This window comes from Pogoniulus pusillus, chromosome 36, assembly GCF_015220805.1.
Source record: "Pogoniulus pusillus isolate bPogPus1 chromosome 36, bPogPus1.pri, whole genome shotgun sequence".
NCBI lineage: Eukaryota > Metazoa > Chordata > Aves > Piciformes > Lybiidae > Pogoniulus > Pogoniulus pusillus.
Window position 1 is genome coordinate 6368369 of NC_087299.1, and position 279243 is coordinate 6647611.

At 45.3% G+C, this 279243-nt stretch overlaps 10 protein-coding genes and 2 long non-coding RNA genes across 39 annotated transcripts in view; 7 read left to right on the forward strand and 5 right to left on the reverse strand.

Moving 5' to 3' along the window:
* Positions 1 to 8876: 8876 nt before the first annotated feature.
* GABRD (gamma-aminobutyric acid type A receptor subunit delta) lies at positions 8877 to 24568 on the reverse strand. Of its 2 annotated transcripts, none has more exons than XM_064171932.1 (9): positions 24482 to 24568; positions 16449 to 16561; positions 15581 to 15648; positions 14917 to 15137; positions 14067 to 14149; positions 12581 to 12718; positions 11499 to 11651; positions 10717 to 10928; positions 8877 to 9787 (listed from the first exon to the last, which is right to left on the reverse strand). In XM_064171932.1, the coding sequence occupies exons 1-9, from the start codon at positions 24547 to 24549 to the stop codon at positions 9488 to 9490; spliced, it is 1356 nt and encodes a 451-aa protein (XP_064028002.1). In that variant the 5' UTR covers positions 24550 to 24568; the 3' UTR covers positions 8877 to 9487. The 2 variants fall into 2 exon arrangements, with proteins under 2 accessions (XP_064028002.1, XP_064028001.1); XM_064171931.1 differs by having other exon boundaries at positions 11499 to 11654.
* Positions 24569 to 31968: 7400 nt separating this feature from the next.
* Positions 31969 to 73252, forward strand: CFAP74 (cilia and flagella associated protein 74). 5 transcript variants are annotated; one of them, XM_064171918.1, is made up of 40 exons: positions 31969 to 32192; positions 34217 to 34423; positions 34901 to 34994; positions 36270 to 36416; positions 36593 to 36691; positions 38801 to 38905; positions 40043 to 40216; positions 40719 to 40829; positions 42003 to 42105; positions 43358 to 43515; positions 43857 to 44067; positions 44961 to 45140; positions 46154 to 46321; positions 46827 to 46945; positions 47700 to 47766; positions 48179 to 48268; positions 49336 to 49506; positions 50024 to 50180; positions 50724 to 50836; positions 51644 to 51766; positions 52883 to 53004; positions 56612 to 56740; positions 59392 to 59479; positions 59791 to 59964; positions 61540 to 61673; positions 62276 to 62552; positions 62983 to 63090; positions 63760 to 63902; positions 65040 to 65174; positions 65565 to 65674; positions 66039 to 66094; positions 66847 to 66966; positions 67216 to 67368; positions 68125 to 68254; positions 68781 to 68935; positions 69981 to 70119; positions 70851 to 70978; positions 71419 to 71553; positions 72703 to 72817; positions 73020 to 73252. In XM_064171918.1, exons 2-39 carry the CDS (start codon positions 34300 to 34302, stop codon positions 72814 to 72816), a joined length of 5064 nt encoding a protein of 1687 aa, XP_064027988.1. In that variant the 5' UTR covers positions 31969 to 32192; positions 34217 to 34299; the 3' UTR covers position 72817; positions 73020 to 73252. The 5 variants fall into 5 exon arrangements, with proteins under 5 accessions (XP_064027988.1, XP_064027989.1, XP_064027987.1 ...); XM_064171919.1 differs by having other exon boundaries at positions 73169 to 73252; XM_064171917.1 differs by having other exon boundaries at positions 34273 to 34423; positions 72703 to 73252.
* On the reverse strand, positions 63262 to 102759 carry LOC135190508 (uncharacterized). 2 transcript variants are annotated; one of them, XR_010308549.1, is made up of 3 exons: positions 102380 to 102759; positions 83860 to 84006; positions 63262 to 63753 (listed from the first exon to the last, which is right to left on the reverse strand). It is a non-coding gene; the product is annotated as an uncharacterized LOC135190508 (long non-coding RNA). The 2 variants fall into 2 exon arrangements; XR_010308550.1 differs by lacking the exon at positions 63262 to 63753 and adding an exon at positions 82125 to 82208.
* TMEM52 (transmembrane protein 52) lies at positions 77225 to 81512 on the forward strand. Its single transcript, XM_064171939.1, has 5 exons — positions 77225 to 77589; positions 77706 to 77749; positions 78521 to 78565; positions 80181 to 80303; positions 80970 to 81512. Exons 1-5 carry the CDS (start codon positions 77240 to 77242, stop codon positions 81287 to 81289), a joined length of 882 nt encoding a protein of 293 aa, XP_064028009.1. The 5' UTR covers positions 77225 to 77239; the 3' UTR covers positions 81290 to 81512.
* LOC135190509 (uncharacterized) lies at positions 102099 to 102801 on the forward strand. Its single transcript, XR_010308551.1, has 3 exons — positions 102099 to 102367; positions 102532 to 102623; positions 102713 to 102801. It is a non-coding gene; the product is annotated as an uncharacterized LOC135190509 (long non-coding RNA).
* A 495-nt stretch (positions 102802 to 103296) lies between these two features.
* Positions 103297 to 143844, forward strand: GNB1 (G protein subunit beta 1). 6 transcript variants are annotated; one of them, XM_064171938.1, is made up of 12 exons: positions 103297 to 103655; positions 122977 to 123028; positions 129903 to 130010; positions 130630 to 130668; positions 132034 to 132140; positions 133630 to 133693; positions 135059 to 135221; positions 135667 to 135733; positions 137210 to 137411; positions 138379 to 138595; positions 141327 to 141438; positions 141666 to 141820. In XM_064171938.1, exons 3-11 carry the CDS (start codon positions 129954 to 129956, stop codon positions 141431 to 141433), a joined length of 1023 nt encoding a protein of 340 aa, XP_064028008.1. In that variant the 5' UTR covers positions 103297 to 103655; positions 122977 to 123028; positions 129903 to 129953; the 3' UTR covers positions 141434 to 141438; positions 141666 to 141820. The 6 variants fall into 6 exon arrangements, with proteins under 6 accessions (XP_064028008.1, XP_064028007.1, XP_064028003.1 ...); XM_064171937.1 differs by lacking the exon at positions 141666 to 141820 and adding an exon at positions 141830 to 143844 and having other exon boundaries at positions 103298 to 103655; XM_064171933.1 differs by lacking the exon at positions 141666 to 141820 and adding an exon at positions 141827 to 141915 and having other exon boundaries at positions 103298 to 103655.
* Positions 143845 to 165608: 21764 nt separating this feature from the next.
* NADK (NAD kinase) lies at positions 165609 to 190780 on the forward strand. Of its 4 annotated transcripts, none has more exons than XM_064172045.1 (12): positions 165609 to 165791; positions 171239 to 171452; positions 176169 to 176252; positions 181664 to 181793; positions 182270 to 182378; positions 182673 to 182758; positions 183042 to 183144; positions 184131 to 184282; positions 184786 to 184885; positions 185476 to 185633; positions 186228 to 186310; positions 187262 to 190780. In XM_064172045.1, the coding sequence occupies exons 2-12, from the start codon at positions 171280 to 171282 to the stop codon at positions 187407 to 187409; spliced, it is 1326 nt and encodes a 441-aa protein (XP_064028115.1). In that variant the 5' UTR covers positions 165609 to 165791; positions 171239 to 171279; the 3' UTR covers positions 187410 to 190780. The 4 variants fall into 4 exon arrangements, with proteins under 4 accessions (XP_064028115.1, XP_064028118.1, XP_064028116.1 ...); XM_064172048.1 differs by having other exon boundaries at positions 185600 to 185633; positions 187262 to 187411; XM_064172046.1 differs by lacking the exon at positions 165609 to 165791 and adding an exon at positions 165821 to 165883.
* A 1484-nt stretch (positions 190781 to 192264) lies between these two features.
* Positions 192265 to 205262, reverse strand: LOC135190578 (uncharacterized). Its single transcript, XM_064172054.1, has 9 exons — positions 204672 to 205262; positions 204325 to 204397; positions 202795 to 202948; positions 199672 to 199817; positions 197544 to 197720; positions 196644 to 196757; positions 194985 to 195071; positions 193762 to 193909; positions 192265 to 193078 (listed from the first exon to the last, which is right to left on the reverse strand). The coding sequence occupies exons 1-9, from the start codon at positions 204689 to 204691 to the stop codon at positions 193047 to 193049; spliced, it is 951 nt and encodes a 316-aa protein (XP_064028124.1). The 5' UTR covers positions 204692 to 205262; the 3' UTR covers positions 192265 to 193046.
* Positions 205263 to 205376: 114 nt separating this feature from the next.
* SLC35E2B (solute carrier family 35 member E2B) lies at positions 205377 to 218009 on the forward strand. 4 transcript variants are annotated; one of them, XM_064172050.1, is made up of 9 exons: positions 205377 to 207222; positions 208825 to 209359; positions 210350 to 210485; positions 211530 to 211657; positions 212831 to 212951; positions 213536 to 213589; positions 214442 to 214514; positions 215464 to 215609; positions 215745 to 218009. In XM_064172050.1, exons 2-9 carry the CDS (start codon positions 209035 to 209037, stop codon positions 215989 to 215991), a joined length of 1230 nt encoding a protein of 409 aa, XP_064028120.1. In that variant the 5' UTR covers positions 205377 to 207222; positions 208825 to 209034; the 3' UTR covers positions 215992 to 218009. The 4 variants fall into 4 exon arrangements, with proteins under 4 accessions (XP_064028120.1, XP_064028121.1, XP_064028119.1 ...); XM_064172051.1 differs by having other exon boundaries at positions 205377 to 206719; XM_064172049.1 differs by having other exon boundaries at positions 205377 to 205532.
* A 1491-nt stretch (positions 218010 to 219500) lies between these two features.
* Positions 219501 to 238975, forward strand: LOC135190635 (cyclin-dependent kinase 11B). Of its 4 annotated transcripts, none has more exons than XM_064172213.1 (21): positions 219501 to 219578; positions 220219 to 220354; positions 221290 to 221405; positions 221586 to 221710; positions 222240 to 222378; positions 222931 to 223061; positions 224146 to 224268; positions 225503 to 225598; positions 225710 to 225841; positions 226630 to 226695; positions 227250 to 227425; positions 228109 to 228199; positions 229166 to 229287; positions 230037 to 230142; positions 230979 to 231100; positions 231671 to 231778; positions 232215 to 232331; positions 233286 to 233434; positions 234482 to 234671; positions 236083 to 238302; positions 238771 to 238975. In XM_064172213.1, exons 2-20 carry the CDS (start codon positions 220244 to 220246, stop codon positions 236173 to 236175), a joined length of 2313 nt encoding a protein of 770 aa, XP_064028283.1. In that variant the 5' UTR covers positions 219501 to 219578; positions 220219 to 220243; the 3' UTR covers positions 236176 to 238302; positions 238771 to 238975. The 4 variants fall into 4 exon arrangements, with proteins under 4 accessions (XP_064028283.1, XP_064028284.1, XP_064028285.1 ...); XM_064172214.1 differs by having other exon boundaries at positions 227256 to 227425; XM_064172215.1 differs by lacking the exon at positions 224146 to 224268.
* Positions 236919 to 261940, reverse strand: MMP23B (matrix metallopeptidase 23B). Of its 5 annotated transcripts, none has more exons than XM_064172218.1 (10): positions 261920 to 261940; positions 257131 to 257223; positions 246832 to 246958; positions 245176 to 245312; positions 244464 to 244603; positions 242421 to 242588; positions 242078 to 242242; positions 240889 to 240999; positions 239903 to 240029; positions 236919 to 239293 (listed from the first exon to the last, which is right to left on the reverse strand). In XM_064172218.1, exons 2-10 carry the CDS (start codon positions 257184 to 257186, stop codon positions 239119 to 239121), a joined length of 1206 nt encoding a protein of 401 aa, XP_064028288.1. In that variant the 5' UTR covers positions 257187 to 257223; positions 261920 to 261940; the 3' UTR covers positions 236919 to 239118. The 5 variants fall into 5 exon arrangements, with proteins under 5 accessions (XP_064028288.1, XP_064028287.1, XP_064028289.1 ...); XM_064172217.1 differs by lacking the exon at positions 261920 to 261940 and adding an exon at positions 261395 to 261440; XM_064172219.1 differs by lacking the exon at positions 261920 to 261940 and having other exon boundaries at positions 257131 to 257309.
* A 603-nt stretch (positions 261941 to 262543) lies between these two features.
* Positions 262544 to 279243, reverse strand: part of MIB2 (MIB E3 ubiquitin protein ligase 2) — a 54487-nt gene continuing 37787 nt past the window's right edge. For 3 of the 4 annotated variants that reach the window (XM_064171733.1, XM_064171729.1, XM_064171731.1), the window contains 12 exons: positions 278836 to 278940; positions 277938 to 278100; positions 276872 to 277005; positions 274917 to 275065; positions 274069 to 274225; positions 273007 to 273161; positions 272044 to 272170; positions 271455 to 271685; positions 268990 to 269168; positions 267199 to 267383; positions 265940 to 266005; positions 262544 to 263803 (listed from right to left, as the gene is read on the reverse strand). In XM_064171733.1, the coding sequence (XP_064027803.1) occupies positions 263562 to 263803; positions 265940 to 266005; positions 267199 to 267383; positions 268990 to 269168; positions 271455 to 271685; positions 272044 to 272170; positions 273007 to 273161; positions 274069 to 274225; positions 274917 to 275065; positions 276872 to 277005; positions 277938 to 278100; positions 278836 to 278940 (1893 nt within the window). In that variant the 3' untranslated portion in view covers positions 262544 to 263561. The remainder of the gene's footprint in view (positions 263804 to 265939; positions 266006 to 267198; positions 267384 to 268989; positions 269169 to 271454; positions 271686 to 272043; positions 272171 to 273006; positions 273162 to 274068; positions 274226 to 274916; positions 275066 to 276871; positions 277006 to 277937; positions 278101 to 278835; positions 278941 to 279243) is intronic. The other variant, XM_064171732.1, reaches the window with a different exon arrangement.

The window sequence follows — 279243 nt, forward strand, 5'->3', positions numbered from 1 at the left end:
GGACAGAAGGGGAGAGAGAAAACCAGGGGCATATGTTGCGTTAGTGGTGCTGAGCAAGTCTGTCCAGCAAGTGTGAAAAGTGGTTAATTCCCTCGGCTTTATGAAGTTGAGTTTGATCTGTTTTGGTTTTTTTTCTTCTTAATGATTCTCCGATCCTTTAATTTCTCACTGTGAATTGACTGCGGTTGGACAAGTCTCCTCTGTACATGAGTGAGGGCTCTGGTGTCTCAGAGGCATGAGATAGTGAAGGCAGAGAGTCCTCTAGTGGAAATGCTGCTGGCCAAACAGCTGTTTTCCTTCTGTGTCTCACATCTGTTTCCCAAGCAAATAAGCTATCGAAGCAAAAAAGTTTGCTTTGGGGCTTTTGTTGATCTGTTTATATCCACCATTGGGCAACTGCAACCAACCAGATTTGAAAACTAAACCAAACCAAGTTGTGAAACAACTATGAGATAGCTTTTGATTAGCAGGAGGTGAATGAGGATGGAAAACAAAACGCCTGTGTTTAGCTTGCTGCTTTTACCCTGTGTATGCCTACTTGGAGTTCTATTTAGATAGCATTTAGCACTTACACAATATCGTTAAGGGGGTCTGTTGAAGGAGAGTGTTTGTGAGTCTGCATCATTGTACCTCTGAGTGTCTTTTCCTCTTTCAAAAGACAAATAAGTAGCAGGAAACAGTAGCTTAAGTAGCAATAAAGTGGCAGAACTTTTTCCCATCAGTCTATACATTTTCTCTGATGCCAAGGAAATGCACCAAATAGTTTCACTTATCAGCCTTTAATCTGAATTATTTGAGTATCCACTGTTCATTTCATCTTAATGGGAACTGTCAATATGGTTTCAAAACTGGCCTTCAAATCTTGCTCTGTTCTAAATTTCCTCCACCTGGAATGGAGAATATTATGTAAGCTATGTCTACAAACAGAATTCGTTCAGGGCAAGTTAGACTTTGATCTCCCCATCACATCCCTTTGACAACTTCAGTTCCTTGAGATGTTGGATCAGAAGATAAAAGGTAGCACAGTTCTTCAGAGCTATGACTCCAGGCTTTGTCTGGTTTATCCTGGTTATTTTTCACTCACACAGCCTCCTGAGGACAATAGATTTAGGTGCATTCTTCATGCTGGATGAAAATGTCACAATCACATTTTCACATCTTGCAGAGTTATTTTGCAGTTGATGACTTAGTAGTATTGTTTTTATTGCAGAAGACTCATTTTGAGTTGGCTTCTGTTGTCTCCTACTAAAAGACTGCTTAAAGACTTGGATTTCTTAATGGCTGATTCCCACCCTGGGCACTTGGCTTTTTTTGAGGTGGGAGAGGATTTGCTTTTCTTTTGTCTTCTCAATGTCAGTGTGGCTTATTAGCAACCAGAGTAATACTAACCTGGAGCTGCTGAACTCTAGGGTAGGTTATCCCATGGAGGACAGTGAGAAGTGTCAGGATCTCCAGTTCTACAGTAGTTTGTGTTACTGTTCCATCCCCTTATCTGCATCGGAGCTGCTCCTGTTATATACAGGTATGGCCGTGGTGATCATCTGCTGTCACAGACACTGGCTTCCAAATGTCCTGCCTCTGTCACTGTTTCCTTGTACTCTCGCCCCTACGGAGCCTGCGTTATTTGAGCGTGTATATCTGCGCGCTTCCAGCAGATGGCAAGAGATACCTAGGGAACTGTCTGGCAAACACGGTTGTATGTACAAGGCCTGCAAGTGTACTCTCTAGTTTCAGGCTACAGGCTGTTGAGAACTGTTCTTTAAATATTAGTTTAAAGGGGAAAAATATTTGGGGCTAACGATAGCATTATTCATAGCTGGGAGGTCCTTAACTCACTGTCACTGCCAGCAGATCCTTCTCATCTGCAGAGAGCTGTCTCTGGCTCAGGAGAGGCTTCCCTTTGAAAGACATCTCTCCCTTCAGAAAGGGAGATCAAAGGATACATATTTGTTATGGTTCATTTTATTTCACACCTGGGAGATTCAGCAGCCATGAGCTCTGCCCTTGCAGGTTGGGAACTGTTGTTGCTGTATTGATGTTGACATCTCTCGTTTCCACTGGGGTAAGAAAAAGCTGTTTTCTTTTTGATAGTTCAATGAGTACATAAAGTTGTGCAATTAATTAGCAAGTGGCACAGCTAAGGACCTTCATTGCTTAAATGACTTGAGAATGATCCTGCTCCTGAAGGTGGTAGGAAAGGCATTGCACTATAATGACTCCTTACATGATAGATGATGTATGTAGTTATTGTTACAAATGTGGACAGAAAGTTGTAAGGTTTTAAACCTGGTCACTGGAAGTCAGGACTTGAAGATTTTTCTACCTGAAATTCCTTAGTTTTTTAACTGCTTTATCCACAAAGTATTTGTATGGTTTTGCCAAGTTGACCAAATAAAATCCTTCTCCTTTTCTCCCTCCTAAATGCTTCCAAGAAGACATCATTATGACAACTAGTTCCTCAAGATAACTGTTGAGAAAAAAGGGCAGTCAGTGCTAGTTCTACCTTGGCAGAAGACAGGGATCCTGTTATTACTTGAATCAGTCACTTAACATCTTTAGCTATATCAGCACCTGTCAACTTTCAAAAGTTTTAAAGATTTAATAGGGCTCAGGGTGATGATTTGGGACTATAACTAAAGAGCAGACACATGGAGAGAGATGGCCATTATCTTCAAACAGATGTGAAATGGCACTAACCAGCTCTGGGTCACTCTAGGACACAAACACATCCCCACAGATCAAACCAGCAACATCTGCAGGCTGCTCTTCAGTCTGCTTTGCTTTTGCCAAGCTGTTGTTTCTATCGGGATTAGATGATCTTTAAGGTCCCTTCTAACACAAGCCACTCTATGATTCCATGATTGAAATCAATGACAGTGACGTAACTGAATCCAGTGAGAACAATTTTGGGCCAAATGCCACTAAGTTTGGATAAAAATTGGACAGCAAAGCCCTCCCATGTTTGAACAGAAACTGGAGTAAAGCACATACCCTACAAGACATCAGAAATCACCATGGCAATTCTTTGCAGGTTTTCTGGCTGGATAGAATATTAGTGTTTTTCTAGCCCATGCTAAAATAGACAAAATGAATAATGTCTCAAGACTATTTTAAGTCAACACCTCCCTTACTTGTCTTTCTTATATAAGATAGAAGCACCCAGAAGCTAACTCACTTCTGTTGACAACACATTAGCCCAGAAGATAAAGAATTCTATGGGTAACTCAAGCTACATATGTTTAAAAGCAAATGTGCTTCTGCATTTCTTGATTCTGGATATTTAAACAACTTCTCTCTGTAGAAGGACAAATTTTGCCCCCTTTGTAGTTGATGACCTAGCACACAATGCACTGTAAATCACAGGGGCTCTTTTCTTCATGCCACATAATCTGGTCTTGATCTTTTACACCACTTCTGAAAGATAACAGTGACAACAGTGTGGAAGAAAGAAAATGGTTGCTTCTGCCTGAGAGACCTGCAACTGGCATTTAAGAGGATGGAAGGAAATGGTGATTATTTTAAGCAAAGAAGTCTTATCCCTCAGGGCCATGTTTCTACCTTGGTTCCTCAAGAATCCTCTTCTTTGCTTTCCCTGGTCCAGATTTAATTGTGCCATCCTAAATTCTTACTATTAGTCCTGCCAGGTTTCATTTTGATTGAAAGGCAGGCAGTCTTGGCTCCAAATATTCCAAATCCAGGAGGTGCCTGAAGGATCCCTTCAATAAGCACATACAGGAATACCACTGCAGACAGCCTGGAAAGTATCACAGCTGATGTATTAAATGTTTCTTCTTAAAGAAAGTACAGGTTCAGTTTCAAAATACTGTATGCACTATAGTTTATAAACTCTACCTAGAACCTCCTGTCTCTTGTATATTCATATACAAAAGTTACACACAACCTGGAAAGATGAGGGTAGGATAATCTTAAATATATCATCAAAACATGCTAAGTTTAAGATGTACAGAAATAGATCTTTTGTGTCTATCTAACTGAAAGAAATGTTGCAACAGAGGAAGAACAGTCTAGATGGTCTAAGATGGCAGATGTTTTACAGATTACTCTGTATTTCATCACTCAGTCTTTATTTAATCTTAAGACTGTAGTAATTATGATACTAGAATAGCTCAATGGCCTATATATTGCTTTGCTATTTCCAGTTTTGCCAGTTACACACACCTAAGGATGCACAGGTTCAACCACATCCATGAGACTTCATCCCAAAAGCTGGAGGTGGACACTGGGATAGAGAGACCTTCCCTTCCATGGAATTATCTCTATATGTTGGGTGTTCCTAGCTCTAGAGGGATGTAAGGAAGTTTCAGATGTCTCAGAAAGGAGAGATACTTTGGTGTGGGTTTTTTTTTTCTTCTTCTTTTTTGACTAATCTGTTTTGCAGAACAGTGAACTCCCAATAACATCTGATTAGTTCTGTCGGTGCTATATCTTCTGACAGCCTGGGCTTGAGTGTCTTCTCAGATTTGTCTTTACTCTGCAGGACTTAGTTAAAGGAATAGCTGTGACATAAAGCTGGTATGAGGAGAGAACAGATCCCTAATGCATTATGTAACAATGGGCTTAGATCCTCAAATTCACTTCATTTAAGACATGAGCTAAAAAGGCAGGAGGAGACAGTGCCTTTCTCATTTCAGCTACCAAACCCATCCACAAAGATATGTTAATGGCCAATTTTTAATTCAGTTTTCATTAAGAAGAATCATCTCTACGTGCCTGTAATATATTGCACACGATATTAGAACACCAAATTCCCTTTCAACTGTTGCAAGCGTTTGTAGCAGCTGCAATAAAGAGGACATCAGGGAGCTGCTTCAGATTATTATTTTTTTTAATTCAAATGATTCTCAAAAACTTTCCCTAAGCTTCTTGTTACCTATTCTGCTTCACAGATGGATGTGCAGCGGTGCTGTTTTCCTCCTGATGTGAAGAGCTTTCTTAGGTTAATGACTGAGCATTTAAAATCAGAGCAATTGCTGTAAGTGGTTTGTTGTGCCAACAGTAGAAGCCTCATTGAGTTCTGTTGGTTTCGCTACATTATCTACTGGATTAGCAAACCAGATAAGAAGTGATGGGAGAGCTTTTAGTTGAACTTGGGTAGATGCTTTCCTTTTTACCCAGAAACAGGACAGGCATTTCTGTATGTTAACCTCTTTACAGTGCTGGCACCACCAGCATTACTTTCCAAGACATCCTGCAATATCTTGGCTCTTCATCTTGTGCTTTCTGATTCTTCTCAACCTCTTGAGGCAGTAGCAGCTATTTTTTAACACAAATACAGTAGTCTGTGTAAGTGCCCCACAGAAAGCATTCATGAGTACAGAATGGTACTTTCTCTTCTGTTGCCAAGGCCAAAGTAGAGTTTTACAAGCCCTCGGGCACTGATTAGGCAGGGTTTCATTATGGGATGAAATCTCTGCGGTTATTTTGATTTTCCTTCTAATGCATTTTAGCTTTCAGCCCCATCATTGGAATGTCTATTTTGTCCGTGTATAGAAGCTCCAGTTCCTGTATATCTACATTTTATTAACACTTTACTTTTAGAATGGTTACATTAACACACATCCCACTCTTTTTCTCACAGACACACCACTCCATGGAGCAGCACTCTAAATTGCTGCAAAGAATACAAATGCTTTCAGGTATGGCCCAAAAAAATTGCCAACTGTCCCTCACAGACTTTTTTCCCTTCCCTTCTCTGGACACTGGTGCAACTCATCCAAAGTCAGCATTCAAGTGGCATCAGATTTAGCTTATTTCTGTTCATTAAGAGCATTGTGAAATTTGACTTGGAGGGGGCATTGTCTCTAGAGTCTAATATGTCTAAAGTATTCATGTCTGAAGATTTTTACATACAATGATTTTATAGGGGAAGAAAAGGTAGAGCACATGCAAGAGTACAGAAGATTCAAATGTAGGCATATCTCCAGTCATGACACCACACTCCTGTACTGAAATTTCTCCTTCAGGGAGTTTGAGTGGCATCTGACTTTTCTATTTCTGGCTCTGGAAACAGATTTAAGAAAATCCCACTCTTGTGATGGAGGTGTTTTGTCTTGTTCTACTCATGCAAGTGCAGCACCAGTGGCTGGAACGCCTGCTCGCTGCTCTGAGTCACCTCGTTCCTGGAAGGGACACAATTGCCATATGTGCTCACAGTGCACACTCCTGTCTGCCTGCAATGCTTGGAGAGAGTATTTTCCCCCTTTTTTCATGCTTCTGTCTACACCATTGTGATAGTCTAACACTCAGGCTTTGGGGGGAGGGAGGAAAAAGATTGCTGCCACCTTTTACTTTGATCAGTCACAACTGAGCTGTGCACCTTGAAGTCAAAAACTCACTGAGGAAATATTTTTAAGAAGTCAGCAGGACTCACAGCCTGTGACTGCCTCCCAGATGGAGAAGCAACTCATTTTGTCCAAAACCACCATGTGATTACTCAGTTGGCTTCAATGTAAGGAGTTATGTCAGGTGCACAAACCCTTACTGCTGAAGTAATTAGATTAGACATTGCTGTTAGAATAGCTGCAGCCACCTTCTTACTCAGTGCTCTAAATAACCAGCCACTGCAGACTAGGGCTAGGTCAGTGCTTTTTTTTCTCTGCTCTTTAATAACTTCAATTCCAAAATCATGGGTTATTTTCTTATGATTTACACCCCACAGAAACTTGCTGCAAGTATTTCTTCAGCTAGATTTAGTCAATATTTCACCCCTAGCAGCAGATACTGACCCTGACAAGCAATGTAAGAAGTTAAGAGAGAAAGCAGCAGAGTTAGGGGTTTAGGGTCGGAGATTAGGCTTAAGGTTAGGGGTTAAAAATTAGTATTTCTGGATTACACAAATATAACAGAGAAGAACAAAACACTGTGGCCACTGATACTGTTCAAAGTGCAGAGACTCCTCTACCATCTTTGCCTTGCCTGTGGAAGTACATCCATCAAGATGTACAGTTAAACTTCCAGAGCTTCTGAGAGATGAGAATTAGATCAGGTGTAATTTGAGAGTTTGATTTTAAGGTGATAGGAGAGGAACAAAGGGGACTTAAGAAAAGTTGCTGGGCCAAGATCATGGAAGAAGCAAGACCTTAGTAAGGAACAGATAATAAAGTCATGCTTCTGCTGGTTTTATTCCGTTCTGCTCTTACTCATTATATAAAACAGTAAGAATAATTGAGAAGAGAGCAGAAGTTGAGTTTCCTTGGGGAGAAAGTGATTGTGACCAAAACCATACTTAGAAGGAAAAAAAAAAGTATTTCAGTAATGTAGCATTTCACCAACATCAGGAGCAAACACCAAGGAAAATAAAATAGAAGCAGAAGAAAAAGGAGAAGCCTGATTACCTGCATATATTGAAGGAGATGCAGAGTTTCACTAGCTTTCTGGATAAGGTGTGAAGCTTAGGTGAGTCTCAGAAACTATGGAAAATAGCACTAGGTGAGCACTGGTTGGATGTACTTACCCAGCTGGAGGATAAGAGCTTCTGTTTCTCCTGAAGGGTTTTTCTTCTGTAACCTCAACAACATAGGAAAGAAATCAGAATCATTATCCCAGTTCTGCTGATGATGCAGTGAAATGCCCCAGCTAAGATTCCCCAACAAGTCAGTGCAAAATCTTGGAGCAGAATCAGGGAGACTCAGTCCAGGGCTGGACTGGTGAGACCTCTGTGGAATAATTATAGCCTGATGTCAGTTTGCTCTTTCCAGCACACTGCTGGCAGAGAGTTTCCCCATTATAATGGAAACTAAAGCTTGTGCTGAACCTAAGCCTGACTGATGATGGGAGCTTATTTTCTATTAGAGCTCAGTTCAGTGTCAGTACTTTTTCTTCAAAGCATTCTCTTACTTCAGTGATACTGAACAAATCTGAACTTCTAATCTGTGTTAAAACACTCTGTCTTTCAGTGCTGCCCACGTGGAATCAAACCATACATCACAAATAAGCAAGGCAGGAGGAATGTGTGCACTCTGATTAAGTGCTTGCTTCATCCTCATTGCAATTGCAACCACTCTGTTCAAGATCCCCATCTTCAAAGCCCAGCACCGCTATTCCCTTATCTACATCTTTTGGCTGTTTAATCTTGCACCTCCCCGTGCTCCCTTCCCTTTCAGCCACTTGCTTTGCTTCTTTCTTTCCCTCTCTTTCATTTCATGTTAGCATTTGTCTCTGTCTCTGTATTTAAAACAACCTCCCCAAACGTTAAACTGTCCCTTTAGCAGTGTTTTACTTTGGTTTCCTACCCTATTTCAGTAGTTTAAATCCATATCCAAATCTATTTTTAGAGATGAATTGTGAAGCTTATATTGGCTGTGAATATGATGTTCATTTGCTGAGTTCACTGGAATTATTTACAGAACTAAGTGGAGTTTTTGCATGAACTGGGTAAGAGGATCTAATCCTGAATTAAGGAGTGTGTGTGTGTGAGTACTCAGAAATTTCACTATCAAATAATAGATGTGAAGAGGTCTAATATATTTGTTCAACTTCTGAATAAAAAGGAGGGAAGTGTCCAGATCAACTGAGTAACTTTAAGCCATTCATGCCTTTTTTTTTTTTTTTTTTACTTCACTCAGCTATTTAGGGGCAGATGCAAAGAGGATGTTTTCAGAGGCACACATGGTAGACTCTCACTGAAAAAATCAAAGAAATTAATTCTCAAGTCTTTCCTGCAAACTGAGTCTGAGTTCCTTCCTTAGCAAGCACCTTGACATTTCCCTACATAGAAAGCCTGAGCTTTCCCTGAGTTTCTAACTCACTTTTGTCTCTTTTCAGGCCTATTAAACTAATAAATATCTCTGTGTTTAAGTGTTTAAACTTTCATTAGTTTAGATCTGAGAGTAATGCAATCATCATTAGCAAAGCAGTAGAATTGTCTGTAGTATATTTTATTTCATGCTGTGAGTAGGAGCATTGAAATGTTCTGAATACTTGAGCCAAGACAAATAATAATTTAAGAAAAAGCCTCCACTCCCTTCTGTTCCCCTTTTACTTTGTTCATCAGATGTTTGTGATTAAAAATCCCAGCTTTACCACTACTGTTAAACCTTGACCATCCCAGAGAAGGTTGGATGCAGAAAATCACTCCTATGTTTAAGCCAGAAGTTAGCTCTTCCATTAGAAAAAAGGAAATGATCTGAGTGTGAAAAGCCAAATCTTCTTTACTGATCAGCCCTTCAAGTGGAGGAATCCCATGAGAATTTAAACTTGTGCTGCAAATATGTACATTTAAAAATTGTCTGATGGTAACAGAGGAACTAAGGAGCCAGGATCACTTGGCAGAGCACAAATCAGCTTGGTCAGAAATGGCTGCTGTTAGGAGGAACTGACTGCAGGACTTCCTTGGCTTTAGCAACGTCTCAGACTCCTCAGGAAATACTTTGAGCAGGGATGGATCCATACAGTTTCAGCAAGGGCTTTCAAGTCTGTTGGCACTGCTCACTTTGCAGCTCTTCACATGAGTGTTCTGGTTTGGTGTTCACATTGTGTATGCAACCCAGTAGATAACATTGACTGCTGCAAAGGCTGCTGGGAACACAGCTCTGGCATAGATATCGATGGTGTCAGCATCAATGGGCTTAAAGAGGGACTTCAGACCACCCTTTTTGTCCAGTTTCATGATCTGATGCTGTTTTCTTTCTCCAGTTTCTATTTCTATTGTGCCATACGATCCAGGCAGGCTCCTGGGAATTCGGTGCTGCCTGTTGGAAATGACCAATCCCTGGTTCACACCAGCTATGGAAAGGGAAAACAGAACAATGGCGTTCTTCACGTTGATCTGCAAGGCAAAGAGGAGAGCCTGTGACAGCCACGTGCAGGGCAAAGGTGGTGTCCTCATCCAAGCCAGCCATGTGCTGAAATACCTATGGGACCCATAAGTGCTGGGTGGTATTTATAACTTGCCTTGGCAGAAGGACTGCTGGAAGGCTCTGCTACCAGCTCTAAATTCTGGCTATCCTTTCACATACTCTGAATCACCAAGACAGCAGGTCTAGGCCCTCCCCACTGGAAAAAACTGACTGACTGACTTTAAGAAGAGGGTTAGCCCATTGTGTTGCCAAAGCCAGCAGGCAGCTCTCAAGCTCTTGTCAAATCTAAGGGAATGTGGAGGTAGGACAGAAAATTAATACGGATCCATTGTATCCACTACAGCTTAATAAAATGAACTAATAATAATCACAAGTAATTCCCAAGGTGCCAGAGAGTTCAGAAATAGGTAGGCCTGGACTATGAATTGTGAATGTCAAAAAAAAAAGGTTCTTTAACCAATTCACTCTGCTTCATCACTAACATGCACATGAGGAAAGCAGCAAAACCATCTGGAGTTCCTGGAAGAAATTTCACCTAGTGGATTCCTTTGTTGAGTTTCACTGGGCTTTATATCCACAGAACTTCGAGCCATACTCACCTAAACTGACCCTCTGCAGTTCAGGTGTAAAATATGTCACCTGCAAGTCACAGCATTCAGGACTACAGCCTAGTTTTGTTTTGCTGATATCATTCATTATGCTGTAGCAGAGATAAAAGAGTCTTAGCAGGAGCTCTGAGGAATGGCCTTTTCCCCCATCTCATCTAATACTGTCATCACAACTTTGCTCTGACCCTACAGGAGTAACTCAACGTTAACTTAACTTACACTTGTGCAGCAGAAAAAGGTCCTAATGCAGGGTGATTTGCAAAGTTATTCACAGTATTACACTTACTGACCTCTGCACTCTGCCTTCTCGCTTTGATCTTGTTCTTCTGCTTTTTCATGTAGTCAGCATTGAAATGTGCAAATGCATATTCTACCAGTGCAGCAAAGACAAACACATAGCAGATCCAGAAGTAGACATCAAGAGCCTTGATGGCAGATGCTCGTGGCAGTGATGAGCGGGCACTGACCATCAGTGTAGTCATAGTAAGAACAGTGGTGATACCTGCAGTGCAGTGAGAGAATTTACTTTAGGCTTCAGTGCACACTAACAAGTGTATTTACTAACACACTGAAGCTGAGGAATATTTTCACAGCAGAAGCCTCTTTAGAGGTTGGCTTCTGGTTTTCCAGAGAGTTGAGCTTGTTAAAAACAGTTCAGTTGTATGACTGAGGCAGCCTTGAACACAGTATCTTTGGGGTTGTTCTTGATGGGGATGAAGCCAGAAGACTTTATCCTCAGAAACTTTTGGATCTGGACTTGTAGCTCAGGCAAATAGACCCACAAGCTCTAGGAATATCTTTTTGTCACTGTCTCAGTTCCTCCAGATCAATTCTTTAGACACCTGCCTCACACTCCCTACTGCTATTAACCATCCTTAGATGGTCACTGTCTGTTCTCTACTGAAGGAGCTGCTCTGAAATGAAAACTGGAGGAAAAGCCTTTAGCAGACCCTCTCCTCTGCCAGTGTAGACACGGGGTTCATAAGCACACCTTTGTGGGAAGTGGAGGTTATTGGAAAGCATCACTGCAAGTCAGCATGCCCCTCAGGGGCAGCTGCCCAGGCTGCTTTACCTAATGACACCCTGGCAGGCACAGCTGACTGGCTGATCCAGAAGGACACCCACGACATGGCCACTAGTAAGATAGAAGGGACATAAGACTGAATGATGTAAACTCCTCGATTGCGACGAAGGTGGAAGTGGAGACTGAGCCTGGGGAACTGACCTGCTGGAAAGAAAGAGCAGACAAAGAAAGATTCCAACTGTGTAAATTACAGTTGAACTGATAATCAAAGTAACAGTTCCTGTAATGGCACAGACCCACATTCTTATCTTCCAGACAGGGATCACAAAATGCTTTTTTGAATGTCACTCAATTGGTTGTCATGAACCTTGCACAAGGTGCTGCAGTTCTCATCAGCACTGTTAGCTAAGAATAGGTCAAATGATTTGTCTCAGGTCATATCAATGCCAGATCTGAAAATAAAATCATGAGTCTTCTGGAATAACAGTATTGCTTCAAAATGTGTACAGTCTTATCATCTGCTGTAGAAAGCCCTCTAGATACTAAATTTAGATTTTTTAAAAGGCCAAGTTAATTTCAAACTCAAAAAAGAGCTTAGAGGAGATGTGCAGCATAAATGAGAATATGAATACATGAAAGAGGATGAAAAATCAGCAGGAAAGAAATGACTCCAATCTTTCACAAACATTGCAATAAACCCAGTGATAGGCACACACACCACTGACTTCTACTGGATAGAATTAGAATGATCTGACTGTACGTCATAAGCCTCATAACATCAGGGCTAATGGAAATTTTTCTTTATCCAAACTTACAAATTAGGTCAAGAAAACGTGAGCTGTACCTCAAGTGGTTTTTATCAAGTGCTAGCTGGCTACTCACATGCAGAATTTTGTCCAACATACAGAGCTAAAGGACATAATATGCTGCAGTGGCCACCTGAAGACTTAGGTTGGTGTGTTGCAACTGTAAGCTGGACAACACTTAACAGAAAATGTTCTCTCTGTCTTAACTGACAGACTCTTAAATTAGGTACTTAGGAAGAAGGATTTTCTATTACAGACACAGGAGGTTTCCCTGTGCAGGAATAGGTCAGATACTGTCCCCGAGCTGAAGACAGATCCTGTTACCAGATTTGAAGTTCATCATTTCTGTTGTGAACTGATAATTGGTAATTGTGAACTGAGCCAGTTGCAGCTTGTCCAGCCCATGGATCTCATCCTGGTTTTCTGACCAGTGGTAGACGATGTCCTCTGAAGAGTAGCCATCTGCCAAAAGAAAGCTGAATAAACACAAAGTTTGAGGAGGAAATGAACTTAGAGGACTCATAGTGGAAGTCCTGACTTTCATCAGCCTCACTGCAAACACGCTGTGATTCAGTCTGGACCAGTCACTGTCCTGGCAACATCAATGTTGCCAGTGTCACATTGGGGTAGCTTCCCTACAGGGAGAATAATCCAAGTTGATTCCAATTTGGCATGGGTGGCAAGTGGAAGATAACTGCTAGGCAGAGGTTCAGAGACATGAGAGAAAAGGGATAAGCATGAGAGATTTCTGTAATGTGCAGATCTGTAGGAAATCAATCTTTGCTAGTTTGGCTGCTAATGGACAACTTGCCACTGCACCATTCATTTGTTTAAAGAGGCTTTTTTCCTACATGTTTGTTTCACTGAAGTCAAACCCCTCAAATTCGATTAAAACCACCACCAGAACTCCCTGCAGAACTTGCTGGGAGGGAGAACTGATTGCTGGTTCCGTCTGCTGTCTCTGCATTTGGTGATTACATAAGCAAAACTGGAGATTGCTATTTTTGACAGGATAAAATGGTATTGTGGTTAATTGCCTAGAAAACAAAGTCAGTGCTAAAAAGCATGAAGAGACACTTGCATCAAAAGGCCACTGGATCTGCTCACAAACTGCTGCACACAGCCTCAGGAACCCTCAGGACTCAAAGGTTACCACCTACAAAAGGCAGTCCATTGGCACTGACTGAGTGGCCCCTGCTTGGGCCAGTGGTGAATTTCATTCATGACTATTAATGCTTGTGGGAATTACACACAGATTGAAGATAAAATACAGCTTGGGCAAAATATGGATTCATTCTTCACCCTCCTGTGTGAGTATAGATGACTTTAAGCCAATCCAAGCAGGATTCTGTTTGCTTTCTGTCTAACAGGTATGGTAAGCTAAACAGTGGCACTCATCAAAAGCAGGGAAATGTTTCTTTTTCCTGTTTTCTCATTGAAAAATAACAAATAGCACATCACAGCTTGCCCAGGGACTCTCTGCTTACCCTCACTGGTTGTGATGCAGAGCTCAGTAAATGTTAGTGACTGCCACAACTGCACTGGGTTTTCATCACACACCAAGTTCCAGACAGGATAGTAAGGTTCATCTCCCCTAAATTAAATCCTACAGATCTGAACTGGATCAGAGCTGAACTGCCTTGGAAAAGTCCACAGTCTGATGCCCCACACACATGTTTGTGCCCTTCTAAATGCTAAGGCATCCCCAAAAGTGGCATTGACTAAAGCAGGACTATTCCAGCAAACCCAGTACCATATATGCAGGCTTTAAACAAAGCAGAGGTTCTGTGAAACACTACTCAGCCCTTACAGCTCTCCAAGTCCAACATGCATTCCTGCTCATCCATCGGGTACTTGGAAAGGTCCATGTCACAGGCCACTGTTGAGGTAATCCTGTTCCAAGCAATGGGAACACCAGTTAGTTGCATTCAGATGGAGCCTTTTCTTCATCAAAGACTAAGTGAAAACTTTGAAACCTTAACAAATCCTAATGCAGGAAACTATTTTCAGAATCCTTATGGCTACTGCCTTTCCTGTGGGAAACCAAAGGGAGGGCAAGTAGAGGAAAGGCCAAATGTCTGATGTCAGAGGATGCTTCAGCTACTTCTGATGATAACAGGGACTTTAAGTCAAATCTGCCCTCTTTCCCTGTCCCAAGATCACTACCAAAGCCTTAAGAGTCACTTCAAATACCAAAGGTGCACACTCAGTATTTTTTAGAACATGACACAATTAACTTTAAATAGTTACTGAGTGCTAGCAAGAACACTCCTCTAAAGTGAGGAAATACTGCTCTTCCTGTCTGAAAGATGGGGATCTTGATTCTAAATCAGGCTCACAATTCCCTTGGAAAACAGTGAGGGAGCAGAGAACAGAATCTTTGCTCTATATTAGCATCCCCTTGCCTCGTGACCAAATAATTATGAGCTGCTTCTCTCTCATTCTGAAAGTTATCCATGATCAGGCCGTGGAAAATGTGTTAGCTTTGCCAAAGACAGCTTCCTGGCAGCATAGCCCTTGTAAAGGAGTCACCAGTCCTCCCAGTCAAAACTAATAACTATTTTAGGAGATCATCCTAGGAACACTGAGTGATTACTTTATAGTAAGCTGTTCAAAAAGCTAATTCATGTTGGAGTACACTTGTGCTCTCCCTCGCTCACCTGATGCTGTATAAAATGACTCCATCTGGCTGGAGCCTGATCAGTTTGTTTTCCACAGTCACATCGTGGAACCAGGCAGACTTGGCATTCACTATGAAAGTATCTGGCAACCAGAGCTTGTCCACAAAGCGGCTGTCTAAGCCCAGGGTTTCATTGGTGTGGTTGTAGGACAGACGATCATCTCGCCAGCTCTGGTGCAAGAACACCGTCATGGTGTACTCCTGGGACAAGGAGAAGGCCAGTTAAAAGGTGATGCTAGGCAAACACAGAGATCAGACCTTGGCACTTGGTGAAAAAATACTGTATTCGTCTCAACATGTACTAACTGCCTCCAGGGCAAATAAGTCTTTCTATGCCCAATCAATCACAGAGCTGCCCAAGGCATTTTCCCTTCTGTCCCATGCTTCCTTCTGTGGCGAGTGGAGCCAGACTATCCAGATGGGTCACAGAGAATGTGCTGCAAGAGCTGCATTTGTCTTAATGAAGAAAATCAGTTCATGTATCTATCTCCACAAGTACAACTTCTGGGTTTAAAGGATATTCTTGTGGCAGTTTCTCCACTCCTAATGTGTTGGAGATCAGCTGTCTCTCTAGTTGGTTTTCTATGTTTCCTACCACTGCAGTACACAGGTTCACAGCTTGGGAGGTCTCACTGCTAACTTACCATGTTCACTTCTGAGATGTGGTCAATGCTGGCTACTTCAATTGCAAGAGCAACATTAACAGGAGGGCCTGAGGGAAAAGAAAAATGTTTGAATGGGATGATTTACATCATCATAGCACCTAGAAAGTGATGGTTGACCCAAGACTGTTCCATACAGAGTGAATTCCTAAGTGTTCCTGTGATAAAGCACACTTTGCAAATCTAATCTGCCTTAAAGCAAGAGATTTAAATCTTTTACAGATTTCATAGAATCATAGAATCAACCAGGTTGGAAGAGACCTCCAAGATCATCCAGTCCAAACTATACCCCAGCCCTGTCCAATCAACTAGACCATGGCACTAAGTGCCTCATCCAGTCTTTTCTTGAAGACCTCCAGGGACGGTGCCTCCACCACCTCCCTGGACAGCCCATTCCAATGCCAATCACTCTCTCTGTGAAGAACTTCCTCCTAACATCCAACCTATACTTCCCCTTGTTCTATTGGTGGTTGCCTGGGAGAACAGAACACCTCCTTTGAGTGATAATGAGACAGAATCCTCACTTCTGACATTTATGGAATCCTTTCTGGAAACCACACGACCTAGCTGAAGGCAGCAGGACTTTGAGCAACTGCAGAAATTGTCACCATTTAATGTAATCTAATCCAAAATTCCTGCAGCTTAGGTATCAGTGGTTCAAGAAGTGGATCAGCAAGACAGCTGCACTGCTACTTCTTGTTCAGAATCAAGTAAATTGCTGATTGTCATTTCCACTATCCAACCAATAAATGACAACCACCTTTTAACCACCTAGAGGATGAAGTTCATGTGGACATCAGAGGGTTGAAGACTGTAAGGAACAAAAGAGACATTCTTCTGCAAGTCTCACCTCCAATCCCAGGCCTGAAGTTCCGTGCATACCCCTTCATTAAATCATCCAGGTTGGGTAACCAGGAGATTTCGATGTTGGAACCTATGTAATCTCCAATGTCATTCATAGCTCTAGGTAAAGAGAATAAGGATCTTTTAACACTTGGCCATGTTCACCAACAAGAAAAGAGCAGAAAATGGAAGACACAGGTTCCTCTTGCACCAGAGACCACTTCCAGTACGATCAGCTCTACAGGCAGTTTAGTGGAAAAATTAATGTATATAGGGAGGGAAACAATTTCAGATAGTTCTCTTGAAATCAAAACCTATTTCAGGCAAAACTGCAGCCTCTGTCTGAGATAGAAGCAATGCTTCTTAAAGTTTTGTTGTTCAGTAATGTAAAGAAAGCATGAGGGAAATGAAGCCACCTTGTATACTACAGGAAATGCATCTGTGGATGCTGAAATGCAGCTATCAGGGTAGCAGGACATGGCAGCTGTGACAGCACCCAGTACCACTATGGAAGAGCTGAGCTCAAGAAGGCTGAAGCTTGGTTTATTGTCAGGTGTGACAGGAAAACAGTAAGAATTCCACAGCTGAAAGATTAACATCTTCAGTGCTGTGAAAAGTGCCATTGGACCTGAGGAGAATGGAAAGCAATGCTAACAGAAGGTGTTCAAACACCTCTTCTAAACAAAGGCAAGCATATCTTGTCTTCTTTAACTGTTTCAACTGAACTGGCAGCCTTCATTTGAAGATCTGTGCCTGCTCACTTAATTCCCCTTGCCAGCACTCTGACTGACATGGCAGGAACAGAGACCTGAAGGGCTGGAAGTGCATCCACCACAAGTGTTTGTAAAGAGAGAAACTGCCAGAGGTTTGAGAGGACCTCTATCTGAACGCAAATGCTGCGTGGCAACTCTGTGAACACTGCTGTAGCATCTTCCACCAACTCCAGCAATAAACGTGGAATTAGAGAGCCACACATCACTGGTAACAGAAGAGAGAGCTGCTAAACATCCACGGAGGGCTGCACAGTCACCTATGTTTCTGCCTTGTTACTTATGTAACTTCCTTAGAGCGTCCATGCGACATTGACCCACATAAAGCACAGGGGTTTTCTCTTGCAGATTTGCAGTCTGGGCCTTCAGCTCAGCACATGCAGAGTATTCTGTAACAGCCAGCTCTCATAGGGCACTGAAGGAAAAAAAACCTTTGATTGGTCAGAAAATTTTGGAGCAAATTACATAAGGAAGGAGTTGTGGGATTAGGATGAATAAATCCAAGTTTAGAGCAGCAGACACTGAACACTTGCACTGATGGAGCTGTCAAAGCTTCAGTGACCTTAAAGCACAAGGACACTGCTCCAATGTGAATCTTCATTAGTTCATGGCAAGAGGTTAAAACTGGGCACATGCACATTAAATTGCATTTCCTCCCCATCAGCACACTGCTGTATATTCATCTCAAAACACTATCTCACATATTCCTCATATTCCTTCATCTCTTCTGAATAAGGATCTTGGAAGATTCAGAGCCATATTTTCAGCTACAGAATTTGGAATAACAGAAGGGCTTTGAAGATTTATAACAGATGCTGACAGGGTTTTTTTCCTTCTTTATTGGGTCTCATCAACTATATAAACACTTCTTTCTATCAGACTGCTGCTTCCCATGTGCTGGTCTTTCAATCACCCAACTGTCAGTATTTATTTAAATGAAATTATAGTTTCATAATACTTGGCAAGATCCAGCTGCTGAGGTCTGGCTTTCTTCTGCAATGCCATAAAGCACTACAGGTCAAAAATGCTTTCTTTTCTTTTCTGGTACATTCATTACCCTTTTCTGGAAGTATTAATGCTAACAGGTTATATAGAAAACAGTTCTGAATGAAGGCCTTGGCAGAGAAGACTGTGTTGAAAGGCTGAGAGAACCCAGTTTATGCTTTTAGAATCATAGAATCAACCAGGTTGGAAGAGACCTCCAAGATCATCCAGTCCAACCTAGCACCCAGCCTCATCCAATCAACTAGATGCATGAGACACAAAGGTGCTAGGTATGAGCTGTGTAGATTTGAATACCATGTATGTCTGTGAGAAAAACAACAAAGCCAAATCCTGCTGCTCCCTCTCACCATGGCCACTGCTAAGAATTCATCCCCAGGTAGCTGACTCCTAACCAGACCAGTCACTTGCTGTAAAAGCAACGTCACTGCAAGGACTGCCAGGAGCCTCAGCTATCCTGTGTCTTGTATTTTAATGGCACTAAGGAAAGCCAGACAGCTAAAAGAAGTTACAACGAGGAGAGTTGGGTTAAACACTACAGGCTGGAGCTTGCCATGTGTTTTAAGCAGATTACAATCTAGAGGGAGTTTTACTTAAATATCCATGACACAATTAAAAAGATTCTTGCTTCTATTATTAATAAGCCTTAGGGTCAGATCATCAGTGTAACAAATGCATTGAAGTTAGCAGAGCTATATGCACATAACACCACTGGGGGTTATTAAAGCATTACAGAAACAATTTTATGGCTAGATTTACTTTGTAGATGTTTATACTACTGGCTCATTTGAAAATCTCTTTGAAATGGGCAGCAACATTACTTGATTGCTGCCAGTCCCACTCACAGACTGGCTCCTAGGTACTCAAAGAGAAGATGTGAATCAGAATAACCTACAGTTTCATTTGCAAAGAGCTCTCATGGAGTTACCAAAAGCTTTTGCTAATATTGGGCTTTTTTCCTGCAGATGATTAAGGGACTAGAGCATCTGTCACATGAGGAAAAGCTGAGAGCTGGGACTGTTTAGCCTGGAGAAGAGAAGGCTCAGGGGGGATCTTGTATATAAACACTTGAAGGGAGGGTGTAAAGGCAGCAGGGCCAAGCTCTTTGCAGTGGCGCCCAGTGACAGCAGCAGAGGCAGTGGGCACAAACTGAACACAAGAGGTTCTGCTTGAACAGCAGGAGACACTTTTTCACTGTGAGGGTGACCAAGCATTGGGACAGGCTGCCCAGAGAGGTTGTGGTCTCCCCACTTGGACATATTTAAATATCACATGAACATGGTCCTGAGCAACAGGCTCTGGGTGGCCCTGCTTTAGCAGGAGGCTGTCCAGCTGACTTCCAGAGTCAACCTCAGCCATTCTGTGATTCTGTGAACCTGTACAGTACCTTTAAACTACTCAGTGACTGCTTTAAAGAGCCATAGCCTTCACATGACATTGTGTCAGACCAACATGCAGGCTGATGGAGCAAGGGAAATAATACACATGTAAGAACTAATGTAGTAGGGACTGCAGGCTTGGGTGTATGACCCAACATGGTGTAAATGAGTCCAGCATCTGCTTGTGTCAGTCTGAAAAATGCTCTAAAGGCCTAAAGGCAACCCAGCTCCTCCAGCATAGTAGAAGCCTCCCATTCCTGTGCTTTTTGTCCCTCAAGAATATTAAGGGAGAGAGGAAATAGCAAACTCAAGAATATTATTCCACCAGCAATATTGTCATTTCTTTTCTACCTAATGAAGAGAGAAGTGTGAATATCAGCAGACAGTACAGCAGTGCTCACACCAGTTTGTGCTAACTACTTTGAGCATTCCTCTAGACTTCAGTACATCTGGTACATGAAGGGTGGTGGGACAATTTCATTCATCCTTGACAAGCAGTTTGGTTTATATATGGCCTAAAATATGATTCCTTTATTGTACCTGAAAAAGGATGAGGAGCATAGAAGAGATGCATTGGAAGGGATTAACTTTTTGTAGTGTAAGCAGTAAAGATGAAAAGAAAGGAAACTACTATTAGTTGAGTCAGCAACTTCACTTCTTGATGTAAGCTGCTGTAAAGCTTGTTTTAGTAAGAAAAGGACTTTGTAAAATTAAGCTTTTGGGTTGTAAAATCCAAGGTGCATAACAGCTCCTCACAAAGCTTATCTTTACTTTGCACCAGGCCAGAGCAGGATGCCAAGCTTACTGAATGGCAACACAGTCCTGTGTACTAACATCACTCTGGAAGTCATTTCCTAATCCAAAGCTGAAGAAAATAGGGTTTTATCCACATTCTGACTCTGCAAACAGCTCATGCCAAGCAAATATTCTGGAGAATATATTTGCATCTAATATATTTGCATCTGTCCATACCTAGAACTTAAGCACTGTGAGAACTTCCACAGAGCTTGTTGTTAGCCGTAGAAATCAGTTGATTAACCTATGAAGAGAACAGTTCTCTTGCACACTAGACAAAGGGAAGAGGAAATTACCATTGGTGGATGTGGCAAAACTGTGAAGGACTTTGCCTCACAAAACTGCCTTTGATACAGGTTAGGGAAAGCAGCTCCAAGGAATGTGATTCAAATGCCAAAGAAATGCATCTCTTCCAGAGCTCAGTCCTACCAGTCCTAGAACAAAAACTACACACATCCCAACAACATTTCTGACCTCTTTCTTCCAGCTGCTGCAGGACCATTGCATCCTACTAACAAGGAGTGATCTGGAGGAGAAGCATGCATCAGCTTGACCAGCACATCTCTAAAGGACTTAAGGCAAGTGAGACATTAGCCTGGCTTCGCTATCTTCCAGAATGCTGATAGAAAATGGTTGCTAGAAATCGACCAATCAATTACTACTAGAAAAATATCTGCTAAGTATTTAAATCACACCAAGGCAAGAGGCAATCAGCACATTGTGTGTGAAAGAGTGCACTAGAGTAGCTGAACTGGAGATGACATTAGCAATATTCATTTTACACAGCAGTGCCAAAAGCTCAGCAGCACCTCTAAGCCAGTGGCCACTGAGGCTGGTTTTAGGTCACACTTTTAAGGAGAGGGCACTAACCTTTTGGCAAACATGCATAGCAATAAGATGTAGAAAATCCATTTTGCAGCTCCTGTTTCTTCTTTGAATTTGCTAACCTGATTCTTTTGGGGACTGAGACATAGTTGTGACTGGAATCTTTTAACCTGGTAGAAATACTGGTTGGACTGATCCTGGGGACTGGGATGGAGCACAGAGCGTTTCTCTGAGATAATCTCTGGAGGGCAAATATCCCAGATGTCATTGCCACTCAGGAAAACTTTTTTTCCTTGTTAAAAAAAAAAAAAAAAGACAAGGAATATCCTGCAAGGTCAGTGGACAATCTGCCTCTGTCAAACTCTAGGATTATCCAGAGCAATATGTGTATCCTTCCCATCTGCCATTCCTGACTCTAAGTGAAGCTCACTCTAAATACGTTTTGTGTTTTGAAATGTAATTGAAAAGGCATTAGGCTTAATTCATGGCAACCTTTGAACACAGAAGCCCTTGTTTCCTCCCTGTGAGTTCTAAGCTACAGAAAATTGACCACTCCCTACATATATTCTTCTGTTAAAGCTGCTGTTTCCACGAAGAGAAGGAAAAGGCTGCAGGAGACACAATTCTATGCAAATGTATGGAAGTCATTAAGTGCAGTAAAACCTAAAGTCTGAAAGATACTCCCATTTGTAATTAAGGAAGTAGCAGCTCTTTCAGTAAGGAATTCCAAAGTACAGACATGCACCCCAGAAGTCCTCTCAGTAGTACTCTTTCCCCATGTAGATGAAGAAATACATCCCTAGGTGTATCTCGGCAGATGATCTCATGCACTGTGACACATTTATTATTGCAGCATCCACAGCATATCAAACTGGTGAAATAATGGAAGCTAAAGTCTTTTCCCCAAAGAGCTGCCAATCATTTAAATGCCAAATTTCTTGCCTTGAGCAGACCACAAAATACTGCTTTTTAAAAGTGTTTACCTGAAAACAGCATTGTCAACATCAGGTGTGCTGACTTAGGTTGGATTTGGCTTCTTCACCTCAGTCAAAGAGCACACAACAGAGAAATTGCTTCAAGTACAGCCCTGTAAAGCACCCTGAAAGTGTCTTCAAAAATGCCATGAGGAAGCAGGCTACACATATTCCCCACTTCCCTCCTCTGCCAAACCTTGATGCTATTTTAGGAGGCAGATCTGCCTTTGGAAGTCTTATGTCATAGCACTGAGCTCAGAACTTGCTGAAATGTTCTTCCTTTTTCAAATGCTTACACCTGTCAGTAGACAACAGAGAACTCAGCGTTGGATGGCCTCTGCCATCACAGCCACAGGTCAGGTCCTTCAGCAAACAGAATCAGAGCAATAAGATGTAGCTCCTGGCAGTTTTGCCTGTTATTATAAACCCACAATATTCATAAAATGCTGCTCTGCAGAGAAACATCTCTTACCAAATGTAATGCCAAATCACATTACAGAACTTCAAGGAAGAAGTTGTTATGTTAATGTGTTTTTTGGGCCCTTACAAGGGGAATTTTTTTCATAGGTCACCTTTCACTAATTTTACTAAAGTAAAGATACAGTTTTGGGTTAGTTTTGTTAACTCCTGGGGAGTACACATGTGAGCAAGGTTACCCACTTTTTACAAGATTACACAATGCTCTGCCTAAATCCTGGCTTCAGGAAACTCTTGTGCTAACCACAGCAGCTTGCTTTGACCATTGCACCTCTTACACTTTGGCATATTTGGCAAACCACTACAAATCCCTCTGCCACCAGCATATCTTTCTAACAAAGAGCTCATCACTATTGTGTAACTGGAGGAAGAAAGTCAAGTAAGTAGGTAATTAATCCAAATACACAGTAATTTATCCAACAAATTATAGGTTGCACATACTCTGGCAGTTGCTGTGCCTAGAAACATCCTTGAAAACAGAAGCTGAAAAGGCTGACTCGTCCTTCAAATTCTCTTTTCTCCCCCTTCTTTTGTACTCAAACACCACTTTTCAACCAAAATACTTCATGCAAGCCCAAGTGCAGCCAGAGAAAAAGGATCATTGAAACTATGGGCAAGATCTTGATGCCCTTAGGTCATAAGCAGATTTTTTTCTGCCTTCACTCTAATACTGGATTGGTTCAGAGCACAAGGGTGCCAGCATCTGACCCTGGATAACAGATTCAAGGTCATAGGACAAACCATCATGTCAGTCCTGCATAAGAGTAGTTGACTTGACTCTTCCTCTAATGCAAGACCCTTTTCCTTCCCAGTGAAGAAAATCAGATCTCACTAATTAATTCCCCAAACTCTAACAGCAATGTTACGTCTTACTATCATTATCACTTTGCTTCTTACACTCCTCCAAAGCTATTAATAATATCTACAAAGTAGGAGTAGGAAGACCCCTTGAATACCACAGCCATCTCTGCTCTGGATGATGTAGGCATCTTTTTACATGCAGCAAGTTCTTTTTTACTCCCCCTTCTATTTTCATTGCATAATCATGGCAAGCTTTCTCCACACACAGCCTCCAGATCTAGAGAGAATATATAGAGACCATAGCTGGTTGCCTAGCTAACACCTTCAGAATCAATGTGACTGTGAAGTGCAAACATGTATCTTTACAATCCATTATTTTAAGAAATGGTTGGCGTTCTTCAAACATTTTTTTCCTAAGATTTCTGCCAGTCTCTTCCTCTTCTCTCAAGTTCAGGAGATGTAATGAACCCTTTAGAAAGCAATGTCTGTATTTGGGTTTGGCTTTTCTTTAATTGTGCCTATGGAGGCCCTAAGCAGAGATGTTCAGTTCGTACCCCACTGGTTGTGCTGGGTTTATGGATGAGTTTCATGTTGCAGCAGGCCCCCTACAGAGCTGTTTAAGGGGATGAGGCTGTGCAGTGCCATTAGAAAAAGTGATTGCCCCCAATTTAGTGTTGAGTGCCCTCGGGGAAAGGCTTCCACAGGCATCCTTTTAAAATGCACCCCTGGATTAACCCAATAAACTGCTGCTCCTTTGGCAGAAGTGCATCCTCTGCTAGAAAAAGAAGGGAAATAAAAACAACACAAAAACATGGAACACATTGAGGAAACTCTTCAGACAAGACCCCTTTTTGTACTGGATACTCACTCAAACAGTCACAACCCTGGGCATCCCTGGGCAAAAGTGGGAAGTAAGGAGAGATGCACAGCTACAGTCAGACCTGGCATTCTTCACCCCATCACACCGAAAGAAGGGCAAAAGCCAGGCTAGGAAAGAACAATAAAGTGTTTTCTTACCTGATACACCTGTGCTGCTGGGTGCAGAGTAGAACCAAGGCAGGAAAAACCCAGGTAAGAAATTCCATTTTACTCCCACTTATTAGACACTGGCAAACAAAACCCAGGTCTCCTGGCTCTCTTGGCAGCTCCCGAGCTCCAGTAGTGTTGCCATCCTCGCCGTGCTAAGTTGAACTGAGTTTGAAACGATGTATTGCTGCTCAGCAGCAGCAGCCCACACAGCCCGGGCAGTGCCCCGGAGCCATGCAGACAGGCAGCCAGCGGTGCGGGGCAGGGAGCGGGGCAGTCCTGCTCTGCGGCCGCCCCTCGGTCCGGCTCCGCGCCTCACCCCCGCCCGGCTCGGCTGCCCGGCTCCGGCATCGCTCCTCCGCTGCCTTCAGGAGTGCCCGGCGCTTCCCCGGGCCGGGCCGCCCGGCTGCGAAGCTGCTTGCCGAGGAGAAGCTCCAAAATGCCCGAGGAACGGCAGCGAGCGCAGCGGGCAGCGAACCACAAGTGCTGCGGGGGCAGCGGACATGTCCTGGGCGGACGCTCACGGGGAGCAGGCGGGAGACGCAGCCCAGGCTGAGGGCAGAGGCACCGCGGCCATGGGGCAGCCCGGAGCGGGGGGCACCGAGCGCGGGTTCAGCCGGCACAGGGCGACATGGGAACCGCCGAGTGCCGCCGAGTGCAGCGCGCTGCCGCCGCCCCCGCCGCCGCCCCCCGCTCCTCCCCGTGCCAATCCCGGCGGCACAGCTCCGGGGCGGCCGCAGCCGGAGGGAAGCCTTCCGAGGAAGAGGGAATATCAATAGAGAGAAGTCTTGTGAAGGGAAACTGCCATCTCCTCGCCTTCTCCCAGCTGCCCCGGGCCGCCGGTACCGCCGCGGAACTGGCAGACCCGAAGTCTGCCGAACTTCTGCCCCGGCGCTTTCCGAGGAGCTGCTCTGAAGTGCAACGCTCCAGGCCAATTCAGCAGGCAGGGCGCTGGGAAACTGCACTGGCGATGCTGCGTCCCACGGCTGCTGGGGGCTGGCATCCTCCGCGTTCGGTAACACCCTGACCGTTCCCTTTGGTGCGTGGCACACTCCCGGGACCGCTGCTCGCTTCGCACCGAACAGGACTCAACGCAGGAGGGTCCGGGGGGCAGCCCGGCCAGGCTCTTTGGAAGTTCAGTTTCAGCTCGACTTGTCGACTTCTCCATATTCGCTCTTTCCTTCTCTCCTCCTCCACCTCCTCTGCTTTTCTGCGCTGTTCAATCTAGAATGATAATTTCAAACCAACCCACAAAGGAAAAATTGGGAAGGAGACATTTAAAAGGAATTCTATGATAAAGCAAACCTGAATGTGCAGGCACCTTAAGCAAATGAAAGGATGCACCTGGGGTAAAGTGTTTCTCTTTCTGTAAGCTTAACTTTATGTTCTAACACCAGTATTTCAAATGGCAGCTCAGGGGGGGTGGGTGAGGGGAGAATAACAGCTCCGTGGATCCATGGGGAGATGTATACAACACACACACATGTAAGATCGTATGAACTTGGAAGAATGATGTGGAGTACTTTTCTTTCTGGTCTTTTCTCTCCTCTGCACATGCCAGTGGAGAGCTAATGCACACCAAAGAGAAAAAGACCAACATTTGAACTCAAGTGGTTGGACTGTTGCATGAGAACTGTATTTCTGGAGGTGGCAAATCAAAAGATTTTTAATTGGCATTTTCAGGATGAGATACAGAGCAGAATGATTTTGTCTCTCTGTATAACAGAACAGATTTACACTTTTCAGGGCATTTTCAAATGATGTTTTTTTCTGTATTTTGCCTGTTCTCAAGGCTGGTGTTCCAACAAGCTCTCTCCCTCCTCTGAGAAGTCCTTGCTATTGTCTTTCTCTCAACAGACAGCTGTCATCTCCTTTTCTAGTACAACAGCAAGAGTTGTACATCTAGGAGTGTGTGTCTGTGTGGATCTCACAGGTGTATGACACATGTGGGTGTGTGTGCCTGTGTGCTGGAGTAAGTGCATCATGGCAACACATGCTCCAAGGCACAGATGTTGCTACAGCATTTGACCGTTAAGACAAGTGAAAATAAAATGGCAGTCCTCTGAGAAGATCTTTACCAAAACAAAGGTGTTCCTGCCACAGCTACTCTTCCAGCACTTGCTCACTTTGATCCCATGAACTTCTCTGCTGTCAGTGGTTCTGCAAGAAAGAGGAAAAGTATCACCTACTTATTTCCTCTAAATTCATTAAAGCAGTTCTCTGTCTTCCTTCTCCTTCTACCACTGTGCTCCTTTGCCAGTGGCTCTGCAGCCCAAACCAGTAAGGTGATAAGCACAAAGTCTTCCATGCAGTTGTGATGGGAATATGTTTCAATCCAGGATTTTAATACATTTCCTGGGAAAAAAAATCTGGGAATCAAGGTATAGTATCAGGGTTCTGACTATTCCTGAGAATAACTGTCCCATTTACTTCACTGGGCACAGCACTGGGATATTTAACCAATTGCTGAAACAACCTTGGATAATCATGGGTGTATGTTATAGATTTGGATTAATGATGTCATCATGCATAAAAGAACCAGGTACAGGGATTCTCCCATCACAACCATAATAGTGCCTGGGTCTAACAAAATGTGTTGGGTTTTTTTTTTCCCAGGACTGATTTAGCTACCACTTTGTGTCTGTAGGAAAAAAGTTATGTTCCAAGATCCATTCCCAAAAAATCCTGAAAGAAATGTGTAGCTTCTCTCAGATAAATCAATTACATTGGATGCTCACGGGCCTTAATTACAGCCTCTGTATTAGAGAGAAGGACAAATGCTAGGTCATTCAGCCTTGGGTTTAGTTGATCCTGCATCCAAATACCTAAGCAAAACAAACTGTTAGATATATGCACACTCAAAATTAATTATTCCTATTAGCCAATGGGAAGAGAGATAAAATAGTAATGATCAACAATATATTTAATTTCCTGCAGTTCTGGCAGAATATCCCAAACTCTTTACAGTCAGTGACAGATTAAATTGCTCAAGAGATAGATTAAAAAGAAACCCAGCAATGTAAATTGCTATTAAAACATCAAAACAAAACCAAATAAATAAGCTCCCCAAATATTTCTCATCTAATCCTCTTGAAAATAATTAAAGCTTTCCTTTAGCTGCTGGCTGGGAACTGTCAAATATTCTTACAAAGATGGCCCATGATACTAAATGCTCCTTAAGCCCTTTTGTCACTGCTAAATGAGTGCCTTTCCCTGATCCCTATAGCTGCGGGCACTGGCTCCTCTGGAGATACCCATCCTGGGAGCTGACCTTGCATATGGGCTCAGCTGCATCACCAGAGAGCACACGAGGTCAAACAGCTCTCCAGCGTGACCAGGTTGTCAGGGCAGAGCTGCTCAGTTGGGAACAAACTGCAGGCTTGGCTGTTGCGCACATAAAGCCAGAGCAGAGCTGGCAAAGCAACCCACTCATGACTACTGTGACACCTTGGTCAGCACCTCCATGGCATCTGACCTTGGCAGTCCATCAGAAGTTGATGGGCTACAGCCACACCTGGACAATTTTGCACATAAATACCACTTAAACATTAGTTGTTGTCACTACTACATTAACAATTACTGATTTTGGAGGTATTTACCCTCTCTCACGTAGTAAGCAAAAGTCTTTGAATTGATATTTAACTAAAATTCGAACCACAAACCCAGGTTTGAGAAGCTACCAATTCTTTTTCCTCTGGAACATCAAAGAGGGATGACTTTTTCCTGATCATAGTCACCTATACTTTTGTAACTGCCACCATAACATTAATTAGAGGGCATCGTTTGATTAGACTGAGGTGAAATATGCTCAGTGATTTGATCCAGATAACGAGTTCTCACTGTCCTCCATTACCTCAGGATTGTGAGAGCACTGCAAAAGGTCATCATTTAGATCTCTGTCACAGTTGCACTGCATTACCTGATATTCTTAACAGAGCATTTTCCAAACAGGACAGGTGTTTTTGCTGCCAGCAAAGCAATGATGTCATATTGCCACAGATCAGTTTTAGAGGCAAAAACCACACCACATGGATCATTATTTTCCCTCTCCCACGACTCCACACAAACAGCTTGGGAAGGACTCCTGTGGCAACGTCACCAAATGTCCTCAGATATACAAATTACACACTTATGCCTATTTCTATAAATGAGATTTGGGAATATCAGCAGCAGTTGCATGGTGGGAATATTTAGTTCATTTCAGAGGCTGTAGCATGCTTGCACTGTCTGTCTGTCCCTGGCCCCAACACAGATGTGTCTGTGTTTACTAGGTATCAGTCTGACCACAACATTCATTATCCTTTCACCTAAAGCACTGGCTGAGAAATGCAGTTTTTATCTGTTTCAAGATAGATGCTTTGTAGAACTTCCCCTTCCTCAGTCAGCACAGATTTATTTTTCTTCTAACCATGAAGCATGCTGTGGCTACACACTTTGCTTTTCTCTCTGTGCAACAAATTTGGGCTGAAATTTCCCACCTTGCCCCTGAGTTAGGTTCAGGACTGGAGATGACTCTTACTCCAGATGTGTTGCTCTCAGTACTGCATTTCGAGCTGATCTCCTCCTAGGCCATTCCTCTGTGAAGCTCCCTGACAGCAAACACCCCTCTCATTCTTTCTTATTCCATCTGATGTAGTAAGATAATGATGAGTCAGTGCCACGATGCTTATCAATATTTTGCCACTGTTTACAGTCCAGCATTGATCTGTATCACAGTTTAGAGGCAGACAAGTTTTATGTAATCTGAGATGAACCACACTGCAAAGAAAAAAAGAAACAAGAAAAAATTGATTATTGGCATGTTTTCTGCCTAAAAGCTAGAAAGGCTCCATATATGAGCTGCTGTCACCTTGGAAACGTTCAGAAAAGAAATGCCAACTGCCTGTGGAAGCACAGTGTGTGGCCATAAAGCAAACAGAACTGGCCACTTCTACCAAGTTTCTAACTGATCGTGAGCTGGTACTAAAGTAACTTCACTGAAATACCTCTGTATTTAACTCTGCAGTAAGAAAGACCACTTGGTGCCATGGTCTGGCCTTGAGCTCTGTGGTAAAGGGTTGGACTTGATGATCTGTGAGGTCTCTTCCAACCCTGATGATACTGTGATACTGTGTGATACATATTCACTCCATCACCCAGCTCCCTAGAGGTGTGTCACTGCTGGTCAGTGCCCACAGAACCTGGAAGAGTAGCATCAGCTGATGCCTTGTTGTACATCTAGTGCTTAGACCTGGGGTAGGTCTCCTGATTTTAAGCTGATAGACATAAATTGTGGCTTGGGAGCTAAGAATTTGTCTGGGGAGCCACAATTTAGCATCCTCAGAAGAGCTGCAGTTATCTGTTCTTGCTTCTACAGAGGGGAAACCAATCTAGATTGTCCTGCGCTAGTGCCAAAGTATTCGCCTGACACCAAATCATGCCCAGAGGGCAGGAAATCCTGCAGGCAGATGCAGCTGGTAGTGTGCACTCTGAAACCCCTGCTGCTGATTGCAAGGGGGCTGTTGAAAACTTGAATAACAAAACATCTGGTATTTCTGTACTGAACTGGATTAGCAATCTGAACTTTGTTCCAGTTCAGGGTGAATACTACATCAACATTTCCTAGGGAGCAGCAACTCCATTTCTAATCATCTCTGCACGCTGTGTCTCTGGCTGCAGCAGTGGTTATAAGCCATTGTGGTTTACAGCACTTACCTATCAGCTCTCCTTCTCTGGCTCCAGGGCTCCTTAGGGTTTTAGGAAACTTAGGGGTTATGCTGGTATTTATTAATTGCTAAAACTACAGTTACTAATTTTGGTTGGTATGAAAATTGTCCAAACAGATGGAAAATGAATAAATACTCTGATTAAAAATACCACAAGAAGCTGAAAATCCATGATGTTACCAGGTGTTCTTAGAAGTGTTTTCCTGAGGGGAAAAAAACCCCATGCTGAGGTCTTTTACATCCTGGCTACACGAGTATGAGAACCAGCAGGTTCAGAGTTAACAAGTTTCATCTATTCTAGGTCTGCAGAGAGCTATACAGTTAATCACTGCATATTTTTAGCCTACATCTTGTAGCTTTAATCCTGCAAATGTCTGTATGTAATTTGTTTTATGTAATATGAATAGATGCCATAAACCCAAGATTTTGCCATCTCTAGAGCTAAGAATGTCCACATCTTCCTAAAGAAAAAGCTGGAGTGTAAGTGTGGGACAGTGTATTGGTCACTGTGAGTGAGTGAAATACACTCTAGATGGTGGGTGCCAGTGGAAATAAACACTTAGACAAGCAGCATGTGCCTGTATGTATGCTGTCCTAAAATCCAGACCTTGCTTCTCACAGCAACTATAAAAAAGCACAGAAATATGGCTTACAACTGAGGAACACTTTCAATTACATAAATCTGAGAATGCCTTCCGTCTCTACGTCCAGATCTGGGTGTATTTCTGTAGAGAGCTCCACTTATAGAATGATGTCCCAGTATTTTAATAACTGAGTCACTTTGAATCTTTCAATGGCTGAATTTCTCTAGCATGTCACTTAGGCCTGGTGCCAAGAATAAGTGGACAAGAACCTGCTTTTCTGTGAGCAGAACTGCACAACTCCTTACCTTTGTCAAGGTGGGGGTGGAATGGAATAGGAGACATACACATGGTAGCAAAGACAGAGGATCAGGAGAACTGAAGAAGAGAGTATCACAGTATCATCAAGGTTGGAAGAGACCTCACAGATCATCAAGTCCAACCCTTTACCACAGTTCTCAAGGCCAGACCATGGCACCAAGTGCCACGTCCAATCCTGCCTTGAACAGCCCCAGGGACGGCGACTCCACCACCTCCCCGGGCAGCCCATTCCAGTGTCCAATGACTCTCTCAGGGAAGAACTTTCTCCTCACCTCCAGCCTAAATTTCCCCTGGAACTGAGACACGAGCACACACAGGGAGCTTTGGTAAATGCCTGCACTATAACCTGAATAAAGACTTTCTCGTGTCATGATTTTGTTCATTTAGGAGAAGTGTTAGAAGGAACCTCCAAACCTGCACTTTGCTGCGGCTGGAAGGACATGTTCAGAACGTGCCAGAAGTGGGCAGCGTGATCAGCACACAGGACTTTTGCTCTAATAACCTGTAATTAGCAGGTGATGGCAAGGCCTTGCTGTCAGAATAGCACAGGCTTGTTGCTGAACAGCTTCATTCCCGCTTGAGACTTGGAAAGCTTTGGTATCGTGCTCCAACCTCCAACCTGTATGACCTGTGCAGTGCAGCCACGTGAATGACTTCCAACCGTGGGGTCCAAGCAGAACGCCCCAAGTGCATAGATTACAGCTGTCTGCAGAACAAAGACAAAGCTACAGCTCACCAGGCAAACCCAGGCAGCTGCTGTGCTTCACAGCAGTGCGTACTTCAACCTACACATCTAGCAGGGAAGAACCCAACTGATTAACGGTTCAGCTCGTTCATTAGCTTTAATGAAGCCACGAACGGCTGCCCCACACCACCTCGCCCCGCTCACTCCTCGGTGCACCTGCGGCAGGCAGAACGCCAAGCCGGGCCGCAGCCCGCTCCGCCCTTAGCCGCCATTTGGCGAGGCAGGGGAGCGGCCGAGGGCGGACCCCGGCCGGGGACACCCCTCTGCAGCCAAGCCCTCAGCGGCCCCTTGCGGGCCGGGCTAGTCCCGGTGCTGCTCCCGTGGAGTCGGAGGCCGCCGGGATCGCTGCGGTGAGACGGCGAGAGGCGGTGGCAACGGCCCTCATCTCCCTTCTGCCCCGGCTGCCGCCGCCGCCTCTGGCCCTAGCCGGGCAGGGTTCGCTCGGGCGGTTACTAACGGGCGGGAGGCTCCTCCGCAGCCGCGCTGCAGGCCCCGGGGCAGTGGGCACAGCAGTGCCCTGTGCCCGCAGCTCTGCGTGCTGTTGCCAGCGGCGAGATGGTGTTTTGACAACGCCAAGTGCCAAGGCCTGCTGGCAGTGTGGCCTTCACTGCCTGCCGTGCGCCTTCCTTCTGGCCCGTACTGCGGGCTTAGGGCTGTTACCCAGCGCTCTGCCTGCTCCCGTACTGCGGGCTTAGGGCTGTACCCAGCGCTCTGCCTGCTCCCGTACTGCGGGCTTAGGGCTGTTACCCAGCGCTCTGCCTGCTCCCGTACTGCGGGCTTAGGGCTGTACCCAGCGCTCTGCCGCCCGGAGCAGCGGTGCGGTGCCTGCGCAGAGAGCATTCGGGCTGGGGCGCTGGCAGCTCACTTTGCGTTTGTGCTACTGAAGTCCTTAAATCAACCCTAGCACAGTGCAGGGATTCTGGCTTGGTGTTAAGGTGGTTCTTGCCGTTCAGTTTATTTCTTACTTCCAATTCCATGGTGTTTCAGCTGCTCCATAACTACATAATTCCTCTCTTGGGGTTTATGGTTTTGAGTTTTGCAGAAGGGTTTACAGAAAGCCCTATGAGGAGAGGCTGAGGGAGCTGGGGGTGTGCAGCCTGGAGGAGGCTCAGGGCAGAGCTCATTGCTACCTCCTGAAGGGAGGTTGTAGCCAGGTGGGGTTGGTCTTTTCTGCCAGGCAACCAGCAAGAGAACAAGGGCACAGTCTGAAATTGTGCTGGGGGAGGTTGAGGCTGGATGTTAGGAGGAAGTTGTTGGCAGAGAGAGTGATTGGCATTGGAATGGGCTGCCCAGGGAGGTGGTGGAGTCATCATCCCAGGACGTGTTGAAGCAAAGCCTGGCCAGGGCACTTAGTGCCGTGGTCTGGTTGATTGGCCAAGGCTGGGTGCTAGGTTGGACTGGATGATCCTGGAGGTCTCTTTCAACCTGCTTGATTCTAAGATTCCATGAAATACACTCAAAGCTGAGCCACTACCTTCATTAAAACTAATCCAGCATACAAATCTCTCTCTGTGAGTAAGATCTTGATTGAACACTAAACCATGTGGTAATAACTCATTCTAGATGACATAGAGAATTTTCTCAGTTCTACTGAAATATAGCAACATATGAGAACAGTTTACTTACTGTGTAAGTTGCAGGAGCAAATAGTGTTTGAGTTATTCCCTAATGGTACTGGTTGAAGAGGTTGCCTAAGGGGATAAAATATATTGAGAAAGTTTGTTTTATTATTATAATACAGGAAAAAAATCATACAATAGAATCATAGAATTCTAGAATCAACCAGATGGGAAGAGACCTCCAAGCTCACCCAGTCCAACCTAGCACCCAGCCCTAGCCAGTCAACCAGGCCATGGCACTAAGTGCCACATCCAGGCTTTGCTTCAACACCTCCAGGAATGGTGACTCCACCTCCCTGGGCAGCCCATTCCAATGCCAATCACTCTCTCTGGCCTAGACCTCCCCTGGCACAACTTGAGGCTGTGTCCCCTTGTTCTATTGCTGCTTGCCTGGCAGCAGAGCCCAAACCCACCTGGCTACAGCCTCCCCTCAGGAAGTAGCTGCAGAGAGCAATGAGGTCTGCCCCGAGCCTCCTCTTCTGCAGGCTGCACACCTCAGCCTCTCCTCATAGCACTGTGCTCCGGGCCTCTCACCAGCTTTGTCTGCCTCCTCTGGACACCTTCCAGTATCTCAACATCTCTCTTGAATTGATTGTAGTGTTTGTTATTAAAAAGAATTTAAGGAATGGCCTTGTTCTCTTTGCAAGAGGTGAATGAAAGTTGCTGTAATGTGTGACTAGCACAAAGGGCTGTGACTGCATGCAGTTAGCTCACAGGCATTCTCTATTTACTAATCACTGTTAATTCTCCTCAAGATTTAGGCACTAGTGTTGCAAGTCCTTGGAGGTACTAAGAGATGCTCTTCTCTTAGCCTTATCACTTGGAAAGAGCTGTCAGGATGGAAGATAAGGAGGGCAGTTATGGAATGGAAGAAGAACAAAAATCTCCTCTGCCATTTCTGGAAGATGGAGGAAAGGAAGACAAAGCTGAGATGTTCTCCAACGTGGAAGCACACTGGGCAGGTGACAATGAGGAGTTGTTTTGATAGCACACAAAGATCTAAGGAGTCAATTTAGTAGATGGCAAGAGCAGAGTCCTAGAGCTGACTGATGCTGCATGCAGTTCTCTTGGCTGTAGCTGTTCTCTGGTGTTACACCACCCAGCTGTAACTAATCCAGATCCAACCTGTTGTTTCCTCAGCACTGAATTCTCTACCTTGCACCTCTGTGAGGCATTTTTGTTCTTTTCTTGGTGGTGGAAATCTGATGTTTGTGTGGACATTGGTTTGCTGGTGACAAAAGCATAATGAAGGCACAGACAGCCTTCACACCACAGTTGCTAGGGTGGTTTGCAGGTGTACAACAGCACTCCTGAGTGTTTTGCCACAGGATTTTTTTCTGTCTGTTGCAGTAATGTTATAAAATCTCTGATTCTCCCTAAGTGGACTTGACAACAAGTTCCAAGTCTCTTAATTAAATTGTTGTTTTAATACCTGTTAGAATACAAGCTTGAGGAAGAGTTGTCTGCTGGCAGCAAGACGAGAGACGAGGATGCTTCTGAAGGAGCTGGAGATGAAGAATCTGATTCCTGCATGTAAAGAACTTGTTACCAGTTCTGACAGTCCTTTCCTTCATAGTGTTAAGTTGCTTTTGCAAGAGAAGATCTGCTTAATTCAGCTGTGCATTTTTGTCAAATTAGTCATAGGCAATGTAGACCTTTCCACAAACAGGAAGTTGGTCACTACTGTTAATGAGCTGAGTAAAGTAAAGACAGGCTCTGGACAGGCTTTCATCTGAAGCCATGGTAGCTTTGTACACATAACCGTGATGGCATCATGTTAACATGAGCTGTTTGGTTCTCAGAGGAGCCTGGGATGATATGTAGTGTGGTGTTGGTGTTCCTCTGTACTTGCAGAACATCAGGAGCTGCTGGAAAAGAGAAGTTTGACTGTGGAAGAGTATCAGTATTGGATTGCAAGTTCTGTACTGTACACCAAATTTTGTATTGCTATGTAGAGTCCATTAGCACAGGATGAGCATGACAGTAGATCAGTGCTACACTGATTTTACAAGTAGGTGATACAGTGGATTTAATCCTGAAGAAATAGGTTCCCATGTAAGTGAGGTCATGCATGAAAAGGAATTCAGGAGTTTGAATGTGGCCTTGCGTAGTTGCTGCTGTCTTCACAAAGATCAGTGCACAGTTTGGTTTGCTGTGATGAGACTGCTAATCCCTGCCCTGGAATGACCTGGCACAGGGTTATACAGCATGGTGGAAAGCTCCACCAGTGTTTATTAATATATGTATGTGGGAAGCTGCATAACACATATGGCTGCTGGTGGTAAATGTTGGCAGTGTTACCATTATCAGCTGAGAAACTCCAAACGCACCAAAATGATTTGCAAAAAAGGCCAAACCCAAGCCTTCAGCCCTGTTCTTGCTGTGTTTGAGCAGACCACAGTGATAACAGCAGATCAGCTCACCCCACACACTGCTCAGCTCTATGTAATGTGCTTCAAAGCAGTTTAGAATGTTCCCTTTAAGGTTTTAAGCTATTAGAGTTTGCAAACCCTGAGTGTAGTGAAGATGAGCCACAGACATTGCAAAACAAAAACATGCAATGAATGCATTAACTGTGGGTATAAATGTTTAGCATTAGATATCTAAAATCCTTGCCTTGATATGTACCAGAAGTGTACAGACATGCACTTATGTTCATTTTTTCTGGTTGTATTTGTAAGAGTTTTGCAAGAATGAGAATAGACCAGAGAAGAGTAAACCCATGGAGGTGTAAGTGGATGATGTACAAAGTTGTCAGTTTCTCACTGCATTTTCATGGCTAATTTTTTTGTGTGCTTCTATTCAAAGGAGCAGCTCAGAACATGGTTTAGGTGACATTCATGACATTCAGCCTATGGAGTCTACAGACAGAATTTCCATATTAGCCTTACAGAGGAAGCTGAAAGAGCTCTGTGACCTTGCCAAAGAGAAGGAACTTGCAGTCCATAAAAGCAGGTTGGTGTTGAAGCAAACATAAACCATCACCATCAGATACTTGCATGCTGTCTCTCCTCTAAATCTCAGTTTATAGTTTTGAGTCTTTTTTCCCATGAAAGGTCCATGATGTAAACACTTTTTAAACAGAAAGAGTAAAGAACCTACAAAATAAACAATGTGTTTGCTTCTTGCAGAGACAAGCTGAGTACCTGTCAGCTGCAGCTCAGGATGCTGGCAATGCAGCTGGATTGTTTAGACACTGAAATGGAGAAAGAGGAGGAGGCTGGCAATGTGTAGGTTGAGTATTTCTGGATACCAAAGACTGCAGGCATCCACTGTGTTTGTCTGTAATTAATGAGATCAACTTCCCTGCTTTAATCTCTTTGTATTGTTGAACAGCTGATAGAATTTGTATAGCACATAGATCATCAAGCAACATCTTTAATATGTGATGAAACCTGTTGACATTCTCAGGTTAAGAGGTAACTGTATTAGCTTGGAAAGCTGTTCTGAGAGCAGGGTATTGCTCTCCCAACCAGTCAACAAAGCAGTGCCTTCAGTCCCAGGCTGTTGAGCATTAATGCTGCAGTCACCTTCCTGATGCCATGTTTTCAGCATTAATTCCTCCCTTGGAAACAGACAATGATGGAAGTCATTGATTTCTCTGCTTTCTGGTTTAGAGGTAATACTCTGTTAAGTAAATCAGTGTAGAGAGAGGTGGAAACTCAGGGATGGATAGAAAAGAGGCAAATACTGTAAAATAGAACAGCAGTAGGGTGTTAAATCAGCGTAGCCCACTACTGTCAGCTATGTTTATCGGGGTCTTAGTCATTTCTGTTCAATTTGGTGAACCAAGCCTGATGAGCTATGGCAGTTTTAGTGGCCAGAGGTTTGCTTCTGGTAATACCACCATCAGGATTTTTCCATATATGTATATATGTCTCCTCTCTTTTTGGTTTGTTACATGTTGTGAAATGCAGGACTGCCTTTCAGGAGCAGCTCTGCACACAGGAGCTGTTCTGAAACACTTCTGCTATCAAGTGGGAGGCAATTTACTGTACTCTTCACATTTGGCTTAAATAGAAAGAAGTGGGTGGCCTGTGTACCAGGAACCAGTGTATTGTGAACAAACCTTGCAGCTGCATTTTATGACCTGTATTGGTCTTCCTGTTAGTACACTGCTGAATGACAAAGGTGGGTTAGCTGCCAAAGCGGAGTAGCTGCTTAAACAAAATGGGGAATTGAATACTTATGAGACTCCTGGCATGGGTGCTGAGATGGTAACAAAACCCAGCAAAGACAGAAGAGCATTGCAGAAGTTTTTATGCTTGTGATGGGCCAAACTGAGATCTGAGTCTATATGTTTAGAAGAGAATAATAGAGTAAGAAGGCTTGATAAAAATTCTGGCTTATGAAACTCAAAGGCATCATGGTTTGGCAGTAACAAAAATACTACCTACCGTTAGTGTTACTGGTGCCCAGTGCTGGCATTTTGAAGTTAGAGTGGTAACTGCATGCTGAAGAACCTTTGCTTGTTTTCATTTCAAGGAAGGGAGTTGTTTGAATGCAGCCACTTGACTGTCTGTTGATTCTAGCCACTGGTGTTCCTGAGGAAATGGAAAATAAAGAGTGTGACAGTGCTGCCATTGCAGGCAAAGCTCATGGAATGCTTTGATGCCATTTGAAAAGTCAAACCAGTCTAGGTTCATCTAAACCTGTTTGTTAACAGTAACAGTGTAAGGAGAGGCTGAGGGAGATGGGGTTATTTAGCCTGGAAAAGAGCAGGCTCAGGGCTGACCTCATTGCTGTCTCCAACTACCTGAAGGGAGGCTGTAGCCAGTGGGGTTCTCTTCTCCCAGGCAGCCAGCAACAGAACAAGGGGACACAGCCTCAAGTTGTGCCGGGGGAGGTCTAGGCTGGATGTTAGGAGGAAGTTCTTGCCAAAGAGAGTGATTGGCACTGGAATGGGCTGCCCAGGGAGGTGGTGGAGTCACCCTCCCAGGACATGTTGAAGCAAAGCCTGGCTGGGGCACTTAGTGCCACGGTCTAGTTGATCAGAGCGGACTGTGTGCAAGGTCGGACTGGATGAGCTTGGAGCTCTCTTCTAACCTGGTTGATTCTATTCTACTACTTTTACCACCTTGAGAAATGAACAGACATTCAGCATTTGAAACACTCCTCTGTGAAATTTCAACAGTGTGGAGACAGCTGTGCCTCTCAAGGAGGAATGGACACTTTGCAGCCTAATTAAGAGACTGGGCAAAAAGTGCTGTAATTCTAATATATAAATCTCAGCCTCAAATCTGTATTTTACTGTTGATCTCATTGGGGTTTGGTTTGTTTGTTTTTAAACCTTATTTAGTTCTTATTTTTTCCTGATTACTCCTTTTTACTGTTAACAGTGCAGCCTTATCCTACCTTCAGGCAGTGCACAGAAGACTGTGCACTGAACTGGAGAAAGAGAAGGAGTTGGAGATGAAAATCACTTTGACACTCAAAGAAAACACGTAAGTGGGGGAATGAGAAAGCAGTGTGATTGGAGTTAATCTTTCTCATGTTCTTCATATGCTGGTTAAGGGATTCTGAAGTTAATCACTAGAGAAGTTGCTTGTAAATGCTGAAGTGTATTATTTTAGGTCATGGGAGTTGAGGGCAAGGCAAAGGATCCTGAGAGCAACTTGAAGGCTATGCAGTTCATAGCTTAGGAAATGGATTGCAGTGGCTCAGCTCCTGAGTTAGTTTTGCACCACAAAGTTTTGAATCCCTAAACATCATTCAAAATGGGAAATAAGCTGGACTGAAATAAACTTGTCTGTGGCACTGATCTCTGAGCATAAATGCTTCTAATTTATGCCTCTTAGCAGGTTTTTAGGAGGCATGAAGGAAAAGATTGGAACTGAGAATGATGGAGACATCATAGTGGTGCTGTGCATTTTTATGCTGAGTTAGTATCACTGTTTGTAACTGATCATTCACACAGGCTAGATGATCTGTTTATGTAAGACAGAATAAAACTGCCTTTTGCAGAAGGCAACAGGTGGGTCTGTTTCTACTGTGATACCAGAGGTAGAACTTCCATCAGAGGAAGAACACAAGCAGAAGCTTGCAGCTGTGACTAGCCAAGTGGTTAGCTAGGATGCAGCATCTTCTGCTGCAGGGTTGGGTCACAGCTTTCAAGTGCTTGACTCATTTTATTTTTGTGTGTTCAGCAATGACTACATTAACTTGCTGCTGTCTGTCCCTAGCATGACTGAGTTCCTTCAGCAAAGCACAGAAGAATCCAAGCTGTGGCCTATCCCTGAAGCTGGTTACTGCTGAAGAAAAATATGGTTTCTAATTGTTGTTTTTCTCCTTTTATTCTGGATAATGTGAATTTGGGCAACAGAACTTTCAGCTTCATTTTTTACCTTTCTCCTTTTTTTTTTAAACTGATGCTTTTGCTGTCTTTGAAATGAGATATGCAATGAGATAGGAACTTCAGTCTGATAGGTGCAATACCTGTGCCACTAACAGGGTATGGATTGAAAATATAATGAAAATAAACAAAACTTGGCTGGATTTTTATGTTCAACATAAAACCTTTCTTGCCTGACAGCCTCAAGTGAAGGGATGTCACTATAAACAGCTCACACTTTGTTTTAAAGGCTTGAGATGTGGCAGGCAGAAACTGAGCAGGGAAAATATGAGATCCTTTATGATCAACTGAAAAAGGATGAGGATGAGCTGGAGATGCAGTACCAAGAACGAGCAGAAGTTCGGATTTGGAAGGAAAAAATAGCAGCACTGCAAGCAGAAGAAAAACGTCGGTCTAGAGAGAAGTAAGCGCCTACAAGTCAGGCTCTGCTGCCTTTCTCCATGCTATTTTTAGCCTATTCACTATTTCAGGTGTTGAGAGGATTAGATAATTCAGATTTTAGTGGTATTGTGTCTCTTAGCTGGGTGTTGCTTCAGGAATATTTTATGAGGAAATAGAATTAAAATTAGAATTGCCCACAGGTGTGAAGTTAGGCAGGAAAAGATTGCTGATCCTGCTGAAGACAAAAACTGTGTCTAAGGGAGTGAAGTTTGCTAGATCAGTCTATCAGCATGTGTCTGCACTCTTGTTGGCCCTCAGGACTGAGAAAGCAGACTCCAGTTCATCCACTGGTCTGTAGGTTTTTTGGAGATACAAACCCTACCAGAGAAGGGAGGGAGGGTAGAGACTAAAGTCCTCTTTTCAGCATCTGTTAGTGACCTCCCCAGCTTCACTCTTAGGTGTCACTGTTGCAACCAAGGTTTTCTTAGCTCTGCTGCAACTGGTGGTTTGCCTGTGTTTTATAGGAAAGAGGAGGAAGCCCAGAAAGAATCTGAAGAAAGATGCAACAAAATACTTGAAGATGCCAGAAGGAACCATGGAAAAGCAGTCTGCTTCCTGAGAAAAAGCCTGGCAAGGTTATTGTTCACTCCTTTCCTGCCATTGTACATTCTGTGGGGTACAATACTTGAGCCTTTACTCTTGAAAAATAATTATTTTTCTGCTAGATTTATCTTCTGTTACACTTGAAAATCTTTGCCACAGCACCAGTGCTGCACAGTATTCAAACCTTGCATAGCACAAAGGGATTTGGGAAGAGAAAAATCCACTCACTGCCCTAGAATGTTCTTCAGATACCCTCTAGCTGAAGGCTCTGGTCAGCTGCAGAGGGGTCTGACATTGTAGGCAATTGAAAGACTTCATGCATCTGTGTGTCTGAAGCAATTTCAAGGAGTGTGTCTAAATACCTTTTTTCCATGCCCATGTGGTTAAAAAGCTGCCTGGTAAAAGTAGTTGATGAGTCTTTTCCTTGTGCTCCTCTTCTGGTTGATGGTAAATGAAATGTCGATGGTAAATGAAATCCCTTCATAGGTTTATGTTTGTATAATTATTGTGGTGTTGAGTTATTTTGCTGTTGAGGAGACTGTGAACATTTGTTCCTTGCTTGCACTTCTACATTAGGACTTAATTGCAAAAATGATTGCAATAATTGTGCTGTGTCTGGTGCTTTAGTTTTCATTAGGTGGCATGTGCACGCGTCTAATGACTAAGAAACACAATCAAATAGATTGATTTTTTTGGTTTCTTGAGCAATGTATCAAATCCATCAACCTCACTTTTTTTTTCCTAGTTTCCCCTGCTATTAGCTGAATTATTCTCAGGTTTGATGTTTGTTAGCTTCTGGAGTTTCTAGGGTTCATTTTCAGCGTGGATGGAAGCGGTTGGCTCAGAGTTCCCCATGTAATCGTTTAGGTGGTGGTTATGTGTGAGCAACACCTGAATTCTTTCTTCCTTTTAGCAACTAGACATATGTCATAATGTGGAAGACATTCTTCATATTCAAAATTTGTAAAAAAAGAAGTTGTTGAGCAAACTAGTTGAAAGCCTGTTGGCACTTGGAGCTCGAGCAGTACTGCATATAGAAGAGGCTTCCAACTGTTCCGCTGTACCCACACCCAGTATCATAGTAAACACAGAGGCTTACAGGGAAAACGTTTGGTGACATTGACAATTACTACTTGTCAGGTTAAACATTCTAATACTCAAAGCTTTCCAGGATGTGAGTCTGAAAGATTTTACTTTGCTTACAGAATCCGGGAAAGAAATGCAAAGGAAGCAGCAAGAGCTCAGGAGCAGATGGAGAGACGGAGACGAGCTGCGCTCTCCCTGCAAGCCAGCCTGACTTCCAGCAGGGTACTGCTGCTGCTGTGGCCTAGAGGGGGTTCAGAGCTTCACCTGAGAGGCTGCTGGTGTTTCATGCATTGCAGAGCTAGTGGGGGATGCTGCCAGATCACAGACCAAGTCTTGAAACTGGGGTGAATGTAACTGTGGAAGTAATGGTGTTAGATTGGTATGGGGGATTTTGACACCTCCATGTAGGGAGTTTATTCTGTCAGCAGTCTACTTGTGCTCGAAGGGTGACTCTTCAAAGTCATGCACATTACAGTGAAGTTCTCTGGAAACTCAGCCATTGGAATGGGCTGCCCAGGGAGGTGGTGGAGTTGCTGTCCATGGAGGTGTTCAAGAAAAGCCTGGATGGGGCACTTAGTGCCATGGTCTAGTTGATTGAGTAGGGCTGGACTGGATGATCTTGGTTGGATGGGTTGGACTAGATGGATAAGTTGAATAGATTGAACTGGATGATCTTGGAGGTCTCTTCCAGCCTGGTTGATCAGCCAGTAACATTTCCAGTTCTTTGGATCCCATGCAGAAATACTTTGTATGGAGAACACCAAGAACTTTGGTACTGCAGAGTGGTTTGGGTTGGAAGGGACCTTAAAGATCATCCAGTTCGATCCCCTCCTACCATGGCAGGGACACCTCCCACTAGCCCAGGTTGCTTAAGGCCTCATCCAACCTGGCCTTGAACACCTTCAGGGAGGGGAGATCCACAACCTCCCTGGGCAACCTGTGCCAGTGTCTCCTCACCCTCACCGGAAAGAATTTCTTCCTCATCTCCAATCTCAACCTCTCCTCTTCCAATTCAAAGCCATTGCACCTTGTCCTTTCTCTACAACCCCTTCTAAAGACTCTCTCCACTGCTTTCTTGTAGGCCCCTTCAGGTACTGGAATATGGAAAAGCCCAGTTATTTATTAAATAATGTGAGTTAAGAGTTACTAAGCTATGCTACTTTACTCTTATGCCCTGTAGGATCTGAAGGCATGATCTTAGTTTAATACTGATCTGTTTAGAACAGTATCTGTTTGCATTGCTTCACTGAGCGGCCTTTCAGAGGCAGGCTAGGAGGGTAAAGAAGAAGCCCTGATCTAGTCAGAGTTTTCTGCAGCTCAGCACACCATGACTACTCTTTACAATAATCCCAGTGAGTTCTGCTTCAGAGAAATCTACCACAGACTTATGCTTGGATAGGGGCACCAGCAAGACATTCTCTGCTCTCTCTTTAATGAGCAAATCAAATCGCTAACTGTTGGTCTGGCCTTCTAGGAGAAGCTCCAAGCTCTCCAGGTTCGGAAGAGAGCAATGGCCTTGGAGGCAAAGAAGCAGGAGATGGCAATGAGGGAAGCCATTCTAGCAGAAGGAGGCAATGTTGTCAAGGAAATTCTTCTCCATAAACGACTGCTGGAGCTTGAGAAGGAGAAACAGTAAGTGGGGAGATCCGTAGTTCCTCTCAGCTGCTTACCACTGCTGAAGCAGGAATATATTGGAGCTCTTCATCAGGTGATGAAATCCTAACATGTCTGATGCTGTCTCCAGGGAGTGAGCTCAATCTTGCACTGTTAATAAAATAATTGAATATATTTAGTCAGCAAAAACTTATAAATAGGCTATGGATCACCTGGGGGTGTCTTGATACAAATTACCTCTGCACTCAATTTAAAGACTTGCTCTTTAGCGTAAAGGCTCAGAGGCAACTGGACTGGAGTTAGTATTCTTAGCAAACCACCATGGTTGGTTTAATATTTCTCACACCCTTGCTTTGCAGAGCTTCTAGAGAACTGCAGAAATCGAGAAAACTTGCAATTGTATCTCAGATTTTACAAGAGAAAGCTGCTCTTGACAAGCAGAAAAGACGTCAGGCCTGCACTAAGGCAGTGCAGGGTGGTGGAAAACATCAGGCGTCCTCACTGGGGAGAATAAAAACACAGCACTCTGTTGAGAAGACCTGCAGGCACTCAGCTGGGGCAGTGGCACAGGTAAACCAAGGCCTAGCAATCAACTGGCTGTAGTTGGACTTGGATTTTACTTGTTTTTTGTCAGGGTGCAGGGCAGTGAATTCTTTTGCCTGTGAATACACTGGCATCAAATACCAGACAGCGGAGAACAAGTGAGGAGTAATCTCTACTGGGTCTCTTGACAACTGTTGCCCTCCTTTTTCTTGACTGTTGGTGCTGGTTTGCATAAAGACTTTGCCCTCTTTGCTGTGGGGAGGTTCTTTTAAAGGACAGTTGTAAGAACGGTGACTTTTCAAACACATTAATTGCAGCACGTATCAAACTCCATGTAAAGTACCCTCACTTCCTGTCTGCCTTCATCCCCGAGGAAGAGTTCAGACCAGTTTGTCAGTACAAGAGAAGTGTTTCCACTCTGTTAGGCAGGAGACTGCTGCTTTTTAGCCTTGAGCTTCCTGGGTGGTCGTTTTTCCTCTGTGCAGTAGTTCAGGGAGTACTCCCCAGGCCTGGGGAATGGAAGTGAACTGAACTCTGATGAAATGAGTAGCTTTGTGTGATCTTAAACCAAAAGGGGTAGGGGAGAAATAGTTGTTAGTCTTACTCCAGCAAAACAACAAGTTCTTGGTTGTCATGTGGCACAGCATTCCAACACTCCAGTCAGGGATCCCATGCCCGAGGACTAGTTCCTAGCCTCCTGTAGTATTCACTTAACATCAGAGATGCTTTGAATGTAAGCTTTTGTTTGTATTCAGTGTCTTAAGAGGGGATCAATCTAGTGGGTCATCTTTTTATCTTTGAGCTGTATAAAGCTGTCAGTTTTGTATTGGAAGACCTTCTCAGAAGCTCTTAACTGTTGAGGTAACTCTCCTCTCTCAGTCTTTAACTGCATCTTCAAAATCTCTCTTCCTTCACTAAAGTCACAGCAGTCTCCATCAGCTTGCCTCTCAGCTGGCGAAAGAACTGCTTCTGCAGGAGAGATTTCTGAACAAACACCTCATGGTGTGCTCTGTGGAAGTGGTGAAGATGAGGAAAGCAATGACACCCTGCTAGAACCAGAGTTCCCAGGACTTTGGGGTCAGAAATATGACTTGCAAAAGGTAAATGTTGGGATATGTCTTACTAGAAACAGAAAAGAAAATGCAGTGTGGGTGAGATCCTGTTGTAATTGATTCACTGTGCAATTAATCTTTGACAGTATCCATAAAAATAACCTCATGGGTTGGAAAAGATTCATTTGCCTCTCCAGTAGTTGTACAAGTCTGATGTAATGACACTGGCTGCTTTAGGAACCTTGCTTAAAAACAGCAATTACCTATTTTGCAGTTGAATTGCAGACTGTTTCACACAGATGTCAAGATTCAGATGTGAGAATCTCATCACAGCAATTGCTGTTTGACACTGTTCTTGTAGTGTTTGTTCTCTTAAAGAGAAAACAATGCTTCAGTTTTAGTTCAGAGATAGGTGAAGACATCTCATCATCTTCCCTTTTTTGGCTTGACAAAAACCTAACCACGAATTTCTGTTGAGTTAGCAACACAGATTGTTTTATGTGTAAAGGACTTGGGTTGTACCGTGGCAGGCAAAGAGAAGGGTGGCTTCTAGCAAAGAGAAGTAAAGAATGCCCTCTATAGAGTGGGGCTGTGTAGTTAAGATCTTAAATCAATCCAAGGTTTGCTTGCATATACTGCTTTTTTTTGAGATGTGGAAGACCTTTAAGAGCAGACTTTATAATCCATCCAAAAGAAATAAAGTCAGAACTGATTCTTATCTGCACGTGGAGGGAGCGCTGGACCATCACTGAAATGTTCCACTGAAGTTAGCTGACTTTTTTCCCCTGGATATTTAAGAAGTTGAAGGGGAAAAAACTCTTTCAAAGCAGAAGAACTAACACTGCCATGAAAAACATTGCCTCACAGTGTGGGGTGGTGATAAGCTAAGAATAAATTCAGTTCTTCTTATAGAAGTTGGGTGACTGAGTTTGATCTGGAGAGAAACGGACAAAGGCTGGCCAGATATTAAAGATTCCGTGTGCTGGCTTCTCCACTTAGAGCTACAGAGTCTGTGATCACACTTGCCAACAGCCACAGTGTTTGCTACTGATGTTCCTTAGAAATCCAAAGAAGAGCTGGATGCAAAGCAGCTGGCTACAGGAATGGTGAAAAAAGCTATTTCTGAGGAAGACATGGAGGACTTTCAAACTGGAGCTAGGCAGATGATGGCTGGTGGTGCGTGCAGGAAACGTGCTTTCTACAGTAAGCCAAGCTGCATTCACTTCAAGGTTAGTGGCCATTCTGCACAGGCTCTGTGAGGATGTGTGCACCTGCTGAGTGGCTATAGTCAGGTCTCCATCCAGGTTCTGTTGCACTGGGAATTAAAAAAGTAATCTTCTTGTCTTTAGTAGGTCAGACCTGGAAGGGTACCTCCCTTTTGTCCATGCTCCAAAAGTTCCCCTTGTCTTTGCCCCTATCTAAGTCGTCACATCTAGGCTGTGAAGGTGACATCATGGCTTTGACATTCCCTGCAGACAGAGCAGCTTGGTGCATTTGCTGTACACAAACCTAAGTTGTGGTGCCCCATGGAGCATGAATTGTACAGGCTGTGTGTGTTGTGAAGGGTCTGGAGCAAGGCTGTGCCTCATGGATTTGTAGGATACCTTACACGCTGGGTTGTGATCCCAGTAGGGGCAGTGAGCACAACTGTGGTAAAAGCAGTTGGTTTTGCCATTGTATGTGTAAATGTCACTTCCTGTGATTCACATCACATCATGCCTTTGGTATTCCAAGGATTTTGACATTGGTCAAACCTACAAAAAGAAGATAGCTTTGATAAATGCATCCTATGAGGCTAATTCCTGCAGAGTGGTGGGAGTCAACGAGTGGCTGAAGGACTTCATCAGGATTCAGTAAGTGAAATTAACTGTAGGTGGGTTGTTTGGTTTGCCTTTGTATCACAACAGGAGATGTAACCAAATTCTGTAGGCAATTAAATAGTTTTCAGTGGGGGGAAAAAAAAAGCTAAAGCTCTTTTTTTGACAAGTGGGAAACATCAAATCCATTTGGCATACATAAAAAGGGAAGTTTCACCTCTTATGGCTGACTGACCTGAAGAAACCATTCAGTGAGTGTTTAATCATACCTCAGTGCAATAAAGAAGTTGTATTACCACAGTAACTGATTTCATGCTCCAGAGGTGGTTTTACAGCTCACTACCCACTGCCACTTTGTAGTGATAGATTGCACTGGGAATTTCTAGCTCCGTAAGAAAAAAGAGGGTCCATAGTCAAGCCATTTCTTGGCCTCTTAATCTCTCTAAGAGTACACTGGTACCTGAACATGCTCCAACTCTTGACTGAATGGAATCACCTGAGAGCTGTGAAGTGTGAATTGAGCTGCAGTAGAAGATTTTGGTAAAGATGTTCAGCACTTCAGTCACAGACCAGTGGAGATGCATAGCTGAGCACTTCAGCTTTTAACTTGCTCTGCTGCTCAGCTAAACATGAAGAGAGCTTTTTGCTTGTTTTGAAGTCATGTCTGGAGTTATTTTTGACCCATTTATAATACATTTCAGTAGCCTGAAGCTCCTAAAGCTACTAGAACAGGAGCTGGATATTTCCTGCATAACTTTAACGTGGAGTTTTATGTTAATTACCTCCACAGTTTTGACCCACCTGGCAAAGTTTATGCTGGAATGTCCTGTGAAGTAGTGGTAACATTTAAGCCAATGGTAAGTGCTGAGTTACACAGTGGTGAGAATCCTGGCATAGTCCACTAGTCTGGTTAAAAACATCCTTAGTCTTATCCCTTAGCTGTTAACAGGGTAACAAACTGTATTTGTAGAGAAGGTGCTGCTGTATGTGGACACCTGTGTGCGTGCTCAAGCTGTTACGCTGCAGCACAGCATGTTCTGAGCACAGGCTGTAGAGAAATGCCTGCACTGAGCACACTTGGAGTATGTTTTGTAACTTGCTGCCCAGGAAAGATTTCTATCGCTTAGCTGAAGCTAGCCAAGCACTGTTTTAAAGCAGAACTGTGGTATCTGTAGAGACACATTTCAGTGTGCCTCCAAGAATAGGTGCAGACTGCACAGATGAAATCTTTGCAAATGACTCATTTGGGATGTCACTGTTGTTTTCCAGACAAATGAATCTCTGGAAGGAGAGGTGATGTTTATGGCACAGACAGGTCCTTTCTCTGTTCCACTGAAATGCACAGCCAAGAGATGCCTTGTAAGTGACTTTGTTCAGTCCGTACAGCAACAGTCACAGAAGATGGAGCTGGTGTGAACATTATTGAAAATATTTGGCAAGAAGTATTTTTTTCTCCTTTCCTTTTTAAACTGAGAGCCTCTTGCCAGAAAGTGATTAATGCCTGAGCTTCCCAGATTACAGTGAGAGTGACACAAAATTATTCTAATGGATTCACTTAACCACAGGCTGTAACTTGAGCTTCAGAGTGGACTTAACTGAAGTAGGGAGTTGAAATGCTCTCACATCTATGTTGCACACTTAAGTCTGAGTACCTGTACAGGGCTCATGGTTTTCAGTTCAAAGACCTTGGAAATGAGACTGCACAATGCAGCAGGATGCCAGCATGTAAATCTTTGATCACAGGAGGAGTTTTCTTAACCTAAAAAATTCACACCATCAGGAACTCCTGTTGTTAATGCCCTAAAAGTAGGAAGAGTTCAGCTGTAAGCAGGATGCTAGCAAGCAGCCAAGTCATCTTTGTGATGAGTGGCCTTGAATTACAAACATTTAGTTATGTACCCAGCTACAGAGTCACTCCAAATTCTATATAAAGTGATGTGCTACTTTTTGAATGGGTTCTAAACCAGGATAGCTCAAAGAACCAAGGCAGGATGTGTTACAAACAGATACTCAGCCACTCTCTCTGTTAAACAGTGCTTGGTTCTCAGCCTGGTACTAGCAGAACCACCTTTCTGTAACTCATGAGCGATGCTAAACTGAGTGATACTGTGTAGGTATTGCCTACTTCCAGAGTAACTACCTGCACACTTCAGCAAGCTGCTTCTACAAGCAGAGTTTAACCATTTTCTTCTTCACTGGCATGGAGTGGAATGGAATGGAGAGACTCAGTTCAAGCAGATGTTGTTTTAGTGAGCTGTCTCCTGCAAAGAGGCAGAAGGATGCCCACAGTTCATGTTATTACTTGATGCTGCCTTTGAAATGATAATAAGAACTTTCAAGTCTTGCTTTTGAAAAGGTGGATGCTAATTTCATTGACATTACTGACTATCTGGGGCAATAGTAATTAATGGTTTATCTTCTTACAGCTGGCACTAGATAAAGAGTTCATTGACTTTGGCAGCCATGAGGTGGGAGAGAGAATTTCACAGACCATCAAACTGACAAACAGCGGAGCTTTGGGAACAAGATTCAGAGTTCAGATGGCAGCAGGTGACAGCAGTCCATGCAAAGCAACAGCAAAACCTCCTGGAGCAATGGTAGGTTCAAAAACATGTCCCTGAATGAAGAGAAACATTCTGCTTTGCAAAGTCTGTTGGAGTCCTGCAGAATCATACAACAGCTCTAGTTGGAAGGGACTTGGGCAGATCAGTTTGTGCAATAACACTGGCTGTATCCATGGTTTTCCTTCTGTATTCTGTCTTTTGTAGGTGTATAATAAACAGAAGTCTAGTTTTAGCAGACTTAGTTTTGACATAGAACTGCCTGTGTTTCCACTAGAAAAATGTTAGTTCTGTTAATTGGGAAATAACTGACACCATATTCTATCACTTCCATTCTGTTATTTACCTCTTTTTGGGCAGCCAGCAAAAATTAAATCTGCTCATTGATAAAGTTGTAGTAGAATGTGCAGTTTTTAGAAGTGCAACACATTTCTCCATTTCTGACGTGGAGCAGTTGCAAGAAAACATAAGTCTGATTTGCAGCTCTGTGATAAAATTGGAGCTGGATGAGCAGTCACAGCAGAAAATGTTTTTTTCCTATGTTATTTGATAGGTTCCTCCACATGTCTCTGAAAACAAAGTCAGCAGTACTCCTGTGACACCTGTGGTTGAAAAGGAACAAATCTCTCCTGACCATAGTGAAGAAGCGACCTGCTGTGTAGCCCAGGTGGAGCAGCAGACTGGGACAAGCCTGAACAGCAGTTCCATGGGTGAGGTTTAAGCAAATTGGCAGGGCAGTTTCCAGGCTAAGCTTTATCCTTTTGTAGAGTTCCCTGTCATGAACTGTGGCATTCAGCTTGCAGAGTTGCTTAGTAAATTAAGTAGTTCATCATTGTAGTAGTAATGTTACATTTCTTTTGTATGCTGCCTCACAAAACATGACTAAAAATAATGTCCTGACACCATTATATCAAAGGCAGCAGAGAGTCTCACTTCTCATTAGTGATCAACAATTCAGACTCAGAAGAATACAGAAACCAACTGGCTCACAGAAACTGCAGAATTGTTATCATTCTTGTCTCAGCAACTGAATATCCACTGCCCAGAATAGAAATCCACATGACAGGTTTATTTTTACAGTCTGTAATTCTAGGAACAAGGAAGCAGAAAGCTGAACCTCCTCAGACATTTTCCATCTCATTCTTGATGTTTACTATAAGCTTCATAAGGTCCAGTCTGTAGAAGAAAGACTTCCTTCATTTCTTCATTATCTGTCTTAATTATTACTTCTGTGTGTTTGCTTTTCCATCCAGAACAACTTGGTCAAGATGTGTTATGTTCCAGATCAGCTGAAGACACAGACAGTGCACAGAACTCAGTGGCACTTTCTCCTGAAGACACACCAATGGAAATCATTCTTGGAAAGGTAATAAATATCCTGAGAAGCTGACAAGGTTTTTGTTGGACTAAGCCTACAGCAAATACGTTGTTTTGGCTCTGGTGGGAACTTCAGAAGCATGGGATCATTTTCAAGCCCACTGGACTTCACTGTAGCACAGTCAGTTCTTTAAAGGAAATTACATGCCATCTGCTCTTCTTTTTGATCTCTGAAGACTTCTTTGAGCTGACTTTTTCTTTGACAGACTTTATTTCTGCTGTGCATTCTGCAGTTATAGGAAGTTTAGTGATGACACAAAGGATGGAGCAGGAAGAATGTCTGGGGAACATCAAACTTGAGCCATATTAAACAGCCTGAGTACCAGAATCCAGATCCTGGTTTGTACTGGTGTTTGTGGCTTCTGCCTCTGCATACAAAGAGCAGGTGGACTTGGTGCTGCCATCAACAAAGCAAATCTTTGGGTGGTGGCACAAGATGTCTTCTCCATGGTTTAGTTACATAGTCACCAGTATATGATGGAAACTCTTTGGTGTAAAGCACATCCTCCAGCTTCATACAGAGCCTTGCAGTAAAAGGAGACTGAAGAATGCTCTGACCGTGCCTGGCTGTGAAGCCAAGTGTCATGCCAAGTTTTTTCCCCACAACAAACCTCCTATGGAGCTAGCAGGACTGATACTTTTTCTCCCCTTGCATAGTGTATTCAGTTTAGTTACAGACTATGTGTAGCAGAGTGTTTGTATAGTATGAGTACAGACTGCTTTGTTATTTCAGTCCAATTTATAACCACCTAATGTAACAGTCTTTTTTGTTAAAAGCATGTCACTTCTTGTTCAGGTTACTGAAGGTGAAATTGGAGCCTTCAGCTCAGTCAAGCTTCCCATCATCTTTGCCCCAGCTCTCCCTGGGGACGTGCGGGCAGACTTTGTGATCATCTTTGACAACTCAGACTGCAAACCAGTGAGTGAGTTTGTGTAAGACTTGCTTCAAAACGCTGTTGAGTTTAAAATCCTCCTACTTCTGCTTTTCCCAGGAGCTAAAAGAGCTCAGAATCTTGTTAGAAGCAGGGGAAGGAGGCAGAGGACAGCTATGTTGATGAGCAGTATGAAAGAGAACGGTGAGGTGCCACATGATGATGTATGGTGTGCTTTGATGGAAGTAACTTTGTAAATCTGGTGCAGCATGGGTATTAACTTTGAGTCTCTTTCATTTCTATGCTAATAATCCTGATGTTCCTGTTTTAACACCCATCATATTGGAAAATATGTCCTGGAAACAAATACCAAAGTGTTCTCCTGTGTTCCCAACCCATGGAGTTTATTTTCTTTCTAATATATCAGAATTGGAATTATTTAGCATGCAGTAGTGGAACTGATGTGTGAAAGCTGGAAGAGGTGGCAACTTTAGTTATCACTTCAGCATATTTTGACTCTACACTTTATTGGAAGCCAAATTCTGCCTGGGAACAGTTCACAGAAGCTTGCCAAAAAAAAAAAGACAAGAAAAAGAAAAGCTTCCAAGAAGCTCAGGGGACTGCTCTTGGCTCCTGGAGCAGTCTGCAGATGGAGCAGTCTGCAAAAGGAGCTGCAGGTGCCTGCTGAAGGCTCCTGTAGGTGCCCACTCCTCCAGGATGGTTTTGTCCAGGTTGGGGCTGTGTGATCACGGATGTCAGCCTCAGGGTCATTCCAGGAGGCACAGCACTGTGCTGCCACTGCTGTGTTTCTTTGCTGGCTAAAGTAGTTTAAGTCTCTGAGGCTTTTAATTCTGGCACCCTCACTTCTGCTGGGTGCTCTTCAAATATTTCCTCTCAGTACCATGGGCAGCAGGCTATTCCTTCACGTGCTCTGCCAAAGAATCCAAACCAGAGCAGAGTCCTTTTTTCAACTAGGGCACCATAACACCCAGGGTTAATTTTGTCAAATTATTTCCTAGCTTTGGCTACTTAAAGAATTTGTTGCAGTATGAATAATAAAATCTTTTCCTCAGCTGCACTTGATAGCAAACAGTTTTGCTCTGTCCAGATCAGGAGTTTCAGAGCAACAGAAATAATGAGATTGCTGATTGATGTGTTCCCAGCTGTACTTCAGTGCTGTTGGAGTTTCTCTGGACATGCCAGTTTGGGTGCCCAGTCCCAGTGTAGACCTGAAGATCTGTAGGTATGACCAACTTTATGAGGACTGCGTCATCATCCGGAGCAGGTGAGCTCCCCTTTCATGTCAGCTGCCTTCTGTAGCTAAACTATGAGACCTCAAGTCTCTGGGTGATATCTTCAGGTTCCACTGTGCCAGACCCAACTTGTCTTGATAAGAAGCTGAAGAATGGTTTGGTTTTTCCCTTGGCATTGCAGGAGGAGATCCTGATTACAACAAGCACCCTGAGTTCCACGCTGCTGTGGAAATTGGGCTGGGCTGCCCTGCTGTCCCAGATCTCCAAGACCAGCTGTAGCCATGAATTCTCTCTGTTAGTGCATGTCATTTGGGTATAATTGGTGCAGCCACGAGATTTTAGGAAAGAATTGTTACTTCTCACCTATTTTACCTTTAATTAAAGTCCATAGAAGACTTGTCATCTGGAAGCCAGCCTCATGGCAACTGTTCTTCACTGAGGTCAATCGCCAGATTTTCTAGCCTCACACTTTGATGCTGGATGATAAATCACCTTGGTTTGGCATTACATAAAATGAGAAGGGTACTAAGTGTCCTAACCCCTGCAGACCTCAGGTACTGCAGTGACAGACAACTTGTGTGCACCTGAGTAGTGCCCAAATAGCAGTTTGGAGGGTAACAAACACAGAGGGCTTCTGCAGCCCAAGTCAGGAATGTCTAAAGACTGTTCTGTTTGCTCTGTGATACTAAAGATCATGTCAGCTCCTTGGCTCCCAGAGATCTCCATACTCTTAGGCAGTGGTTAGATGAACTTCTCATTGTCTTCAAGTGCTGAGTGTCTTCCCTCTACCCAATGCAGCCACTACTGAATGCTTATTTTAACGATTTGCATTCCTTAGATGCTATTTAAATAGGATTGGGGTGGGTTTGTGGGAGGGTGGGGGAGAGATTGGTTCTGTAGAAGGCATCCATTCTAAACCTCTTACCAGAATTACAGGCTGCAGAGATTCTTCACAGTTGGAAAGAAATGAGTAAAGCTGTTATCTCAGAAATTCAGCTTACAGATATGACAGGCACAAATTGTTATGTAAGTGATTTTACTTGGTCTAGATAACCCAGGGATAAAACTTTAAAGTATAGAAACAGAATAACTCGCCTAATGAAAACTTAAGGTTTCAAGGGGATCCCAAAGATGGTAGCTGTCAGATTGCTTAGGACAAACCTTCTGAACTGAGATAAAAATGCTGCTGACTCTTTGCCAAACTTCACTACGTTAAGAGCACTTAATGTGTAGTTTACTTTCCTTAGTACCCTGGCAAATCAAGTCTTTGTTTTGTCACCCAAGTCTCCTTAGATAGGAAGAGATAGCTTTGCTGTACACTCATTAGAGCTGCAATTCAAAGTAGTTCAGGTGCAGGAACAGACAGAATTAAACTGCTGTAAACAGCTATAGATTTCTGTCAGTCAGGAGAAATTCCTTACATTAGTAAGTAGCTGGTTGTCAATTGCAGTAGTGAAAAACTGGGGAAGGGTAATGATGCCAAGGTCTGTGCTCTGGAACCGTGCACAGACGAAGGACACAGAGCCAAGGACAATTATCAGGCTAGCAAGGAAGCATCCAAACTGCTGTCAGCACACAACCAAAGATAAATGTTTGTTACAACAGCTTTGTGTGAATTGTGTGTCAGCTTAAGAGCTACCACAGAGCTGTCTGAGCTACTGCTGGTGGCACTCACTGAAGAAGACCGAAGGTGAGATTACCACAGCCCATCTGAAAAGGCTGCTTGATGCCTCCGCTACTGAGAGCTAAAGTTCAGACTCAGTAGGTGTGAAATCTTATTAGCATACCTCGTAGAACAGATTCTGTAATGTAATGTTAATTAGATACTTAAATACTCCTGCTCTTCAGGAATAGCCTTGCAAATTTCTGCTCTAGTCACACTTAGAGGGAAAAAAACAGCCAAAGCTGAAACTCTGGTCAAGAGAATTCTCTAGATCTGAGGAAGATGCCGTGTTAGAACAGCCTGTCACTCACCACCACTCCATGCCAACACCTGCCAGAAGCAGAGCAGAAAGAACCTGTATCTTACCTGTATCTTACTGCTGCTGCACTCTGACATCCTGCCTGCAGCATAAGGAGAAGATCAAGTTGTGAAGTTAAACAGCTCTGGCACTTGAGTGCCCCAGCAAGCTCTGTAAGATTGCAGAATGTTCATACTGGTTTTGTTCTGGGTTTTCTTTTGTTGTTGTGTGTTGATAGGTATTTTTTTTCCTGACCACATAAATACAGTAATCAGGAAGCACAAATAAGCAGCAGGGAGGGTGACAGTGTCTCATGAGAATCCTGCCCAGTATAAATCAGTTTGTAAAGTAATTTCTTTGGCAGGTTATAATCTGCAGTGATTTAATGAAGTGGTGTGTAGTTCTCTTAGATTGTCAACAGCCAGAAATCATCCCGGGCTGCCGGTGCCACATGCTGGAGCTGTTGATTTAGAGCAGACCATCTGGACTGACAGCTTGTAAACCAGTCCAAGAGAAGGAAAATGACAAGCTGAAATATTTGTAAATTGCTGGGCAATTTTGCACTTGGGCATGAAATTCCAGAGCAGGGAATGGTCTGTGGCCATCACCGCATCACAACGTGGCCCGAACTCAGTAAACAGAGAGGTGTTCCCTCGCTTCCAATATGCCATTCCTAGGGCAAACATCACACACTTTAGAGAGAGACTGCCAGTCCCAGCAGAATGGCACAGTCCCACACTATGACATCTAGCCCTGCTGCTAGAGAAGTGACAAGAGATTTGTCAATTCACATCCATGTAAAACGTCACCATGGCTTTGGGAAGCGAAAACAGAAGCAGCAGAGCTCTCAGTGCATTCCCTCAATCCTGCCCAGGCTTTTTCCTGCCTGTAGAAGCTTAATTTTTGCTACAAAGGTTGATGGTTTAGGTGTGTTGTGCTCTTTCAGGGTCATTCTTTTAAGTCTTCCAACCTCAGGTGTTTGTTAGACATTTAGCAGCATCTTGGTATCCTCAGCCCCATGTAGGGTCACTGGTCTGCGTTTTTCTGTTTCTCAGGCAGAATAGCAGGTGTTTGTTTGTTGCATCCCACTCACCACTGATTGTTATGTAACCTAGATCCAGCAATACAAGATAACTGCTCCTCTTCCATCCTGAGTGGCTTCTCTGCTGCAGCTAGGAGCAGTCAGGGGTGTCAAACATGATATGAGTCATTTCTTGATTCACGTTGGGCAGGAGAGGAGCAAAAGTCAGCTGATATTTCCCAATAATTTGGCTTTGCCTTCCCCCTGACCTGTCTTGTCACTGTGCTGCACTTCAATAATTCTTATCCAGTAAGTTCTGTCTATGGCTTGAAATACAGCTGGGTTTACTTCCAGCACTTCCAAAAGCTTGTTTTCTTTGCTTGAGAATGCAAGTGTGTGCTTTTGGTGTAGCACTTTTACAGGCCTCTCATTTCCAAATGAGGCTTGGAATTGTTATAATGCTGATGCAGAGGACACCACCAACTCCATGTTGCTCAGGTGTGCTTTTGGTGTAGCACTTTTACAGGCCTCTCATTTCCAAATGAGGCTTGGAATTGTTATAATGCTGATGCAGGGAGGACACCACCAACTCCATGTCGCTCAGGTGGCAGTAGGGGTGGCCTCAAAGCCTCCTAAGCATGTCTGATCTGTTTGCAGGGCAAAATCCATGCTGCATTTGAAGTTTGAAGTGTGCAAAGAATTGAGAAAGCACATGGAGCTGCACCCCAAAACAGGCTACATTCAAGCTCAGTCATCCTTCACTGTGCAGCTGAAGTTCCTGCCCAGGTAACTTCACCAGATGAGTCTTTAAGACAGTATCTGTCAGTGGTAAGCCTCAGCAGGTGAAAGTGTTTTCTCTGTTCATGCTGTAGCAGGCTAGAGTCATACTGCTGCTGTCAGTGCAGTCCTAGACTGCCCCCCACTCTCCCCCTTAAAAGTTGCCAGATGCTCCAGGAGGAAATTAACTTGGATCAGATACTTGTGAGGAAATGCTTTTCCTGTGGTGACAGCAGCAGGGTGACAATTCTAGCAGTTGCATTCCTGGTAGGATGCTCCCATTTCTGTGGAGAAGCTCTGCTTATCCAAGAGGGAGCTTATCTAGGCAGGTGGCTACTTCATGGATCACTGGTCAAATAATTTCTGGACAAGAGCTCCTGTGCTTGCTAGCAGAGGTAAAAATGCTTGGCCTGCCCATTCATCCTTCCCCCACCCATCTCTCTTTTCCTCCAAAGTATGAATGTCTTGATCTTTAATTTAGTGTGATGCTTCTTATAACATCTTCTGCCTTGCTAAAAGCCTTACCCCAGCAAGGTTCTCTTTTCCATTTCATCATACATCTGCATCTACAAACACAACTCTGATAGGAAGCAAAGAATTCTAGTTCTTAAAAACTTCAATTCAAGCTCTTGTTGACCACTGTTAGTTGTATTTATCTTATGGTTGCCACCCTAAAAAAGATTAATACAAGTATTAATGAAATTATATAGACTCTAATTCTGGTACAGCCAAAGAGTTCAGCAGCTTTTGCATTGACTGCTGCTGCAAACCTGCTCTTCTCTTCATAGGTTATCTGCATTATAGGTTAGAACTTGGGTTAGAGGTTGGATAGGTCCTAGCCTAGGTTCCTAGGTTATCTAGTTCCTTGACTGGTGTGCTCAGCCTCTCTGGATTCTGTCTCTAATCACTGATTGCAGAATTGTCACCAGGTTAACATACTAGGAACTAAAAGATTTTCCAGATTTTTTTCCAACATCTCAAATCCTATCAGATTACAACAGCAGTAACCATTATGATGACATTTGTCAGTTCCTAACCTTCAACTGCTGTAAATCACTCTTACAGTTAGTGGATAGAAGCACAGCTTGGATTTAGGACTTAATCTCCCTTTGAAAAATGGGGAAGCTCCAGAAAAGAGATTTGATGAGATTAAGGCATTTCGGATACACCAAGTAGGTATCTGGCTGTTTGAGTTTAGAGATCAGATGCAAAGACCTGACCCAGAGGGGAAGTGTGTGTGTGTGCCAGAGGAAGATGAGCTTGCTACAAGCTGCTGTGAAGTCCTGAGCTAGTGACACATTTCTGTAGATGCAGCCTGGCTGACTCAGTTTTGATAAGCTGTACCATGGCAGAGCTGTGTGCAGTGTCACACAGAAGTGGAAAGGAGCACTCCTTCAGCAGAGAAGTGGCTGAGGGCTTGGGAAGTCCTGAGCATTCTGTGCATGCTGAAAGGCTTGCTCAGGTGCAACAAGGCTTGTGACTTTCTGGGTGTTTGAAGCAGACATCTGGTTACTGGCTGGCAAATTCTCTAATGTGCTGACTTGCAGATTCCCAGGTACCAGCCCTTTTAGTTCTTCTGCACTGAGAACTAATCCTGCAGATGCTGGCAAGCTGTATCTTCTTTATAATTGCTTTTAAATGTGAAGGTGTCATTTGCAGAGACTTTGGTAGCTTTTCCCTAAGGCATCACAGCTAATTTGGAGCCCTTGGCTGTGTCCAGGCAGTTAACAATTATTGTTTCCCCTTTGGATTACTTTTTAATAGATTAATTTCTTCTGCTATTCAAATAGTCCTGTGACAAAGTGAAAGCTGCTATTTTATTCCTACCTTGTCTTGAACCCTAGTTCCTATCTTTAAACAAGTTCACAGTACCTTTGAAGATCACCTGCTAAAGTCAGACTTGCAAAATTACAGCCCCCAAGATTACAGATCTCCATGGTGACCGAGTGGGGACTGCATGCATTAACTATTCCTTAACAGTGGAGGAGAAATGTTCACGTAATTCCAGTAGTAGTAGGAGGAGCATTGGTACTGTGGAGACCTAAGAACAGGAAGCCATTCACTCTGATGCTGTAAGGCACTATAAATAGAGAAGCAGAGCTAAAAATGCTGGAGCTTTTGTCTTGGCTTGAAGCTCTGAAATTAGGCTTATGATAGCAAGATGGTTCAGCTACACAAGAGCCACATGTTTCTCACAAATGACTATCTGGTGTCTGCAGGTTTGCTGCTTTTTTTGTCTTAAACCAGGACAATTTTATGTCTCACTGCTGTGTGATCTGTTTGGTTCTGCCTCAGACTGCTTGGTAATGAACTAAGTCTGATGTTGGAAGGAAACACTGCCTGGGTTGGTTATGTGCTGTGGTTGCAGCAAAGATGCAGAAGGTTCATAGTCTGAAGGCATTTTTTCAGTATTTCAGTGTATGATTGGGTGGCATTTTAAAAAGGATGAATGAATGCAGACCTCTGGGAATGACTTCCTTAAACTTCTGCGTGTCTGAAGTCCTGCCCTGAACAATACAACTTTTAAAGCTGAAGTAATAATTTTGTTTGGGTTTCTTTTGTTCGTTGTTCAGAAATACATCCCTCAGAAGTTTCTTGTCCCCCTAAACTAGAAAACAGCCAAAATGATTCTGAAACAGAGTGTACTCTTTGATCTCTAGGCACTCTCTTTCTGAAGATGCAGGGAGCTATTTTAATGAAGACACAGGAGTTCTGGAAGTTCCAGTGACAATACTGCTGGTGGACAAGGTTAGAGCTCTGTCTTCTGCTGGCCCTCAGACTGAAAAGAGCTGTCATTTATTTTAGTGAATGTTGACTTAATGGTTCCTAATCTCAGCTCTTTACCTAGTAGAAGTGCTGTGATACCAGCACAAGGTGCTTAGTGATAACACAGACTGTTTACAGTAAGTTAGATCCTTTTTGCTCATCCATATTTAAATGTGTTATTATCAAACAGCAACTTTTTTTGTGCACTTATCTTTTTTGGATTTCATTTAACTACTGTCCTTGCAGAAGTGACAGATGAAGGTTTTTGTCCTGTGCTCTTGAATTTGTTGCAGGCAAAAAAAGTGAATTTTACTGTCCATGCAATTGTTACCACTTCTGATTTGGAAATCAGCCCAGCACAGATCAGTTTTGGGTACTGCACAATCTATGAGGCCGTGCAGGCAAACATCAGGCTAACAAACAAATCCCTCTTGCCACAAGAGTTTGGCTTCGTGGGACTTCCAGAGGTATGAAGTTGTCCCTCACACACCTCTTCAGCTATTTAATTATTAAGGAAATGATCAGTCCTCTGCTTGGTTGTGTAAACTACTTCTTATTATACTCAAAGCATTTTCTGAGCAGTATAAACATCTTGGAGGAAGTTTTACTCTTCTCACCTCCATGCCATGGTTAGACTAACTTTATGCTGTTGGAATACCTGGGGTTTACACCCACAATACCTGCTGTACTTCCATTTCAGGCTCCAAGGTTGCTTACACTACTAAATAAAGTAGGCTCAGAGGTGTTGCCTTGGCCCTGAGGCTGGGGGATATCACACAACTTGCATCCAAACACTTTGTAAAGCAGGATTCATAGAATGGTTTAGACTGGAAGAGACCTTCAGGATCATCCAACTCCAAGTTCCTGCCATGGATAGGGATGCCTCCCACTGGCCCAGGTTGCTCAAGGCCTCATCCAAGCTGGCCTTAAACACTTTCAGGAAGGGAACATCTTCAGTCTCCCTGGGCAACCTATGCCAGTGTCTCCCCACCCTCACTGTACAGAATTTCTTCCTAATTTCCAGTCTAAGTCTCCCCTCCTCAAGCTTCAATTCATTCCCTCTTGTCCTAGCACTACAAGCCCTTGTAAAAAAATCCCTTCCCAGCTCTCCTGTAGCCCCCTTCAGGTACTAAAAAACTGCTTTAAGGTCTCCCTGGAGCCTTCTCTTCTCCAGGCTGAACAGCTCTCTCAGCCTGCCCCATAGGGGAGATGCTCTCCAACCCTCTCACCATCTGGTCATGTCCAGGGTGCTTACAGTGAATCATCCCCTGAACCATGCCTAGGTATTTTTTGACTGGCTGTAAATTGACATGGAAGCTGAATTAATCACAGGAGCTGCCAGTTTCATGTGGGCTAGGCCTGCTGAATTATTTTTTGGGATGAAAAGTTAGTGTTCAGCTTCATAACAGCAGGATGATGGCAGTGTGAAATGGTTTGGCACATTGGAATCAGAGCTAGAGGAATCTGACATTAATTAGGCATTCTCCCTTTCTCTGCTGTTTCAGGGATTAAAATGAAGGAGTTAGCTAAAAGAAATGGGTCTCTTCAGCTTGTTAAAGCCTTTACTTCACAGCATGTGCTTCATGATTAGCTTAAAATACGATGGGGAGACATTCTTTTCTCATCATCAACTCAAAGACAAACCAATATGCATTTGTAGCTATTAAACTTGTCACGGTGGTATCTGTGCATCATTCAGGAATTGGCTCCTCAAACACAATCGAGGGAGAACTGCTGAGACTTTCATCCCATTTCATTCAGTTCAGTGTAAGTAAACATCCCTAGAGAAAGGTGATTTCCCAGCTTCTTACCATCTATGGTAAGAGATTCTGCTGAGGTCAGAGTTACTGGATTTAAAGCCTTTCAAGTTAGTTTGAGATTAGAAATCTGCACATCAGTCAGACACTAGTCACCCAGTCAGCTGAAAGCTTTTCACTGGAACATTTCTGCTCTCCTGCTAATAACAAAATTTTCTTACCTTGCCAGTAATGCTTTATCTTAATTTATTGGTAATTTACCTAGTCATTCCTGCCATTTTCAAGTTTGTAGAAGTTCAGCCCAATGATGGATTTGGAGTTCTTCTTCCCCGTGAAAGCCTGACACTGGACATCATCTTTAAAGCCAACAAGGCAAAGGAGTACAGCTTTGGACTCACCTGCAGATCAGAGTTCAATAGGTATGGTAAGAAACTGCTTGCATAGCAGGTGGTCTAGAACTAGATCACTCTGGATTTCCACTGCTGATCTAGATCACAAGTGAAATCCCTGCCTATTTGGAAGAGCTAAAGCTAGGATCAAAACACAAGGCAGGCAGGTGTTCTCCAGCTGAGACGAGTTGCTCAGTGCCTGCTCATCCTTCATTTCCGTGTCTGTCTTTACTGAGGTGACTTTTCCTATCCCACCTGAAAGTTATCTTTGTCACATATCCAAGCTGCAGGTTTGCCCCAGGCTGCTGTAACCTTCAATGTTCCACTGGCTTCTTCAGCAGAATCACTGAAGGATTTGTTCATACATGAAGCTAATCCTGCTAAAATCACGATAGGCTAAACTTTGATTTGACTGGATATGTTTCCAGAAGTTCACAGAAGAATTATTCAAGCAGGGGCTCTAGCCAATTGTGCATTAAAAATAGATAGTATTATTGTTCATCTTTAGGCAAAATTCCCATTGCAAGCTTGAAATTCTGCTTAAATAGGGACTACAGGATTAGTTCCCTATTTTCCGGGCTGATTAAGAGACTATTTTATGCTGAGACAATTTATCCTGTGTTTATTTTTAGACAATTCAAGCTGTCATGCAAAGCAGTTGGAGTCCACCCACCTCTTGAATTGTCTCATTCCTTGGTTCAGTTTGCTGCAACAGCTTTAAATGATGTGTCTACAGCAACACTCCATGTGATCAATTCCCATCAGAGTGGCAAACACTTGACTCGTGCTGGCCCAAGGAGTAGCGATGGGGAAGCTGCCCCTGCTGGACCTGCTTCCTTTGAGTTCTGTGTGCCAGAAGACTGCCCAGTGAGCATTACACCTTCTGTTGGAACTGTGTTGCCTGGGAAGGTAAAGCTCTGCCAGATCTTTTGCTAATCTACGCTCCCCAAAACCTTGTTGCTTGTAAATGAAACTCCAAATGTAAATCCTAATTCAAGTAGCTGGACTAGTTTGTAGTGTTTGAAATAATGCTTTACATCAGACATGAAGCACTGACCACCACATCTGGGAGCTTCATGGGAGCTTTCCCCTGTGTTGTCCTTATGATTTATTTGAAGACTGTTTAAATATCCAAAATATCACTCATGTAGAACCAGCCCACAGTAACACAGGGGCCTTCCAAAAAAGCCACAGGTGACCTTCTCCTTAGGATCATCTTACTCAGTACTTGTTAATTTTTCACTGTAGTGTGTATGTTCCTATTGAGCTCTGTCGGTGTAACACATGTAGGAGGGCTGAATTTTGTCTGTCATTCTTGCATGTGCTCTCACACTCCCAGAAAAGCTCCATTCAAGTGTCCTTCAGACCAACACTGTCAGATCAGCTAATCAGAGAAGAGGCAGTTCGGAGGCTTCACGGAGCAGCTGCGACCAGGGCAGAAATACAAGTAAGGAATGCTAAGAACTGGCACGTGCTGCTGGTCTCTTCCTTCACATATTTGTTTCTCTGGGTGGTATTTTTATCATAAAATTGCTTGCATATTAATGAAGCCCAAACTCAGAACCCAGTGCCTATAGAGGACACGAATACGACTGTGCTGTTGCCTTTAATGTGTCAGTTTTCATTGAGCAGTACTTTTATTTCAGTGGTGACCATTCCAAAGGTATTCCTAGAGGATTTTCTTACAAATGCTACCTGCAAGTACTCCTAAATCCCAAGGGTTTACACATCTTGTGGATTTACAGCATGCATGGGCTCTGTATGCCCTGCTGGGGGGTTGTTAATTCATGGAAGCACCTACAGTTGTTTTTAATTGCAATCAGTGGATGCAATTCCCATGAGGAGAGGTTTTGATATGTTGGCTCTAATAGGGGAACCCTTTTTTTAGGATGGGATGAAATACTTCACCTTAATTCTGCATTGTTAGAAAGGTATGAAATAATAACTGTGCCTGTGTGTTACCGAAGTCCTGCTGCTGTTACCTTGTTGCACGCACTCTGTTGCCTCTCAGGTTCAGTGTCCTCAGGCCAGGGACTGAGCATTTGTGAACTGATGTCTTGATAGGACCAGCAGTGATCACCCTCAGTGTGTAATGTCTTTCTGTATGTATCTGCAGAAAAAGAAGGAAGAGGGAAAGAAATTAAGCATTTCCATCTCCAGACAGCAGTCATCCCAACAGCTCCTAAAGGCTGGAGGCAGTAAACACCTAACTTCTCTGTGTAGTTCTGAACAACTACAATCTGAAGAGTTAACACCAGAGTAAGTCAGCAAAAGTCTCTTGTGCTCCACAGACAACGTTCTGAGTGGTTTCATCCATCTGCTAAGCCATATAGGTAGACAAGAAAGCAAACTGTAGAGAAGAAATAGCTGGAGCTATGTTGCAAAGGCTGTTTCCAAAATTAGCCCTGCTTTTAAGCCACACAGCTGTACCCTCTCATGATAGGCAAAGAATCCCTTTATGCATCAGAGGGATTGAAGACTTCAAAGAATCTCTCAGAGCTTGAGATGGGGAAATTTGGCTGAGCCAACAAGCATATTATTTGAAAGGGCAACTAGAAAGCTGAACTCAGTTACCAAAAGAAACTACTACTAGACCTTCTCTGAAGAGGCCTGACAGGGCTGGGTAGATTCAGCCCTGATGGAAGTAGTCTGATGGGCCATACCATGGTTTTAGGTTAATGTTATAGCTCTGAGGACTTACACAGTCCATCATATTAGTCATGGTCATCTTCAGTCCTGGGAGTGTAAGGATGCTGTAATATGTAAGTAGTCCTCTTACAATAGGTGTCCTTCAGTAAGAATCAACACCAATAGCAGAAACTGGGAAATCTGGTACTTGAGGTCCCTTCTTCAGTATAAATTCAACTCTTTAGAGCCACACTTCTGCCTAACCTGAGCAATTGAGAACTGTGTGGCAGTAAAGACATAGTTCAACAGCAGGCATGTGGCTGCATGGGGTGTTGGCTATTTCTGACTAAAATGCAATCCAATAATTACCATTTTTCAGTACTTTCAGTACAGGTCATGAAAACAGAATTGATGTTTGAAACATCCCGTTATAAATTGCTGCTTGGCATAGGGCATTACAGAAATGGGTGTTTATAACTCATAGAGATGATGTGGAAGAACTGGGAGCCACTGGAACACTTCATGTATTCAGCATAAGGAAATGCTGCTGGGGATGTGTAACCTGTTGTCTGGGCTGGTTGTCTGTGTCCTTTGGGTGAGAGAAGCACCAAATGCTGGGTCCACTGCTGTGCCTCAGTCACTTCATTTTCCTGTTGTGCTCGGTTCTGAACGTCTGACTAAGAAACAGTGAACACAAAGAGCTCAGGAAACATCTGATCTGTTTGCTTGCTCTCTTGCTAAGATGGTTCTTACTCCTGGATTTTCTAGCTCTGATGCGTACATGACAGCCCAGGCTCTCCTGATGAGGGATTTCCGTGGGAGGTTTGAGAAGTACATCATACCATGCTTTGTGGCAAGTGGATGTATTGATGAAAAGAAAGGCTCTGAAAAGCTACACTGCAGGTACTTGGAATCAGATATCTACAGCCCATGGTGGTTCAGAAATGTGAGGGGGAGATGGGCAGGGTCACTTTTTCATGTAGGGAAGAAATTTGTTTTCTGGGCTTAATTACTTCTTATGTCAGTGTTAGAAACTCATACTTGCAAACCACTACTTGGGGAAGAATCAGATGTGGGAAAAAGGAGCCAAAAGAATAAAATATGGTAAATTCTAAGCTAGATGTAGTTCATCTTTCTGCTTAGGCACACAGAGAATAGTCAGCCAGCCAGAAGGAGGCAGTGTTTGTAACGCTGCTCTAATGGTGTCCTGTGATATGTGTAAAAACAGATTTCTGATAACAAGTTTTATTTCTGCATGATCCAAGAGCAAATATCCTCTCACTGTCTCTTTAGCCCTCACAACACTTTGTACTTGGAGTTGCACTGCCCAGCTGTAGCACCATCTGTTGTGGTCACTTCAGAGAGCAGGAAGAACACCATTGATTTTGGGGATGTTGCAGTAGGTATGAAAGCTGAATTCAAGTTTTGACTTTCTTCTCTCTGAAGTTAATTTCTTCTGAGCATGATTTTGCATTTTCTTTTACAAGTCAGTACAGAAATTGGCCCTTTAATTGGTCCTCAGGTGGAAAACTGGGAGCCTGTCTGGCCAGCTCTGGCATGTACAAAAGCACACTTGACCCCAAACCACAGAATCAGAAGCTTCACAGTGACTGTCCAATATAGGAAGTATTTTGTTGAGCTTTGACCAGTGCAGGAGCCATAGAAACAAGATGAAGGTTTGGCCCAGGTAGAAGCACAAACAAGAAGGAGGAATGGTGCTGTGTGGGTGAGCAACATCACTTTCTGATCTGTTTTGATTCCTGTCAGGCCACATCACGATGAAGGAAATTCCAATAGCCAATATCTCCCTGGAGAGTCTGGAAGTATCCTTGTTTGGAACACACCCATTAACCTGCCTTTAGCTTGGGCTTCATTTGGGTGGGAGTCTGTAGGAGCAACTGTTTGACACTAAAGGTAGGAGGTGGAAGATTTCAGACTTAATCCATAACTTTCAAAGTCAGGCAGGAAGTGATGTGAAGAATGTACTGGATGAGGCACAGGGACATCTTGGGAAGCTAATTCCATTCCACCCTTTTAACTGGAAAGAGACAAACCTGAGAAGCAGTTAAGCACTTTGGGAAGAGTATAAGGGACTGATGACAAAAAGAAATTCTTGACAGTGGAGGGTGGTGAGACACTGGAACAGGTTTCCCAGGGATGTAATGAATTCTCTCTCCCTGGAGGTGTTCAAGACCAGTTTGGATGAGATCTTGAGCAACCTGGTCTAGTGGAAGGTGTCCCTGCCCATGGCAGGGGTATTGGAACCAGATGATCCTTAAAGTCCCTTCCAACCCAAACCATTCTAATTCTGTGTCCCAGGTTTTAGGGTGTTAATGTTCATTGTCAGATTTTGTCTGGAATGGGAGTTACATGGAGGTTGTATTAACTAGAAAAAGATTTTGCAGCTATTGAAATTTTATGGGGTAGAAAATAAAACTGGATTAGTTGTTTTGTCTAAGTTACTGATCTCAGAATAAGCTTCTAGATGGTTAATTCATACTTCTTTGTTCCAAACAATTCTTTCTCTCCAACCTTTGTTCATGTATGTTTTGTTCCTTGAGTTGCACTGTTTTAGCTCAGATTCTCAGTTCTGAATCCAAATGGCCCCTTCCTCGTGGTCAGACCAGTTGGAATGCTTGAGCCAGGGGAAAATAAACCTCTTGTCATCTCTTTCCATCCAGATGAGAGCAAACAGGTAAGAGACACAACAGTAGTGGGGCAAAAGAGGAGAGGCAGGCTGTGTAAAATACACTGTTGCCCAGGATGAAGCTGTGTAAGAGTGAGAAACTGTTTCCTGTGCATAGTCCTCCCAGCATTTGTGTCTTTGTGCACTACACACAGAAGCTCTGTAGCTGTGGCCCATGTGTAGGAGGAGGGCAGTTGAGGGGAGGGGTGAGGGGTGGTTTTCTCTGGCAAACCAGGCTAACAGACACCCTCCTGGCAGTTCTTTGACACACTGGACATCCAGACAGCAAAAAACAATCTGACCCTCAAGATCACTGGTCATGGGGTGATGCCATCAACTGTTTGCTCTGTGGAGGGAGTCCTCAATCTGGGATATGTCCTAGCTGGACAGAAGGTGACTTCCACATTCAAGGTAAATGCCTCTATGCTGAACTGGAAAGCACTCCAGCAGGTTTTGTCAGGGGGAGGAAGAGTACAGTAGCTCCTATGGAGTGGCAAGCTGGGTGAAAGAACATGGCTTCAAAAGCAGGTGAGGCAGGATCATTTGGTGCTGTTTCAGTCAAAAGGTGACAGAGCTGTGCAGGGAGGATCATCTGTGCCACTTCTGTCCTGCCTGCAGCCTGCACAAAAGCAGAGAGATCCAGTACCTGCTGTAGAAGGATGTGAAGTCAGAAATGGCTTTGCTTTCACCAGTGCTAGAAGTACCTCCCCTCTTCTTCTGTTATTGCTGTCACAGCTGAGGTTGCTCTGTGTCCACATAAGCAGAGACAGGGGTACCTGGGGAAATGCAGAAGTGGTCCTGCAAAGAGCACAGAAGGTGCAATTTAGGGAAGCTGAACTAATTCACTTACTCCTGTCCTGCAAGTTCTCACAGACTCAGCATCAGGCCAGCTTTTACCACTGTTTTTCTCCTCCTAGATTTTCTGTCAATAACCAAACTCTGTAACTGCAAAGCTCTTAAAAGGGGCCTGGTCCCTGTTGTAGGGGCCAGGGATTGACATGGCACATTATGGATGGCAATAATATGTGCTTTCAGTGGCACCTTGGTACACAGTAGTGCAGCAATGCAGCAAAAAAACAATCAACCAGATGACAAACTACAGACCCTGCTGGCTTGAGAATCCATTTCTTTAATGAAAATGCTGTTGGTGTGAATTCCTGTTGCCAGATCCAGAACACTTCCACACTGAGCCTGTGGTACTCCATGCGGCTCGATTCACTTTCACCAACGAGGGACAGAGATCGGCAGAAGCTCCCAAACTTTCTTACCTCCTCTTTGCAAAGAACAGAGACTGTTGGTAACGTTCATTTTCCTTTCTCTCTTTTGTTAAAGGCTCACAAGTCTAAAGCAGCATTCCTTTGCCCTGTTGAATCGACACAACTGTCAAACCCTGGAGCATGACAGCACTGAAATGAAAGACATTGTTTTGTTTCCCCAGTAGGAGCTGGACTAATTCATTCAGTATGGGGAGCTGTACATTTATACAGCTTGAGCAAATAGCTGCAAATAAGGAGATACTAATGTTTGAATCTAAATAAACCCACACAGTAACTGCCTTTTAAAGATGATGCCCAGGGGTGTTCATCTCTGTAAAAACATGCTGGAACATGGGAAGGGTTTGGTGATGGTGCTTCAGTTCCACTTGAGATAAATTCATGAAACTGGGAGATGGATTACTCTGGGATTTCTGACACCCTGTGTTCATACAAAACCATCTGTCAGGTCTTTATTGCTGGTCCAACACAAGTTAAATAGGTTTAGAGTAGCTGAATATATGCAGATCTGTCCTCTTTCTTATTTGTATCCTTGTTTTTATTTACCAGGCACACAGAACTATAATGGCCTAAGTGTGTTCAGCATCTCTCCAACAGAAGGAGAACTTGCTGCTGGGAAGAGTCAGGACTTTGTTGTCACTTTCAGTCCTGATCATGAAAGTCTGTACTACTCTGACCGACTCAAGATTGTGCTCTTTGGCAAGGTGAGACCATGAAGATACCTGGATTGTGAAACTCTAAATATGGCTTACAATGATGTTTGTCAGCATGGGGCTTAGCAGGAGTTTCAGGTAATGTTATCTAGTGGACAGCCTTTGTAGGCAGAACTATCATGGTTATTAGATGAACTGATGTCGGTAGGAGATGGCAGGCCTGGAGCTGAACGACTTCTTTCAGGTTTTAAATACTCAGCTATTAGTTCATACCAATCATGACATGGGATTCAGTCCTGTTTTCTGCCCAGCTGCCTGCCCTGCCTATCTGGGAGGTGATGGGAGCTAGGGTGCTGCCACACCCCTGAGCAGAGCCCCAAGTGGGTGTTCTCTGCAAGGAGCCTTTGATGGCAGGGGAGGGTGGAGTGACACCTGCACAGCACAAACTGCAGGTGCACTGAGCACCAGGAAGCTGCTTCTGCAGTTGCTCAGCATGAGGAAGGAGAATTCCATCTGCAGAGCAGCAGTGGAGCTGAGACAGAGCCCAGGTCAGGATGTACAGGCTGGCAGCACAGCGGGTGGCTCTGTGCCCCGTTCCAACAGCCTGACCAAAAGTTAATGAAGAGTGCCAGCTAATGCCCGTCAGCAGGCACTGCAGGCAGAGCAGTGCCAGCTAATGCCCGTCAGCAGGCACTGCAGGCAGAGCAACCAAGCGTTGGCCTCTCCCTGCAAGGTTTGTATCTCCAGATTCTTTCTGGAATTGCAGGTCAGAGTGCAGGTGGGATAAGCTGAAGGCAAAAGGAGACTGGTCCTAGCTCACAAACTTTAGCCAGCTTTGGAGGCAAATCGGGTTTGCCTCTTGTAGTGGCTTCGGTGTAAACATCTTGTCCAGTCCCCTGCTGAGGCACATTACCCAGGAATGAAAGGTTGTTTAAAAGAGAAGCACCTAAGCAGACAAGATAGGGGCAGATGCAGGATTCCTGCATTGAAGTACAGGGCAAATGGTGTAATAATTTATAAGTAGCTGCTGCTGTTGTGTCAGTTCCATCAGTGCTTAAGCCATAACCTACTTTGGAAGTATTCTTGTCTCACATAGAAAGTGGCCCACGAGATCCAGCTAAAGGGTGCAGCAAGAGATCATCCAATGTTTGTGGAAGGGGGAGTTCCTCTGGATGTGCCTGTGGAGTCCTTGGCTGTAATATCTCCTGTGTTGCTGCGGGAAGCACCAAAAGGAGGTAATGTGCTGCCTCACAAGACACTGAGTGGTGAGGTGTGAGAGGGTTCTTCATCTTCTAAAGCAAAGTAGATTCAAGAGAACTTCTCCAGAACCAGGACAATTAAGCATTATGGCATAGCCTGTATTCATAACACACAAAATGCAAGAAACTTTCTCTTGGGGAAAGATTTTTATCTTCATTTTAATATCGTTATATCCTAATGAAGATCTTCTGTCTTTTTCACTTAGCTTGCAAAAACTGATTCTCATCTAATAACACTAAGTATTAAGATGCCTTTGCTTTCTACTGCTTCTTGTATTAAGCATTTATAAAGCTATTTCATACATAATAGCTTCCCCTGGGCTCTCCTGATTGTACTGTCACAAAGCAGACACACTTCCAGAGGGCTGACTTTATCCTTCCTTAACTCCTCTGAACAGGACCTGTGTTCAGGGACAGTATATAAGCAACTCCTAGCTCCTGAGCTATACATAAATCCAAGCACATACCACCCACAGTAGAAATACAGAGTACTGTATGGATGAGGCACAGTAGAAATACAGAGTACTGCATGGATGAGGCACTTAGTACCATGGTCTAGTTGACTGGATAGGGTTGGGTGATAGGTTGGATTGAATGATCTTGGAGGTCTCTTCCAACCTGGTTGATTTTGTGATTAATGCTTGTTCCAATCTGAGAGTGGCTCAGATTTGACTGTCTCAGAGTTTACTTGATTCATATTTGTTTAGAGCTACAAGAACCAGTGAAGTCCATCCTCCTGATGCTGGAGTACATAGAGGGAGAGAGTTCTCCAGTGCCAGCAGTGACAGAACTGCAAGTTGGAGCTATACAGACAGCTCAGTTTGCATCCAAGAAGGTGAAAAAAACCAGAAGTTTTGTGTGAGATGAACAGTGAGAATGTACAAATGGCTACTAGTTCTTTCTGTCCAAAATTGTCTGGACATTCAGAAATACAGTTTCCAGGGTTTCTGATAAATCCACACATTGAAAAGCATCAGTGCTGGAAAAGATTCTGAGGGGTGATCTGTGGAGTTAGCATTAGCATATTAAGTCAGCAGCAAAATGAATTTAGCATTTTGCTTCCCTAAATCTGGAATACAGAAGCCAGTGGCAGGCCTGGTACTGTTGTTTGAGTAGATTTTGTGGCAGCATGACACAGTGAACAAGATGGATATGTGCAGTTCCCAAGAGCAGGAGCCGTTTGGCAGGCTGTAGGCCCACGTATAGCATCTGGGCAGTGCATTGTGTCGGAAGGAGCAGAACTGGCTGTGCTGAGGGTGTGCTGTGTATCTGCAGAACGTGGAGTTCAGCCTGGACAACCTGCCGCTGCTGCAGCAGAAGGGCTTCACTGTGAGCGTCGCGAAGGGAACGGTTGAGCCCGGGCGAGTGAAGCGGATCGGTGTCTCTTGGTTGCCACCTGCTGACTTCGGTGTAAGTGACAGTCGCCATAGCACGGCGCTGCCGCTGGAGGGGTATGGCAACTGTTTTCACCCACTTAGAGGAGCAATTCAGAAGCTGCTGTGGGAGGTGTCTGCAGAAGAGGCTGCTCTGGCAGATGAGGATGACAGAACACAGGTAGCTCCCCAAGGGAACAGGCTGGTGTAATGCAGATGGGACAGTAACAGCCAGGAACAGTGTGAGACGTGGAGGCTTGCTGCCTCTCTGGGGCTTGAACTCAGGTATCTGTGTGGTGAAAAGACCAAGAGTTGCCCCTCACATCTTAACAGAACTCAGCTAACTCTTTCAAGTCACTGCATTCCGTGGCACCAAAAGGGCAGGCTGCTGCTGTCTGCTATGAGCACATCCAAGTGAGCTTTTTCATGCCCCTTGTGCAAGCAAACCTGTGCACACAGGACAGAGCCTATATGGCTCACTGTGCTCACCTGCCTTCTGGCTGTGGGCTCTCTTGCCTATGGTACATTCCTAGAGGTCAGTGAGGCCTTTGTGGTCTTCTGCTCTCTGAACCTGTTTCCCTGGCTGCTTCTGCCTTTCCGCACTGCAGAACTTAGCTGTGAGGTCCAGACATCTCCACGGGGCTGTGATTGCCCTGCCTGATTCATCTCCTTGGGCATTCATGGAAACTGAAAGAATTTACTCCCCTGCTTTTTGTTGTGAGCTGTGTGTGGGATGGTAGAATGAGTAGCTTGTTCCAAAATTAAAAGATTGCTGCTATCATGTGCAAAGAGCAGGCAGCAGAGTTCCCAGTATGACGTATCAGGTTGACATTGTGCCTCTTGGTAACCACTGGTTGTTACACAAGATTTAACACTAACTGATGGCTAACAGGATCCATTTCCTTCCCAACCCTTGCTGCAGCATGCTCTGCTGCTGCTGTGCCCAGTTGTCATGGCTGTGATGTGGTGCTGCTATCGGTAGCTCTCTGGAGATAGGAGCCTTAGTCATTGCTGGTTTACTTCCTGCAGCAGGAGCATTGTGTGGAAATAGCAAAAGAGCCAGCAGTGGGAAGAGGTAACCTACAGCTCTGAGGGGTACATCGTGCAGCACAGAGGGTAGAACTTGATCAGCTGATCTGTTCTGTGTACAGAGAAATAGGCTGGGTTTATGTGTGGGTTTTTTTAGGCTGATGACCCTCTGCTAGTGCCAGCCCTCCTGACGTTGAAAGGTGACATTAAGGAATCTTACCGAATCCTCTTCATGGCAAAAGTTGTGTCTGCACATGCTCCTGCCACCTGAGGTGAGCAAGCCACGTGGAAAGGAGGATGGAGGCTTCATCACTGAGAAGTCACTGGGGCTTGGTTGAAACGTGGAGAGACTTGGAAATTGATGTAAATATGCAAGGGGAGCAGGGAGGTGGGAAGGAGGGTGGTAATGTGTGAAATTTCTGCTCATTTCCCCCCAAAATACTAAGTGCTGGTTCCAAAAATTATATTTTCAAGCTGTCACAGTGATCTTGTGGTAGAAGAATAGGTGATGGGCCCAAGTGGATACCTCTGCTGCTAATGACAGAGGTTGGCATTCCCTCATGGGAGTGTCCTCCTTACATCTGCATGAGTGAGTGCCAAGCAACTTGTCTTTTTTTTTCCAGTTTTCCAGCTGCATTTTAATGGATTTGGAAAATCTTGGACTTTTTCCCTCCTAAGACTGCAATAAAGCAGCTTATCCAAGTCTCCTCCAGATTGTTTGGGCAGTTGTTGTTACAATACACTGTGAAATATCTCTGCTGACACACAGGCAAGGAGGAAATAATGATTGTGCTGTTCACTGATATGGTCAGACACTTGCCCTAGATCATGACTGTCCTGGAACTTTTCATGTCTATCTTTGCTTTCCTCTGAATTCTGACTAAGGGGAGATTTCTGCCTGGTACTAGGGAAGTTAGAGTGCCTTACAGGTTTATGTCCTGTCAGGAAGCAGCAGCTACTTGAGGCTAAAGTCCAGAGGAACTACAATATGGAGATTGTAGGGAGCAGGCAGTTAGCAGACATCTAGAAGCAAATACCCTTCACAATCCTCTTTCCTGAATCACAGCAAGACTGTGGCAGAATTCCCTTGCCACCACTGCAAGGCCCTGGGCCCTATGTAGCTCTTAAAACTGTTTGTTTAGAAGCTGCAGTAAGAAAATAGTAACAGACTGTAAATATCCCTAAGGTAACATGTGTCATGCCAGTCACACTGCAGGAAAAGCAACTGTCACAAGAAATACTTCAGCTTCCAGCTTCCCAGAGGAAGCTTGGGCAGCTGAGGAAGAGGGGTTCCTTGTTTGTCTAGGGTCGGTGTGTTTGATCCATTCAGATCTGTTCTCATTTAATAGTGGGTCAAGTGGCTGTGGAGTTCCTGAACTCTTCAGCTAAAGCACTGCAGATGCCACAGCAATCAACAGTCAGGGCTGGGAGGGGGTGGCAGTGCTAGCCAGAGACAGCTCTGCCTCCAGAGAAGCACAGCTGGGACTTGCTGCTGGAGCTGAAGACAATGAGGTTTGTGTGCTGGTTCTTCTGCACTACTCACAGCCCTAGACGAGAGATTGGATAGAACTACCCACAATGACAGTGCTGCAAACACTACTGCAGGGTTGGCTTTAGCCTCATGATAGGGTTTCAGGCAGAAGGGCCTAGCACGATGGAGTGGAAGGTTTATTTCAGTTAATCTAGGGACATTTGCTATGTGTGGATCCTTTGGATTTCACTTTTGGAAACTGGAAAGTAATGGCTAAGAATAAATTAGTCTCCAGACTCACATAACCATATAATGTGCTGAAAATAAGTGTAAAATGAACCAACATTCCTGTCTGGCCAATCTTCCACCTCCTAGAGGTCAGGTGCTGGGGAAAAGCATTTGAATGGTTAAAAGTGAACATTTTGAAGAATACAGGTAAAAACTGTGATGATGTTGAAAAAACAGAGGCTCTATCCAAGAATAAGAAGGTGGCTTAGTAAGCTGAAAGGTTTATGTGCAAGGACCAGCTGGACTAACCAACAGTGTTTGCTTGGACACTGAATCTGAAAGACTCCCAAGAACTTAAGGGGGCTCTGGATGAGCCCACTGGGTGCAGAAGTTGGAGGGTCAAGCACACAACACACTGGTGGACTCAGAGTGACCCTGCTTGCACAGCACAGCTTAAGTCACTGCACCAAACAGCTCCAAAGGTAAGCAAAGGCTGCAACCCATTTTAACCTGCGCTCTCTGGGCTTCATCTTCAAATCTCATCTGAATAATTTCATAGGCTGGAAATGAGCATAAGTTGCTCTGGTCACATTTTCTGTGATTAAAGCAAACTGTGCATTCTTTCTCTTCAGGGTGAGTGGGGAGCTGGGATAATAGAACCAGGCTGCTATTTCTGGAGTACTGAAAATAAAGCAAACTATGCTCAGGATAGAGCAGCTGACATTCTGGAAAGCACTTATGGAAAACGAAGTGGGCTTTATTCTTTTATGAGACAAAAGCCTGGTATTTCATCTTGGGCTTCAAAAGTATTCATATTTGATGTCTTGGGGGCATAATGGCTGATCCTGGCAGGATTGGGTTTTCCTTACAGACTGGAGTGGGTGTGGTGTTCTGGCACACTGAGTTCCAAGTTCCTGGCCCTTGCACGAAGCAGAACTTGAGCAGGGAGAGGAGATGATGTGAAAAGGAAAACAAATTGTCTGTTGTGGGAAAGCAGATCTGTTGTGACACCCAACACAAGCATGCAGACCATGGAACACAACTGAAACTTAAAAGTGAGGCTGCAAAATGCAGTCCTTGAATGTTCTACTGCTGTTCAGATGTGAATTACCACATCACCAAGGGACATAAAACAGTGGGATCCTTTCCAGAGCTGAACAACTAATCCTCTGATATGCTTGCTGCAGTTCTGGGGCTTGGTTTAGCATTTAAATGAAGTTTACCAGAGTGGAGTGAATAGCTTTCCCTTCTAGACATCTGACAGAGCTTGTTTCTTTCACTGAGCTGAGGTGGAAAAAGTGCCCAAACCCTGTGACAGTTGTGTGCTGCTTTGTCACTGGGACTCCTCACTTGCCTAAAGCCTCTTGCTTATGTGTGGATGTTGAGCAAGCAAGCCAAGGGTCCAATAACTGATCTGACTTCTAATTTAATTTAGATTAACCTGGTTGCTTTCACTATATATTTAATTGGTGCTAAGCCTCTTTGGAATCCTCACAATGCAAATCTGGAGTGGCCAGAGATGTATGTTGTCAGTCTATGGAAAAATTAAGAATTCCATGTGGCTGCTCTTAGCTAAACAATGCTTATGTATAATGTGTACAAAAATAGCTTCTTGATCTTTCTCCAGCACAGGAAACAGAAGACTGGCTGAGATGAGTGACCACTGGGACCAGTTCTGCTGCTGTAGACACATGGGCCTGAACTGGAAATAGTGGGTTTGTAGGTAACTCCTGGAGGGAACAGCTGAGAGCCATTGTGTTCTGCTTGCAGGGCATAATGCCATCTTCACAGCTAGCAAAAGCAGCTCACCACAGTAGACCAAACCTTCATGCAAGTTAATCTCTTGAAGAATCCAAAACTCATGTTCAGTACTCTGCTTCCAAAGCAGGTTCTCCAGCAGTCCTCCCACATCTGCTACTCAAAGTGCCAGGAGATTCTAACCTGATGGGGTCTGTTTCCATAACATAGGATACCACTAAGGTTGGAGCCCCTACTGTTAGATATGTTTCTGAGGTTCCATTTCCATAGTAGCCTGAGTTTCCCAGAAGTGTAAGTTTTCTGCTCCTCCAAGTGCCCTTCTGAACATTATGCTTTCAGACAGCTCTGCATTTGTGACCACTTTTGGGTCACTGGACACAAACTCTGCTGCATCTAAATGCAACATACACTTTGTGGCTCTGACACAGTCCCAGTGTAATAAGAAAGCAATTAATGTCCAGGAGTGATCCCTAAGCTTGATCTAGCTCATTTCTAAACAGAAAGGAAGTGAGATAAGTGCTGGTGTCATGCACATCTTATTAATGCATGTTCTGCTTATCCAGTGACTGCAGAGATTGCTTCATGCTTACAAATGCAGCTTTTCCTTAATGAGCAATGGTCCCATGAACCTGAGCCATCCTGCAGCAAAACAGTCAGTTTGCCACAAGCCCTTACTGAGCCTAGAAACACTGCTTTTGAGCTTTATGGTGCAGAAGTGGTGACTGTCACACTGGGGACCTCCAGCTCTTGTGCCCATTGTTGCTCCTGAAGCCCTGGTTGTCCACAAAGTATTGCTGTCTATCCATGCTTCATGCAGAAGAAGCCTCTGGAAACCTAAATTCAAATCTATTCCACCCTGTTGTGTCAGAGAAAAACCTGAATCTTTATACTCTGTCCCATTCCTTGAGAATTTTTTGGTATCTGTGTCCACGTACCCCTCTGAAGATAGCAGAGGCTGCAAGAGATCTGAAAAATGGCATTCTTTTGTTGGTTGGTTGTAGAAGGGGAGACGCTCTGCTTTCCCGTGCCTTCAGTTCTAATCCTTCTCTTTTCACATCCACTTTCACCTTCCTCTCTCACTTCTCGTTCAGAATCTCCCTGGCACCGCATAGGTGCAGGCGCTGTGCAAGAGCTATAGCTCTGCTAGCTGACTTCCAAGAAGAGCGTGGGGCAGCAGTCCCAGCTCCTCCAGGGAACGGCTGAAGGCCGAATTCCTCCCCGAGGACAGGGAGGGCTTATGCCGGGTGCTGTGCCGGCTGCCGGGCGGGGCCGAGGCGGGCGAACGGGGCTCCTGCCCGCCTCGTCCCGGCCCCCGCAGCTTGTCCCTCGGCTCCGATGTCGGTTTCGCTTCTCGAAGCCCAGCGGAGCGCTGGGAGCCGGGGCAGAGGGACCCGGGGCAGAGGGACCCGGCGCTCGCCCCCGCCGGGCCGCGCCTCTCCGCCGCCGTTGGACGCCGGCCCCGCCGGCCCGGCCACGGCCCCCCGCGTCACAGCGGGTCCGTATTTATTTCCTGCCTGCCGGGCACGGAGAGTGCAGTCCTGCAGCTGCCCTTGAAGAGGCTCCCGGCTGTGCCCACCCGGCTCCCAGGTGGGCACTGGAGGTGGCCGGGCCGGGCGGTGCCGAGCAGCTGCAGCAGCAGCAGCCGGGGCAGGCGCTCCGCCGCTGGCCACCGCCTCATTTCCCCTTCTATTTCCCTGTCCTAGGCAGCGCTCCCGGCTTCTGAGAATAACTGCGGGAACCCTGGCCAGTGAGTAATGCAAAGCTTTCAAATGCCTCTTGACTAGTCTGTCCCCACCGTGGTGGAGGGACACTGTCAGGTCAGAACGGTGACTTACTGACCCACATCCCTTGCTGCCGTGGGTTTTACCTATAAGATCCTTAGCAGCTTACGGATCTGGTCTAGCTGGCCCTAGTCTGTAGACTAAGGTGAATGGTCTCCTCTTTAAAATGACCCTGAAGTGTCATCTCTGAAGAGTCACTTTGTAGAATCTCTTCCCTAACCCTGTCCCTCCCTACCTACAGCACTGCTGTGGCAGCTCCACTCCTGCAGTGTAACAGAAACTGTTCTCTTTTGCACTCTAACTAAGTAAACATTTCTGGTTGTATTTGAGCTATTAAGAAGTAATTTAAAGTTCACTGGAGGAAGGAGATGGTTGTCTTAGGCTGTCCTGTAGTATTGGGTACCTCACCTCAGTTAACTTGAACTAACTCTTTGGTTTGTCCTTGAATACCCTGGCTTCTCTCTCCAGAGCACTAGTCAAGTATCACTTTGTAAAAACACTCAATTCCAAAGCCAGCTTTTACAGTGGGATTATTTTTGTGGTTTTTCCTCTGGAGTAATGTTACATCTCTGAAGAACAGTCTTCTGAAACTAAATCTGCCAGGTTTTTGCTCTCTGCTCTTACTGATTGCTTTCTCTCTTTCCACCTCAGAAATGGTATGAAATATATTCCCTGCCATACATTCACTGTCTGAGTGTAGATACTTAAATCAGTGAATCATCTGCCTTCCTTCACAGATGCCCTCAGAACATGTCTGATTGGACAGGTCTGTGGTATGTCTGGTAAGTTTATTATTAATCTTTCTAAGACAGAATGATTTGAGTATTGTTAGGAACAGTATTAAGGGAATGGAAACAACCTTCTCTTGGGCAGGAGGGTTTCTTCTCAGTCTGATGAAAGCTGCCAGTGGAACATATTACAGAAGGGAGCAGAGGGGGATCAGGTGTCAGGCAGGGTACAGCATTCGTCTTGGGATAGGTCATCTTTCCTTTCCCAGTGCACTGCTGTCCACTGTAAGGCTGTTTGTCCTTCCTAAACAGGAGCTCTGCTGACCACACAGGCAGCCACACAGCCTGGACCTGTTGGGGCTGGGCACCGTGTTGCCTAACATGGGGTTCTCAGCTCGTTTATGGGACAGGGGACTGTTAGCTTGCAGTGTCCTGTTTTCCCTCTGAACTCCAGCTGCTTGCAAAGCTGTTTACTGGCTGTTTGAACCACTGAAAGGGGGGAAATTATGCTAAGCAGAAGGGCAGCAAGCTTTTGTCAGAAGTGGATTCCTCTCTCACCTGACACATGTATTGCAGCTACCTTAATGTTATAGTTTGGGTTCTGCCAGTGTAGTAACCTGGATGACAACACACAGTAAGTTCTGAGTTTCAACTGATAGTCTTTGCTGTCTTAGAAGGTGCTGATACAGAGCAATGTTTTTAAAACCACAGTTACATGAAGTGTTCTAAGAAGGGTTCTGTAATTAGGCAGCATTGAAATCGTAACAGGTAGCAAGCTAGTGCTGAGGTTCATGCTGCTGGGATGCCTGGGTGTGGGCGATTCCTGCCTTCCTCAGAGGACAGCACGCCCTGAAGGCATGAGGATGTCCCTGGATGCACCGGCATGCAGTGTGTGGTGTGGTTGAATAGTGCTGAGGTGATACCCCTCATGCTGGAAGAGTGTTTCACTGCAAAGATCCAGCAGGGCAGCTTCTTTTCATTCACTGCTGTTTGAAAATGCTTTTCTAAAGCAATCATTTGCAGGAAAACATGTGAAATTTGCAGCAGTTGGAGGCCCTCAGATCCAACCTTTTCACTGAGCGTAGCTTGTGTGTATCTGACTCACCATAGCAGAATTCTCCTCTTGTTAAAACTAAATAAGGTATTAAAATAAAAGTTTACTTTGGAATCAGGATTCTTACAAGCAAGTAACTGCCTTTGGATTCGCAAGACTAGAATGCTGCTCAAGCCCTTTCTATACATATTTAGGGTGGAATATAATGCTATGGAGAAATGCAGGAGCATGATGTGTCACACAGCAATTCTTGTCAAGCCATGAGTGTTATGAGTGTAATTTTGTCCTTGCTTCTTTAGAGGACTTTCAAGCATGTCTCTCTATCTCCTCATGATGTATCTTAGCACATACCTAGCTCCTGAGAAGAGTGGGTTCATTTGAGAGCCTGAGGGGTGGGAAGGCAGAGTTTCAGCTGAAATTGTTTGTGACCCAGCTTTGTAGTTCAGGATCCAGAACTAGACCTGGGAGGTTTGGCCTATCCTTCATCCATTTAGAGTGAAAGAATATTCATCTCTGGGAGAAGTAAAATGTAAGCAGTGCAATTATGTGTTCTCTTTCCTTCTTTAAGGTTAATTTTGCTGATCTTGTTCCTGCTTCTCTTCTGTGGAATCACAGCAAGCTTCATCAAATTCTGCTACCGGAAGAAGAGGTTTTCAGTCGAGACCTTCTCGAGGCACCCTTGTGATTTGTCAGTTATTGGCATCGACAGTGACAGCACTGCTCACAGCACAGTGACCTGTAAGCATCCTCTGCCAGCCAGCTATTCAGTCGTGCTTTGCTCTTGTGCATGTGCCTAGAGCTGTGTGCCCAGCCCTTGCAACAGTGGGGACTCTCTGGTGTACTCCCAGAACAACTTTTAGCCCCATAGAGTGGGCAGGAGAGATAGAAGGTGGTCACTGGGGCTGCACAGTAAGGAGGTGCAGAAGACAAGTGAGATTTAACACTCTAGAAGTTAAAATAAAGCCCATGGTGAGTTAACCTCTTAAATGTCCTTCACCCCATCTGTTCTTATTTCCAGTCCCTCATTTTTTCTAACCTTTCTGCCCAGCTGTTCCACCCAAAGTTATCTGTACTGTTAGGAATTGTTCACACCTGTTCACGTGCAAGTTCCACTGAAACCACCTGTGTCACAACATCCATGGCCTGTGTCATATCTGTGTCCTGTGTCAGGTATTCCCCAGTCAGCACTGGATGTTGATATGCAGAGTCATTTTCTCTCCTGACTGCTTGCTTTTGCAGAACATATAGATTCCATCATAGGTAATTCTATACTGAAAGCTTTTAGTATATAGTGCATGTGTTCTGACACCACAAAAATGAGTCCATCATTTATTGGGAAAAGCAGAATTAGCCTTTTATATGTATCAGTGTTCCATACTTTTAAAAAATTCCTTTTCTTCACAGCATACAGCTCGTGGCAGTACCCTGTAAGCATCCCTGTTCCTTCTGTGTTTGTGGATGTGGATAAGAACACTCTGTCCCCTCCAGCCTACAGTCTCTATGCAGTGGAGTTGCCACCTTCTTACGATGAAGCTGTCCGAATGGGTAAAGAGTACAGTGAAGTAGCACAGACAAGCCAGAAACTCAATGACCGCCCTGAAGAGGTGACATCAGGTGGGCTGGATCCCACCCAGTATTCTCCTGATGCAATCAATAGAGGTCCAGCAGCACAAATGAATTCAGAGAACTCAGGAGCAACAGCACAAGAACAACCACAGCTCTGACTGCTTTCAGATGGGGAGTAAAGGAAGGCAAAGACTGTAAGAGTTAAGGAAGATGTGAAGAGTTTGGGTTTAGAAACAGGTTATGGTGCAAAGATGTTTCTGCTCCTGCCCTTGTAATGATCTTTCAGTTGGAAGAACTGTTTTCTGTGGCTGCTCTAGTCTCCCTATAAAGCTTCTTCGAGGACATGAAACAAAGTAAAAAGCTTTTAAAATGCCTGTAGAAGTGGGCCATGAATGCTTGCTCATCTTCTGATTAAAAAGATATATATTCCTTGAGTCCAGCATATGGCAGTAAAAAGGGCTAAGGGAATGTGGCCGTCCTGGGAATGCACATGAAGAGTCAGAACAATACAAACAGCAAGTTGCTATTCTGGAACAGAAAGTTCCCAAACTGGAGTTGAAAGGGGAGTCCCAGCAAGTCATACTAAATAGCCTCTCTAGCTTCTCTTCTTAACTGCCCAGAAAATTGCTGGAGTGCCAATTGCTAGATACTGGCACATACTCCATGAACTGCAGGGGGATGGCAAGCAAGGCCAGGGAAGTGTGTGGAGGGCTTTATGTTATGTTTCACAACTAGAGATAAAGAATGAGACAGGAGAAAAGAGACTTTTTTTGTTGGTGGTGCTGATGGTGCCTAAAGGGATTGTTTCTGAGGTCCTTTAAACTTCTATTTGCAATTATGAGCTGGCTTGTGGGTGGGATTCTTGTACTACTTTTTTTTGCCACAGTAGAAATTCAAACTCCCAGAGACACTTTGAGTGTTTCAAAGATGCCTTTATACTTTGATATCTGCTCAGATGTCTCAGACAGTATAGAAGACAAAAAAATCAAAGATTCCTGGAGCAGCTTTGTCCAGTTCAGTATGTTGATGAGCTCAGTAGTTTTCAGAGTGATACAAAGCATGCTCTGGCTGTGCCATCTAGAGTAAGATAAATACAAAATACCATAGTACAGGCTGGGCAACAGGCCAGAGAAATTAGTCTTTAGGATGATACCCTGTGAAGTACTGAGAGCAAAGATAACTGCTGTGCATCACTGTAAAACTGGGAGCATTAATTCCAGCAGTCTAAGACCAGACCAAAATATGGACAATGAGAGGCCTTTTTTAAATACAGCCCTTTCCCTTTATTGCTCCTCCCATAATCAGACAGTGTGAATTCTGTCCACTCCCCACCTATGATTTCCTTTGAGTCTACTTTAGTGAGGTAGCTGATTTGGCTGCCTCTCAGAACATGAGCAGTCTTCAGCATGTTTCATTGCTGTGGGATTATCGCTGGGATAGGAGCAGGAAAAAAGCACAAGCACTAGGTGCTGATAATGTGTGTTAGGAGTGCAGAGTGCTGGGTCAGAGTAATGTTGACTGACCTACTAACAGGAGCATGACTGATAGTCTCCATTACTGCTGCAGTTGTTTTGGTAGCTGTGAAAAGAGGCTACCTTCTACGAATATGTGGGTGCTTGTCATTAACAAGCAGTAGAAGTGGTCAACACAAAATCTGGCAAGGCTTTTAGAGGACTATTCTCTGACAATTGCTACTGCCAAGAACTACCCTGGAAATGAGCACTGATGACTCTCTGGCAGCCAACAAGGCTGAGACTGGAATCTGCTATGTGTTCGTGATGTGTGAGCTGTTCACGAGTCCAGCTCCCCAGAGGGGTGTTGGTTCTATATTTAACGTGTGTATAGCTTACTACAAGGGCTGCAGGGAAAGGCTGGTTTAACAAATCTGTTTCTCTTCTGTCTCTCCCCTGTCACTCTTAATTATACTTCTCTTGTTTTATTCTCTCCTCTGCCTGCTTTTTCTGTGTCAAGATGGAGATCAGGCATAACCCAGTATAACTCTATGGATGCCTCTAGCTGCAGGAACATTATCTGCCCAGTCCTGGATGTTTCTAAGCCACAAATCCAGCAGATAGATTTTTATGGCTTGAGCTTTTCCCTCAGGATAGTGCTCAAAACCAAATCCTGTGCCTTTCCAAAGAAGTATCTGTTGGAGGGAAATGACTGAGTGCTCACTCACTAATAGGGACAAGAATAGAAACACAGACAAATGAAAAAATCGTGACACAAGAGGGCAGTCCTTCACTTTTCGTGTGCTGCACTCTATCAGCACTGGGAACAGCCTTCTGGAGCCGAGCCCTGCTTAGCTTTGCTTAGCTCTTCAGAGATTGCTCTGTAGAGCAAGGACTAAGCTTGCTTGAGGAGGATGAAGGAATAATCGCAATAGTTTGATTTCTCTTCCTGCTTCTGCTTGCACAATGCTTCTGTCTTGTGAGCTGTCAGCAGTACCTGCCAGACTACCGACCAGAACACAAGGAGACCTGTTTCCATTTGCTTATGGGAGACAATAGTTCTAGCTGCAAACGCCCAATGAAACCCCTAAACGCCCTCACACCCTGCATCATTTTATAACTTCCATTGTGCTTTCAAACAGGTAATCTTGGGGTACACACTCTACTACGAGACCATATTTAAGAAATTTACCTATCAGACGTTCAGGTTCATACAAAACACTACAGAATTTATGTGTGATTTACGAGCAGGGTTTCCATTCATGAAATGCCTTTACCTCTCCCAGGGAGTCTTGCTTCAGCTCTTTGGTCCAGGGACAGGAGGTTCTTCCTGAGAATGCCTTGGTGCCAGCTGGAGGTCCTGCGATCCCAGGAACTGTGGAGATTCAGAAGCAGGGTCCCCTCAGGGTTGCCGAAACCTGACACTGGAAGTAGAAAACTTCTTAGACAAGAAGTGGTGTTTCCATTTATTTAGCACTAAAATAGGCACCCAAAAGTGCCTATTTTGTGATTGCTCCCAAAACTGCAAGGGGGACCCCAAAGTGAAGTTTTTGTGGTTATTTATACAGGAGCTGTCACAGAGTCACCTCTATCTAATGCAGTTGTTCCTCCTACCTGTTACATGTTCAGGACATAGGACTCATGGAAGTGTGTGGACACCTGTGCCCATGCAGACAGCCCAGGGCCACTCTCACACAACTCAGGTAACTCCCATTCTTATCTGTGTTTAACTTACACACTAACCAAAGAAAAAGCTCAAAACCAGCATGCACAATAAACTACCTTGTTCTACAGCTTGTAAGAATGTCTCTAGATTTTCCAAATCAGGCAATGAGCTCATGGGAAACAAAGCACTGTTTTTGAAATGCAAGGCTGAAGCCTTTTGGAATGTTGAAGGATGCAAGCTGAGAGTAATAAACTAGGCTTAAGGCCTGATTTGTCAAACTGATGTTTTAGAACTCCCTAGCCAAATCCAAAAATGTGGAATGGAGATTAATGCTCTGTCTTAATTCCTGTTGTTCTTTTTCCTTAAAAGCATCTTTTCTGATATTTGCTTTGTGTTCTGCACACCTCTGTCTGCCTTTCAGTGAGGAGTCTGACTTTACATTCCTGGAAAACTTCATGTTGTTGTTGACACTCTAAATGAGGCTCAAAGAGCAAGCAGGGTACTTTCCAAGCCTCCCAACCTAGACAGACAGTGTCTGTTCTAGTGATTGTGTAAAAGGCAAGGGAGGGATGGAACTGTTCCTCAGCTTCCTTGTGCATTCTTCAGTGTCTAATGAGCTACTGCTGGAGTCTTTTCTCTGCACAGCTCCTGTTTTCATGAAACATTTAGAAGCTTTATGTCTTTGAAACTCCACTTTTCTATCATCTTGCTTGAGATTTGTTAGTGGATTCAGAAATTATTATCTGGCTATGGAGAGTGGAAGGAGAGGAGACAGGACACAAATTTGACTGTGATTACAAAGCCTCACTTGCATAAGGAACCATACTTGAATATCAGGTGGGAGACTTGGTCCCAAAGCAGATTGTGTTTAGCTGGATGGAAGATGTAAGAATTCTGACGTATCAGCCTAGTGGTTTTCACCATCACTAGATCCACTCAAGTCTGATTATATCCACACAAGCTTTGTGACATCTCTAGGGGAAAAGCCCCTCTCTGTAATTACCCAAAGTACATTGTTAGTTCTGATTAGAATTGGGTGCTCATTTGGCACCGTTCAGTGTGCAATTCTTCTCTTGTTTATCCAAAATGATAACTTTTCCAGTCATTTTCTCTTGTTATCTGCTGGCTACATGAAAGGGGCCGTGATGGGGAGATGGAGAAGTTGGTGCCTCCATCACTGTCAGCAGCTTGCAGTTCTGTCTCTCCCTTCTCACACACATGCACTCATCATGAGCACTTCTGCGCAAAATGAAAATGCAGACTTGGAAGTAAATTGCCTCAATAATTCATAGGCTTTATAGCCCCAAGCAAATTATACCTTGGCTCTGTCCTGAAACTCAGGTTGCAAATCCCTTTATAGCCAAGCTCGTTAACAATATAAGTCAAGTGGTACATCTGTAATGGCTTTTATAATCGATGCATTATAATCTTTGGAGAGAATTAAGTGGTAAACCTGCAGCATTCAAGAGCAAAGCATCAACAGGGTCTGGATACAGTAAGAGTCAGAGGAAAAAAACATTTCTTTTCCTGCCTTGCAGTTGCCTTTGTCTGCCTTGCTGCCCCTAAATAGCTTGGAAGAATGTTTGATTCCTTTGTCTTCTGACTGCCTTTCATCTGGATCAGATACAGGTTTGGAAGGAAAAGGATCCCTGCTGTTGCCAATACTAATGAGTGGGATACTTAAGACACATGCAAAACCTGCTCACTTATGGAATAAAATAGCTCTCATAGAATCACCTTCCAGATTCTTGTTCTTAGTTGTCTCCTGGCTCTGATTCGAATTATCTTTACCTGCTAAAGCTATTTTAGTTCAGGGAGACATTTACTAATTTTGCTGCAAATAGCAGAGGTTTTTTTTTTTCCTTTACCCACAACTAGAATTCAGACTGTGAGAGAAACCTTTGAATCATGTTCAGAGCAGACTACGAAAACAAAGCATCATAGGGGAATTGTGTGCTATAAAAATGGAGAAAGCAATAAATGTTTTATGAAATACTACATCCTAAGGTTAAATCCAATGCACAAAAAAAAAAAGAAGGGGAGGGGGAAAACCTTAGGTGCAAAACCACATCACTAGGAAAATATTTTGCTCTGGTCAGTTAAAGTTTAGAATATAAAATGCCAGAGCTCTTTTTACCTTTCTGGGAGGAAGGGGGCTGTAGAAATGAGTGTAGGCTTTCAAAGATAGGTCACAGCTTTTTAGAACAGCAAAGCTCATTCTGGGCACTTGGAGAAAGGAGGAAATCAATTCATATTTCAAACTCGGAAGTGCCTGGATTGGCATTCAAGTGCTTAATTTTTATTTTCCCAAGTACCTCAAATTGAAACAAAACAACAAAAAAAGAGCTCAATATCAGGCTCTTTTTTAATGTGTGCATTGTTTGCTCTCTTTCCATGCTAACAGGCATAAGCTGCTACTCCTTCCTACGAATAAGGAAGTGTAGTCCTGAGGTGGAAGTACTGACTTGAGAAACCCATCTCAGCAGCTTGTTCTGCCACAGACTTCCCATATGACACCGGGAAGGTCACTTAGTCTGTGCTGGTTGCTGCTCCTGGTCCGTAAGACAGGGAACATAGCACTACCTTATCTTGCAAAGAATTTTGAGGATGAATACATTGAGCGTGGGCTTGGCTGTCAAAAGGAAATACAGATACACTGTCAGAGCATGATGAACTTTGTGTGGGACACGAAGCTCAGGAAAAAACCTCCTTGCTTCCTCCCCCTCTTAAGGGGGGATAAAGGTAGAGAAGAAACATGGACAAAACAAAGTGTGTGATTTAGAAACAGCCTCTGGACTTGAGGCACTTCATTCAGTCATCACTGCACTGTTCCTAAATAGAAGAAGTAGAGGGAAGAGAAATGAAAACATAGGCCCAGGATCAGTGCAAGACGTTTGTTGAGATGGTGGCAGGAGTCTTGTGACTTCTTTTGCAAGACTGCTGACCTGCTGGGGGTGAAATGCCCTGAGAGATGCAACTTCAGATGTAAACAGGAAAAACAATGCTCTGTCTTTGCTACTTAGTACAGGCACTTTGTTTTTTTAATTCCATTTCCTCTTGCTGATACTCAGCTGTTGTTCTGTAATCTCAAATCTTTCAGTTTGGTTCTGAAGTCTCTGTAGTCTGCTGTCCATCCTCTCCACACTTAGTGTATTAGCCCAGGCAAGAAGCTTTGTTCAGTTCCATGAGACAAGAAATGCAACCCCTTCAACCCCTAACAACACTTGCCAGGGAGCTGCATCTCTTGTCAGAAGGCAGTTGTCAGAAAGACACCGGTGTTCTGTGCAGAAGGCAGAAGGAAGCTGTTCTGCTCTGCACATGGGGTCCCTCCAGCTCTTTTCAGAGGCAGTAGAACCGTTAGCTAGCTAACGAGGCGGCCATCAAAGCAAACACAACAGTAATAGTTCTCTTTAGAGAACTGGTCCACCCTCTGCTCATACTCTGGCTAAGCTGCCTGCTTCCACGAGATGGCAGGAGTGACCCTAAGTGGCCCTAGCGAATGTTGGGTTTTCAGACTGGGCGCTAGAAGGCAACAAAAAGTCAATTAAATTTGGTGAGAGGATTATTCGGAGGGAAAAAACTCACAATGTTACACGATTTCATTTCTTACTTCAAAATTGCACGTACAGAGTAGGTTTTTTCACCGTGATAAAAGGTGCCCCACACCTGCTGTGAAATACTGTGATGGTTTGGGGGTTACCCCGCCCCCCCACACTTTGTATTTGCCCCAGCTAACTCAGACGGACCCTGGGAATATAGATGAAGCAATTTATTTACAGCTAGCAGAATTTACAAGCAGCTATTTACAATATATACAGTTATATACAATTATATACAGAAATATACAAAGGATAAACAATACAAAAGCACAACTCCCCTCCCAGAAACCTGAGTCCCCAGGAGGGGCTCTCAAACCACCCCAACACCTCCCCCAGCCCCTCTCAACCTTACCCCAGTTCTCAGGAAGAATAGAGGTGCAGCCAAGAGGTTAGGGAGCAAGGTTAGTAGGAGCAGGGTTAATGAGATGTGACCAGGTCTAAGGCAAAAGCAAGAGTGAGAGAACAAAATGGAGAATGTTTTCTTCTTCTTCCCCGAGTTCTCAGCGTGACTGTGAGAGAAGTAGACACAATTGTTTTTCATTTCACTGCCCGTTATCTAGTTCTGTTACCAAAACATTCCAGCTTGCTTCAAACTAGCACAAATACTAAAATGCAACTGGCTTGGGCCATATGGGAAATAAAAAGCACATGTTCAGTCAGCTTCAAGGAAAGATCTGTGATAGTGGGAAGGGCCCTCTCTCAATCAAGAAACATCCTGGAGTGTGACAGACTCCAGCCCTACCACCAGATATTCTGGGCACCACTTTCAATGCCTTTGCCTCTGTTTTCCCTTGGTAAACAATAATAGAGTCAGTGAGGCTGGAAGGGACCTTTGGACATCACTTAGTCCAACCCTCCTGCTCACCAGAGGGTCAGCTAGAGCAGCTTGCTCAGGGCCCTTTTCATTCTCACTTTGAATTCTCCAAGGAGGAAGACGCCACTGCCTTTCTGGGCAACCTGTTCTAGTGTCTGAAGACACTTAAAGTAGTTTTTTGAATGTTTGGGTGGAATTTCCAGTAGTTTGGGCTGTTCTCAGTGCTTCTCACCCTGTCAGTTGATGCCCATTGAGAAAAGTCTGTTGTCTTATTTACACTTTCTCATCAGGCATTTATACAGTTTGATAAGAGCTCTGGATTTGGCTACTTCTTGAGGCCAGAATCCCATCTTGCTCATTCTCTCTTCATATAACAGATGCTTCTATCCCTTAATCATCAGAATATTTAACCTCATCTTTTGTGCAACTTGTCTAAATCACTCAGTTGTCTCACCTGGACTGAAGTGTGATATTTAGTGTATTTCTACTGAACCTGGGTCTAGAATGAACAGTTGCATAAAGCAGACCATGGGAGACACCATGTGAGCTGGATACCTAATCATCTGTTTACCTCCCCATACTGTGCTGGCAGACTGCAGCTCTGCTCATGCTACCTATGCAATGTTTTTTTTATTGCACTACTTAGACTGACATTGCATCATCTCATGCAGCGAGAGCTCCACACGAGCTTGTGATTGCAGCGGTCAGCTCAGTGTGCTGCTGATTTGTGTCCCAATGGTCAGAAAATTGGCAAGATGAACTCAGACAAAGCACAGAAGAGAGACAGGAGATGCATCTACATGAACTGTTTAATCAGAAGTGGATAAAACTGCTTGAAAGCAGGTAAAATAAATGTGATCTTGCCAGTGCTTTGCACAGTGCTTTTGGGTGGAAGATGCTATATAAATACCCCTCCTGTGGGAGCCTATGCTTTAGAAGTACAGGAAATTGCCTGGATTAAAAAAAGAACATAAGGAATAATGCTCTTCCAGGCCAGAAAAGGAAGAGGTGCTTCCTTTCCCTAGTTTATCTCATTGTCACCAAAAAGCAAAACCATATTTCATCAGAGCCATGCCCTCAATCCCCACACAGTCCAATCAAAATGATTGGTTATTGAAACATTTGCCCTTGGTTTCCTGCATTATTTGCAACTAAGGATCCTGCAAACCCACTGCTCACTGCTATGCTATACTTATAATAAACAAAAGTCAAAGTTTCTGATCAATTCCTACCTCTTTATTTCCTAACATATCCCACTATTCTAGGTACAAATCTCTAAGCTGTAGTCCTTCCGTGGATGTGCAAAATGCTAGGTAACACACATTAACACAATTAAATAACAGGGGGAAAAGATCAAGGATAATGAAGCATCTCTAGGATTAGTTTAACTTCTTTATTTATTGAACATAGAGTTGCAAGTGTGTACATGTGTTTAATCAGTTAAGAACTTTATTACATACAGCCCTTCTTGGCTCTTCTTTATCTGCTTAGACCTAGTCCTTTAAGATGGCTACTTGGTGCCCCTTTCTGTTGTCCTCAGATTGTGCACCCACTCACCCATGTACTCATGATTAATCCAGATACCCAAACTAGCTACTTCCCAATACTCAGAGATGCTGAGAGTGAAATGATACTCAGAGAATTTAGGCTAGAAAGGAAGGAGTTTCTTATCAGTCAGGAGTTGGGGTGGGGGGTGGAAGAGGCAACTGCCAGACTCAAAAATCAGAGTGTTCTGTATGAATTTCCAGAAACATGTGAATCTCTGTCTTTGGATGCTGAAGGGTTTTTCTTCAAATCCTGCATGACTGCAGTTCTAATGATTCATATTTCAAGATGTAGCTACATTGTCTTGAATTCAGGGAAGGCTCCAGTGAAAAACCTCTGGTGCAGGAAGTTCAGCTTCCTCTCCAGATTTCCTTCCTCCACCTCTTTATATGCAGAGTAGCAGGGAACATATTTAGGCCTCACTTGTGCTGAGTGAAAACTCTTAGGACTGCAGAGCAGGGGTTTATAGCCAATACCTTCACCTGAAGTGCTCAAGACAGGCAGTGCAGAAGACAGTGTCTCTTAATTAAGAGACTTAATTCCCAATGCAGCCTGAACTGTTGTGTTTTATAACGGCATGCAAAGCTGTGCCTCATCCCTACAGCAAATATGATCCAGGTGGGTGATAGGGGTAAATCTTGACATCTAAACCCATTAGACAAAACTCTTATTGATGAGAGTGAAGAATCTGGCCACAATGTCTGTTTAACACAACTTCAGAGTAAGAAAAACTGTGGAGAACCAGGTTTGGATCACGCCATTGCTGAAGCTGTCACTGATTTTAATGGGCCAGTTTCACTCCCTAGGTTTTTATTTAGGCTTCAGTGCCCTCTGCAAACAATTAGCTAAACTCCAGGCTAAAGGCCAGGCCAGAGACCTGTGAGCCAGGTCTGCAGAGGCTAGCACTGCTCCGTGGTGTGTATGTGTGCATGCTGAGATCCTCACTAGGAGCACATAGGCATTACAGCCACATAGTGAAGCCCTGAACCCCAGGGATAAACTGAAGCATGGCAACGCACTGATGAAGTTATGATGCTTTCAGTTCTGGAATCTGCCTGTTGAGCTGCATCTGGGAAGTGTAGCTACTAGTGCTCCAGTGTACAGTGTGTATATTTCCTCCAGGAATGCTCTCTTGGTATAACAAACCCAGCATGCTTTATTTGCAGTGTACATGACTAAGCTCTACCAAGCATAGTTTATTCCATCACCAACTTGCCTTCAGAACAGAACATACTATACTGGGGAAAGAACAGCAGCAGCACCTGCTTCAGCACCTTTCACCAGCACAGCCATCCCTACAGTTGCACCATGAAAAGGGGAGAGAGGCCTGAACAGCTCACCACGTGATCCAGAATGCAGACTGTTCTGAGTGGTTGTACTAGGAAGAGGACAGGCAGAGCTGTAGCTCTTTTAGCCCTCTCGGGTGGAATCTTTCTGTTCCTAAGATCTCCTCTCACTCCTCTGGCTGCCACACGTATGCTGGCAGCAGCAAGCACACAGAACTGGCTTTAGCTGGAGCACAGGCACAGCAAGTGCTTTTTTTGACAATAAACTAGCAGGGTCCATAGAGCTAGAGCAGCACACTGCCCTTGAATCACATCTGAGGAGGGCAGCCATCCCAGCGCCAAATGCAAGCGCCTGCTTTGGGAAGTGGTGTTTGAAATCCATAGCATGTCACCGGCTTATTCACACAAGAAAATGAATCCAAAAAGAATCATTGACTTTCAGTCACATTCAGATGCTCACAGTAATGGAGATTAATAAATAATAAATAGCACTGCTGTCAATAACAGATGCCAAAGGGTGATGATGTAGCTAGATGCATATCTGCTGACTAGAGCATATTAGGAAACCACAATGCTTTTAGCTTTGACTCCAGCATGAAATTTGGCAGTGGAAGGAGGCTGAAAATGTCATTCGTCTTTATTTGTCTTACACTTGTTATTAGGATTTAAACCCCAATACGGAATGATGAGGAGATGCAAACACTGAAATTGACTTATAAGAATAAGTGAAACTCAAAACAGAAACTCAGGTTTTAAATACTAAGAAGTACACCCACTTCCTGCATTTCTAATACTATAAGGTGCTGCTGATAGACTTGTTTTTCACAGTTTGTTTTTCCTCTGAGGTGCTCTGGTTTTAAATCCCTTGCAAGCTAAATTAGCTGTAGGTACATTACGACGGCAGCGCATAATCCATAGGAGTGAAAAATTAAATAGAAGGTAGAAACATGGAGAAATTAAACTATTTGATTACTTTTAGAAAATATGAAATACAAAGGAAACAAAACTGTTCTTTAATGCACTACCCAGTGATCTAAGCTGTTCAAAATACTGCACTAAGTCCACCCATTTGCAACTGTCACCATATTTGTTTGGGATGCTGAATTTCTTTCATTACCCTAAATCTTTTCTAGGAGGTTCTAAAACCTTCAGGAGTCATTGAAGTTAGTGGGGAATTTTATTTACTCACAGTCTAGGGTCTCTAATTTCGAAATATGCCACATCAACAATTCTGTAGATTGTTTTGCTGCTGTTATATTGCCAATGCAAATCCCTGCTGGTACCAGTGTGGTGGAAGTCACAGAAGATACAATGGTCTTTATGTTTTATTGGATTAGCATAATACACATCAGTAATATAACAGCATAACTCAGCCTAAACACACATGGGCAACAGCACAGCTCTGATGTTGAGCTTCTGTAGGTAAGAAATTTGTCAGCATGTTGCTCACAGTAGAATATAAAACCTGATTTCCAGCTGTTACAGTTCTCAAGTAAAAATGTCTTTAACCAAGCATCAAAACTCAGCATACTCCAATCACCAACAAGGAGAATTTATTATCAGTTCTGAAACTAGTTTGTTCAGTTAATGAAAGGGGTTTGTTTTTTTTTTGAGAACAGTGCTTTTTTAAGTGCCTTCCTCCTAGTTTTGTGTTTTGTTCATGGACACCTGTTACCATTGTGGTTTATATTACTACGAATATCTATTTTTGAATGTGTTCCTTGACCCTTCAAAAATATCTCAGTCCAAATCTGTTTGTGTTTTAAGGTTCATCAAAATATTTCCCATCAAAATTATTTTTTCAATAAATATTGTGGCTTGACTAAGCAAAAATATACATGTAGAGGGGCTTGTTTTTTTTCCATTACGTGTAATTGTTTTTGTATAAAAAATGAGTTTTCCTTGCTGTTTATTTACTAAAACATAAATTTTTCCCCAAAGAGAAACTTGCTACTGGCTCAAACAAACAGACATATCCACATGCAAAATACAGGAGGAGGAATGTAACATTTCTCATCACACATCCCTGCCAATGAATTCTGAATCCTATTTCCAGAGCTCAGAAACAGAATTCAGTAACAGCAGCAACAATTTCATCTCTTCCAATCCAAGAATACTGAAGTACTTTGAAAGTGTTGCTGGATTAAGTTTGGCAACACCATTGTGTATTACTGTGTCCATTCCCCATTGGTGCATACAAAGCAAAGAGCTAAGTAATGCATCCAAAATCAGCCTCCACATCTAAGCCACAAATAAAACTCAAAATACAGAGTTCCACTCTTGAATTCCAAGCCTATCTTCTGGAAGCAGCCATAACCCATTCATTTTGTGCTATATAGGGGAACTATCAACAAGACTGTTCTGCAGGCAGGATAAACTCTAAATGGACTTTTCTTTAAACAAGATAGACAACTAAGATAAACCATGTAAGGACACCCCTGAGGAGAGCTGGAGAGTTATAGAGATAATAGAACCACGGATAAAAAGAAAACAAAAGTTAGATTTCCTTTACATGACTGCACTCATAAACAATGGTTAGCTCCAAGGAGATGCTAAGAGACAGTATTTGAAATGCAGAGTATGGCAAGATCTATATTGTATATAAACCAAATACAGCCTGTGTCTTATTTCCAGTGTTGTCAATGGGATTATTTCTCTAAGAAATAAAAGCCAGGACCTAAAACCACAAAAGTACATTTTATGGATTTCAACACAAGATTTAGTATCAAGCTGGTCTGTGGATACTGGGGGTAAAGGTGGAATTAAATGAAAAAATTACATTACTGCTCTATAAATTAATAAAGGAAGTTATGAGATACTGTGCACCTTCCTTTTTGTCCAGTGCTGAGTAACTGAAACTGCCCAGGTCATGGGAGGCCAGGCTGGAAAGTACGCTCACCAATCTGTTAATGACTTTATTTGATCTTGTATTTCTCTATAACCAGCTTAAGCTTTTGAGCATGCACAGTGAAATTCTGTCTGTTAAGAGAGAGAGAGGAAACTCTTGCAACTTAAAATCTCCCCTGAAGTCATGCAATAGTACTGCTTGGTCTCTGAAAGTCAGACTCTGCTAACTAGGCAACTGCCTCTGTCAGTTCCCTTGGGCAGGGGCTTGAGAGATGTTTCACTTTATGTATGTTTTGTTTTGTTGCTTGGAAACATGAATTTTATAAGCACCTTTTTTCTTTGTTTCTGTTTTTCTAACAGGTGCTCACAGAGAAGGGTTGTGCAGAATCGAGATCTTTGCTAGCAAGTGTTTTGAGACTTGGGATGTTTACAATAACACAATCCCAGAGGTCACAAGAAAGTTCTCTTTCTGTACGTTAGAAGACTCACCACACCCTCTCCTTCAAAGGATGTGAATTTTCAAAGACACAAGTGCAGACCTTTGCAGCAAGGTCTTTCATTCTTAGCAGCAACTGAACAGCAAGGTAGATAGGAGTCATGAAGGCTCACACTTTGATTTTGTTAGCTTGGTGCTTTACAACTCAATTCTGTACAGAAAGTCCTCCCTTGCACTTCTCCCATGATCTTCATGAATTTCTCATACTAATTCCTTCTGCTTCAGTGAGTAAGGAAGCACAATACGCAGGTCTTTCTCAGAAGCACTGTATCACTCAGCCTGATCACGTTGTGGTTTAATGTACCATTAGAACCAATTTTCTCTTCTAGGCTTTCTCTGCAGTGCTTTCCTGTCCAAGGCCAGCACAGCAGGGAGTGCACATAACTAAAGCCACACTACGTGGGACCACGTCTCCCATGGCTTCTCTCATGACTTCATGCCCAGCTGTGTCACTTAATCATTTTGTATCTTTAGCCCCTAAAGCTCTTTGGACACTTAAGGAGCCTCCATTGTCATGCAGTCTATGAATAACCCCTACACACCTTATATAACATTCACAGAGACTTTTCTGGAGCAGCTTCTCAAATAATCATATTAGCATGCAGGTTTTGTTCTCTGAGTTCTTTTCTACTGCAAGGACAGAAGTTGGGCTGATTTCAGGTGCCAGCTTTGCTTGATACAGACAAAAGAAGTCTACTAATTGTTCAGACCACTTTTCATCACTGCATTTTACTCAGTCCCCAGTAGACTTTCACAAATAAAGACTTACTTTCAATTTATTGAATATACTAATTTCACTACCTATTGTGATTAACAACTATAGAACTTTATAAGCATGGCTTATCCTCTTCCTGTATCACAAGTAGGTTTTGTTTGACTAAACAGAGATTCTCCAAGAGTGGTGGTTTTCTGGAATCTGCACCAGCACTGGAGCTCCCCTTCAACTGAAGCAATGAAACAAGGTGAGGTTCTTTGAACACGTAGTGCTATCATCAGTCACCCCAACATTTGGTAGTGGCTTCACGAGGACACACACATACCAGTGCCTGAATGTTCCACAGGAATCAGACACAGAACTAGGTAAGCAAATTCTTCCCTGTATTTGGAAGTATTTCTCACAGGTAGACTTCACTGCAGGTGTAATGTGTCTGACATCACGGAAACTTTAGTAGCTAGGCTGAATTCGCAATGTGGTTTCTAAACTCATCATCTCTAGGGTACCAGTTGTTTTTCTGCTAGATGCTCAGTAAGACAATGATCCTCTTGAGGAAAGGCCCTTTAAATGGGGAAATAGTAGGCTTTAGGCTTTTACTCAAACCACTTAAGGGCAGATGTTAAGTGTGTGCATTTGAGTGTATCTCTGACTGCAAGGTACACTAGATCCAGGTTCAAGCAACCCTAACAATTCATCTCACTTCTTCCCATAAGCTGCTGGGTTGTAGTGGCTAAATCATTTCACATTGTTACACACCAGTTTCCTCTGGCCAACACAACAGCAGTGATACATTTTGGCTTTAAAAAATACTTCAAGGTATGCTAAACATAACAATCACACCTAGCAACTAGGCAATATATTTTTAAGATTGTTGAAGTCAGAGATGTTTATGGCATTGATTTAAAAAATGGTCATGAGGCAATAGGAACAAGTTTTGCTCTGAAAACAATACTACCTCAGCTAGAAGTTATGAGAAAAAGTCGCCATCCCTGGAGGTGTTCAAAAAAAGACTGGATGAGGCACTTAGTGCCATGGTCTGGTTGATTGGACAGGGCTGGGGGATAGGTTGGACTGGATGAGCTTGGAGCTCTCTTACAACCTGATTGATTTTATGATTCCATTATGTCCTCCAGGACGTGTGGACCAGTTTATGCTGCCCCATGTAGCTTATTTGCCCTCTGTCAAGAATCAGAGATACAAGACAGTCACTTACTACATTCACAGTAACACATGCACAATGGTGCAGCAGAAGGAAATCTATAGCAAAGCTGTGGCCCTTCACAACTCTCTTCCACTCACAGACAGGAATGGATTTCTTTAAAGGATTTTGAAGCAACTTGCAAAGTCTCTCAATAATTCTGAATTAACTGTTCTTGAATCCATTTCACAGATAAAATGTTGTAATCCATACCATAAGTTCAATATCATGTTCCAAGACTGCATTAGTTGGAAACTCAGGTATATGGATTTTTGCTCTAAATGACATGACTCTCAAAACTAGTTCCCTCTACCTTAAAATCCTGTCAAATATATTCTCTTCAGACTAAAATGGTTTTGCTAATTTTATGCTTTGTTCTCAGAATTCGCTTAAAATAACTCTTTTGTTCCATAGTAATAGGCAAACTGAAAGGAACTGTGAGAATGCAGAATGTAACTAAGGAGACAGTTACTCCTACTTTTTGCTCTGCCTGGTCTCACTGAGCATTTCTATTCAGTATGCTGTTATTTATTTATTTTCTTTAATGAACAGTCTTCATACTCTAACAAAGGGGGGAAAATCAAACAAACTCATTTCAAGGTGAAGCTTCTATAGCTTTCAAAGGATATCACTGGGTATGGCTACCTGGCACATGAGCTACTAGACTCAAAAATCCAGTTGTACCCTCCTGCTAAAGACACAGCCATACACCCAACAGAAAGTGTTGGGATTCCTGAAGCAGAGCATTAACATAACCTGTCTAGTCCACAAATTCAATTGAAGGAGGTATCCGAACAGGACATGCACAGCTCTCTGAGCCACTTGCATCATGTGGCATCCTGCAGATGTGAGGCAAAGTTTTACAGGTCTGATGACCATGATGGTACAGAAATGAGAAAGCCATTAAATAGGAAGCATTCCAAGACTTCCATTCCTTGAGAGTACTCCTCTTAGGTTACACAGTCCAAGGCTTTTGCAGATGAGGAAAGAAAAATGGCATTTTTTGTTGTGAAGATTCCTAAATCTAGACTTCACAAAGGTTTTAAACTCTCATGGAATCTATATATATGCATGGACACACATGCACTGTAGAATCTAATACCTAAGATGCTTTTAACAATGCCTTTTGTTGCTATTGTAGCTTCAGGATAGGTGTCCACGAGGGAAAACACATCTCCATTTGGCCTCCATTTGTACCTGCTGATGGCAGTCACACACATGTCAGAGTGGAAGCAGAGCCTGGAGGCTGAGAGCTAGAGAGCAGCTTTGGATGTGTGTGCAACCACTGGCTCTGCTGAAGCAGATGTCCTGTTAATTAGGAGCTGGTAAATGTATAGAGCTATGTGTGGTGTAACTGTTCCCCATCTGGAGAAGTCTCACAGTACCACTGAGAGCCATTTTTCATTTTAACAACCAGTTTCTTTGCATTCCACAAAAGGCTTGAAACAATGATTTTTCACAGCCTCGCCACCGGTGTGCTGTGGTGGAGCTGTAACATGTCAGGTTTAAGTGGCAGAGCAGCCTGCAAGAACAAGGGCTCTGGTAGCACCAGGGGTGGCAGATCTGGCTATTTTTGTCATCACAGTTGAAACAGCTGAAGAAACAAACTAGTGAAACTGCCCTAAGATTCACTTCACTCAGTGTGCTCCTGTGAAAGGGTTAACATCAGCTGATTGAGAAAAAGGTGCAAGAAATGTTGTAACTGAGAACTATGGAGGAACTTGCTTAGGGGAGAGGTTTTCTTCAGTTCTAAACAAAGCTTCAGGAGAAGTTCTATTTTTGGTTCGACTGACCTAGTCCTAGCACATGTGGAAGGCCCAGCTTTGAGAACTGTCACTATACTGTGAAATTGTGAGATACATTTCCCACCTATCTTAGGTATTTTAATTTGTTTTGGCTACAGGAGGTACTTCAAAGTGCACTAATAAAAAACAAACAAAAAACCACCACCATAAAGATTTGGTTTTGTTAGTTATGTACATTGGATCTTTGGGTGTGAGCAGATATTTTCATCCTTTTTTTTTTTCTCTTGTAAACAAACTTTTTATAATACACAGAAACAAACACACATTAACAAAGGCCATTCATTTCTGGTGATTTGCTCTGAATTACTCTTGCACTGAACACTAAGGTCTAGGACAGTTTCTGTATCTATCTATTGACACAGAAAATAAGGAAGGCTAAAAAGAAGAAGAAGAAGAAAAAAAAAAGCCCTAACAGTGACTTCCAGACTTCCAGCACAGGACTCTACATGATATAAACTCGTCCTAATTAAACACTGTGCTGCATATAGTAATATGTGCCTCTTCTGTTCTTAAAATACAGCAAAACTGATTTGCCCAGTGAGATTTATAGAACAAAACATGAAAAAAATCCCCACCCACTCCACCTGAAAGAACCCTCCACCCTGTAAACAACCCTTCATAGTCTTCATAATCCCTTACCATACTAGTAGTATTACTATATATCAATCAACTTCTTCACTGAAGAATAAGATATAATTAAGTCACTGGATCAGAAAGAGGAGCATCAGTTGTATCTTTACAAAAGAACAGGTGTGGTGTAAAGCTTGTTGTGTGTATATGAGGCTACACTCAGCATGTAGAAACACATTTGGCTGGGGCAGCTCCTTTACCCCAGATCTGTGGATCTAAAGAGGAGGCAAAGCACAGATCTGTGAACAGAAATTCCTTTTAATTCTCATCAGAGAATGCATAAATATTAGAATGCAAACAAAACCAGGAGATTCCTAGGAAGGGATAAGATCTGAATGTGTACTTTATTAAAACAACAAAACCTTGAGGTACTATAACAGTCTCACTGCTCAAAGCATGTAACAGAATGATATGAAGTAAGTATCTACCTTGACCTTAGCAAGGCCTTTGACACCACATCCCATAACATCCTACTGAGCAAGCTCAGGAAGTGTGAGATGGAAGAGCAGTGACATGGATTAGGAACTGGTTACAAGATAGAGTATGAAGAGTGGTGATCAATGGTGCTAGGTCCAGCTGAAGAGCTGTAACTAGTGGAGTCCCCCAGGGATCAGTGTGCTGGGTCTGGTGCTATTCAACATCTTTGTCAATGACACTGATGAGGGGACAGACAGACAGAGTCTGCTCAGCAAGTTTGCTGATGACATTAAGATGGGACGCTTGGCTGATTCAGGTGAAGGCTGTGCTGCCATTCAGCGAGACTTGGGGACACTGCAGAGCTGGGCACAGAGGAACCAAATGAGGTTCAACAAGGACAAGTGCAGAGTTCTGCATCTGGAGAAGAATAATAACCTGCACCAGTACAGGTTGGGAGGTGACTGCTGGAGAGCAGCCCTGTGAAGAGCGACCTGGGAGTGCTGGTAGAGAACATCCATGGCACAGCAATGTGCCCTTGTGGCCAAGAAGGTCAATGGGATCCTGGGGTGTATTAGGAAGAGCATGTCCAGCAGACCAAGGGAGGTTCTTCTGCCCCTCTACTCTGCCCTGGTGAGACCTCATCTTGAGTACTGCCTTCAGTTTTGGGCTCCCCAGTTAAAGAGGGACAGGGATCTGCTGGACAGGGTCCAGCAGAGGGCTACAAGGATGATGAGGGGACTGGAGCACTGCCTGATGAGAGGCTGAGGGACCTGGGGCTGTATAGTCTGGAGAACGCTGAGAGGGGATTGAATAAATGTTTCTAAATGTCTGAGGGCAGGGGGTCAGGAGGAGGGGGACAGGCTCTGCTCACTTGCTGCCTGGGATAGGACAAGGAGCAATGGATGTAAGCTGCAGCATGGGAGGTTCCAGCTCAACACAAGGGGGAACTCCTTTCCTCTAAGGGTCCCATAGTACTGGAACGGTTGCCCAGAGAGGTTGTGGAGTCTCCTTCTCTAGAGCCTTTCCAGGCCTGTCTGGATGTGTTCTTGTGTGCCCTGAGTTAGATTGGATGGTCCTGCTCTGGCAGGGGGGGTTGGAATTGATGATCTCTTTGGGTCCCTTCCAACCCCTGACATCCTGTGATCTGTGTGAGGAGGCACACACAACGAAAACAACCAAGCACTAGTTTCTTGTGATACAATTAATTCAAACAATTCTTCTCATCCAGTAAGAAAATCTTGGTGCCACTGTTCTCTTGAAGAAACAAAATGGGATTTGCTGTTTGTTATGAACCTCAGAATGTCATTTTTGCTCATTACACAGGTTTCTGCTGTACGATCCAGTGTTAGCTGAAAACCTTCCACAACATCTTGGAAGATTCACGGATTTTCCTTAGGAAAGAAATTGTATTCTTCCATGAATACAGTTTCTTTCTTTTTAAAAAAAAAAAAGTTTATGCAGCATACTTTCCCCCCCCCACATAGTAAATGATCATTCTTTTCCCCCAAAAGGTGGTGCATCCCCAAACAGGCATTTTAATCTCTGCTATACATCAAAGCAATCTCTACCTAAAGAAAATAAACCAACCAATCCTGCATCTTGCCTCCTCCAAATCTCCCTGTGACTCTTTGAGTTCAACATTGCAGCAAAGTGTGTAGCTACTTTTGTAATCTCTAGAAAACTTTGCCAATTAAACTTGTGGTGTTTTCTCAGCACTTATATTTAACCAATATTTTGCAGACAGGAATGCAAGACAAATCTTTAGCCTAAATCTACCATCAGCAACCTGCGGGGATCACATGTTGTGGAACAAATTATTTTCCTCATGGTTACTGAACAGAATATCACAGTATCACAGTATCACCAAGGTTGGAAGAGACCTCACAGATCATCAAGTCCAACCCTTTACCACAGAGCTCAAGGCTAGACCATGGCACCAAGTGCCACGTCCAACCTTGCCTTGAACAGCCCCAGGGACGACGACTCCACCACCTCCCGGGGCAGCCCATTCCAGTGTCCAGTGACTCTCTCAGTGAAGAACTTTCTCCTCACCTCGAGTCTAAATTTCCCCTGGCGCAGCCTGAGGCTGTGTCCTCTTGTTCTGGTGCTGGCTACCTGAGAGAAGAGAGCAACCTCCCCCTGGCCACAACCACCCTTCAGGTAGTTGTAGACAGCAATATAAGCAATTCAGGACTTAAACTCATGAATCCTGTATCTTAATTTCAGTAAACTTCTTATTTTGTTATTTGGGCAAAGAATTAAAGCTTTGGGGGTGGCCTATAGGTTATTTTAAACCAAACATTTGATTATTGCAAACCCAAGGCTTAACCACACCAGCTTCTAATACCTATTCATAACAGACAACCTGAACAATAGACAACCCACTGAATAACAGCCAACTCACTTTCCTGGAGCTTAATTGGCAAACTTAGTTTTCTCTTACTAATTACAGGTAGCCACACCTATCTTTCCCAGAAAGCATGATGGCAATTAAGAGTTTGCTTTCAATTCTGGAGAAGCAAGCAACTATTGATGCTCTAACCTTTTTCCCCCCCCCTAGTTTAGATTTTATTACAACCCCATTCTTTCTGGAAAGGTTTTTGATTCAGATTTTGCAGTAATGCTGTGTGGGGCTTTTTACTTTTTATTGTGCACTTACTTGTGGGCAGTAAGGTAAATCTTACTTCCTGACAAAGGATAAACAAGATAGGGGGGGAAAAAAACTGGATTTTCACTGCTGGTAGGAAGAAAAGTGATGCAACATCGTGTGCGTACTTACTGTCCATTCTTAAGTGAACATCTTTGGAGTGTTGATGTGAAGTTACTCCATCTCGGTTAACATCTGTCCTGCCTGCGAGGCCCCAGTCTGTAAAACAGAAACTGCCTTCCCCCACCCCTTAGGCTTTTCTTTGTTTTGCTCTTTCCGTGCAGCGCTTTTCAGAGCAGTGATGGATGCTCATCCTGTGAGAACATGTAGAAGTGGTTCTGGAAACTTTGGCTGTGGGAGGACTCTTCTAAGCGAGGTAACACACACTAAGCCGTAAGTCTACTGAGCTGTCACTCGGCTTCCTGAGGGCAAGATGGCAATACGATGGTATTTTCTGCTCGCTAGTCTTCTCAGAGAAACGTTTCAGGACCTCTAGCCCTGGCTCCCCTCAGCAGACCAGACTTCTGACGTGGCCTCACTCCGTTGGATCCCCTCCCGCAGGCCCTGCTCTCCCTGGGGGCTTCTCCATCTAAATGCCGCCATGTGGGTGGGGGTTCTGTTCTCAGGCCTCTTTCCCTTTTGTTCGCGCCAGGCTCTAACATGAACGTGCGGCAGGGCAGAACCAAAGCGTGCCCCACAGCCGCTTCCCGGCACGGCCTTTGTTGGCGCTTGGGGCGGACGCGCCTGGGCCCGCGCCCGACCCAGGCCGCGGTGGGCGGGAGAGCGGCGGCAGCGCGCGGCCCCTTCCCCCCGCCCGCGGGGCTGGCTGGCGGGAAGGGCGTTGCCCGCCGGTGCGTGCCCGCGCGCAGGAGCCCCGGGAGCGCGCCCCGTGTCCGCGGCCCCTCCCGGCCGTGCTGGCGGCTCTCCCCCTCGAGGCGCAGCGAAGCCTCCGGCGAGGCCAGGCCCGCACTTGCCGTCGGTGGGGGTAGGGCGGGGCGGTGCCGTGCCGGGGGGCCGGCGGTGGGGCGGAGCGGGGAGCGGAGCCGAGCCGGGGTTTCCTGGCCGGGCAGCACGGGCGGGGCGGAGGAGGGGGGGAAGGTTAACCGCGCCCAGGCTCTCGCTTCCCGATGGCTGCGGGGAGCTGAGCGGGCACCCAGCGCGCAAGGAGGAGTCGAGACCCAGCGACACCCCCCTCCCCCGCGACTCTCTCCTTCCGACTCGGCTCCCCGGCCGGCGCTGCTGCCTTCCCGGGACCCGCCGGGCAGAGCGCGGGCTGCTCCCCTTCTCCTCCGCCCCCTCCTCCTTCTCCTCCGCCCCCCTTTCCCCTCCCCAGGCCGGCGGGACGCGGGCAGGAGCCGCGGGCGACGGACGTACCGGCCCGGTTAATGAGCAGCGGCCGGAAGGGCAGGTAACCGTCTGAGGGGAGAGAAAGCAGCGGGAGTGGGGGTGTGTGTGTGGGGAGGGTCCTGCAAAAAAACCCCTTTGTCGCCCTCCTGCGCCTTCCCGCCGCCGCCCTATTCGCCGAGCCCCCGGCTCCGTCCCGGCCCCACCCTGAGGCCATCTTCCCGCCGGCGGCGGCCCCAGCTCCCCCCTCATCCCCGGTTCCTTCTTCCCTTGCGCGGCTGCGCCCGTCCCCCGCTCCCCTCCCCCGCTCTTCCTCCTCGCTGCCGCACTTCTCCTTTTCCCTTCGGCCTTCCCTTCCGCCTCTCTCGGTTCTCGCGTCGCCTGGGCACCGGGTTGGGCCACCCCTGCGCTCCCCCTCGCTTCCCCTCGCCTCCCGCCGCGGCGGTGCCCTCCTGCTCGCCCACCCGTTCTTCACGGCCCCCGCAGGACAGAAGGGCGGCTAATGGTTTGTCCACCTCTTAGCATGGCGGGGTTGGAAATAGCCCCCCTCCCCCGCGCTTCCCCACCTCCTCGGTGCTCCAGCTTCCCCTAAAAAAGAAGAGTGTTTGTAGCTGGAGGAGGAGGAGAAAAAGGTGGGGGTGGGACTGATTCTCTCTTGAAGGCTCTAAGGCGAAAAGGGAGGAGACCTTGGATCTTGCGGGGTTCCATTTTTAATTATAATTACGCTCTAGTGGTCTCTGTTAGGTGGTTTGAGGTGTGTTCTGCTACGCGTTGAGATACAAAAAGCGAGTTTCCCGAGCGATCCAGTCGGCAGAGGGAATATTTGGCGAGAGATTCAAGAGGGGGGAAAAAAAAAAGCTATGGTGTGTCTGCTGTAATGGTGGAAAACTGATTAAGAGGAGACGGGGGTGAGACAAACAGGGTAAGACTGCTGCCAGCAGCCCCCAATCCAGTGGAGGGCTCGCAGGGTGGGTTCATGCTGTGTATCCTGGGGGAGGGAGGGGTAGAGAAGGTTTTGTTCTCTTTAAATTCAGACCCGAGGATGGATTTAAGCCGCATATTTGTTGTTCCCCAGTGTATTACGGTGCTGCATATTTTTGTGTGCCCGTAGTAGCAGTAACGAAGATCATGGAGGGTGTTTTCTCCTCGGATATGTTAACAATATTACTTCAATTCCCAGCTGCTTGTTGAAGGGATTTCAGTATTGCTTTTGGGTTTGGTTTTTTTTTTTTTTAATCTGCATGAGAGATACTGAAGGGGATGGATTTTTAATTCTACAGCTTTGGAGGAAAAGAAGAGGTGTGGAGTCTTGTATGTAAATAGGAAAGAAACGAGACGTTTTATTTAAAACAATCCTGTCCAGAAGAAAATCGGAATGATAGAGAGGTTGTTGCAAGACATCAATTTATCATTCCTGAAGATGAACTGAAATTTTAACGAATGTGATATTTCATCGTTCTCCCAACGGAGTGATGGTTGGGACTCGTTTGGAAGAAGGCATCCTTTCTAGGATGCCGACTGCCACGTTATTATGTATTGTCTGCACAGCAGAAAATAGGAGGAAAGGGCTGTAAATGGAAGGCTGAAGTGGTTATTGGAACAGCTTTTCAGACTAGGTGGCTCAACTTGGGAGAGGCGATGTAAGCCTGGGAAAAAACGAAGGTTTTAGTGCTGTAAAATATCTGCAGCTAACTGCGAGAGATCTAGCCTGTATTTCAGGCTGTTCTGCTAGGCACAGGGATGTGAATCAGGACAAAACGCTGTCGAGTCGTATGTGAAATACATGTGAGAAAACGAAGATGATGTGTTAATCTCTCAAGTCCCTAAATGCAATATATCGGAGTTTTTTCGTGGCTTTTTCTCTCTTGTGTGCTTTAGAAGAGGAGAAAGAAGGGGGTGATAATAGTGTAGTTGTTTTGGTGGCTGCAGATTAGCCAGGGTGTGTGTTTGATTTTCTTTTTGCTGTGAATGAATGGATCTTTCTGTGCCTGGGCCCAATAGCTGCAACAAGATGGCGTTTGCAGCAAGGCAGCTCTCATTTTTCAACTCCTCCTCACCACAGCTTTGCCAAACTAGATCTTATTTCGTAATTGTATTTTAGATTTACTTTCTCATTCTCTTTGCTTTCTTCTTTGTTTTTTGGGGATATGGGGTAGGAGGAGCGTTTGGAAGATCGTTAGAAGAAATCTGTGGTGGTGTTTTTTTTTTTTCTTTTCCATTTTTTTTGGTGAGCTTCTCCAGATAGGAACTAGGTGGGAGGAGTAAATAGTTTTATTGAAATGTTCACATAGGCTCTTCCTGGATAAAGGAGTGACATGATTTTCTTTTTTACCTTGCAGTGCTTGCTTAATACCATCAAAATGGTCTTGGCTCTTCCTAAGCCTGTTGCTGAAAAACGGTATTTTAAGCCTAGAGCACAGGTATACAAAGACTGCTGGGGCTGTGTGCTGTTGCTGGTTCTCTGCTAGCCAGGTAGTCGTCAGCCCCTGTACAGACAGTTACCTTGCTGTAATACAAAAGAGTCTCCCTGCTGCTTCAGAATGACAGCAATTTGTGGAGCCTTTTAAATCTGTTTTTGACCCGGAATCGTTGTCATACTCTAGGTAACTCTTCTTGTTCTGGGAAAGAATAAGGAAGGTTTTGGGGATATTAAAACAATTCTGTGGCTTGGAAGTATTTAATTTTAAAATGACGTCACCAATTCCTAAAGCATTTCCCTGTGTTTTTTAGGATCTTTTAAAGAAAAATGCACTCTCAGCTTGTAAGTTTGATGCCATTTCACTGTAGTGCAAGGCTTCTTAGGTAGCCTAAATAAAATAGCTTGGTTAATATTTGATATACTGTACTCAGGCTTAATATAATACACTTCTCAGCAATAAAAATAAGAAATGGTTGTTATGTATCCTGTATTCAAATGACCTCCAAACCTTTGGTAGTACCAGCCTTTGTAGTACTGTTTATCTGTGACTTAATGTATAATCAGTTGTTTGTTAGTTTATTGCAGTAGCCCAGCTGTACTTCATAAAGAAGGAAGCTGGGAAGCAGAAGAGCTCATTTGCAGTTGAGGCTTGTGGTATTGTGGGGTTTTAAAAAAAAACTAAAGGCCAGAAAAGAAAGCAAGCAAGCTGGAATTAGCTGAATGCACTTTAAGCCTTTAGAGTGTCAAGGATAATTTTGCAATCAGGAATACTTGTCCAATAAACTATTAGTTCCATTTGATGGTGCTTTTAATGTGCTGTTGAACTTAAAACTAGTTGTGCAGGTTTTTTTAGTACTACTGCTTTGGCCTTTCAGGACAGAATCAGGAAGGAGTAGAGTGGAGTAGGATTCTGTCTTGAGTAAGACAAATTGCATTTATCCTTTTTTAGTCCTTGCAGCTGCCAGGTCAGTATGTGGCAAGCATCCTGCCGTGAAATCTTCAGCAAAGTTAGAATTCCATGGTAAATCTTAGCAGATTTTAAATCATCTCCTGAAATCTTGGGGAAATCTGAAAATGTGAGGTGTAGACTTAATGAGATTTTCTCTTGTGCAGGTAACCACTAAGGTTGTGTATAAATAGAGAGTGTGTAAAATTGTGTGGCGTGATTTTTAGTATCATCCAAGAACAAATACTCTGTGGCTATTACGAATTGTAAAGCTAGTAAAATTAAACTAATAGAATAAGAAAATCCTTCAGTTGCTTTCAGAATCCTTCAGTTATAGCAGAAATACAGATTTTTTTGTGTTTGTAGGTTGCCTTTTTCTGAAATGAAGCAAGATGATGTTGGCTGCAGCATGTAATAACTTCCTGGTGCTTTGGAGGCTTCGATTTGCTCATGTGGAAAACGACTACAACTGTTTCTTCTTGCATACTTATGATTTCTCAATCGTGTGAAACAAGATGCCAGTTCAGATGAAGCTTGTGTTGCTTCTGTAGGCTTTTATGCTGTAGCTAGGAATGTTAAGGAAGTGTTACATTCAGCTGGTTTTGTAGTTACTGCAATAAAAAATGGAAGTTGCTCTCAGGGAGACCAGCAGTAGATTTCTCTTCTGTGTGTCGGGCTCAGCTGATGTTCTAGTCGCTGAATTGGATTAAATTCTTACTGTCTGTGGATTTTGGCTCTCAGCATTAGTGGATTGGTAATTGATATTCTCAATTTTCATATCCAGTTTTAGCCATATGGCACGCCGTATTGTTGCAAGATTTGCATTTAGCGCTAGGTCGTTACTCGCAAGTTGAAACGAGAAATCCTGCATTCAAGTGGTGGAATTGTGTTAAGTCAGTTGTCTTTGCAGGCTCTGATGCCTATGTTCATGCCATTGTTTTTGGTATGTATTCTCTTACAGTACTTTGCTCGTTGTGTTGAAGGTGTATGTGGGGGAAATCTAACCTTGAAAGCAAGCAGCTTGTGTTAATGAAACCTTCCTTAAGCACATGATTGAAGATAAAGAGGACTACTTTTTTTTTTTTAAGGGAGTCTTTTGATTGCTTGACTCCAAATGAAAAGAATACATATTCCATTCAAAATGTTTTTTTTCTCCCCACTGATAATGTTGGAAGTAGTGTTAGCTGAGGTCATGATAGAAAACAAAAATCCCCCCAAGCCCCTCTGTTTCTATTTAACATAGTATCTCAATTTATTATTTCTTCCCAGGGTGTCTAGTGTGCTGGGGATTTTGTGTGCATGGATTTGTTTTTCACCAAACAGGAATGTATGCAGAATCCATAGATGCTTGAGCCAACTGGTAGTTCAGCTGAACGTTAAGAGGTTTTTAAAAGCTTTGAGCTGACTATGAGAGGTACCTTTACTTTAGATGCCAAAATACTCAAATTACTGTGGAAGGCTTCCTAGTAGAGAAATATGGACACTCCAAAATAGGTTTTGAAGTGGAATGCTGCATTTTTATTAAAGCATTAGAAGAATTTTAAGTAGAGAGAAAGGAGCTGGTTAGCCTAGGAATAAAAGTACACATTTAAAAGTATTTTTGGGAACATAACAATCAGATGTTCTTGGCCTGTTTTTTTTTTTAGACAGCTGACCTTCTAAAACGTGTTCTTCACAATTAGTGTCTTGTAAGACTTTTAATTTGTATTAAGGGTTTATGGCATTTGTTAGAGTTGTAGACAGTGTGTTAGGATTTGTTAGTCTCCTGAAATACAATTAGATATTTCTGCCTCATTAGAAGACTGCATCTGGAACCTTGAGTGTACTAGGCACAGGGGGTGATGTTTGCCTTGCCCAGTACATTCTTAGACATCCAGGAATCTTCTTTCTTGAACCTAGCTAGACAGGAATGACATGACAATATTCATATATGCCAGCTGGAAACACCTAAGATACAGTGTTGCTTGCTTGTATATCTTACTCTCAGTGCTACTGGGGATGCTGTAATTGGATGTCTGCACGGTGATTTGCATGTGTAAGCCAAAAAAAAGTAATATTTTGGGGAACATCATGGAAATGTAATTTGTGGGGAGACTTGAGAATCATTTCTTCAGATTCTCAGTGCTGGGCTGTACACTCAATTGTTTGGATCTCTTAAGTTTAATGTTGCAGAAAATAAGGATCACGTACGAAATGTTACACAGTGAACCTGGTTATTGATATTTTAGTTCACGAGGGGCAAGGCTATGACAAGATACAGGAGTTCAGTGCTTGAGAACCCAGTTACAAAGCAAATAGTTCAGTTGTTCAGATGTTTTAAGTCCTGTTGAAATCCAATACCAATAACTATAGCAGGCTTAAAATAGGAATGCATGAGAAGATGTTGCAGATGTTCACGGGGCCTGGCTTTAGGTTACTGACTGGGTTACCCTCTGTCAGCTGTTCCATGGTAGCTATCCATGCCTGCATTCTAAGACAGATGCAAGGTTATTCAAATAAGCATGGACCTTTACAGGGGGAACCAAATTCATCTCAGTGTATCAAACTCAATGGGAACATAAGGGATGCACGTAGAAGACTTGTGGGTCAGCAAATGTTGGCAGTTTGCTCACGAGTCAGAGCCTGTTTTGGCTCATGGACCAGCAAAATCCACTGGCTGAACCAGGAGCTCAGATTTTTTTTAATGTGATTGAATGCTTGGGTAGAATTGGTTTTAAATTATTTTTTTCCTTTTTTTTTTTTTTGTCTAAGAAATTGTTGAAAACAAGGGGGTTTGTCCTTTGCCACTGGCTTAGGAAACAAGAGCTACAGTTCTGTGTGGCAGAACTGAGGGGTTAAAATTTGATCTTCCTGTGCTGTGCCTGTTTTGGAATCCTAATAATGGATAAGTGAAAATGAGGCTGAGGACCTGAAGAAGGTGATCTGAGGGAAACTGAAGGAGACAAGATAGAAGGTGGCTCTGTAATTGACAGTGGTAAAGATAGGCTGAATCTTCACATTATTTTCAGAGATAGTATATAGGACTTGATGAGGGGAAAAACTAATAGCAGGTAATGCAGGGAAAGGAGAGTGATTAAAAATCTGGTTGCCATTTTCATGTGGGATGTAGTTCATTTCTGTTAGTTTGCTTCAAGCTGCTTCTATATAAGAGTTAATTGACTTGCAGATAGCTAAATATTTTCTGTGTTTTCCTGTACTGATCTGAAGAAAGTTTGCCTGAAATGTCTTGCCAGTTATATTTATCATGTTTCTCTCAGATGAGAATATTTTTGATGTCTTCTTGAAAACTGTAGTACTGCTTGCCAGCACTCCCAAAAAAGGAAAATATTAATTATCTGTAATTAGATGGATTAGATAATTTTTTTTGGTAGCTTTATGTAATGCAGTCCTATATTAAAAACTGTGTAAAGACTTTTTGTCACTATTTTCAGCTTTCTGTTTCCCCCACACACACTAGCAAAGGGGGAAGGGATGTGAGTAAACCCAAAATATTTCTCTGCTCTACCAAAGTAGTTGTGAATATTTTACCAGTTTAGGTATCAGTAATGGTTTTTCTCATCCTTATTACAAAATCAAATTGTTTTGGTGACTGAATGAGAAGGTTTGTGAGGCTTTCTATATGACTTTCAGAAAGGCAAACACCTACCAAGTTGCTATTCCTGACAGTTAAGCAGTGGCTTACATCTGTGGTTTGTTCTTTTGGGCTTAGATACAACAGCTGATGCCAGTCATCTTCTTTATTTGCAAGAAACACAAAGTTTCTGTTTAACTACTGCAGGTGAGCTGTGAATTCTGTGTATCTTTCCTTTTTTTACTGCTTTTGTGAGCTGTCTTGTGCTAGGTTTAGGAAACCATCTTAAAAGTGTTCAGTACCACGTGCTTTGTGTTTCTGCTGGTATCTTAGGATGTACTGAAATCTGTCAAGAAATAGAGGCTCTCTAAAATTATTTACAAACCCGTGTAGTTAGCTACAAGCTGAGTGTTTTGTTTCATTGTTGTGGAAGGTTAGGGGGGAAAAAAATGCCAGCACTGCTCTGAGATAAGAGTTTTTGATTGTGCATTTTAAAGATGCAGTTTTAACTTCTGTGGAAAGTGGAATGTGTGCCTGGTATTAATGGTGGGTGCTTTGCCATCAGGACTTTCTCCTTGGGACATTTGTGGTAACACAGGGTATATTTTAGGGGACTGATTTTGCTGTGGGTTGCTGAGCAGGCTGCTGAGCTCACCCATGTTTTTGGAGATGATGTGGTATGCTTGTGTCTGTTTTATGCTCGTATCCAGATGTGCCTCGCAAGCTACTACCCGAGCTGTTGCTGTCCTTTTGTAGTTGGTGGGCAATGTGTTTGTCTTCTGGAATTGAACAAATTGAACTGCCCTGGTATACTCTCTTGTGAAGTTGGAACCCTTTGTATTCGATCCAGCTGTTTGAGGGATTTACTGAAACAATTGAGGAATAGGAAGGTGAGTCAAAACTCTAAGGTTAAATGTGTACAGAAGATGGTATGAATGTGCTACCTTTCTTGATGTGCAGGGATCTTAAAAGTTAGCAGTTAGCTATCTTCACTGGTGAAACTTGTCAGGCTAGGCAGTACTCACTTCATAAACAGGACTGACCAGAAGTCCCCAACTTATTTTTGAGTTTGCTGTGTGCAATGCTGGTATTTTCTAGTAAGATCTTTGTGGTGAAAACTAGTGCAGTTAAGTCTGGTTTTGCCATATAAAGTTCTGTTACACTTAAGTTTATTGAAGCTGTTAAGCTGATATACCTTGATTAACACCAAGTGGTTCAAGATATGTGTTGAGATTCCAGCAGTGCTATGTTCAAAACAAAAAAGGGAAACTGTATCAGTCTGTAAAATACCATGGGGTACAATTACATAATGTCCAACTTTGTATAGCTTTTGTTTCCTGTAAACATTGATCAACGAAGCAGGCCTATACATGCTTCAAGATGCTGAGGAGAAATCTGTTTGTGATCCTCTTGGATTTTTGCTTGTTAGTTTTCCAAAGTATTTTCTTCAGCTAGCCTGACAGATGTGTTTGGAGGGTGCTGTGGTAATTTTTTCCCCCTCCTGTTTGTCTAGAAAAACAAAGCAGATGTGATAGTCTGCTGAAACCTTTGGTACTCAAAATAAGACTCTGCTGTGCTAATTAAAGAGCTCTCTTTGTTGGAACATATGTTTGATATTCCTGTTGCACATTCTTTGTGAGGTGGTAGAACACTGAAGATACACAGCTGTCTGTTTAACAAAGGTGGTGTCTGTACAAAGATCAATGGTTTGTTCGATGCTTATGGCAATTAATTGTGCTTCAGGTTACCAAGGCCTGGATTTCATTACATGTTCTTAGATGCTATCTAGTTAGTGCCTGAAAACTTTGTGGCACTTAATAGATAATATTTTGGTTGGAAGATTGTGTAAATCTTAAATAATACTGAATGGGAACAATTTAACAGATCGCTAGATCTTGACATGGTACCATGTCTTTAAAGGATGCCTAAGATGTTAGGGGAGATTTTTTTCATGTATAAACCCCCAAATTTGTCATAGAAATTTCAGGCAGTGAAGTCAAATTGGTTAATTCAGTTTATTTTCTTCCTTTATTTGTCTGCCTGTAGATGATAGGTGAAGCTTCAGAATTTCAGGAAATGGTTATGGTTTGTCCTGCAAAATGGTTCACTGCTGGTACATGGAGAACTTGTGCAGAACTTGCCTTTGGGGCTTTGGTATCTGAGTGCAATAGCTCACAAGTGTGAGTACTTGGGCATCTGATTGTTCAGTCTCTCATTAGTCTTGAATTTGATGGTACAAATTCAGGGTATCCAAGATCTATTTATTTAATGATTTCAAAAAGAAAGAGCTGTATCCTTCTAATCAAGTGGATTACTGTATCTTGAAGAAAAGGAGAGATTGTCTTTAAACCACCAGAAGCTCAGAAACACAGAAAATAGAAGGCAATTCTTGCAAGCATTTTGGAAATCCTAGGCAGGTCTTTAGATGTGAGAAGATGCCCTATAGTCTTCATGTTTGCTTCTAGGCTGACTCTTATCTCTTCTGTTTAGCTCCTAGTGGAAGATGGAACTCGCATGAAATCAGGCATTGGAGAATCCACTCTTTGTTTGCTGCCCTGGGGATGAAATAGAAAGCATTTGAACAGATTTTTATCGAGATGAGACGGGATGTTAATCTGTGGCACCGAGCTGGCAGTGCCTACCTGTTTGCCTGGATACCTACCAGAGAATTCAAGATTTCTCAGTCTAATTTATCCTGTAGTATTTTTTTTGTTCCATATCCTTACTGTTGTGAATTGAACTCAGAGACAGGCTCGCTCTGGGGAAGCCAGTTATTGCTGCCCTCTGTCACAAAAGGTAGCTGAGACATCTGCTGTTCAGCAGCTGCTTTGCCAGCTCACTGCTTAACAGGTTAAGGAAACCAAGATGGGCAAATAAATAGTTTATTGCCGTGCACCAAACCTGTGATAGTTTAGTTTCTAGTTAATGAGCAGCTTGGCTCTTAGAGAAGATGAAGGAACTTAAAAAAGCAAGCCGAGGTGGAAGGTAGAGATGGAAACAACAACTGTGCTTTTCTGAAGTCAGAATCCTTAATGTGCTGTGTAAGATGGAAGTGGCCTGTCTTCAATGCTCTCTCCCCTTCTGTTTTCAAAGGACTGAGCTGATACATTTCAGATAGTGTTTTCTGTTTTTAAAATAACCTCAACCACCCTCCTCTCAAAACCTCACAAGGATGGCGTCCTGGGGCTCCAAATTATAAATGCAGCAGTTCATGTTTAAGAGGAAAACTGGTGCAGAACCTTCAGACTTAGAAATTTCAACTAACCTGACTGGCCGCTGGCTTTGTTAAACAGTATTTGCTTTTTTGACTTTGTTTTATGTGTATCTTTACTACTTAAATGGAAGAGATTGTCTTCTGATGTGTTCAGTTTTGTCTTTTTTCATTAATTCTTACCCTGGCTTTTGAGCTAAGCAATGCTGTATTTGTTTCCTTTTTTTATCATATTTCCCCCCCTTTTTTTTTCTTGATCACCTAATCAGATGCATACTATCTACAGAGGACCAGAACTGCTGCTTAAAGACTAATGCCAGAGGGCTGGTGCAGTACAATGGAAAGAAGAATGTCCAAGGGTGAAAGGGAGAATTTCCTCTTGTACCTTTGTGCCTTCTGCTGTGATACTGTCCCTGAGTTGTACTTGAAGTTTACCTTTCCTATCAGCATTGTGCATTGTTGCATTGTCTGTTCCCAGTCACAGTTTCTCAGTCTAATGGCTTCAAGGTCTCCTGTGCTACTCCTCAGTCTGTCAGCCTTGCTTTTCTTGTTCTGTTCTGCTGTACATTAGCTTACTTGGTATCAGCAGTACATATCAAAACACAGAAATTGCTGGGAGAAATCAATGAGCTACTGGAGGCATAATCATTGCTATCAGAACTAATGGAGCTGCTTGTACATTGATTAAAGATGGTTTTTGTTGATTGTGGGGCTAGAGAACAAAGTCTTGCTCAGTCTATTTTGGGTAGAAAGATTAAAGAAGTCATGACACACTGAATATCTACTGAGTATTCTTTTAGCTGCTACCTGCATATAATAATACATTCTGTTGATTTTTAAGGTCCATTGAAATACTTCTTATCTTCAGTCTGGTGCTGGGAAACAGGGATTTCATGATGTAACTTAACTTCTAAGAGTGTTCCTTTAGTCTCTTACTGAAGATCAGTTTGCTGTTTGAACACCTAAATTCTGATTTCAATTCAATATTATTCTTATTAGTTAGCTGCAGCTGGGATAAGATCTTTTACCAGTTGTGAAGAATGCCTTTTTTTCTTTTCAACAGATAGCTGCTGAGTCTCAGTACCTTTGCTTCTATTGGATTGTATTATTATTTTAAGAAGAGCTTAATACAGTAAAGCTTCCTTAGTTTCTGAGAGCCATTCTGAGTAAGAGCAGAAAGAAGAATCCCTGTTACTGAGATGTTTTTTAGGATTTGATCTTAATACTGAAAGACATTTCGAGTGGAAGTGTTGATCTGTATGGTAAAGCCCAATTCAGTTTGGATAGAATAGAAACGATCTCGCTGCTCCTGGAAGCAGAATGCATTTTTCATTAGTGTTTTGAGGGCCTCGGTGCAGCGAGACATGAGCATGTGAGTGTCTCAATTAAAGACTGTGCCTACATGCATGGGTGAAGGGGATGCTTTGCAGAAGCAAAACTGTCCATAAAAGACCACATTAGATCTGTAAATGTCTCCCTCAGCTCAAGAATAAGGATGTGTTGATTTGATTGACCATTTCTTCTAATTTGAAATGGTTTGACTTTTAAGGATGTAAAAATATTGCTAAATGTAGCATTCTGTAAGTTGTGTTTTCCTTTTTTAAAAGGGTGTAAATAGGAAGCAGCTGATTCTCCTTTGACTCAGTTGACTCTTTACTAGCTGGCATATGTAGAACGAAATGGATGATTCAGCTTCTGTTGATAAAATAGCTGAGCTGAAATTTACAGAAATACACTACAATAGCAGGAATTTTTGCTAATTTTCTATGTTTCTGCAAGTGCAGAGTCTTACAGGTTTTTGTTAGGTTTTTCAAGGCTGATCTGGGTTTTGTTTCTGGGTTTTGTGTTGTAAATAAGTGATCCCATTGCCCATTTTCTCCTCTAATGTAATAAATACTGTAGTGAAGATCTTAATGTGCCTACTGATGTCACAGAGGTGGCAATACCTGATCCAAGGCTGAGAAGATGGTGCCAAAGCAGATGTGTTGGCAAGCAGAGATGAGAGAAATACCACTAAGGCTTTTGGAGAATATTTGTTACTCTCTTACACTTTAACCCTAAACTGTAGCAGTTGATCCCCTGACAGATTTGGCTGTGATCTTTGGGATTTTGGTGACAGGAGGTGGTGTAATCATTACCTACTTCAGTGCCAGGCTTTGCATCTGGCCTTTTATTTGCTTGTCAGCTCAGTGCAACATGATCTAGTCACATGCAGTGCTCTCCTCAGCACCTACCCAGAATTATTTGGAGAGAACTTGAGCAGAATATCCTCATGATAGTGGAATATATCAACTTTCTTGAATATCTTCCAATTGCAGAAAATGGGCTGAAGACCTACTGGAAAATGGGTATAGCCAAAAGTGATTTGTAAAGAGCAGCCTGGAAACATCAAGCATTCAGTTTGTTAACTGTATCTTAACTGTAGGCATCTTCTTCAGTTAGGGATTGCAGACTTATTTTGATACTTGAATAAATGTTTCTAATGTCGACTTTTTGGTGGAAGAAACAAATGGTTCCATTTGCTGTTTTCATGATTCTGGCACTGATTTGTCACATGGGGATGATGTGCAAACCAGGCCTACAGCAGCATGCTTCCATTTCTAGCTTCTAGGAGAAAATGTGTTGTCTATGACTTGTGTTCTGAGCTGCCCTGAGCCTACCACCTATAGATGCAACTCATCTGGATGAGAGATCACACATCCTCTGGAAAGATAGCACCCTGATACTGTGGCATTACTTTAGGTTCCCTGGAGAAGAAATAATGGATTTCTTGTTTCTGGGCTGCTTTTTAGGTTGTTTTTTTTGTTATTTTTTCAGCTTTTCTGCAAGCAGACTGCCAATAACACTTCATGCCAGACAGCCTTCCTATATCTGACTGATCTGTGCTTAGTTTTACCCTGGGTTTTTTGCTCTTAACACTTCTAAATCCAAACTATGAAACTTGTTCTCATTATTAGCAGCTTTCCAGATAGATCTTGCTATGTGTGCTTTCCCCCCCCCCCCCCCCCCCCCCCCTTGTAAGTAAAAGCCTTAAGCATTCCTGGTGCTAAAGGGCTTATATGAAAATATGTATTTCCTCAAAAAACCCAACCAAAAGCCCAAGAGAGTAACTTCAGCACAATTCCAAGGGGATATAAATAGTTACTGTGATTTAAAAATAAAACCCACTGGAAGGAACAATACTATCTGGACAAATGGCACAAAGCCTTGTGCTAAGAGGGTTTGGTTATTTTTTTAGCCAGTAAGAGCTATGTTTCTTGGTTGTGGAGCTTATGAATAGGTGTGTGGTGCCACTGAGAAGGTGAGTCTAGCAGTGTTTGGTTATGTATTCTTAACCTCTATAGCTACCTCTGTTCAGGGCAATAAGTCATGAGAAATATGGTGTCAGTGGTGGTATTAAAGTGGGGCTCTCATATCCCTGTTGTGCTTGTGTTCTGCCCTGTTCAGGTTAACAGATTCTGGTCAGTTCAAAAATGGTGTGAAAATGCCAGCATTAACTGGAGGTTAATAATAAAAGTTCGAGGAAGCAATGGAAGATGACAGTTGAAGTAAAACAACTATTCAGTTACTGTAAGGCTCTGCAGATAGAAGCATCTAGTACTAAATGCTTAGTCATTTCTGTGGTGGTTAATTAATAGTAATATATTCTTCAGCGCTGCTTGGGTTTTGTTTTTCAGTCTGAAGGGAGATGTCTAGTGGTATGTGATAACAAAATTGCTTGGGTTTGGAGAATAGGACACTTCATGAGGTGTCATTTTTCAATAGCTTACTGTTCTGATAAGTGTAGCTAGAAATTCATGCATAAGCAGTTCCTAAGTTTTCCTGACTTACTGGAGGTGTGGGAGTGGTTTTTAAAATGACAAGTTCAGGAAAGAAAATGACCAGAAGCATCCTGTGTGCCTCTTCAGAAGTAGTATAAGCATACAGATAATTCTGAGCAAAACAAGACAACCTGAGAGTGTTGCTTTGAAAAGTCATAATAAATAAAAGCTTGCTGAAAACTTACACTAAATCAGGATTTTTTGTTACTTAAAATGCAAGCTTCTGACGCTTGTCACTTAACAGGAACTGTTGGGATGCTCTTAAATCTGACTTTCTTTCAGAGCAAGGCAGAAAGGAAGAGCTGTAGCTAGGAAACCTTTTGATTTGGGTCGCTGAGGTAGCAACAGTTATTAATATCTGTGAACTACTTCAAAGATCTCCCAAGACCCCTCTTTTAAAGTGTGATTGCAAGCATTTGGCTGTAGGCATCTGTTAAACTTGGGCTAATCAGTTCTTTCATTTTTTTACCCACGTTCTCTGCAGTACCCAGAATTAAGATTTTTTTAAATGATGCACGTAGCTTATAGATGCATTTAGGAGGGATTAATGAAGTGACCTGTTACAGTCCAGCTTCTAATGCTTAAATATTGCATCAGTATGATTTTTTTTTTATGTAGGTCATGGGATTAGCATCAGGAAATGTGACATTTTGGCAACGTAGGGATGCTGTCTGCCACGAAGACAGCTTGAGTTTGGTCGTTGTTGGTGACAGAAGGATGCAGGCTATTTCACTACAGAGCTGTTTATTGCAGACATGTGTCTCTGCCGTGATCTTAAGCATTGTTGTCTGCTGATCACTTCTATTTTGAGAAAGTGGTAAATTATCCAAAAGGATTATTTTTGTGTGTTAGGTGTCAGGAGTGGTGAAGTCTCAGGTCTTGGAAAACCCAGACATGCAAGGAAAAGCTAGCAGGTTCTGCACATCTAGCTAGAGTTTGACTTGCAGTAGATGTGTTGCTTTGCTGTGTGGCAACAGCTTCTGGAATATTGAGGCATTTGCACCCAGATTTTTTTATTCTTAAATGAGTTATTCTGTGACTCTTCTGAAGCAGCCAGAAATGCAGTGTTTCTCTGATACTGTAATTAAAATCCAAGATGTCGATTGTGAAACTGTCTACTGAATTCTAGCTTTGCGTGTTCTTCCAAGGTTTCCAGATTTATTATCTGGCTTCTCCCCTGAATATTCTAAAAGAAAAGCCTTTTTTTCCCTTTTCCACCCCCCCTTTTTTTCCCCCCCTGAGTACTGGTAACTATGGTGGGATGGGAGTCTGCTTTTAACAAAGGTTTTTAGATGCTTGTGTTAGCGCAGGTATCCTGAAGGGTGTTTTTATTATACACAATCTCTTGGGTGTTAACATCAGTGACCCTTGCAGAAAGCTGCCTGGTTACAGTGAGACCTGTAAGTCAAGAAGTGAGCTATATGTAACAATGAGAAGCATTTGTGACATCACTTTGTTCAGTTGCAGATATTTTTAGTGCGTGCAATTATGATTTTGCGCTTGCACACTCGGTCGAAAATGGAAATTTGTGATCTCTTTAACCAGCTAATGCAACTGTTGCATAATGAATATTAACACTCATCGACCTGCTAGCTGCTTGTTTTGTGTGCACTTTCCATACTAATGTATGGAAAAATGGCTGCTGAGCACAGGGACTGCTTTAGCTGGAAACTTGGCTGCTGCTTGTGCTGTACAATCGCCAACACCTCCCATAGAAGTGATCCAGACCTGCTGGCCTTTGACCAGGGAAGAGGTTTTGTACAGCTCCTTCAAAAAACTTAATCCAGAGTTGCCCCTGCTATGGTAATCTCTTCTGCAAACCTGTTGGTAAGGTACTGCTTGCTTTCCAAAGTTAATGTGCTTGGAAATTAGGGACACAGCAGATGATTCCCAGAAAGAAGACGTCAAATAAACAAGGAGTTGTATCCATTCACTGGAGCATATTTAGGTTGATGAATTTGTGATTATAATTTTGTACGTCTATAGCTGTCCTTCAAAGCTGTTGTTGTAGGAGGTGACAGCAAAGACTAGGCTTTTCCAGAATACAGATCTGTAGTCAGCAGGGAAAATCTGAGCTGATTTTAACTCTTGGAGAAGCACATACACATGCAGGTAGCAAAGCGTCCTTCAGGTTTCCATCTGTCTGATCCAACTGTTGATAGGACCAAGCCATCAAACTTGGAACAGGCTTTGGTTGTGGGAGCTTTTTTTTATATGCAGAGTAGTCTTTAGGCATAGCTTTAAATTTCAGACTTCTAATTACTGTTGCCTGGTGGCTTAATTGGAATTTCATGTTGTTGGCAGTGGTTTGGAAAGGTCGTGCAATCTCTTGGGTGTCAAAATAGTGTTCTGTGATGATAATCATCTCTGTAGACTTGAAGAAATAATTTTAATAAACTAACTTGCAATTCCCAGTCTCAACAGATGTTATCTTTGCTGTGTAGTTGATCTGTTAGAGGGGTGATAAGTGTTGGGTACCTGAACAGAAGCATCTACCTGCTAAATTAATAACAGTCTGCCTATCCACAGCTATCCTTGCTGTCTGTCATTGAATCCATAGGTCAAGAAGAAAAATGTGTTTGCACAGCTAATGGCTTTGGAGAGGGCTACAACAAATGTATTTAATCGTGCTTAATTTTGGAGAGTGATACAGATTTGCTGTGATAAAATACTTCTAAATGCTTTCCCTGTTCTTCAGAGTCTCCTTTCTTCCTTTGTTTTCCTTGCTTTCTCCAATCTCATGAAAGAAAGCTGAGGTCTCTTCTGCAGAAGTCATCTTTGTGTGAAGACTTGTGTTTGGTGGTGTTGGAACTGAGGTAAAATTTCAGGCTGGCTTGGCACCTCAGTGCAACTACTTCAGTATCTTTAAAGAAAGAAGTATTGAACTTAGAGCAGTTAGTGGGTGCCTGTAGTGGGGAAGCTTTACCCAGAAATGGCAATGCTTTTTTTGCCTTCTGGAGTTACTCAATTCTTTCAGTCCACACTGTTGTGCTGCTTTACTTGGAGCAGAAGGCTGTGGGAATATGGGGACACTGGGTACACCAACCATGTGTAGGGGCTGGTTGACCTCCAGGTGCTTTGGTATAATGGTTTACCCACTTGAACCGTGCTTGAAGTATTCTGTGGTACTTTTTGTTCTCTCCTCTTTTAGAAACTCAGGCTCTTGCTGTTGAGGACCTCAAGCAAAGCAGGGTTACAAGGGCTGATGAAGGCAGGGTGTATGTAGCTGGTACAGAAACGATCTTTGCTGACCCAGTGCTGTGATGCAGAGAACGTGTGGCCTGTAATTTTCCCATTGCTTTTACCAGGCTACATTTTAGCTAAAAATGGAAGCTTGTGGCAATGTAGGTATTTTTTCACTTGAGTAGCTTGTCTACTTTTGATCTTCAATGAGTTCCATCTTTAATGTAGATTTGAGACTAACTCGATTGGCAGGATTTCGTTCTGCAGGCATCGCAGAATGCCTTCAGCCTTTTGAACTGAAAACTTACCCTGGTTTACAAAACTAAGCTTTGTGGGGAGGTTTGGTGTTATGCTGCCTTACTTCTTTTGCAGGCAGCTTAAAGTAGCTTTTCTGGGTCTTTTGGGTTTTGTTTTTTTTTGCAGAAAGCATAGGAAATCTGCAACACTCCTCCTGCACTAATGAGGGTGCAGCACAGGACAGTAATGGTGTGTGGTTTTGCCTTTGCTGTCATATTCACTGTGCTGTTGGTGTTCTTGTATTTCAGGTAAATCTTTCAGAACCTCCTTAGATTTCTTTCTCTCAGTGGTGTGGGCAAATTATTTCTGTCAAGGCTTCTGAAAATTGAATATAGCTGATAGGGTGTTTTTTTTTGAGAACTTAAAATGGCCATGTCCTGTATTGGTGTCTAAGGGGGAGGTGGAGTTTGGCCTTGAAGTGCAAGTTCTGTGTTTAGAAGTGTGTCATTCTGACAGTAACCAACAAAACTGCTTACGCTGTGGTAGTTTCATAATCACAGTATTAAACTGTTCATCTATAAATGAGCTTGGATGAGGATGATCCATATCCTAAGTAGCTTAACCTCTATAGCAGACACTGCAGTGGTATGTAAATTTTCTGGCTAATAGTGAACTGTAACATCAGAAGGATGCATTTCATGTAAGCTCTTCAGTTGGAAGTACATGAAGTGGTAGTCTGTCTGAAGATTATTTCACTTGATTATGTTCTTGCTTCGTGTTTGTAACGATCTTCCACCGTCCTGATGCACCAGCTTTGAAGATGTACAACTCCAGTGTCCACTGGCATAGCCCTGGTGTTGCTGTCTGATAGAGACAGGTTGCAGATGTTTTGGATGTATAAGCAGCTGTCAGTGTTTCAAATCTTGGGGTGAAGATCTTTGTATCACAGTATCATCAGGGTTGGAAGAGACCTCACAGATCATCAAGTCCAACCCTTTACCACAGAGCTCAAGGCTAGACCATGGCACCAAGTGCCATGTCCAACCTTGCCTTGAACAGCTCCAGGGACGGCGACTCCACCACCTCCCCGGGCAGCCCATTCCAGTGTCCAATGACTCTCTCAGTGAAGAACTTTCTCCTCACCTCCAGCCTAAATTTCCCCCAGCGTAGCTTGAGGCTGTGTCCTCTCGTTCTGGTGCTGGCCACCTGAGAGAAGAGAGCAACCTCCCCCTGGCTACAACCTCCCCTCAGGTAGTTGTAGACAGCAGTAAGGTCTCCCCTGAGCCTCCTCTTCTCCAGGGTGAACAATCCCAGCTCTGTTCTGAAATTGCTCAAGATGTTTTTCTTTTCTACCTTGCTACATCATCAATTTGTATGTTCAGTCATTAGAGTCTTCCAGACTACAAGTGTGAGCTACTCAATGTGTCCATTTTTGCTCCTGTAGTGATGAGAAGTTGTAACTCTTCTAGGAGAGTGGCATGCTCTTGCTTGAGCTCATTAGTGGGAGGTTTATGTAACTTCTTTTGATAAAACAGGTATCTTGATATTTAACTGTGCTTAGAAAGCAGCAATACCTTGGGAAGAGCATTGAGCAGAAATAATTTCAGTGCTTTGAAAATGCAGATGGACTTCTTGTAGTGCAGTGAAAATGACAGTCCTTGTGTGAGGGAGAGGCAGAATCGTTTTGTTACACTCCTAAACCATAATGATACGGACTTCTGTATCGCTAGGGGAGGAGAATTAATGATCTGAGGATTGCAAGAGTTTTCTTGGAAAAAGATTAAAAGCCTCTTGACATGAGCAAGTCTTTTGGTTATGTTAGTATCATTAAAGCAGTGCCCATTTCCTTCGTGAAGACAAGCTGGCTCTTTAAGTTAGCACACAAAAAGCAGCCTGTGCTTTGATAGCATTTTAATTTCTGCTGGATTTGTTAAGGAGCTGGTGTTAATTGCTTTAATTATGTTAACTCTGGATTGTGCCTTTTTTTTTCCCCCCAGAATTTACATGTTTGACAGCAGAAGTTGGCTTTCTACTGCAGTGAGAGGAAATGTAAGTAGAGAAATAAGGTAATTTTCTACTGTTTGAGAAGCTCACACTATATTTAAGAAGTGGTTGACTTCAAGTTCTTAGCTGCTAATCTGTGCAAGCCTGAAGTACCTGTTTTCTGTTTCAGCATGTGTATTCTTGTGTCAACAGGAAGGATTTTAAAATGGCCAGGAAACCTGTTAAATAATAGATGTTAGTTCCTGCTTGCCTTCAGAAATGGAGCTGGCAGAGCAGAGGGAGACCGCAGATGAAACTGTTTCATCTCAGTGGGGCAGGCAACTGCAATAAATAAAATGATGAGAATAGTTATTCTCTCATGAATGAAAAATTACTTATCCTCCACGTTTGACAAAAGAAGGGCAAATTTCTTTTGAGCCAAGTGGCTCTTGTCAGACTGTTCCTTTCAATGTGTCAGTGTTACTTAAAGAGAACCTGAAAGATTCCAAGTTTATGTTCTTTGTAATTGTAATTATTACTGGTACTCTTTGGAACAGTGAAACCTTTGTTACCCTCCAGACTATAACTTAAAACGTTTTTGCCTGTTGTGAAGCCCCTTAGCCTGTGAGGAGCATTACCTGTGTGTTGTGTAGAAGGTATTTGCTCAGTTAAATTTATGATTTTCAGTTAGCAGATATCTTTTCTTTTTAAAGCAAGCAGCAAGCCAGTTCCCTTCTCTTTCTCTAAACCTGTTTTCTGAGGTGTCCTCTAATTAGTTCCCTTGGTCAACCCTAGACACCTCCAGTGTTCTTTTTTGGAGGAGCAGAAGCCGAAATGGAACACAGTGTTCCCAGTATAGACAAACCATTGCTTTTACTGAGTGGCATTCTGGTATTTTCAGGATTTTCTGTCCCATTTTCTATATAACCTTTTGTTTTAACCAGCGCAGGGTATTGATGTCTTTGAGCATTCAGTGCGTGTTCTGCAGGGATTTTTTTTCCCCTTCCAATGAGGTTTATATCACAGAAGCTTGTGTGACTGTACATTTGTGTTCCTGTATACCTTCCCTTTGATTTCTAACTTCTAAAATTACCTAGACCTTTCTTTTTTTGGTGATCACTGTATCTGGTGATGTGTGTACTTCAGGGTCAGGAAACAGCCCTTAATTTTTTGTCTTCTATTTTGGATCGTGTAGACAGGAGAGAGAACACCTCAAATTTCCACAAACAATTTTCATCTTGCTGTGTTTTCTGCTGAATAAAAGTCAACTAGGAGTCAATATATACTTCTGATTAAATAAAAAGAAGGCCCTCAGCTTTTCAAAGCCAATGTAATGTCAAAACATTGGAACTAGCAGTGGATTGTGTCTAATTCCTTTGTCATTGTAAAAATGTACAAGCTGCTGTGCATGTTGCTAATAGGATTTATGGTATCTAATAGATTAGCACAGCTTCATTTAATCAGATGACCTGCTATGAGACTGTCTGGGAGGCATAACATGAACTCATTATTAAGGCTGTAAAGTTTTGGTTCTCTTTTTGCAAATGATGTGTTTTGCTTTACTTCCCTCTGTTTCTTACACACTGGAGTGATGCTACTACCAGGAGAGATGCTGAAGGATCTAATATCAGGCAGCCTGTTCATTTGGGAGAGAGGTGACTTGGCAAACCTTCTTAGGAAATTGCTGTGCTTGGGTAATACTCTAACAACATAAATTTCAACCTCTCATACTAGACTTTGCATCAGCAGTGGCTTGGTAGGATTACTTCACTTGTTGGCAGTAGTAACAGTGTAGTAAAAATACTTTGTAGCAAAGTTTGGCAGCAAGGATCAGCAGTTCTAAATATTTGACCAAATGATAGTTTTGATTTCAAATCTGTGTTCTCCTAATCTGTAGAGATTGCTCACAGAACAGGCTATTTGGGAGGGAATGAAAGACTCCTCCTTTTCATTCTTCTTTATAGGAATGGTGTGAGAAAATGAAATATCCAAGCATTGCCTCACTGCTGTTACTGGTTACTTTGGGAGAGGAATGATTTAACCCAAGAATGTATATTTGGGTGAGCTGTGTTCAGCTCTGTCCATTTCTCTTATAAGGCAGGCAAGCCTCAGTTTACATGTAAATGTGATGGTGTTAATAACAGTTTGTTTCAGTAACTGAACTTAATTGGGTAAACAGCTTGAGCTCTGGAAAGGGCATTAAAGTTGTAACAACAAAATGAGTGGATTTCAGTTCTTCCTTAGCCTTTGAATTGTGCTGTCACTATGTTCTGAGTAGTGAGCTTTACCTGCAAATGAGAAATCTTGAGTGTATCTCCTTTTGCAGAAAGAATGTGGAAGGTTTTTAGATTTCATCAAGCTTTCTGTATTCAGTTCAAAGATTCTGAGCAGAGTTGTTCAATATGTAATTGATTGCCTGGACACGCACGACTTTCCTCTTGGATGGGAATATAGCTCATGGAGCTCAAAAAAAACCCAACAACTGAGATGTTGTTTCTTGGATGTGGTAAATCCTTTTGGCATAGTTGAATTGTCAAGTTTTATCATACTGGGACAGTAACAACTTAGGTCAAGTCCATTCTTGATTTGCCTTTGTGGGAAACAGGAGCAAAGGGACTCTTCTGTGGGTAAATCAGAAGAGATTAGAGACTTGGGGCATTTGGAGTAGTGAAGAGTAGTACACTGCCTTGCAAGTGCACATATTGTTGTCACTAGCAAGAAGAGAATTATCTACAAGGCATTCTTGTCAACAAGATTAGGGGGAATTAGAACAGAGACACTTAAGCACTTCAGCCTCTGGTAAGGTCTTGAGTGAGCTCAGCAAAGTGAATGTTATTCTGGAGAAGCTGTCTTCAAGAGCACAGTAGCTTACTCCAAAGAAAGGGAGGTAAGCATGAATTTGGCTGCTACTTATTTCTTCACAGCTGTGGTGATCATCTGAAAAAATGAGTTTGGAGCTTGAGTAGTGACTCCTTGCATGAGGTTTGCCTGATTTAGAGACCTAGTAACTTCTTTCAAAACCCCAGAAATAGAAGCACCATCCCTAAAGAGAGCTTGCAGTTTATTTTGGAAACCTTCTAATAAAATGGGGTTCAATGCCTTTGAGTATCAAACAGCCTGTGCTTGTTACTTCTGTGTCTGTAATATGAACAAATCTCTACTAAAAAATCTCATGTATTGAGTGAAAATTGTTAAAAATATTTTGTGGGTTTTTAAATGCATTTTCTTCTTGTTCTTGCTGTTGTAAGATTATTGTTGTGTTTTAAATGCTAAATGCCAATAAGCTCTGCTGATTTAGAACAGCTGACAAGAAGATGGAACCTTTTTTTTTCCCTATGCTCTCATATTTCTGCCATAAATTTAATTGCCTAAGACTTGGTGCAAAAGAAAGAGGAATAGCCAAGTTGGTTGGCTGATTGTCCCATAAATTTTGCAGCCTGCTTCAGAGAACTACTGTATTTTTTAAGCCTTTGGCTTCATTGGGATTTTTGTTTCCTGAGTGTTAGTGAGTTCAGTCATGTTGGCAGGAATTGGAACTTCCTGTTGACATTGAAACAACAAAGCCTACAAAGGGAATGTGGAAATCTGGTTTAAACAATTCCAGTGGATGCTGTCAGAAATGCAGTTCAGCTTGGACTTGCTTGTAGTGCATAGAGGGTAACTTGTAACCCTAAAACTGTATCTGACCTTAAGATAGAAACTTAAATCAAGGATTGTGTGTTTTCACTACTGTCAAGCAGTGGATATTGAATTGTATCCTACCCAGCAAGTGACTGAAGGTCAAGAGCCATTGAAGTGACTTTAGCAATAGTAGTTAAGTTCATTGAACTCCTTGCTGCCTGTGATACTGGAAACTGTCTTGCATGTAGGAGTAAAGGTTTCTTGGTATTGGTAAACCATTTTGGAAGTTGTTCAATAAAATGAAGCTTTCACTGCAACACTAGTGAGTGATAGTCCTGATAAACGGAGTTCACAAACAGCATTTGAGGAGCTTAGCAGCACAATAGGGAGGGCAGGTTGTGTATATGCACGAGTAAAAGCTTTTATTAAACAATTCTGAATCTTGGCTTTGTTAGTTGTGCTTAGTTCTCACAGATTGGGAAGAATTTTGGGTTGCTCTGCCTCTGTGCACTTGGAAGAGAATGGAGGCAAAGTGCTGGAGTAGAATTGTCTTGAATTTGCCATGAGAGCTTCTTCTGTACCTGAAGCATACACCCAGCTACTGAGTTAGACTTTTCAAGGTGCAGTGGAGGTTTCATTTGTGTGAAGACAGACATCTATGTGCTGGTTAAGCTGTGGCAGCTCATCAGCTGGGGTGTGTGACTTGAATCCCTTCAGCATCTTGGCTACAGCTTTCTGAGTGTCGCTGCCTGTGTGTGACTGCAGCAGACTCTCGCCCTCCTGAGCTGCTCCGTCTGGCTGTGTCACTTGCAGCAGTGCCCTTCAGTGCACGCTATATTAAGCAATAAGGCACAAGCATGAAATAGGCTTGCATGATTTGTTTTGAATTCAGCACATGCAAATTATCCAGAATGAAACTGCAGGGCTCAGTTTTTGTGAAATGAACTTTCTCAATGTGGCTGTTTTCCCTGGGATTAATATTCACCTCCTTAGGCCTCTTCCTGTTCCATACCAAGTTTTGTTTCATTGAAATGTGAGAGGACTCTATTGCACAGTGCACAAATTCACTTTAAGCTGTTTGTTACAGGAGAATGTAGCTGCTTTGACTGACATTACATTATTCAGCCTATTATATTTTTAAATAAAGCTTCTTGTAGAATCTTCAGTGTAGTTACCTGTAACTGCAGCTGGAAATCTCTATCTTAATCCTGTCATTGAGTTGCTCTGACCTTGAGCAAAATGCTTAAGTTTTGGATTGTAACTTCTTTCTTGGAAATAGGAATGAGAGCATCTCTAAATTCTTTGTGCCCTGCCTGAGAAGGTTGGTATTTGCTTGGTGGGAAGTGGACTTCTGTGTTAACTTGGAGAATGACAGAAAGAGAATTGGATAGCAAAAAGCTAAAAGATGTGAAAAATTGCAGCTTATTCTTAAGATAATTTTTTAGTTTCCTAGTTATTTTCTGGCAAGAGCAGCATATGGTACTGCAGTGCATAAACTATACAAGAGCTGCAGACAGTGATGGCTGCATGCTGAAAACCAGAGAGACCCAGCCATGGAGTGCCTGTCTTTAACCTGGGTTGAACAAAGCATCTTGAGAGGCATTGAGCAGTGAAAAGAAAGGAAGGTGGTTATAATAAAACAGTCTTAGTGGGTTTTTGTCCTAACTGGATTTTGAACTAAGCTGAACAAGCAATCTTAAAGGGGCTTAAAGATGACCCTGGAGTGAAAAGGAGCCAGAAAGGAGACACCTTGTCTCACAATAAAGCAAAAGGGCTTTGAAGTTGTGGGCATGGAGGGTTTAAGACAAAACTAAAATGCCTTTCTAAAATGTTGGGCGTTTCAGAGGAGAATATGAGTTTAAAAGTGGTGATGGGACAAGATCTGTGTGCCTTGAGGTCCTTGTTTCGGGCTGCTGGTCACTGTGAAGGGAGCTCTAAGTCTGGTATTGTAGGATAGCAATATTTAGGGAGTTTTCACATCCTCATCACTTTCTCAATGGTCATGTTTGCTCCACTGCTTTAATTTGCCTTCACAATATGTTATCTGTGACTGGATACAAATGTGGAAGTCAACCTTCATTGTTCTCCTTGGGAAGGGCTTTAGGAAAAAAAGCAAACCCCACATGCTTGCAAAGATAAATAAGCTGATTAAATCTTACCAGAATTACATGTAAAGCTGCTAGCAAGGCATTTGTTTTAATAGTAAAGAGTCAGTTATGGCTAATAAAATGTTCTAAAAACACACTGCCAGTGTTTATTTATGAACTCCAGGTGCATTGGCAAATGAAGCCAATTCCCTTGTTCTGCAATGTAAGATAAAGTTCATCAGCATGTTTCTGGCAGTGTCTTAGGTTGGTATCAAGCTGTAGAGACCTGAAACGAAAAAGTTTAAGAAAGCTGGGGTTTAGGTGTGGAATGCCAGTAAAAATGCCAACAATTATCTTTACAAGTCACTGTTGCAGAACAATTAATTTTACACTTAATGAAAAAGATACATTGGAAAACACTCTAGTATCTGAGGAACTCTGCAAGCAATGGTTGGAGGAGTTCAGTGATAGTTGTGTTATATTGAGCCTCTCTCATGCAAGCTATGGTGTACAACAGACAGAGGGGTATACGTTAGAAATTTGGTGCTCATTGATTATAGGAAGAGAGTTTTAGTGGGGGAAAATATTGTTAGCGGTTCCTCAAGCTCCTCCCTTCAACTTAACGTTCAGAAATTGCTGGTTTTATCCTGACATGCTAAAAACCATTCTGGAAATCTCCAGGAGACGTTTTAGCAGTTAAAGGGTAATCCTGAACAACATTTGTGAGTGATCTGCTTTTATCCAGATAGCAGAGCAACGTTTCTCCTAGCTAATGTGTTGCAGAATATGCTCATAATGGTTGTTCTTACAGCATTTTGCAAGTGCTTTGTGTAAGTCTGTAAATGCTTAAGGTGTTTATGTTTTGATAGGAGGATTCCTTACTCTTAAGATGTGCAGAGTTCTGATTTTCACATCTAGTGTTATCTGCCACTTCACTGCAGGAAAGTTGAGTTTACACAAAACTGAATTGGGGAAAACAGTAATAAAACAAGTGAAAGGAACGAGTCTAAACTATACTTTATTCCTTGTAACTAGCAAAGAGTTAGCACACTTGTGTCTGGCAATAGCTTACTTGGAAGAGACCACAGAAATATTTTCACATACACCCCAGTACTTAATCCAGTCTGTCTTTTTGCCAAGTGCAGTTTGAGATGGTTGAAAGAAGTTGTCTACTCTAGTAATTTCAAACTATGACTTCTCCTAATTCTCATTATTATCACCTCTCCTTTCAGATTTCTGGTTGTTTCAGAGGTGGCAGTGAAGCACACCTTTAGCACAGGAAAATGAGTGAGCTCGACCAGTTACGCCAGGAGGCTGAGCAACTGAAAAACCAAATCAGAGTGAGTAGTGTGCCAGTGGGTCTTAAAGCCACAGCACAGATGAGTGGTCATTTGGGCATCTTGAGGACAACAGGGACAGAAATGATGCCATGTCAAAGTTAATTTTGTGGATATGTAGGAAGAGAAGCACATTAGGAAATTGCTTTTTGATCTTTAATGTTGCCTGGAAAATAATAGTGACACAAAGCATGAAATGGATTAGAGCAAAATAAATGTTTGCTGAGGTGTTCCTGTGCCAGACTATCATCGATACTAAGTGACATCCTGCTTAAAATAAGGTCAGCTATAAGGTTATTCAGGGCTTTGTCCTGTGAAGTCTTGAAGACCTCTCAGGATGAAGGCTCTGCAGCCTGCCCAGACAAGCAGTTCTACTCAGTGACTGTCCTCATGGTGCAGATCACATCACCTTTCTCTCTAGATGAAAACTCAGACATTAAAATCTTGATAAGCTCAGTGTGGTTATGAGGACAGCATATTATGTTCAGTTAGGATGGCTCCTCTGTGGATGAGCAGCAGAAATGCTTTCTGAACCTTGTTTTGAGGGTAGTTGGTCAACTTGACAAACCACAGATACAGAACTGTACAGAACTTTGATTTCTGTAACTTTCCTCCATTGCAGGATGCTAGGAAAGCATGTGCAGATGCCACCCTGGCTCAGGTAAGCACGTCAGAGTTACCCTGCTGGGCTTAACCTACTTAATTTCCCCATGACATTGCACTTGTGTCTGAACCTGAGTTAATACCTTTGCATCTTGCTGTACTGTCACATTTTGATCCTTTTTGCTTGGGTTCAGTCAATGTTACCTTGGGGAAAGGGAAATCTCTACTCTGTAGTGCATCTTGTGGAGGTATGGTGGGTTTATTCTAGGAATCTGGTAGGAATTTAGGCTGAAGCATTGTGCTGGCAGTAGAAGAGGTGCCAAACTTTGCTGGTTTCATAGATATATCATCAACTAATTTACTTATCACCTACTGTAGTCCACTTGCTTGAATGCTGACTATTAATCCTGTGTGTCTGCATCAAGATAATTGGCACAGAAGTGATTAATACCAGGTTATTGATTTTTTTAAATGTCACTCATTTGATGTGAGGCACAATGTTGAGTATTTTGCAAGGTGAAAGTATGGAAAAAAGGAGAGGAAAAAGAGGGGGGAGAAGGAAGCTTTAGTGTTGATTAATAGGAGAGAGGTCCTCCCTGAAAGGAATTTTGTTTGGGACATTCTTAACTATTCATCTGAGTCTGCAGTTGGGTTGATGGCCTTTAAAATGAAGCAGAGACCTTTACTCAAGTGCATTTAGTAAATAATTTTTTAACATGGGGTCATGAGAAGTGTGCAGACATCCATAAAATAAACTTACAGACTCTTGGATTTGTTGGGGGTATGTGGGGCTTAGTCCTGAAAGTGTGTTGAACTGGTATGTGTGTTTGCTTTCTGGTTTCCAGACTGCAGGACTCAAGGACTGACTTAGATTAAATTTAACAGTGTAAAGACAGCTAAAGTGATTACTTCCTCACTTGGCTATTCACTTCTGGAAGATAAAAGTAGTCTTGAAGTTAAATAAATGAGGAATACCATGAATTTAATAATCCTATACTTGGAAAGGAAGGCCATTTGGATCTGAAAGCAAGTTATTAATTAATCCTTTGAAAGTGGAGACCTTTAAAGCCTGATATACTTCCCCACACCCACCCTTTTGCAAAGAAACACTCTGCTACGTTTATCTGCAAGGAGTGGGAAACCCAGATCAAAGGTCTGAAATTCTGGAGGTCTAAGAAGCTATGACCTGAGCACAGCAATATCTGAGAGCCTTTAGAAATGCCACAGAGAGGCTGTTCTCTGCCTTTGGTGAAGACAGAAAATGGTTTAACTTTGGATTAGGCAATTCAAAGCCTCAGTCACTAGTCAAAATATGGAACTTTGGTCTGCATTAGAGTGCTTTTCTAAATGGAATTGTGTGAGATGTATTACTTCTGGAACTGTGAAGTGAGGCATGGAGTGTGTGACACCATTTCCCTTGCAGATCACAGCCAATATTGACCCAGTGGGGAGAATTCAGATGCGCACTAGAAGAACACTGCGGGGACACCTGGCTAAAATTTATGCAATGCATTGGGGGACTGATTCCAGGTGAGTGCTAATGATCCAGAATCAGGTCTTTGGAAAAGTAAGTGCACAGGACTCTATGTTCTTACCACTAAACAGCACTAATTCCAAGACACTCAGAAAGGCAAGAGAATTGAGAAACACCCAATGTGGCTTTTGTCTCCTGATGTTGTATGCTTTTGTTAGCACCAAAGTCTTCTACTTCCTTGCCTGCAAGCTGGAGCTGTGGTACAACGTGAATTCTGAGGGACTGTGGAGGTGGAATAGATTTGATTATCAGTTGTCTTTTCCTTAAGTGTCTTCCTGGTAACTACTGAGGTTCAGTTAGAAGTAATTAATGCTACCAGTATCGGCTACTTTCACACCCTTTTCAAGATTTTGGAGTCAGACTAATGGCAGCACATTTTCAGCCTTCAGTTAAAACATGTTGCTGCTACCTTGCAGGAGCAAAAGAATTGCCCTTAAGATTTTTTAAGTTACAACTAAGGAGTTTGTAAGTTGCAGCTGGCATCTTTCTGCCTCAGTCTTTTACACCTCGGTTTCCTTTGCCTTGAAAGAAGCTAATTTCTCTCAGATATGTAGAGTTCATTGCTTCAGGCATCTCTTTGGCCATAGCTTATTTAAAAGATGGGAATTCAATTTCTTGTTTGGCAAAAGTGTTTCAAGACAGCACTAATAACATATAACCTAGAGCAAAAATAAAAGAAATAATGCAGAGAGGTTGGAGTACACTCAGTGATTACAGTCTGTTGTTCAGCTTGGAAGTGGTCAGAGGAAGATGCACAAAGCAAATTTCAATACCAAGTTGGAGTGTTTTGTCCAGAATTACTTAGAAAATGTGGAGACTGTACAGATTTTTGTCAGTGTAGTTGATCTTTCTTTGTGCACATGAAAAACAGATAAGAGAGCTCTAAACAATTAATTAGGTGCATTGTGTTTCAGATTGGATTGCTGGGAGGGAGATTGAGGTGAGGTAGAGTAAAAGTCTTCCTGATGCTACACCTCCCATTAGTGCTGCCTTGGCTGTGTTTTCTTTTCATCTCCTATTGTTTCAGTGCTGACATTCATTCAGGGCTGTCTTAAAACTTAAATTCCTGTTTTAAAAATAAGTAAGAAGAAAACAAGTTGATAGTGTCAACTCCCAAACCCCATGAATCTAAAGCCTGTGTTTAGGACACAGCAGCAGTGATTCCATGCAAGCTTTTCCCCTCTGCTGTCAAGACTGTGATGGTAGTTTAATGGCTACAGTTTATCCTGAAGTCAGAACATGTCAATGTGGAGGTGCTGCATCACACTTTTCCATCATACTTAGCACTGAAGTGGAATGATTTCAAAAGTATTTTTGTAGTGCTCATAATTGAATGGGCAATGCCATGCTGTAATTAAATGGGTTTGAGTGCCTTGGCCTTAATGATGGAAAGAAATGCCCCAACATAAAGATGTTCATCCATCACAAAGCTATTCCTTCTTGTCTTCCTACAATGATTGTGTTTACCTTCCCTTTCCTCTCTAGGCTTCTAGTTAGTGCCTCCCAGGATGGCAAACTTATAATTTGGGACAGCTATACTACAAACAAGGTAAGGCTAACTGACTTGTTGCAGTGTTGCTCAACTGTGAGTATAAAGGAGGAAAATGTTACCTTTCATGATTCTGGCTGTATTACTTTCATCATCCTGAAGTCAAACTGCTGTTGCCCCTTTAAATTAACTTGAGGAAGCTGCAGAAGCCTATTGTGCACAGGAGCCTGTGTGTCACTTCATATGGAACTGACTTTATTTCAAATACATTTTCCTGGCTTAGCTCACTGCTGCCTCAAAAATGATTTGCCAAAGCAAATGGCATGCTGCAGAGAACAGAGAAGCTGAAGCAAACAGCTCTGGCAGCACCTCCTAAAGCTGGGATTATTGTTGAATCCTAGCTGTGAAACTAAGAAATTCTTCCCTTTACTGAGGAGTAAGGTAAAAAAAAAAACAAATAAACAAAAACCCAAACCACAAACCCTCTGGAATTAGAAGTAACAAACAGCTTGGTGGTGTGCTGAGGTTGACTGGGTAACAGCCTGGAGCAGTTAGTGCAAAACCACTCGACTGCCAGTCTGCAGATGTGCTTTGGCCGTTACGGCACAGGCTGGAACTTAACACAACCTGTCAGAATTGGCTTAAGGTGACTGTTTCAAAGAGTTCTTCAGTAGAAAACTTAAAAAAATGAGCTGATTATGGGTTTAGTGCAGGGTATTGTTTTTTAACTGCTGTTTGCTGCAGGATGACTGGTCTGTTCTCCTGCTGCTATTGTCCCCTTTACCTAAGGAATTCAGGAGGATTGTTACTACTGCACAAAATCTCAGGATGTGATCTCTTTTCGAAGATGTAAGAGCAAATTTGAAGGATGAATGCAAGGAGTTAACATGACAGAACATGTTTAGCTTCAATAGATTTTTAAATCAAGTTCTTTGAGCACAGAGAGAGAAGGAGCCATGGGGTAGTTATTTAAATCTGAAGCCTGATTGCTTGCAGCGGCTTTCCAAAGAGGCATTTAAATGACAGTGAAAGGAGCCGATTTCCTTACCATTCATAGCATCTGAGCCTGGAAATGGCAGTTCTGCTGACTGCACTTGGAAGTCAATATTTTCCCGAACCTATAATAAACCAATAGTAATCAGAGCACTGAAATGAAATAATGTAGTTTTTACTAAAACTGGTGATTAAAGCAGATTCAGGAAAGGCAAATCTGAGGTTGTAATTACGTCACAACTTGGTCTGATGAGCAGCTACGTATGCAAGTTACCCCCAGAATAGTTTAATACTCAGACAGCCAAAGACTTTTCACTATTTTCTTGTCCTTTTGACAAGATGATGATGCATATACTTGGAGAGCCTTTCTGGTGGTGAATTACTGAGTCAGTTGTTTTGCAGATGTGAAACCCATGTGTGTGTTGCTTTCAGGTGCATGCTATTCCCCTGCGCTCGTCCTGGGTGATGACTTGTGCATATGCTCCTTCTGGAAATTATGTGGCTTGTGGTGGTCTTGATAACATCTGTTCCATTTATAACTTGAAAACTCGTGAAGGGAATGTACGTGTCAGCCGTGAACTAGCTGGTCACACAGGTGAGTGCCTGCTCAGAATGCTCTTAAGTTTCCTAAGCACAGCAGTTAGCCATTTCTCTATTCATGGCCTCCTTGTTTTCCACGGAGAGTGTAAACCAAAACACAGCAAAACAAAGGTGGATTGCTCTAGGGGCTCTCAGTTTGGCTCCAGAGAAAACCTCTAATGGTGTTAGAGATACCTTTGTTTAGGCTGACTTGCTGTGGTCCCAGTGCGTCTCTGTGCTGCTGTACTGATTGAATTTGGCACAGTCTATAAGGAGCAAAGTTACATTTTGTCCAAAATGTTGGAGTTTATGATATAAAAACTGCTTGTGTTGTGGCTTAGGCTTATACAGTAGTTCTTAGTGCATATTCAGGAGATGAGGAAGCAAGATAAAAGCAAGCCAGAGTGTGATGTGAAGAGTGATCTCTGTTCTAACTCATCAACTTCTAATTTTGTGTTCAGGATACTTGTCATGCTGTCGCTTCTTGGATGATAATCAAATTGTTACCAGCTCTGGCGACACCACTTGGTAAGCTGCACAGTTTGGACACGATCATTAGTAATGGCTTTGCACAGCTATGCTCTGTTTTTGAAGGCAGCTTGCTCCTTCGTGGATCTGAGAGCCACCCAGGAGACTCAGTAGGATTTAATCATCACTCCTGTGTCACGTTTTTACTGCAAGAACTTGGACTTCCAAGTTTGCTAGCTTTGGCTGCCCATGTTCTGAAGAGCTTAACTTATTCCTCTGTTGAGATGGTATGGGAAGGTTTTGGTTTTTTGCTGTAACTATTTGGCTTTCATTAATAAGTATTCAGTAGTCAGCATTGCACTAATGACTTCTCTCAATCTTGTTTAGTATTCAGCATTTGTTACTTTAAAAGCTCTGCTTGGACTTTCTAGTACAGAATTTATACCAAACTCCTAGAAAATCTTCTGCAATGACAGCAGATGGATTTGTTGAGGAGAATGTAGGTGTCTGTCTTAGTAAATACTAGCTTCTGAACAAAAAAAGACCTCCAGCTTCTACATACATTTTTCTATCTAATGCTGAGAAGTGTTACAGCTCTCCCAAGCAGCAATACTTGGAGCAAAGGTGGTCTGATAAATACCTCTCTACACAGCAGCAGTCTTCTTGAATGCCTTAGTCCACAGATTCTGAGTAGCTGTTGAGTACATACATTTGTGTATGCCACTTTATGTCTTGGTTTGTTGGGCTTTGCTTTTCTTTTTTTAAACAAAATCAAACAGGATTTGTTCAAGTTATGTTCTAACAGAGCTGCTTCAGGAGTGACTGTAGCACCTCTGCCGCTGTCTAAGAGTTTTGACATCGCTTCTGGCAGACTTCAAAGTACAGCCATCTCTGCCTGGTCCAAATCTGCCACTGATGGCTCTGGTTTGCTGAGAAAGGACAGAAATTTAAAGTCCTTAGTCCTCCTTAAACATTTAGCCCTCTAGTTAGGCGGGTGATAGTGTGCTTTTATCCTTTTATGCCCTTTGATTATCACTGTAGTAGTAATTTTTGCTGTCTTGGGAAAGTGGAGCAGCTTTAAGGTGACAGACACAATTCACAAAGTTACACATCCTCAATGAGTGTTTGAGAATGAGAAGTGCTGACTCACTTTTTGCTGTAGCCTTAGCACTGCTGCTTTCAGTCGGGCTTGTAACAATGCTGGACAGCAGTCAGTGGCATATCACAAGAATTTTGTGGCTAAAGAGCAACGAGTGTCATCATTGGGGTCTCTTTTTGCACTGTTTTTCAATTAAAAGCCCTCAGTGTTTTAAAGTTGAGGGTAGCTTTGAAAATCTTTCATGTCCAGTGATCTTGGAACATGGCCCAAATAGTTCCACAAAGAACATTTGGGTTGGTTTTTTTTTCATTCTCATTGTGTTTTCAGTTAGTACTTTATGGAGTTTTACTTTTCAGCAGTGATATAACTGAGCAGGTGTACAGGAGAATTCTAACAGGATAAATGTGTTCATTTCTTGCCTTGTTTCTTCTTTCAAGTGCTCTCTGGGACATAGAAACTGGTCAGCAGACAACTACATTTACTGGGCACACTGGAGATGTCATGAGTTTGTCCCTTGCTCCTGATGCCCGGTGTTTTGTTTCTGGTGCCTGTGATGCCTCTGCCAAACTGTGGGATGTTAGAGAAGGAATGTGCCGGCAAACCTTCACTGGCCACGAGTCGGACATCAATGCCATCTGTGTAGGTATCACCTCCAGCGAGGATGTGGGATTTCAGTCTATGTACTTCTCTGCTCTTAGGCGTGTACTGCATGATGTAGAGTGACAGCTTGTTTTCTTCACCAGCTTGTATAGCTGGGGGGATTTGTGCAGTCTCAGATCCACTGTGGTAAATGGGGACAGTGGCTGTTCACAAAATCACTAAGGTTGGAAAAGATCTCCGAGGTCATCATAGAATCTGAATGGTCTAGGTTGGAAGGGACCTCAAGGATCATCCAGCTCCAACTCCCCAATGCAGGCAGAGACACCTCCCACTAGAGCAGGTTGCTCAAGGCCTCATCCAACCTGGCCTTAAACACCTTCAGGGAGGAAGCATCCACAACTTCCCTGGGCAACCTGTGCCAGTGTCTCACCACCCTCACTAGAAAGAACTTCCTCCAAACATCTAGTGTAAATCTCCACTCTTCCAGCTTAAAACCATTACCCATCATCCTGTCATTACAAGACCAAGTCCAACCATCAACCCCAAACCACCATGACCTCTAAATCATATCCTAACAGGCCACATCTACATATTTTCTTTGACATCTCCAGGGCTGGTGACTCCACCACCTCCCCCTGGGCAGCCTGTTCCTATGCCTGACCACTCCTTCAGTAAAGAAATTTTTTTTTCATGTCCAACCTAAACCTCCCCTGTTGTAACTTCAGGCCATTTCCTCTGGTCTTGTGACTTGAGAGAAGAGACCGACACCCACCTCACAACAACTTCCTTTAAGTGAGTTGCACAGAGCAATAAAGTCACCCCTCAGCTTTCTCTTCTCCAGATTATACTCTTTCTTACCCCACTGTTTTTTTGCCCATATGCCAGTAGAGGTGAACACTCCTGATGCTTTATTTTTCCACACAGGCCATAAAAACTGATCTACTCAGTGAGACAATCAAGTCTGAAACATGTCTTTCTTTCCTCTCTTCCCGCTCCCTTACCCAAGTTCTTCCCAAATGGCAATGCATTTGCCACAGGCTCGGATGATGCTACCTGCAGGCTCTTTGATCTTCGGGCTGATCAGGAACTCATGGTTTATTCACACGACAACATCATCTGTGGCATCACCTCCGTAGCATTTTCCAAGAGTGGACGTCTGCTCCTAGCTGGTTATGACGACTTCAACTGCAATGTCTGGGACACGCTGAAAGCTGATAGAGCAGGTAAATGATTTGATGAGAAATGCAAGAAACACTGTGTGGAGTAATGAATGCCTGAGGTGAGCCTCATGCACAGTCTGTTCCCTGCCTCAGCTTTTCAAACTCTGATAACTAGTGTTAGGTGAGCAGTGATGGAAGTGCCTTGATGATAAACTAGAACCCTACTAAAGGATAGAAGGGAGCAATGGGAAACTGCCATTAAAACCAAAGATTTGGCTGTGGAATGCTGGGGTTTATTTCTATTTTTTTAAGACTATCTGGCATTGATCTATAAACTGTTCAAGCAATCCAACACTAATGTTCTTAGGTTCATAGAATCACAGAATGCTTTGAGTTGGAAGGGACCTTAAAGATCATTGAGTTCCATCTCCCTTGCCATAGGCAGGGACACCTCCCACTAGCCCAAGGTGCTCAAGGCCTCATTCAATCTGGCCATGAACACCTCCAGGGAGGGGGCATCCACAGTCTCCCTGGGAAACCCGTTCCAGTATCTCACCAGCCTCACTGGAAAGAATTCTTCTAACACTGCTGTTTATATAAAAGATTTTTTTCCTGATGTTTGTAGCAGTAGTTGAAGAGACAATCAGAGAAACAAACACTGTGGAGATTATCCTTTGAGGAAATCCACATGAAATGTATGGTTTTGTGATTAACATAATTTAACTTCAGTTCTTTAAAATGAAAACATAATAAAAAAGGGAAAAAAGAGAGAAAAAGTTTAAATTAAGCCATAAATGTTTTGTTGTCAGGGGTTGAGAAATGAGAGTTTGTTCCCTGTTACCAAATAAAGTATTCCAGACTTTCAAAACTATCCAAGGTGGGTTTTAAAAGCAAACAAAAAAACATCAGCCAAGCAAAATATTCTTCCACATGTGGCTGAAAGGATTAGTTGGAAGTACATTAGTTAATGCAAATTGGCTCATCACTTTGAGGGCAGGATATACTTTGGGCACTCAGTCCATGTTTTGTGAACAGCATTTGGTGCTATTTGCAAGTCAGTGGTGCAAAATCCAGTTATTTCAGTACGGAAATGCATGTTCTGGAGAGGCCTGGGTCTGTATGTTGAGGTTTAGAATGCAACATGTTTGCATTTATTATTGAGATAATAAATGTGTGTATAAGCCTCTGCAGGGATGGATTCAGACATTGCTCTTGATTGATGTCCAGGTTAGTTTACAGTTAGCTGTATTTAAGTACTGTAAAAAAAACAATTACATGGTTTTCCCTGTGGTTTGTTTCTTTGGAAGACTCGTGAAGAAATAACAGCAGGAGGTGGTGATCTTGCTTGCCTGTAGAGAGGAGAAACAAATCTTCTATACCGATCTGGGTTTATGGTACATGTTCTCATGGTGTGTGATTCTTTATTGTCAAGCTTTAGAACCAATTTAAACAACTGCTTTGTCAAACATTCTCCTTAGTGAAATGTTCTGAGCTTTAAGATTGAGCAGATTTGACACTTCTGTCCTGCCTGATTCTATATTAAATCCCTTTGTGGTTATGTATTCAGTTCGAATTGTGTAAGACTTCTTGGTGCTCTTCTGCTGCAGCACTTGGTTTTGATCTATTAATGCTGTTTCCACAGTCACTTCTAGGTAGCTCCTAGGTTTTTTTTCTGTTAGCTCTGGCTTCTGTATCCTGAATTTCTCAGGATTGTGTGGTTTGCTTCACTACTCAAAGTTTGACTTCTGCTGCAGTAGTGCACAGCTCTGTGCTGAGGCTTAGACGTTTGTATGGATTTAATGGGATCTGGAGATTACTGGTGTTAACTCACACAGCATTACTGCTGTTGGAAAGTGTATCAGAAAGGTGAGTTCTTTCACCTCTTCATGCATCAGGACTCCTTGTGTATGAAGCAGTCTTCATTGCACTGAATGAACAGTTGAAAATACACATTTTTCAACACAAAACTTCTGAGCTAAAGCTGACTCAATTCATATTCTTACTGGAGAATAGTAAGTGGAGGGGAAAAGCCCAAAACATGAATGAGGAGAGTCCTGTGAGCAGTGTAATTTATGTAGCAAGATTAATTTTAAGTCTTTCAAGAATATCTTAGCTCAGTGCTATGGACTGGAAAGAGCTTGGACGTAATTAGATTTTCTTTTTACCTCATTGGAACTGTTCAATGAAAAGGAAGAGGAAAGTGTTGGCTCCTTGCATTTTTCTGTTTCCAGTCTCGATTCTATTTTTTTAATAGCACTATAATTGAATTGTAGCAGATCTCTGTATTGACAAATAAATTGTATGTAGGAGTTTGTCTTATGAGTGCTTGCAAATGTGGTAAGACAAAATTAGATTGAAAGTGCTTTAATGCTCATAACGTAATTCAGCTTAACTTCTGATTTTGCACATAAAAATCATAGAATCCACCTGATCTTTATCACCGTGGAGAGGAAGTCCTAAGATCTGTGCAGTGCAAGGTTAGGCACTTATTGCTGTGACATTGTCAGCAGAAGTTTCAGGTCTGTAGTTGCACAACTGGGAGGAAAGCAGTAAAGGTCACAATGTGGGGAGCAGACAAGGAACAGTAGCACTGAATTTTACCCCCTTTGTGAATCCAGCCAGTTAGCTATCTTAAGTTTGTGCTTAGAAAACCCCAAATGAGTTTAAAATTGCACCCAAGATGTTTGAATGTGTTGGTTGACCAGTCCAAACACCTGTGCCATGGTGTTTGGTGACCTGAAAGCTGAAATCATCCCTGTAATGTAGCATGTTTGTTGTATGTTCTTATTTATAGGTGTCCTTGCTGGTCATGATAACCGTGTCAGTTGCTTAGGTGTGACTGACGATGGTATGGCAGTGGCAACAGGGTCATGGGACAGCTTCCTCAAGATCTGGAACTGAAGTAGGTAGGTATCCAACTCATTAAAGCCATCCGTGCTTGCTCTGCAGAACGCTTTCTCCCAGGTCTGAGCAGCGCTGTTTCGCTGCTGCTGCTGCTGCCAGCTTGTAGTTCAGATTAGGAAAGTCACCGCAAAGAAGCAATCCATTTGTTTTTTCAGGCGGCTATTTGTTTAATGTATGCGATGCCATTTCTGCACTGAACTATTTTGGGCATGTTTTATTTCCCTGCTAGGGATGACTGTACAGTCTTCTGAGCCCCAGTTAGTAAATAAATGGCGTTCTTGAAAATGGTGAGATAATGGCTAAATGCGTCAGTGGGTAGCCAGAGCCAAGCTTGAAACTTGATTACAGTTTATCCAAGTGCAACTCTTAATCAATCTTTCTGTGTGCCAGAAGAGTGCCGGACTCCATGACTGGAAGAAGTTTCCCAACGGTTGAAAATTTAAACAAACAAAACAAACAAAACAAAACAAAACAAAAAGATGATAGCATATCCAATCCAACCATACTAACTTGGACCCCCATCCTCCCCAACTTCAAAGGGCAAGATCTTTTCCGTCTCCTGTTGCTGAAATGAAGAGCACAATTACCTTTCCAAGAAGAATTTCTGTGTTGTAAGCAAAATGAAATTGTGCATTCCTTTTGGGACCATTACTTTTTATTTTTTTGGTGGTTGTTCCTTTTGTTTTGTGGGTGTGTAATTTTTTTTTTCTTTTCTTTTTTTTTTTTTTTTGTTTTCCTCCTCCTCTTTTTTTTTTGTCTTGAGAGTTTAAAAATGAAACACTATCATAAAAGCATGACCAGAAAATAAACTTGAGCATAATTGTGAAACAGTTTAGCTTTTCACCGTAGTTTCCAAGTCGAAGTTAAGGACTTGTAGCTCACACACTTGCAAATTTTAAAGTCATGTTTCTAGCAGGGTTTTTTTCTTTTCCAAGTTTCCTTTTGAAATACATTTCTTTGTGTATTTAATTGAGCAAAACAAGGGAGTCCTAGCCCAGAGCACCTGGGAGTTGTTAACTCTGTAAATTTAGTCCCTCCTTTTTTTTTTGGCTGTTTATTTTCTAGTATCACAGATAATTGTTGCACAAAACTTGGCATATATAGGATAATGTTAAGCAGTAAGGTAACCAAGCACATGCTGTAAAAGGTAATGAATGCTTGTTTAAAGAATCCTTTCACCTTTTATGGATAACAAATGCAATCCTTGGTCCCTCCTGCCCCCCCTCCCCCCCAACTTTTTTTCACCACACTGATTTTTTTAATCTCTTTTGGTTTTGTCCACTTGAAAGGGCAGTTTATATATCCTAACACTATCCTCTAAGTCTCAACAACCAGGAATCTCTGTTTTCAAAAGAGACCTATCCTACACTTGGGGTATCGAGTCAATTCTTTGTGTATGAAACGATGTACAAATCAATGTTTTGAAAATAATGATCTTGAACTTTCTAAGTTAAAACAGAAAACAAAAAAATAAACCTTTTTTTGATTGTTTGCCATATTGGGTGGGTTTACTCTTAGAAATCGCATGCTGTAGAAATGCTAAACAAGTGCATATTGGACTAAGTCCTTCGATGTTTTTTCTTTGGAGAAATAACCTGTTTAAAAACTGTAACCATTGTCGCTGTATTCATTTATTGTTGCTACTCTGTGCATAAATCTATGAAGAACTCAAGTACCAAGCTATGCACGTTTTGGAGTAGCGTGAGAAGTCACTTTTTTTATTGGGTTGTTGTTGGTTTTTTTTTTTCTCTTTCCTTTTTGGTTTTCTTTTTCTGGTTGTTTTTTTTTTTTTGGGTTTTGTTTGTTTGTTTTGGGGTTTTGGTTTGTTTGGTGTTTGTTTTTTTTTTAAAGAAACAGCCTGTTCAAACAATCGCTGTCAAAAGATTCTGGGGTGTGGGAGGAGGGAACCTTAAGACCATCTTCTTTATAAACCAAACGAAATCAGTTCCTCACAGCCAGTTGTTCCTCTTGTAAGGATGAGTCCTTTGCATCTGATCAGAGTCATTTTTGTAACGAGCAGGTTTTCCTGGCTTTTCTTTTCAAATAAAATGTTAAAAGCAGCAGTGTTTGGACAGCAGATTGTTCTGTTAAACTTTCCTATCTTCTCACTGTATCCAGAAATGCTCCTTCCTAGCAGCAGTAGTAGCTTTTCTCCATTTTGTTTTTTCTGCAACATTCTGTACAAAAATGTGCTGTAATTGTGCGTTAGGCCTGGATTTGGCATAAAAGATGAATTCCCTCTTACTCTTTCATGAAACTACTCTGTAGAGCTTTCTCCACGCCCTGTATCCCTCTTCACCTTTTGTATTTAATTTTCAAGTCAGTGTACTTCAAGAAAGCTGGATGCAAGATAGATACTATATTAAAATGTAATGTTATTTAAGATGTAATAAAGCAGTTTGACATGAGTTTTGACTGATCTGGTTTGCAGCTTATTGTTCAACCCACAAAACGGCTTCTGGCAGGATTTGAGTTGTGAATTAAAGAGAAGAGAAGGGTACTTTGCCCCCAAAGCTCAGTGTTGCAAAAAGGCTTGGAGTTTCAGTGGTTAATTGGACAGGTTAGGCAGTGTTAGAAAGGTCTGTATTGATATGAAGGCATGTGGGGTTTGTTTTAAGGCCAGTTGCCAGATGAGCTAAAAACCATCATGGGTTTTGTTACTGGAAAGTGTCTCCAGCAGTATCCAAAAGTGGATGTGTAAATGTGCAGTATTCACTGGCACTGATGGCCAGCACGTGGAGCATAGTGGCTGCAGGCATTTTCCTCCTTCCATTCTCAGCTATTGAAGATGGACATTTCTTGGGTTGATTGCTAGAGCTATTCAAGAGTTTAATCAAAACCTGCTGGCAGGTCTCTTAGCTCCAAAGGAAAGGAGCTGGTGTGATTCATGTGGTATACATCACAAAAATGCTTTGTGGCATAGAAAAGGCTGCAGCACTTGAAGTAGGACATCAGAGCAGGAATGTTTAGTAACTTCTTTTAAAACTTTTGTATCCTTTAATAGGGAAAGAATTGAGTGGAACAGCTTGAGGATCTGGCCAGATAAGCTCTCTTGTCATTGTTAGCCGTCCTTACTGTAGGGACTGAGAAGTGCTGAGAAGGGTAAGTAGTTGTCATTTTAATGCTCAGTAAGAACAAAGTCTCCACAAGGTAGAATAGCATCTAGAAAAATAAGGATGGGTTTTATAGCCACAGAAGCCATTCCTGAAATGAGGTGTTGAAAGGCAGTTGATTTAACAACTTGGTATTGGTCCCCTGGAGGGTTTTGGTTTGTATTTTCAGTGGGTGAATCTCTTCCCTTGTTCTGACCTAAACAAGAGTGGATTTTCACATCAACCAAGAGAAATTCTAGTGCCATGGCCTTGGTTTCATACCAAACATGGAAATTCTCAGCCTTGATGGAGAAGTTTTTAAGAGATGTGAGTATGGAAAATATGATGGTGACATTACTTAACTAACAGCCATCGACTGGGAGCTTTGGCTTTTTGGACTGCAGGATATTGGTAAGTAGCCCAGGGCTGGAAATGCTTAAAACTGGGAACTCAGCTTCAGTCTCTTCCAGTTTGAAATGGTATGGCTGTTTTTTTCCACTCTCGTGGTATATTTTTATTCCAGTGGATCTTTGATAGGTGACTTTGTCTAGTCAATAATAAAATCAATGCAGGCACACTCTGCTTTACCTTCCTTAATCTCTGCCCATATGTTACACTGCTGCTTCCTACCCGTGTTGAGGGTGCCTTTGCTGGCAAGAAAACACCTGCCAGGATAGTAACTTCTTGTGTCAGGAGACTAATGTGCAGTTACAGTTTATGTGAAATGCAAACAGTTGCAAATGCCTCTCACTACAGACTGCTTTAGTTACATCTGGAGCTTTAAACTATATGCTTTAAATATCTGTCTGTCTGCTTGGGTGTTCAGAGACCTGCAACTGAGAAAAATGGGGATGCAAAGTGTGAAGCACTGAACTCTTCTGGCTTTGATTTCAGTCCAAGCATTTTGAGTTTTGAATACCTCTAATTTTAGAGTGGGCTTGGATCAGTAGTCAGATCAAAATGGTTTCTGTAATTTTACCTATAGCAACCCTCCTGTAGGCTTTGAAAAGACTCTGGCTGAAAGATTCCAAAAAAGCTTCAGCAAGCTGCTGCCAAATTTCTAGAGCAAGGCTTCATAAAGTGAGCACACTGATGTGTGAGGATGGTTTGACTTTCTTTGGTCTTTGTGGCAGCACTGGCAGCTTCTCACCCGTGGTCTCCTGAGTGTGTTTTAAGTGTACAAAAGGATGGGGAGTGAGGTCTTTGTAAAGGAGGGTGGAGCAAAACGTTGTGTTTGTGAAGCATGTTAGGTGAGGAAAGTGGACAAGACCAATGGATCTGAGCTATTTAGATAATGAGTGGATGAAGTGATAGGAGAAGAAGTTACAGTTGCCTGATCCTGGCTTGGAAAGCTGTCAAAGTAATAGGATGGACTTCATGGGATTGGGATCCTCTGACAGAGCTGGGGAGGAGCCAAGCGAAGCAAAAGGTAACAGATGTCTCAAACTCAGTACCTAGACTTAAAACTTCTAATGAGCATGTTTTCTGTGCTCCCCCATGGCCTTTAATTTCTTGGTGAATCCCATGTATGAAAGATGGGAGTTTCTGCTGCTAGAAGAGATGATCAGAGTTGGGCCTTCAAACTTCTGGCCATTAAGTGCCCTGGCGTGCATCAGCGGGGAAACGTACTCGAAATTACTGATTGAATCATGCTTTCTAAGAGCTAAAAATAGAAAGATCTGGGTTCTGGGAAGTGGCAGAGTAAATAAAGAATAACAAAACCTGTCACCCTTGCTGAGTTCCGTGTACCTTGGTGTGAAACAAATCAGGATCCTGTGTGGCACTGTGATTAACGCTGCTTCTAGTGTAGGTGTAACCATGAATTCAGATTTGAGGGGAAAGAATAAAAGAAGCAAGTAATGAACATGTTCTAACAGCAGCTGGCTATTTTTGTGTAGCAATGTTCAGTTTTTCTTCATCTAGTCCTGCTTCTGCTTCCAACATCTCAGCCACTTGATGGGTGGGAGCTGAGCTGGTCAGTGTCTAGCAATATTACATTTCAGTGTGTATTTAACACACAACGGTTTAGGTTGGCAGGGACCTTCAAGATCATCCAGTTCTAATCCCTTAGTCCATGGCAGGGACACCTCCCACTAGCCCAGGTTGCTTAAGGCCTCATCCAGACCTAGGTTTGAATGTTTCCAGGGTTGGAGCCTCCACAACTGGTCTGAGCAACCTGTTCCAGTGCCTCATCACCCTCATGGGGCAGAATTTCCTCCTACTATCTAATCTAAGTTTAGCTTCTCCCAGTTTTGAAGCCATTGCCCCTCATCCTGTTACTTAATGCCTTGTTAACAGGTCCCTTTTCAGCTCTCCTGTAGCTCACTTCAAGTACTGGAAGGTGTTACAAGGTCTCTATGGTGCCTTCTCTTCTCCAGGCTGAACAGCCCTAACTCAGCCTGTCCCCAGTGGGAAGATGCTGCAGCCCTCAGATCATCTTCATGGCCTTCTTTAGACCTGCTCCAACAGTTCCATGTCATAATTCACCTGAGATAAGTGAGAAATGTATTATTTTTACTTCTGTCTTCTGGTTTGGGCTTGTATGAGACAGGCTGAAAAGAACAAACACCAGCTTTCAGATCACTGTTGAAAGGGCATGCTCAGCCCATTCCCTTGTCACCCCTGCTGAGTGGCTCTGTCACATGAAGACTGCTGCAGACATCTCATATCCTGACTGGCAGCTGCTTGCATCCTGTCTGATGTGCTTTTTCCTGGCAGTGTTAGATGCTGATTTAAATGTTACTACTTTGGTCCAGTGTACCTGATGAGTTACAAAACTCCTGCTCTGCCTCCTGAACCATGGCTGGATGTTGCCGTGCGCTTTTCTTACTGTTGTGGTGAGAGCTGATCTGCTAAACCCCAGTCCATGAGCTGGCTCTTGGTCACTTGGGCTGAGAAAATGAAGGCCTGGGTGCTGCTGTGGCTGGATGTTGTCCCAGGCTTGACTGCCTGCGTTAAACCATCTCTCCAGGAAATGCTGTTCAGACAATCTGTAGTTCCTGTTTCCTGACAGGGGCTGGTCTATGACTGGCAGGTTTCTGGCCTCCTGACCACAGGGCCTCACGTTTGCATCTGTACTTAGCTGCCTTCTAGTTTGCAACCTGTGCAAATTTAAGAGTGTTGAAATGTAAACTGAGGAGAAGGTTCCTCCTGAAGCACTGATGGGTTAAATTGGTTTAGTGGAAGCAGGGAAAGCTTCAGCTCCCATTCCCATGGCAGTTCCTAAAATCTTGTCACATATTGCCAGATTGTAGGCTCCCAGACCAGGAGTCAGTGTTCTAGAGCACCTCCCCTCTGATAATCTGGGCCATTCAGAAGATTGGCATTAAAGGAAGGCAAAGTTGAATCATTCTGAAACTGCCTACTCAGCTTTTTCTTCAAGTGTCAATACTAAAAAGCCTCCAAGGAACGTTTTGAAAGGGAGAGTGGCACAGACTGGCTGTGAAATTGCCCAGTATGTCACTTGTGTGGGGAAAACAAGCCATAGAAATGGGAATAAAAAGCTGGGTGAGCCTCTCCTTGCAGAGCTGGCTGCTAAAAAATCACCCTTTAGAAACACAATTGATTCCAGGCTTAAACTCAAGTGAATTTTGTCAGAAAATAAACCAAAGAGAATCTCCTCCTCTTAATTATTCACAAGCCATTTGCTCTAGGTTAGTGCAGTCAGCTGTGCTTGACCCTGCGAGCTAATCATCTGTGCAGCTGGCAGTGGAAAATGAGAAGTGGGATCTAACAGATTTTTAAACGACAAAATAGGTAAGGGAGGGGAAAAAAAGTCTGTGAAAAAAGGAAGTGTTGAAGCTGGAAAAGGCTGAGCTCTGCTGGGCACGGAGCGCAGGCAGGCGAGCAGGCAGCGCTGCTCCATCTGCTGGCACAAAGCACACTGCAGAGGGGTGAGAGCCTGTGCTGAACCTGCCTGCAGTCTTTGTTCCTGGTACGTGCAACCCTTCCCCTGTGCATCTTCAGAGCCTGCTGAAGATGTTCTGGTTGCACCATATAGACTCCAGCTTTTTCTAGTATTTATTCTTATAGGAACTCCTGATTATTTTTTTTTTATGTAAAATCTTCAGGTGGCAGAGGTGGAGAGGTTAAAATCAGCCTAAGTGGAGTAGGGGGTTAGCCTGAAATCCAGCTCTAAATTAGGAAATCATGGATGGGGATCATGAAGAGACACAGTAATTCAGAATCAGAATTAATCAGGTTGGAAAAGACCTTCAAGATCATCCAGTCCAACCTTTCACCCAACACCTTCTAATTAATTAAACCATGCAGTAAGTGACTCATGCAGCCTCCTTTTAAACACCTCCAGGGATGGTGACTCCCACCACCTCCCTGGGCAGCCCATTCCAATGCCAATCACTCTCTTGGTGATGAACTTTTCACATCCAGCCTAAACCTGCCCTGGTGTAGTGTGAGGCTGCGTCCTCTTCTGTCACTGGGTGCCTGGCAGCAGAGCCCAACCCCACCTGGCTACAGCCTCCCTGCAGGCAGCTGCAGACAGCAATGAGCTCTGCCCTGAGCCTCCTCTTCTCCAGACTGCACACCCCCAGCTCCTTCAGCTGGTCCTGGTAGGGCTGTGCTCCAGCCCCCTCCCCAGCCTTGCTGCCCTTCTCTGGACATGTTCAAGCACCTCAACATCTCTCTTGAATTGAGTGGCCCAGAACTGGACATGGTACTCGAGGTGTGGCCTGAGCAGTGTTGAGTACAGGGGCACTTCTTTCTGCCCCCGCTCAGTCTTTCTGAGCTCCCTCTCGACATTTTTGATGCACCCTGTCACAGCTCTAATCCAAAGTGCTTGCTCTTTTTAGCTTTCCTCCTCTGTTTTAAGGAGGAACTGGGAGCTGGAGTTGCTAATGAAGAGCTTTTGATTGACAGGGTGCTGATGCTATGCTCAGACTAATGCTGTCCAGCAGTGCAGTGACGTGCCAGTCTGCAGGGGATAGGAGCAGTGCTAGCATCTGTAGTATTCTTGGATCTGGTAGACCCATCACATACTTTCTGAGCCCTTGTTTACAAAAGCAACTTATTTCCAGATCTACAAAATCCTAACAGTTAGGTTTTGTCTCTTGCAAAAATGAGGATTCATGTTGAGTGAAGTGCAAGTAGGCAGCAGCAGATCCTTTTCTCTGCTGCCTGCTGCTTGACAGAGTGAGTCATGCTGTAATAATGTGGAGCTGCATATAGTTATCTAAACTTCCATTGATTTTTCACCTTAGTTCCTTATCTTTTTTTAGTCATTTACCTTCTGAGATATTATAAGCAAAACTGAAACAAGGTCCAGAGGGAATACTCATGTTTGCTCCTTGGCTCCCTGAAGCAGGAAGAGCAGGGACAGGATTTAGAGTGAATGGTAGACAACATCTGATGTTTAAGTCACTCAAGCTTTAGAACTGCAAGGACTTTTTGCACTGTGTTCTTTTGGGTGCTGAAGGTGCTTAGGACACTGTGTTAGTGTCCAGAGGGCACTAAGCAGTGGATGAAGTCTAGGTGTAGCTTACAGTACACAGGTTATTTCTGCCTTCCTGTGGCAAACAAAAACGTTTGCAATATGCTTTCTTGGTTTGTGTTTGGTGGGCTTTTTCTTTCTTCCCCCTGTCCAGTGAGGATCTGAGCTCTTGAATGAACAATAAGTATTCAAGGAGTGACCGTTCTGGGAGTGATGGACACCAGTTTGCACTAATGAGAGATCTGGGAGCTTTTCCAAGGATGACTGCATCACTTAATTGAACAATTCTATATTTCATCTCCTGCTTGCATCAGACATGTGTTCAACTCAAGGAATTCTGAGAATCTTGTCAAATCTTGTCCCAGGTTGGTGCTGGTAAGTGATGTGAAAGAGCTGCCCAGGGTATGAGGCATGACTGAATTATGAAGGAAGGCTGAGGAGCATTTGGTGTGGAGGAAGATGAGCAAGGTACATTGGCCAGGCTGGTGTCAGGGTTGGTTCTGAAGAGTAATGCTGGAATTAAAAACTGATCCTGTTGAGCAGTTCTCTCTTCCTCCTCCTGCAGCTTATATTTCAATCAAGTGATAGCATCAGGCATGGTGACAGGAAATGGAGCAATTACAGATAGACTTCAAGAAACAGCTTATCGGAATGGAAGGTTCAGCTTTCATAAGCGAGAGGATCGTTCATGTTCTTTGGAGCTTGTCACAGCTCTGCATGCAAAGAGTAGCTTAACCAGAAATACCAGATGGCAGCCAGGCAGCCTTCTGGCCTCAGCTCTGGTCCTGGTGAAAGGGAAAGTCCCTTGCTGAGTCGTGGAGCCCTGGTGAGCGGGGCTGGCTGCTCCTGGGCAGATAGAAAATGAAATCTCTCAGGGCTGTTGTATGAAGTGGTGGTTGTGTTCCCCTCACCCTTAGATTCCAGGTTGTCCTGTCAGCCCTTTGCACTTCAGCCAGCATCATCAGTTACTGCTGGTGGTGCACACTGGGTGGAAGATGTGCAGTTAAGGTGCTGAGAACTTCAAACCCCTTCTGTCCTGCTGTTGCCCCTGGATGGTTTCCCTTGTCTGTGTGCTGTTTCTGATGCTTTGCTCTTTACACTTTGAATGTCAGGCCACGGCAGGGGCAATAGCAGATAGTGCAGCTTCCTTTTGCAGCTACATTGCAGCAGCATGACTCCAAAGAAGCCTCTTTATCTGAACCACTTGCAGCAGTTAAGAAATCAAGAAATCCCCTGCCAAACCTGCATGGGCCTTTTGGAACTGCTTTGTCAACTCGATCAGGCAATGCCTGCATATGTTTCCCCAGCTAAGCATGCAAAAACCTCCCAGCAGGTTTCTTCACAGCTCTGTGCCCAGGCTTCCCTCCATTTTGTACACCAGGAGCCTGTGGCATGGAGGTGCCTGCATTTACCCTTGTCATGTAATGGCAGAGCTGCAACACAGGCTGGCTCCCTGAGCTGCAGCTCTCTGCTGAGTGAGAAGAGCACTCCTTTACCACGGCTCTTCCTGGCTGACATCTGCTTGCTCAGCCTGATGAATCTTGGCAGTTGCCACCATTTTCACCGTGCAGAATCACTCTAGTGAGCAGCAGCAGATGATGGCCACAAGAGCAGGGTGGGATTAGCATGATGTTCTCTTATTGTTGGAGGAAATGTCAACTGTAAAACATTTGAGTGAAAGCCAGAGAAAGCAGAAATATTCCTAATTTTACAGTTTGGTAGAGAAGGATCATCCTGGGAGTTGTGTTTGGCTGAGTTTTTCATGGAACATCCTCTGCAATCATGTCAAGGGGATTTGTGAGCCTGTTGCTCCTGCTGGGGTGATAGCCCTGCTGCTGTTCTCCCTTATTGTTTGGAGGCTTTAGCGCCTTGCAGTGTGGAGGAAGACCAGACCATAACATCATTGTCTGGGCTCTTTGAAAAGTTGAACAAAAGTGGGCAGCTGCATCACATCTGAAAGTTACTTGGATCTTTCCTTCTCCCCCTCTCTCCCCTCCTTTTCCCATGTCACAAAGCCAGCAGCTTTCCTCCTGACTCCAGTGCTATTTAGGATCCATTGATGAAACAGTCTCCAAGTTGTTCTGATGTGTATCCTGCCCTGTTTAGAATAGCTACCTGCACTGTTGCTGACTGAACTCAAAACTGATGATCCTGATGGATTATGAACTAATTCTTGCAGTATTTAGGAGCTTTGCTTCCATGAATGCTCAGGTACAGACTTTTCAACTGCTGGGAGTTGAAGCTTACACCATAGGTGAACATCAAACACTGCTCCTTCTGGGCTTGTAGGACATGTGGGGTCTGATTTCTGACCTCACAGTCATAGCTGTGTAATTAACTCATGTTAATTTTATCTATGCAGTTTGATTTCTGGTCACTTCTGCTGGCCTCTGACATTTTGGGTTCATTGTGCTGTTTGACAGAAGGTGCATGGACTTCCTTCTGAAAAGAAACTGAAGAGATGTAAGGGAAAGTTCATTACAAGCTTTTTAGCTATGAACTTTTGATTCCTTTCACTTTGTAGGCAGAACCCAGTACTGTTAAATCTTGCTCCTGCTGTAGCTTCACACTGCTGATGTAACTGCCAAAGCAGCAAGCATCTCTATGTGTTGTGTTGCCATAGGTGAAGACTAGGGGGGAGCAGGCCTTGATTTTATGGATGTGTATTAAAATAGAGCTAAAATTTAAACTCTTATCTGCTAAAAAAGATTATGTTCTTGTGATTTAATAACACAGGGACTGTGTTTAAGATCTGGAGAAAATAGCAGTTTGGATATGAGGAACATGAGGCAAGGTCAGGTAAAATAAAATCATAGAATCAGACAGGTTGGAAGAGAGCTCCGAGATCATCCAGCCCAACCTAGCACCCAGCCCTCTCCAATCAATCAGACCATGGCACTAAGTGCCCCAGCCAGCCTTGGCTTCAACACTTCCAGGGATGGTGAATCCACCACCTCCCTGGGCAGCCCATTCCAATGCCAATCACTCTTTCTGCCAACAACTTCCTCCTAACATCCAGCCTGAACCTCCCCTGGCACAGCTTGAGGCTGTGTCCTCTTGTTCTGTTGCTGGCTGCCTGGCAGCAGAGCCCAACCCCACCTGCCTACAGCCTCCCTGCAGGTAGTTGTAGACATCAATGAGCTCTGCCCTGAGCCTCCTCTGCTGCAGGCTGCACCCCCCCAGCTCCCTCAGCCTCTCCTCACAGGGCTGTGCTCCAGGCCCCCCCCAGCCTTGCTGCCCTTCTCCAAACACCTTCCAGCACCTCAACATCTCTCTTGAACTGAGGAGCCCAGAACTGGACACAGCACTCAAGGTGCTGAGCACAGGGGCACAAGAAGCTCCCTTGTCCTGCTGCCCACACTGCTCCTGAGCCAGCCCAGGATGCCATTGGCTCTCTTGGCCACCTGGGCCTCATCTTCAGCTCCTTTGCCAGCAACCCCAGGTCCTGGCACACTTCTGCCTGCACACACACTGAATACATGACCTTGCAAATGGCTATAGCTGTGGGATGATCTGGCTCCATAGGATCTTTTGACAAGGCATCTTCAACGCTCAGCATGAGAAGTAGGCTCAGTCCACTCTGCACTACGTGGCACAGCCGTTGGCATTGCACTGACTCCACCGTGCCCACCGGCTTGGAGATACCAGGCTGCAGCTTCTGCTGCCACCTGCTGTCCATGCCCACTTCAGGCTGGGAACCTGCCCTGGAGTGCTCTACACTGCTTTGCACGAGTAAGACCTTGTAGATGAAGCACCAAAAGTAGGCCTAGCTCTGTTGTGGTGAGCATCTTGGAAATGCCTCTAACATGGCAGTGATGGCACAGAGCGTAGGGCAGCTGGGATTGTGCTGTACCTGTTCCTGTGGTTCACCCCTGCACACATCCTACCTTCTTGTTTTTTCTCTTACACTCCACAGATTATAAAAATACTGTTCCAAAAGGAGCTTGTGTTCTCCTCCAAACCTGTCCTTCACACCTGGCAGTCTGAGAGAAGACAGCTCAACAGATCTCTGAAACTTGGTCCTTCTTCCACTCTCTACTCTACTCACCCTCTGGTACAGAGACATCCAGGTTGGAAAAGCCCCTCAGAATCACCAAGCTCAACTGATACACCTACTCTACAGGCTTCACCCTAAACCATATCCCCAAGCACCACATCCAGGCCAACCAACTGACCCCAACCCTGCAGAGTGAAGCTTCTCTGGAGCTTCTATAAGCCTTTCATGGGCTTATCAATCATAGAGTGGTTTGGGTTGCTCTTTCTTAACCATTCTAACCTTGATCCTTGTCAGCTTTTTTCCTCTTACTTTTCCTGATGGGGTTTGATCTGCACAGACCCCTACCTCCCTGGAGAGAGGTGAACCCTCTTTTAGCCACAACAGGCTCTTGCCACTTGTCAGGACCAGAGGGGCTGACAGCTTCCAAGAGGATCCCACAAAAACACTGCAGATGTGATAAACTGCTGACACACAAAAAGGGAAACAGACTTACATGTAAGTTTAGTAAGTTCAGCTGTTAGGAGTCTTCATATTGCCAAAGATCATAGAATCAACCAGGTTGGAAGAGAGCTCCAAGCTCAGCCAGCCCAACCTAGCACCCAGCCCTGGCCAATCAACCAGACCATGGCACTAAGTGCCCCAGCCAGGCTTTGCATGAACACCTCCAGGGACAGTGACTCTACCACCTCCCTGGGCAGCCCATTCCAATGCCAATCACTTTCTCTGCCAACATCTTCCTCCTAGCATCCTAGATCTCCCCTGGCACAGCTTGAGACTCTGTCATCTTGTTCTGTTGCTGGGTGCCTGGGAGAAGAGACCAGCCCCACCTGGCTACAGCCTCTCTTCAGATAGTTGGAGACAGCAATGAGCTCTGCCCTGAGCCTCCTGTTCACTTCAGTAGATCATATGATTTTATTCTGAGAAATATAAGCCAGAAGCCTGTGAACAAAGTCTTCAAGTGTGGGACAGGATTTTTCACTTTAATAGGAATGCAACTGCACAAACTTCACTGGGAATCCACTAGTTGCTTGTGGCTTCCTGGTGTGTGCAGTAGGTTGAAGTGCCTGGTAAGATACCACTTTGAAGAAGGATATTAAGCAAACAGTCAGGCCAGCATCATTTATCCAAATGCATTATTGATAGCAGGGATTATGCCCCGCTGCAGAGACTTCTATTTCATAGTGGTCTGGGGGGGTATATAGCTGCTGTGGGCAGAGAAGGCTGTTACAAAACTCGTTTGTGAAGCCTGCAATACAAAATCTTGCTACATCCTTCTGTCTCTTGGACACCATGGCATAGAATCATAAAATGGTTTAGGTTTGAAAGGATTTCAAAGCTCAGCCAGTTCCAGCCTCCTGCATTAGACAAGGACAGCTCCCACTAGAAAAGGTCACTCAAGGCCTCATCCAGCCTGGCCTTGAACACCTCCAGGGAGGTTGTGGAGCACAGAAGCACAGAATGTGATCTTTGATCACATTGGGTGCTTCTGTGCTCCACAACCTCCCTAGGCAACCTGTGCCAGTGTCTCACCACCCTCATTGTAAAGAACTTCTTCCTAATATACAGTTTCAATCTCCCCTCTGCCAGTTCAAACCCATTACTCCCCACCCTGTCATTACAATACCTTGTCAATAGTCCCTCCTCAGCCCTCCTGTAGCTCCCTTCAGATACTGGAAGGCTACTCCAAGGTCTCCTCAAAGCCTTTTCTTCAGGCTGAAGAGGCCCAACTCTCATAGCCTGTCCATGGAGGAGAGGTGTTCCAGCCCTCTGAGCATCTTCATGGCATCTTCCCTCAATCGTCTGCATTCACTTACAGACATGAAGTATCATGAGGAGATGCCAATTCTTCTGTACCCTCAATCTTTACAGCCACTGTTGTAAGGGAATAGCAAAGCCAACCTTTCGCATGTCCCAGGCTGGGCTTCTCAAAGTTGCTTGCAGGGAACTGCCTGGGAGAGACACAAAAGTGAGTTGGATCTGGCTGCCATCACAAGGCTTGCGGGAGCAGTGTTATGAGCTTAGTTTAAAAGTTAATCTTCTGTGCTCGAACCCTTGAACCTTTAGAGCTTGGTTAGAAAGTTCAGTTAAGAGCTTCGCAGCATCTCATCAGCACTAGAGGGCACTGCTGCAGTTCTTGCCGCAGCTGTTTGCTGCTTGCTAGCTTTTGGTGCTCCTGGGGTTGGAGCAGGGTGTTGGTGGTGTGATAGGAGCAGCAGCAATTACAGACTCACAGAAACATCCAGGCTGGCAAAGGCCCTCAGGATCACCCAGCCCAACCTATGACCCTGCTCTACAAGATTCACCTAAACCGCATCCCCGAGCACCACATCCAAACGTCCCTTAAACGCATCCAGGGTGGGTGACGCCACCACCTCCCTGGGCAGCTCATTCCAGTGCTCCACCCCTCTCTCTGCGACAAACTTCTTCTTAACGTCCAATCTGAATCTCCCCAGCCTCAGCTTGAGGCCATTCCCCCTGTTCTGTCTCCAATTACTTGTGAGAAGAGCCCAGCAGCAGCCTCCCCACAACTGCACCTTCTGCCACTACCTGTGTGACAGACGTGTTTGGGTACCCCTGCCTTGGGGGCAGGGAGGTCATCGCTGCTTCTGTCTCGAAGTGACAGTGCTACACCACAGAACCCAACGCGATGTCATTGCTCCAGCCTGTGAAACATCTGACAGGCCCTGGGAGGCGACTGCAGGCTGCAGGAGTTCCTGTACTGGAAGCCACAGGAAAACTCACAACCAGGTACAGACTGAGAATCAGTAGCAAGCAAACGTGTGCAGGGTTACAGAGATGCTTGTAGTGTGCTGCATTCACCCATACAGACAGGCTCAGTGGAAGGGGAAACAGTCACAGCCATACTTACAGGCTGGCAGCATTGCACTTACTCAGCCCAAGCCTTCACATTCTGCTGTGGACATTGTAACTGACACAATTCTTGTGCCCAAGGAAGTTCTACATGACAAGCCAAGCTGGCTAAAAGCTGTTGCTGCAGAGGTTTGAAGAAGGGAACTATCAACCTCAGAATCTCTCCTGTCTTTCAAATACTTCTATGTTTGAAGTCTTTTAGCAAATAATCAGTTGCTTTAAAACTAAGCTCGCAAAAGATGGGAGTAAAATCTTTAGACTTTTGCTTTGAGTTGATAATGTGGAGTACAATGTGCAAGGCAAGGATGTGTTGCACTGGAAAAAGCTTATGAACGTAATAGAAGCAGTACTGAAATGTGTATCCTTAGGGTGTTGCACTGTTTTGACCATTAGTGTCCTGTAATGACAGTTTTGGTGCATGACATGGATAAAATGGATCCTGCCTTGGGGCAGAGGCATGCCTGACCTCTTTAGGTATCATAGAATCATACCATCAGTCAGGGTTGGGAGGGACCACAAGAATCATCCAGTGCCAACTCCCCTGCCATGGGCAGGGACAACCTACCCGAGATCAGGCTGCCCACAGCCTCATCCAGCCTGGCCTTAAACACCTTTAGGGATGGAGCCTAAACCAGCTCCCTGGGCAACTAATTCCAGGCTCTCACCACCCTCATGCTGAAGAAATTCTTCCTAACATCCATTCTGAATCTCCCCATTTCCTGCTTTGTTTCATTCCCCCAAGTCCTATCACCACCTGACAGCCTAAAAAGTCCCTCCCCAGCTTTCTTGTAGCCCCATTAAGATACTGAAAGGCCACAGTAAGGTCATCTCCAGACTGCACAGCCCAAACTCCCTCAGTCTCTCCTCGCAGCAGAGCAGCTCCAGCTCTCTAGAGGCTCATCCCCGTGGCCCTTCTCTGGACACCTTCCAGCACATCCATAGCCCTCTTCTCCCAGGGGCTCCAGGTCTGGATGCAGTACTCCAGCTGGGGTCTCAGCAGTGTGGAGTAGAGGGGGAGAATAATTTCTCTTGTCCTGCTGCCCACACTGCTCTTGGCTGCAGCCCAGGCTCTGGTTGCTCTCTGGGCTGCCAGAGCACACTGACAGCTCATATTGAGCTTCTCATCCACCAGCACTCCCAAGTCCCTCTCCTTAGGGCTGCTCTCAAGCCAGGCACTGCCCAGCCTATATTGATGCTTGGGATTGCCTCGACTGAGCTGCAGGACCTTGCACTTGGTCTTGTTGAACTTCCTGAGGCTGGCTTGTGCCCACCTCTCCAGTCTGTCAAGGTCCCTCTGGATGGATCCCTGCCCTCCAGCCTGTCTACTGCACCACACACTTTGGGGTGATTGGCAAACTCGCCAAGAGTGCCTCAGTGTCCCTGTCCATGTATCACCAAGTGCTGTTTTCCTATGAATAGGAGTTGTTCATTAATGGACCTATAAACATTACATTGCTGACTTGGTTACTGCACTGTTTCCTGAATAACTAAGCTGCTGTCTCACAGCAGAGAGGCAAAACAGGAAATGAAAGCATGATTCAGGATCAGCCACGCTTTCTGGGAAGCTTGGGCAGCTCCTGGGGAGCACTCCCACGGCTGGAAGTGCTGCAAAGTTTGTTCTCCAGCAGGAGAGGAAGAAACCAGCAAACACCGGAGAGGAAAATGTATCTCTTAGGGTTAAAGAGGCTTTAAGGAAGAGATTGGAGGGGGGGAATGGTACAGAGGTCTGGTGGGAGATGGCAATCTGCATGGATGTGAGTTTTGGGTTTTTCAGTAGCTGCCTGGCCACTGAATTAGGGAAACCATCCATGACTAAAGAGGGAAGGTAAACTGGTGCCTACGTGTAGCTAGTAACGATGAGAACAAGGCAGTTCTACCAGCACAAACCAGTGCTGCTTTCTGGTACTTTTCCTAGTGCAAAGATTGTAGTGAAGGGTTGGCTTTGAGTGGGGCCCAGAGTCCCTCTAAACCTTCTGTCGGAGGTGGCAGGAGGAGTGGTTTTGCCCAAGCTATTGTAAGTGCAGGTGCAGATCTCTCCAGTGTCTGATTCTTTTGTCTGAAATATTACCTTGTTCTTTTCTCTGATGGAAAGAATCATCTAACTACAGAGCTGGCTGCTCTTTTCACAGGCCTGTTTGGGAGGTATATTTCCCTTTGTGCAAAGGAAAAGGATATCTACATCACCTTTCTGTGGCCCTCTTGAAACCTAGAACAAAGGTTTTTGAATGGGTAGGTTTTCAAATGCATCTGTGATCTGAGCATCTGCAAAATACAAGGGAGTTGAATGCATGAAAAGAAGGATGTTAATAATGCTGGGGTACAGAGAATTCTCATGCAAATCAGCCAGGAGCTGGCAGAGAGGAGGCTCTTTGCAGTTGTGTTTTTGACAGTTTAAAGGGTGTGATCTAAGGCTTACCCTCAGAATTAATTCTATCTCACACTGGAGCGTTTGGATTCCAGACTGCAGGTGTGTTGTACTGATAACATCACCTGGTTTTATCATTCTCTTTTCACAGCTCTATTTAAGTTTTTCCTTTGTATAGATCCCCCCCCCCCCCCAATGCATTTATTCCTTCAAGTCCAGGTTGTGTTGGCATTGTCTGCCTCTCCTCTCGGTTAAAAGCGAGCTGGCTCCATATGACCCTCAAATCAGGGGAGCAAATCAAGATCCAGACGCTTTTATTTTAAATCCATCAAGACTTCAGGTTTACCGACAGCAAAATAAACCAAAACACAACCAAGATATTATAAATTACCAAGTCCCTGGTTAGTATTTTTTTCTTGTGCCAGCAGATAACCAGATAGGACAGCACAAAACAAAGGAACCAAGAGCCTCAATTGCAAGGGAAAAGAACAGAGAAAGAGTAGATTTTGAGATGAAGGCACTGTTGATTTGGAGGCTTTTAAGAGTGTTTAGTGCAATGCTCTCTGCCTGGTAAGAGGAGCAAGTACTCCCAAGGGCTTTAGAGCCATGTGGTGAGAAGCTACCAATACCTTCATTAATTTTGGGCAGCAAGGCTCATGGGCTTACAGTTGTAGTGTCTTAGGGCTGCAAGGAAATTTTTCTTGGTAACTAAACTGCAAATCGTTTCCCTATTGACTTCCAGAACAGAAATTCTGAGTTATCTGACTGCTTGGTACTTAGTGTAATCAGCTGGTGTGTGATATGGTTTTATTGTGGTGAACCAGACCTAAGAATGAATCTTCCAGCTGCATCTCATACCTGTACAGCCCCTGAGCCAGAAAAGCCTGTGGCTGAAGTTTGTTCACTTGCTAGTGACAACAACAGGGTTTGGCCTTTCTACCCTTCATGCCACCTCTTGAACTTCTGCCTCTTGCTATTTAAAATCATTCCCCAGCTGCATAACTGTCTCCAGATGTCAGTGTCACTGATGATACACAAGAACAAAGAGGAATTGAATGTAAAGGCACCATCTTGGTCGGTTCCTTTGCTGCTGTTCAACAGAGTGTTTTCAAAGTTTGGGCAGTTATGAAAGCTTGTGACTCAACTTCCTCCATTGCTACAAGAAGGTGTTTATCTTATTTGGGTGGCTTCTGGCAAGTAAAGGCCCCAGAACAACCAGCTGCTTCTGCTATCAAGAGCCAACTGGTAGCTGAAGTGGCCATTTCAGTATCTTTCCTGCTAGCTGAAGTTGCCATTTCAGTACCTTTAGCTGTCTGTTAGGGTGCTGGGGTGTGTTCTGATGGTAGCCTGGGTGGTACAAATAAGCCAGCTTCCTTGGAATACTGAGAGGTGGAATTCCATCAGGCCAGCAAGCACTGTTGGTTTGGGGACAGTCAGCAACTGCCATTGGCCAGACCTTCCCAAATAGTCAGGGTGAGGTTAAGAGAAAACAGAGAGAAGTTGTTGCCTTTCAGCCTCTCCCTTTGGAATTGTGGACAACAAAGGCTTTGCCAATGTGGAAGTTGAGCTTAGTAAAGGTCTCAAGGGTTGTTTGACTTCAGAGGGATCCTTCAGGATCCCTCTAGATTATAACTGGACTTGAAATTGAGTGCTGCAGGAGTGTGCTTGTCTGTCAACTCCCTTTTTCTGTCTTCTGCAGGGAAAGTGAAGCAACCTGAAACTTTTCAGTTTTCCAGGTAATGAATTTTCCAACTGATCCAGCTGCTTCCCTAAAAAGAATTGAGGTCTCCTGTGAATCCAGAGCTCCCCAAAAGAATCACCAGGTTTCCCTGGAAGAGTCAAATGGTGGCATCAGTAGAGCTGGGGTTTAATTCTTATTTACATTGGAGTGGCAGCTGGAAATCATAAAGTATGGACTGCACTTCCTGTATTAGTGAGATCAGAGTCATGACAAGATTGATAGAGGGAAGTAATTGGTTTTATCTGTTTTGAAAGCAGAAAAAAACAGAGTGCATTAGTCATGTAGGGAGAGCCAGGAACACCTTCCCAGACACCTCAAGCCGTTAGAATAACTCTTATAAGCAATGACTGAGGGAGCTGGAGCTGTTTAGTTTAAAAAAGAGGAGGCTGAGGGCAGACTTCATTGCTGTGTACAACTGCCTGAAGGGACATTGTGGGGAGGCTGCTGCTGGGCTCTGCTCACAGGTAACTGGAGACAGAACAAGGGGGAATGGCCTCAAGCTGAGGCTGGGGAGGTTCAGATTGGACATTGGGAAAAAGTTCTTCACAGAGAAAGTGGTCAGGGACTGGAATGAGCTGCCCAGGGAGGTGGTGGAGTCACCCACCCTGGATGTGTTTAAAGGTCGTTTGGATGTGGTGCTTGAGGCTATGGTTTGAGGTGAGTCTTGTAGGGTTCTAGGTTGGGCTTGGTGCTCCTGAGGGGCTTTGCCAGCCTGCATGGTTCTGTGATTCTTCATAGCTCTGTCTCTTGTCTACATCCTGCTGTGAGACAGGAGGCAAGTCCTGTGCCTGTTTTGCTGCTACTCTTCACACGATGGGTTTTTCCAAAGTCTCTCCCTGTTACCTAACATTTCTTTACTGGCTGCCAACACCTCTCAATCCTCTTCTGACCTTACCAAAGATGATCTGCGTGGTCAAGTGGATTGAGTGTGGGGCTGCCCGCCAGTGTCCCTGATTGCTTATCTTAGCTGTGCCAGATCTGCTAACCCTTGTGCAAGTCAATTACTGTAGTTCAGTCGTTAAAATTGGGATAATGGCCTTTACATAACGATTGGGGGTGTTTGTAATCAGCCAGAACGATGCATGCAATGCTGCCACATGCATTGCTCTGCCTTTACGTCAGCCTGGTCTGTGCCCCTTATTCCTCACACTCATGTGCCCCCTTTCATCTGAATTTAAATGTGGTGCTACATTTTTACTTCTCTTGATCCCTCGGGAACTCTGAGTCATCAGAGGCTGTTTGAAATGAAGTTTGAGAAGCAAGGGCTAGGCTCTTCAACCCTGTTTGGCGCTAAGAGAGACAATCCGTTTCCTAGCTCAGTGGCAATACCTTCTGCTGAAGGTAGCAGGTGGACACTGAACAGAGCCTCTCAGTACCAGGCAGCAGGCTTCTGCAATTAGGCAATGAAGCAGCTGCAGTTTTGTGAACGTTTTTTGGTCAATCTAAAGCCAGCCAAGTGTATTTGACAGAGATGAGAGCCTTGAAGACCAAAGAAGGGTGTTGCTATGCTTATTTGTCAGAGTTAACAGCAGTTTCTCTTTATTTGTCCCCTCTGTGTTCCCTGGGAGAAAGGAAGCACGATCAAGGTTAGAATGGTGTTAGAGAGGTCCTGGTGTAAGGGCTCCAAAGTGGCAGAACTCTCCTGTGCCTGTAGAGGAGGGATGAGGTGTTAGCAGTCTGTTACATGCAGAGCTCCCAAGGTCGCTGCTGAGTCTGGGCAGCTCAGAGCGGCTGTTGTAACTGTAGCCCTTTTATAAATAGGATCGGCTCAGCTGATTAGCAGCCTTATCTCCACCAATTAATGAGGTTAAGTGCTCAGCGTGGTGCAGAGTTCATGCCTCTTACAAAACGTCGAGCAACTCCGTGAAGCTGCCACGCGTGGGAAAAACCCTGCCACTTGGAAAGGATTGGGGTTTTAGCAGCCAACAAGAGGTTCTTGGGCAAAGTGGTTCCAGTGCTGATTTATTACTTTCATTAATGTGGAAAATAAAAAGGCATCCCAAGAGCCAACTCAAATGAAAGTTAGTTGGTTAGCTTTTGTAGTTGGTGGTTTCTATTGCCATCCTGTGTTGTCTGCCATCCTGGTTTTATCTCTTTCAGCACTTTTCAGTCTCCAAACTAAGCTGCAGCACAGGAGGTTCCACCTCAACACAAAGGGGAACTGCTTGACTGTAAGGGTCACAGAGCCCTGGCACAGGCTCCCCAGAGAGGTTGTGGAGTCTCCTTCTCTGGAGCCTTTCAAGACCTGTCTGGATGTGTTCCTGTGTGACCTGAGTTAGACTGTATGGTCCTGCTCTGGCAGGGGGATAGGACTTGATGCTCTCTTCCAACCCCTGACATCCTGTGAGCCTGTAAAGTATCATTAACTTCAGAGAACTGTGTTTAGTTTGCTAGGTGGGCTCTTGATGTCTGGGAGGAGAACTGAAGAGGAAATTTTGACTCAAAGTTCTGCACTTTATACAAGGTGGTGTAACACTGCCAGTGGTATTTCCCCATATGGAAGCAACTGCTTCCTCATTTTAATTTCTCTCATCACTTACTGACTGTCACTTCTTAGCAGCTCCCCAGTTTTCTGAGAACATAAATTTCTTCATCAAGGAGGAAGAAGAGAACAAAAAAAAACCCTCTTAAATTGCCACATTTACAATGGTGTAACTTGGTCTCACTTTGTGGGTTTATCCTGATAGACATCCCAGTGAGCTACTTGTGAGTCTCTGATCTCATTAAAGTAGCATTGGTTGAAAATGCAATTTAGAAGTTAGAAAACCTTGCTGGTTTTGGTGACTCTAGAGGATTCTTTTCTTGTTGGCATCTATACAGGGGCCTTATCCTACCTCTATTGTAGCTTGTGATGAAATTCCTGATGGTTTCAGGGCAGGATGCACACAGAGACTAAATGACTTTTTGCTTCGTTTCCACCCATGCTCAAAAGTTGGTTTCTGACCCATGACAGACTGGAAAGTGGTTCCCTGCATTTCAGGAGCTTTTGTTTGTAGTTGAGATGAAATGTGATCCTAACACAGTAAAGTGGCAGGAATTCTGTATCAGAGCATTCAACCAATGATGTAAAAAGCATTAAGGTAAAAGTTCATGACTGTTACTCCAGGGGAGGTGAGTGAAGTGTGAGCAAACAACTGCAGCTAGAGCAAAGGGATTAAAAGGTGTGGCAGAAAAGTGGAGGAAGCCAATGGAATGTACAAACCTGCCTGTGCTTAGATGACATGTTACAGGTGAGAGTACCAGTGTTGCACATCTGGCACCTTCTAGAGTGTGCTGGAACTTACAGGCAGTGCATGAGCTCCACGGGAACATCATGGCTGTGTGACTCACCCTGTGCTCAGCCAGGGAAACAGGGGAGCTCCATACCCTACCTGCTCTGCATGCATGGCAGCCCAGCAAGTCACTGCACTCAGAGGTGTAACCAAAGCAATCCCCACACCAGCACTGCACCGAAAAAGCACAGTGAAGGGCAAGGTTCAAGGGTTGCTTTGATGTCTGTAGGGCTGTGTTTGCTTTCCAATAGACAGACAGACATCGGGGGTGAGGCCAAATGATTTAGTAAATGATTTAGTTCAGAGTCAGCATGGGTTTGTTTTGAAGGCATAGAATCATAGAGTGTCAGGGGCTGGAAGGGACCTCCAAAGCTCATCCAGTCCAACCCTGCTGCCAGAGGAGGATCTCCTATAGCAGATCACACAGGAACACATCCAGGCAGGTTTTGATGTTTTTAATGTCACCTTGTGACATTACTGTCCAGAGCAACACTGAACCCAAGCAAGTGCTGAGAGTTCAAGTGCCAGTCTTCTAGGAGCAGTATTCTTAGAACTACTTATTCAAAACCAGCCCAGAGGCTCATTTTTTTTTCTCTTGCTTTTTGTATTTTGCTGAAGAGCAGAGCAGCACATTGCCCAAGTGGGTTGAGAAGAGCACTCAGGAAACTTCAGCTTGGGACTCTGCACTTCTTCCACTGGACAAAGTTCCAAAGCTGCAGTCTGGTACTAGTCAGCCACTGGAGAGGTGATCACAGAAGTCATTGTGCAATGACCAGCCCAAAACCACAGCAATGTCACGCTTGCCTTGGTTGAATTAGTCTGAGGAGGTTGTCACTGCTCCTCCTCCCCACTTGGGCCATCACCTGAGCGATGCTCTTAGCACAGAATCCCAGCATAGTGTAGGTGAAAGTTCCCCCAGAGTCTCTCAGGATCATGACCAGGTGCATTTTGAACGCTTCCAGAGACTCCACAGCCTCTCTGGGCAGCCTTCTCCAGTGCTCTGCCACCCTCGCAGCGAAGCATTCTTTCCCCTTATGTTTACATGGAACCTCCGCGAGTTCCGTATGCAGAACGATGGACTGTGTGGGAAGGAGCGAAGGGCTGCTCCTCTGCCTTAACGTCCGGACCTTGCTACATCTTTTGCAGCCTTCTGCTGGTGGCAGTACTTCTCTACTCCGCAGCACCGAGGCAGCAAAGCGACGGGTACCGGCCCCGGGCAGCCCGCAGCTGCCACGGCGACTGCCAGCCCCGCGGCGCATGTGCGGGGGTCGTGCCCCCGTCCGCGCCGTGTGCGCGTGCGCACGGCCCCGCCCCGCCGGGCAGCGCAGGGGCGGGGCCCAGCGCTGGGGGCGGGGCCGGCGCACGCGCGCTGCGCCGCCGGCAGCGCCGCTCCCGGGGAGGCGGGCAGAGGACGATGGAGGCGCGCAGGGTCTGCCGGCCCCGCTCACTGCCCGGGAGCCGCCGCGGCCGCCGCCAGCACCGCCACAGCCACTGTCGGGAGCGACGCGCCGGCCTCTGAAGGGGGGTAGGAGCGGGAGGCTCTGCCGGGACGGAGAGCAGCCTGGGGAGCGGTGAGTCGCGGACGCTGGGAGAGCGGTTGCGCTGAGGAGGGACCCCGGAGGAGGTCGGACGGGCCGAGCGGCCTCTGGCAGCGGGGAGCTCGGTGCGTGTCCCCGGTGTGTGTCACTGCGGGGGGCTGCGCGGTGGCGGGGCCGGCAGCCCAAAGCAGTACCCGTGGCGCCGGTATCCCCTGTGGCGGGTCCGGCGGGCCGGGCCGGCCCTGAGGCGCTCGTTCGTGGCGCTGGGAAGACAGCGGGTCCCTTCCCGAGCTTCCAGGTAACCCTGGCAGAGCCGGGGGAGCTCCTCACCGGGAGTGCAGCCGCTGTGCAGCGGTAACGTGCGGAGCCCTGAGCGGGGAGAGTTTCCCGAGGGGATGACAAGTGGAAGTGCTTCGTCTGGCCCGCGGTCTCCCGGCGCAGCCAGCGTGTGCGAGCGGAACGAGCGGGACAGCATCAGTTGGAAGGGTTGCGGGTGGGGTGTTAGGCTGTTAGTGCCTGCCCCTTGGTAGCGGTGAGTGTGTCGGCGTGTCCGAAACGAAAGGGTTAACACAGAGACTTGTTTTTCCTGGGTATTTAACACGTGATAGTCATACTGCCTGCTTTTTAGGAGAAATAGCACTTGGGTATGGGATCAGAAAGCCTGCTACTAAATCTCGCCTGCTACATTTCGTCGCGGAACGTTACTTGGGTTTCTTTTTCTGCAGGAACACTGAAATGTGAGCTAATAAACTAAACCAGAAAGAAGTTTTGTCTGCCTTTTGCGGTTCCTCCTTTTATTTTGGGTGGTAGGAATTTTAGTGCCTTAGGGATGGAGTCTTATGCGTGCAGTCTCTATCCAAGTGCTTTGCTTTCAGCAAAGTATGATAGAAGCACTTCTTCGTAGAACTGATGAAGCAAACTGTGGTCTGTAGCACAGGAGCAAGTGGTACCTTTTTTGAGTGCGTTGTTGGTGTTTTTTACCCTCATGCAAGGCTGATAATAAGGTACAAACCAAGTTTTGAATGGTTGATGCACTTCCTGAGAAATCAGTGGCATTACTGTGTTAGAGGAATGTGTTTGGTCAGGATGGAGTCTGCAATAATCCCCTAATTGGGATGATTTAAAGCAGGATGTTTGTTACCAAATAACAGCTCCCAAACATGCTCATTACCAAATGGAATTATTTGCTTTGCAGCTCATGTGTAGCTGCTTTTATCAGATCATATTTCTCTGACTGCTGTTTGCTGTGGTCACAGGGGAGAAGATGGCTCTTGAGATGTGAGCACACATAACCCCTCCTTGGAGTATGCATCTGGGAAAGCTCAGTGGAATTGTTTCAGGCTCCCTTTGTAACTGGGGCTTACAGTTGACTTGGAGTGTGGTTCCTTAACAATTCCTGAGCATGAGGTTGAACAGTGTAGGGATGCTTTGGGGACATTGTAGTGTTGTATCCTATGTAAAACTGGTTTGATGAAACCCCAGGGAAGCTCTGCTTCACAGAAGTGTTTGTTTATAATGATGATGAAGCTGAAGATGGGAAACTACAGGAAAAAGCTGACTGCATATGAAGATGAATCAATGTGTTCAGTTGTGGGCAGAGCAGCCTCCTCATTAGTCTGTTGCCATGTGCTTCAGGTTTTTGGATCTAATCCTGGAAGCTACTCAGTGATAGTTTTGTCCTTGTGTCAAGTCTGCTTATTTAATAAAGGTCTTGTGAGGGAATGTTAATTAAACAGTATGTAGTGTAAGCTGTAGTTAAAACATCCTGAATTGGAAGGCATTACATGGAAGGAATATAAAGTTCTTAGGCTGTATTTAGCAGGTCTGGACACTGTCTTGCTTCCAGTTTTGTACTAATCTGATTTTCTTTACTGGCAGCACCTGTCAGGTGAAGGAACTTCAAACAAAGTCATTGGAAACACGCCTTACCTATGGCCTGCTATATAAATTATTGCTGTCTGCAGCTCTGAGCTGGGGATGATGCTATAAAATAGGATGTGTATGTATTAACTGTTGAGTTACTGAGAAAACCACTCCATCAGCTGCATTTCCACACACTTCAGCAGCTGCAGTTTCTATTTCCCTGAGCTCAGCTCACGCTGTCAGTGTTTGATTAAAATGCAGCGAGGAATTGCTAACCTATGCAGTGGGGGAGCAGCTGAAAATGATGCACTGTGCACTGCCCAGGCCTGCCAGATTTTGGTCTGTGCCCATTTTTACAAAGCAGATTTTAATGAAACAATGACTTTTAGCTCTGATTTTTTGCAAGAGGATGCACAGTGTGTGTGTAGGTACATGAATGTCTCTGAGAGATATGCTGTTGGGGGTGGTGAGTAAGGGGAGATGAGAGGCTGCTCACTGCTGATTTTCATTCAGTACTTCTGAACTAGTTTAGCAGCAGCTCATAGTGAGAGCTAACTCAGGATATAGATAAAAGCAACCCTTTTGTATCATTTCCTAGGGTAACTCTATGAGCACAGGGTTTCTTCTGGAAATGCCTGGCTTCTACATTTGATAATAAAACACAATTGCAGCACTTGCTGGGGGCTGCTTTTCCTTTTCCACCACTTCCAGTCTGGTTTTTTTTTCCCTGCCTTTATTATTCTTGAGATGCTGCAAGACCTTTTTCACTCAGACACACTGAATATGTCATATTTAAGTCATTTCTGTAACTTACCTCTCTATGGTATGTTTTCTTTGGCTGGCTCAACCAGCCAGAGGTACATTCTGGAAGCTTGACGAGGCTGTGATAACAATTACCCAAATGAAACTCTATTAAAAGTAGTTTCGAGTCAGGTTTTACAGTCAGTTTTACATAGGTGCTCACACAATTGGAGTAGTTGTGTGCATAAATCACCTAACTGACATTAAATTTGCATTGACCTTTAAGTTGTTTAAGAATGGAGTTGCTTTTCTCTAATTTTAGTTGTAACCAGAAAAAAAACCAGGCAGTTGTGTTGGAATGGCAATTTCCCAAGTTCTGGTCACAGGTGGCCCTAAGCAATAAGTAACCAACAACTGAACATTGATACCTTTACAACTGTAGGATCTCATAAATTATTAATGGCTGTCAGTAATTGAGCCTCTCTGTGGTGTTCTCTTAAGATAAGTCTAATCTACAGGAGGAGCAGAAGTATTTTCTAGTTTGATGAGGTGGTGGTTTTAAGTTAGTAACTTAAGCCACGCACGGTCTAAAATTACCACTTTGTTTTATTGATGCTTTTGTGAGCTAAAAGTTAGGATGCTGTGGAAAAATAAGCACTGGAGATTGTTGCCCTCTGTGTACTTCAGAGCCAAATATCACTGTTCTGTGAGTATTTTCCTGGTTACAGTAAGGTTATGGTGCATTCTCTATGGGATATTGTGGGTGGATGAAGCGATGAAACTCCTGTCAAAAACAAATGCACGTTTTCAGGGAGCCAACTTTTCCCTCTGTGCTGGAATCCGCTGGCTTGGGGTGGGGGTGTGCACTGCTCCTGCAGGCTGTGTTGTCTTAGGTACTGTTTGCATGTAGTTTATTCATACACTCCAAGTTGCTTTCTGTTTGCATTCTGATGAGACTTCTTTTACGAGGTTCAAATGAGAGCTTAGATATGGGATTTGTAGAGGTTTTGGGGAAGGATGCTTAGTTGCTGCTTGGGGGCTGGCTTGGTGTGGTTTTTACTTCTAGCCAGCTGTTTATCTTTTAGCTGTGCTGATCATTCATGGAAGTGAAATACTTCACATTTGTCCTTATTTCTCTTGTTTGTTTTGGACCATCTCCCCAGTGTGTCACAAATGATTTAAGAACTTTGGTATCGTCCTTCAACTTGTTTTTGTCTCTGCTCAGCTTGGAATGAATCTGATTTTTATGAAGAACTGAAGGTTTATTATTATTATTTTTTTTAAACTGCCTTATTTTTTCCTTACTTGGATAATTGTTTGGGTTTTTTCCCCTGTAATAGAGTATTTTAGTTTTATTCTTTCAATATATGCAGCATTTAATAGAAGACTTTGTAGTAGTAGTTGTTACTGTTATTTGGACAGTTGTGTGGGGGTTTTGTAGCTTTTTTGTAGGCCCCCTTCAGATACTGGAAAGACACAAGAAGGTCACCTCAGAGCCCTCCCCAGCTTTTTTTGTAGGCCCCCTTCAGATAGAGCAAGGCCACAATAAGGTCACTTCAGAGCCTTCTCTTCTCCAGACTGAACAGCCTCCACTCTTTCAGTCTGTCCCCATAGGAGAGGTGCTCCAGCCCTCTGATCTCTGATCATCCTTGCAATAGAGTGTTTCAGTTTTATTCATTCAATATATGCAGCATTTAATAGAAGACTTAATAGTAGTTGTTGTTATTAATATAATAATAATAATAACAGTTATTACCATTATTATTTGCTGCATTATTTTTTCCTTACTTGGACAGTTGTGTGGTTGTGGGTTTTTTTTTGTAGGTAATAGAGTATTTTAGTTTTATTTGTTCAATATGTGCAGCATTTAATAGACTTAATAGTTGCTGTTATTGTTATTATTAACTACATTATTTTTTCCTTGGTTGTGTAGTTGGAGTTTTTTTTTAGGTAATAGAGTATTTTAGTTTTGTATTTTCAATATGTGCAGCATTTAATAGAAGACTTAATAGTAGTTGTTATTATTATTATTATTATTAACTATATTATTTTTTCCTTAGACAGCTGTGGTTGGGTTTTTTTTTAGGTAATAGGATATTTTAGTTTTGTATTTTCAATATGTGCAGCATTTAATAGACTTAATAGTTGCTGTTGTTATTATTATTATTATTAACTACATTATTTTTTCCTTAGTTGTGTGGTTGGGGTTTTTTTTAGGTAATAGAGTTTTATTTGTTCAATATGTACAGCATTTAATAGAAGACTTAATTGTTGTTACTATTATTTACTGCATTTTTTCCTTACTTAGAGAGTTGTGTGGTGGTTTTTTTTTTTAGGTAATAGAGTATTTTAGTTCTATTTGTTCAATATGCACAGCATTTAATAGAAGACTTAATTGTTGTGGTTATTATTTACTGCATTATTTTTTTCCTTACTTGGGCAGTTGTGTGGTTGGGTTTTTTTCGGTAGGTAATAGAGTATTTTAGTTTTATTTGTTCAATATGTGCAGCATTTAATAGAAGGCTTCATAGTTTTTCCTGAGTCTTTATTCTTTGGCAAATGTTGAAAGCTTTTAGTTTTCTTCAGTATCTTAAAATGAATTTATTTCATCCAGTGTATAACTGGAGACATGAGTGTGTGCTGGTCTTGAAACAACTTTGTGTTGAGCCTCTCCTGAATGTGGGGGCATACATGTTTTAATTCTGGGCATTTTCCCTTTCTGTGTTTTCTGATGACCCTGAAGAACTTCTTAGCTGCCCAAACCCTTTTGATCAAAGTGTGTAAGCTCAGTGGTTAATTGTCAGTTAGCTTTGCTAATTCTGAGATTCTCCCTTCTCTCTCTTCCCTCTCCCCTTTCTCCTGGCGTTTTTCCACAGGAATTGGATTTCTCTCTCACTGAGGTTCCTTCACTTCCAGTATGGAGATGAATAGAGAAAAACTGTGTGCCAGTAAGGCTGATGGGAGCTCAGACTCTGCTTATCATTGCTCAACCTGCCATGATGATGAGGAGTGGAGCAACACTAGCCGGGGACGAGCGAAGTCACGAAGTTTGTCTGCTTCACCAGCCCTAGGAAGCACCAAAGAATTCCGGTATGGCTCTTGGCTTTTCCTCTTGCTGCTGGCTTTAAGAACAATGAAAAGAGCATTTTAAAAAGTGAGTTACCTAGATTTTCACTTTGCTCCTTTTTTAAATGCATAACCATGCTCTTGAAGCTGCCATAGGAGCACTGGAACAGGCTGCCCGGAGAGGTTGTGGAGTCTCCTTCTCTGGAGAGATTCCAAACCCATCTGGATGCATTCCTGTAACCTAGTCAAAGTGATCCTGCTCTGGCAGCAGGGGTTGGACTCAGTGTCCAGAGGTCACTTCCAACCCCTAACATTCTGTGATAATGAACTGAATTAAAACTAGTGGTTTGTGGTAACAAATAAAGAGGGAGATGGTGAGGGAACCGTGATGTAGGTGGGTACCTCCAAAGAGATGTTCACGTAGATGGGTTCTGACTGGTTGTGAAGGCTGCTGGAGCTGTAGTGTATTCAAAGCCTGGGTGAATGTTGAGGTTGTTTGGTAAGGTGAAACAGCACAAAGTTTGTGCGTGCAGATTGTTTCACAGCAGTGAGAAACGCCCACATTTCCTTGGAACCAAATTTCTGATCTGGTTGCAAGGTTCTTGTCATGTGGACAGCTTGGAAAGGGCTTCTGGTTTTTGTGCTCTTTGGACTCGTAAATATTGAATAGCACACTGTGGCAGCAGTGTGTCTTGATCTTGTGGGAAGGACAGCAGAACTCTGCCTGCCTCTGGCTCTGGAAAAGCACAGACAGAACCATGGAGGAGTTTCTCAACAGCTGAAATTCTCATCCAGAGTCACTGCTTTGCTGGGAGGAAAGCTCTTGCAGGGCAAGAGCGTAGATGGGTGAGGCTGAAGATCACAAGGGGAAGCTTGCTGAAGGGAGGAGGAGGAGTGAAAGCCTGGATCTGAGAAGGCTAAAAGGTTAGGAAAATACTTGCTTTGCACTCTTGGTTCAGAAGGTCTGTGTGCTTTCATGCTTTGGAAAGTGTTGGCAAAGTGCTGTGTTCTGCACTGCTCCAGCTCCTCCACTGTGTTGTAGTCAATATGTAAGACTTTAATAACTTAAAAGTGTTCTAAAACATGATGGTTTTTCTGTTTCCCACTTAAACCTTTAGGAATATAAACTTAAGCCAACCTGAATTTGGACCACGTTGTCTGCATCTTTGTGTGTCATTATCTTGTAGTTAAATAGCTACTATTTAAATAACTATCTCTTTAAGCTAGAAGTGATCTTTGTAGTCCCCACTCCCTGCTGTGGTTTTGAGTTGGGGCTGTTGTTGATCAGGAGTATTTCATTAGGATGCTCTGCATTCTTTCACTGCCTGTCTTCAATTTAGCATTTTGCAGAGTCAGAGGTCTCAGGCATGGTGTGTGGTACCCAGAGTGAAGTGTTCACCTCCCTGCTTTGAGCTGACAAACTTTGGTTCTCAAAGCTGTGTAATTTCCAGTACACTGCTGCTCGTTCCTAGCAAAGACAGCCTTACTACACCTTTAACTTACTCTTCACTCAGAGTTTCTGCCTTCTGTTGACTGAATTGTGCCTTGAAACCAAGGCACATCTCCACCAAAACGTATAGCAATGATTGGTTAGAGCTTGCAGAGACAACTTGGAATGCCATGAAGGTCAGATGTCGATACTGAATGCCTCTCCTAGGATCAGAGTTTAGCCATTTACTGGGAGTGCTGTGGAAAGAAGGTGAAAAGAGTTACCCGGGAGAAGCTTGAGTGGAGCAGGAGCTGATGCTGCCAGGATGTTGTGTAACTCCCTCAATTTGAAGTGTAATTGTCATAAGGAGATAGAAACTTACTATTCCTTTAGACATATTAGCACAGACTTTAATCTCCAATTGTGTCAAATCCTTGCTCATTTCTCTGTTTTAATATAAATAAGGTGAACATTACAAAGCACTTAGTAATGACCTTATCTGACTGGATTAGTCATGCCTGAGCCTATAAATGGAAGATAAACAATTTGAAAAACAAATATCCCTGGATGTAGGAAATCCAATCCTCATTTTCATTATGGGAATTGGAATCTCTCTCCCACAGACATGTTTTATTAGCCATGGAACAGAACAAAAAAAGAGATGTTGCTGTAATTCCTGAATTATGTCTTCTTGACCTGTCATCTGGCTTTGATTTTTATTAGATTTCTGAGGGGTTTTTTTAGTACCAGAGTGAGTCATGAGGCTGGTCAGAGCTACTGCCTAATATATACAATGGAAGGCAGTGCAGTGATGGTCTGTGACTGCCAGGCAATAGGTTAGTTACCAGTTCCTGTGTTAATTGAATTAAGCACAGGAAAGGCCTATTTCCCCCTGCTTTTTAATGGAATCATTCTAATAGCACTTACACAATGTTTCAGCAGTGACATGGCTTGAGTAAGTTTTACTCCCATTTAGAGATTTGCTGAAGGAGGTAGGAGGGGAGAAAGGCAGAAGAGTTCTGACTTGCTCCAGATTAATCTTATCCTAGAGCTAGAAGTAATCCTGTGTTCTGGGTGGGGTTTAAGTTTGAGGATAAAAGACATTTCAGAGCTGTTTATTTGAAGGCAAGGATCATATTAGCTCTTATGAGATGGGGAAAAACAGCATTTTCCTTCTGCTTATTGACAGCTAAGGCCTGATATTGCAGCTAGATATCTCCATATACCCTAGAACTGAAGAGTTTGTGTTCTGTTATTCATGTATCAAGTGCAAAGATTTAAATATCACAAAAAGCATTTAGGTGATTGGACAGAATTACTGTGCCTGGACCATGGCAAAAAAAATCTGAAGGTGTTGCCATAATGTTGGAGATTTCACTGTAAATCCTTGTCAAGACTTCCACTGGAAACCTACTTTGTATCCATTACTGACCCTTATTGAGACGAAGAGCTCTCATTAAGCTCTTTTATGTGTATTTAATCATTCTGCATGGCCTCTTCTAAACCTGGGGGCTCTTAGGCAAGATGCAGGATTTCAGGGAATGCAGAAGAATGTTGTGGTTATTGTCTGCAGCAGTGAAGCTGCTGTCACTTAGGAACTGATGCAGAATAAGGCACTACACACACTACTGACACACAACTAACAGTCACTGGGGTTCGTTTTGCAGAGAACGTGGCCTGAAGACAATACTCTTGGGCTTATTTTATTGTTTGTTTAGTTCTCTTGCTCACTGTCAACAGAAATTAATGCAAGCCAAAATACTCTGGAGGAGAAAGTGCTTATACTATGTAAACCAAAGCCCCTGGGCTTGTGTTAGGGTTTTTAATTAGGCACACTTCTTAAGTGAAGGTTGTGAGACTTCTGAATTGCACAACACAAACTGATCCCTGCTGCTCTTTCCTCTCAGCTGGTGTCACCACAGAGGTTTCTTTGAGTTTCTGTTGAGTGCTGCCACATGTCTCATTTGATCACTTCTCAGTGTTATTAAATCACTTGCTCCAAAAGAGTTCATCCAGTTCTGGAGCCCCTAGTACAAGAGGGGTGTGGAGATGCTGGAGCATGTCTGGAGAAGGGCCAAGAGGATGCTCAGAGGGCTGCAGCAGCTCTGATGTGAGGACAGACTGAAAGAGTAGGGAATGTTCAGTATGGAGAAGAGGAGGCTCTGAGGTGACCTTCTTGTGGCCTTCCAGGATCTGAAGGGGGCTACAAAAAAGCTGGGGAGGGACTTTTTAGGCTGTCAGGGAGTGACAGGGCTGAGGGGAATGGAGCAAAGGTGGAGGTGGGGAGAGTGAGGCTGGAGGTGAGGAGGAAGTTGTTGAGCAGGAGAGTGGCGAGAGGCTGGAATGGGTTGCCCAGGGAGGTGGTTGAGGCCCCATGGCTGGAGGTGTTTGAGGCCAGGCTGGCTGAGGCTGTGTGCAGCCTGCTCTAGGGTAGGGTGTCCCTGGGCATGGCAGGGAGGTTGGAACTGGCTGCTCCTTGTGCTCCCTTCCAACCCTGCCTGATTCTAAAAGCTGAAACGTTCAGTCAGCTGCTCTAGTACCAGGCTGAGCACTTGCAAGCATTAAATGCTTATTTATGCTCTTCTATTGACAATTACTTAAGATCACAACACACTGAGGAGTCAAAAAATGTGCCCTCTAGTTCTTTAAATGCCCTTCCTATCCCAGCTTGAGAAAGAGTTTTAATAAGTAAGAATTCCACAGCTCATTCTCCAACAGGAATGATCTGTGCTTTGTTTCTTAAGCAGAGGAATTTTCCTCTTCACAGTAGGGAGGCCTTGAAAATGGATTGATTTTATGATCTGGGATTTATCTGCACTGTTTTTTTTGGTCTCTGTGAAGGACACATCTACTGCTCTGTATTTTGGTGTCCAGTGGAGTTGAGACTAAATAGAATCTTTGCAGGCAGGATCTGAATTCACAGAAGCAGCTTGAGGGGGAAAATTTGGCCATATTTTGGAGGCTGTGATGCTTGCCTTGTGCAAAGCAAGGATGGAGTGAATACAGGAAGACTGTCTGGCTGCTACTAACGTTTAGAAATGGATTATTCAGTGTGTGAAGGGGTAAACTGTGATTAAATCATTTTAAAGGAGCAGGTACAGGAGCTAAGTTTTAGGTGAAATGTGAGAGCTAATAGGTGTAAAATTACCTTGGCTGATCACCCACAACCACAGGCTTAAGGTCTGTACTTTGCCCTGTATTGCTTAGTGCAGCCTTTTCAGAGAGTTGGTTTTGGTGAGCTGCTCAGGCCCAGTTTGTCAGCTTGTTGCTCTGACTTACTGATCCTATTTCCCTTCTCTCTCTCTCTTTAGGAGAACACGCTCCTTGCATGGACCATGCCCAGTGACCACATTTGGACCAAAGGCCTGCATGCTGCAGAATCCTAAAACGATTATGTAAGTACAAATCAGTGGTGTGGTGCTCATTCTGTGGGCAAGGAAAGGATTTGCTTTTCCCTTGTTCACCCTCCAATTAGAATTGTGAGTTTGCTTTTGCCCTGTTCAACCTCTAATTAGAATCCTTTGTGTCTTACCTGAGACTTAGAGATGTTGGGCGAGATGATCCTTGGGGTCCCTTCCAGCATTTTCATGCTGCTGGATTGCCAGCTCAGGGTTTGCACTGCCCAAACTGGCTTGCCATTTTTCTCCCACCATGTAAGGTCGCTTCTAGGGAAGAGTGGACAGCAGCAGCACTGCTGAGCTGTGTTCTTGAGTCAAACGCCACTAGATGGGCATTGGCTTTACTCTGCACTCCTGAGACCCCACCTGAAGTATTGTGTACAGCTCTGGAGCCCTCAACACAAGAAGGACATGGAACTGTTGGAGTGAGTCTAGAGGAGGCTACCAGGATGCTCAGAGGGCTGCAGCAGCTCTGCTATGAGGACAGCTTGAGACAGATGGGGGCTTTGCAGCCTGGAGAAGAGAAGGCTTGGAGGACACCTTGGAGTGGCCTTGCAGTATCTGAAGCGGGCTACAGGAGGGCTGGGGAGGGACTGTTACAAGACAAGGTCTTGTAATGACAGGATGAGGAGGAATGGGTTTAAACTTGAAGAGGAGATATTGAAACTGGATGTTAGAAAGAAATTCTTTGCAGTGGGGGTGATGAGACACTGGCACAGGTTGCCCAGGGAGGTTGTGGAGCACAGAAGCACTGAATGTGATTGAAGAATTCAGTCGATTGAAGAATCACATTCTGTGCTCCACAACCTCCCTGCAGGTGTTCAAGGCCAGGTTGGATGAAGCCTTGAGTGGCCTTTTCTAGTGGGAGATGTCCCTGTCTATGGCAGGAGGCTGGAACTGGCTGAGCTTTGAGGTCTCTTCTAACCTAAACCTTTCTGTGATTGGCTTGACCTGCATGTTGGGAAGTACAATGTGGGTTTGAATGCTGTTGGGTTTTATTCTGCCAAGGGATGCTAGAACCTAATCAGTGTTTCTCTGTATGGATTGATGGTGAGGTTGCCAGTTGGAATATTTCCTGCAAGGTAACAGAGATAAAGGAAATTAATTTTACTGGTTTTCCATTACTAATTCATGTGATGTTCTTAGGCTCTCCATTTACTACCTATTAGCAGGTTTTTTTCCACAGCTCAGTATATCTGGGGGAAAAAAATAGTAAAATTAACCATTTCCCATAAAATACAGAGCAGGACATGTGAACTGTAGTAAAAAGTTTGGTTTAGACATGTTCTACATCCTCTGCAGTCTGCAATTTGATGGCAGCAATGGCAGCTCTAAGCCCTTTCCAGCATAACTGACAGTAAACTTGCCCTGTGTTAAGCACCCTTGTAGCAATCTAATTACGATGTGCAGCAGCTGTTGCTACCAATTCTGTTCCCTCACTGAAATACATAAAGAGCAGTGTGGAGGAATGATAGAGGAGCAAACTATTTGGTGGACAACACAAGGAAATTTGTTCTGTGCACTGTGGAATCTGAGGGGAGTCTTCTGCTGGGTTGGTAGTTTGGGTTTCTCTCTCTGATCTCTGGCATTTGCAGTGTGTGAATATCATGGCTCTACTGATAGGTTGAGTGAAAGTGCTTAGGCATAGAAACATGTTAATTTTGTAGGCTTGGGGATATAAAAATACTGCTTTTTTACACCCTCTATTACATACTTAAATGACTCTTGACTTGGTCAAGTAAGGAATGTCAGAGTTCTGTGGATTAACTGAGTTCCTGGTCCCTATTTTTGTTTGTTTCATTATTCTTTCAGCTTAAAAATAGAGTGTCTAAATATTTATTAGCCTAAATCTTCATCTCAGTAGCGGTGATGATCTTCAGAACAGGTTGGTGGTGCCCTTTCTTCTCCTATGAAAGCGTAGCGAAACTCTTGCAGGATACAGTAACTCAGCTTCCTCATTCTTTCTCCTCTGGAGTTGATGGCTTGGAGTCTTGTAGTTGATGTGAAACCCAGCTTGCCTTGTGTGCTTACCCACCTGACTGATGGGCATGCTCCTCCCCAAGGGCTGGGCCAGCAGAGTATGATATAACCATGGTGTCAAGATCAGTCGAGTGCAGAGACTGCAGGCGGTACGAAGCACAAGCTGCTTGCCAGGGCCACGGCTCCCTGTGCAGTGCTCAGAGCAGCTGGGCAGAAAAGGGAACTGAAGGAAATGGCAATTTGAAGACCAAGTAGTAAGGTACTGGTCTTACTGAATTGTCAAGTAGTGCTCTTACTATGCAAGAGGCATTTATTATGGCTTCTACAAACAAGCCAGACTTTCTTGCCTTGATTTTTCTTCTCTGCAGTCAGCAATGTTGTTAAACTCTCTCCACTGGAGAGTGGTTTTTAAACAGGCAAATTGCTTTTTTTTCCTCCTCTAAGATAGTTAGTGAAGGTCTTGGTGCCTCTTGAAGGGCTAGCACTGAAAAACCTGCTTTATGAAGACTTGTGTAAGGCAAGCAGATGAGTTGAATGACTCTTCAGTGATCAAAGAATCAGGTGCCTGTGATACTGGGGAGAGATCAAACACCTGTTTTTAAACCCCTGAAGTGGGATTTTTCTCATGAAGCTTTGCCTCTGAAGATTGGTAATAAACCTTTTTGTGTTCTTTTATTCTTTGCACAGCCTCAGAACTTTGTATTGATTCTAACTGAAATACTTTGGGGGGAAAAAAAAAATCAGAGGAGAATGTTTTCTTTTGAGGTAGCAGTTATTAAGAGATGATAAATGCCACAGCCCTTTTTTCATTTTGGAGCTGTTACTTTTGCCTGACTTCTGGAAGGAAACATGAAGATCTTAAAGCGTGTTATGAATAATCTTTCATGTAGTAGGAGTACCTGGACTTGGTGAGTACAGCAGAAGCAAACTCATCTTTCAGTTGGGTGAAGTCTGGTTTAGTTTTGCCTTTATGAAGTTTGTGAAGTGCAGTCTGGCAGCTTTGGAAGACAGCCTGGGCATCTTGAAATGCTTTTGGGGGTGGTTTCTCTGTGTGTGTTTTCTGCCTTTTGACTGTTCTGAGGCTTGAATTATTTTTTGAGATGAACTTTGAGTACAGAAAACACTTCCTTAGTCACCATTTGTCTTGGAAATAGCACAGACAACTTCAGATTCAGTTCCTTTGCAGCTGCTTGGCAGCAATAAACACATTAACGCAGCTCTTCCTGGCTTGTTTTCTTTCACTCTGTTTTTATTTGACTCTGTTTTCAGTATAGCTGTTGGTTGGCTAGTCAAGCCAGAGGAAACCTTCCAAATGTCAGATTTGGGAGTAAAGGTTATTGGTATCAGATCACTTCATCAATTGCTGCTGTGTTTACGTGTAGAATATGGGCGTTTTGAGAAGGAAAATGAGCAGATCAGTCTACCTCCAGCAGCATCTCATTTATTTGAACTCTCAAAGTGCTGAATCCAAATCTCTTTGTGAATTTGGCTTGCCCAGCATTTCTGCTAATCTGCTTTGCTTCATGGATTGTATCTGCCCCATATGGAAAAGGATGGGATCGTGGCATTAGGCATGGAGTGCAACTGTGCAATTATGTGGCTTAGAAGCAGATAGAAATGAAGGAGGGAAATACAGGTGGAGAAGAGGAGGCTCTGAGGTGACCTTATTGTGGCCTTTTGGTATCTGAAGGGGTCCTACAAAAAAGCTGGGGAGGGACTTCTTAGGCTGTCAGGGAGTGACAGGGCTGAGGGGAATGGAGCAAAGCTGGAGGTGGGGAGATTTAGCCTGGAGGTGAGGAGGAAGTTGTTGAGCAGGAGAGTGGTGAGAGGCTGGAATGGGTTGCCCAGGGAGGTGGTTGAGGCCCCATGGCTGGAGGTGTTTGAGGCCAGGCTGGCTGAGGCTGTGTGCAGCCTGCTCTAGGGTAGGGTGTCCCTGGGCATGGCAGGGAGGTTGGAACTGGCTGCTCCTTGTGGTCCCTTCCAACCCTGACTGATTCTATGATACTCTTTATCAACACAAGTGTTCTGTTACTGACCCCTTTTGCAAGCTGCAGCCTGTATTTATTCCTTCTATAGATTCTCTCTATATATGCTGGAGTTCTCCAGCCTCAGAATTCTGTCCTGACAATAGCACAGTGTGGCTGTAAAGTACTTCTGAAAGTTGATTTTTGTTTATTGTTTTTGCTTCCAAGTAGTAGTTGTGCTAAAAGCAGAAGAGCTTAGTTTTGGGACCAACACTAAAATAAAGCTTAACGTGTAGATGAGACTGTTAGAGACTGCACTAAAGTTACCCTTGTAGTTGTTCAGGCTTCTTAAGGTGTTAGTCCAGGTAACCATCCAAATCTTAATTATTTGGCCCTTCTCTTGAGATAGTGCTGGTTAGGATTAGTGGGGAAAAAAAGGCAAAATTCATGTCTGCATCTACCTGCTTCAAACTGTACTGAGAGAGCTCTGTAGTGAAAAGATGCCGAAGGAAAGGTTGCTGGAAAGAAACAAAAGAATATTTGGGTTGGAACTATTACACTCTTGTTTAAATTGACCTTGGCTTGAGCTGTTTGACTTCCAGTGTGGGCCAGGGAAAGATTTGTGCTGTAGTTTTTCCTGATTCTCTAACTGAATGTTTCTCCTTGTTTGGAGTCAGTGTAAGAGGCGAGAGCACTGAAACAGGACAGAGCATAGCATTATGGCTGGAAGCATCTGGGGAGATGTCAGTGTGAGAACTTGATCCCAGAGCTTTTGCAGTGTTTCTGTTCAATCCCACGTGTGCAGGTGTTGGTAGCATGGCAGCAGTCACAAGGATGGGGACCTTAATACTGTGTTACTGTCTCCATACGGTAAAGCATTGGTTGGTTCATGGGGGGAAAAAGCACCATTACAATCCAAACAAGGAGAAACATTCAGTTTCTGATTCTGTGGTTCAGACACAAGCCCTACAAGGAGAGGCTGAGGGAGATGGGGCTGTTCAGCCCGGAGAAGAGGAGGCTCAGGGCAGACCTCACTGCTGTCTACAGCTACCTGAAGGGAGGTTGTAGCCAGGTGGGGTTGGGCTCTGCTCCCAGGCACCCAGTGACAGAACAAGAGGACACAGCCTCAAGTTGTGCCAGGGCAGGTTCAGGCTGGATGTTAGGACGAAGCTCTTCACAGCAAGAGTGATTGACATTGGGATGGGCTGCCCGGGGAGGTGGTGGAGTCACCATCCCTGGAGGTGTTGAAAAGGAGACTTGGATGAGGCACTTAGTGCCATGGTTTAGTTAATTAGAAGGTGGTAGGTGATAGGTTGGACTCGATAATCTTGAAGGTCTTTTCCAACCTGGTTAATTCTGTGATTCTGTGAAACCTACTTTCTGTTCTTGTAGGGCCAGATGCAAGGATGTATTCTTAATCAGAATGTTGGCAAAGCAGAAGGTCTTTTTCTCCCTGCTCTCTAGGCACATTCAGGATCCGGCAAGCCAGCGGTTGACATGGAACAAACCTCCCAAGAGCGTCCTGGTGATTAAAAAGATTCGTGATGCCAGCCTGCTGCAGCCTTTCAAAGAGCTTTGTGTGTATCTTACTGAGGTAATCTCTTCCCACAAGGAGAAATTTCACATCCAAACACTTTTCTTCTGCTGGCTCTGCTGTGTGTGGAGTGTGCAGGATTGGATACACAAACGTTGCTTTACCCTGTTGCTGCTGGAAGTAGTAAAACTCGTTTCAGAGCTTCAGATCAATACTGAAGTACTTTAAAGAGCTTGGAAAAAAAGAACAAAACCAAAACATTCCTTCATTCTGTTTGCAGTTCTGAGTTACAGGACGTGGGGTATAGAATGCTTTAAGCCTTGAGCAAACAGCAGTGGTGCTGCATCATGTAACCTGTGTGATTTATGAGGTGATTTATTACTTTGCATGCTGCAGAGCTCTCACTAGAATTGGGCCATGCATTAACAGTAAAGCTCACAGCCAACAGATCCAGACCACTTCTCTAAAACACTCTGTTTTTAATCCAGATGGTGAGGGAAGTCAAATGTTAACAAACTTCTCTTCCCTCTCTTAAGGAGAACAATATGATAGTGTATGTAGAAAAAAAAGTGTTGGAAGACCCTGCTATAGCTAATGATGATAACTTTGGACCAGTGAAGAAGAAGTTTTGCACCTTCAGAGAAGGTATGAGGAATTCTTGAAAGGAAACTTGCTTTGTCTGGATGTTTCCTTAGTTGTTGGTCAATTAATGTCTTTTAGCAAACAGCTGTTGGCACATCTTGGTTGTGTTTTTATACTGGTGAGTGAATGTTGGCTTGCTGCACTTGATTTAATCTTAGCAAATCTAGGGTAGGGTGTCCCTGCCCATGGCAAGGGGGTTGGAACTAGATGATCCTTGTGCTCCCTTCCAACCCTGACTGATTCTATGAAATAGAAACTGCTGGTAAAGCTTAATTAAAAACTTCAATGTTCTTCTAGATTATGATGATATCTCCAATCAGATAGACTTTATCATATGCCTGGGAGGAGATGGGACCTTACTTTATGCTTCTTCACTTTTCCAGGTTGGTCTTTGCGGGAAATAGACTTAAAAACCTTTTCTTGTTGAAGTGTTTGAAGGTTGTTGGGTTGGGTTTGTTTTTTTTCTTGAGGACAGCATTTATCCTTTGCTGTTCATTCCTTCTTTTTTTTCAATCAAAGCCTGTTTTACCTTCTGACAGTACTGTATGTAATGTCTTGTTTTCGTTATGCACAGTTGCATCAATAGTCAAAAGTATTTATGGGCAATTAGTTGAAGTGTGAATTGCTTTTATTCAGTAGCTTTTAAATTCTTTTCTTTATTGATAGGGTAGTGTACCTCCAGTTATGGCTTTTCATCTGGGATCCCTTGGATTTCTTACTCCATTTAATTTTGAGAATTTTCAGTCCCAAGTCACTCAGGTTATAGAAGGTAAATTTAAGGGGACAAGGTGTGGTGTTTCTTTTTTGTTACATTTGCTGTAGCTTTCTCCAAGAGAAATCAGTTTTCTTAACCAACTGATTGGAGGTGGTCCCATAAGATTGACACACCAGAAACTTGTGCTTAAACTAACCAAAGTAATTGCCTTGCATTGACCCATTCAGTGCTGCTTTCTGTGCTGCTCTCTAAGGGAAAATGGCTAAGAAAGAACTTTGTCTGGTGTGGAGTAAAGAAGTGAAAGATGATGCAGGTCTCATGTTAAATGACAGCTAAAAGCACAAATGGAGCATGGCTCTGGTAGCTATGGTAGTGCAGTGCTCAAATACAGACAAGTCAGGCAAATAAGGTATTTAAGGGAAGAAGTTTTCTTCAATATGATTTGCCATTGGAATGGGCTGCCCGGGGAGGTGGTGGAGGCACCATCCCTGGAGGTGTTCAAGAAAAGCCTGGCTGAGGCACTTAGTGCCGTGGTCTGGTTGACTGGCTAGGGCTGGGTGCTAGGTTGGGCTGGCTGAGCTTGGAGGTCTCTTCCAACCTGCTTGATTCTATGATCCAAAGCAGATTCCTGAAAAGATAGATCGAATACCTTGTTGCTAGAATGTTCTTTCAATGGGTGTTTCCAGTGGGTGTTCCCAATCCTCTTTAAGCTCAGCTTTTGTCTCAGTGAGGCTCGCATGAGCCTAGCAGCCTGTTCCCATCCCAGGCATGTCCATATGAAACTTACATTTCCTTTTTTACACTGTGAGGAAAGGGAGGAAGAACTGGGTTCAAATTGGACTTTCACTTTGCTCATTACTGCTAAAATGAGCTTGGGGCTTTAACCACACGTAGGCAGTCACCCTCTGAATGAATTTGTGCACGTTGAGAGCAGTGGCAGTAGATGAATGGCATTTTGTACAGTCTGCTAATCATCACAGGGGGTTAGTTGCTCTACCAGCATATCATTTGGTGTGCTTTCTCCTCTGTTCCCCTTCTAGGCAATGCAGCCCTGGTTCTACGAAGCAGGCTGAAAGTCAAAGTGGTAAAAGAGCACAGGGAGAAGATGACAGTGCAGAACGGTATCGAAGAAAACGGAGTGGTGTCTACAAGTCTAGAGAAAGAAGTGGGCAAGCAGATTATGCAGTATCAGGTCAGAGGACAAAATAAACAAAAGAGCTGTTTGTAAATGGCTTTGTGCTTGTTGTATTGTCACTTTCCCCTTTTCATTTAGTTTACCTACAGTGGTGTGGGTCGGATCCACATTGCTCCATTTAAAGTATGTGCACTAAGGTGACTCTCTCATTACCTTCTGCAGTCATAACTGCCAATATCATGCTCCCCTGTGGCAACATTTTCCTTCCATTTGTCAAACAAAGTAGTAGTTCTAAACTGGTATATCTCAAAGGTTTTGGGTTTTTGATAAGTGAACAGAAAACTCTTTCACATCCTTAGCAACCAGCTTCTGGGGATAATACTTAACAGCTGAAAACTTACCAAGCTGGCATTTGATAAGGCAGAAGTGTAAAGGGTTTAATTTGGCAGCAAACATCAGCAAGGATGTTTCAAAGATGTGGAAGGCAGGTTTTGGCTTGTCACTTACTCCATTGCCATATCAGCCACAGCAGACTGCTGTAATGTTTCATGTCATGGCAGGTCCTGAATGAAGTTGTAGTGGATCGTGGCCCTTCCTCTTACCTTTCCAATGTCGATGTCTTTCTAGATGGACACCTGATAACCACAGTGCAAGGCGATGGTGAGTCCATTTCTTGACTTCACTTGCTTACCAGTTTACATGTAGGTTGTTGCTGTTTTGCTAGAGGGTTTTCTGACATGGAAACAAAATCTCAAGCTCTGGTTCACTCCAGTGACAAAACACATCAGTGTGCAGAGACAGATGTGTTTGTTTATTGGTAACTAACATGTTCCACAGTGAAGCATTAAGGTTTTGTAAGCTTTGAGGGCTTGTGAAGGCAAGTGTGGCAGTTCCTTTGGGTATGAAATGTTAGAGCTAAGGGCAAGAAATAACTCAGAAAAAAAATTGGATACCTGGAACTTGCTGAAGGCTTCAGATGAAATAGAGAAGTTAATCTTTAAGGCTCTTACCTTTAAAAACTATTAGAGAGTATTGCTCTTACAAAGTTGTGTAAGCTGAGATCTAAAAGTTTATGCAACTGACTGAAGCCAGGGGACAAATGTGCTGTGCCAGGGTGAGAGGAGTTTCTGCAGTTCTGCTGTGCAATACAAGGTGATACAGCCTGTGCCTCGTTTTCACAACAGTGCCATTTCTTAGTTGCCTTCCAGATTGTGGTGCTCATGCCAGTGAAATTTCTGCTCCTTTCACAGGAGTCATTGTCTCCACACCAACTGGGAGCACTGCATATGCAGCTGCAGCAGGAGCTTCTATGATTCATCCCAATGTTCCTGCAATAATGATCACCCCGATCTGCCCTCACTCGTTGTCTTTCAGACCCATTGTTGTTCCTGCTGGAGTGGAACTCAAGGTTAGCTTCTCCTCTGTTATTTCTCTTTCTTAGTTAAAACCTTCTGTAATAACCAGATAATGACTGGAAAAATCTTTCTGTCCTTCCAAAGAGGGGGTTTACTGCATCTAGAAAAAGACATGTACATAAATGTTTCAGGATATCAGGGAGTGACAGGACTAGGGGGAGTGAAGTGAAGCTGGGGATGGGTAGGTTCAGGCTGGACGTGGGGAGGAAGTTGTTCAGCGTGAGAGTGGTGAGAGCCTGGAATGGGTTGCCCAGGGGGAGGTGGTTGAGGCCCTATCCCTGGAGATGTTTAAGGCCAGGCTGGATGGGGCTCTGGCCAGCCTGTTCTAGGGTAAGATGTCCCTGCCCATGGCAGGGGCTTTGGAACTGCCTGATCCTTGTGGTCCCTTCCAACCCTGATGGATTCTATGAAACCAAACATGGAAGGAGGGGTTGAAACTTGTGTGGTGTGCTACTGCAGGGTTATGGACAGATCATGAATTTCAGTGCAACTCTGGTTGCAGAGAGGGAGAATGGAGGAGGTGCTTTGTTCTTGGCTCTTGAAAACTGGTTTGGGGACTTAAAGTTCAATTCTTTTCTCTTTTTCAGATTATGCTCTCCCCAGATGCCAGGAATACAGCCTGGGTTTCCTTTGATGGAAGGAAGAGGCAGGAAATATGCCATGGAGACAGGTCAGGCCTTCTTTGGGTTGTATAGAAAACACTAATTGATGCACTTCTCTCTCTAACAACCATCAAAAGGGTTGCTGGCAGTGAATGAACAAACTTTATAAACTCTTAACACCTCTTTTAGCACAAAGTATTGTCATTTCTAACGTGAGGCTTTTAGATCTTCCCATGGAAGCAAGTGAGGGGGTAAGGCAAAAGCCTGCCAGCAAGGATGAGGAACATGTCATGAGAAAATCCTGTACCTTTAGCTTAAAGATAAGTCTCAGTAGCTTGAGAGGGTGTAAGCAGCACTCTGAATAATGCCAGATGGTTTGAACTGTGTGAACTCAGTGCCAATGCCTTGAGCAATGTGCTTAGTTGTCTCAGGCTTTGTGGACAAAATGTCATGGCTTATCCTGAGTGAAGGTGGGTTAAGGCAGCTGTGATGTCTGAGTGGCTGTTCAGGAGGACTTCTGCTTTGCCTTGGTTCATACAAATTGCAGGAAGACAAATGCATAGCTAGCATGGCACTCTGTCTCGAGCTGTGTGTGTTTCCTGTCCTGGAGGGTAGGTCAGGTCAGTGAGGGTTCAGATGTGAGATTCAGCCCTTTGTTAGATGCCAGACTTCACAGTACTGTTGCTTATAGCTCAGGTTTGAAACTTCAGAGTCAAGGTGGTGGCTTGCATTTTGCTTTGTCCTCATGGTGTTGATGTGAAAACCAGCAGAAGACTGCAGGATGTGGGGGTATGGGTTCAGTGTTCTCCCTGTGCCAAAGAATGCTGCCCACAGTTCATCTCTTACCATTTTAAGCCCTGTATTCACTCTGTGGAGATGAGCCTGCAGGCTTGGCTATTGCTTGATTAAACTTGCTTGCTTCCCCACCTTGCCTAAGCACAGCTAGTGAATTGCAGGTGATTTGATGATGTTTAAACTGCTGTTCATTGTCTGACTGGGGTGTTCCTGTGTTGTTGCAGTATTAGCATCACTACCTCTTGCTATCCCCTTCCTTCGATCTGTTTCCGAGATCCTGTGAGCGACTGGTTTGAGAGCTTGGCTGAGTGTTTACACTGGAATGTTCGCAAGAAGCAGAACAATTTTGCTGTTGAAGAGGAAGAATTTTGAGTGTCTACATCTAACAAGACTCATGGGAATGGAATGTGGCAGTATCCCTTCTATATTCTTGGATATCTAGAAGTTCTTGGCTGACGAGTGTGGTCACCGTCTCAGACACCTGTAGCGGTTCTGGCTGATCTGCTGAGGGCTGGGAGAAGTTGTACTACTTCCTGTCCACCAAGAGTAGGAATGGAAGAAATTAGGCTCTGATTGTTACAATCCAAAGTGGATTTCCTTCACATGAGCAATCTGGATTATTTGTGATTGGTACTGACAAGAGCATTTGGAGATTTGATTGTAACCTCTAACCTACCAATGACTTGGTAGGCTGAATGTAGATACCTAACAGCAGAGTGGCAGTAGTAAAAAGGCATTCAAATCTTCTGTTTGATTTGGTATATTTGTAATTCCATTTAAGGAATTGTAAGTAATTCCATACACACATAAAGGCTCTAGGAATTTTTGGCTTGAAAACCCCAAAGCTCCTCTTTTGTTAGCCTAAATGTCTTACCCAGAGCAACTCTCAATCAAGACAGCTCTTAAAATGCTTCCTCCTTCCTTTTACTTGCAAATGTGACACACTGTGAAGAAACACCCCTGAAGAATGTTTCTTTTTTAAATAGATTGAACTAGTGGGGGGGAAGAGTGTATATATATTTTTTATATATACATATTTCTCTATCTTCTGCCCCTTTCAACAGTGGTTGACCCTTGGCTGTCGTCACTGTGCCAGCATCCACAGACCCTGTGGATGAGCTTTAGGCTGGACTTGGTTTGCCATTTTTGCAGCTGAGCTGGTTTACAGCTCTCCAATTGTTGGTGGGGATCAGCAGTGTGGTAGGTTGTTTTATTATTGCTGTTTGATCCTCTGGGTTAATTGGTAGCCTTAGAGAGTGAAAAAATAAAAGGCCACAGTTCCCCAAGTATTCAAGAAGAATTTTGTCTTCAGTTCCTACTATACTGTCTAGTTCCAGTATTGCCTTAGAGAGAGGCAGATCCTGTGCTAGGCTCTGAATGCCCTCAGCTTCCCCTGATCCCTTCCAGCTCTTGGTGCTGAGTAATAGAAGAAAGGGATACTGCAGTGCAGGCTGATAGAGGCGAGGACACATTCCCAGTAGAGTAGCATCGGTGCCTTCAGCACACTCAAGATATTCTAAGTCTTGTATTTACTTCTTTTTTTTTTAAGATGCTTTCAACTGTTTCTAACTTCTCTATGTACATATTTTATTCTGTGTGCTTTTATGAAAGAAAAACAAAACCCAACAGAAAAAAACAACAACCCAAACTAGTTGGGGAGGTTAAAAAAAGAAGGGTTTGTACTGTACTTAAACTGAAAAAAATATCAAACCCAAGGATGATGTTTACATTTATGTTCTTTGTGGTGCAGTCTCATGCTCATACTATCCAAACTTTAGCATTTGCAAAGTCTTGCTGTGTTGGCCATTAAAGGAGTGGACATTACCTGTTTAAATTTAAACCTATGGCATAAAACTGTGGAGGGATTAATTTCCTGCTGAAGGGTTGGGATTTCCTTGGAAGCGGAGAGAGAAGCGATGGTGAACTCTTCGTGAATGTCTTAACGTTGTTTATGTGGTCCAAAGTGGGAATGGGAAATGTGTGAATTTCCAAACTTTGCCTAACCTGCTGTGTCCTCTGATAGTTTCAGTCATGTCTCTTCCATTTTTGGATGCTGCCCTAGTCCTGTCTAATTGTATTAAATCCAGCTGGGAGCACTTTTCCGTAGGAGAGAAGCAAACTCTCGGCCGGCGATACAAATCGCGACGACAAAACGTGTTGTTATAAATGAATTCTGGGTTTGTACATTCTGTAAAGTAGAATATTGCTTTGATTTGGTGGAAATAGCTGAAATTTTGGGATATCTTGGAGAATAACCAGGTAGCTTTTGGGATTTATCTTTTGCTTGAAGCTGCAGTAATTGTTTTATCACTGTTTTGAAGCTGCTTACGGGTTTCCTTGGTGGAGTATTCAGTTATTTAATAACTGTTTACTTTTTGAACTGTAGGAATGTCACTTTTGGGGTTGTTTGGGGTTTTTTTTTGCTTTGAAACTCTTTTATTTAAAACATGCAATAATTGAGGAAAGGAACAGGGTGTAGTAGGGCTAGAGAAATGTCTTGTGGGGAAGGAGAGCAGAACAGGTGAGGCACACTAGGAAGTGGGAATCGTTTTGCAGAGGGGAGGTGAAATGATTAATGAGCCTTATCTAGTATTTTTTTAAAGATAAAAACTATATTCAGCACTTTTTATTTATGCTTTTTATAATAGTAAAGCTTTTATTGACTGAATTGCTGAATTTCTAATTTCCAGAGTGCAGAGTTCATGAAATCTGTAATCAAAACACACCTAACTACTTTCTCTAGATTAGATCTAGATCAGGAGTTCTCTTTATCATGTGCTGCAATTGCATTACTGGCTTGGAGGCTGCTGCAGTTTTGCTTGTACAACTATTCCTGCTTGATAACAATCTTACTGGGATCCCTGATCAGCCAAGTAGGGAGCTGCAGTCACTGACTACAGGAAAAAGTCACACCAAGACTTCAGGCCTTTGGCTTCTTCCCCAGAGAGCTGCCTTGAGTAGAGTTGTACCAGCTGCTTCCTATCGAAACACAGCCCAAACTGTGCTAGTACATCACAAGCTGTACAAAGTCTCTTTTCAAGGCCTTTAATGTGCAAACCAGCAACTCACAAACGGGCTGCTGAGGTTTAAACAGCACTCCAGTTTTGCATCTTTAGCTGCTTAAAGTGTGGGTAACTTCTATTCAAAGCAGGCTTGGTTATGTTGGCAATAAAAGATCATTTTGCTGTTGGATCTTACTCCAAGTCAATTGTTTGGACTGGTAAAATTGGGTTTTGCTGATGAAGAGCAGAGCTTCTAATCCAAGGGTTTGCAAACATCACTGTACCTACAAATCCTTCCCAGTCTACAATGGAAGCTTGGAAATCAATTTGGGTTTTTCAAGGAAGTTATTCTCCAGCAGAGAGTCGAAGTTCTTAACAACTTTGATGTGGTACGGAACGAAGCAGTGTACTGACTTTTTAAAGAGGAAGACAAACAAATCCTGTTGCATATTGTTAATGCTTTGAAAACCTGTTTTAAAATATTGTTGAAAACAAATATTTTTCAATCCTTTCAATAAAATCTTTTTGTAAAGTTGGATTTGGAAAGCAGCGCTTTGACCGTCGAGACTCTGAACAGCAGGGAGGCAGAGCCTCCTGCTCCGAAGGCAAGAGTGGGCTTTGGGGCACTGTCTGGTGGGGCAGCAGCATCTGCTTCCTAGAAATACACATTTTGGAATGCCTATGTCTGATACCAGTCTTCTCCCCCCAAAAATAAAGCTGGATTTGCTGTGTGAGTTGAAACCAATCTTCTGTACAACTCATTGGCCTGCATTAGCTACTTTGTGGAAGGCCCAAGAAGAGGAAATGGACAAAGGCAATCATCTGGATCATTGGGATACCTAGTAACCTCAGCACTGAAAATGTGCTTTAGATGCCCCTTCTCTCCTTCTCTTTATGACCAAAGAGCAGCCTCTCTCCATGCTGGGTTTGAGAGTTTCTCTGTATAGCAGGGGAAAGAAGATAGATCAAAGAAGGGGAAATGTAGCAGGAGCTACAGACAGAATTTGCACAAACTACCTTAACTTGAAATCTCCTTTTACTTGTTCTGAATAAAGCTTGCTCAATCCTTTTGCCAGGGGGGAGTTCCCAATGCCCTGTAGAGCAGCAGGTGCCATTTGTTTGGCAATGGGATGTGTTCTCACTTGTTTCCTCCCCTTTCGGCCAACACCAATAAAAAATGTGATCAGTAACCTTGGGTTTATCCAAAGTTATCTTTGGAGTTGGCTGGATTAGTCATCCTGCTTTACTAATGTGAAATTGGGTGTCTGAAGCAGTTGGTTTAATGATTGTCTACACCCAGGATTGGAGTGGCTGGGCAAGAAATGAAGTGCTTCAGTTCAGAGTAGTCTATCAAAGACAGTGTCTGTGGCTTACACAGGCTTTTGTGTATCAGGAAGCTTCCACAGCTTCAGTCTCGTAGCTCTTGCCTATGCAAGCATTAACTTCAGGACCTCGTGAAGAAGGAGCAGATTTCCACAGAAACTTAGGAAGCTCTTGGTCAGAAGCTAAACCATTTCCCTGTGAAAATGGGAAGGTTAATTCTCCAAAGCAGAACAGTACACTTCTGGTTTGGGGGAGAGAGATGTTTGTGATCACAACTGGTTTTCCTCATAATGATAATTGTTTCTGATGTGTCCTTGCACTGAAAATAAAAGGAGCAGAGCACAAACTTTCTTCAGCTAACTGTGACCAAGTCCAGGCCTACTGCAAGATCCAAGTCTTGTTGGCCCTGCTGAGGGCAAGACCGGCTGCATGTTTGCTTGTTTCAGCAAAGGACTGAATATGCTCAATTGTGTTGCTCCATTTCAGCAACAATTCATAGTCACATTTGGACTTGTGGAATGAAGTCACAGTCATCAGCTGGCACTCTGGAGCGTTCTCTTGATGTTGTCAGCTGTATGCAGTCTGACCATAGGCATTTAACCCCTTCCTGCCTCCCTTGTGCTAGCTATAAAGTCCATTTGTTTCAGGTTTAGAAGACCAGGAGAAAAAGATGTGTTTTTAATAGCACTTTTGAGATCATCCTTATCCATTTCCCTTGTAAGCCACAATCATTGCGACTGCTTTCTGCAGTGCATGGATAGCTGCAGGTTCAAGGTGTCTCTGAGGAGGAACAGCACAGCACTGTTCACAGCACAAGGCAATTCCAGCTCCAGCCTCTCCCATAGCCAGTTTGTAAACAGACTTCCCAGGGTCCTGGTGTGAGCAGTAATTATCCATGCAAGCTGTGTTTACACTTTATTAAAAATAGACAGCCAGTAGCTAAAGGTTCCAATCAACAGAATATCAAACTCCCAGATTCCAGTATTAAAGGCTTAGTTTAACAGTCACCCTTGGTGTGTGAAATGGCACATTGGTTAGACACGCTGCAGGAGGGGATCAGAGTACAGGGGGCAGTTGGGATTAAAAACAGACTAAAAACAGTTGGAATAGTCTGAAGTCAGAGGAGGACCAAGAGCCTTAACCATTCTGTAAGAGTTAAGCCATCACACAGCCAGAGTGGAGAGCAGGGACTGCAGCTGTCATCAGAACTGCTCCAGAGCTTGCCCTCTGTTCAGCAACAGATGTGAGCTGAGCCAGGCCAGCAGGGCAGCCCACGGCCAGGCTCGGGCATGGGAGATGGGTGAGCAGGTTAGAATCACCACGTTGCCTTAGGGCCACACACCCAGCACTTTTAGGAACAGCTCATGTGCAGGTTGTGAACCTCCTGCTGCAGTCACAAAGCAAGAGCAGGAGAACAGGGAGTGCTGACCTGCACTGTCCTGTCAGCACAGCTCCCTGAGCACAGAGGATTAGCCTTTGCCTCTCATGCTCAGTGACCAACTGCACTGCCCTAGCTGCCCAGCACAAAGCAAACCAAGAAATGTGTGGACATTTTTCTGAGCAGCTTCCTCTTCCCCTCTGAAACTGGCCCACTGTCTTACATCCCCAGTGCAAGCACTTGATCAGAACTTCCCCAGGTGGGATTTCACTCTTTAAGAGCTGCAGATGAGCACAAGGGGGATGCTCAGGAGTCAATCCTTCCATAGGAAGAAAACACTGTGGGAAGAAAGAAAGATGAGTCAACACCAATGCCTAGCAGCATTTAGGTCTTTCAAGCAAAAGGAGGTTTGGATGGTTTAAGATCAGAGTCTCACTGGGTCCCTAAATTTTGTCTCTCCTAGTTATTATAAAGCAGTTATGTGTCACAATAAAGAAGAAGGATCAGATGCATCTTGAATGAAGGAGATATTTCATAGACTCATAGAATCAACCAGGTTGGAAGAGACCTCCAAGCTCATCCAGTCCAACCTAGCACCCAGCCCTGTCCAGTCAACCAGACCATGGCACCAAGTGCCTCATCCAGTCTGTTTTTGAACGCCCCTGGGGACAGCGACTCCACCACCTCCCTGGGCAGCCCAGTCCAGTGCCAATCACTCTCTTTGTAAAGAACTTCCTCTGGCTTTCTGGACAGCAGCAGTTCTTGCACAGGCTGCAAACAACTTTGACTCATGTCAGCTTTCTCCAGGGATAAACCACAAGTGTTCCAGCCAAGCTTCTGAACTTGGTCAGGTCAGTAAATTCTGAGGCTGCAGCAGTGCTTGGTGTCACTGAGCAGATGCATGTTGTTGTGACTATCCCTAACAATCCTCCTGGCTCAACAAGCTCTCTGCTCACTTGTGACTGTGGTCACACAACAGGCTGCAAGCTTCACAGCCAAGTGAACCTTTCCAAGTACTTACTTCTTTCTCTCAGCCCCTGTCCAAAGCTGCGGTAGACGTGAATCAGTGCCCAAAACAAAACAGACTTGATCGCGACTGAAATGCCAGAGCCGATAATGAAAGCAGCTTCCAGAGTGTAGGAACTCCCTTTGCCCCACTCTCTTATCACCTGCAGGACAGATGGAGACACACAACCATCAGCACCCAGTGCCACAAAACCTTGTTGAAGCCATAAAATGCTATCACTGGATTTCTGTGTGAAGTCACTAGGGAGAGAGTAACTGCGGGGGAAAACCAGGCTGCTTTCAACCTGTCTCACTTCCCTGTTATGTACTATGATTAGGCTCCAGATCTCCCAGGCACAGAAGGGTATTGCCTTGCATGTCCATGCCCTTATTTCCTGGTCTCTCTTTGTGTAGCTGGCCTCAAGTTCTGTTACTCTTGTTCAGAAGCCACCACCTGCACTTCTCTCCCTAACCACAACACCAGTACAGCCACCAAAGAGCCACCAGAGACAGTGTGTGGTCCTCCTGTGCTCTGCCAGCTCAGACAGGCCTATGGATAATGGGAAGGGCCTGGTTTGACTCCATACTTTAACAAATAGAACCCCAAGGACTTGGCTGATTGCAGCCACTGGACTTTTATCAGTGTTTGGAGACTGTGAGGTATGAGAGACACTGGCAGCTATCAGCATCCCAGCCCTCCCATGCTGAACAGTCTGCATTGCCCTTGCCCTTCTTCCTTGCCTCCTTCCACACACAGGTTGTGGGAGGTGCTGGGGTGCCCCAGTCAGAAGTGCTTCAGTGCCAAAAAAATGCCTAATGCTGGAATGCGTTGGGCTTGCTCTCTCTCTTGTTTTGACTAGATCAGGACTGACACCTGGGGGTGCTGCCTAAGGAATTGGAGGCCCTGCAGATGCTCTGGCAGCACTTGAGACGTTCTTGAGGAGCTGTGTATCTTGTGCTGGAAGATTTCATTGCATCTTTCCCTAATCACTCTGGACACGCTGCCAGTTGCAGAGATTCCCAAGGCCTCCTCCTCTAATCAGTTCAAGAGCAATATAACATGGCTCCTATCTTGAAAAGTTGATCCTGAAGAGGCTGGGCATGCCTGCTGCTCTCACTGGCTCTAACAGGAGCTGCTCAGGAATGAGGCATCATCTCTTGGGCCCAAGGATCCAGTCATGAAGAGGAAGCCTCCAGCCTTGCTCCCCATGATTGAGTGAGTACCGTTTGAGGAGTTACCGTGTAGAGCAGGTAGATGAGATAAGCCACTTCAGGGATGTTCTGACTCAGGAAAATCCACACCAGAGGTTTCAGCTCTTTTAAAATCTGTAAAACAAGATCAATGCAGCTTTAAAACTCCTTGCTGTAGTTAGCTGACTTTTCAATAGCATTTCAAGTGCTACTCCAGCCCAGTTCTCAGTCGTGACTGCTCTCCACCTGCCTTCTCTACCTGTGTTTCCTTTACTGGGAAATGTGGTCTCTGTTTTCCACTGAGCTGGGCCAGAGGTGATGTAGGTGAAATCTCAGCTGGTTGTTTCACGGGCACTGTGTGTGACCTGAGTCCTCTGTGTGATTGTTCTAGAGCTTACAGTCCAGCTCCCAGCTGGTTTCAGTGCAGGAGTTGACTCTTCTGAGCTGTACCTAAGCTGCTGTACTTTTTTTCTGGGTACACTCAGATTTTTCTCACCAACAAATTCATGTTTTCATGGCTAACTGCAAGCACTCTGTGACTTTTTTTCCCCAGCTTTGTTTCTGCTACAGATAAAGTCACTGAGAACTCAAATGTGGGAGAAGCAAGAGGATTTAAGTGTTAGAAAAAATTGCTTTCACAATTAGCCTTGGGACTTGAGAAAGAAGGAATAATGGACTGCTGTCCAGCAGGTAGCAGATTTCAGCAGTCCTGAACTGGAAGGGCAGGTCTGAGGAAACCAAAGGAAAAGAGCTGAGTCACTGACAACGAAAGCAGTGCCTGCGTCAATGCTGTGATAGGCTTTGATGCATCTAATCAACCACAGATGCTCCCCCCACAAATGCTACTGATCCTTCTGTGATGGGTCAATATAGGAACCTCTGCAGAAGCATTAAGGAAACTGTCCCTCCTTAAGGAGTTTGTCTGTTCTCTGCCACCTCTACTACCGTCTCTGTTTTCTGCACAGTACTCTTAGGAAAGATCAAAAGGGAAAGGAAAGCAAAGACTGAGAAAGAAGAGCAATGGGTAAGAGCATTAATAATTAACAGGAGACAAGAGAGAGAGCAGATAATGGAGATAGGATAAAGGAATCTGCTGAAGTAAAAGGGAGAGCCTGGATATAAATAGAGGCAAGATAAGGAATAATCCCTTGGGAAAGGGCAAAGGGATCAAGCCTGAAGTAAGGGAGCATGGTGTTAAGCTTTCAGGTACTGTGCTTACCAGCAGGACTGTGCATGAGGCATTGGAAAGCTTTCCCTTCTTTTATGCCTCTACTTTCTGGTGGATTGTCTATGTCTCCATACCTTTCTTACACAACAGGGAGTGCTGCCAGTCCTACCTCACCTTGTCAGAGAGGCAGAAATATCACAGAGACTGTGCTCCTCCAGGTTTCATTAAAGTGATCAGGGACTGAGTGTAAAACAATGTCTCTCAAAAAGGAACAATGGCTGTGTGATGTTGCTTCATCCCAGGTGCTCCACTGAGAGACAGAGTCACAAAAACCCCTGACCTCGTTGTTGTGGTTGTTGCTGCTTTTGTTTCCTGCTGGGATCCATTCTGACTCCCTTGCACTTAGCAGTAGTGGGTAGATTGGGATGGCTGTGACTTCCCAGCCTGGGATAACTGCTCAGGCTGAGATCCTGCTTTGACTCTAAATGAGGATGATGGCACAGAAGCTGAATATCCTTGCTAGTGTTGCTATAACTTACTGCAATGATGCCTATGGTCACCTTCAGGCAGGCCCACACAACCCCTGTTGCTGAGATGATGTTGTGTAGAAGGGTGATCTCATGCAGGCTTATCAGCAGAATGCACAAGCAGAGCTAAAAGAGAAGAGGGAGAGATTTGGTAGCATCTTTATACGAGACCATACAGCTCACCAACAAGTATTTGACACAAACTCCCAGCAACAGAAAGTTGGGCACAGGTCTAAAGGTTGAAATTCTCCCTCAGAACCTGAGAGACAGCATGAAATGGGACACAAGGACTGGTGTCCTGCCCTGTGTACCACATTAACAACAACAAAGAACAGGGAAAGCAGTAAGAGGTGCTGCAGATAAACCAGAAGGCAATACAGGGTCGTACAGTAGTGAAGTAAGGATGAAGGTAGCTACAGAGTTGCAAGCTTGTTCTAGCCACTTCTTGAGTTCGCCTCATTATCTCTAACTTCAGGTTGCTATCTCACCCTGACTGCCCTGTTGGGTCAGGATCCCCTCTCCCATACCAATATCATTTCCTCCAACACAGGAGGTAGCTGCAAAGCAGAAGACTGTGAACTGAGATGCTGTGCACTAAAAACCTTTCTTATCTTAAGGGGCCATGCTGTCTTGGAGCTTCTGGATGCAGCTGTTCTGATGGACAAACCTCCCAAAGGTAAGTTTCAGTTCTTCTTTTGGGCAGGAGCATGATAGAGTATAGGTTGATTCATTATTTTAGCCAAGCTTTCCCTAAAGCAAACACCTAGGGAGATGACCATTACTAAGCTAATCCTATCTACAAAGTGAGGTGCAGGCAGGATTGCTCTAGGAAGGGAATGGTTCAGCTCAGCTGGTCCAAGATGCTCTCCACAGGGGGGAAAAAAGAGAAGCCGAGAGGAGAGAGGTCTGTACCTGTGCCTGAAGATCAAAGGTCAGCATGGAAAAGCAGAGGTTCAGCATGAAGTACTGTGACTGCAGGCTCTCTAGAGCACCACCCACTCGGAAGGCCATCATGCTTTGACTCTGAATGAGGATGATGGCACAGATCACATCAAAGGAGCCAACCAGGAGGATCAGAATGAAGCGGGCCTGATGGGAAAGAGCAGTAAGGATGTGACCAGGCATGGCAAAACAGAGACAGTCTTTAACCTTACCTCTTCTTGCTGGAAATAAAAGCATCAAGGGGCAAAGAGGACCAGGCTGCCTGTTATAGCACTGTAACATAAACATGAGCACTTCAGGAGTTTTGCCATCTGCACTACCTGTGATCTCAGGCTGCCTGGTCTGGTTTATGTTACCCTCAATGTAGTAGTTTTACAGCTGTTAAGAGAAAGGTAACCTCTGCACTCCCTGTAGTACCATGGTGACTTTCAGCCAGGTTTTGGTTGAGGCTTTATCACACAGCCTGTGGAAACAGCTTTCTTTGACAGATTGGCTCTAAGCTTCCTGCATGGCACAAAGCACCTGGTGAGAATCTTCCCAGTTGTCCTGAGTGGGGACAGTGGCTCATTCTGAATGATTGCATTTCAGAAGACACTGAGCCTGTCTGGGTTGTTTTCACATTCCTGGCATTCCCACTCAATCTCTGCTGCTTGAGAGATGGCAGAAGTGGCAAAGCAGCCTTCATCATTGCACTGATGTGATTAGATTGGTACTAGCATTGCTCAGGAAGCAGGAGTTACAGTAATCCAACTGACTTTTACAGCAGTAGAAAAAGACTAAATCCTTAATAGTACATCTTCTACAGCAGGCTTCACTTTGAGGTTCAGTTTCCTGTATAAACTGGTGCCTGGGATGAAAACCTTCAAATCATTTGCATCTCTTTGATGCCTGTTCCTTACTGGGCCCAGCAGCCCAGTTTGCTGTAGATAAGGAGGTTTAACTAAAGGGACAGTAACATGGAAATTCAACAGACAGCTCCTGCCTTGCTGCTTCTTCCCAGCCTTGCTGCCATCTCTCCTATGAAAGACTAATTTCTGGATGACTTCCCAGCCAGGCAGATCCTTCTCATGTTGGTGATAAACACACAAAGGGAAGGACTTCTCAGAAGCTGGGGAGGAGGAAGTGTAACTACAAATCTTGGTGATGGCCAGAATACAGCCCTGGGTTATGTTTATTGTCACCAGCAGCGAGCAAGATCACCTGCAAGGGCAGTGCCAGCCCTAGCACCACTTTTTTATTTCCTTACTGCAGGAGGCTGCATTTATGGAGCAGTGGGACTAAGGGTTACCTCCTTGCACACAGACATGAGATTCCCCTTCTGCTTATTTAGGTGACTTCAGGCCAGTTATTTTTGCAGCTGGGAATCTGAAGCAGCGTAGGTGAAGTGGAGGATATCTTCTGCAGCAATCCTCTGCAAATTCTTTGATAGTTATGTTACTGCCATAAAGAAGCTCACAGAACCAGACACACAGAATGCCTCAGGTTGGAAGGGACCTCAGAGATCATTCACTCCAACCTCCCCACCACAGGCAGGGATGACTCTCAGCTGCTCAAGGCCTGGCCTTGAACACCCTCAGGGAAGAGGCATCCACAGCCTTCCTGGGCAGCCTATTCCAGAGTCTCACCACTTCACAGAATCATAGAATCAACCAGGTTGGAAGAGACCTCCAAGCTCATCCAATCCAACCTAGCACCCAGCCCTATCCAGTCAACCAGACCATGGCACTAAGTGCCTCATCCAGTCTTTTCTTGAACACCTCCAGGTATGTTCCTCAGCTCCAGCCTAACCCTGCTCTCCCTTAGCTTCAAACCATTCCTCCTCATCTTGTCTCTAGACACCCTTGTGCAAAGTCCCTCTGCAGCCTTTCTGTAGGATCCCTTCAGGCTCTGGAAGGCAGATCTAAGGTCTTCTCTTCTCGAGGCTGAACAACCCCAGCTCCCTCAGCCTGTCCTCACAGCAGGAGATTGACAGTTGTGGAATAATCCAGCCTGGTTTTGCTCTGTTACTAGCATCCCCATCACAGACCTCCTGCCTTTCTCAGATTTTCAAATCCAAGATGTGGAAAAACCCCAAATTAATGAAAAGCAGGAGACTAACCAGGAGTTTGGGCTTTTGCTCAGCAGAGAGAACACTGAAGTTGACGATGGAACGAAACATCACCAGCAAGATGGAAAGAACAAAGACGATGAGCTCCTGGCGATTCTCCTGCAGGATTCCTCTGCTCACATAGTACACACAGAACACTGGGAAAGAGAGGGAAAGCTGTTACCAGCTGAACACAGCTTGCACTTGGTGCAACTTTGCAGCATGCTTGATCCAGGTGACAAAACGGAGTACCCAGACCATGTAATTAGGCTACTCTGTCACTAACATCATGTCTTTACTCTTACCTGAATCATAGAATCAAGCAGGTTGGAAGAGACCTCCAAGCTTATCCAGCCCAACCTAGCACCCAGCCCTGGCCAATCAACCGGACCATGGCACTAAGTGCCTCATCCAGTCTTTGCTTGAACACCTCCAGGCACAGCGACTCCACCACCTCCCTGGGCAGCCCATTCCAATGGCAATCACTCTGTGTCAGACACTAGAATGAGGCCAGAGCACTATTCCCTGTGTTTAGCATACAGGAAAGGGAACAATCTGCAGGCTTTTGAAGTTACTTGTGAAATAACACTTTGGAAATGGCAATGTATTATCTAGCCAAATTAATTGGCAGCTGTGCTGTGCCATTCTATTAATACTACAGAGCGTGCTGGTGTGTGTTTGAATGAAGCAACACCACCTCTAGTAGAGAACTGAGATGACACAACCCCCTAGTGAGAGTAAATCAAGCGAGGAACGAGCAAGTCACTACTCACACACATACTTCTGCACTGCTGTCTGCCTGGTTCTGACAGCTGCAAGTGGATTGTGTGTGGAACTGAACTCGGGCAGAGTGGATTCCTAACAGTTCTCTTTTTGTGGTGGAAATCTGGCAGCACCCCAGTTTTTAATGAACCCATCAAAACCCACCAGAGTCAGCTCTCACTGTTGGAACTCTGCACTGCTTTGATAAAGCCTGAAGGAGGAAAAGGCTCTCCATAAAGAGAGGCATCAGTGCTTTGTTCTTATATAGGATGCTCCTGCAAACACTGGTTAAATTTTATCACAGACAGAGTACCAACAGATTTCTTTTCCCAGAGGGCTACTTCCTGGATGCCACACATCAAATAATCTAATTCTCCCAGGTTGTGCCACAGGGACAAAGTGCTGTAGAAGCTTTCAAAGTAACATAATAACTTCAGTCTCTCTAAACAAACCTTCCAGCAAATGCACTTCCTTCTTCACCTTTATCAACAGCAACTGAGAAGGCTGTAAAGGATGGGCAGGTTACAAAGTGATTTCTTTTTGCCTCCTTATGACCTCAGGAAGACCTGAAAGATTTAAGTCACTATTTCCTTGTTTTGCAAATTCAGCTGCTAGATCAGAAGAAGTCTGTACAACTAATTTGAAAAACAAACTTTGGTTTTGGTTTGTTTTTTTTCCCTCAGCATTAAGATATTTCACAGAGGTAGCAAATAATCATTTCTGAAAGAAAGGACATCTCTTTGCTTTTGGGAAGTGAATGGTTTTCCACAGATTAAATCCCAAACCCAAACTAAGTAGCCAGTTGTTACAGCCAGGGCATCTCTCTTTCTTTAAAGGTTCTGTCAGGCTTTGTTTCCCATGCAGAAGATGTGGGTTTGGTGTCTTTATAGAGGTTACTTTACCCATCTCAAACCCTCAAGGTAAGCCATAGTTTTAACTTGTTCCTTGAGCGATGTTATCTGGAATGACTAAAATGGTAAAACCACTTCTGTTGACATTACAGCTTGGCAATCTGAAGCAGAGTGTTAAAAACACACTGTGCTTCCTGATTAAAACCTGTTTTAACCTAGTTAATCCCATTTTCAGCCTATTTAAACACCGTTTTCCCTGATTTGTCAGAGGTGTGCACCTCTTCCTCTGCGTGCAGAATACTGACTGCCATCAACAGAAGGCAGGAGGGGCAGAAACAGATTAGCAAGCACACTTTTCACTTCCCCATGTGATTCATTTGGTTTATTATGAAGGTTCTTCATTTTTCTCTGAAGCACAAAACAGCAGTGGCTGACAAAAGCAGTGTGACAGATTGGAGGCATCAGTGCTCTGTCCTAACACTGCAATTTTTCGGTGGCGTGCTGAGTCCTGTGTGAAAAGCTGCTAATCAAACCAGAGGTTGGGAATAAAAGTCTTGTTTGCATGTGTCTAATTATAGAATCTGGAACAAATCTATTGTCTTTGTTCCCTCTGGGTGAAAGCAAAGCAATGAGTGCTTATGAGCCTGTCCTTCTCATCCATAAGGTGTTACACCCACCAAGAAGCCATTCTTTTCTATGCTCTTTTGGCCAGCAAGCCAACAGCCAAGAGCTGCTAAAGCCACTGAAGAGGACTTCCAAAAATATTTAGAGTTGCATTTATGTTCATGTTAAGCTCCATTTCTATTTAATGCAACCAGACCCTGGAAGAGGAACATGTTTCTATTGAAACTCTAATGGGACCTATCTGTGGAAGTTTGGATTTTGCTTCCAGAGGACAAAAATTATTAGACAAGAGCTTCAAAAGAGCTGAGGTTCTGATTCTCTTTTATTAACATACTTCAGTGATGCAACATCCTAGCAGGAGCTACAGACAGAGGGATGACTTAACATCTTGTTTCAGATCAAATGCTGTATGTTTGGATTCTTGCAAGGTAAGGTGCCTTGAAAGCAGCCACAACTCAGCACGGCTCAGTGTCAGGAGATGCATGTCCTATGGCAAGCCTTGAAGTGTGGACACCTCTAAAGTCCCCAGCACTTCATCATACGGACATGAAATGGGAAGCTGAACATTGACTGTGCAAGTGACAACTTCCTGTAAGCAAGCTCATTGCTGTCACCAGCCTAGAGAAAAACACTTGTAGCCAAACTTCCCCACCCCTGAGTATTTTGTCAGACGCTACTACAGTTTTGTCAGACACTACTACAGTTTGGGTGACACAATATCGATTACTGATCCTTTCACTACTGGAAAAAGCAACCAAATCATCCAGCTCCTTAGTGCTGAAATATTCTCTGTGTAACATGAGGCCAAATGGAGTGAACTAAGAAACTTCAGTTGTTGCTTAACTGCTACCTTGGGAAGAAAACCCTCTTGTTTTAGAAAACAAACTGTGTTTCTTACCAACTCCAACTAACTGAATAAGAGAAATGGTGAAATCCTCCTCAGTCTGTCGAACAAGTGTCTCTATGGTCAGCCCTATAACACTTAGCAGGGACAAAATAGTGACACAGAAGTAGATCTTCACAGGAAAGGATAGCTCTGAACAAGGTTTTATCTGTAAAGGAAAGAAAGGTTTTAAGCACTGAATGCAGTACAAACTAATTGCTGTTCCTGGAAATGCATTCAAGTCAGCTCAGTGGCAGGGTTTTCCATGGGAAAAGGAAGGGAAGCTCCCTGCAGCTGAATTAAAACTGCTAAACTGCTGAGGAAGGGAGAAGTCTAACCTGATTTTGTAATTAATCTCATCTTTGCTGTGTCTGGTGTATACCTAAAGACTGCCTTCTACTTTCCTCAGTGCCACGGTGTCATAATTTCACCTCCTGAAATGAAGATTGCCAATGCCCACAGCAATGTCCAGCAAGTAACTTATTCCCAGCACCCCAGATCTTGGCTTTCAGATTTAGAACACTTTGAAGGAATGTCCTAGTGAGCAAGATGCAGAGGATCTGAGTGATCTAGGCAATCTGAATTGCGGAGGCAGATAAACTGCACCACGCTAGCAAAAATCCTTTCACTGATTTATAGAATCATAGAATGGTTTAGGCTGGAAGGGACCTCAAAGCTGATCCAGTCCCAACTCTCTGCCATAGGCAGGGACACCTCCCACTAGAACAGGTTGCTCAAGGCCTCATCTAAGCTGGCCTTGAACACCTGCAGGGAGGTTGTGGAGCACAGAAGCGCCCAATGTGATCAAAGATCACATTGGGCGCTTCTGTGCTCCACAACCTCCCTGGGCAACCTGTGCCAGTGTCTCACCACCCTCAACCTGTGCCAGTGTCTCACCACCTTCACTTTAAAGTACCCTTTCCTAACATCCAGTTTAAATCTCCCCTCTGCCAGTTCAAACCCATTCCTCCTCATCCTCTCATTACAAGACCTTGTCCATAGTCCCTCCCCAGCCCTCCTGTAGGCCCCCTTCAGATACTGCAAGGCCACTCTAAGGTCCCATTATGTAAGAGAAAAACTAAACCAGCAGGAACCGGGACTGGGAGAACTCTCCGTGGAGCTGGGGAGTCACCTGCAGGTAGGGCTGAGCTATGGCACTGCTGTTTGTAACGCACGTTGCTGTGTTTGTGTTTCATGCAGAGGTTTTAATTCATGCCGAGAAGGTTTCTCGTCGTTTCGGTCCCCGCTGGAGCTTTAGGTGAGTTACTTTATTCATTGGCTGGTTGGAAACATTTCCATTTAAGCCAAACCAACTAAAGCAAGGGAGCAGCCGCCCGGGCAGTGCTGTCTGAACGGAGGTACCGACAGCCCCGGCTCGTTGTATGACACAAAGGGACACCCCGGGCACAAACTCGCCCCGAGATGGTCTCGGGGAGTGGCAGCGGGAGAGCACGGCCCTGACCGGGGCAAGCAGAGAGCCCGTCCCGGAGCCAGCCAGCTCTTGGCGGGGCTGCGAGGCGCGGCGGCGGGTGTCGGTGTACTCACGGGGCCGCAGGGCGTGGGGATGAGCTGCCGGTGCCGGGGGGTAAGGTTCGGCAGAGGGGGCGCCGCGGCGGCACTGGATGGGGAGAGAAAGGAAGGGGGAACGAACCGTTAAGGCACAGCCCCGGCGGGGCGGAGGCGGGCCCCGTGCTGCCGGCAGTGACGATTCCAGCCCTCCCGCACCAACCGGAGAAGGGGGGGCGGCCCAAGTCCCGCCCACGCCCCCGGCCAACCGAGGCGACGGAGCACCGGGAGCGGCCCCGGCGCAGCGCTCGGTCCCGCCCTCCCTCTCCTTTCGTCCCGTCTCTGCCTCCCCGCTGGCGCCCAGCGCTGCCGGTTCCCGCTGCTACCTGTCATCTGCGCCCTCCATGGCCGCTCCGGCGCCGTCCCCCTCCGCTAACGGTACCTACATGGCTGCGGCGGGCTCCGGGCGGTGCCCTCCCTTCCGGGGCAGGCGGCCGCGTCACTTCCCCGTGCCGGGCGGGAAGAGCACCGCCGGGCGGTGGCGGCAGGGCGTGCCGCCCGCTCCTTGCTTCCCCTTGAGCGCCGGGGCTCCTTCTCGCCCTGCCCGGCACCGCTCTCCTCGGCCGCAGAGGCCGTGTCAGGCGATGTGAGAGGCGGGCGGCTTGCGGGACCCCGCTGGGCTCAGTAGGGACACCAACCTTGAATGAACCCCCCGGGGTTTAACCGGCTGTTACCCGGTGCTGTGCCTCTTGTATCCCCCATTTCCTTTGTTTTATTTTTAAGCCTTTCCTTCCCCTAAAATGACCTCCCGCTGCCCGCCCGCGGCGGCAGAGGAACAGGCGGCGGCTGTGACAAAGGGGCGCCGGCCCAAGCCCGCCTCCAGCCGCGGAGGCTGGGCGCTGTGACCGCCCGTAGCGGCTGCCCGAGCAGTGCTGCCTCTGGGGCACGGAGAGAGAGCTCCTTGCGCATCCCGCCCCAGCAGCCACCCTGGGCGGCGGCCGCTGAGCTGCGGCGGCAGCTCCCGCACGGCCCACGGGGGCGGTGCGCGGCCTGGTCCCGCCTCCCCTGGCCGAAGCGGCGGCGGCGGCGCGGCGGGGCCGGTGCGCGGGGGCGGGCCCGGCCGGCTGCTTCGCTCCGTTCCGGGGAGGGGGCGGCAGCAGCCCGGGAAGCCGAAGCTCGATTCGATCGGGATCCACGGGAGCACCTCGGCCTTGGTGGAGGGCAGCGGCGTGCTCGGGACCGCCCAGGTGCTGGCGGTGATGCTGTGAGCGGTGCTCGGGAGGGAGCGTGAGCGGCCGGGCTGTGCTGGTGCTGATAGAGAGGAAGATCCAGAGCTCGCTGTCTGAAAGCTCGCTTAGAGGCGCTGGCTCAGCTGCGGCATGCAGGAGGAGGGAGATGTCTGAGTTCCCTCCCGTGCCTTGCTGCAGCTCTGGTACCGTCTGGAAGGTCCTTGAGCAGGAAAGTCGGGTCCAGAGGCCGGGGTACAGCACTGCCCCCGCGAAGGGCTCAGAGGCGCGGCGGGGAAAGGCAGCTCCGAGCAGACTCCGGTGTTTGGGATGCTCGATGCTGCGGGGCATGCGAAAACACGTGCTGGGGTTGCCTGCCTGGTGCCTGGTTCTGAATGAGGGAAGGGTTTAGAGCCGGGGGGCTGGAAGTGCAGCTCCAGTGCAAGGAAGTACCAAGCTGTTACAGTCTCGTAGCATCATCTTCGTGTGGGAGATGTTCATGGTTTTGCGATTGCATTTGCTTGCCTGTGTTTATAAACGTCTTGGATCCTGTCATTATCGTGTAGCGGAACAGTGCTAATATTTACGGCTTGCTGGGATGCCGAATTCTGTTGGTTTCCTTGGACGCAATGTTTGGGTGACCTTTGTGGTGTAACAGACAAAGAGATAACACCAAGCCTCTGGGTTGGGTTTTTTCCCCCACTCAGTTTAGCCTTTGTTTGTCTAACGCAATACTTTATAGCTCTTATTTTTGGTATGAGGTGCAAAACTGACTGGAGAATGTTCTCGGTGCTCTTGTCAAAAGAAATTCTCTGCTTATATTTAGGTACTAACAAGTAGGCAGAAAAACTGTAGTGATGGCTCTTTGTCGTGACAGTTAGGTGGTGGTCCAGAGCCCACAGCATTTCTGGTCTCAGGCAAATGAATGCAGTAAGGACTTGTGGGTGTCATAGATGTAGTGGGGATTGTCAGAACCTGCTTAGCTCTTGAAGAAGTAATTAGAGCTTCTGACCGGGAGGTCTCAGTTGTGAGGTGAGCTGCATCGCAGAAGAATTTGATATTAAGGTTGTTGGGAGTACCTGATCTGCCTGCCAGTTGATTTATTTCAGTCACGACAGATACTTAATCTGCTCTGTGGAAGAACCACGAAGGACTGTCTGTGTTAGCAGGGTGGCAACAGAGAAGTAAACCCCACAGAATCTGTAGTGGTGAGAGAAAATGTTTTTCTCTGCACCTTTTTAAAGTTTGGAATGAATATATTCCCGATTAATTGTCGAGCTTCTCCAGTAGAAAGGGGAAAGGAATTTGGATGCAGGTAAGCTTCAAAACGTCATATCCATAAGACTAAGAAACTGAGGAGTTGTCGAATTGCATCAGCTGCTTTTTGTAAGTCTGAATTTGTCTGAGGCTCTCAAACTTCTAGCCTGTATTTTTTTTCCCACCTTAAATGCAAAATGTTTATTGCAAAAGCGGTTAAACGTTGGAGAAGATAAAAGCAAGAGTGTAAAATGCACTGCAGGCTGTTTGCTTTCTGAGCTGGATGATTGAGAGTGTGTAATCCAAGACCAACAGGCTATCAACCACTGCCACGTTTTCATCTGTTGGTAAACATCAGCTGCGGGTCGGTCTTGAGGGAGAAAGACTCAATTAGTTCCAGATGGAGAACTCTTTTCAGCCCGTGTATGACTTTGTAGTTGATAGAAGACGGCAGGTCAGTAATTCAGGGGAGTAATTTCCTTCTTCTTTGCAGTTCTGCTCCTGCCCTGTGTGTGATCGGCAATATCAGAGACGATACCACAGTGCTGCTGCGGGAGAGGAGTTCTGTTGTGCTTGATCGCTTTGGGTTTTAATTGAGTGGCATAAACAGAAAAGCCATTAACAGAGTTGTGCTAACTTAACCGTTCTGCATGCAGAGAATGGGTGGGGGTTCCTAAGACTGAAAAAGGAGGAGGTGGAGTCAAGAATCCATTTTCTTGGACAAATTCTCCTAAAGAATGCGTCTCTGCTCGTGGAGTCTCTCCTTGAATTTGGGCAACACAGCAGCAGGGTTTAACAGGAGGGTGCCAGAGGCTGTTCTGCTGTGGAGTGCTGCTGGCAGGGCTTCCTGTGAGAATGGGAAGGGTCAAGGGAGTCAGGCTGGAAATCTCTGCGTGGCTGTAACAACAGAAATAGAGAATATGAGGTGTGGAAAAAAGTCAGTGTAAAGAAGCTGCTGCTTGGGATATTGAAACTGACACAATACATTTGACTGCTGACGATTTACTTTGAGATGCCACACTGGACGTTAAAAAAGCATGAAGGAAATGATCTTTTCACTTGCCTCCAGAATCAGGGCAGGTGCAGCAACTCTTTGTTGTTATTGCTTGCCATGGAGTGTTTCTTTAGCTGCCATTCTTGGATGCACTGCAGTATTATGATCTAATTGCAGACAGCTTTTCCAAGCTGCCCAGTCATTAACTCCCCCCCTGCCCCCAGAATGACTTTTTCACTTGTGTGAAGTCCTTCACCATCTTGCCTATCTTGAGGCTAATTAATACTACATGACTTGAGAAGAACAGAGGTCACTGTGATTTTTGTTGTCCTTTGTACTCTTCGACTATAGCTTGCCATGTTCATGCCATCTGTAAAAGGAGGCAGCTCAACTTGCAAACAATTTAATGCCTTTTTCTATCTGAGCTTTTTTAAAGGCTCCAAGAGTTCCTGCAAGTACCAACAGGGAATTGCAAGCTGTATCATGGCAAAACCAGCAGTGTTGCCTTATTTACAAGTAATTAGAGAACAAGTCTGTTTGGAAAGCTCCTGGAGTGACTTTGTTGACTTAGATCTCATCTTCAGGAGGATAACTGTGTTATGGAAGGTGTCTGGAAGTTGCAGTCCTTGGTTACTAACTGTTAACTTGGATTCGAGATCATAACAGATTAATTAGTACTAAGGTACAGGCTCCTGCCAAGACTTCTGGATTATGAAGGTTTTTCTCTTGAGGGGTTGTAAGAAAGTCTTAGACTGAGATCAAAAGAAAGTAGATTCTTGAAGAGGAGCTGATAATAACTGAAGAGGCTTCATTCACATTCTTTAGAGGAGAAAGAACATAAAAGCTCATGAGGTCTTTTCTGTCTCTGTCCTATTTTAGAATAAAACCACCTCCCTTAGACAAGTTTTGAGTACTTAATCTTGATCTCATGATACCAGGAGGGCAAAATCCAGGCTGAAAGACAAAGCACAGAGCTTAGGTGAAAGGTGGTGCCTGCTGCAGTGGGGGCTTCGGTGTCACCACACTCTGCTTCAACCTTTCCCCCTTCTTTCTCTTTTTCAGTCTTAGGCAGGAAGGCTGCACTGGACCACATGAAGAAGCACGTGAAGTTTATTTTTCTGCAAGATGTTATTTGGAGGACCAAGTGCCCTTTTTCAGGCCACAGGAGATGAAAGACTAATCACATGATACCTTTGTTCTGCTGGAGTGCTGTTCCGCGCTAAGCCAATGTCGGTTTGTATTAAGGACAAATATTAATTGCTTCGTGTCAGCATGTCGACTGTGACGAGTGCCCAGCCACCAGAGGAACCTAATCCTCCCCTCCTGGAAGAAAAACCCAAGGGAAAATTGCTGTTTAATTTGAGTTCACTCTTTGCTAACAGGAGTGAGCAATTTGTCATTGCCAGGAGTGACAGCGTGCCGGAGGAGAACGTCCTGAAAATAACCATCACGGAGACGACAGTCATCGAGTCAGACCTGGGCATCTGGAACTCTCATGCTCTCATCTACCTCACTCTGTGGTTTTTCTTCAGCTTTTGCACTCTTTTTCTTAACAAATACATTCTCTCTCTACTGGAAGGAGAGCCCAGTATGCTAGGTAACCCTCCCTTCTTTTACTCTTCAATTCCAGTAAGATATTTCACAATACCAGATCCTCCTCTAAATAGCTGAGGAACAGATTGGTTCAAAGTGAAAATGACCCAGTTAGGAGATGTGGGTGTAGATCTTGAGGCTGGGAACTCCTGAGTTGGCTGACACTGCCCTTTCTTCCACTCACTGAAAGATGGTATGAAATGGGGCTTATAGAGGATCTGTAGCATGGTGTCTGTGAGAAGTAAGAACTGGGAGGAGAAATACAGTGTTTGGAGCTGTAGCATGGTGTCTGAGAACTAAGAGGAGAAATACAGTGTTTAGAGCTGTAGGATGGTGTCTGTGAGAAGTAAGAACTGGGAGGAGAAATACAGTGTTTAGAGCTGTAGCATGGTGTCTGTGAGAAGTAAGAACTGGGAGGAGAAATACAGTGTTTGGAGCTGTAGCATGGTGTCTGTGAGAACTAAGAACTGGGAGGAGAAATACAGTGTTTGGAGCTGTAGCATGGTGTCTGTGAGAACTAAGAACTGGGAGGAGAAATACAGTGTTTGGAGCTGTAGCATGGTGTCTGTGAGAAGTAAGAACTGGGGGGAGAAATACAGTGTTTTGGGGTTTCTGTTGAAGAGAAATGTAGGGGGTTAATAGGATAAATTCTGGAGCCAGTTAATAGTCTCCAGGGTGGGTAAGATTTCATGGGTAGAGGTGCAGAAGTTGCCTTTGTGTGATCTCTTTTATCCAGTGGGCTGCTTGTTTCTTTTTTATTTTCAAGGGGAAAACAAAGGGCTCTTAATCTGTGAACCAGACTCTAAGGTGTTTGGCAGCTTTGTTTTGTTCTGCCTGGCTGCCAGATGTAGAAGTCCCAAAACCTAGACAATAGCTGCCACCCTTCTTAGCCACTCAAAAGTGCCACAATTAAGTTTGTCTTGAGTTGCTTGATTTGTTATGTTCCCATCACCTAATTGTAGGGTGTTTTTTTTTCCCTCTCACCTTTCTTTAGGTGCTGTTCAGATGCTTTCAACCACCTTCATTGGCTGTATAAAAATGTTTGTTCCATGCTGCTTGTACCAACACAAAACACGCATCTCTTACCCACCCAATTTCATCATGATAATGCTGTTTGTTGGATTAATGAGGTAAATGGTTCAGTACCTTCTAGAGATCTCTCTGGTTGCTTTGGTGCACTCTTCTGAGCAGAAGTTGTATTTTCATGGTGCTCTTACTTATCATTCTTTGATTGGCAAGCGTTTGGAATAGTCAGCTTTCCCCTCCTAAAAAGTCACAGGGTAATTTAATGTGTAGTTCCTGTTGCTAAATGCTATGTTCCTGTTTGCAGATATGAATTGTTTTGCTTAGTTTGGCTTCCCACCACATTTAGCTTCCTTCAGAACTCGCTTCTCTTTCCATTTACTTTCCTGGTCTCTCTCAAGGCTAATGTTTGTTTAATACCCTAATATTTATCACAAAGTTGTTCTGTTCCTTTACCTTTTGCAGCAGTTTGCCTCAAGAGTGATGCAGATTATTAACATTTCTCTTGTAAACAGTAAACATTGCTGTGTGCTGTGGTGTTTGGTCTTGAGAGAGTTAAGAATCGATGACTTGTTTATTCTTCTACACTGTAACAGCATTCAAATGAGCTCAGAGTAGCTTTATTGTTAGAGCTGTGCCACTGTTGTTTAATTTCATGGTTTAAAATACAGTAAATCTGTAGCATGCCTAATGAAAGGTGGGTGACAGCAAATTAAAACATTCCTGTGGTCTATTACTACTTAAACCAGAATTTCACTAACTTGTTCAGCTAAGCCTATTGGATACTTCAGCTTAAAAGACTCTGAAGCCTGCTTGGAGTGCAGTAAAAATGTTTTCTGGAAGTCCACTGTGCATCCATAGCAACTGCAGTTGCTCAGGGATGCTCTCACTTATGCTAAATAACAATGTTTAAGCACATTGCACTTGGCAGGTGCTGTGGAGTGAAGCTGTGCAGCTGATCACTTGCTGCAGTTCAGCCAAGCCACCATGATCTGGTAACTCGATTGGCAGCCTCTGTGTTCTTAGTCACTGCACCTCACATTTAGAAACCCAGAGGAATTAGAATGTGACTCTCTTTTTAATGTTAGTGGTCTAAAAGTAGCTCTTGAAGCATTATTTTCTACTTAATCCCATGTGTTCCTTTATTGCAGGTTTGCAACAGTGGTCTTGGGTCTTGTCAGCTTGAAAAATGTGGCAGTTTCATTTGCAGAAACTGTGAAAAGCTCTGCTCCTATTTTTACTGTTATCATGTCTAGGATGATACTAGGAGAATACACTGGTAAGGACTCCACTCTGGAAATGGGATTTTGTTTCTGGATTTCATGATGCTGTCAGCTTAGCCATGGATGAGGAGATTCCACTGAAAAATAATCAGTGCCCCTGGAAGAATCGTTTTGTTTGAACACAAGAAGCAGAGCAGCTGTAAAGTTGAAAAGGATTTCTTGTAATGCAGCTGTGTAAGGGGTTTGTTGCTCTGAAGTAATGTGATTACATCTGGGAGGAGGACACCTCAGAGCTGCCTTCCAGTGTCTGAAGGGATTAGAAGAGGGCTGGAGAGGAACTTCGCAGGAGGGTGTCTAGAGACAGGCAAAGGGGGAATGGTTTGAAGCTGATGGAGAGCAGGGTGGGACTGGAGCTGAGGAAGAGGTTCTTCAGTATGAGGGTGGTGAGAGACTGGAGTGGGCTGCCCGGGGAGGTTGTCAATGCCTCCTCCCCTGGGGTTGTTCAAGCAGGTTGGATGAGGCCTTGAGCAGCTGAGCATAGCTGAGAGGTGTCCCAGCCCATGGCAGGGAGGTTGGGGTAGATGATCTCTGAGGTCCCTTCCAACCTGAGCCAATCTATGACTGAAGTTCAGTGTCTTCCTTCTAAAGGCAGTTTGCTGTCCAGAGCTTTAAATTCTTGAATTTCTTCTCTCTGTTTAAATCACTGTAAACACTTCCAGTGTGTTTTTAAGTCACTCCATGATTTAAAGCCCCCAAACAGCTGGCTTCCCACAATATAGCTCCTTTGTTATGTCACCTGCAGTTGCATGGTTTGCTTGAATGGGTTTTGCTTGTTACCAGCTGTAAGCCATAGGAGCAACACAGAAGCCATGGATGGGTTGCTTTGTGATTGATTGTAAAGTAGCAGAAAGCCAGAGGAAGAAGAGTAATTCAGTCAGAGACTAAACAGGAGGATCACTGCTTGTCATTTGGTGAAAAAGATAAAACACAGACAGTCATCAGTCCATTTTCTTTTTGCCAAAGAGAAAATGGTGTCCATGTTGCTTTCAAGGGCACCCTGCTCTTTGGGATCTCACAGTGGAGCCTCTCTACTTTAAAATCCACTTAAACAAGCTGCTCTTTCAACTAAAAAAAAAGTTGAGGTGGACTTTAAACTTATAAAGCCTCTATTTGATGCACATCAATGTGCACACAAATAATTAGACTGAAATGTGCCTTTTCATTTGCAGGATTGCTGGTGAATCTCTCTCTTATTCCTGTTATGGGTGGCCTGGCTCTCTGCACAGCCACTGAAATCAGCTTCAACATTCTAGGTTTCTCAGCAGCTTTATCCACTAATATCATGGACTGGTAAGGCATGGTGATAGCTGCAGATGTGCAGTTAAATGTATTTACCTGTTGGTAGAGGGAAGAAAATTGCTGCCCGTGGTTGGTTTTGTTCACTACACTTAAATGTTGGTACTTAAAATTGATTTTAACAGGAGATGTTTTCTCTCTCAAAAACAGTCAAACTCCATTAGCCCAAAGGAGTTAAAGCAAAACTCCATTCTGCAGCTGCAGAATCTTAAGGGGGCTTACAACAAAGCTGGGGAGGGACTTTTTAGGCTCTCAGGGAATGACAGGACTAGGGGGAATGGAGCAAAGCTGGAGGTGGGAAGATTCAGACTGGATGTGAGGAGGAAGTTGTTCAGCATGAGAGTGGTGAGAGGCTGGAATGGGTTGCCCAGGGAGGTGGCTGAGACTCCATGCCTGGAGGTGTTTAATGCCAGGCTGGGTGATGTTCTGGCCAGCCTGATCTAGTGCGAGGTGTCCCTGCCCCTGGCAGGAGGGTTGGAACTAGATGATGATCTTTGTGGTCCCTTCCAGCCCTGGTAAAGGAAACCACTGTCCATCTAAAATACAGATAAATTGTGTCTGGTTTTCTTTCTTTCCAGTTTGCAAAATGTCTTCTCCAAGAAACTGCTCAGTGGAGATAAGTACAGATTCTCGTAAGTATAGTTCAGGTTTGATTATCAGTGGAGTTTGAGCTGCAGAAGGAAACCCTATATTTGTGATTAGACTAGAGAAAGAAATTCTTGACAGTCAGGGTGGTGAGACACTGGAACAGACTGCCCAGGGAGGTTGTGAATGCTCCCTCCTTGGAGGTGTTCAAGGCTAGGTTGGATGAGGCACTGAGCAACCTGTGCTGGTGGGAGGTGTCTCTGCCCGTGGCAGGGGGTTGGAACTGAATGATCTTTAATGTCCCTTCCAACCCATTCTATGATTCAGCGAATCTATGAATTATGTTGCACCAAGATGATGATTTTTTTGTTTGTTTGTTTTGTTTCTCAGACTGTTCACAGACAGCTTTAACCTACCTCATTTCACCGGGAAAAGACAACTTCCTTATGCTTAGATCCTGCTGTAGTAGGTTGGAGCCTCAGAAGAGGCTAAAACTGAGCATTCCCCATATGAGTCATCTTTTCACAGAAATAAGTCCTTGTTCTGCAAGCATAAAACACCCCTTGGCATTACCAGGCATGCAGAGACGAGCTTCAGAACTTGTTTAGGCTTTTGACTGTAAAATGTGAGCCAGGAGTAAAACCTTGTGGTAGAACAGAACTAGAGCTACATAGATGTGACTTGCCACCAGGTCTTAAAACCGTGAGCATTTTAACTTCTCTTCATCTTGACCAGCACAAAAAGCAAAATTCCTTCTCTATGCAAGAATTGGTTGCCCCGAGAACTTGGTAGAGGTTTTTATTGCTGTTGGTATCTGTAAATACAATCTGGATGCAGCTTTCTCCAGCTCAAAGAGAAAGCTTTTGATTGTTTTAATCGTTGTTTCTTTTCCTTTGCAGAGCCCCAGAGCTTCAGTTCTACACAAGTGCTGCTGCAGTGGTTATGCTTATTCCAGCTTGGATATTTTTCATGGTAATTGGAACTCACTAACAGATTTATTTGTTCTTTTTTTTGACTTGTGAGCAGAATGTGCAGCTAAAGTTAATCCTCTCCCTCTCTCTGTTACCCTCTCTCCCTCTCTCTGTTACCCTCTCTCCCTCTCTCTGTTACCCTCTCTCCCTCTCTCTGTTACCCTCTCTCCCTCTCTCTGTTACCCTCTCTCCCTCTCTCTGTTACCCTCTCTCTGTTACCCTCTCTCCCTCTCTCTGTTACCCTCTCTCCCTCTCTCTGTTACCCTCTCTCCCTCTCTCTGTTACCCTCTCTCCCTCTCTCTGTTACCCTCTCTCCCTCTCTCTCTCTCATTGTCTTTATGAGTAAAGATAAGGATTAAGAGTAAAGATAATCTTTATCTTTACTCCATTTTTTTAATCCCTCCTGAAATAGATTCAGTCTCACATTTATGAGCAACTGGGATGGATAAACAGGAAGAAGTTTTCACAGCAATAACTAAATACAAGCATGAGGTGCTAAGTGACCCCTGAATTCCTCAGTTTATCTGAAGAATTTTGAGGTTATCTAAGTGCATTTAAAGTTTAACTTAATGACTTGAAAACAAAATCTTAAATCTTTCACTTCTTGCTATGCACCCTGAGAACATCAACTCTCTGAAAGCAGACCTGATCTTTAAGTACTTATCATCTGTGTCCTCCATACTCTGGCATTTCATTTCCATGCATCAGTGCTCACAAAAAAGAAAATCAGAGGCAGGCTGAAAACAGTGCAGAGTTCAGTCAGGAGAGAGATGTTTTCTAATACCCTTTGGAGGGGAAGTCTGTAGGATCTAAATGTTTTGTATGCTTTAGGTTTTGTTTTGCTGAGGTTTAAATGTCAAACTCTATCTGTTTATAATGATTGAGTGGAAAATCTCTTGCAGAATTGCTTATAAACAAAACAGTTCAAGCCCTTTTTCACTGTCATTTAGGATGTGCCTGTGATTGGGAAAAGTGGGAGAAGCTTCAGCTACAACCAAGATGTTGTCATACTTCTGGTAATAGATGGAGTCTTGTTCCACCTACAAAGTGTTACAGCCTATGCCTTGATGGGAAAGATTTCTCCTGTGACTTTCAGGTAAAGCTGGATTCCATGTCAAGAGCATCCCTCTCCCTCTCTCTTCCTCTCCCTCAAGGTCTCTACATCAGAGCATGGTAGTGTGGGGGATAAGAGAAAGCTTTCTTTGGCCTGAGTTTCTCTATTCCTTTCCAGTGTTGCTAGTACTGTGAAGCATGCCCTGTCCATCTGGCTAAGTATTATTGTGTTTGGTAACAAAATCACAAGCCTCTCAGCCATTGGCACTGTCCTGGTGACTATTGGAGTCCTACTCTATAACAAGGCAAAGCAGCATCAGCAAGAGACTATCCACAGCCTGGCAGCTGCAGCCCCACAGCCTGCACAAAGCACAACAGAAGATACTGAGCCACTAATTTCCAAGGATTTGGAACCTTATGATTAATTTGGCCATTTACTTTTCTGACCTGATGGAACTCAAAGGGACTCTTCCTGAAAGTGTTGATGCCAGTTTGGTTCCTTTGGAGTTCATGGCAGATCAAGCCTGGGACTTGAAGCATAAAGGAGAACAATGGGAAGAGCCCAGCAAGCTTTGATTCAGAAACTGATACACCAACAGAGGGACCTGGTGTTGTGTGATGTGGTAGATGTGGGGTTTGTGGTCTTTCCCTGACTGCAAAGAACACACAAGACTGTTTTAGAGACAGAACTTGGATGTCTTCTGGAAAAATGATTCCTTTCTCCCTTCCCATCAAAATAATGTGAAACAAATGGACCCTCCACTGTGTCCTGCTTGCTTGCAGTGGGAGGATAACTGAAATCTGGACTTGTTTGTGCATCATCCATCATTTGTGTGTGTTGCAGAGCTGGAAGAGGGAGCCTCCTCCCAACAAATGACTTGTTCTGGTTAATATCCGATTGAAGCAAACTACAGAAATGAGGCTGTGCCCTGAAAGCAGTCCCTGAGCAGCTACTGCTGACTGTAAAACTGGGAACAAAAAGGGATTGTCTGCTCAAATGTAAGGTGGAAACACTGCACCCTGTTGCAATGCAGGTACACACATAGACATGCACTCTATAAACGGAATGAGTTTAGTGTTTGCAGTTGCTTAGAGGTTAAAAGCACTGGAAAAAAAATCCCTTGGTGATAAAGGAAGCAGAATCTCTCTACTTCAAAAGCATTATTTTAATTTATTGTATTTTAGTCTGCTTTTCTGTTAGGAGGAAATCAACTCTTTTGCTATTATTTCCAAGAGGACAACAAAAATCCTGCTTTGTGGAAACTCAGGGTTATAATTCTGACCTGTGTGCAAAGGATTTCTGGTTTATGTCAAGAATCTTGGAGGTAACTGTGACAAAGCTGACAGAGAGGTCACTAAAAGGAGGAGTATTCACCATAAACTGAGGTTTCTTTCTGCTGCTCTTAAAGACTCTAAAAGTCTTAAGACTTTGCTCTCAAAAGTGTTCTTTTTTTGAAGGAAGTTTTGTGCTGTGGTAGATCAAAGCTTAAAAGTTAACCTAAAAGAAATTCTGAAGGATCAGGAATTAGTTTTGGCAAAAAGGAGCTTGTGGCTACAAAAAAAACCCCTCACCCCAACCAAACCTCAAACCCATTCCAATGGATGTTTTAAAATGGACCAATCTTGAATAGGATTCAATACCATCCTCTGACAGGTGGTAGCAGGGCATTAGAAACGTGGCTAAAAGTGGTCTTTATGGTAAAAATAGTGTTTAGTAGGATGTTACCAGTGGAGTTTGCAGAAGCTGAGCTCATGTTTCATTCCCACTTGTGAGGCATCCCTTTACATTTAGTGAACTGTTCCTGCAGAGAGCAAAACTCTGAGAGGGTCCCTGAAGCAGCCTGGTTTCTGTTTAAAGAGTCTGTGCTTGCTTTGCCTCACTCCAGGTTACATTCCTGTGTGTGGCTCCTCTGAAGGGTTTGTGTGGGAAGGGGAAATGTGAGGTTTTTTTCACCACTGTGTATGTGATGTCTGTCTGGTTTGTTCCTTTGGCTTCCTGGCACTTTGGCAAAAGCTGTGGACTGTGACGTGGAGCTCTGTGGTTCTGTTTGCAGTTATGCTTTCAAAAAGCTCACTGCATTTAGCAGCAGGTTTGCATCTTATTCCTGCTCCTCCTAGAAGGCAGAAATGGTAGTGGCTTTCTGGTTGCCCAGCTCTGTTCCTGTGTAAACCCACTCAGTATCAGCTGATGAAGCTAATTTTTTAACAGCTGCCAGGCTTTTTGCCTTTCCCAGTGCTGGGAAATGCTTTGTGAACCAAACAGCTGGGGGGATTTAGTGATTTCTGACAGGTGTGATTCGTGGCAGGTTTAACCCCACCTGTCTTATGGCAGCAGGATAATCCTCTTGTACTGGGGAGGTGTTTGCAGTGTTGACCTTTTGTACTTTCCTGTGCCCTCTTCTTGCCCTTTGTTTTTAATAGATTAAACAAACCAACCTCTTCACTGTTCACTTGTAAGACCTTTTTTTCCTCCAGCCATACTACCACTCCTCCTTCTGCTGTTGTTCCTGGACCATTTTGTTCCCTGCCAAGAATTCACTGCAGTATTATACCCCAGCTCTCTGCCTGCTCCTCACGTCATCATTTTGCCTAATTTCTCATGGAAACTCCTCTTCTTTCCAACACTTTGTGCTTTCTTTTCACTGGCATTTCTCAGCACCACGCCCTGATACTCGTGCACTGATCAGGACAAGCTCTGTGAGCAGGAGCTATGTGGATTATTTGTTTTGTCAAGTATGTTCTCATAGAACAGCTTCTTAATTCCTGAGGAAACACCAACCCTTCTGAAGAGCAGACTGCACAGCTCAGATGTTCTGTGCAGCACTTGGCATATTTCAAAGCTCTAATGACTGGTAATAAAGCAGCCAGGAGGAAAGGGACCTGGGGGTACTGGTAGATAGTAGGCTGAAGATGAGGCAACAGTGCCCAGGTGGGCAGCAGAGCCAATGGCATCCTGGGCTGGCTCAGGAGCAGTGTGGGCAGCAGGACAAGGGAGGTTCTTGTGCCCCTGTGCTCAGCACTGCTCAGGCCACCCCTGGAGGGCTGTGTCCAGTTGTGGGCTTCTCCATTGCAGAGAGATGTTGAGGTGCTGGAAGGTGTTTGGAGCAGGGCAGCAAGGCTGGGGAGGGGCCTGGAGCACAGCTCTGTGAGGAGAGGCTGAGGGAGCTGGGGGTGTGCAGCCTGCAGCAGAGGAGGCTCAGGGCAGAGCTCATTGCTGTCTGCAGCTGCCTGCAGGGAGGCTGTAGCCAGGTGGGGTTGGGCTCTGCTGCCAGGCAGCCAGGGACAGAAGAAGGGGGGACAGCCTCAAGCTGTGCCAGGGGAGGCCTATGCTGGATGTGAGGAGGAAGTTAGAGAGAGTGATTGGCATTGGAATGGGCTGCCCAGGGAGGTGGTGGAGTCTGTGTGCCTGGAAGTGTTGCAGCCAAGCCTGGCTGGGGCACTTAGTGCCATGGTCTGGTTGTTTGGGCAGGGCTGGGTGCTAGGCTGGGCTGGCTGAGCTTGGAGCTCTCTTCCAGCCTGCTTGGATCTGTGATTCTATGAATAACACCATCTTTCCTTCCCTCTGTTGTGTTGTAACCTGTCGCCACGTTGAATGACCACTCTGAAGCGTGTCAAGCTCTGGCTGCAGTGTCTCAACCCCTGCCCCTCTGTGGGGAGTTCGGTGTGAATCTGCCTCCCTCCCGTGCCCGTTCTGTCGCCGCTCTGTGACTTGCTGAAATCGTGCTTCAGGCAACTGAATAAAGTTTGGCCTTTTTCAACATGTCACTACAAGGACGGCCCCAGAAGCCGCTCCGCGCGGTGCCGCTTTCTGAGCTCTCTTGTGGCCGTTTCTTGCCTTCTTCCCCCCCTCGCAGCGCGGCCCAGGGGCGCCCCAGGCCTGCGCCCTGCCCCTGCGCCTTTAAGGGCGGTGCCTGCGCAGGCGGCTCACGTCGGACGTCATCAGGCTGCGCCGTCCGGCGGAAGTGGCGCAATCGTCCCGCGCTGCTCGTCCCAGGCTCCGGTAGCGGCGGCGGTGAGTGGGCCCCGCTCCCGCGGGGGCGCAGGGGCGGCTCGCCCGGGCCGGCAGGCGCTGCGGGGCTATTCTGGCTGTGGCGCGGGACCGAACAGGACAGGGGCCGGGCGGAGATGGGGACCTTTGGTGAAACGGCTCCCTGAGGCGAAAACGGGCGCTGGGGCCGGGCCGGGTGTGGGCCGCAAGGCTGGCGGATCCCCCCCGCGCCCCCGCGGGCGCTGGCCCCGGGCAGCCTCCCGACCGCCAGAGCGTTTGCGGGCGAGGCTGGGTTGCATCCCGGTAGCAACGAGAGGCGGCGGGTTAGAGAGCGGGGCTGGTGCCTTCCTGAGAGGGGCGGTTCTCGGCAGCGGGGCTGTGCGTAACGGGTTGGGCTGTGCACTGCCTCTGCCTCTTCCGCAGCTCTCGCTCACAGGCGTTGCGCTCCATCCGATCCCTAAGCTCGTAGCAAAGACTTTGTGTGCGTCTCGTTTTCACTCGAGCTTTCCTAGTCTAGTGTTAAGTCAGGGCTCACTTGACTTTCCCCCCGGGCGGTCCGCTGAGTGCTGGCATGTGAAAAGCCAGTGCGGAGCGGACAGAGCGGTGCTGAGCTGTCTGACGTGTGTAGGTTTCCTGGTTTCATGAATGTTGTCTTCTTTTTCAGACCTTTTTTTTTTTTTTAAACTCAAATGGGTGATGAAAAGGATTCTTGGAAAGTGAAAACTTTAGATGAAATTCTTCAGGAAAAAAAACGAAGGAAGGAGCAAGAGGAGAAGGCAGAGATAAAGCGTATGAAAAATGTAAGCTACTCTTTGGTACATAAACGGCTCTGATGAAACCTGAGCAGCTCCAGGGCCTCATCCTCATTTCCTGATGAGAACAAGGCTTCTTGCCCTGTTTCTGCACCTCCTCTGTGCTCTTAGGCACGTTTTGTGTGCTCTCTCTCTCATTCTAGAGATGCTTTGCTAAGATCCCAATGGCCTCACCTCATATGCTGTGCTTTCATTCCTGGTTATTGGTTAGACAAGGTAGAGAAAGGGACATTGTAGCCAGGTGGGGTTGGGCTCTTCTCCCAGGCAACCAGCAACAGAACAAGGGGACACAGTCTCAAGCTTTGCTGGGGGAGGTCTAGGCTGGATGTTGTTAGGAAGTTGTTGTCAGAGAGAGTGATTGGCATTGGAATGGGCTGCCCAGGGAGGTGGTGAAGTCACCATCCCTGGAGGTGTTCAAGAGAAGCCTGGATGAGGCACTCAATGCCATGGTCTGGTTGACTGGATAGGGCTGGGGGATAGGTTGGACTGGATGATCTTGGAGGTCTCTTCCAACCTGGTTGATTCTATGAACTGAAAGTTGCAGTTCCAGTAACAAGCTTTGAAAGATTTTACAGAAAAAGAGGGTTAAATAATTGCTCTGGAATAATTTTTATATACAGTTGTGTACAAAATAAGACTCTTTTGGAACAAAAATCACAAGAGGTAATCCTTAATCACTGGTTAGTTTTAGCTAGTTATACTGACTGTACAGCTCAGCTGTCATTGCACCTAAACTCCATTGGGTTGCCTACAACTATGTAATGTCTGCTTTATGAGTTAGTCTGGTTTATTAGTGTGACCAGCTGAGGATGGCTTTTAAGCCAGCAGTGGAAAAAATGATAATTATTCATTGTTTTCCCCCATTTTGTGGCCTAACATTCAGTTGCATTTCAGCTTTGCTCTTCCTTGTGTTTCTGTCACAGTCAGATGATAGGGATTCAAAGCGGGATTCTCTTGAAGAGGGGGAGTTGAGAGATCATCGCATGGAAATAACCATCAGAAATTCACCTTACAGGAGGGAAGATTCTATGGAAGACAGGTAAGGATAAGAGAAAAAGCTTAAGAAGAAATTAACTTTTAGAAGTACTGAGGAAAAGCTTTAAGAATACCTGAAGGGGAGAAATTTAACTTCAAAATGGAGAAAAGAGGAACTAACTCACAGTCTGTTGTGACGCTACTTGTAACCTCCTGGAGCTTATTAGTTTGTCTTGTGTTTTAGAGGAGAAGAAGATGATTCCTTGGCTATAAAACCACCACAGCAAATGTCACGGAAGGAAAAAACTCATCATAGAAAAGATGAGAAGAGGAAAGAGAAACGCAGACACCGTAGTCATTCAGCAGAAGGTTGTTACTGCTGCACTTGCGTAACGTTTCTGGTAGCTTCCCAAAGTGAAGCCAAACAGGCACTAGGTATAAAGTAGATAATGAAGAAAAGACATCAGGTGGCTAAGACAAAGGAATTTAAATGTGTGGTATGTCTTGGTTGTGTTTAATGCCCTAGTGGGTGTAGATGTGTTGAGAGATCACTGACTGCCTTGGGACAGGGACATGGAGTCTGCTGTGTGAGAGTAGTGGTTTGAGCTGTGATCTTTGTACCTGACTGTAAAGCAAACCTCACCCCTTCTGAAAGTGTTCATGTTGTGTCCTGTTGCTAACAGCCTGTTTCTGATTTTAGTGCAACTATTTGTGCAGGATCCTATCATCTTTTAGCTTTCCAACACCCTTTCAGAGCAGGCTTTTTCCATTAAGACAATAACAGAGAAGACAAAAATAGGTTATCATGAGTTTCATCCTTTCTAATTTTGCTTCTTTGAAATAGGAGCTCTAAATATTTTGACCAGTAACACTCCAAAATGAATTTCTGTTTGTTTAGGGAAACATGCCAGAGTGAAAGAGAAAGAACGGGAGCATGAGCGTAGGAAGAGACATAGAGAAGAGCAGGATAAAGCCCGTCGTGAATGGGAAAGACAGAAACGGAGAGAGATGGCAAGGGAGCATTCCAGGAGGGAGAGGTACATCTATCCCTCCCTCCCTCCCCTGTGGCAAGCCAGCAGAGATGAACAGCTTCCTCCTCCAAAGCTATCTCTAACCTTTCACTCTTCTTGAAATCACAAATAATTCAGAGTAAAAACCTTGTGAGGTCTGCTGGCAGTGCTGCCTTCCCGTGAGTGTGTTGTGCGATGCAGATGTGCTCTTGCCTTTCATTATCTAAGTGCCTTCATCACAACAGCTGTTTCTAGGTGAATTCATTGCCAGTTTTTTACTATTAAAAAAATAATCATTTTTACACTTATATAAAAAAAAAAACAAAGGCATGAACTAGATTTTTCATAGTACCAGAGCATTTATTAACTGAACTTGCTGAAATCCTGGTGGAAGTACAGAAGCTGGGGTGGTTTGGAGCTGCTGAGCTTTCTCTTTGAAGAGCTGCATCTGCTCTTGGCTGGTGTGCAGCCAGTGGTGCTGCTAACAAGATCAAATGGCCCTGCCAGTTGTTTTCCTCTTGCTTCATCAACTGAATTTGCAGTGAGCTACCAGATAACCAAAAGATGATTCTTTCCTAGAGACCGCCTGGAGCAGCTGGAGCGAGAACGGGAGAGGAAGATCCGAGAGCAGCAAAAAGAGCAAAGGGAGCAGAAAGAACGAGAGAGGAGAGCTGAGGAGAGGCGTAAGGAACGGGAAGCCAGGAGAGAAGGTAACTGTCTGCAGGAGCCTTGGTTGGGTTCACTGCCTGCTGGCACAGTGAAGGTGGAGAAAGCATTTGTTGCTTAGGTCAGTGCCAGAATTTACACAGCTGAAACTAGGGAGGGCTTCTTCATGGGAGGGGAAAGATTCCATTAAGTTCTACACAGGGAAGTCAATCAATGCCATGTGCCTGTTGAGTAGTCACTAAGTCTTGCTTTGCCTCTCTCTGTTTCCATCTGGTTTCCTGAAGAAACAAGATTTATGTAATTGATATTATCTGTGCCTGTGTATCTCTCATGATGCTAGTTGCTTCTGAAACTGCTTAAGTCAAATTCAATAGAAGTGGAAGTCTGAAGTGTTTCAAGGGTTTGGGGAAATAACTTGCAAGGGGAGGGATACAGACTGTGTAAGCTCCAACCATGAGAAAGGCTCTGGTGGGAGTCAAGTGGGGAAGATCTGATAACTGAGCAATTTCAGTTAACATCTACACATGAACCTCACTTTTATGGCGTATCAGGTACCTGCAGGCTAAGTTCAGATCATTTTGGGTGAAAGGATCTCTGTCCCAGCTTTCAGAGGTGAAACTCAGAGCCTGTTCCTGTGCTCAAGTGACAAAGATGTTCCAGAGCAGCAGAAGCCATATTTACTGCTCTAGTTCGGCTCACACCAAACAGCTTGGGATTTACACTGATTCTGCTCAGTCGCTCCAGCTTTTCATTTTAGTTATTCCTCTAACTGCTCTGTCAGCTCCTTCTAAACCTTAGCTGGTTTTATTCTTTTACGTATCTTCCTGATCTGTCCACTTCTCTCTGTGGCATGAACTGCCTCAGCTTCAGAGTGCTTACTGCGCAGTGGGTAGGGCATCTTGCTTCTCTTTCCGAGTCTGGCGGCACCTTGCTCGAAGTGCTACAACCCCCTTTTTTTATTGTGCATGAGGTAAAGTCCTTTGCTCTCCTAGATACAGCCAGGTTCCACTTCTGCTCCTCCCTGTTCCCCTTGAGTTTGGAAGGGAAAATGCAGAGCAGGTGGTGGTGGCAGGCAGAAGTGCCGAGGGCAGGGAGATGTAACGATTTTTCCGGTTTTGTTTTCACTAGTTTCTGCTCACCATAGAACAGTGAGGGAAGAATATGGAGACAAAGTAAAAATGAGACCCTGGAGTCGCAGCCCATTACGACAGCAGAGAGACAAGCTTGAGCAAGCAGATAGCAGGAAACCAGGTAGCATTTGCCACTTCATCATCGTGTCTTTGGGGGCTAGGAGGAGCTCTTCTGGGGTAGTGTTTCATTATCCCTGGCACTCTGTCGAAGGTATTGTCCACTGCAGCCATGGTGGCGCACCTGGATTGTCCATGGCTGTGCACATGTGGTGCTCCTGCTCACTGCAAGGGGCTTGGGTGAGGTGACCTCTGAGGCTCCCTTCCAACCTGATGCAGTCTGGGAATCTGTGCACTGTTCTGCCAAGCAGTGCTGGGTTTGCAGGTGACTGTGCAAGTGAAAAACTGAACCTTTCCTTTCTGTAGTTGGAGTAGCAATTTAAAAAGTTTCAAAGTGAGCCACTTCAGTCAGTGATAAAAGCAGCAGCTGACTGAATTTGTAACATTTTGTAGTTTAAATCCTTTGCAGGTTAAAAGAGGGATTGTTCACACTAGCTCCAGTTGTTGGTAGGAACTAAAGTACCTTAAAAAGTTACCTTACAGGGATCAGTATAGTTTAAGCACCACTAACAATGTCATCTTGGAGAAGAAAATACATCTTGAAGGCAGTATTCTGGTTAGATGGTTGAATTCTGTTTTCTAAGCCCTTCCCGTGCCTAGAAGGTCCTGACTGTGAGTAGAGGACTTGCACAACTGACATAAAAGTCTCTTTGGTTAAAGAAGAGGAGCTGTGTGTCTGCCTTGTTAAGGTTGTGTGGCTGTCAAAATGAGTGTAACTGTTTCAAGTGAGCTGATTGCAGAGTCTGACCAGCTGAAAGCCCAGGTGGAGGCAGGCAGTAAGTCCTTGGAAGCTGTGGTCTGATCCATCAACACTTACTCCCCCCTGCTGTTTCCTGGTGGTTCAGAGTGGCTGCATTAGAGTAGTAAGTTCTGTGTGCACACACACTGGTGAAGCTGCGTTGTGGTGGTACTTGGTACCATGTCACTTACCTTCTTTTTTCCCTTTGGTTGTTGGAGAAGCTTAGGCATAGATCATCTTTGAAAATCAAAAGGTCAATCCTCCACATTTTTTGGCTGTTGACCCTGCACCACTCCAGTCCAGACAAGCTGTTGTGTCTTTTGAGCAGAGGATGAATTACTTTATTTTTCTTTAGTGCTCTGAATTTCCTCTGCAAGAATGCTCAGCACCAATTTAAGGGCCAGAGAAAGTACAGCAGTTGTCTGGGTGTTCAGAGTGGCCTGTAACTAGAAGTGGTATGCAGTCAGCACCCTGTTCTTAATCTTTGTGGTCTCCACAGTAAAAGAAGAGAAACCAGAAGAGAGAGATCCTCTTTCAGACTTGCAAGACATCAGTGACAGCGAGAGAAAAACCAGCTCAGCAGAGTCCTCATCAGGTGATTAAACACAGCTGTGTAGGTGTCCTTGCCTGTGCAGCTGTCTGCCGAGGAAACACTGCTCTGAGAACCTGCACCTACTTGGTTATATCTTTGATTCTTCCTGAGCAGAATCTGGATCAGGCTCAGAAGAAGAAGAGGAAGAGTCCAGCAGCGAAGGTTCTGAGGAAGAAGGAGAGGAAGAGGAGGAGGAGGAGGAGGAGACAGGAAGCAATTCTGAGGAGGTGTCTGAGCAGTCAGCTGGTGAGTGACAGGGAGCAAGGCTGATGATGGTGTGTTGGGATTCTTTGTTCCTCTTTCTGTGTTTTATTTGAATGTTTACCTTTTCTCTTAGGGTAGGGTAGGCTGAGACCTCACAGGGCAAGGTAACTAAAGAGAAAAACCAAGTCCTGTTTTATCCTTGTATGTAGAGGTAACAGCAGCCTGACTGGAACACTGAAAGCCATCTTGGACTTCCTCAGTGGTGTAAGCTGTGGTGTAAGGCTGACACAGTTTGATTTTATCACCCAACAATTCTGCACTCACTGGGGGAGTGGTGAAATACAAATGCCTGGCAGTTTAAATTCCTTTCATTTGCAAATTTCAGGTACTGTTGGGGTTTATACCAGTACAAGCAGATGAAGATAATAAAGGAAGGTTTAGTAAAGCCTTTTACCAACACCTAGTGATTAAAAAAAGTCTTACTTGTTAACTAGCAAAGAAAAGGCACAAAAGCATGCTCTGATGGCTGGGTATCCTTTAAAATCAATCATGTAAGAAAATACTAATTAATAAGTTTTGTGACTTAATTTACTCACCTGCCCCCTCCCCAAATTCCCAGATGATTGTGTTCCTTGTTAGCAGAACTGCATCTTTGTAGCTTCCGAGTTAGGGGAAGCCTTTGCTTTCTAAGTGAAACACAAGTGTGAGGTCACTAACTTGATGGTGGAGAAGGCCTAGAGAGTTAGCAAAGCATTCGAGCAGTGATCTTGCCTTGCAGGGAGCTGCAGCAGTGCTGAGGTTACTCACTTGAACTTGATTCTGTTTTGCAGAAGAAGTGAGTGAAGAAGAAATGAGCGAAGAGGAGGAACGGGAGAATGGAAACCACATCCCAGTTGGTACAATGCAAATAGTGAATATTTAAAGAACACTGGCTGAGGTTTTGCTGCCCAATCCAGCTGTTTCTGCAGATACAATCTATTTCTTGTTGTAGTTTTGCCTTTGTTCTAAAGCATCACATGTTTGTCACTGTGGGGCTTTTCTCATCTCAGAAAGAGAACTCCCTTGAGATCTCTTCCACGGTCCATGCTTAGAGGAAATCAGATCCAAGCCTACTGAGCTTTCCTCCTTCTTCATTTTTGAGTCTCTTGTCATGTCCTCACCAAAAAAGCTTTGCCATCAGAACTAGTTGCCTGGGGTCAGTTTTCTCTTTCATTCTTTTTGTGTAGAGATGTCTTTTGTTGCCATGCTGGAAATTTTATGTCCAGGCTGTAAACAAGTTCTGGAAATCATCATCTCTGCAAAGAGAAATTTGACTTCCCATTGATCTTTGTTGTTACATTAACAGAAGTTGCACTCCTAGGGCAGTGAAACATGGATGTAGCTTGTCTAAATCTGAACTTAACTGCTCCAGTTGGCTCCCTCTTTCCAGCACTGATTCTGACTTTTAAAGTTACAGAGTCGAGGTTTGACCGAGATTCGGCAGGAAGCGAAGTGGAAGAGGAGGAGGCAGGGGAGGGTACCCCTCACTCCAATGCCATGACAGAAGGAGACTATATCCCTGATTCACCAGCTTCCTCCCCCATTGAGCTGAAACAGGAGCTTCCCAAGTATCTCCCTGCACTTCAGGTAGGGCTTCCCTTAAAGGATTCTTGGGGACATCAGAGGCAGATGGATTTCCCTAGCTGTGCATTTTGCAGGAGATAGTTCCCCTTGCTGACTCAGCATCACCAAATAGTCTGTGGGAAATCCTCCTGGGGTTTTTTTTGACAAGGTGAAAATGTGCATGGAGCAAAACTCCCTCTCTCTCTTTTAGCTAGAGATAAGAATGTAATGATACATTTGGTACTCTGGTTATCTTGGTATTGCTGTCTGAAAATAGATACTGGGGAGAGATCTGCTCATCTGCAGTGAAACTGTGATGGGATATTTATTCTTTTTGTAGCCATCAGCAGAGTGCAGAGCCATGAAGATAAAGGATATTTTTGTTAACTGAACTGTCAGGAAGGTTTCAGTCCAAAGTGCTGAGTTGCCACCTTTGCCATTTGGGTTTGTCCTATGGAACAAGCGAGTGAAGACTTAATGAAATCATTTAGTTATGTTTACTAAACCACAGACTCTGCTCAGGATTCCTGTAGAGATCCAAGTGCAGATAACCCCCCCAGACACCATTCTCCTCTGCTCTAGCCATATTGTTGAATTCTCCTGGGAAATGGTCACAGTTCCTGAGATTTTGGAGCTTTAAAAGCCCTAACCAAGGCCTCCCCCAGATGCTGGAGGGGTAAAGGTTGCTTTTGTGTCTGCTTTTTCAGGGCTGTCGCAGTGTGGAGGAGTTTCAGTGCTTGAACAGGATTGAAGAAGGAACATATGGTGTAGTGTACAGGGCAAAGGACAAGAAGACAGGTCAGTTCAAATGGTCTCCAGCTGCTGCTTTCATTTCATTTAAGGCTGCAGTTGTGTGCCGATGACAGTTCTGCATTCTCCCTTGGTGAACAACACGTATCTCAGTTTATGCAGAAGGATCTCTACTGTTTAATAAGATGTGGACTTTGGCATAAGGGCTTCACTTTTAGCTCTTTGGAGTTCAGAAATCATCTCTCCTGGCCATGATGATGTAGAACAGTTAATACAGTTTCAGTTTCTAGCTCAAAAAGCAGATGTTCCTGGATTGAGATCTGCTGTAGGTAGTTGCCAGGGCTGAAGCTTTCAGAATCTGATGCACCTGGTGAGTGAATCCATAAAAGCAGGGTCTGGCCTGCAGGGGTTGTGTGCTGCAGTGTTTTAAGGTAGAAAGAAATATCACTCTTTGGTTTTTATGTCTTCCTCTCTACATCCACTTCTGCTGTGTACAAGTGGATTTCTATTTTTAAAACTCAGTCTCTTTGCTTATCTCTCTACAACTCCCTAAAAGGAAGTTGGAGCAAGGTGGGAGTTGGTCTCTTCTCCCACCTAACCAGACAGAATGAGAGGAAACAGCCTCAAGTTGTGCCAGGGGAGGTTTAAATTGCATATTAGGAACAATTTCTTTGCTGAAGGAGTGGTTAAGCCCTGGAACAGGCTACCCAGGGAAGTGCTGGAATCACCATCCCTGAAGTGTGCAAAAATGTGCAGATGTGGTGCTGAGGGACATGGTTTAGTGGTGACTTGGGTTAGGATTTGGACTCAGTGATGATGGAAATCTGTTCCAACCTTCATGACTCTAGTGGCAAATGACTGGAAGAAATGATTGCCCTTCCTATGAATGGTGCAAGACCACCAAGCCATTGATGTGTTCCTCTTCCAGGGACAGAACACTGGGGGGGACCTCTTAACGTGCATTTTCTCAGCTGCATGGTGGGAAATCTGCAGCTAATTCTGTTTCCTTTGCAGATGAAATTGTGGCCCTGAAGAGGCTGAAAATGGAAAAGGAGAAGGAAGGGTTCCCCATTACGTCTCTGAGAGAAATAAATACAATTCTGAAAGCACAGCATCTAAATATTGTCACTGTCAGAGTAAGGTCACAATCCTCTTGTTTTAAAAGTGCTTTTGTCCTTGAAATACTGCCTCTAGGTGGTTAAAATGCCTTGTAACAGAGTCAGCACAGAGAGCAGAGCTTGTTTCTGTGAACAGCTGTGTGCTGCTTGTGAGCTACACACACTTGTCTCTACCTAATGTGAGGTGAGAGGCCTGGAGCCACAGCCCTGTGAGGAGAGGCTGAGGGAGCTGGGGTTGTTTAGCCTGGAGAAGAGGAGGCTCAGGGTAGACCTCATTGCTCTCTACAGCTACCTGAAGGGAGGCTGTAGCCAGGTGGGGTTGGGCTCTGCTGCCAGGCAGCCAGGGACAGAAGAAGGGGACACAGCCTCAAGCTGTGCCAGGGGAGGTTCAGGCTGGATGTTAGGAGGAAGCTGTTGTCAGAGAGAGTGAATGGCATTGGAATGGGTTGCCCAGGGAGGTGGTGGAGTCTTTGTGCTTGGACGTGTTGAAGCAAAGCCTGGCTGAAGCATTTAGTGCCATGGTCTGGTTGCTTGGCCAGGGCTGGGTGCTAGGTGATAGGTTGGACTGGATGATGTTGGAGGTCTCTTCCAACCTGGTTGATTCTATGGTTCTGTGATTCTATGTTTTGAGTGTTTTTCTGACAGAAAAATGCATTTTGTGTGGATTTTGTCCATTTCTCCCCTTGCCAGTGAATGTGCAGAATTCACTTCTGCATGCTCTTTGAATACAAGGTGCTCATTTTGCTGTGTTTGCTTCTGTCTGTCAGGAAATTGTGGTAGGCAGCAATATGGACAAGATCTATATTGTCATGAACTACGTGGAACACGATCTCAAGAGCCTGATGGAAACAATGAAGCAACCATTCCTGCCAGGTACTGATGGCTGCACTTGCACTCTGCTGGCATTCAGAAACCAGCAAAAGTGCACAACGCAACCCTTAGTGTCTTTGGGCTGCACTGACATCAGAGAAGTGGCCCTGTACAGTCATGTGTGCTGCCTTGGAGTGTCCCAAGAGTGTTCCTTGGAAGAGGGACTTTCCACTTTTCTCTGTTCAGGTGGATGTTACTGATCAGGTTAAGAGAGGACTGCAGGCTGGGAGTGCTGAACTCTGGTGATCACAGGCTCACAGGATATTAGCAGTTGGAAGGGACCCAAGGAGATCATCCAGGCCAGCCCCCCTGTCAGAGCAGGACCACACAATCTAGCACACATCACAAAGGAGCACATCCAGACAGGCCTTGAAAGTCTTCAGAGAAGGAGACTCCACAACCTCTCTGGGGAGCCTGTGTCAGGGCTCTGGGACTCCTACAGTCGAGAAGTTCCCCCTTGTGTTGAGCTGGAAGCTTCTGTGCTGCAAATTACACCTGTAATGCTTGGGTGATACTTGCCTGGTGAATCCAGTTTGCAGACTCAGGGTGAAGTGGAGGTTCAGATGTGAAACTGGGAGAGTTTCCCCAACTGGCTTTTATTTCTGAGCATTATTTGGATACATTGCAGCTATCCAAATGAATTTTTGCTCTACTGGCAGCTCTCTGCATTTAACTCTTGTCCCATGATAGATTTTTATGGCACAGTCTGTAATGTGCTTTTGCTTTGACATCCCTTCCTTTCCCCTTGTCCCTTTTCCTGTTCTCCAAAGAACCCCAACCATTTACTCTCTGGATTTCATTGTTTTCAGTGCCTTTGGCTACATTTTTGCTCATTTCAGGTGAGGTGAAAACTTTGATGATCCAGTTACTGCGAGGAGTCAAACACCTGCACGACAACTGGATCCTGCACCGGGACTTGAAGACTTCCAACCTGCTGCTCAGTCACTCGGGCATTTTAAAAGTAAGGCTTACAGCAGAGTTTCCACACTTAAGGAAAAGCTTGTCCTGCAGAATGACACTGTGCCAGGAGCTGGATAGGCTGGGTTTGCATTCCTCACACCAGGAGATGTGCCTTGTGAAATGTACAGGTGTGAAGCAGTAAACTTGGCCAGTACAGAGAAAGCCTTGCCGCAGCTGTAACATCCAAGTGAGGATGTGACAGATAAACGTGGTGTGGTGTGCAGGGTGGGTTGAGAGTAGCTGTGAAGAAAGAGGCTTGGGTGTATTGATTGATGAGCTCACCATGGGCAGGCAGTGCCCTCATGCAGCCAAATTGTCACAAAGACAAACTGTGTGCTGGGCTGTGCCAAGGAGTGAAGCCGGCAGGCTGAGAGCGCATTCTGCCTCTTGACTCTGCTCTGCTGAGGCCCCACCTTGAATACTGCATCCAGTTCTGGTGTCCCCAGCATAAGAAGCACACAGAGCTGTTGTGAGTCCAGAAGAGAGCCATGCAGCAGCCACCATGGCCACACAGGTTGGCAGTGATAGTGACCCTATGCTCAGTGATTGAAACCTTGCTGATGCCTTTTAGGTTGGAGACTTCGGACTAGCCCGAGAATATGGCTCCCCGCTGAAGCCCTACACACCTGTGGTTGTGACACTCTGGTACAGGGCTCCAGAATTGCTGCTGGGAGCTAAGGTTTGTTCCTCCTTCTTGCTCTTTGTTTTATAATTAGTGACCAAAGCATGAGCATGCTCCATTCTTTAGGTTGCTATCTCCAGAGGTCCCTGCCAACCCCTACCATTCTGTGATTCAGAAGTGGGAATTCTTGGCACCTCAGTATTTTTCCTAGTGACACAGCTAGAATGGTTCCCTCTTCCACAGACAGAAGGTAGGGAGGTGAGACATGGGAGATTTTTCTCCTTTACTATGCTGCTGCCCTTGCCATGGATTGGTGCAAAGCATCACTGTCACCTCGTGCCTTGGGTATTGGAATCATTCTGTGTGCTCTGTTCAGAAGCCTTAAAAACACAAACCTCATACAAATCCCCAAACCAACACCACCTCCACCTCCTCAACCCACTCAGCAAAGCTGTTCCTGGCTTTTTAAGGTGTCATCTGTCTCTCTTTTCAGGAATACTCAACAGCAATAGACATGTGGTCAGTGGGGTGCATATTTGGAGAGCTGCTAACGCAGAAACCACTGTTTCCAGGCAAGTCAGAAATTGACCAGATCAACAAAGTTTTTAAGGTGAGGCTTTTAAAAACATCTCTGGATTCTAACTGGCTGGCTTTAGAGATGGGTACACTGCAGCAGTAAGAAATTACAGGTGCCTGTTGCCACTGGAGATTAAGCTCATTGCTCTGGTTCTTGTTTTGCAATTCTTATAGTAAGCTATGAGCTACAGGCTGGGGACAGAGTGGCTGAGAGCAGCCAGGCAGAGAGGGTCCTGATGATGCTGGTAGAGAGGAGCTGAAGAGGAGGCAGCAGTGTGCCCAGGTGGGCAGCAGAGCCAATGGCATCCTGGGCTGGCTCAGGAGCAGTGTGGGCAGCAGGACAAGGGAGTTTCTTCTGCCCCTGTGCTCAGCACTGCTCAGGCCACCCCTGGAGTGCTGTGTCCAGTTCGGGGCTCCTCCATTCAAGAGAGCTGTTGAGGTGCTGGAAGGTGTCTGGAGAAGGGCAGCAAGGCTGGGGAGGGGCCTGGAGCACAGCCCTGTGAGGAGAGGCTGAGGGAGCTGGGGGTGTGCAGCCTGCAGAAGGAGGCTCAGGGCAGAGCTGATTGCTGTCTGCAGCTGCCTGCAGGGAGGCTGTAGCCAGGTGGGGTTGGGCTCTGCTGCCAGGCACCCAGCAACAGAATAAGGGGACACAGCCTCAAGCTGTGCCAGGGCAGGTTCAGGCTGGATGTTGTTAGGAAGTTGTTGTCAGAGAGAGTGATTGGCATTGGAATGGGCTGCTCAGGGAGGTGGTGGAGTCTGTGTGCCTGGAGGTGTTGCAGCCAAGCCTGGCTGGGGCACTTAGTGCCATGGTCTGGTTGACTGGACAGGGCTGGGTGCTAGGTTGGGCTGGAGGAGCTTGGAGCTCTCTTCCAACCTGGCTGATTCTATAATTTGTCTGTTTGCTCTGGTGCTTGCCAACTGCTGTAGCTACATAATGAGTAAGTAGAAGGCCTGCACTCCAGAATTCAGGAGATCTTTTAATTGACAGGATTTGGGGACTCCAAGTGAAAAAATCTGGCCTGGTTACAATGAGCTGCCAGCAGTAAAGAAGATGACCTTCACAGAGTACCCCTACAATAACCTGCGCAAGAGATTTGGAGCTCTCCTCTCTGATCAGGGCTTTGATCTGATGAACAAGTAAGTGCTGCCTGCTTGGGGAAAGCTGTGCACATGCTGTGACAGGACAGTGGTGAAGAATGACTTGTGGGGAAGCTCTGCTGGTGTTTCAGCACACTTAACCTTGACAAAACACATGCTGATGCACTTGAAGTTTCTGTGACGTGCCTCACAACAGCTTTATTTAGTGTACCATGCTCTTAACACTTGCTTTTAATCCTCAATCCAAGATTGTTCTTGCACACACATCCTGGAAGGGCAGAACAATGTGTTAGTAGCAGCCTGAGCTCGCTGATGCTCTGTTTAATCAGGTGGGAAGTAGCTGTTGTGGAGTTGTGTGATGGATCTTGTTAAACCCATTAAATTACAGTCATTCAAAGGTGGGAACAAAGCAGCATCATGTTAAAAGAGCTGGGAAATGAGCAGTCTTGGGGGGTTCCCCCATCACTATCATTTATTTAACTGCTCTGGTTATGGCAGGGTTTTGACTGCATCACAGTACTGTGGCATTCCTGTGAGTCTGGGTCTTGCAGAAACACAAGTCAGTGGAACTCATATCCTATACAGCTTTTGACTGTGGCAGTGTTTGTGTGGTCAGGGCCAAACCTTGTTTGGGAGGATGAATTGTAGAGGAAAGCATCTTCCTGACTTGTGAAATCAGCCACAGGCTCTGCACTTAACTTCCACTATCTGACATTATTTCATGGTGAGTCACTATCAGCTCAGCTCTCTCCTCTAAAAAGCAAAGCAGCAATTTTAACGGACCTGGATCCCTTTTGAGCTGCATCTGACTACTCACAGGGGCTGAGGTGTGTAAGCAGAGCCCTGCAAAAGCTACTTGCCTTGATGTGTAGCTCCAGCTGCTGTTCCATTCCTGCAGGAAGCATGTTGAAGTGCACTGGCTGTGTCAGATAACTGCATGGCAGCAATTACAGCCACTAATGGAATTCTTTCTTAACCCCCACCCCATTCTTATTTGTCTTTCTGAAGGATTTATAATTGGAGGCTAAAAAAATGTTTCTTCTTTCTACTCTTCTGTCACTCCCTTACTTCCTTACATCTTCCCAGCTTTTTGACATACTACCCAGCCAGAAGGATCACTGCTGAGGATGGTCTGAAGCATGAGTACTTCCGAGAGACTCCCCTGCCCATTGACCCCTCCATGTTTCCCACCTGGCCAGCAAAGAGTGAACAGCAAAGGGTGAAGCGTGGCACCAGCCCACGGCCACCCGAGGGAGGCCTTGGATACAGCCAGCTGGTAAAGGAATGACTGAGAACTCTGGTGCTGGAAGAGCTCTTGTGGGCTGTGCTTTGTGGGGGTGGGATGCTCACCTGTTTGCTTGCCAAAGACACTAGAGCAGCCCAGCTTCCCCTTCCCTCTTAAAGAGGGACAGGGATCTGCTGGAGAGTCCAGCAGAGGGCTATGAGGATGATGAGGGACTGGAGCACTGCCTGATGAGGAGAGGCTGAGGGACCTGGGGCTGCTTAGGCTGGAGAAGAGAAGACTGAGAGGGGATTTAATCAATGTTTATAACTATCTGAGGGCTGGGGGTCAGGATGGGGGGGGACAGGCTCTGCTCACTGCTCTCTGCAATAGGACAAGGAGCAATGGATGGAAGCTGCAGCACAGGAGGTTCCAGCTCAACACAAGGGGGAACTTCTCTCCTGTAAGGGTCCCAGAGCACTGGCACAGGCTGCCCAGAGAGGTTGTGAAGTCTCCTTCTCTGGAGCCTTTCTGTGCCTGTCTGGATGTGTTCCTGTGTGCCCTGAGCTAGACTGGATGGTCCTGCTCTGGCAGGGGGGGTTGGACTTGATGATCTCTTTGGGTCCCTTTCCACCCTGTTGACATCCTGAGAGCCTTTCAGAGGGCAGGTCCAGTTACTGCTGTGGTGTCAGAATCCTTATTTCAGTCCATCTGAGGAAGAAATTTGGTCTGGTTTCATCACAGTGTTGCTTTTGCAGGGTGCATTGGTTTGCTCTCCCAGCTGAGCATTCAAAACTGCAGCTTGCTTTTTGCAGGCAGTCCAGAGCCTGCTGTTTTGCTTCCCTTGAGGATGGAGCCATCTCCTTTCTCCAGTCTTTGGAGGAGAGCTCCTCCAAGAAAGCAGGGCTGGTGGTCTCTGGGGGAGCTTGTGCTGACAGCAAGCTGGCTGAAAGAGCTGGCCCTGACTGTGGTGTGGTGCAGTCTCAGCTGCCTGCAGTATACCAACATCTCAGTACAGTTTCCCTGCCTCAGCATAGCTGGGAGGGCACTGAGCAGTTCCTGTGCCTAAAAGTAAACTTCCAGGGCTACTTAGTGTTGGTTTTCCAGGGTGTAAGAATTGGCATGGAGGGTGTGCAGTGTGTGCTTGAGCAGCTGCTGCCCACCTCTGCTGCACACTGCTTTCTCCAGTGTGCTCACAGATGGCTTCCAGCTTTCACACCTGCAGTCAAAACCAGGTAGAGAAAGGAGGAGAAGCTTTAGGAAAGAGACCTTGGGAAAGAGCAGTGCTTAAAGGTTGTGACTGAGAGTTTGCTGTAGGCCTTGGCTATGGGGCCACCCAACCAAACAGCTCTTTCTGCTCTCCTAGACATACTTCACTGTGTTGTTGCTGTTTAGCTTTCTGTGTGGGAGAGGGAACTGCAGCTGCACAGCCGTGGCTAAGTGACCTGTGGTGGCTTTTCAACAGGGTGATGACGATCTGAAGGACACAGGCTTTCACCTGACCACCACTAACCAAGGAGCATCTGCTGCAGGACCTGGCTTCAGCCTCAAGTTTTAACCTCAACCTGAAAGAGAGGAAGACAGGAAACCCCCCAAACTGTTCATGTGAGTGGATTTCTGAGTGGCCCAGTTCTGTTCTTCACATCAGGGGCATTTGATGCTTTTCACAGGGGGGAAAAAAATAACTCAGCTATCATCAGAGGCAAAGGCTCTTGCTGGGTGTGGAGTTTAACTGCTGCATTCCATTAGAGGACTGGAATTAACCTGAAAAGCCAAGGATCAGTACAGAATTCACAGGAAAACTTGAAGTACAATCCTGGAGTAGTTTCTGTTTGAATTTTAGGGTTGTTTTTTTTTTTCTGTTGTTTTTTTTTCCTTTGTGTTGTCTTTACTTTTTTTTTCCTTGTAAATTTGTAGAATTAAAATACATTTTTAATTGTTTGAAGTGTGAAGGATTTCATTTCTTCACATGCAGCAAACTCAGATGCTGGTGGCATTAAATCTTTTAGAGTGGAAACTTTATTCCTCTTGCTGCCACTGCTTCAATAGTGTCAGGCTGGGCAGGCAGCTTCTTGGGTTTTGTCTTTAAGTGAATTGTGTCTGAATATACTGAGGGCAAAAACCCATCACAGTCCTGAGGTTTCTTTCCTGTTGTGTGCCTTGGAGAGAGCAAGGATGGGTTCAATACTGAGAAGCTTTTTGGGTGCACTGCTGAGATGATCCCTGTGGGTGTTGTACACATGGACTGAGAGTGGCACTGGTGCAAGAGAAATGCTCCTTTGCTTTATAAATCAAGAAAGATTTGCTGTGGAGACCTGAAACTTTATTTTCTATAGAAAATTCTTTTCAAGATGCCCTTTTTCCATTGAAAACAAGAAAACAGCTTAGCTTTGCTGATTGTATCATGCTGAATTCCAGTCCTTTCTCCTTAGAGTAAAAAAAGCAGAGGAATGATGTTGAGATACCACATCCTTTTGAGGCTCTGATCTTTCTTTTCTGGGAAGAGAAAGATTTGGGAAATACTTGGGGGTGCTCATGCTTCTCAGAACTGGGCACCAGCCCAGGCAAAGGATTAAGTGAGATGCTAAACATTCCATCAATTTCAGTACATTAGAGAAGCTTTTCTGGGTAAAGATCTTGGACCTGGAATTTGGATGTGGTAAATGTTGAAAGCAGTGGTTTGTGGTGGTTGTTTTCTTTTCCCTCTGGAGGAATGCAGAACTCTGTGTGCTCTTCTGGCCTGATTGATTGCTTGATGCTGAAGGAGCCACAGTTCTGTTACCAGGCTGCTAACTGACCTCTCTTTTAGCAAGAGTCTTCCTAGGTGGAGATCAATAACTACTGAAGAGCAGAGGTTTGCAGCACCCCCCCTGCCTTGTAGAAGGGGCCTGTGCTAAGCTCTGAGGGGGGTCAGAGCTTGACTCTGGTTTTCATTCCAAGCTGTGCATGGTGCACTTTGTGAGATGATTTCCTTCCAGGGCCATGCTCTGACAAAAAGATTGTTTGGGTTAGTTTTAGTAAAACAAAGGAAATCTAAATGCTGGATTGCAGTGGAAATTCCATGTGGCTTGAGAGCTGTGTGCTTCATTGTTGCTACAGAAAGGAAGGGTCAGCTCCCCATGAGCAGTGCAGCACTGTTTGGCTATTGCAGCTTAGCTTCTCTTGCCTCTGCTGTCTGGGTTTGCATTCAGTACTTGTCTTTTCCTGTGCTTAACTGACCATGCAAAGATGTTTTTCTGTGATGGTTAAAACTGTCCTAGAGCAGAGGAGAACTGCACTGCTAGAGCCTTTCTGCTCTAACACCAAGGGCTTCCTAGACTTCTGCCCTGTACTGCAGCGTGGGAGAGGCTTTGCAGTTGGTGCTTTTGAGCAAGAAGAAACTTGTTTGCTTCAAGAGGTTACAAGGACAAAATGATAAACCTCAGCAACGTGACAAGGATCCTGCTGAATGCAAGGACTACCAGGGACTCCTGCCTGCACAGGAACACTCCACTGCTGTGGACATGAGGGCACCAGGCTTTGCCTGCCACTGCCAGTGCTGGGCTGTTGGCTGTAGCACATTTACCTCCCCAGGTGGGGGCCTGGGGGAGGACAGTGATGGAAGTTACCTCATCTCTGCCGCAGGAGTCATGAGGCTCCTCCATCAGACACCTGAAGGACAAGTTCTGAGGAGCTGCTGGTGGAGGTAAACAGTCTGCTGGGTAAGGTGACAAAGCAATACAGACCACAGGAGAGTGGGGGTGGGGGAAGTTAAAAATCTCCAAATTCTTAACTGGACAAGTGAGAATAAGGAATGGAGGCATCAAAAAGGGGTTCTGACCCTCCCTCCTGTCTGACAAGCCGGAGTAGTATTAAGTCTTCTAAAAGACTTTAAGTTCATAGAATGGGGTTTGTTGGAAGGGACTTTAAGGATCATCCAGTTCCAAGCCCCTGCCATGGGCAGGGACATCTCCCACCAGCTCAGGTTGCTCAAGGCCTCATCCAGCCTGGCCTTGGCCACCTCCAGGGAGGGAACATCCACAGCCTCCCTGGACAACCTGTTCCAGTGTGTGCCCCACCCTCACTGGAAAGTAGTTCTAGTGCTGTGCAGCAGGGTCTAGAGAAGGGACAGCAAAACGCTTCCAGGGCATAACTGCTCCTTTTCCTCCCACAGCACCTCCACCACAGTACAGCTGAAGCCTGGATCTGCTCCTCCAGATGTTGCAAGCTCCAGCAAGCCACAGGTTATCTGCAAACCCTGACACTGGCCTCTTTCTTCTCTTTTGTTTGACAAAAGAAGGTTTAATTCTCTGTACAGCACAGACTTGATAAAACCTTTCTCATTAAACCCACTTTGGTGAAGTTTTACATTCCAGTAATCAAGTCTCAGTCTCTTTTTGCTCAAGGTGTGGAAGAAGCAGCTGCTGCAGAAGTTCAGTTGTGCTACTGGAGATTAAATACAAAATGGTAAAGCAACATTGAGGATTGGAAACAGACCTGCAACTGCTCACTCCAGGGCCTGTCAGTGCTTCAGCCTGATTCTCCAGGAATAGGTAGTCAGGATTCTTTCTTTTTTCCTTACTATGCAGGTGTAAGTTCCTTCATTGATTGCATTGGCAATGATGCTCATGTGGTCTTCATTTAAGGCTAAATAACCTGGGTATGAGTATTCCAGCAGCTCCTGGTCTTTGTACCAGCTGTCACACAGGAAGGAAGAGCAGAGATTAAACACAAAGTGCCTGGCATGGTGCACTGTGGAGGCTCTTTCTCTTAAGGAGCTTTGCTGATGGGACTGCACCAAAAGCAGGGTTGAGTTGTACTGCTGATTTCAGGGCTCTTACAGTGGCACCATCCTGGGTCCTTCTGGAGCCTGAATCTCACTGAGAGTTGATGGGAATTTGGGTCCTTGGTCTACACTAAGTCATGGATTGAGCATCTCAATTTTGGATGCTTGTACATCAGCAAGAGCTAACAATGATTGGAAAGGGTAGTTTTCAGACCAGCTTTTTTGCAGACTAGGGGTTTGGGAACTGAGTTGAGGGTAAGGATTCTTTGTGCTCTGCATGAAAATGGATTTTTACTCCTTTCAGCTCAGCTTGCTGGTTGCTGCCAGCTCTGCTTTCAGACTAAAACGCTTTGCAAGGTGATGAGCAGTACTTGCACCCCTCCCTCTCCCTTCCAGCCCCACCTCTTTCTGCTCTGGGTGCCAGATGGGAACAGTGACCAGCTCCAGAAGACATCCTGCTTTCTGAGCGTAGAACCTGCAGAGTCTCCCCAGGGACTGGAATGAAGGACAGAGCACTTACTAGACTTTGCCTTTCTTATGGATGATCTTCTGTCCGCAGCGGAAGGTGACGTTCCTGCCTTCAGAAACTGTCTTGGTCTTTGTCCTTGGTGGGGGCAGAGTAGGAGGCACCGTGGAGAAAGGGAATTCTGTAGACCAGAGATATGAGAGAGCAAAAGCATCTCATTAGCAAGCTTCAGGCATTCCAAAGCCCTTTCACAGAACTGGGATCGCTTAATTAACACTTCTAAGGTTCCTTAAGTGCCTCCTACTGAGCACTTCCAGGACAGCCATTTAACATGGGCTGTGTGCAATGGAAATTGTGGCCTGTAGACTGACTGAGGGAGCAGAATCACCTTCCCTATCCCACACCCACACAGTTAGGCCCTGACCAGGCCCCAGAAGGTGTGGGTTTGTAGTTCTCTGACTGCATCTTTGCATTCATCTGCCCCAAGAAAGTGCCTCTGGAGCCAGAGGTGCCAGTGACATGGTGCAGCCTGAGGTCAGGAGCTATTTATCTGAGGCTGCAGTAACTTGGCCTGATCCTGCAGTAGTCCTTATCTGGACTCTCAAAACTGCAGGAGTAGCTCAGGGATTAACAAACTTGCTTTCCTTTTTGCATGGCAGCTCAGGCCCAGCTGTGCTTTGTCTGGTGTCCTACCGCTGCATCAGGAACTGAGCGCATCAGTGGGGCCAAAAGGCACACAGGGCAGTTGTGTTCTCAGGAAACTCCCCACCACTGCTTCACTTACATGAAAGCAGAGACCAGTTTCATGTTCCAGACCACAAATGTTTAGACACAAAAGCTGCTTCCTATTCCCCAGCCTCCAGCTTGGCTCACACACAGCAGAGGCTACCTCTGCTGTGCTGCTCAGCGCTGGATGAGGCTGGGTACTGAGCTCCAGTGTGGAATTAAGAGCCTGCTTGTCCCTCCAGCAATCATTGCTTAGCTTTTACCTCCTCCCTTTGTGCAAACCCCACAAGGATGGCAGCAGAGCAGTCAGGTACCATAGCAGAAGTCACAGGTGGCTGGGCAGTGCCTCTTCATCAGCTTCCTGCGCGTCTCGCAGAACCCCTTCCGTGCCCATGATGGGCACATAACCAACCTGTCCCTGCAGCCTGCAAGGGAAGTAGACAAGGCACTGGAGGGAGGGACTGTCCTGAGGGGCAAGTGGACATTTCCCTGAGTTAGACTGGGCAGTGGAAATGGTGGGGCTGGAGCAGGACAGAATCTGGAACAGGAGGAGCTGTTACTGCAGCAGCAGTGGGGTGGATGTTGAGCTCCTCTCACTGCAGCACTGATAATAGTTACTCTTCAGGTCCTGCACTAGGTACTGAGTGAAGAGCAGCAGCCAAATCATAGTCAGCCAGGGTGTGAGAGTCCTCCAAGCTCATCCAGCCCAACCTAGCACCCAGCCCTGTCCAGTCAACCATGGCACTAAGTGCCTCATCCAGTCTTTTCTAGAACATCTCCAATGATGGGCACTCCACCACCTCCCTGGGCAGCCCATTCCAATGCCAATCACTCTCTCTGACAACAACTTCCTCCTTACATCCAGCCTAGACCTCCCCTGGCATAACTTGAGGCTGTGTCCCCTTGTTCTGTTGCTGGCTGCCTGGCAGCAGAGCCCAACCCCACCTGGCTACAGCCTCCCTGCAGGCAGCTGCAGACAGCAATGAGCTCTGCCCTGAGTCTCCTTCTGCAGGCTGCACCCCCCCAGCTCCCTCAGCCTCTCCTCACAGGGCTGTGCTCCAGGCCCCTCCCCAGCCTTGCTGCCCTGCTCCAAACACCTTCCAGCACCTCAACATCTCTCTGCAATGGAGGAGCCCACAACTGGACACAGCCCTCCAGGGGTGTCCTGTGCAGTGCTGAGCACAGGGGCAGAAGAACCTCCCTTGTCCTGCTGCCCACACTGCTCCTGAGCCAGCCCAGGATGCCATTGGCTCTGCTGCCCACCTGGGCACTGCTGCCTCATCTTCAGCTCCTCTCTCCCAGCTCCCTCCCTGCCTGGCTGCTCTCAGCCACTCTGTCCCCAGTCTGTAGCGCTGCTTGGGTCAGAGCTGGAGGGAATCTTTCCCCAGCCTGTTTGGTTTGTGGACAGCTTTATCACCTTGCATGAACAGATCTGAGTCCAGCACTAGCAGCACCTCAGGGCTCCCCAGGGCTGAGATTGGCCTTTTAACCTCCCCTCCTTACCGTACAGCCTGTGGATTCCCCAGACTTCGTCCTGGGAGATGATCTTCTTGCCAGTCAGAGTGGCATTGATGTGCATGAGGGCATTGGGGTTCAGGGAGTGCATCAGGCCCAGGGCATGCCCAATTTCATGAGCTGCTACATGGACCAGGTCTGTAAGCCAGACACCTGGAAAAGACACAGAGAGGCAGCTGCTGAGATCCTGAGCAAAACCAGAGATATTTCAGCACCAGGATGGTTTGGTCTCACCACAACCATTTCTGTTGCCCCCTCCCCATAGCAGGTAAAGCCCAGGACAAGTGCCAGGCCCATGGCATCCCTTCTGTGCTCCCAGGCACTCTGTTACCTTTTTTCCAGCTGAACCTGGTGTTCCCCAGGATCCAGTACTCGTGGTCATCAAAGTGGATTTCCCCATTGGGTGGGAAGAAGGCATGGGCCAGTTCCCCTGTTGTCCCATCAAAGCAGTGGTGGATGAGAGACTCCAGGCAGTCTGTGTGATTGATGGAGTAGAAGCCTGTGGAGGAAGGCAGCAGCTTTAGTGGATCTAGCAGGGCACAAGGCACAGCCCTCAGCTTGTGATTTATAACATCACTGTTGTAACAGCCCACAGGTTCCAACCTACAGAGCTCTCATCAGGAATGGTGGCTGTGATGCAAACTCCCCTCAGCCCTGTGATGACCTTGGATCTAGAGCTGCTTCCAGAGGAGATAAATGAGTCTGCTTTCCAGAAAGGAATGCTGAGCTCCCTCTGCAACAGCAGGTGGAAAGCTGTGTGCTTTTTCTTTTTGGAGAGAAGTTGGACAGGGAGGTGACAACTTCAGGATGTAGATGTTCTATCTGAAAGACCAATAAACAGCCCCAGAGCCAAATCTGCTTTGCTGGCTGCTTGCTAACATCTCGCTGACATCCCAGTGTCCCCTGTGTCCACTGGCAGTGGGCCCCCTGGGGCTGAGGTGGTGGCAGGCCAGGCCCCTGGGAAGGCACATCCTGTGCTGGGAGCGAGCAGCAGGTTGCGAAACAAGAGTGAATGTTCTGGTCAAGGCTGCTGCCATCTGCACAGGAAACAAACAGTGCATGCAGCCCAGCAGCCCCAGCTGGGGCTGAGCAGATAGCTCCTCAGCACTGACCTTCTCCTCAGCAACAACTCAGAGAGTGGGTTGGAAGAGACCTCAAGAGCATCCAGTTCCAACCCCCTGCCATAGGCAGGGACACCTCCCACCAGCCCAAGCTGCTCAAGGCTTCATCCTGCCTAGCCTTGAACACCTCCAGGGAGGGAGCATCCACAGCCTCCCTGGGCAGTCTGTGCCAGTGTCTCACACCCTCACTGGAAAGGATTTCTTCCTACTTTCCAGTCTAAATCTCCCCTCCTCCAGCTTCAATCCATTTCCTCTCATCCTATCACTACAAGCCCTTGTAAAAAGTCCCTCCTCAAACTACAGGGGCAGGAGGATGGGGAGGAGAACAAGCACAGAGCAGAGGTGGTGCTTCCACAGGATCAGCACAAGGGAGACTAAAACTATAGCCAAGCTGGAATCTCTGTGGCTCAGTGTCAGCTTCACCTCTCAGTATTCACTTTCCCCACCTGTGGAACAGAAAATCCCTTCCCAATGGCCAATTCTGAGGATTAATTCTTGTCAAATACCTAAAGCTTCCCAACTGCAAGTGGTGATTATGGCACTGCCATCTCTTCATGGCAGTTAAAAGTAGCTTCTCTGCCTGACTAAAGGCAACACCCCCAAGCCCTTGGCCAAGAGGCCCTGCCAAGTCCATGCAGCAAAGTGGGGACTAGCTCCTGCCTCACACTGAAGCTCAGCAGGTACCTGGTGGGGATAGCACAGGACAGGGTCCCCTGAGCCTCTACTCTGCTCTGCTGAGACCTCATCTTGAGTACTGCCTTCAGTTTGGGGCTCCCTAGTTGAAGAGGGACAGGAACTGCTGGAGAAGGTCCAGCAGAGGGCTACAAGGATGATGAGGGAACTGGAGCAGTGCCTGATGAGGAAAGGCTGAGGGACCTGAGGCTGCTTAGGCTGGAGAAGACTGAGAGGGGATTGAATCAATGTCTATAACTATCTGAGGGCTGGGGGTCAGGAGTGGGGGACAGGCTCTGCTCACTGCTCCCTGGGATAGCACAAGCAGCAATGGATGGAAGCTGCAGCACAGGAGGTTCCAGCTCAACACAAGGGGAACTTCTTTGCTGGAAGGGTCCCAGAGCCCTGGCACAGGCTGCCCAGAGAGGCTGTGGAGTCTCCTTCTCTGGAGCCTTTCAGCACCTGTCTGGATGTGTTCCTGTGTGCCCTGAGCTAGACTGGATGGTCCTGCTCTGGCAGGGGCTGTGGACTGGCTGATCTCTTTGGGTCCCTTCCACCCCCTGCCCTCCTGTGAGCCTTACCTATTTTCAGGTCGCTGGGCATGTGCCGTGGCACCTCCCTGAAGCTGAAGGGGGACACTTCGCTCCACATGCGGAAGGCAGCAGCCAGCCCCCGGCGCGTGTCCCGCGCGCTCAGCAGGTTCCTCGGGAAGGAGAGGATTCTGCAGGGACACACAACAGCCTCAGGGACATGCTGCTCCCTCCTCACATCAGCTGAAGGCTCTCCACGCTGGGTCAGGCTATCAGCTCTTTAATAGCCTCAACGTCCAGTTCAAGCTGCTCCTGTTTTAAGAACACTTAATAAGCCCCAGCCAGGGACTGATCCAGTGCAGATCCTCTTTACAAACAGATCTTCCTCACCACAGCCTTTGTCCCTCCTCAAGCACATCAGTTGAAGTTCTCTTGGAAACCAGTTTTATCCTTGGCTGTCTTGTGCAGCGTTGCCAGGAGAGGAACCAACCACAGCTCAGCAGCAGAGCAGCAGGGAACTCCTGTTCCCTACAGCAGATCTGCACATGCTGCACTTCCTGGACCACTGAACCTGCCTGAACCACCTGCTCAGGCAGAGCTTTTAAAAGGCCAGCAAGGGTTTGATGGCAAAAAAACCATCACCTGTGAGACTCAAGAGAGTTTCTGGCTTAGGCCACAGCTATGATTCAGCTGAGCCATAAGCAAATGACTGGTGCAGGATGGCAGAACCATGGAAATGGAGAGATGGCTCCTGGCAACTTACCTTGTCCCAAAAGGAGATCTGCTTTCAGCAGACTGCCTGAGGTGCAGCAGTTGGGACAAACTCTGTGTGTATTCTGCCATCCCCTCTGGCTGTTTTTTAGCTATGCTGTTTATGTTCTCCCCTCGGCCCAGCACATCCTAAAGGGAGCAGAAGGTTTTGTATCAAGCCAGGCTGTTAACGAGCATCAACCTGGACAGTTAAGACTCTGCTGAGGCTTAGTCTGCTTGGGATGAGCATAAAGGCAGAAGTTCTCTGCTCAGCGTGAAGGAGTCAGGCTCATGCCACCCACTCTGGCTGGGCTTAGAGCCTGAACTAACCCTTGCTGTCCACAGGGAATGCGAGGGGTGCTGCTCAGCACTGCAGCCAGCAGTGGCTGGCTGGAGGCAGCAGCCACATTCCAAGGAGCTCCGGGATCAGGTGAGACATTGAACAAACCTGACTTGGCTCCTGGGCCTCCAGGAAGGTGCAGACTCTCAGGCAGGAGTGAACGAGAGTTATCAAACACTGAACCTGGCTGCCTGAGGAGGTGGTCAAATCCCCATCCCTGGAGGTGTTTGGTGCTGAGGGGCTATGGTTCAGCACCAGAGCTGGCAGATACTGGTTGGGACTTCGTGACCCTCAAAGGTCTAAGCAGCTCTGATTCTCACAGGCCTTTCTTCAGCCACACCTTAGGTCTCTGCTAGCCTAGGGCTTCCCCTGGCTGTCTGATTCCCCTGCCAGTGCTCATCTCACAAAGCTACATCCAAGGGCATTCACTGGACCTTGTTCTGTCTGAGCTCCTGTTAGCTCTCCTGAAAACCATCCAACAGTGCCAGTTTGATCTCCCCAGAGAGACAAAGCATCTGTCCAGGATGCTGCCACCACAGCTTATGGCACTGGACAGTTTCAAGGACTGCTGAAGTGAGGACAGAGCTAAAAACTGGCCAGGACTGACACTGACACTGCAGCATGGCAGCAGCAAGGAACAGTTCAGGGAGAAAATCCACAGGACTCCATCAAGTGGCTCTGGGCAGCCTGCTTGGTGAAAGCAGCACCAGCACCACATCTTCCCACTGCTCCATCCCAGCCAACCCAGGCCAGCCTGCTGGAGTGCTGCTGGTTCCCAGCAGGGGGGAACCCAGCTGGGCACCAATCGCCTGGGCAGCCTTGGCTGGCTTAACACTCACCCACCCTAGAGCCCTAAGGGCTTTTACTGCCCCTCTGTTAGCAACCTAAGAGTTGGCATCTCCTTCCCTAAGGGCAACAGGGAGAAAGAGCCTCCTGAAAGCACTCAGCAGCACCAGAGCTCTGTCCTGAGCTCACAGCCATTTCCCTCGCTGATGATTTGGATTCCCATGGAATTCTTTTGCAGGCATCAGCACGACAGAGTTATCACTCAACTCCCTGCCTCCTGGAGGAGGTCTCTAGTTGTGGGAGGCCTGTCTGAAGTCTGCCTCAGCCCCTGAGCAGTGAGGCTTTGCTGTCAGCAGCCATGTGTGCTACCACGCTCAGCGCTGCTGCCGAGGCCGGAGGTGCAGCACCAGCAGAAACACTTCTGCTTCAGCCTGGCTTCAGCAGCTGTCCCTGCCCTGGCACCTGGGTGGTGTGGTCAGTGGGCACAGCCAGAGAGCCCAGTGTCACCCAGGGAGTGCTGCCTCCTGCTGCTAAAGTCCATACTTGTATGTCAGGTTGAAGCGGTCCCACTTGAGGCGCGCCGGGGTGATGGTGTAGCGCTTCCTGCGGGCTGCAGCTGGGCTGTGCAGGGCAGAGGCACTGACTCCATGCAGACCAGGGCAGGTGGCATCTTCCTTCAAAAACACAACAGGAGGTTGAAAGAGGTGGGAGAGACTGCAGGGCTGAATAGAAAAGCTACCAGGCAGGGGGGACTTGCGGGGCTGGGGAGTGCAGTTGGTGCCCAGGAGGCAGGACCAGTGCATGAGGGCTGGTAGTGATAGGATGAGAGGGGATGGATTGAAGCTGGAGGAGAGCAGAGTTGGGCTGGAGAGCAGGAAGAAATTCCTGACAGTGAGACACTGGAACAGGCTGCCCAGGGAGGCTGTAGATGTCCCTCCCTGGTGGTATTCAAAGCCAAGCTGGATGAGGTCTTGAGCAACCTGGGCTGGTGGGAGGTGTCCCTGCCTATGGCAGGGGCTTGGGACTGGATGCTCTTTAAAAGCCCCCTTCCAACCCAACCCATTCTGTGACTCTGGGAGTTGGCAGGTCAGTGCCTTGCAGAGTGTGGCTGCTCAGTGTGGGGAACAGAGCCAAGACAGAGCAAAAGAGGCTCCACTGTGAGGGGTCCTTGAGGCGTTTCTTCACTCAGCCATGCAAAGAGAAGAAGTGGGTGACACTCCTCAAGGCAAGAGGACAAAGGATCAGTGCTGTAGGTTCTCTTGAGCTGCTGCCTAATTCCAGAGCAGGGTACTGCAGCTGCTCCATGCTCCTCTTGGAGAGCAGCACAGATGGAGCAGAAATGAGGCCTCAGCAGGCTCCTGGCCACAGCGACTGCTGCAGCTCCTCCTGGAGAGTTTTCATTTCCTTTGCTCTTTCTCTCCAGCTTCAGCAGAGCAGAACTGAAATGCTGGACAAATGAGTAAAACAGGCAACCCTTTGTGCAGAGAGCTCTGCAGAGAGCTGCACTATGGAGCTGAAAAGCCTTCAAAGTAAACAGGAGCTCTGGAAACCCTGGAGTGCACTTCAAGCCATCCTACAGCAACAGACATCCCATCCTGTGACACGTCTGTAAAAGCCTTCTAGTCCTGAGGAGTGGAGGTACGAAAGTGGGACCCAAACACAGGCCTCTGGAAGTCTTCCTGCTCTGGCTCCCCTTTTCAGGACCAAGATTTTGAGTGTCTCTGAGTCACTTCTGCTCCAGAGGCACCAAGACACTTGCTCAGCACTGAGTGCAGTGGTGATGTCACACAAGCTGCATCACTCTCACCGCAGAGAAGGCAAGAGAGGGAAAAGCTGAGGCTCCAAGAGCCAAACCAGCAAAGCCCTGGGCTCCCAGCAAGCCAAGAGCAAGAGAAGAGGAGAAGAGAAGATGTCTGAATCAGCAGCTACCAGATGCTGCCCAGATCACCAGCATCTCCCCATCACACTGCCCATTCTGCCTCTGGGCTCTTCAGTTACACCAGCAGAGGGTGAAATACAATCACAGAACGGTCTGGGTTGGAAGGGACCTTAAAGATCACCTAATTCCACCCCCACTTCCACTAGCCCAGGCTGTTCAGGGCCCCATCCCACCTGGCTTTAAACATTCCCAGGCTTAGAGCCTCCACAGCTTCTCAGGGCCACCTGTTACAGTCTCTCACCACCCTCATGGGGAAGAATTTCTCCCTAATGTCTCATCTAGCTCCAGCTTCTCCCAGTGTGAAGCCATCACCCATGGTCCTGCTACAACATGTCCTTGTCAGATGTTCCTCTCCAGCTCTCCTGTAGCCCACTTCAAATCCTGGAAGCTTTTCTAAGGTCTCCCTGAAGCCTTCTCTCCTTCATGCTGACCAGCCCCAACTCTCTCAGCCTGTCCTCACAGCAGAGGTGCTCCAACCCTCTAAGCATCTTCATGGCTTCCTCCAGACCTGTTCTAAGAGTTCCATGTCCAAGCACGACTGAAACCTGCATCTAACCCACTCACTAGAGCAAGAAAGATGCAGAGGGTTGAGTCTGTCCTTCCCCAGGCTTTGTCCTCCCTCCCAGTGGTGCACCAGGATGCTTCTGATCAGGGCTGTGCTGCCAGACAAAGTGGGGAAGGGTGGGGCAGCAGGCACAAGCTGCTGGAGCTCAGACACAGCATCCCGACAGAAACTGTGACCCACTTCAACATCTCACAGCATAAATCTGGATCAAAAGATCTGTCTGGATGCCAAAGAGCCAAGCCTATGGGAATAGAGAGCACTGAGAAGAGGTCAGCTGCTCCCAGGAGAAAACCCATTTGACTGTGGGTTAGTCTCAAACATTCCAAGGGCTTGGGAGGTACCAGAAGAAGAGGAGATTCAATTTTCCCCCTCAGCAACTGCAACAGACACCAACTTAGGCAAAGACAAAGGCAGGCACTGGCCAGCATCCCTGCTCTGTGTTCTTGGCCCTTTGCAGCCAGACCTCCACTAATTTAATTGAGTTGTAATGAATTACTTCTCCTCTCTCTCTCCCAGCCATGCAGCTCCCCTCAGTCTAAACATTAACGAGCACCAAGTCACAGAGTTTTGTTCCTAAGAGCCCTGAGCACGAGATGCAACAGGAGGTGCTACTGCCAGGACCTTCACAAAGAGCAGGAGAGGTTGTGAGCACTGAAGAGAAGCTACAATTCAGCTGAAAGCAAAAACTAAGACCAGCTTCTGAGAGCCTTGCTCCAGTTCCCCCCTGAACACCAGCTTGTCCCAGCAGATCTTGCTAATGGCTGGACCATGAAAGAGTTCCTACAGCTGAAGGATTCTCTGGGTCCAGTGTTACCTCCCAGGTGGGACTCTACACCATGAACCCTACCTCTGGAGCTCCTAGGAGTGTGTCTGCATGCCACATCACACTGAGAGCAGAGGTCCTCAAGAGAACAGCCCAAGCTCTGAGAGAAAACACAACCCAAACCTTGTAGTGCATTCAGTGCCTGACTGCCTGCAGCCTGCACCCACAGCTCTGCTAACCTGATTCTGCCTGGATTCATGGCTGCTTCTGGGATCCTTTGCAAAGAAGGACTCCAACAACCATACACAGACCTTGCTGCCTTAACAGCTACTTCTGTCCTGTTCAGGTTGCTTCCTGAAGGCAGCCACCTTCTGGAAAGGACAGACATGCAACTCCCTTCTCAAGCATTTGAGAAGGAGATCCTTGCTTGGATATCCCCAACTCCCTTCTCAAGCATTTGAGGAGGAGATCTTTGCTCCAGAAAGGACAGACACAGCTTGGCTAGCCCCAACTCCCTTTGCAAGCATTTGACAATGAGATCTTTGCTCCAGAAAGGACAGACACAGCTTGGATATCCCCAACTCCCTTTGCAAGCATTTGACAATGAAATCTTTGCTCCAGAAAGGACAGACACAGCTGGAATACCCACAACTCCCTTTTCAAGCATTTGAGGAGGAGATCCTTGCTCCAAAAAGGACAGACACAGCTTGGCTCTCCCCAGCTCCCTTTGCAAGCATTTGAGGAGGAGATCCTTGCTCCAAAAAGGACAGACACAGCTTGGCTATCCCCAGCTCCCTTTGCAAGCATTTGAGGAGAAATCCTTGCTCCAGAGAGGACAGACACAGCTTGGCTATCCCCAGCTCCCTTTGCAAGCATTTGAGGAGAAATCCTTGCTCCAGAAAGGACAGACACAGCTTGGCTATCCCCAGCTCCCTTTGCAAGCATTTGAGGAGGAGATCCTTGCTCCAGAAAGGACAGACACAGCTTGGCTATCCCCAGCTCCCTTTGCAAGCATTTGAGAAGGAGATCCTTGCTCCTACCTGACTTCTCTGAACAGCAGCTCCAGCTGGATCTCCTACAACAGCCAGCAAAGCCACCAGAGAGACCAAGCACAAAAATCCCACAAGGGTCCTACAGCCACTGCTCTTTTCCTTGTCACCTGAGAGGAAGCTCTTCCTTCTGCCTGCAGAAAGTTCTTCTGCCTGATCCATGCCGTTCTGAGAGCCTTTTTTTTTTTTTGAGAGGGAGATGTGGCAGAGATTAAGACATTCCCTTCACAGAGTGCATTGGCAAGGCTTTTGCTCACAGCTGCATGTGTGAGCAGTCCCTGCCAAAGCTGTGCAGAACCTCCAGAGTTCTAAAAACGCAAAAAGAAGAAGGAGAAGAAGAAGAAAAAAAGGAAAAAAGTAGACTTTACATTAAACCTCTTCCCAACGTGCAAAAGATTCTGGCAGCCTCTGCCAAGGGATATCATATTACTGCAGCTGAAAGGGGCTGGCTGAGGCAAAGCAGCAAAGTGAAACAAGCTGGGATGGACATGAACTCTTTTCTTTGCCTAATCAACAGAGGACAAATCTGCAGCTGTCAGCTTTATGCAGGGGAGAGAAAAAAAAAAGAGAAGAGAAAAAGAAAAAAAATAAGAAATTGGGGGAGGGGGCCAGAAAAAAAGGAATGCAGAAGCCAGCATCATGCCCTTGGAATGTTTCATTTGGGATGCTGGAAGAGCTGTCATTTGTCAAGGGCTGTCCTCAGGAGCAGCAGGAAGAGAGAGATGCTGTGAGAACAGGCAGGGCTGCTCTGCTCAGGGAACTTTGCTCTGGGTGGGAGGTTTACAAGACAAAAGCAGACATAAGCTCCCTCTTCTGTGACCACTTAGGCCAGTGACCTGCAAACTTCTTGTGTCCTTGGGAGCTCCTCAGTAAGAGGTTGCTGTGCTGATAAATATATTCAGGGTCATATTGGTTTGGGGGAGCTCAGCTTGAGCCTGGCAGAATGGGCTCCTCCATTGCAGAGAGATGTTGAGGTGCTGGAAGGTGTTTGGAGCAGGGCAGCAAGGCTGGGGAGGGGCCTGGAGCACAGCCCTGTGAGGAGAGGCTGAGGGAGCTGGGGGGGTGCAGCCTGCAGCAGAGGAGGCTCAGGGCAGAGCTCATTGCTGTCTGCAGCTGCCTGCAGGGAGGCTGTAGCCAGGTGGGGTTGGGCTCTGCTGCCAGGCAGCCAGGGACAGAAGAAGGGGACACAGTCTCAAGCTGTGCCAGGGCAGGTCTAGGCTGGATGTTGTTAGGAAGTTGTTGTCAGAGAGAGTGATTGGCATTGGAATGGGCTGCCCAGGGAGGTGGTGGAGTCTTTGTGCCTGGAGGTGTTGAAGCCAAGCCTGGCTGGGACACTTAGTGCCATGGTCTGGTTGGTTGGGCAGGGCTGGGTGCTAGGTTGGGCTGGCTGAGCTTGGAGCTCTCTTCCAGCCTGGTTGATTCTATGAGAAAGACTTGACCTGCAGAGCAGTTATTGGTTCCTTTGAGGCATCTCCAGGCTGCAGTCATGAAGTCAGCTCAGGACCTTTCAAAAAGCTTTCTCAAAACAGCTGCACTTTGCTGTCTGATCCTCCAGCTTTGGACCCTCAGTGCTGCTGAGGCAGAGGTGTCCTTAGCTGAACAGCTCTGACCAGAGGAAAAGGAGCTCTGCAATCTCCTCCTCTCACAGGCAAACAGCAGGGAGGGGGATAGTCCTGTAGCAACAAGTACAAAACATTCCTAGAGGCACTTGAGAGCTTTCAGAAACTCCTTGCATGTTTAGTAAGGAACAATGGTTTCATTTTGATAGTTTCTCCCCCTAGATCATGATCAGAGCTTGCAACATCTTGTCTGTTTCATGTATTTTCTGCCTAAAGCTGGCCTGCTAACCAGCTCAGAATAAACATGAGCAATGGGCCTGTGTACAGCAAAGTTTGACTTTTTCCACCTTCCTGACTTCCTGCAGAGTGGACAAAGTGCAGCTCTTGTTCAGATGGCAAGAGGAGGACAGGACTTGCAGCAACACAAAATGAAGTAATGGGTAGAATTAGAGAGGAAAGCTGGAACTTGGGAGGAAGAGAAAGAACAGAAAGCAAAAGGCACAAGAAAGCCAATGGCATCCTGGGGTGCAGTCTCAAGTTGTGCTGGGGGAAGTACAGGCTGGATGGTTGGGGAAGTTCTTCACAGAGAGAGTGATTGGCATTGGAATGGGCTGCCCAGGGAGGTGGTGGAGTCACCATCCCTGGAGGTGTTGAAGCCCAGCCTGGCTGGGGCACTTAGTGCCATGGTCTGGTTGATTGGGCAGGGCTGGGTGCTAGGTTGGGCTGGAGGAGCTTGGAGCTCTCTGCCAACCTGCTTGATTCTATGAGTCTATGAAGAAGAGTGTGGCCAGCAGGTCAAGGGAGGTTTTCCTGCCCCTCTGCTCTGCCCTAGTGAGGCCTCATCTGGAGTAGTGTGTCCAGTTCTGGGCTCCCTGGTTCAAGGACAGGGAAGTGCTAGAGGTGGTACAGCAAAGGGCTAGGAGATGCTGAAGGGACTGGAGAATGTCCCTTGTGAAGACAGGCTGAGGGACTTGGGGCTTCTTAGCCTGGAGGAGAGCAGACTGTGTCAGTCATAAATCCTTAAAGGGTGGGTGCCAGGAGGATGGGGCCAGTCACCCTTCACTGGTGCCCAGTGACAAGGGGTAACAGGCACAAGCTTGAACATAGAAGTTCCATCTAAACACGAGGAGGAATGTGTTTGAGGGTGGCAGAACACTGGAACAGGAAGCCCAGAGAGATGGTGAAGCCTTCATCTCTGGAGTCACTCCAAAACCCCCTGGATGCCATCCTGGGCAACCTGCTCTGAGTGACCCTGCTCTGGGTGATCTCCAGAGATCCCTTCTCCAAGCCCTATCCCAGTGCGATTCTGCAGGGGGCTCCAACTCCTGAGGACCAAAGCAGGCAGCTGCAGCAGTCTGAGGCTCACCCAGCTGCTGGCTGCAGCTTTCTAGGCACAGTCACACCTCTGCAGCACCACTGGCAGAACAGAACCAGCCTGGGCATGAGCACTCAGAGGGCTTTGTCCAGAGCTCCAGGGAACAGTGCAAGATCACCTCCACTTGTGGTTTAAGCAGCAGACCACAGCAGGAAGTAAGGAACTGCTAACAACACTCCTGAACTTAGCAATGCCTCAAGTTCCCTATCAGGGTCTGTGATGAGAACACATCTGCAGAGAAGGAGCCTTGAACCAAGAACCTGCCTTGGACTGGGCTCAGAAACTTCAGCCAAGAGCTCTTCTCCACTAAAGCCTTGAAAGACAACTGCTGCTAGCAAACAGAGTGCTGGAAGAACAGTGAGTGTCAGCTGTGTTAAGTGCACCCAGCTTCCACAGGGCAAGAGGCAGCAGTGCTGGACAAAGAGTTCGATTCATGCCCTGTTACACAGCCTCCTGCTCCTGGCCAGAGCACCTGAGCACCTCACAGCCTCTCAGAGCATTTAATCTTCAAAGTAGGACCGTGCTATTACTGCACCTTACAGGCTAAGCCCCACGATGCTCTGCAGGAGAGCATTGCCCGAGGTCAAGCATGGAATCTTGCAGAGCAAGGAGCCTGACATCTTCCAAGCACCACTTAGCACCTTAGCTTTGTGCAATCCCCTTAAACAGCGAGTTTGAAAGCAGAGAGCACAGCACTCACACCCCCTCATTGCCCGAGAGAGCTAAGAATGGCCTTTGTGCCAGTGTAAAGAAAGCAGAAGGCTTTGTGAAGCATGAAACAGCCAGGTCCTCCTCGAGTTTGTACCTAAAAGCACAGTTCTGCAGGACCTCACTGCTTCTGAGTGCTTATTCGTGCAGCTAACAAAGACTAACACAGCCAAAACCCTTTCCCATGAGTTCCTGAAGGGTTCTGAGTGAGGAGAGAGCCCACACTCAGCATTAGCTTTTTATCTTCCTGTACCACATGGGAATCTTGAGCTGCAGAGCTGATTCAGGACCTCTGTGACATGCAGGATCCTGCTGCCCTGAGAAGGTAGCAAGCAGGCTACACCCTGCTGGATCAGAAGCAAGCAAGCAGGGTTTCTTGGAAAGCACACAGCTCATTTCCCCCCCCCATCCACATGGCAACCCAGTGCCTGTGCATCCAGCCTCACCAAATCACTGGCTGCAGAATGCTTTCAAAGCTCTGAGGCCAAATATTTGCTCAGAAACCAGCAGTGAGGCCAAGACAAACCTCAGTTATCATGGCAATGAGAGTCAGATGAGGAAAGCTCTTATGCTGAGGTATTCAGGGCTTAGGGATGCAGCTTGTGGAGCTAAGGGAGGCCCAGGCTTCATGCTGTCCACACTACCAATGCTGCTGCTACAGTCTCTGTGCATCCAGACTGTTTGGAGCACAAGCTCTGGCCAGAATCCTCAGCGTCACTGCTGGTACAAAGGGGAAGCTCCAGGTTTGCACCCAGTTCATTAACTGTGGTGGTTAAACTCCAAGCACAGCTCTCCTCTGTAGCTACTTCAACCACTACTGGGACCAGAGTGCACAGCTGCTGACATTTCATCCCTGCTCCCTGCCCTGGGTTGGGCATACCATGGCTCTCCCAAGAGATACTTGTGCTTAAAGGGCTCAGATGCAGCCAGCAGTGGCCTCAAACCTACAGCCCTTGCTGCATTTTAAGCCTTTTTCAGATGCTTCAGACCACTCCCCAGAGCCCCTCCTGGGAGCCAGGGTTGCCCTGTGCCAAGGGCAAGAGGTTAGTCAGAGCTCTCAAAGTTTTCTCTCTGTCTTTCACTATTCTGGGGGCTTGCTCAGGCAGGCTGAGCCCTCCAGCAGGCTGCTTTGCTAGGAGGGCAGAGAACTGCTGCTGGAGCTGCAGAGCCCTGATGAATTTGAGAGGTCTCAGGTTCTCTAGTGCAGATATTTGCTTTGGACTAGAGGCAAAAACTGTCATCCTAACTATATTTGGACAGAAAAACATTCCTGGCTTTGCTTTCTGCCCAGTGTCTAAAAGCAGTGGAACACATGACACTGAGGGAATCCATATGGTGTAATGGGGAACAGGCAAAGAAGGCAGGGGACAGGACTGACTGCTTTGTCTTTCTGCTGTCAGCAGCAGTGACCAGGACCTGGACAGCATTTGTATGGAGCTGGGCTTTCCTAAGCAACCAGTCAGGGATGCATAGCCTGAGAGCTCTGCCTGCAGTGTGTGTCACAAGAGAAAGCAGGCTCCAAACAGCTGTCAGAAGGGAATGGATGTTGCATAATGCTGGATAAAACCTAAAATGGGCAAGCAGAGACTAGGAAGAACATAAAGGACTGGGCTATTTGCACAGCACAGTCACTTGGCCTGTGAAATCACCTCACTCTTGCTTTGCTCTTCTCACCCTTGTTGCTGAACTGCTTGAAGTGGGGCTGCTGTGTAACACACACCACACAGCCACCGTGGCAAGGGTGAGGTTCAGCTCAAAAAGCAATGCTGCCTCACTCCCATGGAGCACTCTCAGCATTGCTCTGCTCCTGTTTATTCACCATGGTTCATCTGAAACCTTACTTTCAGCACTACTTCTGAATGGTTCTCTGCTACACCTGCCACACTGAAGAGGAAGGTTAGCCCTGGTGTGGCAGACCCAAAGCACACTGGCACTGCTTCAAGTCCCCAAAACAACCTGTTACAACTTATCCTATCCTACAACTTATCCTAAGAGGTGCTCAACCAAACCCAACAATTAGTGCTACAACTGCAGCTGCCTGACTGTCCAAAACCAACCCCACTTCCCACCAAACCTCTTTACTCATGGATTAAGCGCAGCAGCAGAACAAGCTGCTTCCATTAGCTTCCCCTGTCATGAACTGGAAGTTCAACGTGGAGGTGAGGAAGGAAGGACCCAACATCTGATCAGGTTTGATGGCTCAAGGCATCAGTTTCAGCTGCAGGGCATCAGCCCAGCTCCAAACCACAGGCAGGGGAGGGGACTGCACACAGCTGAATGGGATTTACCACATTCTGGCTCTTTGGTGGCCTGCCTGAAAAGAATTAGCAGCTCCCCAGATAGCTCTCACTTTAAAAGGCACTTAAATATTTATCCCTTCATCTCACAACTGGGAAGGGGTGGGGAAACCACCCACTCACCCACCCACCAGCCCTGCATGGTTCCTAAGCAGGTCAGGGACTAAAACAGTTTGTATCTGCTGGAGCAGGGAGCAGCATTCCCCAGGGAGGGAGAGACTAAGAATGTTCTTTAGTCCCCAAACATTTCTCCCACTTTCTCTCCTGCAGCCCCTCGTGATCAGCATCTGCTGATGTTCCTAGAAAAGTCCATGGTCTGCTGGAGAGCAAATGAGCTGAAAACAAAGGCCTGCTCCAGCTGGCAAGGAAAATGGAATAGTTTGCTTAACTGTCAGTTTGGAGCTGCAGCTCACACAAATGCCTGCGCTGGCCTGACCTCCTCCTACCAAAGAGACATGGTCTTGACCCTAGGTAGGAGGTCAGCAGCCCAGCCACAGCCACGTGGGGAGCAGAGCTTCAGCAAGGAAAGCAGGGAGAAGCTTTTCTCGGCACACAGGTGTGACTGTAGCAGAGTAAGAATTGCTTACCTGGGTGGAGAGGCTTTGCTGTTGCTCTTTGGTGGGTCACAGCCACAGTCTGTCATCTATCTGCAGCTCCTGAAATCCTGGGGGCAGCATGGACTAGTGGGAACATAATCAAGAGGCAGATTGGGTTCTTCTTCCTGACTCTGCCTTTCAAACCCCACTCTCTCCCTCTCCCTACTCCCTCGGGTTCCTGCTGTCTGGAACGTGTGGCGTTTCAGGCACACTTCCCCAGGAGGTGCTTTAGAAACCCTGGCTTTGAGCAGAAGAGGAGCTGCCCTCTTGGGTTTCAAGTTTCACTCAGCAGGATCTCTCCCTCCCAAAGCCACTGCCACACACTGCTGCAAGGTACACAGCTGCGTTTCAGGGGATGGCAGAAGCCTCAGGGGAAACAGGGAGCTCCCCAGGGGAAAAAGGACACACAGACAGGGAGCTCCCCAGGGAAGAAAGGACACACAGACAGGGAGCTCCCCAGGGAATGCTTTCTTCTCTATTCCCATAGCAAAGGAGTGCAGGCCTCAGTTTGCATTCACCTGGAGAGGAATCCAGTACCAGTTCAACCGTTTGCCTCAGGGGTGGAAACACAGCTCAACCATCTGTCACTCAGTCATCCACAATGCACTGGAGAAAGGTAAAGCTCCAGAGCACATCCAGTACATCGACGACATCATTGTGTGGGGCCAAACTGCTAAGGAAGTCTTTGAGAAAGGTAACAAAATCATTGACATTCTGTTGCAAGCAGGTTTTGCCATTAAGAGAGACAAGGTCAAAGGACCTGCCAAAGAAATTCAGTTTCTGGGAGTGCGGTGGCAGGATGGTCGCCGTTACATTCCTCAGGATGTGATCAACAAAGTCTCTACCATGGCAGTTCCCACCAGTAAGAAGGACACACTTTCTTTCCTTGGTGTGGTGGGATTTTGGAGACTACACATTCCTGGTTTCAGTCAGATTGTCAAACCTCTGCATGATGTGACTCGTAAGAGAAACAATTTTGAGTGGGGACCTGAACAACAAGCAGCCTTTGATCAGATCAAGCGAGAAGTAGTCCATGCAGTGGGTTTGGGACCTGTGAGATCTGGTCCGGACATTAAAAACATTCTGTACACGGCTGCCAGTGATAATGGTCCAACTTGGAGTCTCTGGCAGAGAGCTCCAAATGAGACACGTGGACGTCCACTTGGTTTCTGGGGACGTTGTTACAGAGGTTCAGAGACAAATTATACTGCAACTGAGAAAGAGATACTAGCAGCCTATGAGGGAGTGAAAGCAGCTTCTGAAGTGATTGGAACTGAGTCACAATTGCTTTTAGCTCCTAGACTGCCAGTTCTAAACTGGATGTTCAAGGGCAAAGGTTTATCACCACATCATGCCACAGATGCAACCTGGTCTAAATGGATGGCTTTGATAACCCAACGAGCACGAATGGGTAATCTTGACCGACCTGGTCTGGTGGAGGTGATCACCAACTGGCCGGAAGGCACAAACTGTTCCAAACCTCCAGAGGAGAAAATAACTCGTGCTGAGGAAGCTCCTCCCTATGGTGATCTCTCTGATCAGGAAAAGAACTATGCTTTGTTCACAGACGGTTCCTGTCGTCTTGTTGGGAACAAGCGAAGATGGAAGTCAGCGGTTTGGAGTCCAACCAGGAGAGTTACCGAAACAAAAGATGGTGAAGGAGAATCCAGTCAGTTCGCTGAGGTAAAAGCTGTTCAACTTGCTCTTGATGTGGCTGAACGTGAGAATTGGCCTATCCTTTACCTCTACACCGACTCGTGGATGGTAGCCAATGCTCTATGGGGTTGGCTAAAGGACTGGAAGAAGAATGGTTGGCAGAGGAAAGGAAAGCCTATTTGGTGTGCTGAACTATGGCAGGACATTGATGCACGGCTGGAGAGAACTCCAGTGAAGGTGCGGCACGTAGATGCACACATGCCCAAGAGCAGAGCAACTGAGGAACATCAACACAACCAGAAGGCAGATCAAGCTGCTAAGATTGCTCAAGTTGATACCAACTCTGAACTTGACATTGACCTTGATTGGAAACACCGAGGTGAGCTGTTCTTAGCTCGGTGGGCCCATGACTCATCTGGACATCAAGGCAGAGATGGAACATACCGATGGGCTCGTGATAGGTCAATTGACTTGTCCATGGACGCTATCACCCAAGTCATCTATGACTGTGACATTTGTGCTGCTATTAAGCAGGCTAAGCGAATCAAACCCTTATGGTATGGTGAGAGATGGTCAAAGTACAAGTATGGTGAAGCCTGGCAGATTGACTACATCACTTTACCTCGATCACGTTCTGGCAAGCAGTATGTGCTGACAATGGTAGAAGCCAGCACTGGATGGTTGGAAACCTATCCAGTTCCACATGCTACTGCACATAACACCATTGTTGGTTTGGAGAGACAAATCTTGTGGAGACATGGAACTCCAGAAAGAATCGAGTCAGACAATGGTACTCATTTCAAGAACAATCTTGTGAAAAACTGGGCCAAAGAGCATGGTATTGAATGGATCTATCACATACCCTACTATGCACCAGCTTCAGGGAAGATTGAACGCTACAATGGTTTGCTGAAAACCACCCTAAAAGCCATGGGGGGTGGAACTCTGAAAAACTGGGACAAACATTTAGCACAAGCTACCTGGTTGGTAAATAGTAGAGGTTCAGTAAACAGAGCAGGACCTGCACAATCAGATTTGGTCCAAACAGTAGACGGTGATAAAGTTCCTGTTGTACGTGAAAAGAATCTGTTAGGGAAAACTGTTTGGGTATTTTCTCCTTCGGGCGAAGGGAAACCTGTCCGAGGGGTGGTTTCTGCTGAAGGTCCTGGTCATACATACTGGGTAATGCAGGAGAATGGTGAAATCCAGTGTATTCCACAGAGAAATTTAACCTTAGCTGAGAGAGTTTAAATTAAGCTGTTAGGAGTTTTCTGTTCTAGGTAACATCGGCGCCCAACACTGAGAGAATCTACGATAGAATCTACAGTACGTGAGCACGAACCCAACATCACCTGGGAGTCCCTGTTCTGAGCTTTTGAATCACCTACATCTGATTGAAGTGTGAACTGAACTTGTATATATTGTTTTAGTGTAAATATTGGTTTAGATTAGATTGGATAATTCTCAGCGATACTTTGAGCGAAGTAGACAGGGGTGGATTGTGCTAGTTTGAAGCAAGCTAGAATGTTTTGGTACAAGAACTAGATAACGGGCAGTGAAATGAAAAACAATTGATGTCAACTTCTCTCACAGTCACGCTGAGAACTCTGGGAAGAAGAAGAAAACATTCTCCATTTTGTTTCTCACTCTTGCTTTTGCCTTAGACCTGGTCACATCTCATTAACCCTGCTCCTACTAACCTTGCTCCCTAACCTCTTGGCTGCACCTCTCTTCTTCCTGAGAACTGGGGTAAGGTTGAGAGGGCCGGGGGGAGGTGTTGGGGTGGTTTGAGAGCCCCTCCTGGGGACTCAGGTTTCTGGGAGGGGAGTTGTGCTTTTGTATTGTTTATCCTTTGTATATTTCTGTATATAATTGTATATAACTGTATATATTGTAAATAGCTGCTTGTAAATTCTGCTAGCTGTAAATAAATTGCTTCATCTATATTCCCAGGGTCCGTCTGAGTTAGCTGGGGCAAATTCAAAAGTGTGGGGGGGCGGGGTAACCCCCAAACCATCACACTGACTCTGCCTTTCAAACCCCACTCTCTCCCTCTCCCTACTCCCTCGGGTTCCTGCTGTCTGGAACGTGTGGCGTTTCAGGCACACTTCCCCAGGAGGTGCTTTAGAAACCCTGGCTTTGAGCAGAAGAGGAGCTGCCCTCTTGGGTTTCAAGTTTCACTCAGCAGGATCTCTCCCTCCCAAAGCCACTGCCACACACTGCTGCAAGGTACACAGCTGCGTTTCAGGGGATGGCAGAAGCCTCAGGGGAAACAGGGAGCTCCCCAGGGGAAAAAGGACACACAGACAGGGAGCTCCCCAGGGAAGAAAGGACACACAGACAGGGAGCTCCCCAGGGCAAAAAGGACACACAGACAGGGAGCTCCCCAGGGCAAAAAGGACACACAGACAGGGAGCTCCCCAGGGAAGAAAGGACACACAGACAGGGAGCTCCCCAGGGAAAACGGACACACAGACAGGGAGCTCCCCAGGGAAGAAAGGACACACAGACAGGGAGCTCCCCAGGGAAGAAAGGACACACAGACAGGGAGCTCCCCAGGGAAGAAAGGACACACAGGGAGTTCTGAGCTCACTCAGACCTGTCAGCCTCCTTCAACCGGCAACCAGCATCTAAGAGAAAGTTACTCACTAGCCCCACTAATTTGCCTTTAAATGAGCACCTGCCTGCTGCTCTGACATCTCCTTGCCTCTCTTCCAATCCCTTCCTGTTGCTATAACCAGCAGGTGTTCCCTGTTGTACCTCTGTTTGCTGCACAGCAAACAGGTGGGAGAAAGGTCTGCTTTATTCTAAAGGAATCACACTAAGGATCCCTTCAGGCACTGGCAGGCAGTTCTAAGGTCCCCCTGGAATTTTCTCCAGGCTGACTAACCCCAGCTCCCTCATCCCATCATCATAGCAGAGGTGCTCCAGCCCTTGGATCATCTTCGTGGCCTCTTCTGGACTCACCCCAACAGCTCCGTGTCCATCTTACGAAGGGGAAATCAGAACTGGATGCAGCATTCAAGGTGGGGTCTCAGCTGAACAATCTCAGCTCCCTCATCCCATCCTCATAGCAGAGGTGCTCCAGCCCTTGGATCATCTTCGTGGCCTCTTCTGGACTCACCCCAACAGCTGTGTCCTTCTTATGATGGGGACATCAGAACTGGATGCAGCATCCGAGGTGGGGGCTCAGCAGAGCAGAGTGAAGGGGCAGAATCCCCTCTGCCTTGCTGCCCACACTCCTCTTGATGCAGCCTAGGAGATGATTCACCATCTGAGCTGCATGAGGGCACTGCCAGCTCACGGTGAGCTTCTCAAGTCTCTTTCTTCAGAGCTACTCCCAACACCTGCCCCTAGAGGAGCCAGAGGTTGTGATCTACAGAAGGCAGAGGTGATGACCCAAAACCACAGCAAGGGATGGCGACGCAGCAGCACTAAATACTCCTGTAACATCCACACAATTCCCATCAAGTCCAAAATGCCTTTCCAAGCTTTGCCAGCAAACAGAGGCAGCAGAGGGCCAGAGGATTTTTGTCTGGTTTCAATATTGCCAGAGGCAACAAAGAGCAGGACAGTTTGGGCAGAATTGTGTCACCAAGGCTTTACATCCCCAAGCTCTGCAGGTACACAGCTGTGGCCCCACAGCTTGCCCCTTCCAACAGTCACTTTACAGAGGATGGACTCAGGAGGTCACTTCTCTTGAGTCAGACAGCTGGGAAACACAACAGAGCAGGCTCCATATCTCAGCTGCTGTTTGTACATTCATTTTAATGCTCAGGAAAATAGATATTTTTTTTAATTCAGTTTTGCTGCAAAACAAAGAAACAGAACCTCCTCCTCCTCCCCCCCCAAAAAAAAATCCCTTTTTTTTTTGACTCTCTCATGTCTTAATTATGACTATTTATTATCTTTACACTTTGATTGGAGTATTGAACACCTGCCTTTGGCATTATGGATAGAAAGCTCAGGAAGTCTCTGAAAACACACACTTGTGCCCCAAAAAAGTAACCCCCAACCAACAAAATAAAACATGGAAGAAGAGTGTCACTTAGAGGTTAGAAATGTTTGTTGTAACAACAGATCCTCTCCAATCAGTGTTCACTACTTTATCTCTAAGGCACACACTCTGTCTTTAGGGTCTCATCACATCCAGGCTTGCCTCTGTGGGTTCCAAGCTCTTGTGGAGCTCACAAGTGCTAGCTCTTAGGACATCACCACCCTACCAGTGACAGGCAGCAAGGAGAACTGACACCACGACCCCCATCTCCTCTGGCACCTGCTCAGGTGAAGCTCAAGCATGTGCTTTGCCACGGCCTGCCAAGGTACAAGGTGCATCCTCTGACAGCTTCTCCTCTCAGAGCAAGGTGAGGATGCAAATCTGCTGCTGCAGAGCACTAGACATGATGCAGTCACTGCAGCTGGATGCTGTTGAAAACATCTGCAAATGGAAGTCTGTCCACCTCTGCTCTGAAGGTCCCTTATGCCCTCAGCAGACAGGTCAGTCTTGAGATCAGCTCCTTCTGACGGAGCAGCAGCACAGGGTGAGGGAGCTGCCTGCCCTCAAGCACCGCTCCTCAGCTGTACGACACTAAGTAGAGAGGACTCCCTCCACCTCCACCCCAGTCACAGCAGTTATTTGCTTCCCTCTTTCAGGATGGCTCTGCAGGCAGCCAAACACATCAGCCTGACTAGCACTTCTCATCTAAAATGCAAACAAAAAGGAGGGAGAGAGGGAGGTGGGAATGGGGAGGGAAGCAAGCGTATCCTTAGACAAAGATCTGGATCCTCTCCCGGATAGCCTGCCTGCAGATGGGGCAGACAGTGAGGGATGTGCTGCAGTCTGGGCAAGAGCCATGTCCACACTGGAAGACCAGTTTGATCTGGTCGTCGATGCAGATGGGGCAGGTGATGCGCTCCTCCATCTGCCGGTAGCGGCTCTGCAGCTCCTCCATCAGCTTCCTCTGATCTGTGGATTCCGAGCTCGGGCTGCACTCCACCTCGGTGCTGTCTGCAGGGGTGGAGAGCAGGGAATTAGTCACCAGCCTGCTCTGCCTCCTGGCACTGCCTCTGAAACCACACTGCCCCTCCAGCAGCACTGAGTTCAGACTAAACTCTCTTCACCGAGTCTCATCCAGAGATCCATCGAGTAAGAAGCCTGAGCTGATGTCTTTTGCAAGTGCCCTGTGCTGCTCTCCTCTCAGCTGCTTTGTGTGTGTGAGCCTCATCCAGAGATCCATCGAGCAAGAAGCCTGAGCTGATGTCTTTTGCAAGTGCCCTGTGCTGCTCTCCTCTCAGCTGCTTTGTGTGTGTGAGCCTCATCCAGAGATCCATCGAGTAAGAAGCCTGAGCTGATGTCTTTTGCAAGTGCCCTGTGCTGCTCTCCTCTCAGCTGCTTTGTGTGTGTGAGCCTCATCCAGAGATCCATCGAGTAAGAAGCCTGAGCTGATGTCTTTTGCAAGTGCCCTGTGCTGCTCTCCTCCATTCAGCTGCTTTGTGTGAGACTCATCCAAAGATCCATTGAGTAAGAAGCCTGAGTTGATGCCTTTTGCAAGCTGCCCTGTGCTGCTCTCCTCCACTCAGCTGCTCTGTGTGAGAGTTTAGGTAGTGTCTTTCAATGGAAACCAATCTTTGTCTGAAATGTTCTGGTCCTCTGGATCAGGTTGCTGCTACCTTCAAGTAAAAGCATCTGAAGCTGCTGAGCTGCTCTGTCATGCTACTCCAGGAACCCTCACAGTGCCATGAGGGCTGTGTTCTCTCCTCTTTCACATCTGGGATTCAAATTCTGCTTGTGTCTTTTCAAGACACTCATGGTGAAAGAAGAAGAAACCTTCTGTTGAATTCTGCATACAAGAAGCTGCACAGAGAGAGTCATTTGGTCAACTATGAAATTAAAGAACCCCAAATCCTGGGCAACTGCAGGCTTAGGTAAATGGATCCTCCTGGTTTCAGCTTAATGCAGTGCACTGCTCATCTTTTGCTCCTCAGGATTTGGTTAAGCAGCTTCACACTTCAATGCAGATCACAGAATGGTTTGGGTTGGAAGGGACCTCCAAAGGTCATCTAGTCCAACCCCTCCCTCCTCTCCTCAACGTTCTGGAATTAGCTGCACTTCAGTGGTGCAAGAAGTGACTTCAGATCCATAAAGGTGAAGCAATTTTGGGAGCCTGCAAAAGGCACCACTGGAGGCATCACCAACAGGGAAGTGCTGCTGGTGTTTTCAGAGACCTCCAGCAGACATCTGCATGCAAAGCTCCCATTTGGAATTCTCACCATGATTTTGTTGCTAGTCTGTAGCTCCTGTGCACTGCCAGGTGACCTTGCTATTGTTTGGGCCAAGGAGTTCCACAAAGGATTCATTCTCTCTTTGCCAGCTGTGTACATCCAAAGCTCTGTGACAGCTTCTTGGTTCTCCTACACTTTTGTCCAGGCATCAAGTCACAAGACTGGAGCCTGACTCTGACAAAGGACTCCACAACACTGAACTATGAGCAGCAGCAGGACATGCAATTCGTTTTCATGTGCACTTGCCCTGACAGTGATCTCAGCTAGAGAGACATCAGCTCTCCCAGCTGTTATGGGAAAAGCTTCAGTGGGCAATTCTAAGACAAGTGCAAACCTGCTCCTGGAGCTTGCTGCCATACCTCACATCGCTCATTCCGGAGCCTGTTTTCTGTCCACACTACTCAATCTGTTCTAAAGAGGGTTGAAGAGCTCTGTAGAAACAATCCAGCCCCATGATTTCTGGAGAGCAGGCTAATGGCACCCCTGCAGAAGCACTGTCAGCCAAGGGAGGAAGAAGGCTTTCACAAGATGGAGTTTTTCCTTTCCTCACAGGTTGTCACTGTTAAATCCTTGCCTGTGGAAATGCTTGGACTGACACACAGAGACTGCTGCCTGCTTTTCACACTCCAAATCAAGCACAGGACAAGCTTCCTCAAATGTCCTGCCTGCCAAGCCTGAGCTTGGCCCATGACCCCTTTGCCTCTCAAAGTGGTCAATGCAACAGGCACAACCCCCAAAGAAGCCTCAAAACCAATCAACTCCCATCCTTAGATCTGCTTCACTGCAAATCATTGCTGCTGCTCCAACTAATGCTGTGCAGTGCCCTTCCCACAGCACTTACCAGGAGGAACAGCAAACATACCTTGCTTCAGTTTTTTGGTTATTGTCACTTGACATTTGATGCACTTCTTCATTCTCCTGGAGCATTCTACCATGAATGACAGAAGAAGAGATTTCAGTGAGCCCACTGAATCAAGAAGAGGAATACAGACTCAAGAACATCAGCTTTGAACAACCTGAGACCTCCCAGGATGGCTAAAAAGTTGTTTCTGCACAGAAATGAGGACTTAGTTTTCTTTTTGAGCTACATCCTAGCCTCTTATAATGGAATCACAGAAACATAGGATCAAGCAGGTTGGAAGAGACCTCCAAGCTCAGCCAGCCTAACCTAGCACCCAGCCCTGCCCAACCAACCAGACCATGGCACTAAGTGCCCCAGCCAGCCTTGGCTTCAACACCTCCAGGCACAAAGACTCCACCACCTCCCTGGGCAGCCCATTCCAATGCCAATCACTCTCTCTGACAATAACTTCCTAAGAACATCCAGCCTAGACCTCCCCTGGCACAGCTTGAGGCTGTGTCCCCTTATTCTGTTGCTGGGTGCCTGGCAGCAGAGCCCAACCCCACCTGGCTACAGCCTCCCTGCAGGCAGCTGCAGACAGCAATGAGCTCTGCCCTGAGCCTCCTCTGCTGCAGGCTGCACCCCCCCAGCTCCCTCAGCCTCTCCTCACAGGGCTCTGCTCCAGGCCCCTCCCCAGCTTCATTGCCCTTCTCTGGACACCTTCCAGTTTAGTGGAGCTTGGTTTAGCTCTTGGTTTAGTCTTTGTTATGTCAGTGGCAAATACAACACCTTTAAGTCCTCAGTGCTGCTGGAACTGGTGCACTGTGGATCAAACCAGCCCTCTGCCCTGGCACACAGCCCTCACTAACTCCCCGTGGCCAGGCTGTGAGTGTCTTGCAAGATAACAAACTTGCTGATGTGTCTGAGCAGGCTGCCACCAGAATCAATTGAAATGCAAACCACTAACAAAGCCCAGAAGAGAGATATCCTGCCTTTGATGGATAAAGCACTGCCAGCTAGAACTGAAACATCTGCCTTTCCCTCTGAATCACTCAGGCCATCTACAAGCACAAGCAAAGCTGCCTGGAGGCCCAATCAGCAGGTAGCCAGAACATTCTGTGCTTTTCACAGACAGCTTTGGACATCTTATTTAAGATGGTGGTGCTGAAATCATGCTGAGGTTGCTTCAGGGCACAAGAGAACAATAGCTTTGTGTTTAAACAGATTTAGCAGAGTCCAGCTAGGGAAGCTGTGTGGAGGAAGAGGAAAGACAGACTTACCTTCACATACAATGCTGTGCTGGCATGGGAAGAAATGGATGAGCAAGGCCAGCTCTGAGCAGACCAGGCACTCTGTGGGGACTGCCACACTGGAGACACTAAGGTTGGTCATCGTGTTGGGGGTGGTGTGCACACGGCGAAGGCTGCAGGTGATGGTTGAGCTGTCTGAAGAAACCTGCTGTTCCCTGCAACAAGAACAGGCAGGAACGTTTTGAGACACACCCTCCAGGTCCCCCTTCAGCAAGGGGACAACATTGTATTGACCCCTGGCAAAGGCTTTGTGTGGAGACAGAGGAGCTCAAACTTGTGAGCCTTTATGGCCCTACTGGGACCAAGCCAGCCTCTACTATCACAGAATGTCAGGGGCTGGAAGGGACCTCCAAAGCTCACCCAGTCCCAACCCCCTGCCACAACAGGATCACCCAGAGCAGATCACACAGGAACACATCCAGGTGGGTTTTGAGTATCTCCAGAGAAAGACTCCACAACCCCCCTGGGCAGCCTGTGCCAGGGCTCTGTCACTCTCACAGGGAAAAATTCTTCCTCAGGCTTAAATGAAACTTCCTCTGCCTCAGCTGCCACCATTGCCCTTGTGCTGTCCTTGGGCATCACCCAGCAGAGCCTGGCACTCACCCTGCACATATTGCTAACCATTGCTGAGGTCACCTCCCAGGCTCCTCTTCCCCAAGCAGCACAGCCCCAGCTGCCTCAGGCTCTCCTCCCAACAGAGCTGTTCCATTCCCTTCAGCATCTTTGTGGCTCTGTGCTGGACTCTCAAGCAGTTCTATGTCCCTCTTGAACTGAGGGGCCCAGAACTGGGCACAGTACTCCAGATGCAGCCTCAACAGGGCAGAGTAGAGGGGCAGGAGAGCCTCTCTCGACCTATTAACCACAGCCCAGAATGGCATTGCCCCTCCTGGCCACAAGAGCACACTGCTGGCTCATGCTCAACCTCCCATCAACTAGAACCTTTTCCCCTTTGCTGTCTTCCACCAGGTCAGTCCCTTGCCTATACAGATCCCTGGAGTTGTAGCTGGGAGTCTGACTGGATCTACCTAAAACCAAAGGGAAAGAGCAGGGCAAACCAACATTTAGATGAGTTTCAAAGGGACACATTTCACCTGTTAGAGTGGCCCAGAAGCATGGCCAATTACAGTGCCTGCTGCATGGTTCCTCCTCCAGCAGCAGCACGACCGCATCTGTGTGCCCGCACATCAAACACAGCTCTGCTTTCATGTTTGCAGAGTCAAAATCCAGCCAAATGTTTCTCAGAACCTCAGATAAAGCCAGCTCTGACTTGCTGCTCTCCCCTTGGCATTTTCTCAGCTACTTCTCTTAGTTGGAAAAGAAGCACTTCTCTAGCTCTGCAATCAGTTCTGCAGATTCCACTGCAGACACTTCGGTCTGACTTCCTCTCTCCTTAAAGAATCCAAAGTAAGTAAAGCAGAACTCTGAATGACTTTGCAAGGCAGAAGTTGCTCTTGGTTTCAGTGGCCACACTTCTCAGGCTGTCTCAGGGCTCTCTCAAGGTCAAGGGGTTGAGTCTGGACCAAGCAGCACTAATCTGCTTTTCCCCACTCTGTGCAGCAGCAGCATGCAGCCCACCCTTAATCACCTCTCCAGAAACACAGGGTCAGCAAGCAGCTCCAAGTGAAACAGGAGGTGCTCAGCTTGACCTCCAAAGTGCTTCCAAGCTGCTTCACCCTTCCTGGAAGAGCAGCTGCATGCAGTGACAGCACAGAGCTGCAGGAACTCTGCCTCTGCAGGGCAGCTTGCAGGGCCTTGCTTTACCTGAATTTCTGTGCGAAGTCTTTGACGATCTGCACAATCCTCCCATCTGTGATGAGGTCTAAAGGAGACTTTCCTCGATGGTTTGCATAATTAATATCTGCTCCTTCTTGTGCTAAGTAGCATGCAATTGCAGTTCCAACATTCAGCTCTATGTTTCCAAGAAAGCCAGAAGCCTGCAGCTAAAAAGGGTGAGAAATACTCTGTTAATGGGAAGAGGTTTTGTTATGTGGCTTTAATCTGCATCGACTTCTACAACGAAGTCTTCATCCTTGTACTTCCAATTTGAAAGTGCAGTTTAGAGTAACTAAACCAGAGAAAGCCTTCAGTGTGGAAATAGCAGATTTAGATCTTGCATTCCAGGAATAAGAGTGCATAGGACTGGTCCTAACTGGTGCTCATTATGACTAATCGTAGCAACAGGCATTGGCTGCTTCAGGTAGTGAAAAGGAAGCCCTCTGAGGACACCCCAGTACACCCCAGCTGATGCAGAACTGCTGTATCAAGCCCTAAGTGACAGCTATTTAAAGAGCCACATTTTTTGTGTCCATTATCCAAGCTCATTTCAGATCAACAAACATTTTCTACTGATTTAGAAGACCAAGGCATGGAGATCAGGGCAGGTAAATTAGACATGAAGCAGTCTAGGTATAAATAGTGCTGGAAATGACATGCTCAGATCCTTTATGCTGCTATCAGACTTAGTGGCCAGGACTAGCTATTGCCTGTCCCTGGCACAAGCCAGGGCACTTGCAGTGCAGGGCACAAGGTAGTGGGCACTTGCAGCCCAGAAAGCCAAGCAGAGCCTGGGCTGCAGCAGCAGCAGTGTGGCCAGCAGGGCCAGGGAGGGGATTCTCTCCCTCTACTGTGCTCTGCTGAGACCCCACCTGGAGTACTGCATCCAGCTCTGGAGCCTCTGGGACAAGAAGGATGTGGAGATGCTGGAGAGTGTCCAGAGAAGGGCCACGAGGATGCTCAGAGGGCTGCTCTGCTGTGAGCACAGACTGAAAGAGTTGGGGCTGTGCAGGCTGGAGCAGAGGAGGCTCCCAGGTGACCTTCTTGTGGCCTTCCAGGAGCTGAAGGGGGCTACAAAAAAGCTGGGGAGGGACTTTTGAGGCTGTCAGGGAGTGCCAGGACTGGGAGGAATGGAGCAAAGCTGGAGGTGGGGAGAGTCAGACTGGAGGTGAGGAGGAAGTTGTTGAGCAGGAGAGTGGTGAGAGGCTGGAATGGGTTGCCCAGGGAGGTGGTTGAGGCCCCATGGCTGGAGGTGTTTAAGGCCAGGCTGGCTGAGGCTGTGTGCAGCCTGCTCTAGGGTAGGGTGTCCCTGGGCATGGCAGGGGGGTTTGAGCTGGCTGCTCCTTGTGCTCCCTTCCAACCTTGATTGATTCTATGATTCTAAGCCAAGAGCCAACAGCTAGCAAATCTTGCTGCCCCCTCCACAAACTGTCAGGTAGAGAAACTCAGAAGATAGGAGACATTGCTGAGCTGGTGTGGGGTGTTTCTGTGGAAGATCAGTGGCTGAACAAGCCTGAGGACCCAAGGTTGAAGCCTCTCAAGCTACCAACACTGGTAGATTGGCAAGGAGCAGAATGGAACAGCAATGCACCAGGCTTTTTCAAGCACCACCAGGTAGCAGGCAGGAATGGATGGCCTGGCACACAACTGACATTCTGAAGGGCTGCAGGCTTCAGTTCTTCTGCTCATTTCACATTCCAACACAGAAATCCACACCAGGTTTTCTGGTGTTCTAAGTTATCCCTACAATGGGATCGTTCCCATTCCATCCCTAAAGCATAACCACAGTGCTTACATTCCTGGTTTGCACTGCAGATCTGCTGTGTGCTCATGCTGGGATTTACATGGATGGCAGAACACTTGGAAGGGCTGACTTAATGCCTTTGCTAGAAAGCCAGAGTGAGCTTCCAGTCCTTGGCATATCAGGTGCTGATTTCTAGATCAGGCCTTTCCTGAAGGGCCTTACACACCTGTGAGTAGGGAGCAACAGAGCAAAACTCTTCAGGCTTTTCAACCTCTGAGCCTGATACATCTCACCTCTCCCTCTGCTCTGCAGATAACTGGGCTGTTTGTGGTTAGCCAGCCTCATATTTTCCATGCCATCAGACAGAGCTGAATTGCTGTGGTTCTGGGGCATGAAGAAACCCAAGAGCCTTGGCTCTGCAACTGGATTTGTGACCTTTCCCACCTCAGGAAAGCAACACACAATGCTAATAAAACCAGGGGAGACAGCAGGAATTGTCTGACTGAAGTTTCAGTCTATAAATTCAAGCATGGCCTCAGAAGATCTTTTCTTGCTCTCCCACAAGCACGAAGGTTTGTTTCCACACTCCCCATCTGGACTGGCTTGACACAATTTCCCTGCTTTCCTCTGTTCCCTCAGATCTGCTCTCATTCTCATGCCAAACTTTTTCCTGCCCTTGGTGCTGGAATTCCTCCCAGTCCCAGCTCACCTTGGAAAGGAGAGACAAGCCCGTCTCCCCTTCGCGCTTCTCCATCATGACAGACATCAGCTGCTGCCGTTCCAAGGCGATGTGCATGGCTGTGTCCCCATCCTCATCCTCAGCATTGACATCACTGCCTTCACTGACCAGCAGCTGCACCATCCCCACGTGGCCCTGGATGACAGCCAGGTGCAGGGGTGTCTGGTTGCGGTTGTTCTTGAGGTTGACATCGCAGCGACCCTTGAAGAGAGGAATCGCATCAGAGCGAGAGGTTCCTGCTGAGTCAGGCTGAAGACTGCTGTGGTGCTCACTGAGGTTCCAAATCTCAAGTCCATCTTTGTCAAGAGAGCAGCACAGAGACTTCCCAAAGAGCTACATGATGCAGCCCTCTATTTTAGCCACATGGCTCACACACACACCCCTCAAATATCAAGGAAGAGGAGATGGGAAAACACCCCCAGGAATGCCAGCCCCTGTCCTTCAAAGCTCTTCAAAGAGACAGAAACATTCTTCTGAGCCCCATATTAACTCAAGAGCGTTTTAGGAAATGGGAGAGGGACAGATTGGAGTTTGTGGTGGTTCTGCTTTTGTTTCTTACCTCTTTGATGAGAATTTCTGCCACTTCTTTGTGATTATTGAGAGCAGCAAGGTGCAGGGCAGTGAAGCCATCTTCCTTCTTGGAGTCAACCAGCTGCCGAGCTCTTGCTAGAATCTTCTTTATGGCTCTGAAGTGTGTTGGAGGACCAGAAGGAGATAAAATTTACTCAATCAGGAAGGAAAATAATGTCTAAGAGAGAGGCCTGTCTCTTCTGCTCAGTATTTATGAGTGTTCATGTTCTAATAGGCAGAACCATGAGCTGGCACTTGTGATGGAGAGCACCCTCCCACCCCAGACTGAATTATGAGGATACAAAAGCACTCAGCTGGCATCACAGAATGGTTTAGGTTGGAAGGGACCTGAAAGCTCAGCCAGTTCCAACCCCCTGCCATAGGCAGGGACACCTCTCAGTAGAACAGGCTGCTCAAGGCCTTATCCAGCCTGGCCTTGAACACCTTCAGGGTGGTTGTGGAGCACAGAAGCACCCAATGTGATCTTTGATCACATTGGGTGCTTCTGTGCTCCACAACCTCCCTGGGCAACCTGTGCCAGTGTCTCACCACCCTCAACCTGTGCCAGTGTCTCACCACCCTCACTGTAAAGAACCCTTTCCTAACATCTACTTTGAATCTCCCCTCTGCCAGTTTAAACCCATTACCCTCTTGTCCTGTCATTACAAGGCCTTGTAAATAGTCCCTCCCCAGCCTGCTTCTGAGAGAGTAAACTCACACTGCTATGAAAATAATGAGCAGGTTTAACCTTACAAGAACTCTAGAGGCTCTCAGACAGGTTTGTTTCAAGCACTTTTTACTACAAATCTTCTGTTCTTCCCTGTGTGAACTCAAACATCTAAGGAGACTGTCCAGGAGTCTAAGGAGACTTAGTCAAGCTGTGAGAAAGATGGGATAGAGAAAGCAGGAAGCAGTATCCTGTGAGTGGTAAAAATGCAAAACCATCACTTACAGCTTGTTGCCTTTTAGAGCAGAATAGTGGAGCAGGTTGAAGCCTTGACAGTTCTGGACAGTGAAGTCTATGTTGGGTACTTCAGTGAGGATCTCAATAACGACTTTGCAATCTGCAGTGATAGCATAATGCAGAGGGGTGTCTCCCTGGGAATCCTACACAGAGATACCAAAGCAGAGCACAGGTTACCTACCTCAGAGTGCCAAATGATACAGCTCACCCTGAGGGACAGTTCAAGACAAGAAACAGCATCACTAGGTCACATCAACTCCAGGCTGAACACCTACATGTCACTGACATGCACAGCAGTTTCACAGCCCTTGTGAAATCGTTTTCCCAGGGCTTGAAAACAGCTGAAGAGATGCTAACATTTCTAAGCAGCTCTGAGAGACTGACCCAGCACAGCCCAGTCCCACCATTGAATCAACCAGGTTGGAAGAGACTTCCAAGATCATCCAGTCCAACCTAGCACCCAGCCCTAGCCAGTCAACCAGACCATGGCACTAAGTGCCTCATCCAGTCTTGTCTTGAACACCTCCAAGCACAGCGACTCCACCACCTCCCTGGGCAATCCTATGCCAGTCACTCTCTCTGTGCAGAACTTCCTCCTAACATCCAGCCTAGACTTCCTGTGTCCCCTTGTTCTATTGCTGGGTGCCTGGGAGAAGAGGCCACACACAGGCACACTCCAAAACCAGGCTGGATCAAATTCCTCATCACTGCCAGTCTTTAAAACCTCCCTATTCCTTCCTGCTGGGATCAGGAGTGCGTCAACACCACACAACAGCAGCAGGCCAGCTCTCAGGGGAATTCCAAGCCCAGGAGAGCAGAAATAGTTCTACTGGGCTGAGCAGACTGGTTATGGGCAGATCCAAAGCTGGAAATTCCAGAATACTGCAGTTAGAGAAATATTTCCTCAGTGCAGTGCATTAAGACAACGACCTTCAAAACAGAGCGAAGGAGCAAATGGTGTAAGACACAAAGAAGCATCTCTCTGCCCCAACCAATCAACACCCCAAAACACCACCTCCACCCCCACATCCCAAACACCTCAAAGCTTACTGGGAGGTTGACATCACAGTTGAGCTCGCAGAGGGTCCTCACCACCTCTGTGAATCCTTGACTGACAGCAACGTACAAGGCTGTGCACTTGGCATTGTTCAACAGGTCTGTGCTGGCTCCCTTCCCAATCAGCACCCGGGCAACTTCAGCTTGGTTTCTGGTTTAAAAGCAAGGAGTAAACCACATTAGATTCAGTCCTGTGCAGATAGTAAAAGCTTCCTCTTGGCACCATAACAGAACTCATCGAGTTTTGTATCCTCTCAACTTCATCCCATCTCTTCTTAGTATTAAAAGCACTCCAATGAGTCACAGTATCACACAGTATCACAGTATCATTAGGGTTGGAAGAGACCTCACAGATCATCAAGTCCAACACTCACAACCCTCCCTCAACAAGACCTTCTAATTTGGACTCCAGAGTCTGCTCTCTCTTTGATTTACACCATCAGAAATCTTCTGTTTTTAAAGGGAAATTGATCCCTGTTTAACTTTGCAACCCAATTTCACTTTGCTGTGGGAAACACATGCAGTCACAGAAACCAGCCAGCCAACCCAAGCTCACCCCCACCAAAATAATCTGATCACCAAAACCTCCTCATCCCCTGTTCTGGTTCCCTCCACATACATTCTAGCATGGAAACTGACCTGGCTGTAGGGGTTACACTCATGCACTAAGACCCACACCTGTGGCCCTGAAGCTCAAAGGCCAGTTTCTAACACAAGGTAAAACCAGAGAAAAGCCTCCACCAGCCACACACCCTTCACACAGGTTGTCCATTTATTTCTAGAGTGTCATTTTGCAGCCTGTTAGGTCTTGTATCAAAGACAGCAAGAGGAAGATGTCCTACCCAAAAGCTGCATAGTGCAGTGCTGTATCCCCCTCTTCATCCCTCAGGTTGACACTGGCGTGTGCCTGCAACAAGATCTTCACAACATCCAGATGGCCCTGGTAGGAGGCAATCTGCAGGGCAGTTCTACCCTGGTTCTTTGCATCGACCTACAGGAAGCAAACAGCTTGGTTAGAAAAGGCCTTGCCTTGTGTTCAGCCCTTGGCTCTGTTCTAGAGCAGGATGAGAGTCAGGAGCTGAAGGACAGCTGCAGGCTCAGAAAATGCTAAGCAGAATCTCTGTCTCCTTGGCTCCACTTGGAGTTCATCAACTCCAAGGCTGACCTTGTCCCAGAATATTTCTGAAGGGGAAGAAGAGAGGACATGGAGTCAAGAAGGGAGAAGTGAGTGAGCAGAGCTGGAAGCCAGGACTGTAATTGCAGCTGTGATGCCAAACCCATCTCTGCCTGCCAGCAGAATTCTTCTTGACATCTCTGCCAACAATTCCCTTCCCAATAGGAAAATGTGTAAGGAGATCAAATTAGCTTTGCATAAGGCTTTGAAGACGCCAAGTCCCCATTGTTCTGTGTTACTCCAGGTACTTTACTGGGCACAAAGGCTGGAGGGTGTATCACAGTGCTGAAGTGAGATTTCCTGAGAATTAAAAAGGATTGAAGAACAAAGGGAGGCTGCATGAAAGGGGAAAAAAAACTCCAAACCAGGAAAAGAAGCTATTAAAATCAGGGGGAGAAGAGATGAAGGAGCAGGCAAAACCATTCAGCAAACTGGCAAGGAGAATAAAGGGGTTTTTCCTAGCTCTAGGCAGCAGTGAGGAGAGCAGGACAGGCAAAATTGGCCCTGATTCACTCAAAATGGTGGGCAAGGAGGCATCAGAAGCCATCTACATGAGGCAGGCAATGCTGGGAAGCTGGGAAGGCCTTGGCAGGCAAGTCCAACTCAAATCCAGCCTCCTCTTGCTGTATGTAACCAACAGAAGTAACTCACTTATTAATAAAAACAATAGAAATAGAATATAGAAATCAAAAACCTCATCAGAGAATGGTTCCCTGGCTCTTGGCATTGTCTTATCTAGGAGCAATGTGACCATTTCAGGCAGTTGCCTATTCCTCCCATCTCCAGAGGCCCTTTGCCAATAGCTGTAATAAACGCCAGACAACAAACCACTCCCTCAGCTTCAGAGGTTCCTTCTGAGCTGATCCTGCTTCTCCTGCTTCATGCACCCAGCTGCTCTTGCCAGTCATGCAGAGCCTCAACCAAACTAAGGTTCTGACACAGATGATCTCAAAGGACACTGCTGATTGTCCCTTCTGTTTCACAAACCCTGTGCCCCTCACTGAAGCAGCCTGAGCCTTCAATCAGGCAGCTTGAAAGAGTGGATGTGACCCTAACAGTTTGGCATTCTGCAAAGCAAATAAATTGTTCAGCAACAAGTCAAGCCCAGCTCCCTGAACCAGTCAGACATGAGATAAGACACTGCACAGACATGCACAGCATCAAGATCTGGGCAGCTTTTCCTCCTTCCTGATTCCAACAACATCATTTTGCAAGGTTATCTAAGGACAGACACATCCAGCCAGGCACAACCTGCAGCTTTCTTTTCAGAGGGTAGATTTTGCTGCTGTTTTCATATAGATAAATACCTCTCCCCCTAATTCTCCAGGTGGAGTGTTCATATAGGAAATCTGGGACAAGCCAGCTTTGGAGATGTGCTTTCAGTGCTTAATTCTAGCTCAGATTTAATGTCACAGGCTGAAGCCATGAAATATGCACATTTAACATACAAATTGAATCCTAGGCTGTAGCAAAATGGTTTTCCAGCTGTTAGGAGCTAACACTAGGTATGAAAATTTCATTCTTTTTCTCCCATCCTCTTCCCCACTTGACTGCAAACTTTTATGACAGCATTTTAAAGAGCAGCAACAGAAATTGACCATTCAGGATCTCTTCAAAACTTGCCTTGTCTGGGTACTTTTGAAGGAGCTCCCGAACCTTAGCTGCGTTGTTGAGCGCCGCACAAATGACCAAGCAGCCTGCATGCTCTGCCTCTGTCTTCTGAGACAGCAGCTTCTCCAAGACAGTAATCAAAGTACCTGGTAGGAAGGAGAAACAGCCACAGGTTAGGAAGGCAGACAAGAAATGCCAAGCACAGCCCTGTTGTACCTCCAACACTTAGCTGCGTTAAGTCTGTGGCTTACACAGAACTTCTGCTTTACAAGTCTGATGTTTGGAGAACCCAAAAGACATCAGACCATGCCAGAGAAGACCAACACAGAAATATCAGTACTGAAAAAAGAGGCAAATAATCTGAGGAGGAATGCATGGACTTGGAAAGGATACCACAGGGTTAAAAACACAGATCCTTTCAGGTGGGCTCTCCAGTTACAGACTTCCAAGGGCCTGAGAGGACAAGGGGTGTTAAGGACTCCTTCAGACAGAGCAAAGCTAAAATGTTTGGGCTCATCTGCAAGTCCTCCCTGAAGGAGGCAACAGTTTAAAGAGCCATCTACATAGCAAAATATGGCCTGGCTTTGACAGCTCAAGCAAGTAAGTACAGTGAGATCAGATGTGTAAAACAGGCAGAAATCTTCTCTACACATTCATATGAGCCCAAACTGAGTTTCAGGGCAGACTGGGCAAAATAACTGTTGATTTGACAACACTTTGACAGCAAGGACCTGCGAGTATTGCACAAGCATCTGAGAACTGGTGTCCTCCTACAAGGCAATGCAGCAGGATGCAACAGGAAACTGAGGCAGACCACGGCAGAGGCAAATAATGAACATGGGGCAAGGCTATGGCTAGCATTTCCAAGCCCCAAATTCTGTAGTTTAAGTCCAGAGTCCTAAACCCTCTATTTTCCTGCTAAGTCCAGCTTTGCCTCCCCAGTAAGGCACAGCCTGGTTGTGGAGCTGTGTCCAGGATGAACAGACTGAGGCTGTCCAAAGAGCGTTGCTGCTGTTGCATCAGAGCAACTATGTCACAAGCCCTGCCAGATCAGACATCCCTGTTCTCACTATCTCACTTTTGGATTCCTTTGCATTCTCTGTTGTCATGAGGTTTGCTTCCTCCTCTCTCTGATAAGCTGTCAGGCAAGCTGGGTTAAAGGTCCAGGACTGCCCTCCGACCGACACTCGCAAATCTCCGTCCCCATAGACTTTGATCACTTTGCCGATGTGGCCCAGGGTCTGCAGTGGAAAGAGACAGAGAGAGGATTTTCACCAGGTGAGATGCTGCAAGGTTCCTCAGAGCCAGTGCAAAGCTTTTAAGAGTGGTTTCACAGGTGGCACACTCCCAGCTGTGTGAAAAGAAGCACTGAACAGCGACACACACGCAGACAGCTCCCACTTCAAGGACACCAGAGGGGGCTCAGCAGTTTCTCTGGTACTGGTTTTACATAAGCAAAGGCTTCCCAGACCCTTTACACATGTCTGGAGATGAAGGTGGTGAAACAACAAGACATGGTCTGAAGAACCCTGTGAGAGAACTGACACAACTGGGACTGGGAAAGGTTTCCTCTGGGCATTTCATTGCTCCTGGAGGTCACCTCTGTTCTGCTTTTCAGCCACAAGTGGTCTGACCAGACCATTTTTCCACTTCCCTGCCTCGTTCCAGAGAATTAAGGAAGGCACAAGAGAGCTTCTTTATTTTGGTTAGTGAAGCCTCTCTTTTCTCACTCACTGGCAGCCAAATCCTTTGCAGATTGCCCATTTACCTGCTTTGCTTTGGGTGCTGCAATAGGATTGGGATTACCGACAGCAACCTTTACAGAAAATTGCAAAGCCTCAAAGAGTCCAGCAAGCTCTGTGCACTCACTGCCCAGCTGGGCTACTGGAGGGCAGTGCAAGCCCAGCCACTAGTGAGAATTGCTTGGGAAAACTCAGCAGGTTGACTGGAGTGTCCTGGAACTGGCGCGCACTCACAGGTGCCATCTCATCTGTCCACTCCCCATGACCAGGTTGGAATCGCTTCACTGTTTCCATATCATCTATCACCCGGACAACATCACCAACCCAAAAGGTGTTGAGCTACAAGAAAAAGAAAGTCATCAGCTTTTGGGGGATGAAGCCAGAGGTTTCAAAAGAAGAAAAAAGAAATGGTGATCAGCCCTTCCCCACCCCCTGCCCCGATCCCCACCCAAGCACGAAGCCCCTTGGCTCAAAAAGAAGGCATTGCAAGATAATAAGCACAGCTACCAAGGAATCTCTAATCCCTGCACTGCAAAACACACCCAGGGCAAGGGCTGAGGTATTTCTGTTTGCATGTTAAAGGAGGGAAATAATTTGGGCTGGAAGATTTCAGTTTAGTTTGAAAAAGGGGAGGCTGAGGGG

What these genes read in the sequence shown, in the direction of transcription:
- CFAP74 (XM_064171918.1), top strand. Translation starts at nt 34,300, where the DNA reads ATGGAAGATAAGGAGGGCAGTTATGGAATGGAAGAAGAACAAAAATCT. An exon ending in AAACGTCGGTCTAGAGAGAA is followed by an intron (nt 40,217 to 40,718) that starts GTAAGCGCCTAC and finishes TGTGTTTTATAG; the next exon opens with GAAAGAGGAGGAAGCCCAGA. An exon ending in TCTGAAAAGCTACACTGCAG is followed by an intron (nt 65,175 to 65,564) that starts GTACTTGGAATC and finishes CTGTCTCTTTAG; the next exon opens with CCCTCACAACACTTTGTACT.
- MMP23B (XM_064172218.1), bottom strand. Translation starts at nt 257,186, where the DNA reads ATGACAGACTGTGGCTGTGACCCACCAAAGAGCAACAGCAAAGCCTCT. An exon ending in CAGGTTCAGCTGGAAAAAAG is followed by an intron (nt 242,243 to 242,420) that starts GTAACAGAGTGC and finishes TGTCTTTTCCAG; the next exon opens with GTGTCTGGCTTACAGACCTG. An exon ending in CACCTGTGACTTCTGCTATG is followed by an intron (nt 240,030 to 240,888) that starts GTACCTGACTGC and finishes TCTGGTCTACAG; the next exon opens with AATTCCCTTTCTCCACGGTG.
- LOC135190578 (XM_064172054.1), bottom strand. Translation starts at nt 204,691, where the DNA reads ATGGAGGGCGCAGATGACAG. An exon ending in TCCCCACGCCCTGCGGCCCC is followed by an intron (nt 202,949 to 204,324) that starts GTGAGTACACCG and finishes TTTCCTTTACAG; the next exon opens with ATAAAACCTTGTTCAGAGCT. An exon ending in TCATCTACCTGCTCTACACG is followed by an intron (nt 193,910 to 194,984) that starts GTAACTCCTCAA and finishes TCTGTCCTGCAG; the next exon opens with GTGATAAGAGAGTGGGGCAA.
- GABRD (XM_064171931.1), bottom strand. Translation starts at nt 24,549, where the DNA reads ATGGAATTTCTTACCTGGGTTTTTCCTGCCTTGGTTCTACTCTGCACC. An exon ending in CTTCAGGCCTGGGATTGGAG is followed by an intron (nt 15,649 to 16,448) that starts GTGAGACTTGCA and finishes CTTTTCCCTCAG; the next exon opens with GCCCTCCTGTTAATGTTGCT. An exon ending in GTCATTTTATACAGCATCAG is followed by an intron (nt 14,150 to 14,916) that starts GTGAGCGAGGGA and finishes TGCTTGGAACAG; the next exon opens with GATTACCTCAACAGTGGCCT.
- TMEM52 (XM_064171939.1), top strand. Translation starts at nt 77,240, where the DNA reads ATGCCGGGTGCTGTGCCGGCTGCCGGGCGGGGCCGAGGCGGGCGAACG. An exon ending in AACTGCGGGAACCCTGGCCA is followed by an intron (nt 77,750 to 78,520) that starts GTGAGTAATGCA and finishes CTTCCTTCACAG; the next exon opens with ATGCCCTCAGAACATGTCTG. An exon ending in TGCTCACAGCACAGTGACCT is followed by an intron (nt 80,304 to 80,969) that starts GTAAGCATCCTC and finishes TTTTCTTCACAG; the next exon opens with CATACAGCTCGTGGCAGTAC.
- NADK (XM_064172045.1), top strand. Translation starts at nt 171,280, where the DNA reads ATGGAGATGAATAGAGAAAAACTGTGTGCCAGTAAGGCTGATGGGAGC. An exon ending in GTTTTGCACCTTCAGAGAAG is followed by an intron (nt 182,379 to 182,672) that starts GTATGAGGAATT and finishes ATGTTCTTCTAG; the next exon opens with ATTATGATGATATCTCCAAT. An exon ending in GAAATATGCCATGGAGACAG is followed by an intron (nt 186,311 to 187,261) that starts GTCAGGCCTTCT and finishes GTGTTGTTGCAG; the next exon opens with TATTAGCATCACTACCTCTT.
- SLC35E2B (XM_064172050.1), top strand. Translation starts at nt 209,035, where the DNA reads ATGTCGACTGTGACGAGTGCCCAGCCACCAGAGGAACCTAATCCTCCC. An exon ending in CTGTTTGTTGGATTAATGAG is followed by an intron (nt 210,486 to 211,529) that starts GTAAATGGTTCA and finishes CCTTTATTGCAG; the next exon opens with GTTTGCAACAGTGGTCTTGG. An exon ending in GGAGATAAGTACAGATTCTC is followed by an intron (nt 213,590 to 214,441) that starts GTAAGTATAGTT and finishes TTTCCTTTGCAG; the next exon opens with AGCCCCAGAGCTTCAGTTCT.
- LOC135190635 (XM_064172213.1), top strand. Translation starts at nt 220,244, where the DNA reads ATGGGTGATGAAAAGGATTCTTGGAAAGTGAAAACTTTAGATGAAATT. An exon ending in CCGTAGTCATTCAGCAGAAG is followed by an intron (nt 221,711 to 222,239) that starts GTTGTTACTGCT and finishes CTGTTTGTTTAG; the next exon opens with GGAAACATGCCAGAGTGAAA. An exon ending in GCCTTGGATACAGCCAGCTG is followed by an intron (nt 234,672 to 236,082) that starts GTAAAGGAATGA and finishes GCTTTTCAACAG; the next exon opens with GGTGATGACGATCTGAAGGA.
- GNB1 (XM_064171938.1), top strand. Translation starts at nt 129,954, where the DNA reads ATGAGTGAGCTCGACCAGTTACGCCAGGAGGCTGAGCAACTGAAAAAC. An exon ending in CATTGGGGGACTGATTCCAG is followed by an intron (nt 132,141 to 133,629) that starts GTGAGTGCTAAT and finishes TTTCCTCTCTAG; the next exon opens with GCTTCTAGTTAGTGCCTCCC. An exon ending in AGCTCTGGCGACACCACTTG is followed by an intron (nt 135,734 to 137,209) that starts GTAAGCTGCACA and finishes TCTTCTTTCAAG; the next exon opens with TGCTCTCTGGGACATAGAAA.